At 39.3% G+C, this 288,358-nt stretch overlaps 9 protein-coding genes across 17 annotated transcripts; 5 read left to right on the top strand and 4 right to left on the bottom strand.

Annotated features, from left to right (window-relative positions):
• Window positions 1-37,909: 37,909 nt before the first annotated feature.
• Window positions 37,910-47,444, top strand: LOC121628061 (kelch-like protein 10). The gene is made up of 6 exons (XM_041966965.1): window positions 37,910-37,918; window positions 42,358-42,503; window positions 44,381-44,861; window positions 45,386-45,994; window positions 46,127-46,276; window positions 47,103-47,444. Exons 1-6 carry the CDS (start codon window positions 37,910-37,912, stop codon window positions 47,442-47,444), a joined length of 1,737 nt encoding a protein of 578 aa, XP_041822899.1.
• An 18,018-nt stretch (window positions 47,445-65,462) lies between these two features.
• kcnh8 (potassium voltage-gated channel, subfamily H (eag-related), member 8) lies at window positions 65,463-138,680 on the bottom strand. Of its 5 annotated transcripts, XM_041967359.1 has the most exons (17): window positions 138,525-138,680; window positions 112,608-112,841; window positions 108,024-108,155; window positions 104,376-104,503; window positions 101,741-101,978; window positions 101,473-101,630; window positions 88,576-88,780; window positions 87,271-87,480; window positions 86,059-86,258; window positions 83,969-84,218; window positions 77,016-77,230; window positions 74,538-74,576; window positions 73,258-73,538; window positions 70,929-71,041; window positions 70,626-70,705; window positions 66,360-66,461; window positions 65,463-66,212 (listed from the first exon to the last, which is right to left on the bottom strand). In XM_041967359.1, the coding sequence occupies exons 1-17, from the start codon at window positions 138,598-138,600 to the stop codon at window positions 65,943-65,945; spliced, it is 2,931 nt and encodes a 976-aa protein (XP_041823293.1). In that variant the 5' UTR covers window positions 138,601-138,680; the 3' UTR covers window positions 65,463-65,942. The 5 variants fall into 5 exon arrangements, with proteins under 5 accessions (XP_041823293.1, XP_041823290.1, XP_041823291.1 ...); XM_041967356.1 differs by having other exon boundaries at window positions 65,463-66,461; XM_041967357.1 differs by having other exon boundaries at window positions 65,463-66,461; window positions 70,950-71,041.
• Window positions 138,681-146,165: 7,485 nt separating this feature from the next.
• On the top strand, window positions 146,166-160,615 carry satb1a (SATB homeobox 1a). 2 transcript variants are annotated; one of them, XM_041967337.1, is made up of 11 exons: window positions 146,166-146,636; window positions 147,109-147,338; window positions 147,484-147,660; window positions 147,745-147,871; window positions 148,401-148,524; window positions 149,542-149,653; window positions 151,585-152,120; window positions 153,735-153,932; window positions 155,063-155,218; window positions 157,300-157,503; window positions 158,423-160,615. In XM_041967337.1, the coding sequence occupies exons 2-11, from the start codon at window positions 147,122-147,124 to the stop codon at window positions 159,317-159,319; spliced, it is 2,748 nt and encodes a 915-aa protein (XP_041823271.1). In that variant the 5' UTR covers window positions 146,166-146,636; window positions 147,109-147,121; the 3' UTR covers window positions 159,320-160,615. The 2 variants fall into 2 exon arrangements, with proteins under 2 accessions (XP_041823271.1, XP_041823270.1); XM_041967336.1 differs by having other exon boundaries at window positions 146,166-146,808.
• Window positions 160,616-164,021: 3,406 nt separating this feature from the next.
• Window positions 164,022-184,296, top strand: tbc1d5 (TBC1 domain family, member 5). 2 transcript variants are annotated; one of them, XM_042012158.1, is made up of 23 exons: window positions 164,022-164,110; window positions 169,568-169,619; window positions 169,989-170,107; window positions 171,308-171,365; window positions 171,526-171,634; window positions 171,839-171,928; window positions 172,189-172,263; window positions 172,829-172,896; window positions 172,997-173,099; window positions 173,499-173,587; window positions 173,725-173,775; window positions 173,915-173,984; window positions 175,861-176,033; window positions 176,120-176,262; window positions 176,644-176,750; window positions 178,626-178,711; window positions 179,634-179,926; window positions 180,118-180,180; window positions 181,065-181,273; window positions 181,402-181,501; window positions 182,142-182,221; window positions 182,404-182,664; window positions 183,034-184,296. In XM_042012158.1, the coding sequence occupies exons 3-23, from the start codon at window positions 170,008-170,010 to the stop codon at window positions 183,313-183,315; spliced, it is 2,610 nt and encodes an 869-aa protein (XP_041868092.1). In that variant the 5' UTR covers window positions 164,022-164,110; window positions 169,568-169,619; window positions 169,989-170,007; the 3' UTR covers window positions 183,316-184,296. The 2 variants fall into 2 exon arrangements, with proteins under 2 accessions (XP_041868092.1, XP_041868093.1); XM_042012159.1 differs by lacking the exon at window positions 180,118-180,180.
• Window positions 184,297-187,500: 3,204 nt separating this feature from the next.
• Window positions 187,501-213,808, bottom strand: LOC121628058 (inactive phospholipase C-like protein 2). Its single transcript, XM_041966958.1, has 12 exons — window positions 213,447-213,808; window positions 202,094-202,195; window positions 201,765-201,914; window positions 201,424-201,584; window positions 200,439-200,901; window positions 199,087-200,310; window positions 198,474-198,723; window positions 198,072-198,358; window positions 195,241-195,444; window positions 193,312-193,387; window positions 188,818-188,927; window positions 187,501-188,645 (listed from the first exon to the last, which is right to left on the bottom strand). Exons 1-12 carry the CDS (start codon window positions 213,675-213,677, stop codon window positions 188,469-188,471), a joined length of 3,435 nt encoding a protein of 1,144 aa, XP_041822892.1. The 5' UTR covers window positions 213,678-213,808; the 3' UTR covers window positions 187,501-188,468.
• A 3,440-nt stretch (window positions 213,809-217,248) lies between these two features.
• dnah3 (dynein axonemal heavy chain 3) lies at window positions 217,249-241,252 on the bottom strand. The gene is made up of 62 exons (XM_041967200.1): window positions 241,235-241,252; window positions 240,748-240,846; window positions 240,423-240,630; window positions 240,239-240,284; window positions 239,905-240,085; window positions 239,624-239,813; window positions 239,218-239,413; window positions 238,837-238,956; window positions 237,905-238,088; window positions 237,597-237,776; window positions 237,358-237,488; window positions 237,172-237,277; window positions 236,900-237,078; window positions 236,632-236,816; window positions 236,365-236,488; window positions 235,911-236,067; window positions 235,584-235,728; window positions 235,250-235,461; window positions 235,015-235,106; window positions 234,792-234,906; window positions 234,491-234,607; window positions 234,155-234,334; window positions 233,919-234,055; window positions 233,423-233,624; window positions 233,229-233,321; window positions 232,955-233,065; window positions 232,736-232,850; window positions 232,443-232,641; window positions 232,207-232,315; window positions 231,998-232,111; window positions 230,719-230,895; window positions 230,538-230,629; window positions 230,230-230,449; window positions 230,010-230,144; window positions 229,797-229,908; window positions 229,396-229,637; window positions 229,180-229,280; window positions 228,994-229,099; window positions 228,744-228,873; window positions 228,392-228,628; window positions 228,200-228,303; window positions 227,832-228,126; window positions 227,566-227,745; window positions 227,367-227,490; window positions 227,118-227,274; window positions 226,892-227,035; window positions 226,122-226,788; window positions 225,882-226,047; window positions 225,581-225,797; window positions 225,311-225,493; window positions 224,981-225,179; window positions 224,354-224,867; window positions 222,632-224,259; window positions 222,237-222,462; window positions 221,900-222,144; window positions 221,633-221,749; window positions 221,257-221,414; window positions 220,167-220,334; window positions 219,081-219,223; window positions 218,770-218,974; window positions 218,429-218,566; window positions 217,249-218,342 (listed from the first exon to the last, which is right to left on the bottom strand). Exons 1-62 carry the CDS (start codon window positions 241,250-241,252, stop codon window positions 217,989-217,991), a joined length of 12,129 nt encoding a protein of 4,042 aa, XP_041823134.1. The 3' UTR covers window positions 217,249-217,988.
• A 723-nt stretch (window positions 241,253-241,975) lies between these two features.
• dazl (deleted in azoospermia-like) lies at window positions 241,976-251,130 on the top strand. The gene is made up of 10 exons (XM_042012398.1): window positions 241,976-242,069; window positions 242,712-242,831; window positions 244,457-244,548; window positions 244,979-245,030; window positions 245,113-245,179; window positions 248,353-248,492; window positions 248,892-248,966; window positions 249,151-249,201; window positions 249,491-249,575; window positions 249,907-251,130. Exons 1-9 carry the CDS (start codon window positions 242,067-242,069, stop codon window positions 249,533-249,535), a joined length of 645 nt encoding a protein of 214 aa, XP_041868332.1. The 5' UTR covers window positions 241,976-242,066; the 3' UTR covers window positions 249,536-249,575; window positions 249,907-251,130.
• A 606-nt stretch (window positions 251,131-251,736) lies between these two features.
• rftn1a (raftlin, lipid raft linker 1a) lies at window positions 251,737-275,632 on the top strand. 2 transcript variants are annotated; one of them, XM_042012358.1, is made up of 11 exons: window positions 251,737-251,983; window positions 257,871-258,022; window positions 266,114-266,297; window positions 268,662-268,770; window positions 271,819-272,581; window positions 272,665-272,868; window positions 273,444-273,553; window positions 273,645-273,748; window positions 274,176-274,251; window positions 274,558-275,049; window positions 275,081-275,632. In XM_042012358.1, exons 2-10 carry the CDS (start codon window positions 257,875-257,877, stop codon window positions 274,972-274,974), a joined length of 2,115 nt encoding a protein of 704 aa, XP_041868292.1. In that variant the 5' UTR covers window positions 251,737-251,983; window positions 257,871-257,874; the 3' UTR covers window positions 274,975-275,049; window positions 275,081-275,632. The 2 variants fall into 2 exon arrangements, with proteins under 2 accessions (XP_041868292.1, XP_041868293.1); XM_042012359.1 differs by lacking the exon at window positions 251,737-251,983 and adding an exon at window positions 257,416-257,569.
• A 1,780-nt stretch (window positions 275,633-277,412) lies between these two features.
• oxnad1 (oxidoreductase NAD-binding domain containing 1) lies at window positions 277,413-283,515 on the bottom strand. 2 transcript variants are annotated; one of them, XM_042012360.1, is made up of 8 exons: window positions 283,386-283,515; window positions 282,836-282,956; window positions 282,327-282,393; window positions 282,115-282,218; window positions 280,483-280,624; window positions 278,436-278,678; window positions 278,186-278,294; window positions 277,413-278,005 (listed from the first exon to the last, which is right to left on the bottom strand). In XM_042012360.1, exons 2-8 carry the CDS (start codon window positions 282,940-282,942, stop codon window positions 277,848-277,850), a joined length of 930 nt encoding a protein of 309 aa, XP_041868294.1. In that variant the 5' UTR covers window positions 282,943-282,956; window positions 283,386-283,515; the 3' UTR covers window positions 277,413-277,847. The 2 variants fall into 2 exon arrangements, with proteins under 2 accessions (XP_041868294.1, XP_041868295.1); XM_042012361.1 differs by having other exon boundaries at window positions 282,836-282,952.
• Window positions 283,516-288,358: the final 4,843 nt, after the last annotated feature.

Here is a 288,358-nt window from a genome sequence, read left to right as displayed (position 1 = left end):
GCACAACAGGTCAAACCCTTTCATGATACCACAATAAAAATCTCAAGTTTCTTTGCCAAATGTAACCATGGCGAATAGTGGTCCGACGCCATCAAACAGGAAGTATTTGTAACTGACCCACTAAAACGTTGATCTCCACCAAACTTTGCAGGGAGGACCGCGGTCAGGCTGGGAACTCAGCCACATTGACATACGCTGGAAAAATTGCAATATGGCTCTATAGCGCCCCCTACAAATATTTAATTGATCATATTTGCCCACTTCATTGAGCGATATTGCTGAAATCCAGTATATTGATAGAACTTGGAAGGATGTACAAAAAAGCCTCTTGGACCTATATGATAACGTCAACAGGAAGTCGGCCATTTTGAAAAAAGTGTCATTTCTGGGGTCATTTTTGCCTGTTTCTTTGCCTTGCATTTGAACGAACTCCTCCTACAGATTTTATCGTATTTACCTCAAACTCAGTCTGAACACTCCGGAGGCATGTGTGTTCAAAAGTTGTTGAAAATTTTCTAATAGGAGGTGGCGTTCAGCAGCGGAGCCTCATCAAGTTTTGATGTTTCGCCATCAAACACGGAATCCATTATTTCTGACATACAACACTCATTCGGTACCAAACTGCACATGTTTCATTTCAGTTCCAGGCCGACCACATCTACATGTCCAGATGTTGTCACGTGGACATTACTCAACGCTGCATGGCGAGACGGTGGCGCCAAGACAAACTTGGATAAGATGCCATGACATCATTAATCAGTATAAATCCCTCAAATTTCATCCAATCACCATCACACTTATAGTGATTAATCAGGGTCTGCTCCTGAGCAGATACATGTAACTAGAGTGCCTCTAGAGAGAGAGTGGCGCCATCTCCGTTCACTGCAATGGTTCAGTTTTTTTACAGCAATGGCGGCGTATGGAGCCCCTCAAAAGTTCCCGGAAGTTAGCAAAAGCTAAGTGACGGTCAATGTATTTCAATGGAGCAGATTGTCGGAGCTACACTTCTTCAAGGTAAGATGTTTTAATAGTCATATTTCCATATCAGTTGTGCATCGAAATCAACTTGACAGGAGTAAATAAATATGTTGACGGATTGTCACCGTCTAGATTAATATATTTAGAGATTATAAACCGATAAAAGTTTATGCTAGCACACTGATAGCAACAGATGCCACAGGCTGATGAATGTAAATTCTGTTCGTCAATATAAATTGATCCAACGCCGTTTATAGCGAGGTTAATGTGTAGGGAGAGCGATTGTAGTTACATTTTTATTTAATTTTAATGTATTTATAAGGCTGTGGAATTATGGACAAAGATATGAAGATGAATACACAGTATTAGATAGCACAATACTCTTAGTATATATGTTTACAATCTTTGCAACTATAAAACCTGACCTGTTAAATGTAACAAACATGTTAACCTTAAGAACTTAACAAAATATACAAATACAAAATAAGTGGACGTCTTATTGATTGTACTTGAGTGCATTTGCTGCACTAGACAGCACTCAGCACTCTCCCAGTGTGCAGGATGAGAGCAGAGAAGCAGAGAGATGCTTAAGGGAAGTATATCACTCTTCCCTCGTGCAGCATTGTCCTGAAGAACTTTCAGCAGTTCTGGGGTTGCCTGACGTTAACTGGGATACTGTTCTTCTTCACCTTCCTGGTTTGGCCACTTTTAAGTGTTGTTTCCTGTCTTTTTTTCTACATTCTGCAACCTCAACCATATAAATCTCCCTGTGATGTGTTCTCTGTGTTTAATTTAAAAATATTAAACTTCCCAATGATATGGTCTTTGAAAATGTGTAAATGCATTGTTTTAATATGATTACCTCACATATTTTTTTGTTTTCACAGTCCCTGATGGTGGTCAAATGTATCCTGCTGACTTTGGCCATCCATATTTTCCTTCTGTCCCTGTCTTTGGGGAAGCCATACATACGCACGCCTTTCTCTGAGCGAGTGGAGCATCCCCATGCAGCACAGCATACCATGGTGAAGACTGTATTCAAAGATAGCAGAGAAAAGAAATGGCTAGACATGCTGATCTAGTCGAGTTTTATGCTATTGTAAAGGAATTCTTTTAGGTACTAAATGCATTTGGAAAACAAAGGGTGTTTGTCTGATTTATTATGTATATGTAGGGAGTAAGTCTTGGGATAGTTAACAAATAGTGATAGAAAGCCATGTATTTTCCATGAATTGAAATCAAAATTTTATTTATTTGCCATGGATTTTCTGTAAGAACACATTATATTGTGAGTCCAGACTTGTGTAGTTATCAGTCTGCCTCAGTCAAAATAAGTCTTAAGACTTAAAAGCAATTCACACAAGTAGATACTAATAAGTAAGAATAGATAACCAATTTATTTGAAATGAATTGGGATCTAAATTTTATTTATTGGATATAGATTTCCTGTAAGAACAGTTATCATTATGCTGTGAGCCTAGATTTATTGTGTAGTCACTTGGTAAATCATTGTTTTCACCTATTGGTATGCCTCAGTCAAGTCTGAAAGATAAAGTTAAAAAAACAGAAAATATTACGATTTACATTGCTGTTGATGTTATACAGGTTTAGTTAACTTAACATGATTCATATCAATGAACACAACTATAAAAATATTGCAAAGCAAAGCCTTCATTGATCATTATTTACCGATTATCGTAGTTTTCTTATTATTTTGTATTGGCCGCCAAGCACTTCCTGGAACTTTTGGAGGCTACATGGACCACGTGATCGGCAAGCGTTTTGAGCTTCCGGTGGCGCCACTCTCTCTCTAGAGGCACACTTCGTCTTAGGTGCCTCATCTCTGGACGTCGTGTTGCTATTGGCTTAGAGACTATGACGTACTGTAGTATGCCACGATTATCATGATTGACTGACCTAAATAAAATTTTTTGTACTTTCCTTTACTAATAATATTAAATTTGATTACATTTAACCTATGGAATCACTTAGGGAATCTTAATTCAATCCTTCCACCTCCAGGTAAAAATGTGCTTTTATTGTTAACATCGGTATTGTGTGCCATATAAACAAACAAACAAATAAATAAATAAACAAACAAACAAATAAATAATTTATTACTGCTGTTTTCTGATAAAAGACTACAAGGATTTCTGGAAATGCAAGAAGAACAGTGACTGAAAATATTCACTTCTCTGTTTTAACATTAACAAAATGGAACAAAACAATATTATATAAATATTGATGTGAAAGGATTTAATATTAGTTAAGTGATTAAAGATATAATTTACTGCTTCTTTTTTGTAAGTAATTTGGTCATATTTGAAGTAGTAAATCAGATAGTACTTAGGGCTCGGATTCATCTGACACCGAGCAAAGCACCGTTTCTGAAGTTTCATCTGGTAAGTTGTTCAGTGAATTCCATTGAACTGCCTTGTTTGTCACTGTAAGTTAGCTGCCTGGTTGTTGTATGTTCATGTAGCTAACGGTACTGCGAACGGCAAAATGCTAGCTTTTAAAATGTGCTGTTTCATTGTGTAGGCTGCCTGGGTGTGTGTGTGCATGCATGAGTGTTATTTTTATTTGTAAAAAATGTTAACCTCCCCTCCTATTCTCAAAAACTTAATTTATACATTTACAGCCTCTGCCCAAGTCCCTGTCCCTGATGTGAGAAGGAAAAGGCAGGCATCTACTGCCATAAACCCGTTCACGATAGCCGAAAGGGCCAAAATGTCTAAAGATCAACAGGCAGAGTGCCACAGGGCAGTGACGCGGTTTGTAGTTAAAGGCTTGCTGCCGTTTTCTACGGTGGAGACTCCATGGTTCAGGTAAGTTGGCTGTACAGGTTATTATTGAATAACTTAAAGAATATTTATTTGTACTCCTTTATCTTTCTTTATCTAAAGTAAGCCAAGATGTATTTTAAGTGATGTGCTTTAAGCAATGAGAACATAACAATGTTATTGTTAATGTTTTGTCTAATGTCTTGTCAATTAGGGAGATGATAAGAACCCTTAACCCCAGGTATCAGCCTCCCAGCAGAGACATGCTGGCAAATACATTTATACCAGCCTGGTATGCAGCCGAGAAGGAAAGGGTCATGGCAGAATTGAGAGACGTCAGGGATGTGGCTGTGACGGCGGATGAGTGGACGAGTGTGGCTCAGGACCACTACTTGCCTGTCCCCTGAGAAGGCTGACATGTTAATTTTCTTGAAGAAAAATAGTTAATTACATTGGCACGTGTGTGTCTGCACGTGTGTGTTTATAGTGTGAAGATGTTTGAGTTCCTACCTCTTGAGTTCTTATTTTTGCACTGGAAATAGCGCGAATAAATATACTCCAATATGTGCAATAAAATTTGTGATGAAATTTTCTTTAAGGGGTAATATGATAAAATAGGAACCGAAATAGGTACTTGTCAGGAACCGGCACCGAAATGAAGGTATTGGAACCGGAACCGGAACCGGAAAATTTTGATCAATACCCAGCCCTAGTTGGCTTTAATAAAGATATATATAAAACACCTCCAATGCAGCCCGCTTTAATCCACAGCCTTCTGAGACTGAAGTCCACGCTACCCACATGAAGAAAGAAGGGTTACACTAGCTAGCTTGAAGTACCTGTGGCTGTGGACAGTCAACCCTCACTCAAAATGACTTCAGTCTATAGTGAATGCTGCCTGAGTTGGGGAATTCTGTGACTAAGTCATTAAAGTTGGCGCGACTGAATTTCAAGTCCACAAACTAATCCTTCCCAACTGTTCGCCATACTTCCGGTAAGTTGATATTTTTTAACTAAGTTAAAGTAACTAATTTAAATAAGTGGCTTTAGCACAGGGCTGGACCTAGGCTAGCAGGTGCCCTAGGCAAAACAGGAGTTTTGCTCCTCATCCTACGTGGCAAAATGCTTACCAAAACTGAAGCTACATAACTCAGTCGCACACATTTTGTAACTAATGTACAAATTCTTGTCTCTTTATTAACAAACGAAACAAAGTCACACTGACACACTCTAAACGAGCTAGAAGCCGGAGAAAAAATGGGTCAGTGCCTGCAGAAAGCTAAGTAAAGGAAAGCGAACCAAGTGTCAGCCATTTGTGGAGTGCTTGTGTGGCCTGCCGTTCATTATTACTTGCCATTGAATGCATGCTCTCTTGCTCCCACAGCAGCTGTTTAAGGAGGAACCTGTGGGAGCTGCAGGGCCGGAACAAGAGACCGAGTGGACTGGGGACCCTGCCCGTGGAACTGGTTCTATGCTACTGACCACTAAGAACTTGAACTATTTTTGCTTTTAGTATTTTTGTTTTTGCCAGTTTGTATTATTTTTATCTACTTTTTATTATTTTATTACTCTATGGCTTTTTAGTTATTAACAAATTGTTTTACCATTTACAGCAAGTTGTGGTTCTTAACAGTGGACACAATTAGTAAAGTGCTGGTAACCAACGAACCTCACACTGTGGCGTGACAAATGGAGAAAAGAAAATAATATATTGCATGCAATCTTGCGTCTGTTGTGACTTCCTTGAAAAACACTGACCCCAAAAAACAGCATTGGTATCTGGAAGGTTACAATAATCTTCCAACTCCATCTGCACTATACAGCCTACCAATATATTATTGAGCACTTTGAAGAGGTTGCATCCCACAGAGTTGTTGCAGCTCTGTGGAAGAGCTCACAGATTTTATACTGTTCTGCCCTCGGATATGTTCTGTCGTTGTATTTAGCTATTTAAGATAGGTAAGTAGAGTTGAAAGCCATTTTTGTTCTATCACATTGAGCATGTGTCTTTTTTCAAGCAACATAATAGATTTAATCTGTTTGATAGTTTAACACTGCCGCCTACTGGCTGTTTCCCAAGCACGCAGAGTGAGCAGATGTATGTGTCATTCTCCGTCAGTCCTTGCTGCCAATGCCCTTGGAAAGACTATAGTCTGTAAGTTTGTCTAATTGTTAGTATGTGTTAGGTTAACATATTGAAGTGACCATCGTAAATTTCTTTTGGTAAATATGGTGTAATGTAATTGATGAAGGCTAACAATTACCCTGTTGTATCGGTTAGTATGCTGTATGTTAGCATTTGCTTTCTCTTTGGGGAAATGTTATGTCTTCCGGTTGCTAGCATGATTTTGGATTTATGTCTTACATGCTCTTTACATTTGATGCCTCTCTTTATACACTTGTATAGTGACAGAATGTCCTTTATTCAAAGCTACGAAGAAGACAGCTCGTCTTCTGAGTGGTTACTGGAACCATGTATGTTTAGCTCTCTGCATAGGCTGAATAACCACATTTAGCTGAGGGCAGAACATATACAAACAGATGAACTTATTGTGAGAGAAGAGGTGACTGTATGGAAGGCTGTTTTAAAATGGATCAGACAGTCTCGACACAACCGTCAAAGATACATCGCTGCTCTCTTGTCTAAGGTAAAGCAACTTATATGAACACATTTTTTTTATATTAGTATTTTCAGTATTTAGTTGGATATTATTTGATAGATGTACTGTACCAGTCAAAAGTGGACAGGTTTCCCCATTGGAGTTAATGGGAAAGTGTGTCCAAACTTTCTGTCAAGTCTGCCAAGTTTGAGTATACTTTGATATCTGAACTTCTCTTTTGTACAGCACTTAACTTTTCATTTTTTGGGTTCATATATCCATTCTGGTGTCACAGACATAAGTCAAACAACTGGACCTCATCTATCATAAACAGTGACAAGTACAGAAACAGGAGAATATGGAGACATTAGTATCGCAGCATATTTCTAGTTGCTCTTGAAAGCACATAATGTGTCCTATTTTGTGAATCCTGGTTTAAGTCTTGGTATTTAATCAAAAACATAAAGTATATGTGGCACAGTAAAACCACAACTGAAAATTGTCCCCAGTAAATGTTAAAGTCACCTCTGTTTTGGAAACTGAATTAACTCTTTTATTGGAATTTGTTTACAATAAAATATCGAAAATACACACCTTCATCTTGGATGACTATAACTTGGAAGATTTTGCTAAGTAAAACAGATTAAGCCAACCTATATGCAGCTTAAGTTGACAAACAGTGTTCATGATGGTCTGTCCTAAAGGAAAAAGATGGATATGTCATAGTTCAGAGGTCAGGAGGAGGAAGGTGACAGTCAATAGTTAATTAATTGACTAAAGAAATGCATATATAGTCTTTTCTTTGTGTGACAGTAAATATCAGTTTACTCTTGCCGATCGGAGTTTTCTCTCGCTGCAATCGTTGCAGTTCCTCTCTCTCTCCTTTGCACTTCTGGCACAAATCTCATGCCAGAAGTGCAAAGGAGGCTATACCTGGACCCCTTCACTTGTTGACTATGGTGGATTCCTACAAAATCGACAATGAGTATTGGTAATATATGCCAACTTTTCAATAATCCTTAGAGTGAGATTTGGCGGAACCAACCAAAATTTTGCCACATACATGGCAGCAAGACATAGGACTCTTTTTGTGCAGGTTTAATCATAACATATAGCACTCAGGAGAAACAAAACATAAATAAAAAAAGGTTTACTAATAGGTCTTCAAAGTACCAACAGAAACTAAAATAAAACAGAAACCAACTCAACTATACAAAGGAAGTGACACTGAGATAAGACACAGGAGGCGTGTCTCAATTTAGGGTCTGCACACTTCGTAGTGTGGATTTGTCGGCCACATACGTCATCACGGTGTGCGAAGTACAGTCCCAATTCACAGAATTTGAAGGACCCTCCAATTCCACCTTTCAAATCCGCACTTCTTTTAGCCTCAAACCAAGGCTGTGTCTGAATGTCCAGCCTACTCCCTAACCCCTCATTCACTACATTGGGCTGCATTACATAGCACACTACATTGTGCACTCATTCTCTTGGCAATTCGGACACGAAGCTGCCTATTTTTTCCTCGCCACAAACCATGTGACTACCGCTGTCACCACAGCAACCACAACCCGCGTCAAGATGTCAAGATTACAAATCCATTCCAAAGTTGTGTGTAAATATTTTTGTTTTTATTCCTTATGTTGTATTTTATTCTTTGTTTGTTTATAGGTAATTTTGCGCAGCTAAATTTTTTCGCCTCCTTGCGCCATGTTGAGGTTCTGCCCGCAATGCATTGTGGTCTATATTGACCATCGATGCTCACTACTTTTCAAGATGCATTGTGGGTTTTTTTGAGTGCCCTACTTTTTTCTCTCTGGACATTCGGACTCTCCGAAAAAATTGCGTGACCCCTATATAGGGCACTAAGTAGAGAGTAGGGTACACATTTGGACACAGCCCAAGGCTGCTGGTGATGCATCCTTTGCAGCCTCTTTTCACCCAGAATTCATTACACACAAGACGGTGGCAAATCAGCAACCTCAGAAGAGTCATATTAAGTTTAAATAGCGGAAGCGGAAGTTGCCGCTGCCACAATTTGAGCTTGCTGTTTCAGCGCCCGGCAACGGTGACAAGAACTGTGCATTCTGTCAGGCATTGGCTCATGACGCTGTTAGTCCCACCTGACCTTACATGTGATTGGACTAATACTTCACCAGGGAAATAACTGGTTAGAGTGTCCCCCAGCTGGTTTTTTTTCTTCTTCTTTGTTTTTTTCTAGTTTTTCAAAATGTGAGTTTCAGAGTTTCAAACCAAAGCAGCGAGAGAACACTGCCAAAAATCACCCCATCGCAACTTGCAGCGGTGTTGACGAAACTCCGAAAAGCGGATGTTGCAAAGTTCATCCATCCATCCATTGTCTGCCGCTTATCCGGAGTCGGGTCCCGGGGGCAGCTGCCTAAGCAGGGAAACCCAGACTTCCCTTTCCCCGGCCACATTCACCAGCTCATCCGGAGGAATCCTGAGGCCAGCCGAGAGATGTAGTCCGTCCAGCACGTCCTAGGTCTTCCCCGGGGCCTCTTTCCGGTGGGACGTACCCGGAACACCTCACCAGGGAGGCGTCCAGGAGGCATCCTAACCAGATGCCCGAGCCACCTCATCTGTCTCCTCTTGATGTGGAGGAGCAGCGACTCTACTCTGAGCCCCTCCCGGATCACCAAGCTTCTCACCCTATCTCTAAGGGAGAGCCCGGCCACCCTGCGGAGAAAACTCATTTCGGCCGCTTATACTCACGATCTTGTTCTTTCGGTCACTACCCACAGCTCATGACCATAGGTGAGGGTAGGAACGTATATCAACCAGTAAATCAGGAGCTTTGCCTTTTGGCTCAGCTCCCTCTTCACCACGACAGACCGATGCAGAGTCCACATCACTGCAGACGCCATACCGATTCGCTTGTCGATCTCCCGCCCCATCCTTCCCTCACTCGTGAACAAGACCCCGAGGTACGTGAACTCCTCCACCCTTTTCCGGCTGAGGACCATGGTCTCGGATTAGGAGGAGCTGATTCTCATCCCAGCTGCTTCACACTCGGCTGCGAATCGCTCCAGTATACTTGAAAACAGCAAAGCTGCAACAAGAGTTTTGAATCTCTGGAAATGCGAGCCTGAAACTATAAAATGCATGTTGCACTTATGAAAAATGAAAATTCAAGTAGAAAAACAAAGTATTTCCTCTTTATGTCAAAACTATATATATATATATATATATATATATATATATATATATATATGTATATATATAAATACCTTAATTTATGTCCTAATTTTTATTTTGATTTAATGTTAAACGCTTGTCAATGTTACTTTCAGCAGGGCACCACAGGGAATTGAACCCTATCTCATTTCTGAGAGTACCATTACCAGTGCCTTTTGCTTTTTTGCATGATATGACAAGGTAAAACAAACCCTGCACCAAGAACAGCATATTTGTTTTGGAATTTAATTTTGATTTGTATTTATTTTTTTTTTTTAACTTTATTGCCTTGGAATGGGAAATCACAGGCAATTAACATAACATGTTGACAGGTATTAACACGTGTTGAGATTGGGCTCATCCTAATAGGTACAACAAAGGCAGTAGGTATATGCAGAATGAGGGAAATACACAGCATAAATTCCAATACAAAACCAGTATTAGTCAAAAAGAGTAGACACTTTCGACCATCTTTTTGAAAAAATATCCATTTTAAGTTGTAGTTGGGCAGTCAGACATTCCATCGAATAAACCTGTTTTAATTTTGCCTTCCACTGAGCTATAGTTGGTGAGCAGGGCTTAAGTCAGTTTAGGGTGATGGTCTTTCGTGCAACCAGCAGTAGGACATGCAAAATATAACACTGATCTTTGGTGAGAAGGTCTTCGGTGTACAAGTCCAGAAGGAATATGAGAGGATCCATGGGGAGATCTGTCCTTAAGATGTCCTCTATGTTCTTTTTGATATTCTCCCAGAATGATCTTATTCTTGGACAGTCCCAAAAAACATGGGTGTAGTCACCAACCATGCCACAGTTTCTCCAACACTTGTCTGTAGTGGTACTTTTAGACATGTATGCCCTTAAAGGGGTTCTAAAAAATCTAGTTTTTGTTTTCCAGTCGAACTCTCTCCAGAGTTGGCTTCCAATTCCTTTGTGACAGTCTGAACATACATTTTCCCACATCTCATCTGTTAAAACTACATTCATCTCAAGCTCCCATTGGTGTTTAATATGTAGGGTGTTGTCTGACATATTTGCCATCAGTTTTTTATACATTTCAGATATTAATTTCTTTGCTAATGCTTGATTTTCAAACAGGTTAACAAAAAAGGATTCAATATTGGTAGGTTCCCTCATGACCATATCCCACTCCGGATGTCTTGTTATATAGTCTCTAACCTGTAGGTATCTATACAGGTCGCTCGAAGGCAGGGAAAACTGTTCTTGTACTTGTGGGAATGATTTAAGTGTCTGTCCAAAGAACAAATGGTGTATAACAATCAGTTCATTGTCAGCCCACCTTTTAAAGGCCATATCTGATATAGATGGTAGGAATTCAACGTTACCTACAATGGGCATGGCACGAGATAGCCCCATTGTGCCTCCAAGACGTTTCCGGATTGAATTCCAGATCTTAAGTGTTTGTAGGATCCATGGGTTATTAATCTTGGCCTTTTCCCTAGCGTGCTTGCTCATGAATGGGAGAGTGTGCAGCAGTAATCCAGGAAGTGAGTTTTGTTCAACTGATACCCATTGAATTTCCCGGTCGTTAATTACCCAGGGAGAGATTGTCCGAAGTTGTGCTGACCAGTAATAAAGCTTTAAATCAGGTAGTCCAAGCCCTCCCTGTTCTTTGTTTGTCATTAATACTTTCAAACGTACTCTTGGTTTTCGATTTTGCCAAATAAATCTGGATATCATCTTTTCTAGTGTTTTGAATGCGAATTGTGGCACTAAAATGGGAAGAGACTGAAATAGGAATAAGAGTCTCGGTAGGACATTCATCCTAACCGATTCTATTCTGCCCAGAAGAGACAGCGGGAGCACATCCCACCGGTCAATGTCTCTTTTAATTTCCTTCAGTAATTTCCCATAGTTGGAAGTATACAGCTGTGTGATTTTAGGTGTAAGAAAGATGCCGAGGTACCGGAATCCTTCTGTTGATATTCTAAATGAAACCAAGTTGTCTAACTCTGAGGGCCATTCCCCTACAATCATCATTGCTTCTGACTTATTTGTGTTAACCTTGTATCCTGAGACACCGCTATATTCATTGAGGCTTTGTAGGAGGGCAGGAATGGAGGTGACCGGGTTTTCAAGAAACAGTAGGATGTCATCAGCGAAGAGCGCAAGCTTATGTTGCATATTTGCATCATCCCTTATTCCCTGTATACAGGAGTTGGCTCTTATTAGTTCTGCCAATGGCTCAATACTGAGAGCAAACAAACAGGGGGAAAGAGCGTCCCCCTGTCGAGTGCCTCGTCCCAGAGGGAAAAAATCTGAACAATGACCGTTTATTCTGACCCTGGATCTGGGATTTTTATAGAATATTTTAATCCAGTCAACGAATACATCTTTAAAACCCATATGTCTAAGCGACTGCTCCAAAAACAGCCAGTCCACCCGGTCAAATGCCTTCTCAGCATCTAAGCTGAGAAGCATCGCCGGGGTTTTCCTCTTCATTGCTATTGTCTGTAAATTCAGGGCTCTCCTGACATTGTCACATCCTTGTCGATTGGCAATGAAGCCTGTTTGGTCAGGTTTAATCAGAGTTTTGATATACTTCTGGATTCTGTTTGCTATAATTGAGGTCAAAATTTTCATATCTACACATAGGAGACTTGTTGGGCGGTAGGAGGTGCACAGGGTTGGGTCCTTATTTTCTTTTGGTATCACACTGATCACTGCCTCTGACCATGATCCTGGAGGGTCCCCCTCTGCCAGTGCATAATTATATACTTTACTTAAAATAGGTATTAATTCATCCGAAAAGGCCTTATAGTATTCTCCTGGTAATCCATCCACTCCGGGCGTTTTGCCGTTTTTTAATTTAAAAATGCTGTTTTTAATTTCCTCCTGTGTTATCGGATGTGCCATTATGTCTGCCTCCTCCTGTGTTAATTTGGCCAGTTTAACTGATTTCAGAAATGTCTCAATCTTTTCTTTCTTTCCTGGTATTTGTTCTTCCTCATATAACCTTTGATAATAATTAGCGAACACTTTAGTAATGTCTTTTGGTTGCGTGAGCACCCGGTTTGTAAGAGTGCATTTTATTTTGCCCACAACTCTATTAGACTGAGCTTTGCGTAATTGGAAAGCCAGGAGTCGGCTGGCCCTATTTCCATATTCATAATATTTTCAATTTAAAAAACGTAAGGCTCCTTGTGCTTTGTATGTTGATTTGTATTTTAAAAATATTTTTTTTTACTTTGTGATATTTTATTGCTTCTTTTAGTTCATGCTGTTGTTTCATATCCCTTTTAATCCAGATTATATTGCAGTTTGCTTCATTAAGCGCAATAGTTCTGGTTTTACTCAAACATAAGCAGTGATGTTATGTTTGTGAATGAATGTTTGTCATTAATTTTTTTTATTTTCAATGTTTTCTAATAAGTCTGATTTTTCTTCCATTGTTATATTTAGATGCATCTGGTTCTGCTCTGATTGTCTGATTTTGTATTGTTATTTTACCAGTGCAGCACTTTAGGTACCCCTTGGTATTTGAAAGTACTATATAAATAAAGATTGATTTGATCTGATTTGTCTGGCAAGTGTTTAGTGGATGAAAGTCATTTTCCATGAAATCTGTTACTTCTGACAATAGGTTTTTTGTTTTGAGACTGTAAGTTTGTAACCTTATGCTCAAGTTCTGCTCTCTGCAACTCCAGATCATAAACTCTTGTCTTCAACTTGTCATTTTCTTCCTGTACTTGATCATATAATTTTTTTAAGGTGAGCCAACTCAGTAGTTATCTTGTTTTCCCGTTTCAGTGCTCCCTGAGTTTCCTGAAACTTCTGCACTGTTTCTCTGTAATATTCAGTTTCTTTTTCCAGGGTCCTCATTGTGACCGAAGTATAAGCCACAGATTTGCGACTGCTGTTCTGTGCCATTTTTGCCACTTTGTTTTATTTTATTTCATTTATTTATTTATTTTTTTTGTCTAGAACAACCTGCTATCTTAAGTAGCACCAACACAACAGCCTCTATCACAGGCATGTTAGCATCAGCAAAAAATTTACAGTCAGTTCTAGAACACTGACATCAAAGAAAATTCTAGATTTGTTTTTCATTCTAATTTGTGGACACCTTGTTTTGTGATAGGCTTGTATCTTCAAAATGACTTCTACACCTGTAAAATACTGAAAGTATTTTATTATTTCATTAGATTTTCCAACCTTTGATCCAGTTCTCTTCAGATGTCAGGTTGTTGTCTGTGTGTGTTTCTCTTGGATATTTGCAATACCTATTTGATATTAAAATGGGCGCCGTTCTGCAGAATCACAAAAGTTTTCCATAGCCTGTACTCCCATATATAAAAAAGCACTAGTCATTAGAGCCGATACAGACTTTTTTAACAGCCATTTTGCACTGGAACTCCACCATCTTGTCTGAGATGTACCATCATCTAAATGCTCCACCTGCGTTTCTACATCAATCATCTGCAGTTTAGATTCCTTTTTTTCTTGATTTGACTGTTGTAAGCTGTCCCTGACTAACTTCAGCTCATTTATTGCCTCCTTCAAAGAAACTATTTCTTTTTCTCCTTCTGTAACAAGCTTATTTTTTTGTAAAATACTTTCTGCTGCATCTTTCAGTTCATCCTTTTGATATTTTAACTGCCTTTTCATCTTGATTATTTTGCTGTTTGCTATTTTAAGCTTAGTGGTGAAATTCTTCTGTTTCTTAAACATCAACCTTTTATTCATTTTATGATTTTTTTCTAATAAATACGAGTTTTCTTTCATCTTAATCAGTGTTGATTTACATGACTCCCTGTCTAATGCCATCTTTTTAGTCGTTTCTTCAAGATGTTTCTTTAAATCTTGATTTGACTGTTCTAAGCTTTCAGTGACTGAATTCTTCTCATTTATCGTCTTGTTCAAAGAAACATTTTCCTCTTCAAGTTTTGCATTTCTTTCTAAAATATATTTTTTTTCTTCTTCCAGTTCATCCTTTTGATGTTTCGTATTGCAGTTTGCTTTTTGAAGCTCAGTAGTGAGATTCTTGTTTTCTGCTACCAAAACCTTAATGTTTTCTAATAAATCGGAGTTTTCTTTAATAATCCTGTCCAGTGTTGATTTACATAAGTCCAGGTCTGCTTGGATTGTCTGGTTAGTATTTAGCAGAAATGTCTCTTTGTCCCATAAATCTGTTCGTTCTGATAACAGATTTTGTTTGTCAGATTGTAAGTTTGTAATCTTATCATTTAATTTGGCTATCTTTTCTTTGTCTTCAGAACTTTTTATTTTGAGATTCTGAAGCTCTTGTACATCCATCTCCAGTTCATAAACTCTTGTCCTCAACTTGTCATTTTCTTCTTGTTTTCGATGGAAAAATCTTTCAAAGTGAGCCATCTCAGTAGTTAACTTCTTGTTTTCCCGTGTCAGTGTTTCCTCATTTTCCTTGAACTTTTGCACTGTTTTTCTATAAAATTCAATTTCTTCTTCCAGGGTCCTCATTGTGATTGAAGAGTGAAGCTTTCTATTATCTGCCATTTCTGCCACTGTTTTTCTATAGGTTTTAACCTGAAAAAATACTTGTATATTTACAAGTGCAACTGATGGGTTATGCTGATAAAATGACAAAGTTCTATTTATTTCCACTTGGTCAACCTGGTTGTGATGCAACAAGGGCATGTTTTGCTTTATGACATCACAAATGGGCGGGTCTTACAGAGTCTACATGTTTAATTCTCATAAGGGGCGTGGCTTCATCACCCTCCTTTTTTTTTTTTTTTTTTTTTTTTTAAAAACCTGTCCTGTCCAGCATCATAGCAAACAGAATAGCAGCCTGCTTGCTGTGCTGTGCCAAACGAATTTGCTTTTCCAAAGCCAGGCTTATGGTTTTAAGGCTCCTCTTGATAATCTAATTTATTTATTTATTTATATACTGTTGAATTGAATTATGGAATCTATGTAATCTAGCTGAACCTGACCGGAAGGGATAGAAAAAGTAGGAAGACAGGAAAAAGGAGGAAAAGGGCGGACCAGAGAACAGCGAGCCCCAAATCCGGGTCCTGGTTTCCCGGGCAACCCCCCCTCCCCAGTTGCGAGTTGCCACAGGCTGCAGCCGAGGAGGCCACTTAAATGGCATGACGTGTATGCCTCCCAAGTCCCTACATGTGTGTGCGTGTGTGAAAGAGAGAGAGAGAGAGTAGGAAAGAAGAGGGGTCTGGGGATGCAAGCAAACTTCCCTTTGGATGGTGAGCCTCTGGCAGCATTAGGCACCCAGGCTCCCTGGGAGGTCTGCCAGGGCAAGACAGACCAGGAGCAGCCTTCCCCCATGACTGGGCCATACAGCAGCATACATGCAGCCAATGAGCCACCACCAACCCCAGAAGGCACCCAACCCCCACATGCATAGAGGGGAGGAGGACAGTGAGAGAGCCCTGGCCCATGGTACACCCCCCAGGCCCACCCAGGCCCCCTGGTCTTTGGGTCTATGGGGATTTGCTCTGTTTTGGAGACAGCCCCTAGCGGATGAGGGGTGAACAACAATTTTTTTGCACTTCCACATAGGCTTCACATTTAACAGGCAGAGGCTGCCGCTTGGCCGGCCCCGATTGGGCCACACAGGACTGCAGCCAACGATCTACCACCGACTCCGGATGGCACCCACCCACCAAACACCCAAGGGGGAAGGACAGGAGCGGGAGGAGAACAGTAAGAGAGCCCATATCCACGGCGCACCATCCCCGGGCCCACCCAGGCCTCATATTGATATTACATAACTCATAAAAAGATTTAAATGATCTAATAATCCTTCCACATTTTCATACAACGTAATTACAAACCAGAAACTGTAATAATAAAGACATCCTTATAAATGAAGCAGAATATAGCAAACTGTTGAAGACTGTTGTAAACTGTTGTCTGTCTGCCAGTGTGTTGTCTACAGGTCCTGCACTCCCAGCACCTGACTGATTCTCCACTGAAGCCCTGGGTCATCATTAAGGTCTACAACATGCAGCACCTAAAGAAGACTTTTGGATCTGCTCTCATTGTTCTTCTTGTTGACAATTTTGCACATATTTTGCTCTGTTTTTAGCACAATTGCTCGTTATATTGTTACAGTGTTGACATTGCCATGCAAAGATGTGGAATTCTCTCACTACATTACTTGAAGATAAGATGCCACAACTTCAGTGTTTTTATTATATCATGTGTGCATATTCTGTATTTTATTTTACTGAAATTTTATCTGTTTATCGTTGTGCTGCTACTGTTTATTCTGACTGAGAATGTCAATAAAAACTTATAAGAAAATGTAAAACTGTCAACCTTTTTATCTGGTAACAATCATGTTTTCTATTCAGTGTTTATCTCCACAAGATTTTTTAATGAAATTAAAATTACTGTAATGTAATTTTCATTATCAAAACTTAAACTGGTTATTTATGTGCTTGAGAGGCAACCAAGAGTCAAAAAGCCTTCAAAAATGCCTTTGACACACTTTACTATTCACGTTTAAGCCATGTACAAAAGCAAAAAAACTGCATATTGCACACACTCCTCCCTGAGCCGCCACCTTATCGTGGTGGGGGAGTTTGTGCATCCTGACAATCCTAGCGGCTATGTTGTTGGGGGCTTCATGCCCCTGGTAGGGTCACCCATGGCAAACAGGTGTCCAGGGGAGGGACCAGACAAAGTGAGGCTCAAATCACCCCTATGATGAGGAAGAAGCAAGGACCAGGGTTTCCCTTGCCCGGACGTGGGTCACTGGGGCCCCCTGTGGAGACAGGCCTGGAGGTGGGGCATTGAGCCGAGCGCTTGGTGGCCGGGCCTTTGCCCATGGAGCCCGGTCGGGCTCAGCCCCAAAGGGCGACATGGGCCTCCCCTCCCGTGGGCTTACCACCTGCAGGAGGGGCCATAGGGGTCGGTGCAGTGTGAGCTGGGCGGCTGCCCGAGGCGGGGACCCTGGCAGTCTGATCCTTGGCTGCAAAAGCTAGCTTTAGGGACCTGGAATGTCACCTCTCTGGTGGGGAAGGAGCCTGAGCTGGTGCGCGAGGTTGAGCGGTTCCGGCTAGATATTGTTGGACTCACCTCGACGCACGGCTTGGGCGCTGGAACCACTGTCCTTGAGAGGGGCTGGACCCTCTTCCATTCTGGAGTTGCTCCCGGTGAGAGGCGCAGAGCAGGTGTGGGCATGCTCATTTATCCCGGTGGACAAAAGGGTTGCCTCCCTCCGCCTTCAGGTGGGGGGACGGGTCCTGACTGTTGTTTGTGCTTATCCACCAAACAGCAGTTTAGAGTACCCACCCTTCTTGGAGTCCTTCCGGGGGCTCCCTTGTTCTGCTGGGGGGCTTCAATGCTTACTTGGGCAATGACAGCGAGACCTGGAGGGGCGTGATTGGGAGTAACAGCCCCCCTGATCTGAATCCGAGTGGTGTTTTGTTGCTGGACTTCTGTGCACGTCATGGACTGTCCATAACTCTTTGTTCAGACATAAGAGTGCCCATATGTGCACTTGGCACCAGGACACTCTAGGCCGCAGTTCGATGATCGACTTTGTAGTCATATCAGTCGGACTTGCGGCCAAATGTTCTGGTCACTCGGGTGAAGAGAGGGGCAGAGCTGTCAACTGATCACCACCTGGTGGTGAGTTGGCTCAGATGGTGGGGGAGGATGCTGATAAGGCCTGGCAGACCCAAGCGTGTTGTGAGGGTATGTTGGGAACGTCTGGCACCCTGTCAGAAAGAGTTTCAACTCCCATCTCCGGCAGAGCTTCAGTCATGTCCCAGGTGAGGCGGGGGACATTGAGTCAGAGTGGGCTGTGTTCTGTGCCTCTATTGTTGAGGCAGCCAGCCGCAGCTGCAGCCACAAGGTCAATGGTGCCTGTCGTGGTGGTAACCCCCGAACTCGTTGTTGGACACCGGTAGTAAGGGATGCCTTCAAGCTGAAGGAGTCCTATCAGGCCTTTCTGGCCTGTGGGACTCCAGAGGCAGCTGATGGGTATCGGCAGGCTAAGGGGAGCGCAGCTTCGGCGGTCACTAAGGCAAAAACACGGGCATGGGTGGAGTTTGAAGAGGCTGTGGAGAATGACTTCCGGACAGCTTTGAGGAGATTCTGGTCCACCATCCGGCAGCTCAGGAGGGGAAAGCAGTGCTCCGTCAACGCTGTGTACAGTGGGGATGGGCTGCTGACCTTGACTTGGAACGTTGTGAGGCTGTGGTAGGAATACTTCGAAGACCTTCTCAATCCCACAAACACGTCTTCCGATGAGGAAGCAGAGTCTGGGGTAGCTGGGTCTCCCATCTCTGGGGCTGAGGTCGCTGAGGTGGTTAAAAAGCCCCGCGGTGGCAAAGCCCCGGGGGTAAAGCCCCGGGGGTAGATGAGGTCCACCCAGAGTTCCCTTAAGGCTCTAGATGCTGTAGGGTTGTCTTGGCAACCACGCCTCTACAGCATCGGGTGGGCATCGGGGACAGGTCCCCTGGACTGGCAGACTGAGGTGGTGGTCCCCCTCTTCAAAAAGGGGGACCGGAGGGTGTGCTCCAACTACAGGGGGATCACACTACTCAGCCTCCCCGGTAAGGTCTATTAAGGGGTGCTGGAGAGGAGGGTCTGTCGTATAGTCGAACCTGAGATTGAGGAGGAGCAGTGTGGTTTTTGCCCCGGTGGTGGAACAGTGGACCAGCTCCACACCCTCTTCAGGGTCTTTGAGGGAGCATGGGAGTTTGCCCAACCAATCTACATGTGCTTTGCGGACTTGGAGAAGGCATTCGACCGTGTACCTCAGGCACTCCTGTTGGGGGTACTCCGGGAGTATGGGGCGCCGGACTCGCTTGTACAAGCTGTACGGTCCCTCTACAACCAGACTCAGAGCTTGATCTGCATTGCCGGCAGTAAATCAGAATCGTTTCCAGTGCGGGTTGGACTCCGCCAATGCTGCCCTTTGTCAACAATTCTGTTCATAACTTTTATGGACAGAATTTCTAGGGGCAGCCAAAGTATTCAGGGGATCCAGTTCGGTGGCCTCAGGATTGGGTTTCTGCTCTTTGCAGATGATGTGGTTCTGGTGGTTTCATCGGGCCGTGATCTTCAGCTCTCACTGGAGTGATTCGTAGCCGAGTGTGAAGCGGCTGGGCTAAGAATCAGCACCTCCAAGTCCGAGACCATGGTCCTCAGCCGGAAAAGGGTGGAGTGCTCTCTCCGGGTCTGCAATAGGGTCCTGCCCCAAGTGGAGGAGTTCACGTCTCTCGGGGTCTTGTTCACAAGTGAGGGAAGGATGGAGCGGGAGATCAACAGGCGGATTGGTGCGGCGTCTGCAGTGATACGGGCTCTGCATCGATCTGTTGTGGTGAAGAAGGAGCTGAGCCAAAAGGCTCTTGATTTACCAGTTTATCCACATTCCTACCCTCATCTATGGTCATGAGCTGTGGGTTGTGACCGAAAGAACAATATCACGAATACAAGCGACCGAAATGAGTTTCCTTCGCAGGGTGGCTGGGCTTTCCCTTAGAGATAGGATGAGAAGCTCTGTGATCTGGGAGGGGCTCAGAGTAGAGTCGCTGCTCCTACACATCGAGAGGAGCCAGATGAGGTGGCTCAGGCATCTGGTTAGGATGCCTCCTGGTGAGGTGTTCCGTGCTCGTCCCACTGGAAAAAGGCCCCGGGGAAGACTCAGGACACGCTGGATGGACTACATCTCTCGGCTGGCCTGTGAACGCCTCGGGATCCCTCTGGATGAGCTGGTGAATGTGGCCGGGGAGAGGGAAGTCTGGGTTTCCCTGCTTAGGCAGCTGCCCCCGCGACCCCACTTCGGATAAGTGGAAGAAAATGCAACCAGTTAACCATCCCATCAGATCTCACGGAGCACTCTTGGTATTTACCTGTATCTTTAAAATCATTCACTCTGTGACATTATAATATAAAGATGATTAAATAAATTAAACACTGATAAAACACAAACATTAACCCATTTCTATTTCTCTCCCTCTTTGCCTGTTGTTTCCACTGTTCAGAGGTCTGACAGCACGGAGATCTGAAGAGAATCTGATAAGAAACATACATGCAGCATCTTTTAAGCAGAATGATCAGTCACAACACATCATGAAATACAAACAAAGAGATTGTCTGTTCCTCACACAGGATTAGACACTTCAGCAAACCTAATGAGTTTTTGAAATTTATTGACGCACATAAACAACCCTAGTGACATTAAGACAGGATGCCCTGCTGGGTCATCCTGGAGCGTCTGGCTGGTATCAGATAAGTCACACAGGTCAGAGCGAACTGTTCTAACGAATCAACAGGCTACTCAGTATTAAACTCAATTACCAAGAACTTAAACAATCTGTTTACCCTGAGAGTGATCAGTAGACACAATATAATAAAGGGAATAATATGAAATTTCCCCAACAGTGTTTAAAATTAAGATTGTATCAATGGAGAGTCCCATTGGGCAATTTGAAACAGACCTATGTGCATGTTTCATCATTCTCTTCTACCACACAACTATACATAACCAGGCCACTGGAGTACAAACTTGGCCTTCAGGACATTATGTCTCGCTGCCAAATTGCATGGGTTCCCAAATAAGGGATCTGCCCAGACAGTTTAATATTACCAAACAGTTTGTTTTATACTTCTCAAATTATGTTAATACATTTTCATGCTAGTTTTTGAAAGTGATTTTTCAAGGGATGTTATGGTGAGTATCCAAACAGGAAAATTAAACAATTTCTTCCAAGTACTCTGATGTGAGGTCGCTAGCTAACAAAATGGACAAGTTCAAATTGCTTATATAGACACAAAGAGAATACAGTGTTATGTGCTCCACCAAGACAAGACATGGTGGCAGAAACATATCCCAGACTCTGATGTGTCTCTACGGCATGAGCAGACTGATACATCAAAGTAAGTAAAAAAAGTAACAGGAAGTATTGCAAATGGTGTCATCCTGGACTCATCACTGTAATGAAGAGGATCTGGACGGATCTGTTAGCAGTGAGTTTTCACTCTGTTCTGCTTTATTTGCTGCTCTACCTGAGAAAACAAGATTTTGGATGTATTTTATGCAAATGTATAGAAACACTTTTAAGGCTACAGACTGGAATGACCCCCTGTAAGCCACATGGATATTATATCAATGCCTTGACTGACTGTGTGACAGATTATATCAATTTCTGTGCAGAAAACATCATCCCCACAAGAATAGTGATGTTTTCCCAATAACAAGCCTCAGATTACTTGAAAAAGCTGGAAAATGTAAAAAGAAAGCATTTAGAAATGGGAGATTGAGAGTTATTGAAGATGACACAAAAACAGCTTAAAACAAAGATTAAAGTCTGCATAGAGGAGAACAGGAAGAAGTTCGAAAGCCAGTTCCAGTAGAACAACATAAGAGATGTGTAGTCAAGGAGAAAAAAAATCACTATCTTTAAGTCAAAAAGGAATCAGACTGATGGACGTCTGGACAGAGTGATTAAGCTAGACAAGTTCTTTAACAAGTTCAGTTCAGAACAACATTCAACATTTCCTCCTGCCTCCAAATCTCACACCCTCCACAAACCCATAGTTTCCCTGTCACACCTCCACTATTCACACCCTGTAGCACAGTCATAGACCATAACACAGCTTCATCTCCCCTTAGGACACAGAGTCAAAAGTCAAGCCTGTCTGTCTCCTGGGGTCAAGTGAAGACGTGACTGGAAAGACTGAACGGGAACAGCGCTGCAGGTCCAAATGGTGTCAGGCCCAGGGTTTTGAAAACCTGCTCAGAGCAACTACGGTTAATTCTACAACTCCTTGTCAATATTAGCCTGAGTAAGAAAAAAGTTCCTGTGCGGTGAGACAAAGGTGGTGATAGTGAAGGAATACAAACACCCTGAGTTCAGCTGGACAACAGACCAGACTGGAAATCCAACGCAGAAGTAGTGCCGTCGTTTAGGGGGGGAAAGGGATGACAATTCTAAGGGCCAACAACCCATTAACTTAACACAGGTTGGAAGCAATGGAGTGTGTTCTGTGAGAGCCTTGTTTGTGTTTGTTGCAACACAGAAAGGTACAGGAGCCCATTTCTGCCAACAGCCATCATACTTCGGCACAAGAACTTAAATAAAGAATTTTCAACTGACAAAAAAATAAAAATTAAATAGATAAATAATTGATAAATAAATAAATCCAAAATCTGAATTTCCCTTCAGCATTAATGTTTTTTCTTAAATTTATTAGAAGTATACATGGTAACATTCAGAGTTATTATTACACATATGTAGTTTGCTTTCAGATATTCAGAAGTTTGATACCAATTAATTGCTGTTGTAATGTTGATGTATGACCACTGAGTGGCAGTAAAATCATTGTATATGATGGGAACCACAGAGTAGAATGGCTTCACTTCACTCATCTAATCAGCTTCTGTTACAGTGCGTCACTATTGGTGGGGATTTGGTGATGGAGCGGGTGGTGCCAGGGTGTGTGAGAGGTGGATTCCTGGTGCTTGGGGGAGATGTGAGTGTATGCATGTGCGAAGGACAACTCGATGCCTTTGAGGGAATGGCTTAGGTTGTTCTGGAGCCAGAAGATCAGATCACTTTGTTGTGCACCTTTTAGTGATAAGAGTTTATAGATGCACCTTTTTACTTATTTGCGATAAATTAGGAGTACAGAACTGTAGTCTCCAGAAACAAAAAGTCATGCAGATTAAGATTTTTTTTACCCCCCTGTACTGTTCATCTCACACATGGTGCCAACTTTAAAATTCAGAGTGGAACTTTCCAACATTGTCTAATTCTCAACATAACACAGGAAGTAATGCACATAACTCAAATGTATAGCACAACAATCACAAAAGACTAACATTTCTGCTGAAAATGCATCTCCCATGAGTCTTTGTGGTCCAGATATGATGAGTTTGAAAGTAGCCCCGCCCCCCTTAACATAAACATTACATGTTGCTAATCATTATTACTACTCTGCACCATGGTGGTGGTCCATGATTTCCCTTGTTTACTGTGTACGTGTGAGTGTGAGTGATAACACGGGTGTTTAGTGCAGACCCCTTTTTTCCCCTGTTGGGTGATTGGAGCTGCCACATGCTGAGCCTGCCTCTGAAAGTGATTTCCCTCTCCTGCTAACATTGCTTTGGGTTTGTTTGTGGTTTTATTATTAATATTATTATTTTATTTGGTTTTTTTAAATAAAAATAATACCTTTTTTATACAATGACATGTCTCTGGCCTGTGGTATCTTTAAGAACCTAACCGTATGGTGAAGTTCCTCGACGGTGTAGCTGGTTGCCCTTGTCATTGTGTACCGCTACACCGTCATATTACAAGATCAAAAAGAAAGTTAATGTGCACTTGTTTTACATCTACAGCAGCAATGACTTTTGATCTGGTTTGGTTCAGTGATATTAAATGTCTGCTGTTACAAATATTTGACCTTATATGTTTCCTACACCAACAGCAAATAAGATTAACCTAAGGGCATGAAACAGATACATACAGTTAAAGACACAAGTTTCAAGACAGTTTCTTTTAAAGTTTCTTTTAAATCTTACTTGTCTATAGTGTAGAATGAGCTGACATGATAATCATAGAAAAATCCAGCAGGAGGAACGTTTTATGTATAGATTAGACAAATGGCCAGAAGTATGTTTAAGGGGGTAAAGCTGTTGTATGTTCACATAGCATCAAACACATAAAATTGTTTGTGGTATGGATACAGAAGGACAGCATTATTCAGTAACTTTTGAAATAACATTTTCAAAGTCATTACCTCAATTCTATCCATTCAAATATGAATTTAGTTTTAAAGTTCTGTCTGTGCTCCAGACCAAACCATTTTAATTAAACTTTACCTGCTTTGCAAAGAAAAGAGGTCAAATACACCAAAAACTGCCAAGTCAACATAATTTAAATGAGCACCTGTGAGATCTAGAACTCCTTAAATATCAGTGACATATATATATATATATATATATATATATATATATATATTTTACTTTAATTTACGTAAGGAAGAAATAACTTCCTTGTTTTGCTTTGTTTTTTACGGAAGCGTGGAGCTGTCACCCAAATAAAAAAAAAATCGGACCTTATCACGTTATAACGTGATATGTTTATTGTAATAACGTGAAACGTATCACGTTATAACGTGATACTTTATTGTAATAACGTGAAACGTATCACGTTATAACGTGATACTTTATTGTAATAACGTGAAACGTATCACGTTATAACGTGATATGTTTATTGTAATAACGTGAAACGTATCACGTTATAACGTGATATGTTTATTGTAATAACGTGAAACGTATCACGTTATAACGTGATAAGTTTATTGTAAAAACGTGAAACCTATCACGTTAAAAGTGATAACTTTATTATAAGAACATAGTCTGTACTGAATGCAGATGTTGTTACGACCTATATATCATTTTTATTGTCAGGAGACAACATATTATTAACTGAAAGCAGCGCACACAATCTATTGCCACTCAGACACATGCACGCACCGTCTCACTGCGTACAGGCAGGTGACGCACCGTGTTGCTAATAACGGTCTTGTGTGCAATAATAAACCAGGTCTGCACCAGCCTCTTAACGACCCATTATTTGAGTCAGTTGTGCTGCAGTATGGACATACTGAAAACCTGCAGGACACTGGCTCAAGAGGTCCCAAGGGGATGCCTGCTCTGTGGCAATTCAGACACACAGGCACGCACCGTCTCACTGTGCGCAGGCAGGTGACCTACGTGTTTCTCATAACTGTCCCACATTTCTGTACAACAATAAACCAGAGTAGAACAATTAATCATTGTCAAAAAGAACTGAAAAATTTCTGCTTGATGAGTATATTTTCCATAAAATGTATTTTGCTCCAATATAGGTCGTAACAACATCTGCATACAGTACAGGCTATGTTATTACAATAAACTTATCACGTTATAACGTGATAAGGTCCGATTTTTTTTTTTTTTTTGGGTGACAGCTCCACGCTTCCGTAGTTTTTTATTCTTATTATTTAACATTACTAACATTATTTTATGGCTGTCCATAGTGTTTGACGTTTTTCACAAACAGTACTAAAGAAATGGGAACAACTTTTTCTTTGCGACAGGCTGGTAGTAACAAAGTGCCCAAAGAAACCAAATGAAATACTTTTTTTGTTAGGTTGTCATGTATAGACCCTCTACCAATGTATTTCTTGTGTTAGGTGCTTTCCTGTATACTTGAACTATTCATAGGTCGGTGAATTATTGGTTTGCCAAACAAAAAAGAAAAAATACTCCTCTGAAAATGTCCACATGACCTGAACTGAAAAATAATGAAAAAGCAGTCAGTGTCTCAAGAAAAACTTTGGAAAGAGTTTCCAAAAACTATTGAACTATTGTTCAAGACCAGAAGAAAGCCTGCTTCATTGTAATTTAAAAATAAAGAAATGAAGGGTTCAAGACGTTTGCAAATACGAATAGTGGTCCGACGCCATCAAACAGGAAGTACTTGTAACTGTCCCATTATACTGTTGATCTCCACCAAACTTGGCAGGAAGGTCCGCGGTCAGGTCAGGCACTCAGCTGAAATCCGGCATATTGATAGAACTTCAAAGGATGTACAAAAAAGACTCTTGGACCTATATGACAACTTCAACAGGAAGTCGGCCATTTTGAAAAAAGTGTCATTTTAGGGGTCATTTTTGCATGTTTCTTTGCATTGCATTTGAACGAACTCCTCATACTGATTTTATCGTATTTACCTCAAAATCAGTCTGAACACTCCAGAGGCATGTGTGGTCAAAAGTTATAAAAAAAAATTCTAATAGGAGGTGGCGTTCAGCTGCGGCGCCTCATCAAGATTTGATGTTTCACCATCAAACACGGAATCCATTATTTCTGAAATACAACACTCATTCTGTACCAAACTGCACATGTTTCACTTCAGTTCAGTGCTGACCACATCTGCATGTCCAGATGTTGTCATCTGGACATTGCTCAACACTGCATGGCGAGACCGTGGCACCATGACAAGGTTGGATAAGACGACATGACATCATTAATCAGTTTTAATCCCTCAATTTTCATCCAATCACCATCACACTTACAGTGATTAATCAGGGTCTGCTCCTGAACAGATACATATAACTACTTCTGGTCTTGGCCTAAGCCCCGACCACTTGAAACAGGAAGTGCCTTTTTCAGACACCGGGGTCCCTCTCCTTAGGAATGAACTTTAAAGTGCTTCAGATCAGGTCAAACCCTTTCATGATACTACAGAAAAAACCCTCAAGTTCCTTCCTCAAGCAAAACATGGCAAATGGCATCCACCGCCATGAAACAGGAAGTACTGACCCAATGTACTCCTGATCTCCACCAAACTCGGCAGGGAGGACATTGGTCAGGTCATTGGTGACATTAGTTGAGAATGATTGAATACAGAATTACTTGCAAGTAATGAGAGTGGTCGTCTCAACTCGCGTGAACCTCTGCATTTCTGCAACGATTGTCAATGAATGGCTTAACCCAGAGTCCTCAGCCAATGGGAGCGATTCAGCAAAGATTCACCACGAATTAACACGTTTTCTAAGTTAAGGCGTGCTCAGAAAGCGCTCAGAACGCGCTCAGAACGCGTCGTGAATGCGCTGAGAAGGCGCATTTGGACGCACGTTTCTGGCTAAAACGGTTTTCCATAATGTTACAGCGTGATACTTTTTGTGGTTCAAACATGGACTATAAATTTGTCGTTGTATGGGGAAACTCTGCTCTACGTCCCTAATTTACTAAATGGGATTAAGTTTTACTTCATTGGAGAGATTTGATGAAGCTTGGAGGACACTGTGATATTGTTGACGTTGCACCCTTCAAGTAGACAGGACCACGTCTTTGTGTCGGCAGCTTATTTCTCCCAGTCCCAGCGGTGCATATAGCCTTTATAATTTTCATTTTTATCGTCAGGAGACAACATTCTATTATCTAAAAGCAGTGCACACACTATTGCAACTCAGAAACATGCACACACCGTCTCACTGAGCGCAGGCAGGTGACGCACCGTGTTGCTTATAACAGTTTTGTGTACAATAATAAACCAGGTCTGCACCAGCCTCTTAACGACCCATTTTTGGAGTCAGGTGTGCTGCAGTATGGACCTACTGAAAACCTGCAGGACACTGGCTCAAGAGGTCCCAAGTTGGGAATGCATGCTTTGGCAATTCAGATACACACACGCAAGCTCCGTCACCGTGGTAAAGTTAGTTTGACGTTCGATATTCAACAGATATTCGGACACCCACTCTCCTCGTCATGTTTAGCTGAGCCTATGCACTTTGTCACGGGTTTGAGAAGCATGATGCCGAGGTTGTGTGGTCTTCACTACCAGTGCAAAGTTAGGGACCGTCAGGAAATTACAGATACCAGAGTTTTTGAAAAACAATATCTCCTCAACCACATGAAATATAAATGTCAAAACAATTTAAACTATTCAACATTTCTTCGTGCATGTTGCACAGCTTTTGTTTTTTCCATTTTCATCACATATTATTTTATATTAATTTTTTTAATATTTCAAACTTCAATAGCTTTTTTAGTCACATGACCTACACACCTCAAATCGCTACCTGATTACACAACCTACCATGCCAAATGTTGCACAGCCTTTGTTTTTTTTCCATTTTCATCACATTTCATTTTATATTAATTTTTTAATATTTCAAACTTTAATAGCTTTTTAGTCACGTGACCTACACACCTCAAATAAAGTTCTTATTGATAAATTTGTGTATCCTTGTATGAATATAGAGTCAACAGGCCTCTTGTATGAAAAAAATAAATAAATAAAAAACACAAGCAGCAGATACACACAACAACAGAGGAACCAGCACATCCCAAATGTTGTGGAACTTCTTTGGTTTTCTGAAAAATAGATTTATCAACATTTTAGATTTTCACATACCATATTTTATGGTATATGTCTCAGTTGTCCAAAGTAAAATATTGTATTGTGTTTGTATAAAAATAACATACATTTTTGCAGCTTACAAATGTACATCAGCAACAGAGACAGCACTTCCATTTTCCTTTCTTAAACCCTTTGAGGAGTGTTGTAGTCATGCCAAGGCACAGTTGGTGGAACCATCATTTGCATGAGTCACACTGAATCTAAAAGATAATTAACAAACAACAAAAACAACAAAATCTTATACATGGACTTAACTGCCTGAGTTCAAATAATCTGATCTTAAATTATAAAATCTTTAGTCATTATCTGACAATAAAGGACTCACATTATTCTTTGTAAATGTGACATGGTACATCAAGGTCATTTTAAAACTCACATTCAAGACCATTTTACTCATCTGGCAACTTGTGACATATTTCAAAATATACAAAATACTGATAATGTATAGATACGCTTAGCTCATGCTGATTGCATTGTAAATACAAGTGTTTTAGGAAGCAATCTTGCGGCAATCACCTTCTACACCTGTGTTGTATAAAATAAAATAACTGACCCACACTGTCTTTGGGCCACCTCCAGGGGGCTTGTCTGTTGCACACATTGAACAGTCTCTCTCTTCATAAAAATCTGCAACAAAAAGCATGTACAGTATATTTCAATAAAAGTTAAATTTCTATTAAATTGATTTAACTTTTTCTTTCATTAACACCCCAGAGCTCTCCAGAATCTCAGCTGCCATCTCCAGTCACTTGGATGACATCGATTCTTTTGATGTGTCAATGTTCATGTCTTCGGGGACATAAGGGTGGTTTTCCACCACCTTCGTGGCCTTCTGGACCATCACGCATAACATGTTGTGATTTTAATAAAAAATGTATCATGCATTAAACTGAAAGATCATGTGTTGACAGAGTATTGTAATACGTAAAATAAACACCTTACAGTTTGAACTCACCTGCATAACCAATACACCGCAGCTGAATGTGTCCTGTTGTATGGTCTGGTTTATAACCCCACCTGTCCACTTTTTTCCACCCAGTCACTTTTGCTGTGGCATGTCCTTCGCATCTTGAAGTATTCTCTAATTAAGAAAAGATATGTTTGCCTCAGATTACTTTATGCTTGAATGATAGTAATGGTAAATAGTAAATGGAATGCATTTATATAGCACTTTTATCCAAAGACTTAATAATTTTGGCCTCTCATTCACCCATTCACACACCAATGATGGTAAGCTGTCATATAGTGTCCTAGCACAACTATCTGTACCAATTACAATTTCAGTGTCAAAATATATCCAAAATAAAATCTAAATCTAAATACAATAGCACATGTATGGTTATTTCACTTAATTTAAATCTTTCCTTATACAAAATGTAATAAATAATCATTTTTTATGATGAGCTTTTCATTTGAAACAATGACCATTGCTGTCGTCTTGCATGGCATAGATATGTATTAAATGTACTTAAGACGTTATTAAATTCCAGGGCTTAGAAAAGTTTTTACAAATGATGTATGGGTATTAATATTTTGAAGAAATAATTAAATACATAATACAACATAATAATGCATCAATTTACTTTTACCTGAATCTGGTTGGGGCATGATCTGAATCAAGCTTTTCATTTTGTCCAGTAGGATCCATAACAAATACCTGGCTGCTTAGTGTATGCAGATACTGTAAACAAAATGTTTAGTTTAATACAAAAAACTTGTGTTGAATGCTTGGATTAATTATCTCTACTATTGATGTAAAAAGACAAACCAGAAACTTCCAGTGGTTGTTGCTGATGCTCAGAAAACTAATAACTGAAATGTATTCCTCAAAGTTGACCTACAGTGGAGCATCTGACATTAGCCTATAAACAATACATAAATGTGAAGAGTTAATTATGCATAATCAAAATATAATTTAAATGTACCTTTGGGGGGCTCTGTCGACGTATCTCTGTTCTTGTACCATTCATTATCACCCCTGCACTATGGTGGTTTAATACTGTGTCCAGGTCCTCTGTTTTTCACTGCCACTTGAAAGAAGCACTCAGTAGTCTAAAAAAATAAATAAATAAGGATCAGAAACTGGAATTTAAAATGTGACACATTATAAGAAGTTTGTAATAAGCACTAACAATTTCAGACAATAAGTCTGCAATGAAATATCAACTTTTAGGTGAAATCAAACTAAATAAACAGGGTTTTTGGAATGGATGGGGATATACATTGTATTATATATACACAACGGGACAAACATGTACAGTAAAATGCCAATATGAATAATATGCCATTATAAAGACAATACATGTGTAATAAAATACTTGGCACATATTATATGTGAAGACAATGTTTCTCAGTTGGTGCCTGTTTGCAAGAAGAAATTGTGAGAATTTTCCTCTCCTATTAGCCACTTGTGTGGCTACAGTGTTTTAAATTCAGCGTGGTGTAAAATGTAGGATGTCCTTTTGAAACTGGAATTGGTGACAGCAACCACCACCTCTGTTGCTTTTTTCTTCCATAGTGCTTGTATCTGTATAAAAAAAAGATTCCACAATATGATATAGAATAGCACCCAGAGATTGTTGGGGAAACGACAACAATAATGATAAACTATATTTATACAATACCTTTTCCATATTGGTTGCTTGAATGTCAGATGGACTTGAGGCATCATCCTTTCCAACAGGCTTTATCCGAGTATCTTTGGGTTTTGCTTTAGGCCTTCTGCAAGACATTTTTGGCACTGGTATTTTCTTTGGTGGCTCAAAGTACTTTGATACTCTCTTTGTAGGGCCCTCATTTTTGGTTCTCTTTGCCCATTGCTCCTCTGCCTGGTCTAAACTTTTTATAGACATTGAAGTACTGGTGGTCAAAGAGGCAGGTAACTTATTTTGGATTATGTGTTCTTTGTATCTGCCTTGCAGAGAGCCATACCTTTTATGTATGAAATCAGCTGGACGGAAGTACTTTTTCTTCTGCAGGATGGAATGTTTCACAATCCTGAACCACATCTCAACTTGGCAGTTTGTTTCTCGGGTCTTCTGGGTTTCTGTTGTTCCATTGCTGACTCTATCTTTGGCATATCTAGACAGATTGCCAAGTAATACCCCACTCCACAGTGGAAAAGTCGCTGGTAAATGGAGATTGCCCAGATACTGTTGTTGTATTTCTGTTTGTTTCACATTCATGGTCATCATTGGTTCCTACCACATGCCCGTCTTTAAAGTCTTTGATATGGCTTTTGCACATGTCCAGACTTCTCTTGGCATGTTTGACCAGATCCCTGTCCTCGGCTGCAGTGAAAAGCACACACATATTTTTGAACACACAAAGTGCTTCATCCATGCTGGTACTGTTCAACAGCACAGCAAAGCAATGTGTGGCATACTCCTGCAGTCCTTTGTCTGCTGACTTTTTTCCAAACCCATGAGAGACAGCTTTAAGAATGCGGGCAGAGCAAAGATGTAATACAGTGAACTTGTGAAGATCACTGCTGGACTTTCACTGCTACCACATCACGGGCTCTTTCAAGATAGGCAAAAATACTCTCCTTGTTGAAAGACAGTAGCACACTATTCATTAGTGCCCAGCTGTAATCTGTCTCTACCTGCCTTACCCTACATGATGTATATTTGGAAACTTTTCTGACTGTTTCCATCAACCAATACGTAAGAATTGGGATGGAATGTTCATCAAGGTGGAGGGTAACTGGCGTGAGTTTGAGATGCTCCACTAAAATCTGTATACTTGCATCCATGTACATATGAACGCCAAATGGGTCCACCTGAAGGTGCTGTATGTAACCACCTGAGGAAATGTTGGTACTGCACTCCATTATTTTCTGTGTTAGCATTAGCTCCAGCAAAACATCATCATGGAGTCGCATACTGTTTTCAATTCAGATGATATCATTTTCAAGACATTCTTAGTTAGACTCCTTGTGATACTGCCTGCAGAAATTTCATCCTTGTGTGTTTTGCTGAGCTGGTGATAATGGTAGTTGCTCACACCTTTTTTGAAGAGCTCTGGCAATTTTCCCTCGTCTTCTGTAACTTGCAGGACGGAATTTCCTTTCGTTTTTTGGATGAGTGACTTCACCATATCTGAGCACTTTGTTATGTTTTCTTTCAGAGTTCCAGGCTTTTGTTTTCTTGTGAACACAAAAAAAGCTTTGCATCTCTTAAATGTGCACACTGCAGATACATGTAGGAAGGATGAGATTCTTTTACGGCTCTGTTTAGGTTTCACATGTTGACATTTAAATGACAGAGTACAGCAAGGGTTGATTTTCATGAACTCTTTGTACAGTATGTCCGTCCATGGTCGCCTAAGGCTTGCTGTGCCTGGCAAAGAAGTTGAAAACCTTAGGTCCAGGTTTTGTTGCTCTAAACTCTACCGATTTCAGAGAGCCTCTGTCATCCTTTCTTCTCCCTCTGACATTCTCTATCTCTTCCTCTGTATCACCTGGTAGATTCTCCTCTCTTACTTGTGTGTCACTTTCAGCAGGGGTAGGAGAGCGTCTCTCTTTTGTTCTTCTACCTGTCATTTCTTTCTCTGTATCTGGTAGCTGTTTGGATTCTTACTTTTTTTTTCTCTTGTTGCTTCTCTCCTTGTTTAATCAATACCTGTGTGCAGAAATGAATAGAAGCAGGCCAGTAATCACTCATCTGAACATCATGTAATGCTGGTGTCCAGCTTCCAGAGCAGCCTCCACAGTGCAGCTCCAGAAGGGACAGTTCATACCGTCCTGATGAAAACATAATTTTTTATTGATGACAAAATCCACAGACAAAAGTTGTCAAGACAGTGAGGTATAAGGGGCATGTTTGCAGTTACCTTTCATATTGACAAACACCACAGACTGTCCAGGGATTACAGTCACCCTCTCTGCAGGACAATTACAGATTAGCTGTGGTAATTCAATTGGTAATATTCTATCTGCAAAAGAAAAGGGATTCACTGAATACCAAAACATTTTTCTCTTTAACAAGAACACACATATGCAGGCCCACAATTTCATATTTTCAACATTGTGTACTACTCAACTTTACATACTACAGTTACTGAATAACCCATACAGACTTTCTTGATAAAAAATATATTTTTGACTGTCAACCAATTTTCTTTGTGAACATTTTTGTTATCTATAATAATCTACACCAGTTCCCTGAAGTTGTCACAAAGTTGGTTTTCCAACAGTCCTGAAGGACAGTAACTGCTACAAACTGTCATTTAAGACAAAAGGGTTTATGTTGAAGAAATTAAGAGTTTTTACTCTGTCACATTTTTCCCACTTACATGATTCCATTTGTATATTATTATACAAAAGAGAAAATGATAAAACAAAGAAAACCATAACATTTGGAAGTGTATACAAAAGTTTGCCTGGCACAGTCAGACACAAAGTATATATGTACTACCGCATGTTTGATGTGAATAATTGCCCTCTGTATCACTCACCACCACAACTGTTGGGGGAAGAGGCATGTGGAAGCCATTGATCCTGGATGTCCGATTGTGTAGTGCTTTGGAATCATGGTAAATTACATCACAATCACTACAGTAGTATTGCATAGGCATACATTCAGCACATCTAATTATGGATTCTGTCTTCTGGCATCTTTGACAGAGCCGTGGTTTTATGCAGTTTTGTCTCAGCATATTGTCTAGAGGCTGAGGTCTGGCTTCCTTCCACCTCTCAGATGAGGCAGTGTTCCTCAGTTTCCAGTCACTGGCGGCTGTTTGAGAGCGTCAGGGGTGGAATCAGCAATATTTGCGTCGCTGAGCAGGCTCTCCAGCTCTTTAAGGACAGAGTCTGTTTCAGAAAGAATAAAATGCATTGATTAAGCAAAATCAGGCCTGAGTAATCATCCAAAACTATATCAAAATCACGATCTAGGCCAATGAAATAATAAAATGACAGGAGGTGACAGTATTCTCTTAAGTCAAAATACGTGGCATGATACCAATTTAGCTACTGTAGCACCACAAAGAAATTTCTATTTATATATCATATTCTAAAGAAAAATATCCTGGATTAGTGGATTGTGGCAAAAATGTTTTTCAATAGAAATGGCAATAATTAAAAAATGATAATTCTGACTACTAAAGCTAAATATGCATTAATGTGTTTGGATTAAAACTTAGTGAAGAGGAAAAGTGTGTTTCCTACACATACACACACGTGATCCCTAATGTACACACTATAACAGTCATTCTATCAGAAAGCATTTAATAATCTATGCTTACAAGTAACACAATAGCCATAAACTTTGTGATTTTTGCTAAAATAAGACAGCTTGTTAAATTTTTATTTTGTCCCATTTTTCTTCAAGATTATACGATTCTACATGCCACAAAAGAGTAAATCATGCTAGTTAGCTTAGCCTTTATTCTTCTAACACTATCATTTGCGATGTGCATCCATTACTATGAATGAATGAATGAATGAATAAATGAATGAATGAATAAATAAATAAATAAAAACTATCTTTAATTTTAACACACATATTATGGCCAGATAGTGCTTAATGTTATGACACTCTATTAGAAACAGGTTGGAAATAATGCCTTTTCACTTACCTAGTCTTTCTTCTTGCTCATCAGGCATTTCTACGGAAGGTTCTTCTGGATTACTGGACATGACTCATCTGGATTGTCTTACTGTAAAAACAAAGTTCAATGTTAAGTGGCTGGTTAGCTTATTTTGTAGAGCATCAGTCTCCCATGTGGGAGACCAGGGTTTGAATCCCACAGGGGATGAATAAATACCTTCCAGTTGGATCCTTAGACAAGACCCTTAACGCTGCTGCCTAACCACTATAAGTCGCTTTGGATAAAAGCGTCTGCTAAATGATTGTAATGTAAGTGTGTCAACAGTACAGGACAGTGTCAATAACACTGTATTGCTGATTTATTAATGTGTGGCCCACACACATTTTCAATCTTGTCTGCAAACTGCAGTGAACCCTCTTTATCTTTTTTTTTTTTTTTTTTTTTTTTAATCCACATTTCCTTCTTATCCATAAGGGAACATAGCCCTCACTAGTCGTATGTCAACAACAAAGACGCTGCACATTAGTGAAACTCAGACATAAGGAACTAACCATGTGAGTTTGATACATTTGACTTGATAGTTCGGGGAATGATATTGCCATCATCATCTCGTTGTCTCCAACGACATGGATTATGTTTGGATCTCCTTCTTTTTTTTTTCTCTTTCTTCCCTAAGAATGGCAACAGAATCCAAACAGTACTGGTAAACACACTGACCACTACAGAACAGCTTTGGTTAAATATATTTTATTCGCAGGGGCACATGGACTACACAGTTTTCATCTTCATTTTTTGGGAGAGGCAGCACAGAGACCAGATCAAACTTGCCAACAATACATCATTCAATCCTCTATTTTAGTGTTCAGCACCATGTTATTTTTGTAAATATAGTTAGCATGTGATATCCATAACAGTTACACATAAGTGTTCATGATTCTTACTAAAAAAAGGAAAGTTTTGAAAACATCACATTACCACTGTTGCCTTAAGTTCTCCTGCCAGAGAATGTGCTTCTCTGAGAATCTCAGCAAGCTGTGGTGTTTCCGAAGCCATAATGCCTAAACAATTAAAATATAAAATGACCTCCCCAAGCAGATAGTTGCTCCAACAGTTGAGTTGACATTCAATTGCTGCAGTTGGAACAATCAATACAATTTATATAAAAATCCTTCCACAAGTTTTCTGCTTTGTCCCATTTGTATGCTCTACTATGATATGTCTATCTTGTTCATTATTGGCAAATCAAGACATCCTGAATAAACCAATTACTGTTCACAAAGATATCATGTCAAATACGAACTGTCTGATACATACATTAAAGTTAAAATAATTAAGATATAGTTGTAAGTAATTTAAACCAGTCTACATACACAGCCTAGCCTATGTGCATATACACCTGACAGTGAAACTAGTGTTATTATTTAACACAATCTGACACAATCCTATATTATTTCGGTCTGGTAATATCTTTTCATGAACAGAGATTTTAAAATGTTAGCATAGCCCACACTTACCAAAGTAGCCTATTCTTTTTTAAGACGCGTAACCGCGAGCTATCTAGCAAGACAAACGGTGGATAATAAATGTAGTTTCTTGCTTTACAGGATATTGAAATTTGAACGACTTAGTAAATCTACTCACCAAATAAATTAGAAATGCCCAAACCTTCCACGGAAATCGTAGCTAAATTGATCTACGGAAGGAGAAAACGCGAAGGCACTTTGACATCTTCTGTTGTGCAGGCGCACTTATCTCTTGTGTTGCTGGATGTTCGTATCAAATCCTACGAGTTATTGTGCACCACTTTTTGTAGGATTTTCTACGAACCAGTAATGAGGATACGTTGATCTATTTCATCCATGTCACAACTTAGGTTAGTGGGACATGGTCATTGTGGTTACCTTTTCTTAAGCTCTTCTGAAGTTCTTCACCCACCTTTCCTCAAGCCCGTGATGTCTTCCAGTGAGGTCAATGAAAGAGCTTCACTTCGAACATATGCATTGATCAAGTACCCTTAAAACCCGCCTGATTAGTCTTTGCCATCCTCAATGCACCTCTTCCTCTTTTCAAAGGTTATCAAGTGATTTAATTCTTCTACTAAAGAGTCATCATTTCTGTGGTTGATTAAGGTTCTTGTAATGGTTATAAAATGATAAGATGTAAAGCGAAAGAATATAATTTGGTAATACTATGGGGTAAAAATGTTATTTGCTTATAACCATCATAGTGCCAAAAAAGGGAGAAAGGAAGACAGTTTATTCTGTGGTAACTGGAAGTTGGAATGACAGATCGAGTAATCTATGATCGACTACTTGGGTCTTTAAGCTGTAATGCTATGAAAAGATACATTAGGTTGATAACATGCTTGAAAAATGCCATTGATTTAATGTTATTCAGTTTATCTTGATTATACGTGACTTTATTAAATATTTGTCTCAAGATTTTGTGTCAGTAGGGTTTGACCATTTTATCATGTCTCGATTGATTATGCCTGAGTGAACGTAGGGGAAACATGTTGCTTTTGCTCGTCCATTACAGCACTGGACATGGCAGCAGTAACACCGTGTCTCGTGTTTGTTTTGCATTATTCCCCTCTCAGGTAAAGTCTTTATTTTATTAATGCATTTTTATGTCAGTGTTCATGTTCTGTGCAATACGGGAAATAAGTTTGAACCGAAAGACTGTTTAGATTAGTAGATTTAGGCTGTGTTTAAGTTTTACTCGCCACAGTTTTCTTGCTAGTCGCATCACGTGGCAGAAGTAGCATTGCAGCAGAGACGGTTGTATCGCGCTTGTGCAATGTTTAGCATTTAGAGAGGATATTTAGAGAGGCGTTATTATAAGTTATTGTGACCGTTTAAATATTTCTGTGTTTGTAAAATAGTGCAAATGGTTTGAAAGACCGAATGCATCAGGTTGGTTTATTGTGACTGTTAAATAGCATAAAATTTTCATTTCTGTTTGTGAATGTACATGCTAACTTCTGAATATGACCGTAGTAATGTAGTCACCCATATTTAGAGTACAGTACTTATTCAGATTTGCGTTTGTATAGAGATTAACTTATATGAAGTTATACCTAAGTTAATTTTATCTTTCAATGTCAAAATGTAATGTATTGGTGAGAACTGTGTTCTTGTAAAAAAAAAACCTACATTACAGCACTGGACGTGGCAGCAGTAACACCGTGTCTTGTGTTTGTTTTGCATTATTCCCCTCTCAGGGGCATAACATTCTCGCCACATGAATATTAAGTTGGCGTAACTTTTGGAAATGCTGCTGTAATCAGACAGACAAGTTTAGTTGCAGCTCATCTTAGTACTATTATATCTGTTAGAGGAACTCTTTTTTTTTCCAGTCTGAACTTCTTTTGCATTAAGCTGTTGATGTTTGAATGTAAGTGACTTTATATTTTTCAAAAATAGGGCAACATGTCTGAGAAAGTTTCTGTAGAATTTTGACTTTCTTGGAGAAAAATAGTCAAGTTTTGCTTCAGGCTGTTATTCACATGAAGGTCAGAAGTTCTAAGAAAAGGGAATGGACAAAAGGAAGAATATTAGCAGAGGAATATGCTCCACAAGCACACATTAAAAAAACTGTGTGGACTCACATTTTGTTTCTAACAGCTGATAAATTTAATTTATAGACAGTTTAAAGCTACTGTAGCTCAACCAGGTGATAACAGGCAGCAGGAGATCATTTATGAATCAGACGGATGTTCTAAGGGGAGCAAATTCACAGACATGGTGTGGATAATAGAGCAATAGAGGTTTTAGCAGTTGAATAAATTGTAACTGACAAGTGTAATTTATTTTTTTCTATTTGCATTTATCAAACCATTCTAGAGGTAATTTAGAAGGCAATGAAGTCCATTCTCTCAAAGTATGCAGATAGGAACTCGTATATACACACAGTGGTTTGTATTGGCAACATACATCTTCATTAGTATCCAGTCATATCTCTGTTCTTACACTCTGCGGCTCCAGTTTCTTTGTTTTTCCCTCATTAATGTTAACACTCTGTCATATTTAGGGATAATGACTGAGAGATGCTTAGAGGATTGTTTAGTGAAAATTATAGTTAATCATGCATATGCTTGATTAATTTCATACAGAGAGAATAACAAAGAAATAAACGACAAATACGCCTTTATTTCCATTTTAGTGCATAAAAGAAAATTTATGGAAACAATCTTTCCCGACTGATGCAGAGACTGAAGGCAGATAGTGTAGGCACAAATCTGGAAATTATATCTGCAGACCTGATTTTTCAGGTTGTTTTTTGCTAGGATGACTTAGCTCCACTTAGCTGCTTTATCAGGGCTACAAATGTGAGGACAGCACACTTTTGCTCCACAAAATACAAAACATTTACTTGCAGAATTATCCCAGTAAACAAGCGCAGTGACCTTAGTAAATAAGTTCAAGTTTGATGAAAACTGTGTGATTGCAGTCATTCTTCTCCACTGCCTCTTTGTTTTCATGAATATCTCCTCAGATCCTGTATTTCATAAGAGCTCTATTTAGCAGACATTAATCAACACAATGGACTCCCCCACCATTCGCACAAAGATTTTCTGTTTATCTGAGCAAAATGTCATGAACTGAGACCTCACAATACATTTTAGGAGGGCTCTTAACTCAGTAAACCAATAACTAACTTGCTTGTTGCATTTCTGGTTACTTGTGCTAACCTTCATGGATGGAAGCTGTGTCATGTGTTTAATGGTTTAATAATAATAATGTGCATATTTTATTGAAGTGATTCATCTCAAATTACAAATGAATTGGATACATAGCTGTAATTTCTGGGAAAATTCCCAATCCAACTGTGTTTTCTTTGTTTTCAATGAACAATAACAGAATTTAATATTTTGTAAGAACTCTATTGTGATCTAATGAAATTGTAATCTCCACATAAAAATAAAAAAAACTCCATCAGTGAAGTAAATTAACTTGGTATACAATAATATCTTTACTGAATATGTCTCATTCAGCAATAATACATTGCATTTCTTGTCTTTTTAATTATAACCATTATAGCAAAGTGACCAAACATTTTAAATGAGTGTCATCTTAAAATTGAGACTAAACAACATCTTTGAAAAGACTACAGCTGTTTCACTAGCAAACCTCATTGAAGTAATGTGAAAGAAAGGCAAACACTATGTAATTGAAAGGGGCTGCTATAATCAACATTTTTCATTCTTCAGCTTCAATGACATGTGACTGATAAATGTTGCCTGCGCTCTTCTCTCTGCTTCTGTTCCATGCTGATGCTTTGCTGTTTCACTCTCCTCTCTTAATCACTGGGACTAAGGTAAATTTGGTTGGATACTACTATTTTTAAGACTTTTACAGTCTTGTCAGTGTCACATCAGGATGGCCTACAAATAGCAGAAGCCTTATCTACACCTACTCAGGAGCTAAAGCTAACTAGCCGCAAGATGCCTCCCCTGTTGTGTTCTTGATAACCAGGGCTGCCAACTCTCACGCACTAGCTGTGAGACTCACTCATTTGAGTAGCTTCACACCCTTTCACACCACACCTCCAATTTCTCATGCTGAAAAACACATCAAGAGCAATTATCCACACACACACACACACACACACACACACACACACACACACACACACACACACACACACACATATATATATATATATATATATAACAGTACAATACAATTACCTTGTAAGTAAAAAGGAAGCAAGGGGTATATATATATATATATATATATATACACATATTGACTAATAAGGAACAAGAGAAGTGAATGAGCAAATCAAACCAAGGGTGCTAAAATAAACGGGAAAAAGAAAGCAAAACAGAATACACAAGGTTGGCCCGGGGACCAGCGAGGCAGGTAACCCCAGAGTGGCCAATAATAATAATAATAATGGATTTAATTTATATAGCACTTTTCAAGGCACCCAAAGTCCTTAAGATTATATTCATTATTCATTCACTCCTCACTCATACTTGGTGATGGTAAACTACACGTGTAGCCACAGTTGCCCTGAGGCATACTGATGGAAACGAGGCAGCCAATCCGTGTCAATGGCCACTCCGACCACCACCAAAAATTCATCCACATTCAAACACCCCTCTTGTGAGTCACAGGATGAAATGAAGGCACATATATAATGTGTTTGCATTGATGCTTTTATACTGAACAAACTGAAATAACTGTGTTCTATAAATTTTGTTTATTTTAGCTTTATACTGTTAAAATAAGCAGGATATGTTATATACATACATACTTTCATAATCTAAAGGTCTAAACAAAAAAGAAAACCTGGCTAAAATAAAAAGGGGAAAAAAGCCAGATGTGGGCAGTGGGATTGCTGAGCTGGAGCACTAAACATAGCCAGAATTCCCATCACAGTGACAACTGGAGGAGGACAGCAAGAGGTTGGCTCTCACATGTAGACTTAAGAATTCAAGAAATAATTAGGGAGGTGGCACTGACAGGTGTCCAGTTAGATGCTCTGCTTGACAGCAGTGCTGCTCCAGGCACATCAGTTTCTGAAGCTGCAGACATAGACAGTCATCCACTGCCAGGCTCTTCAGGGACTCCAGCCCCCACCAGCAATGCAACCGCAGGCACGTCGGTTAGTCAGGGTGCATTTGGCATGTTCATGTTGGAGCCTAAATCACTAAAAATGAATAAAACATATGCTTATTTTTTATTTTGTGGTTCTCTATATGTCTAATTTTATATATATTGCCATTTTGATAAACTTGACAGGCCACTAATGTCAGTATCTCACCAGGTAGAAGCACATAAACAACATTACACACGCGTAAACCAAAAACTGTTAAGTTAGCACACAGCCAATAGATGTTTGATGGAATAATGTTCATGGGAAATGTAATGATTTGCTTAATTCATCACCTGATAAACTGACCAGTAGATTGTCATTTTACCCACCAAACTGAATTTTACCTGCATTTGGTGGGTTGGCATGTGTTAAACAATTATGATCTGGGCTCTAAATTAACAATTCTGTTTTGTAAATTTTTATTAGGTTTTTAAAAGACACTCTAATATAAGATACTATATCACAAGAGTTTATCTTTTAATAAAAATTACTTGAAAATATCTATGGGATAAAACTACCTTCTGTCAACTATATAGCTAAGATACATTACATGACACAAGGCTTTTCAGAACTTACTTTAATGTAAAAAAAAAAAAAAAAGAATGGAATTGTCACATAAGTGGAGATTGTGATGTAATAAAGTTTCATTCCAGAATCATTTTGTAATGCAAGTTCCTAATTAAGTCTTTACTAGATCCTGCCTCACTCACACAAACAACTGAGATAAGATTTCTTGCCAAAATTCAAGGTGAACAGTAAACCCTCACACAAGATGAGTTCAGTGCTTAATGAGCTCCGCTTAAATGGACACTTTTGTGACTTAATCATTAAAGTTGGAGAGACAGAATTTCCGGCCCACAAACTCATCCTTTCCAACTTCTCCCCATACTTCCGGTAAGTTGATTTTGTTTATAACATGGAGGAAAATGGAGGATTTATATTCCCACGCTGAGCATAAAAACAATGTTTTTGCTTTAGTTAAATATCCGAATTTGAAACTATATTTAACTGAAGGGTAATGTTGAATTACTGAGCACTGCTAATTTAACAGGCTTGTCACATATGTTGCTAAAAAGATAATAGGCAATAGGAATTAAATAAATAACCTGTTAAGCCCGACGGACAAGTTCATGTGTGTAAAAAAGTTACTTTAGTGATGTTAGGATATTTTATTTATAATGTGAAAGAAGAATACCTAATGCCACTAAATCAACTCTTCAAGTGCATTTGGTCAACAAAGAATTTGTTTAATAACAACATTAAAATACTTTTGCCACAAACAGCAGCGCCACCATTAACCAGTAACACCCGAAACAAAATGCAACACAACGCGTGATCCCTTCCCTCCACCCAAACATATTGGGTATCAAATGAAACTAGAAAAGCTGCACTTTCATATGATACCAAGCATAAAAAGATATGCGCCAAGCACCTTAGGTCAGTCTCAAAACAAACACAAAGCTAACCGTCGCATATCACAGCAGCCTTATCAGATAGCATGTTTATCATCAAATACAGCACCAAATCCCAAAGCTATTTTCACAAACTGCTATATATTTTATTTCCTTACCTTTTTGTGGTCATTTTCAGTCTATCCACATTGTTCTTCGACCAAAACTCACAATCCATAATGGTGAAACTGCGTCATGCGCTAACATGTCATATGCTCCCATTCACAGCCATTTTGTTGTCATGTTGTGGGTCTTGGCAGCGTAAATAAAGTTTGGTCGAATTCTACATCTTACAAGCTTTCCGACGATATCTTACACTTGAAAGACACTTTATCTGTCAGGTATAAATACTTGCGCGTAAACAAAGGAGCATCATTGCCATTTTGCTGCAGTTAAGCACGTGGGCACACCGGAAAGAGTGAATATCGAACAGCTTTCATTGCCTTTGCTTCATTATAACTTTTTATCTATTTAGAACGAAGGATAAAAGCCATGAACATGTCCAGGAAATTGCAAAGAACCAAATACACCGTGTTGGAAGTTCTGGAGGAAATACAGACACAGCACAATTTGGCACAGTTTGCGTATCCAAGTGGCCAAATAGAAAGTCCGTCTGGTACTATCCACACTAAAACCTGTATAAAAGCTATGAACTTTGTTCTATTCTAAATGAAACTTTGTACAGTTGTAGTCAAGAAGTTGCTGAATCCATGCAGTCTTCACATCTTTATGCACAGAATGATTTCTGTCATGATGTTTTCATCTGTGTACAAAAAAACAAAAAAAAATTGCTGAGGATATATTTTTTTTACCTATGGTATATGACAATTTGCACAGGCATATTAACATTCACAATGTTTCTGACACTGGATTTATATTCCATAGGGTCTTACCTATCCATTGAGACCACGCTTATGTATATTGACCTAAAAATTACAGAGTTATTGTTGATTTAATTTGGGTAGGTCTGTTCAGACAAACCACACCTCCAAAAACCTTCGGGCTTAAAGGGATAATGCATAACAGATTTTTAATGCCTCTTCTGCGCCTCACTGTAATTATTTTAATGTTTTATGTAAACACGCTGAATTGTTTTGTAGATAAAATGTGCTATACAAATAAACTTGACTTTAATTACGCTGTAAGTGTTGAGAAACCCAATTTGGCCCTACACCTTTGTTGGTGATGATTTGTTTTTGACAGGTTTTGTTTTCACTTTGTTGTATTTGTTTTAAAAAGTATTGTAAATGGAGAAAAGAAAACAATATATTGCATGCCATCTTTTTGAACATGGAAATATTTTCTGTGCCTCCTTTTCAGGGCTCTTTTCACACAATGGTCTGAGCCAGATCAGAAGGTCTTTCACATACCTGGCCTCTCTGCTGATACTATGCAGCTCCTCCTTGACTACGCATACACCAGTTGTTTGTCTGTCACAGAGGAAAATGTGCGGGAAGTTATGCTAGCTGCCGATCAGTTTAATGCAATGGATGTCATACAGTCCTGCTGTGACTTCCTTGAGAAGACGCTGAGCCCAAAAAACTGCATCGGCATCTGGCAATTAACAAAAATCTGCTTCCAGCTCACATTGCACTCTAAGGCATACAAATATATCATTGAGCACTTTGAGGAGGTTGTGGCCTACAGAGAGTTGCTCCAGCTCTCTGTGGAGGAGCTCAGTATGGTCATTGAAAAAGACGACCACATTGTCAGAGAGGAATTTGTTTGGGAGGCTGTCTTGAAGTGGATTCGTCATGCTCCACAAGACCGTCAGGGACACGTGGCTACTCTCTTATCTAAGGTAAAGTAACTTATGCAAACACATTTTTATTTAATATTAGTATATTCAGTATTAAGTTGACTTTTATTTGATAGATGTACAGTACCAGTTAAAAGTAGACAGATTTCCCCATTGGATTTATTGGGAACGTGTGTCCAGCCATTTAACTAGTACTGTATGAGTGCTTCAAAACCACATTATTCAATTAAGTTAATCCCTGATGTTGTCTGCCAAGTTTGAGGATACTTTGATATCTGAACTTCTATCTGGCACCTTTGTTTCTACTTGGAAACTGAATTATTTTATTGGAATTTGTTTACAATAAAAAAATATCAATAATACATAGCCTTATCTTGGATGACTATAATTTTTGGAAGATTTTGCTCAGTAAAACAGATTAGGGCACCATATATGTAGCTTAAACTATATCTGAAATTTTGTAAAATGATAAAATGTAAGTTAAATGGTCTGGAAACTTGACATTGAGTGCTACAGCTGACAAAGTCATATTTACTGTATGTATTTTGCCTGCTATCTCCTCACAGGTTCGACTGGCCCAGTTGGGTAGGGACTACATCCAGGCCAATCTGCTGACTAACGACTTAATCAGAAGCAGTACTGACTGTATGGCCATTATTACCAGTGCTATTAAAATTCCATCAACCATCGACGCATACTGCGTACTTCCCTGTAGCCCCCTTTGCTGTCCTCGCCTGCCGAGTGTAATCCTACTGGCTGTCGGGGGCTGGTATGGTGGAGCTCCAACAAACAGCATTGAGGCTTATGATGTCCGGGCTGACCGCTGGACCAAAGTGACAAACAATCTAGAGAGTCCTCGTGCCTATCACGGCACTGCCTTCCTCAATGGATATGTGTACTGCATTGGTGGCTTTGACAGAGCAGAGCATTTCAACAGCGTGTGCAGGTTTGACCCCAGAACGCACACTTGGTCTGAGGTGTCACCCATGTACTACCGCCGATCCCATGTGAGTGTGACCGTGCTTAATGGATGCATATATGCAATGGGAGGCTATGATGGACACACAAGACTCAACACCGCAGAATACTATCGACCTGAAATCAACCAGTGGAGTAATATCGCGCCGATGCATGAGCAGCGGTACGACGCCAGTTGCACAGTCTTCCATGACAGGGTGGGTGAATTGGAGAGCGGCTGAGAGGTCATTAGTGTGAAAGTGAATCAAAAAGGAAAAAAAAAGAAAGAAAAAGTTGTCAGAGAATATTGTTCACAAAGTTAAGTTACTTAAAGCTCCTCTTGAATTTAGATTTACATTTGTGGTGGATTCAATGGATACGAGTACCTGCAAACAGCGGAGTACTACAGCCCAGATACCAACCAATGGACGATAATCTCCCCTATGAACAGCCGGCGAGGTGGACCAGGAGTCTGTGCATATGCAGATCGTGTCTACGTAGTAAGTGCAGGAACCACTGCTGACACACAGGTTACATATAAATGACATCTTTAATGTGTGAAAGCTTTCATCAGCAGGGCTATTAAACTGATCAGGCTCGCAGAGGGGGGGTTTAGGGCATTAAGCTTGTGTTTATAATCATATCTAATTTCTTATTTATTGGCGATTTAATTAATTTGTCATATTTAGGCTACACTTATCAGCCATTCAGCTCCCTGAAAGATGGAGAGCTTTATGAAACCTGATTTGATTGGTATGCATTAATTCAGAAGTATTAGTAGCTGTTTGTTTTATCTTTAGCTGTTTATCTTTTTAACTCAAACTGTTAACCTCTCCATGGTAATGGCTGAAAACTTAGGAAATCACCACATTTTACAAAATTATGCTCGCATCCATTTACCATTGATAATGTAACATGCATCTATTTAATTTCTGTATGTTGTTCAACATAAACACTACCATGTTCCTGATCATAATGCGGCATTCATACAGCATCGTTTCTCCAACTGCCCATATGGGATGAAAATATTTGCCAAAACTGTCTACATCTTGTGAAGGTGTAAAAGGTGTTTCAAGTGCTTCAAGAAGAATATCTGAAAAAAAAAAAACAAGCAAAAAGCAAACCAAACAGTGGAAACACAGCACACAAATGGACAAGTTGGACTTGACTTACTGTTTCTGATCCAACTGTCTCCTTTTTAATCCACTCCTTTATTTTAACTGACGTTAGACTGACATTTTTTTTTTTTTTTTTTTACAAAGATGCCGAGATCCATCTACTGACATTTAAACAATTTCCCATAAAACTGTACTTTCTCTGCCATAGGTTGGCGGATTTGATGGCATCAACCATCTGTGCACTGCTGAGGCCTATAACACTCAAAATGACACTTGGGAAAATGTGCCCTCCATGACCATACCCCGCAGCAACTTTGGCATTGAAGTAATTGAAGACAAGCTCTTTGCTGTTGGAGGCTACAACGGCTTTACCTCTGTCTTTGAAGTCGAGTGCTACAACGCCAAATTGGATCAGTGGTCTGAGGCTGATGACATGAACATTCTCCGCAAGGGTCTGAGCTGCTGTGTGCTGTCTGGACTCCCCAACATGGCTGAGTACTCTATGGGTTGTGACGCCGAGGAGGAAATGGAGTCAGAAGACTCCTCCTGAACAGTCTCTGACAATTTAGTACAGTCCTGCCATGTGCCACCATCCAACACAGGCTCCACTGTAACATTAACAAATTAAATAAATTACTCAGTGCAACTATTGTTCAATGAAAGATTTTTTTTTTTTTTTTTTCACAAATTTGACCCATAAATTACAGAAGCGTGGAGCTGTCACCCAAATAAAAAAAAATCGGACCTTATCACGTTATAACGTGATATAAGGTCCGATTTTTTTTTATTTGGGTGACAGCTCCACGCTTCCATAGATATGTAACATGATTGACATTTCCTCCATCTTTTTATCTTTGTTCTTGCTACAGCTGTTGAAGATGTCACCACATGATCATGATCAACTCCTATTTCTTTGTGCTTTCCTTACATTTTTCTCATTAAAACAGCTAAAGTAAGCACACAAGAAAATGTTGATAACACAGTTGACGAATATTTAATCCGCTCCATGCGTAGACAATCATTTTGATAAAATATTGACAAGGAGGAGATGAAACTTTCCACACTGTCTCCAGAATTCCCACCAAAAGATGTGCACTTCAGCAATGTGAGGTGTGTGACTTTGGAGTAAACCATTGCTGATTTATAGTTTTTTTTTTTTACAGTGGCCAGGAGGTGCAAAACAATATTACATTCAGTGAAACACTTTTAGGTTTTCATGATACTAATTTACCTCCAGTGAAACACTTTTACAAATCTACCGAAACACTTTCACAAGTTTACCAAAACACAAAGATAGGTGTTACACTAAAATCTGTGATCCATCCGAATCTGTGACCACAGGGGGGCACCAAGTTCAAAGTCTGGATTTACCAACATGGTATCCTTCCTCTGATCCTTTGGCCCCTCTTGGTCTATGAAGTCCCCATTTCAACAGTGGAAGGCATTGAGATGAGGGTCAGTAGGTTTCTCTACAGGAGGCTGGGGTTGCCACAAAGCCTGAGCAGTATCGCCCTGTACAGGCAGATCAACAAGCTGAAGCTCCCTATCAGCAGCCTGAGCAAGGGTTCATGTCACTCGGTTGAGGGAGCTGTTTCAATATTGGGAGTCCAGTGACCCAAAGGTCATCCATGCTGGGATCAAGGTTAGGAGGGGACGTAAGTGGAGACCTTCCAAGGCTGTGGGTGTTACAGAGTCGAGGCTACAGCAGAGGGTGCTGGTGGGCACAGTAGCGCAGGGAAGAGCTGGTTTAGGTTGCGGTAGAACACCTCGCTTTGGTAGGGCACAGGGGAAAGAGAGGAGGTCACTGATCCTTGAGGAGGTGCGAGCTGGAGTAGAGGAGAAGCTGGTCAGCCAGATGGAGGGAATGAGGTAGCAGGGAGCCTGGATGAGATGGGAGCAAGCTGTGGTGCGCAAGGTCACATGGACAGAGCTGTGGAAAGCTGAATCCCATCGCATAAAATTCTCTATCCAGGCAGTCTACGATGTGCTGCCTAGTCCATCTAACCTCTTAACCTGGGGGAGGGTGGAGACACCAGCTTGCCCCCTCTGCCAGAAATGAGGAACCCCCTCAGCTGCTGTCCGAGAGCCCTGGGTGAAGGGCGCTACCGCTGGAGACATGACCAAGTCCTGAAGGCTGTAGCAGATTCTCTCTGCAGTGGAATCAGCCACAGCAAGAGCCTTCACCCAGTTAGAACACCTTCACTTTCTTCAGAGCTGGGGAAAAGTCTGCAGGGGCTTCCCAAAATACCTCCCCTGGCCTGTTGGCGACGGCACATGATTGGAAGCTTAAAGTTGACGTGGGGAAGCAGCTGAAGTTCCCAGAAGTGGTCGCCAAGACAACATCAAGGCCAAACATTGTCCTCACCTCAGCAGCAACCAAGCAGGTAATTCTCCTGGAGCTCACTGTGCCGTGGGAGGACCAGTTGGAGGAGGCCCATGAGAGAAAGTGGGCAAAGTACTCTAGTGGAAGCTAGTGGAAGAGTGCCGGAACAATGGTTAACGGGCACGATGCCAACCCATCAAAGTGGGATGCTGAGGATTTGTAGGCCAATCCCTCTGCAGGGCCTACAAGATGCTGGGCATCACAGGAGCCAGTCAGTGAAGGGCTGTTAAGCTGGCCACTGATGCAGCACAAGTGGCTTCAAGGTGGTTGTGAATCAAGAGGGTAGAGGCGTGGCAAGTAGGGTAGCACTACCTGGACACAAGCTGGGGTGTGATCAACCCTGGGTGGGTCACCTAGAGGAGGGGGTCTGATTGTTGAAAGGCACGAAACCTTCTGTGAACCTCAGGTTACATCAATGATGATGTGTCCAGGGGCACCATAAGGTGTATCTAAGAGCTGTAACCCTTTAATTTTTATAAAAGAGATTACCTCTAGTTTTCATATAGACAATAAAATTAGCCTGTTTGGTCAAAGTTTGTTTCTGGGAGCCTTCATCTATCACCTGGAAAACTTCCTTGTCCTTTAAGTTAATTTCTATGCAATTGATTTTTATTAAGTTAAGGTTATCATTCGGGTCAAATGTATAGCCTTCCTCAGTTTACCTGTTGACCTACCTCTGAAAGCAGCACATTTAGGATAAATTTGATCCTGTCCCTGGAGGTCATGGAGCAGATTTCAGGAGACAGGTGTTTGCAGCTGGAAAGAATCTCTTGCAAGTCTGCAATTATCTTGTCCAGCTGAGCATTACCGTCAAAGATGATGGGTACCCACTTTTCCTCAAATGTATAATGAGAGCTCTCCTCACCTGAGACAATGACCTGAACGACAGAAATTAAAAGAAAAAAAATTGTGAAATTTTCATAAATACCAGCTTCTATCTGGTGGGAGGCATGGCACATCCTGGACAGTTTGCCAGTATAATGAGCGAGTCCTAAGGGATTTCAGCTTCATAAGATTGAATGAAATACATGCTCACCCTCAGCCTTTCCTCTGCACCTTCATCATCAGGAATGAATTTGACAAGTTCTTTGTTTTTATTTTGTCTTTCCTCCCTGGTTTCAGCTGCTTTGTCCTAAAGCAGAAAATTGTTTTCGTTCAATAAACTGGTTTAATGTTAGTTATTAACGTTACCTGGTAAGCAGCCCCAGAACTCTTGCCCCTGCCTAGTAAATTACTGCCCATATTTACCCTGACCATGAGAACATGGCCAACACAGGTTATTGGAGTTTTTTCTCCATGTTTACGTTTGTAAAGGGAGTATCCCCACACCAGGCTTCTTTGCTTCTTCCAGAACAGTGCCAGTTTTGTTGTACCCCCAGTCTGTGGAATACCACAGTGGTTTGCATCACCCAGGTGATGGTGGCTGGTTCACACCTGTGTGAAAAAAAGCTCCAAGTCAACTTGTCAGCAAGTTGAACAGAATCAAATAACATAAATCTCCATTAAAGTGGAGGAACAATAAATCACATGATCCAAGTGGCAACACAAAAATAAAGCACAACACGACCAATGACTTGGTTTGTTCATAACTCTTACTTTCCACCAAGGACTGAAACTAGCTGAGGCAGGGCTGTGGGAAGCTAGATCTTTGTAGCAAAGCCTCTGTGCACAGCTGATGCCAGTAGAAGACATGGCGGTCCATGCAGAAAGGTTCACTGCTGTGTTGTCTAATGGTGAGAACGTGGATGTGGGCCACTAAAAAGACAGGGGGAGTAAAAGTTTGAGCTAAACATAATAAAACAGCTACTCTATGCTGGAAAACTCAACAACTAATTAACAGGATATAAATGAGTAAATGAATAATAACTAAATAATAAACCTTTTCAAAGGAACTGTTGTGTCAGTAAAAATGCTCATGAAGAACATCAGGCTATATTTGTCTGCCCGTCTTTTGGATACCAGTAGTCGCTTTTTACTACTCTGGCGAAATGCAACCCGCTTCAAAGTTTAGGCCAAACTCAGAAGTGTTCGAAGTCGAGACAGTGCTGGCTTGACTTCTGAGTACCGTGGCCCCTCTCTCCTCTGCGTACTTCAGTATGAGACTGTGGGGCAGAGCTGCAGCTGTCCGGTGGAGGATACTCTATCTCTGGCTGATGCTCCTCGGTCTTCCCTAGTTATGCTGGCTATCTTTGATCTACGAAAATGGTTATCAAAACCCTGGCTGTCCGTGCCGCCCCCTCCAGCGGTTTCCTATAGTCCACCGGAGTTGGAGGTCACTGTGGACTCGCGCAACCCCGCTTTAGAGCTTGGTGTCGGTTTGGCTCCACTAAAATCTCTGCAAGAAGATCAGTTGTTATTCGTGCCATCCTCACAGGACACCAAGAGCCCACGGCAGAAAAAACAGAATTAAGGTGCTCCTGCCCAGGTCAATTAAGGATACCACCTGTGCCAGGTCGCTTACGCACGGTGAAATGGGAAGAGCTGTGCGCCTAAGCCTGGGGGTTTTCAGAGGGATATGGAACAGACTGCGGTGCACAAGTATGGGTTTAATGAGGTGGTCAGCGAGAGGATTTCACTGCATCGCAAGCTGCCTGAGGCGCGCCACCCTGAGTGAGTGTGGCCAAAACGCACGCCTGCAGAATGTAAATCAAAACTTAATTGAAAGTTATGTTTGAATTGAAGGCTTTTGTTGCTTTTTTAACTTTGCTTTGCCATGATACAGACGAGGCTTGGTCCACTCTCCTGCGCACTGTGCACAGTGGCTTGATACTGCACCCAAACAGTATCTGCAGGAGGTTCTGCTGGTGGATGACCTATGTCAGCAAGGTGAGCTACTCCATCCATCCATCCATCCACCCACCCACTCATTCACTGACTCACTGAACATCCCTTAGGTCACCTGAAAACTGCTGAGTGAGTAAGTGTCTTATCTAGATGGGGTACGTTTGATTCGCAGCACCAGGCGCCTGGGTGTTGGAGGGTGCCGCACACTGGGTGCTGCTAGAGCAGCAGGGGAGGTGCTAGTATTTATGGATTCCCGCTGTGAATGCCAAAAGGGGTGGCTGGAACCACTGCTGGAGAGAGTTGCTCAAGACAGGTAGTCTACTATTTACATCACTTAGTAAAATCTCTAAGAATAAACAGTTTGTAAAAAATTTTAACCATCCCACTATCAACCACAATATTTTTTTAAATCACACTAATTGTAAGTTTTTTTTCTGTTAGGAAAACACAGAAAAACTACATAAAGGTGCAGTTTTCGTGATAAAACTGAGTCAGTCTGTTTACCTCTTCTTGTGTTTGACAGAATCGCTTGTAAGACATTAGAGGAAGGGGCCATAGTTCAAAGTTGTCCTTATTCGTTAGGAAAGCAGGAAAGGAGGAGGTGTATGTATCCAAGACTCAGTCCTCATGATTTGGCTCCAGCCTTATGTCTTGAGCTGCCTGCAGTGTGGCTCTAATTAAACTAGGTAATTAGGCTGAACTCTCAGGCCAAGAATCTGCAGCAACTCAACTCTCTGCCACATATCTGACCCCTTTCCCCTTTTTTCTTCTGACGCCTTTTTAATCTTTTCATCCAATTTTCCTCTGAGTATCACTTCATAGATATCGCTGCTCAGAAGAAAAACTACTGAAAGCATAAGTGAACCAGAACTTGCTTTCTGTTATTAAGTGCAAAACACACTCATACCCAGATATTTCCAATACCAGAGACACACACAGACAAGAAAACCCCCTCTTTAGTCTTTTAAATACTCTCAGAATTTAACTATTGAGTGAACATTTTGTCACTGAAAACTGTTTATGGGCCTTTAAATATCAACACTTAATATGTCAAAAAAGTTATTTGAAAAGTAAGTGCACTTAAATGTGGTGTCTCTACAGGACTAGAGTGGTGTCCCCCCATCATGGATATGATAGACCTGGCAGACCTTTCAGTATAATGCCACCCAATGGCCAGTTAGGGGAGTGTTCGACTGGAGAACTTGCCTTTGTTTTTTACTGTAAACCAGGTGTGGGATTAATTAATATGATAAAAGATGATGTCTTTTGCTAATTTAAATCTTTGGCTGAATAGTGGTGCTGGAATCCCTCAGCCCACTGATTGTTGAACAATGACAAATATAATGAATTTATTTGGTTTTTCAATGTGGTGTTAGGGTTCCTGTCTGTCAATTCAATTCAATTCAATTCAATTCAATTCAATTCAATTCAATTCATTTTTTTATTTTTTATTTTTTTTTTTTCCTGTCTGTCTCCCCTGTGTATGTGTTCCCAAATTATCCTAGTGTGTGCGTCTGGCTCCCTCTGTCTGTCTTGTGCGTCATGTTTGTTTTCTACCTGAAGAGTCAGCAGCAGCAGCAGCAATCATCTCACCTGGGCAGATCATCACACCAGAACCTCATCCTCTCATCACCACCACAGTATTTAAACACCGGGCTTTTCTCCACTCCTCGCCAGATCCTCCAGTTACCCATCTGACTCCTGGTGTCTTGGCTCCTGCCTGTCCCGTCTGCCTGCCAACTTCCTGGACTGTTTTCCCCCGTTCTGATCTACTTCCTCGCCTCTGGCTCCAACCAACCTCACATCTGACTCTGCCTGCTCGCCCGGCCGTCCAGTCTGCAGTTTACCACTCTGGTCCTCGGCTTTGGAACACGGATTCCTGTTCATTTCACGTCTGCATTAAAACCTTTTTACTTAATCATCCTCTGCCTCCTAGCTATTCAGTGTCTGCACTGTGGGTCCAGAAACCGTCACCTGTCTGGTCCAACGTAACATTTGGATTATTGAACTCTGAAGAAACACAACATATAGGCAATTTAACACTTTATTAATTTAACAAACACGAGTTTAAACAGAGTTTGGAACAATCATACACAGCCACAACATGACTAAGAAGACAATGTTCACCCCCACAGAGTGGGATTTATCAGATATTACCTCCAGAATTTGGAGGTGGATAGAATAAAATGGCTTGCTTGCAGTCCTGACCTCAACCCCATTGAACACTTGTGGGATCAGCTTGGGCTGCTGCTTGTGCCAGAATGACCAACACAATCCACACATTATTTTTCAGAGTTTCTTGCAGGAAATTTAAAAGCTCTTCTTTGGATATTTGCTGCCTTGTGTCCTGCTCTTTGTCTTGATGATTCCACAATGTCTCCATGATGTTGAGGTTTGATTTCTGAGAAAGATTCAGACCTGTTGTTACTGATTATATATCTGGTTCATTTGGTGTACCATAGTTTTTTTTCCTGATTCCTCTCCTTTGTGGTGGTTTCTTGACAGCCACCTGTCTATAGATAATTTCTGAGACGTCAGCAAACAGTAGCACAGTTGAGGGATGAAGTGCCTGTCTTGGGCCCAGAGAAAAGTCTTTGCTGGACTTTTAAGTCCATGACTCTTGTGAGATGTTTATAAAATGTAGATAGTTTTCAGTATGTCATTTCTTTATTCTTTCCTCCACTTTTTATTTCTAACTTTTGCATAATAACTATTTGGGAAGATCTTTCAGGTGTACTAACATCATTTTATGGCTGTCCATAGTGTTTGACATTTTTCACAGATGCTACTGAAGAAATGGGAACAACTTTTCTTTGCGACAGGCTGGTAGTAACAAAGTGCCGAAAGAAACCAAATGAAATACTTTCTTTGCCCAGTTGTCTGTCATGTAAAGATCCTCTACCGATGTGTTTCTTGTGTTAGGTGCTTTCTTGTTTACTTGAACTATTCATAGGTCAGTGATTTATTGGTTTGCCAGACAAAAAAAGAAAAAATACTCTGAAAATGTCCACATGACCTGAACTGAAAAACAATGAAAAAGCAGTCAGTGTCTCAAGAAAAACTTTGAAAAGAGTTTCCGAAAACTTGCAGAACTATTGTTAAAGACCAGAAGAAAGCCTGCTTCATTGTAATTTAAAAATAAAGAAATGAAGGGTTCAAGATGTTTGCCCATGACAGTATTACAAACAGTTCAAGTGAAACATTAGAGCTCATTTGCATGTTGCTTTTAAGGAAATGTAAGTCTCTTTTTTTTATCTGTGTTCTCTGGCCTGAACAACAAAGGAAAAATATAATCTACAGCATAAACTGTATGGTCATGTAATACTCTGTTTTTCTTAGTTTTTCTTTGTCATTAAGAAGATGGATTTGATTAATTATTCATTAGTAGTGCATATTTTTATATATTTAATTTATAGTATTGCATTTTTATGTTGTTGGTCATATACTGTGTGAAAGATGTTGATTGAACTATCTTAAAATGATCTTTTACCTCAGAAAATTATTGTAATTATTCTTGTTTGACTTGTTTGTGAACTTTTGTAAAATATTTGATTACACAGGTTAAAAAAGAGAATGAAAATAAAAGAAATAATCTTCCAAAATGGCCACATCTCTTAATTAAGGTCTATATTGTGTGTTATTTTTTTCCCTGGGTTGTTGGGTAATATAACTGCTTAACAAATTAAGCAGGCTAAGATAAAGTATTTCCTTACATCCACAGCTCTATCTGTGATCCACCCCCATGGTCTGGGCGTTTGGCTGCCTGTAATAAACTTACCTTCATTCATTTACCAGCAAGAAGATTGTTAAAACAACATATATTTTAATCTTTCACAGTGAGTCAGAGGTGGTACATTTGCGATGGCTCTGTTCTGTCCATGTGTTAGTCATTCTTGACATAGTGACCCTGTGAAAGCAATATGTATGTCTAAAAAGTGGAGCACCTAAATATAGCCACCACTGAGCAAAAGTGTTCTTAAAAAGTACCAAAAATACTGTGTTCTGATTTAGTTTTTCTTGTTTTATGCATATGGTGTATTGCATTACATCTCTTCATGTTACACCTCTAGTTAAAATAAGCAGCACTGTGGCTTCATAGTTTATCAGCAGTCAACAGCAGAGGGAGCCATCAACCTTCAACATCTTTTCTATTTTCCCAACCACTTTGTTATTGTTAAAGGCTATGCAAAGAAACACCCATCTTATTAACTCATATAGCCTAAATTTTCTCATATTAATTTATTTATGGTGACAATACAATCAGATAAACTGTGTGACTTTGAGAAATGTGGTCTTCAACACACAAAGCTGTGATTAACACCCTTTAACAGGGCCATTCTTTTTCAGTCCACACATTTAACACAGTCCAACAAATCAGAAGTGGAGATGTTTCTTTTTAAGCCCTGTAGATTAAGGTGAAGACAGAAATACCCCGCACTTCTTCTCACTTACTCTGTCCTTTCTTTCCCAGGCATTGAGTCCTAATAACCTAGTAAACTCTGTCACACAGCAAAATTCCTCACTTAGCCCAGCCAAGCAGACGGCATCTTTCAATACAAATCAGTCACATGACATGTCTGTAGCTTCAAGGCAGACATCACTGTTGTCGATTAAGTGCGTCGTCTTCAGTTATGTAACTTTAGCTGCTGTGCTGAGCTTATTTAAATAAATAAATAACAAGGCTACATCTGAAGAAAAAAAAAAAAGAAAACAAGAAAAATGGAATTTGCTCTGAATTCACTTTCCCCCATTCTACTTATAATCCTGGCAGCATGTTTTTATTTGATTTTATTTTACAACTGAGAAATGAGATCAGTCGAATTTTAGCACTTAGTGTTTGCAAAACAAGAATAAAAGCACCAAAGTGGGTCATGCCTCGTTGAATAAATATAAAAAAGTAATATCTGTCTATAAACCTTTGTTTTGATGTCTTAAAAAAAAAAAAAAAAAAAAAATCACTGCTACTAGTGTATAACAAGTTAAATGAAGTATTTAGTCTCAGCTTCTTTTACAGCAAGCTGTTTCAGGAAGTCAAAGCATTATGTTCTCTGTTTGCAGTTCATACTTATTTTGCAGAAGCCATGAAATTCCTTTGATAAAATAAGATAAAAGAAAGGGGTTTTGTCAGATTTGTATTGTCTGTTTTTCAGCAAATATCTTTTTCTTTTTCTAAATTCCATCTCCTGGTTCTCTTTCTGCTGTGCTCCTTAGGGGCCTAAAACTGTCCTCCCCCTCTGGTGCTATGCAACCTTTTGCTCACTCTACCATCCCAGCAGCATCTTCCTATCTACTCTCTATACTGAGGTTGAGTGTGTCGAATACAGTGAACACCCACATCCAGTTGTGATGGCTGCTGGGCATGTCATGTTCTCACCACGTTCTGCACACATCTTCCCAAGAACCTGGGTGACTCAGATGGATATCAGCCACTGTGGTGGAGATACTGTGCTGCAGCCTTCATATGGAGATCCATGCGTCTATATCCTCCAGGAGGAAGGCAGCTGTACCAACTTTAGAGAGTCTTGTTTTACACAAAAACCAACCCATGTGCAGTTAGTGTAATGTGCAATTAGTTCTTAGCACAGCACTGACACACAGTCAAGATAAACTGCAGAAAAATGTGACAAAACTTAGCCCATATTATTAATTAATGCCAAATACAGTTCCTGTAATCCATGTATTTATGTAACATCTCAAACACTTAGATCCAGTTTTTCTGGCTTTAAAGACAAACCATGGCATTGGTGAATAAAATGATAATAATGCTGCTATCTGGATTCCACAAACATGCAGAATAACGTTTGATAAAATTTATAAAAAATAACAAAAATAGACAGTTTCACTTACTTTGTTCTTTATCATATTTTAACATGGGGTAGAAACAAACAAGGGAAACTAAACAGTCATCATAACTTTTGAAACTGCAATGATAACATTGCAGTACCGTCTTGAACCAGCCTTAATTTCTTCATATATTCGCTGGAAAACAGGAAAAATGGTGCTGCAATTTGCCAAGAAATGTTCAAACATAAATGGAAATACAGTAAATAAGGCAACGCCCCCCTAAAAACAAACAACCAAACAAAAACAACAATAACAAAATAAAGATAAAAATTTTTTTTTTAACTTATCAAATACATGAATACTTTCCTCTGAAAATGCATAAGGAATCAGTTTAAAATAAATGAACAAGCAGCAGATATTCAAATAAAAACTTTGAAAGAGTTTCAGAAAGCCAGAAGAATTATTGCTCAAGATCATTTTAAAAGATTACATGAAAGCCTGGCTGAATGGAAACAATATATAAAGAAACAAGGGGAAGCTTAAGCATTTTGCACATCACTGTAATATAGTTCCAGCAGCTGAAGTGAAACAGTAGCTTTCAGCTGCAGTGGAATAATGCAAAGTCTTTTATTAATTGGTATGCTCTTTATGCTCAGTGTCAAAGAAAGAAAGAAAAAAATGGATTATAGAGGATGCAGGAAGAATAGGTTGTAAATTCAGGCAGTGCACGTTTATGATCACTGGTAAAAAAATTCTTCTGCAGCCTTTTCAAATGCCAGATTGTAGACTAATAGCTAATTTACACTCATAGCCCCACGGCAGGTGAGAAAGAGCAAAACAAAAACAAACAATAATACAAATGGTGACAGGAAACATGCATCTTCATCTTTGTCTTCATCTTGATCCTCATCGGTATTTTAAACAATGGCTTCAAATGGCAATATCATGACTCATAACTCTTTTCTTCAACCTTTTTCTTCAGTCCATTTTTTGTAGAACACAAGTGTATGCCTATTGCTTTTTTACACGTGTTTAAATTGTGCATAGACTGTCATCACTGACAGCTTACAAAAATCCCGTTTATCACACAGTTTATTCAAATAATTTTATTATTATTATTATTATTATATGTTTGCTTAAGCTAATAATCTTGTCCCCACCATTTGCTATTGTGACAATTAGAAAATGGAGTTCCCAGCTTTCAATGTGAAATTTATTTTGGATTAGTACTTGTGTGACTATTCTGGTGTTTGAAATAATTTAAAAACACCTGTGCTGAACAAAGAGCCCAGAAAAACTTTCACTGCCAGTGGGCAGCATTATGTATTAGAAGGTTAAGTAACTCACTGAGATAAAGTGGAAGCACAATTTCAGAACTATTATACCAACTACAGACTGGTTGGAAATAGACAATAGCAGTTTAATAAATGGCTGAAAATGCAAAGCGGCTAATTGATTAAATGATAGGCTTTTGGAAAAGAGTAAATGAGTAGATTCCAACTGCTTTCCTTCTAGCAGGGTGAAAGCGGCTGTTTCAGTCCTTTTTCTTATATTGGACATGACTTCTGACTGCATCCTGGGTAGGCGATAGGTGTGCATTAATTAACTATGGAAAATACACCATCCAGCCATTCATCCATCCCTCATCCATCATCCATCCATCCATCCATCCATCCATCCTGTAGTCCGTCCAGGGTGTCCTGGGTCTTCCCCGGGCCTCTTTCCAGTGGGACGAGCCCGGAACACCTCACCAGGGAGTCGTCCAGGAGGCATCCTAACCAGATGCCCGAGCCACCTCATCTGGCTCCTCTCGATGTGGAGGAGCAGCGGCTCTACTCTGAGCCCCTCCCAGATCACTGAGCTTCTCATCTTATCTCTAAGGGAGAGCCCGGCCACCCTGCGGAGAAAACTCATTTCGGCCGCTTGTATTCGCAATCTTGTTCTTTCGGTCACTATCCACAGCTCGTGACCATAGGTGAGGGTAGGAACGTAGATCGACCAGTAAATCGAGAGCTTTGCCTTTTGGCTCAGCTCCTTCTTCACCACGACAGACCGATGCAGAGTCCGCATCACTGCAGACGCTACACTGATCCGCCTGTTGATCTCCTGCTCCGTCCTTCCCTCACTCATGAACAAGACCCCGAGATACGTGAACTCCTCCACTTGGGGCAGGACTCTATTGCAGACCCGGAGAGAGCACACCACCCTTTTCCGGCTGAGGACCATGGTCTCGGATATGAAGGTGCTGATTCTCATCCCAGCCGCTTCACACTCGGCTGCAAATCGCTCCAGTGAGAGCTGAAGATCACGGCCCGATGAAGCCAACAGAACCACATCATCCGGAAAGAGCAGAGACCCAATCTTGAGGCCATCGAACCGGATCCCCTCAACACCTCGGCTGTGCCTAGAAATTCTGTCCATAAAGGTTATGAACAGAATCGGAGGCAGAGGGCAGCTTGGCGGAGTCCAACCGGCACTGGAAACAATTCTGATTTACTGCTGGCAATGTGGACCAAGACCCTCCAAGACCCTGAAGAGGGTGTAGAGTGTGGGTGTGTTGGTGGGATTGAGAAGGTCTTCGAAGTATTCCCTCCACCGCCTCACAACGTCCCAAGTCGAGGTCAGCAGTCCCCTATCCCCACTGTACACAGCATTGACGGAGCACTGCTTTCCCCTCCTGAGCCGCCGGATGGTGGACCAGAATCTCCTCGAAGCCGTCCAGAAGTCATTCTCTATGGCCTCTCCAAACTCCTCCCATGACCGCCAAAGTTGCGCTCCACTTAGTATGCCGATACCCATCAGCTGCCTCTGGAGTCCCACAGGCTAAAAAGGCCTGATAGGACTCCTTCTTCAGCTTGACGGCATCTCTTACTGCCGGTGTCCACCAACGAGTCCGGGGGTTGATCATCAAACTGTGGTCTAGAGTGTCCTGGTGCCAAGTGCACATGTGGGCACTCTTATGTCTGAACAAGGTGTTCATTAAGGACAGTCCATGACGAGCACAAAAGTCCAAGAAAAAAACACCACTTGGATTTAGATAAGGGGGAGCCATTCCTCCCAATCATGCCCCTCCAGGTCTCACTGTCATTGCCCACGTGAGCATTGAAGTCCCCCAGCAGAACGAGGGAGTCCCCGGAAGGAGTGTTCTCCAACACCCCCTCCAAGGACTCCAAAAAGGGTGGGTACTCTGAACTGCTGTTTGGTGCATAAGCACAAACGACAGTCAAGACCCATCCCCCCACAAGAAGGCGGAGGGAGGCTACCCTTTCGTCCACCAGTGTAAACCCCAACGTAAAGGCTCCAAATCAGGGGGCAATGAGCAAACCTTGGTCCTTGCTTTCTCATCATCATAGGGGTGATTTGGAAATTACACTTGTAAGTTAAATTTAAGTTATTAAATAAAGGACTTGAAAACTAAAAGAGGGATCATGAACAAGAGATGTACTACAGCCCTAATACTAGAACTACCAGGTTGATGCTTAAGCTGTGATCAGAGGTCATAAAGCAGGCCTGAGTGATTAAAAGAAATGAACATTGTTTTGGATATTTTTTTGGTTAATTCATCTCAGCAAATTTAATTTAAAAGATAGGTGTTCACAGATGGAAGCCCTCTTTTCTCTTTTATACATGCTTGAGCATTACAGTGGCAACCTCTCAACAAGGACACTTGCATCATATATACCACCACACAATGGATGACAACTAGGAGCTCGTTATGCTGAGGATCTTCCAATTTTTCTGCTGAAAAATGTAAGTCTACCTTCTGGCAATTTAGCATCCATCCCAGCATCTTCAGTTGATGAGCACAGTGGGGCATACACCTACACCTCTAAGGGAAGAAGCCCCCATTTATCTTTACTTCCGACATGTGCATTGTTGTGTCACCCCTCCCACCACTTGTACCAAGGCACCGACTCATTTATCAAAACAGAATATGTCCTCCAAGCTCCAAAATCCCCCCCGCCCCACTTACTGTTTTACACCAATGCAAATAGACGCCATTGTCTCACCCTGAGTGGAACAGATGAATGCAAAGACCTTGCGTGGAGACAAGGATAAGGCGACCCAACTGTGGATAAGGCCCAGAGCAACTTGCAAGCACACAAGTTGGACCAGACACGTTGAAACACAAACATAATGCATGCTGGTTGACTCTTTTCTTTGGCAAGCAGAACACATTTTTAATTTAAATACAGCAGTGTGGCTGGCAGGTTTTTTTACATATCTCCATTATGTCTGCTGAGATGAAAGCAAAGCTTTTTATTATCTGTGAGAAATTTTTAACTTTGTCACAGCAGTGATTTTCTCTTTTTTAAGCTGAAATCTGGGGCGAGGGACAATTGAAGTGGCCCCTTCTCTGGGATAAAGTGCTTGTTTGAATGGAAGACTGAACATGTGTGTGTGCTAATGCTACATTTCTGCGTGTGGTCAGATAACAAAAGTGGATGTGGGTGAATTGTTACTCTATTTGGGTTAGGGCCATCATTGAATAATAATTTGAGTGCATTAAAAATTCTACACAGTCCCAAAGATTGCATAGTATTTATAATATAAATGACAGAGATGTGTTACTTTTAAAAGTGAAAATCCAGGTATTCATTTTTTTTTCTTTTAAAGGCCTTTCTTGGAGCTTATTTCGTATTCTATCCGTCCTAAAAGAATGAGACCCAAGTTTTCCTGAAAATCTCAGGTGAAAAGGGGAAAGGAAGAGAAGAATGGTACAAAACCAGAAGCCAGGTGGGCTTCGGTTTGCTAATAACAGATAAAGTGGGAAAGCAGTGAATAAAATATGAGGTTGCTAGCAGGTGGGTAAAATGATGCAAAAGCAGTCAGGGTGGGATTGTCTGTATATCATTAAATATGGATGGGTCTCAAGAACTGAGGCTAAATGACAACATTCCCACAGATGTTCTGCTAAACACACAAATAATCATTTTCATGGCAAACACATCTACACCCACCTGCATGTCTGTTCACAGCAAAACACACAAGGTTTTTCTGTGGGAGAGGAGTATTTTGACCTCTATTTCCCATAAAAGCTCTTGCACATTTCTGTATATACACAAACAAATATATGCAGATATTGACATGGTTGCACATGAAACTAATGCATCAAGTTAGGAGAGAGAAAATATCCCCCTTATACACTTCTTATTTCCCAAAAAAACATGAACACACTGGGGCTGCAGCTCATCAGGTGAGAGCATATGGACCTCTGACAGTTTTGTCAGTGTTATCCCTAATATGCATACTAACTCAGTTTTTATTCCCCATGTTGACACCACTGGTGGAACATGATGGTTGCTGCACTTTTAAATCAAATGAACCATAGCTGGAGCTCACAAAAGGCAAGCGCACACATGAGCGTGCAAGAGAAATAGATAACACTACAATAAACAGAAGGAGCAACAGCTGTTTTGCATGGACCCGTAGAGTTCAGAGACAACCCTGTATAATGTCAGCAGTGTGTCAATGTGTCAAACTCAGAAGTTCTTTTTTTTATTATTGCTTTTCTAAGTTCATTTAACCAAAAACAGGAATTTGCTTTGGTGGCTTGAGGCAGTTTCTGTAATCATAAGCATACAAAAATTATAAGGATCAAATATTTAGAATAGAAATAGATAAAGTAAGAAAAAATACTAATAAAACAAACATCATGTACAGAAGATTAAAATATGTGATTTGCTTGAACAGAAATGAGCAGAATGAGCAAATTGTCATAGCTAGATGTGCAATGTTAGAGTAAGGTGACACATAAAAAAAGCTTACAAGCAGTTTATATGTACAACATGTTTGATGTATTACTCTAAAGCATAAATGAATTAGAGTGTAGGTGAGAGGTAAATTCAGCTTTTTCTTCTGCCCTTGTTGATATGAAGCCGACTGCTGATGGGGGAAAAGCTGTCTGTGGCATGAGGTTTGGGCCCAAAGCCTTCTGTCAGAGGGGAGAGAGTCTCAAACATTTGTGTCTGGGGTGAGGTGCAAATCTTTTCTGCATATTTAATCTCCTGGAAGTACACAGATCTAAGTCAAGGCAGCTCGAAGCCAGTCACATTCTCTGCAGAGCAAATGCTTAGCTGCATCCTGCCCTTGTCCTAGTCAGTGGCAGAAGCTGTGGCTCCTTCTTAAGGTCCTGTATGATGATGGTCCCCAGGAAGTGGAATTAAAAGTGTCAGCTATGGAGTCTCACAGGGCGATGGAGGCGTGTGGCTGGGCTCTTCCTCAAATCCACCGCCATTTCTGCTAGTTTTTACATTGTTAATCTCCAGATTGTACTGCACCTGTAGGAAGACTAATCCACATGAAACGGATGCAGGTGATGACGTATGTGAACATCAGAAGCTTGGTGGACTGGTGCAGCTGTTTGAGTATAAGGATTAAACAAAGGAAGAAGAATATAACCTGGAGGAAAGGAGACACTGATGGCCTGTGAGTTTCAAACATGCCTCCACAGCCGCAAGTGCTGTTTCCTGCCAGACAGAAAGTTAAGTGTTCCAGTTGCAGATGGAGTCAGGCATGCACAGCTGGGAGAACATTTCCTGAAGAAGAACTGGGATGATCATGCTGAAACCAAAACTGAGCCAAACTGAGCAGCCACACACATTATTTTTGTGAATGCAAACACCAAAACAAAAACACGTAACAGTCATATTTGTTATTTATTAGCATAGTATTTTTTGTATCTAATAAATATAAAAAAGGAACAGAGAATTTTGATTACAGTACATTCCATGTGCAGAGTAGCTAAGTCAAACCTACAGGAATTTAAAAGAAAAGAAATCTGCTGGATTAGAGTTCGGAACTTTTTCCAGGATTAAAATTGCATTGGCTGATACCAGCAAACAACATTGCTTTACCTTTTCTTTACAGCTTATTTTTTTACAGCCTAGATTACACTTCTGCATTCTTTTAGGTAAAAACCAAAAAAACAAACATCTGTTGCATTGATATATTCATAGAAATATAAACGCTTTTTATTTCCCTATTGTACTTGGGAATATTGCCTTGACTTTGAACAGCTGAGAAAATGGATCTCAGAGCTTGGAACCCTAGGTGATCATCAGGGAAATCGTTTACAATGTGGATCATAAACAAATTTAGTGTCTGTAGTATTGGCTCCAGGCCACTTTACAACAGAGGACACTACCTTATGGCTAAAATAACCCTGTTGTTAAAATTGAGCTGACATCTGATAAATATGCATCTGTAAAATGCCAGGTTCAGCCATTAAAATACCGAACCATGTTTTTTTCTTTTAAATAGATAGGTTTAATGGCAAGCTGGATCTCCACTGAGTGACATGCAGCATGTTAATGTGTGTCTACCAGCACTACTCAAAAGCTTGGAAAGACATGCAGAGAGAAAGAGGAAAGGTGTATGGAGAAAAACACTGGAAAAGAGAATTTGGGGGTCCCTGTGCTCAGTGTGACAGACAACAGCAAGGGTTGTGTTGCCTAAGGCATAACATGCCCTACCACCATTAGCTTCCTCCATCCTTCACCTCTACTTCCCTCGGGCTGGCAGTAAAGAGCACAATACGTCCCATTTCTCTCCTCACACTGTCCTGTGCTCCCACTTCAACCAGTCACGCACTGTTCCATGCTATCCAGAGCATCCAACATGGGTTGAGTGAACAAGGAAAGAAGAGTTGAATGGCAGAAGTATCACCCTCCATTATGGAAGAGTACTGTTCTACAAAGGATCCTTAAGATGGGAGGGGAATGTGGGAGGGGGTGGGGTGCCCTACCAATATAGCTACCTACCACCATACAGCTCCACAACTGACCCAAAATTTCTATATACCATTTTATAACACTTGGTTTCTATAAGGTAAAGATAATACACCTAAACCATCTGTACTTTTGTCATGCAAGTGGATTTTAATAGCGTGCCTTTAAAACAAAATGAAATGTCAGTTGTAAATGTCTTGCAATGATAGTCTATTATTAAGTTCAGGAATATATACCAAAAAAAAAAAAAATGTGCTGGAAAAACTCCTGTAGACTCCAGGAAAGTTCTAAGCGACGTCTGCTACAGACCCTGGTTTTGGCGGTTGTTGGCTCGCCCAAGTTCAGTTTGAGGAGAAGATCCAGAGATCTAGAGTGCCTCTCCTCTGTCCTGCGGAGGTGAACTGTGTTCCCCCAACTTGATGGAGCTCAAAGCTCTGTCTTCTTTGTGTGAAAAATCCGGTGAGCAGAGCGGCGGTGAATGCATAGGAGTCTTTGAGGTGACAGAGGATGGATGCAGTTGTAGGAATGATGTGTCAGGAGCGGGAAGTGGAGTTGAGCTGGGAATGGGAGGATACCCTGACTGGAGGTTCTGTGGTCTGTGTAGTATGGAGTCCAAGTGGCACATTGTACTCTGTTGCTGGGAGATTGTGAAAGAAGAGGAGGTTAACGGTATGAGTGGGTCTGTACAGATGGATTCAGACTTAGAGAAGGATGGTAAAGACTGGGGAGGGTTAGAGGGGTGCAGGTATGTGTGGTGTGCTGGAGAGTAGTGCATGGGACAGACCACTGCAGGTTGTGGAGCTGTGGACATGAAGGTCTCCATAAGATGGGCTATTCTCTTCATGACCTGTCCCAGCTCAGCCACATCCCTCTGGATGGTCCCCACCTGGAAAAATGAACATGTATTTTGTTATTCTGACTGGGGGATGGGCTACTTGAATAGACTTACAGGCTTTCCATTTCTTTTAATTATGCAAAAAGCAATGAACCACATTGAAGAAAAGATCAAACACAAGCAAAGTGGATACTCAACACAATTTTTAAAGATATGTATTTACTATAATTTTAATACTTCTGGTCAACATTTGAATCTTTGAAATATTTTGCACCTGTATGGAAGTTGTTCTTGGTGGCTGGACATTAAATGTGCTGATCATTTAAAAATGTAAAGCAATTTTATTTTGCTGTTCACTACTTTGTTTCTTTGCATCATAACTTCAGTTACTGCTGGTGAGAATGGTAATTTCCTACTGCTGCCTCGTGTCAAAAGCATTCAAATGATGAAATGCAGTGGTTTCATTTATTTGACTAAAAGCTAAAGGATTAAAGAGTCAGAAAATGAGCTTTTCTTCTCATTGAAATCAACTAATTCAAACAAGTATAGTACTTTAGTACCACGTTTAGGGGGGCTCAGTGTGGACTCATGTACTCTAATATTTAGAATGATTGTCATTGTATATTTATACTACAAAAATTATTTTTGTTAAAAGAATATCATGCTTATTGCGCTGTGTTTAATATATAAGCAAGCTATTTCTGAGTTTCATAATTCTTTAGAATAGTTCAGCATACATTCATTAGTGGTCTGTCACACTCAATATGCAACATCTGCAATAACCCAGCAAATAATTCAAGTTCCTTATGGGTGACATGTCTAAACCCCACAAGGAATTTGACGTATGACCTCTATTCCTATTTCTCCTACGTCCAAGCTAACTTTTGTGGTTATATAATAACATCAAGATTTTATCAGGAACAAAAGGCCCTTGGATTTACAGTACAATCAATTTGGTATTCTCAGGTCAGTCATTCTGTATCAAAAATATGTCTCCCATCTGATGTTTTTGGAAGAAACATCAAGCTGCCATCATCAAGCGTTACATTGAAGAGGTGGCTGGTGATTGGTTGCGCTCTGCACATGGCATGTCCACTGAGCCCTGCCAAAGTGCCATCTGTTTCTGCCAGTCAGAGCAGTCATGACCATTCATCTGGCTGATGACGCTCATCAGTGCAACTGGATGCACATCACCACTCAGCAGGGCACAAATTTCCAGGTGTGAAGGACTCCAGCCACAAGGTGATCAGGCTGAGTGCACAAGTATATTGTGATTGCAACCAACCAAATCAGGATGGTAGCTCCTGTTCTCTCTCTCAGTTTAATGGAAACACATTACAAGGCAAACATGGCAAGCAATGCAAAAGTGCATAACATTTGTGAAACTTCTAGATCTGTAATATTTTGTTTCCATACTTTCCATAAAGAAAAATTATTAATCCCCTTCTTTCACATTTCTCACATTTCTACCTTCCTTTTCTCCTGGGTCTAAACTCTCGATCTGATAAAAATAGAAAAGCTAAGAGTGGCAGGGCAGTCCAATCTGACACGGTGTCAACATGATTTTTGGGCTCCCACGTTCAAGATAACTGTCTGTGGACATGCTCAGGCAAAACAGTATCAATGGATGACTTGAACCAGCTTCAGCTCCAGCTACATACAATATAAACCAGGAATCACCAAGTCTGGACTTGACTCAAATCACTAAGTCATTAAGAGGCTTGTGCAGAACTTGACAACAAGCTGTTTAAGCACCATTTCATTTGAATCAGGAGTGTTGCAGCAGGGAAACATTTAAAACCTGCACAACCTTGGCCCAAGAGGTCCAGGTTGGTAATCCTTGCTATTGACCTTCAAAAGTTGACAATAGAACTTTACGTCCAAAGTGTCAGAATAATGTTAATGCTAATTGTGAGAGCTATTAAAAAAAAAAAAAACCCAATGGGGGGAGAAGGAGTAGCACTAAGTAGCCTGAACAAAAACACATTTCCACATTTGAAACACTTGACAGAGGGGCATGTTTGCCATTGTAATGCATCACCTGAATAAGGAGACCAAATACTATAGCTCTGAAAGCAAAATGTTTTCCAATTATTGTTTGGCCTCTAATATTGGCCACTCAGATATTTGAACCTCCTATGTCATATTTCTCCATATTTGTTAATGTTGTGCCAGTGGGTGACAAGTGCCTGTGACAATGGAGTCTACGCCATTATGGATATATTAAATGCCTTTGACTTTATGTAACAAACAGTTTTAGGGGAATATTTGCACTTTGTTAATTAGATTTAGGTCATACACAAATCATTCCGGAGCCCCACAATTTTCCAGCTTACAGACTGAACAGAAAAAATGATAAATGCTTCAAGTTTACTTTCATATTCAGTTTAAAGTTATTTGCATTTATTATATAGACCACTGTTCATTATCAAAAGTGGGTCACTACTGCTGAGCATGCAAGTGTGTGTGCCACTCAGCAAGTGTTATGTGTATCCTCTTCCTGTAATTATGGGTGAAATGACTGAAGAGGAGCCACTCTCATTGTCCCAGCTCTCCTGTGTAGGTGTATGTTATATTTCTTCGACATATAGAGGTCAAGCTTCTCTTCAGTCCTATTAATACCTTCGTCATCTTCCACTAGAACACACCCCTGTTCCCAGCCTTTCCATCTTCTGTGGTGATCGGTGTGGTTGGGTTCAAGTCAAAGAGCAAAAGCAGGAGGTCACAGAGCAAAGCCGAGCTGCTTTACACACACAACCACAAAACTGGTTTTTCATTACAATGTGGGCAGGTTAGTGTGGTTGCAGCCAGAATAAGAATGGCTATATAACAGTGAAAATTGCCAATTTGTGTTTTGTTGTTAAATGGTATGGTTGCATGCGAACCAAGATAAATAAAAGAAAGAAAACAGAGCCATTAGTTTGCTGATTTTGATTAAAAAGCCTTGGTGCCATCGTTTTTTTTTTTTGTGTGTGTGTGTGTGTGTGTGTGTTTTGGTTTTACCAGGGATATTTAGTTGGCTGTATGCATGTCACACCAAATGGGCTAATGTCACTACAAATTGAAAAAAAAAAATTGGGATCTTCTTCCAGTTAAATACATTTGAAATCATGTTGTATGCGACACAGAACATACAATGCCCTTATCAGTCATGTTGTCGTTTGGTGTGTGTGTGTGTGTGTGTGTGTGTGTGTGTGTGTGTGTGTGTGTGTGTGTGTGTGTGTGTGTGTGCATGGTTCAGACAGGGCTCAAATCAAACACTCCTTTTCATCCCCTGTAGCGATCTGGTGAGGTTGGATCCAAGTGTGGATTAATAACCAAACTACCATGCTGAGGGACTTCCTGTCAAACATTGGTAACCCACAGAGACAAAGGGAGTACAACAGAGCAAAGGAGTTTAGGTGTGAATGTGATGTGTCATTGTCTTTCACCATCCTCTCTTTTATTTGTTCTTTTTTTTTGTTTTGTTTTTGTTTTTACTTCTTCCTTCTGTCAAGAGAAGAAAAGTCAAAGGGTTTAATAGCTACACATTTTTTCTTTTGTTTGATATTTTTCTATGTTTGCGTCTCTCTTTTTTCTCTGTTGAACAGTCAACTCATCTCATGACACACGCTGAAGCTTAGCAGGGGGAAGCAAACACTCCTCCTCACCTGCCAAAAATCTAATGCCAATTCAGCCATCCGCCAATCAAACCATAAGGTGCAGCATGAGAGTCTGTGTGTGTATATATACACATGAATAGTGTTATACAAACTAATAGATGGTTTGAAGTAAGATGAATAAAAATCCAGAGCATATCAACTATAAACAACAGTCATGTGAGAAATTTCCACAGATGGCTTTCTGTCTGTGAAGAGTTAAAGAGCTAATTTATTGTTTTATTCTCTTTTCTTGGTTCATTACTTCTCTCATTCTTTCATCTGTCTTATGCCTGACATGCTGATACAGCCATATGGCTTGTGCTTATTTAAGCCCACCTGTCTGTCTCTCTGTGTCACCACACACACACACACACAAACTCACACTCACTCATGTTTCCATTGTTTCAGACAACATTAGATTGGCATACACTTATTTCCAGAAGTCTTACTGTTACGCTCTTCAATTCAATACTTGCTCCTAATCCTCATCTTAAACCAAACCTTCAACCTCGATTTGCAATAAAAAGGAACACACGCATGACTCCATAATGAACACACTCACACAAATGCCTACCTGCTGGCCGAGGTGTTGGCATTGTTCTCTGGTCTCCTCAAGTGTAGCTGCTAGTTCTTCTGTGCGGATGTGAAGCATATCTGTGACATATTAAGAGGTTATAAATCACTTCAAGCACCACAAAGTACAAATCTTTTCCCCCAAAGTTACAATGTGACGGCTCTTGATGAATTCTGTGGGCACTGAAGTATATTAATCAGCCTCATTACTCTCAAGCACTGCAGGGTTTTGGATGTGAACATTTTTCACAGGGATTGCAAATGTTATAAGAAATAAAGTGTGCAAGATGTATCATGAGAGGACCTTTAGTGGATAGTGACGTACTGGTTGGTCCACTGACAGGACAACCTTGGACGGTAGAGAAGGAGGTCTGGGTACTCTCTGTCACCTCACTGTCTTCAGTACCATCTACTATCCTGCACAGACAGAAATATTTGTGTTATTGTATGCAACAAAGCAAGGAAATAAAATAAAAAGGAATCTAGCCATCTAATCATTATCCCACCCCCACATAATGCAAAATGTCATAATACATGATATAATTTTGTACTAATAAATTAGTAATTACATTTCTGCTGACAGACTGTCCTAAACTTTACACTCTGGAACTTGAATGTTGTCATGGTTTTACTAGAGAACCTGGACAGTTTGGTCAAGCTTTTTACACAGTTAGAGGAAATGACTGATGCCTCTCAAGTGTGGATTTCTTTGAACTGCCATTTCTTTTTGAGCAGATGGTCTTTTTTCTTATAGTATCAATGGAAAGGTTTTGCACCCTTTTGACTTTCTGCATTTTATATTTCAGATTCATCTTAAAAACAATTTTTTTTTTTTCCTGATCAATCTACACAGTGCAGAAATGAAGGAGGCAGTAAGAAATGGCTGACACAATGTCTGACTTTCTAGCAGCTGGAAAAAATTTGACAGTTTTTTCACTGCAATCCAAGAAGGAAAGGGAGAAATTCAAGAAGTAGTACATATAAGAAGCCTTGAGTACAAGCTTCAGTATTGAGGTGAGCACAGCATATTCACACACAAGCAGAGATTGTTTTCATTGTAAGAGCTGAGTTTTGAAGGAGAGCAGGAAAACATCTAAGTGAGACAATGAAAAAAATTTCAAACTGAAAAACTAAGCTCTTAATTAAATCAGTGTACCACCATACTCGTGGGTTTTTTTTCTTCTTAAGGGACTGTTAGACAAGAGAAATATACATGCAGGAAGATGTAGAGCAATCCCGAATAAACACTCTTTGCCAAAGGATGCACATTTTCTTAGGATTGAACAAAGGTTTACATTTGAACAGAATGATTCAAGGCTTACTCGCAAGAAAACAGTTCAAGAAACTGACCCAAGTAAAATGTGATACTGAACAGAGTAGAGCACCACTAAAGAAACCCTAAAAATAGCAGTGCACCAATTACATCTGTAAGAATGGGAGAAACTTCCAAAGTGGCAGTTTGCCAATCATCTATAATCATTCCAATGCACTGCTTGAAGGGTCTGAATACTCGGCATATTGTTTAGACGTTGAAGTAGACTATAAAGACAGTTCTTTTGGCTTATTGTGAAGAACTGTGTAGACTAAAAAGAGAAAAAAATAATAGATGCAAGTTGGACAACTTTCTGCCAACACTTGAGATTCTCTTTACATCTTTGTTGAAAAAGGAAAAAAAAACTTTGGATAATATGTTCAAACTGAAAAAGCAAAAACACAGAAGTTAATAAACAAACATGCCCACTCAAACCATTAATTCAGCGGCAATTAAACTTGGTTTTTTTGTAAAATATGTTGACAAACATGCAAAAAAGATCCTTACAAACTCAAATGCAAATTTTAAGATAATTCGTTCAAGCAACTGCATATAATTCAAGTTATAGGAAAACTGAGCTGCCACAATACCCAGAATCTCTGCAGGATTAGTGCTAAAGCACACAAAAATACTGCACCAAGCGATAAATGGTAGTGGTAGCTTCATCCTCTGACTGTTGTCCTTTTTTCTTTTAGATATGCATGTTGGAGGCTACAATAATTCCAGACCAGATAAAGAACAATTAAAAGAAAACACTAAGAAAGCCTAAAAATACTAAAGATATTAATTTCCATGATATATGTCCATAAATGTTATTTTAATATAGAGTTGTAAATCTAAGGACAGGGCACTATTAGAGTAGCTCAATTTAATTGCTGTTAAATTATATGAGAATTCACCTTCCTACTTATACCTTTAAAGTTTACATATTAACATATTAAATATTCTTGGTTTAATATGTGCACAAACTAAAACAACTCCATTATGCAGTTTAATACAAATTGAAGGTTTTACTCCACATTATAATCAGCTGCTATTTTCTTCTTCCAACACTTATCGTAAACATAAATCAGGTTTTTATGCATTTGTTGATCCTCTATACTTGACTGTCACACACTAAACCATTGTTAAAGCAAGGATGCTCTAACCTTTATTTAACTGTTCTACACAATATTAAAATGTTTGCCAGTTCTGACCCAGATGATTTAACACTACTTTTTATCACATGGTATCTAAAAAATGATGAAAACAGACATTAAATCGTTTCATGGAGACACAAAACAGTACAGTTAAAGTATCAGATCCATGGCGATTAACTCACCTGGGACTGAGGTTGAAAGGGTCCAAAGTAGTGAGTGTAATTTCTTGGATTGTCCTCTGAGATCCACTTGAAGTCTCTACCAAGGTCTTCTGGCTGGGTTTGCCAAGTGGAGATTTCCCACCAGCTTCCCTGAGGTTCACTGCTCGTTTCTGCTCCGACAACATGTACACAGACATGGCCTCATCAAGATCCTGGTCTTCTGTATCCCTCTCTGGTTCGTCCTGCGCCTCAGTAATGGAGAGCTGACCCTGAACCACTTGCCCATTCCTTCTCACTACCGACTAAAAAAAAAAAAAAAAAAAAAAAAAATCAAGCGCACGGACACTAATAAAGACTTTTGGGATTATACAAGCAGAGGATCAACATGACATTAACTTCCATTTAAGTAAATGTGCCTCTTCTACGAGGAAACTTGTAATGCTTAATTTTCTGTGACACACTAAATGTTTCTATAATATTTTGTGTTGCTTCCTCTGAAGATGCTGTAGCTGAGCTCTGCTCAAAATGACCTTAACTAACACAATGACTTTTTTCCACACATCAAAATAAACCCATGTCTTGTGAATGTCATGCTGGCTTTAGGACCCCACCAAGATGCCTCACATCAACAAAGCTGTAAAGGCAACAAACTACAGTACAACTATTTACAATTAACTATTATAAATACATTGGTCAAAGAACTGCATAATGGTGCTGCTAAACTGCTTAGCATTGATCAACTGCTAAAGGATGACACATTCTGGTAATAACAGTAATAAGATCCACATTCACCTATTGATCAGGGGCAGCTGGTCTATGACCCATCTGTTGCAGACAAAAATACCACCAGTGTAAAGTTAATGGCTCATAATGATGAATTGATTCTGTTGTAAAATATCTGAACAGCTTGACAGCATGCAGAGCTGTTCATCACCCTCCATTCTGCTGGCCTCATGATTAAATGATTGCAACTAATTTTGTGAAGAATTTAACTTTTTATTCACCCAAGTTCCTCATTAATTAATTAAGTCTAAAAGAGTGATAGTGTTCATTATTATTGATAGCGGTCTTCTACAGAGTAACCAACACTGTTCACTCAATAGAAAAATTGCCTTGTACTTTAAAGCTCATTTGAATTTAATGTTTTTTTTTACAGTGAGCTGACATATCATCGATGAGTATCAGTAATTAAAGTGAAGTTATCATGAGTTTTTTGCATTAATGGGACCTGTCTAAAAGCAGAGGCAATGACTTTAGGATATATAAGTAATCACTTAGTGAGTGTGGCTGCAAATCGGCACCTGAGTCTCTAGAGTTGTTGTTGGCAGTCTGGCCTTGACCTAAAAGATAAGAAGAAAGGAAATACACATTAAATCAACTGCAGGAAAAGCAATCATCATGTTACCTATCTTTTCTCAGCTTTAATTTACAGAGAAACAATTTCACAAGGGTCGACCGTTTATTTTGGTCTAAATTCAACACAGAACTATAAAAAGTAACTGCATTGCTTACAATGAGGAAGTAAAAGAATATTATTCATCATAATATATTGATACTGTTAGGTTAAGCTATATACAGCACAGTGATGGGCACATAGTGTCGAGCAAGCTCAACATTTCAACCTAAACAAGTTTCCATCCTTAGCTGCCTTCACCCATCTTCATTTAAACTCTGCTCTGGCCTGGGATTTGGGCTGCCTCTCTGCACATTAGCTTCATCTAAAAGCCCTGTGGCATGTGCATGTGTATGTGTGTGCATGGGCACAAGGGCCAGTGGAGTGTATATAAGAGAAGCAGAAAGACCTGAATGTAATGTCACCAGCACAGCCTCTCCAAGTGCCCTGGCTATTTTATCATTTGGCCCTCCATCTTGCTCTAACACACAGACACACACCCTGTAGCAACTCTTATTAGGACATCGTTCTGGCTCTTATTCATTATAGACAGCCTAAACCTGAAGTCACTAACAAGCAGACAGCGGTTCGGATCCGGACCCAGAACTTGTCCCACATGGACCCGGAGTTGAAATACGCCCCTACCCACATACACGTTCAACTTCACGTTTCAGAGCAACAGTGACAATGCTCACAAATAAATGTGATGAAATGTATATAATAAAGCGTAGAAAGGAGAGTGTATTGGAGGACTCATCATGCAGCCCCTCTAAAAACCTTCTCATCTGTGAGGGTGATGGATCAGTTTCAGTGTCTCATAACAACATGAGGTGGAGAAAGGTTTTATTTGTTGTGGATCCTACCCCAGGTCTGTTTGAGACGAGTCATGTATGTCTCATTTTGTTTAAAGTTTTAAAATTTACTTGATTCAATATCATTATGATCTTCCAGACCTTGGCTCCAAAAGTTTTTGTCAAACTGGACCTCGATTCATTTTAGTTAAATACCCCTGGCCTAACCGACCTCCAACCCTAACCTCTACTAGAACTGGTTGATGTCTGAACCTAACCTCCTCCTAAACTCAATTTACATCTTTTACCTAACCCTTTACCAGGACCCCACAGATGACATTAACTTTGGTTGATGTTAGGTTGATGTTAATACCAGTACATATCCCAGATAGGTAAGTACAACAAGTACACACTCACAAGCACACTTTTTGTATCTTAAAGCTATTCCCTTCTTCCTTCTTGGGTCACCCCAATTCAAATTCTTGCTCCATAAAAAACCTATTTTCTTTTTTCTTTTTGAACCTGTCAATAATGATCATAAATTATTGCAGCACTATGACTCATTATTCGGAGAAATTACCAAGTCTAAATTAATTGGTACTTTTGCAGTACTTTTTGGGTTTATTAACATACACTTCAATAATTTCCAATGTATGTGGTGCAAAAATGAAAAACAACCAGGAACTTGTATAAATAATAAAGGTAAATTAATAAGAAGAAACCAATATTACTTACTTACTTTTTTTTTATATAAAACTATCCTAACATAATATTCCTACATAATATGGGAATGTAAAATCTAAATGAAGATCTAGGTACAATTCTCCCACGTTTTATATAGATCTGTGCTAACTGTCCACATTAGTTATGTGTGGGTACATGGGCTCAAAATGAACACCACTGTGGGCCCACTTTGGTTGACCATATAGGTGTCGTAGGGCAGCTGGCTAGGCTGGAAATCTCTTTTACCCTTGTTTGCTTTCACTTGCAGGTGGAATGCTGGGTGGTTTGTCCTGCTGGGTTTTGTAATTGGGTGGTGGCTCAGCTGCTCCAGCCATTATCTACACATATGCCTGGCATCTGGTAATCAGGTGCTGCATTTATCTGGATGGAGACTGCAGCAGTTCCCTACCAGATAGTCGTTGCTGCTACACTACCTGAAGACTGCTCCAGTAGAGCTGCCTCCCTCCTGGAGTTTCAGTGTGTCACCTCAGAACCTCCAGTCGGACCTGCCCGCCCACTCTCCACCTGTTTACACCTGTCCCTGAACATTTGTCAGCTGCTCCCATAGCCTACTGCCTTACAGATCATGCTTCCTAAGAACCCAAAACCAAGTGAGATAGTGAGCTCCTCCACCTTCTGCTCCACTGAACTAGCCTGCTTGTCACCACAATAAATCAACCTTTTTTAACTGTTTTTAACTGTTCTCTACAGCTGCCTTTTGGCTACGGCTGCTTTTGCATTTTATTAGCCATATAGGACACACAAACAAATGTTGATAGGGCAATGAGCTTTTTAAAAACATTCTGTTTAGGATTGGGTAAATTCTTAGAGAAGTCCATATTTATGCACAAATACGCTTTGGATAGACTCACATGTGTCTCGTGTCCCTCCCTCAGGTTGTATGTGAGATCCTGCTGGATATCCTGGACAAAGTGGTGAGAGTACTCAGGGTAGAGGTCTAACACCTCATAGAGGCCTTTCAGATTGATACACTGCAGGTCACAGTAGGTCAGGGCTTTCACATCAGCGTTGGTCTTTATTACCCGGTTATCCAAAGACAGATTTGCTCCAATTAGGTCACCTTTACCTGTTTAGAGAGAGATAGAAAAGATGGGTTACAAAAGGGCCCATCGCACAAGTCTTTCACATTGCTAAAAGGGACTGAAGATGCAGAGTCTGTAGTCTCTTATAGAGTTTCACATCTTCCATCCATTGATGGATTTTGAGAGAGTACTCAGGTAGAAGGGTGTAAGAGCTTTGAAGCAGAATAATGCTGAAACATAATGAAGACCTCTTAACTATTTAAGTCTGCTGTACAGATATATGGGGAACACTAGGGAGTAAGATATTCAAAATATGTCTTACAAAATGAATAAATGGATTCTAGCTCATATATTAGTGTTTTCCTAGTAGAGAATAAAGGCCAGATAAAAATAAAGCATGCATAGATTATACATACTTTATATATCCTTTTTATAGAGCAGAACAACTGTTTTATGTGTCTTTTCAAGAAAATATTATATTGCATATGCTACGGAAAGAGACAACATAGTCAAAATGAGACACAGAAGTGATGTAAAGAACTGGACATACAGTACATGAAAATGATCAAATGAACAAGTCTGAATAGTAAGGGAGAAATACAAAATGATGAAAATGAGAAACAAAAGATCCAAGAAGACATGCAAGATGCCCACAAAGATACACAAACAGGCAAAAAAAGACAAAAATGACCAATATGAGACATATAAAGCCATAAATGGGACATAATAATGGGACGAATAAAAAGATTAAACATAAAGCTAACAGAAATTGTATGCAAAACATTTAAATTTAATAATTTACAATCATTTACTCCTTGTAGCTCTTTTCAACACTTAAAGGGCATCAAACAGCAGAAAGTAAAGAAAGTACAAATATACATTTCTGGCATTCAAAAACAAAACAAAAACAAATCAGTGACCAATATAACCACCTTTCTTTGAGAGGACACTCAAAAGCCTGCCATCCATAGATTCTGTCAGTGTCTTGATCTGTTCATGATCAACATTGCGTGCAGCAGCAACCACAGCCTCCCAGACACTGTTCAGAGAGGTGTACTGTTTCCCTCCCTGTAGATCTCACATTTGATGAGGGACCACAGGTTCTCTATGGGGTTAAGATCAGGTGAACAAGGAGGCCATGTCATTATTTTTTCTTTTTTTAGACCTTTTCTGGCCAGCCACGCAGTGGAGTACTTGGATGCGGGTGATGGAGCATTGTCCTGCATGAAAATCATGTTTTTCTTGAACGATGCTGACTTCTTCCTGTACCACTGCTTGAAGAAGGTGTCTTCCAGAAACTGGCAGTAGGACTGGGAGTTGAGCTTAACTCCATCCTCAACCCGAAAAGGTCCCACAAGCTCATCTTTGATGATACCAGCCCATACCAGTACCCCACCTCCACCTTGCTGGCATTTGAGTCAGAGTGGAGCTCTCTGCCCTGTACTGATCCAGCCACGGGCCCATCCATCTGGCCCATCAAGACTGACTCTCATTTCATGAGTCCATAAAACCTTAGAAAAATCAGTCTTATGATATTTCTTGGCCCAGTCTTGACGTTTTATCTTGTGTGTCTTGTTCAGTGGTGGTCGTTTTTCTTCCTTACCTTGGCCATGTCCCTGAGTATTGCACACCTTGTGCTTCTTGGCACTCCAATGATGTTGCAGCTCTGAAATATGACAAAACTGGTGGCCAATGGCATCTTGGCAGCTTCACACTTGATTTTCCTTAGTTCATGGGCAGTTATTTTGCGCCTTGTTTTTTCAGCACGCTTCTTGCGACCCTGTTGACTATTTTGAATGAAATGCTTGATTGTTCGATGATCACGCCTCAAAAGCTTGGCAATTTTAAGAGTGCTGCATCCTTCTGCAAGACATCTCACTATTTTTTACTTTTCAGAGTCAAATTTCTCTTCTGACCCATTTTGCCAAAGGAATGGAAGTTGCCTAATAATTATGCACACCTGATATAGAGTGTTGATGTCATTAGACCACACCCTTCTCATTACAGAGATGCACATCACCTGATATGCTTAATTGGTAGTAGGCTTTCAAGCCTGTACCGGTTGGAGTAGAACAACATGCATAAAGAGGATGATGTGATCAAAATACTCATTTGCCTAATAATTCTGCACACACTGTACTTAAACCCCTTGTGAATTATCTGTCAGATGATGCGTAAATTCAAATACTTAGAGTACAACTGGTCATCTGGGAAGCAAGTTACTATTTAGATTAAACAGATGAAGCTTGAGATGCTACAGTCACTAACAGCTAACAGAATATTACTGTCTCTGCTGTTAATAATTATTAGTTACAAAGCACAATTATTCTAATTGCTTTTATGTTTTATATTTTGATGGAAGTGTCCATGACACTTAAATACAGGGTGAAGCTAAATATCACATTAGTGTTAATGTTCCATAAGGTGGTAAATTATTTATTATAGTCATTGTGAACTGTGAATGAGGCTAAATTACACTGACAGAGCTGAAGTCGTGACTGTCCCTATGCTTCCCTTCTTTGCCACTGTCTATCAGTTCATTCTTTGTTACTTTAATCATGTTAACTTATCATTGTTTCTATTTCTTGACTGCCTCCATTTTTTTACTTGTCCGGTCCAGCATTGTAGCAAACAGAATGATAGTCTAGCTGCTGTGTTGTGCCGAACAAATTTGCTCTGCCAAGATGAGCTTTTATGGGCTCCTCTTGGTAATCTCTTTTTTAAACTTCTTTATTTGTTTAAATATATTGTTTTATCTTATTTATTTGGTGTTATGAAATTTATGTAATCTTGCTGTACCTGACCAGGGAGGACAGAAGAAAAAAGAACAGAGGACAATAATGGACAGAAGGAAAGTGGAACAAAAGGAAGAAGATACAGTAGACAGTGGCAACAACCCTTCAATCCAGCTTAACACCAGACAACCAATTGCTACACCTGCACAGAAACACAACAGAGAACTTCTTACAGCTTTTACAAGTAAACTAAGCTGACAATCATTAGGAGCTCCTAAAAATAACCAAGACAACAACAAGAAGATGTATCACAACAACAACCAAAGTACCAAAGACACACACCAAAAGGTGAGCAGAGATGAGCGTGATCGTGCAAATATGACCACGTCTCCATGGAGGCTAGAGGCAGACCTGGGCCATCAGCAGCGATCCCAGAGCACAAACCCAAGCCACCCCACCACGAAGACCACCCCGGACCCACCCCGAGGGCGGCAGAGGAAGGCCCCAGCTAGAACATCCCCCCACAACCCCCCCCACCCCCCCACCCCCGCAGCCATGGGGCACAAGATGAAGATCAAGACCCAGAAGAGCGAAGGGCCCCAAGCCCCAAGAGCCCAGAAGGACCAGGCCAGCCCAGACAGCCACCCGGTATGGGCCCCAATGTTCCAGCAGCCCCCTTCACCTCCCCTAAGTGTTACTTTCTATATCCCTGTCTTCCTCTTTCTTCAGTTTTTATTTGCTTTTAATTGCTCTTTACTTCCTTACTTTATCTTACCAGACCTCATATCAACTGTATTTCATTTCACTCACTTAGTATTTCTCACCCTCTCCTCTTATCCCTTCCATAACGGTTCACCATTAATTTCCATCATCCCTTTGCACATTATTCTACCTCCTTCCTGGCCTCCCTTAGTTCATCCCCCCTCACTTTTTGTTTGAGTTTTTTTTTTTTTCAGATATGCTTCTGTACACATTCTGTCCTCCTTTACAAAGAAACACTCTCCTCATTCACCCTGTTAATGCCTAATATCATGGCCTCTCTTGTTTTCATTCTTCCTCTATTATGGTGTACTGATGTGGTGCTACACACTTGTGTTTAGACAGACAAAGAGATGAAGAGAAACACATGGAGAGAAAAGGAAATGAACAGAGACTGAGGAGCAAAACATTCAATGTCAGTCTATCTCTACACAGTCAGCAAGCAAGCAGAGAGATCATGCACACCGCCTGTCAAGCCCACACACACACGTATGCACCCACACACACACAAACATATGCCATTCTGTGCAGCAATAAACAGTTCCACCTACCTGATTCACATAAATGACCAAACACATACAATTTTTTTCCCACAGGAGCATGTACATTCAGATGTTGAGACAAACAGGTAAACACACAAGAACACACACAAATGAACAAACCAAAGATTGGCAAGAATTAACGAATGCTGAGAGAAAGTTATAAACAGAATTTCAGAGTTCCAGTTTCTTTGTAGGTCTGTGACATGTAGGTTGTAGAGCAAAAGCCAAAAAAGTCACTTAAGACAAGAGGTTGTGTCACAGCAGATGTGTGTGGATGGGAATCTTAATTCCGTAAGTTTGCATCTCATTTTAGATTTATTCTGCACAAAGACACAATATTTGTTGTTTTTTTTTTGTTGTTGTTGTTGTTGTTTGTATAGTTTTTTTTCCATTCCAAAATTCTCTTTCAATTTTGTTGCATCAGAAAATTCTTCAGCATGCTTAAGCATTTATACGTTAGTGTAAATGTACAGAATAAAAGTTGTGTGTTGAAAATGAATAATGGATTGTAAACAAAGTCACAATTTTCTCATAGATTAACAATTCATATTAGCTTATAAGTGTGTAGTGGCTGAACAACACACAGCAACATTGCTTGGAAGAAACAGAAAATACCAGTTTTTTATATGTTTAAAGTTAATTACCAGTCAGTTTAATACTTATTAAAACTTAATTTTACTGCAGAAGTTTACTGGCCTGTCAGTTTTACAGTATCGTCACCTTTATTCTCGTCATTCAGGGCGACTGTGTTCCATGGGCACGCAGTTCGCCAGCTTTGGCTTTAAGACTCTTCTGTGTGGTATCCCTGTGTGGGTTTGTTGTTGAACTGGCTGTAGAATTTGTAAGAGCTTTTCTTTTTGACAGACATTGTGGTTTACAGAAAAGACTATTCCTAATTTCACTTTGCGTTTGTAGAGGATATTTGGTTTATAGGAGGTTTTTGTGTTTTAGAACCCGGTACTTGTATTTTGTTTGTAGGAAATTGTATTTATTTAATAAATACTTTTATTTATACCATTTTGAGGACGTCCGGTCAGTTTTGTTATTGACCCTCATCCCCTGGACTAAAAGGGGGTTATAACACTGTTTCAATAGAAAGTAATGAGATGTTTCAAAATTATCTTGTAGTTTTGTTTTACTTTAAAACAAAACTTTCCACACGTCCATGTGATTTCTGTCCCAACTTTCCTGTGTCTCATATAGTCCGCTTCAAATTATCAGTTCACATGAGCTCCTTGCATTTACTTTCTATGTGTAATGTCTTTCTTCAGTATTCGGTACTACTTTTTTTTTTTTTTTTTTTTTTTTTTTTTTATTATTATTACTATTGTTATTATTATGGTAATAGTTTTGGAAACCTTTTTATTATGCTTTTAATCTAATCTGGTTTCATTCATTGTGTTTCTTAAAGGCCAACTTGGATCTTTGTAAGTTTACTCATAGTGGTTTTATTTGCCTTGTTGAACTTTTGCTTTGTTGTATTTAAAGTTCAATCAAATGTTGGTAAAAAAAATTGTAAGATTCTAGTAAGCTGCCTCCTGTTTTCTGTATATGGATCATGTCTTCCTATAAATCCAAAAATATGCAATTTTTTCTTTAAGTTATTTTGTCCACTAATGGCCTTTATTTGAAAATAGCTTGTGATTAAAATGGTCAGAAAGTGAGAGGGGGGTGAGATGCAGCATGAAGTGTTCCATTCTGGGACTTGAGCCCAGCAAGGCTGCATCAAGGAGCTTAACCCCCTGACTCAACCAACCCGTAGTAAAATATTGATTAGCATTCTATTACTACTTATTGCACATACCTTTCTTCATTTTGTTTCAATTGCAGCTTTGGGAAATGCTTGGAGATCTTTTTCCTCAGTTAAAAATAAAACACTTTGTACTTTAACGTTTTTGTTTCAATTATCTAATTAATAGATATCCAACTATTGATATAGATCCTGCAAGTGTTAGGTTATTCTTTTTCCCTAATTTTAGCAAATCAAACACATAAATCATTACTTGAATCTGCAAATGAAAACAAACGAAATTTGGTTCTGGGTGCTGTACAAAAGACTGACCTCTACAAGTCACTGCTAAACTGGCTAAGACGAAGATGAAACTAAAACTACCAAACTCAAGACAGATTCAGTTTGACTGAATAACATGGCTATGGAATATGTGACCATACTCAGCTGGACTTTATATCAGCTTGATTGGGAATGATTTAACATGTGTAAACTCAGACAGTCATGAAGTAAATGAACGACTGGTAAATATATACTTTACTATGCAGAAACAAGCTTTTATTTGTTTCAACATCTTCCTGTCTGCTCTGCTCATCTTCACTGACCTAATCAAGGAATATTTTTCAAAATAACAAGAAAAAATACTGTGAATATAGCAGCTTGGGAAATGAAGAATAGAGCTCCCTCATTTGTATGCTAAGCCAGATAAGCCCTTCTTCGACAGTTATTTGTAAAACATACCACTGAAAAAACTGCATCTAACTAGAGTTCGTTTTATGGGAGCTTAAGTAACAACAGACTGTAAGAATGAGCTACTGCCTTCAGAACACTATAATGGTCCTCCCTTTTCTTTTCTAAACAATGAGCTCATTTACAGGATCTAGCTTTAACTCAATGAGCCACACTGTGCTTTTTTATGAAGCTTACTATGAGGAGGTTTCTTTGTGTGTAAAACTATAATGGCACAGACAGACTGTTGCTCTGTATCTGAGCCTCATCTTCATCCCTTTAACATACCTAAGATGGCCAAGACCATCCCATCTTTCAGCACTTCCATGGACCCTGAACAGACAAAGAAGATGGCCTGCAGAGCATCGCCCTGTCGAAGGAGGTACTCTCCAGGGGCGCAAAAGGAGGTCTTGATATGCAGTGACAGGGAGCGCAGGCAGCCACGACTGGCAGAGGCAAACAGCGACAGCTCCAGGATCTCCTTGTTAAGATGCATGGTGATGTCGGATCGCAGCTCATCTGGAAAGTCCTTCAGCAGCTGTAGAGATGATGGGGGGAGAGGAAGAAGCAAAGAATGAAATCAGGAGGGGAAAAAATGAAAAGTGTGGGAAGCATGACAAGAAGAAAACACCTTTCTGCAACTCTAATTAAATTTCCATCCTTCATTGCATCTGTTTTCTGTTTTCTAAGCTGTGAACACATTGTAAACTGTTCCTTAATAAATATACAATGTGGAGTTACCTTAGAATAGTTAAAAGAAAAAAAAGTCATAACAATAAATGTCATCTGTCTGTCCATCGTCCATGATGATAACATGGTGTTGATCAATGAGTCATCAGAGCCAGGCTGACTTTAATCAACAGGCACATCTATGATTCATCAGTCTGGATTTCATCATCACTTCATTTCAGCCTTGATCTGGGTTCTAATAGCTGCCTCGCAGTCATGCACAGCTCTGAGAAGCAGATAACTATTAAACTACTGACAAGATTCCCAGAGATTGTCATGGTAAGGTGCTACTCATCCTGCTTTTCTGCTGCTGTTTTCTTTAAAGTATCCTGATGCCACATTTACAAACTTAACTCTGTTTGCACTTGTCTCTAGTTCTTATGTCTTTATTGTACTCATTCTAGTCTGGATAATATTCAAAGATTCCAAATTGAAACACAGCTCAGGTTATATTTGGTAGAAAAAATGTAAATAAAGACATTTTTGGTGGAATAAATCTTTTTAAAAGATATCACAGATGAAGTAAAGTGATGTCTTTCTTTCCCTGTCAGGCTGTGGTGAGAGCAACAACACGCTTCTGCATTCACAGGGGTTATGTAGCTTCGATCACATTATGACTGTTATGATGAGCTTAAATGTGACTGATATGTAAGGAATGACAAGAATGCTTAATATCAAATTAAATACAGATCCTTCTGTGCTCTGCAGATTGATGATTTAAGTATGGCCTAGAAATATTTTGATAGATATGCAATGTTGTATTTGTTTGATTCTTCTTGTATGCCACCGCAACAACAAAAAGTAAAAATACATTCGAAATGCAGATTAAGTGCTTTGATGAATGGGGTTCAACACAATATCAAATGAAACTTTTAACCCATAAAGCCCCGACCCATGAAAAAAAGCTTTAATATAAGGTCGATTTTTGGCCCTTTAACAAAATATAACAAAAAGATTTATTTTTTTTTGGGGGGGGGTTATCTACCATTTATTACCATGTGATAGTTTAAAAATATTATAATGTGGTTTCCTGCTTCTGGGTAGGGGACAGAAGACAAGTATTAGATTGTGTTCAACAGGATTTTAAGCAAAGTTTATACCATAAATTGAAACAAAATGTCTCAGAAACTGTATTTGACAAATATGTCACGCAGGGCTCTTATGGGTTAAACAGTATTTTACAAATGACATACATCAGGGTTCAATTTCAGCTGATAGTTTAAAAAACACTGACACACAAGCAAGTTTCTGCTTTTTGATGCTTTGTCTGCTGTGGTCTTTCTGCCATTAATTTCGTCAAGTTAAATGGACTGCATCTGGGTTCAGATCAGGTGCCTCAGCCGCTGAAAGTATAGAACTTGAAAATAATCTTGTTGTTGAATCCTGTTGAATCAATTTCTCAACTCTTTTTTTTTTTTTTTTTTTTTTTTTAACAATAATAAAGAAGCCTTTGCTTTTTACCAAGCTCTAATTCCTTAATCCTTCTTCTGGTCCTAACTACAGAATAAGCAAAGTAGGGAATAGGCAAAGGATAAATGCAAAATAAAGAGTATACAGTACGTGATGGTCATGTTGGCTTAACTTTAACACACAAAAACACTTCTAATCCCTTGCTCACACAACTTAATCTGTTTGTCCACTTTTCGTACCTCATTACTGTCGATACCATTGTTGACTGACCAAGTTGTCTGAAAGTATTCAAGCATTCGCTGCTTGAGGGAATGTGGCAGGTGATGGACACGTATGAAGTCCTTGAGGTCTTTGGTTCTGGTGTGGTAATGGGACCAACGGGAGTACATCCTCTGGATGATGGCTGTCACATTGCCGAAAACCAAGGCATGCATCAGTGCTGCAGGTAAAAAGAGGGAGAGGAGAAAAGAGTAAGGGATGATGGTGACACAGGAAATGGATAATGGAGGATAACATCAGTAAAATGCTGGAAAATATTTAAACTGACAATAAATGGTCAAGACAGTTATCTAAATAGTAAACTGTTTTTGATGCTATTGTTTTCCTGGGAGCATTAGAAAAATAAAATTTGTGTAGCTCTCTGTAATCTTGACTGAAACATGTCCTTTCTACACCCACAGTAATGTATTTTCCTAATCTCATTCTGTTTTCAACTCACATTTTCCACCAGATGTGAAACAGTCACTGTTGTATCAGTGATTAGTCAAAATGTAGTTTATAGAAATATAAAAAACTTTTAATGTCATCCTTTCATTAGGTAATGGTTTGTTCAGAGATAAATTCAAAAGTGTTTCTCTTAAGGCTTAGAATTACTCTGTTTAACTCTACAATTAACTCATCAGTTAATTATAATCTGGCAAGAATTCTGTTTCATCCTTAAACTCATTTCACTTGAATTATGCTCTGAAATATGAGCAGGTGCTTTGTGCTAGTTTTCATTACGTTTCAGCCCACAAGAGATAGCATGTGTGTGCCAGCATGTGTATGTGAGGTGTGTTTGTGACTGCTATTGCCCTCAGGCAGCTGTGGGCATTTAGCATTTAGCTAAACCAGAGCAGTAGGTATCCACAGGGAGAACCCTGCCACAGGAACCTCTCCCCATCCTCAAAAAACAAACTAACATACTATAACTATTGAGTTTAAATTGGATCAAGACATTCTGTAAATATTTGCTCATTATATTACATGATAATGAAACTAGGGAAACATATATACCTGCCAAGTAAGATGAGATGATTTAGTAGTAACGTATATGTTGATGAGATTTTACAACATGACCACTTATACTAATGTCTCAGTATGAAATGAGCTTCAATATAAGATACAATAAGCTGGTAATTTCCAAAATGTGTGTGTCATTACATGCATCATATATTATGTATTTGGTGTACCTCCTATTAGCATGACGCAAATAGAGAAGATCTTTTCTGCGTCAGTGTTTGCTGACACATTACCGAAGCCCACGCTGGTAAGACTGGTGAGGGTGAAGTAGAGTGATGCAATGTAGATGCTGCGGATGGAGGGACCACTGCTAGTTGCATTTACAACTCCCACTGCATGGTACGGCATATCCATACGCTTTCCTAGCTCATGAAGCCATCCTGTTTTTAGGAAGATGTGAATATGAATATAAAGGGATAAAGGGATGTTTAGACAGCAAGTAGCACAGTAAGTAAAACAGAGTAACTAATTTACTTACAGTCTCTACAAATGTATATCACAGTCATAATGTAGATAAAGACTAACTCCTCAGAATTATTTCCTAAGTTTGGAAACTGTGTTTAGCACTCCTAAATGCTAGATCTAGAACAACAGATTCAACACAAGAAGGAAAGCAGATGCTTGGAAGTCAGAGCTCATCCCTGGCCAATACAATGTGGAGACATGCAGCTGATCCCATGGGAGTCTCTTGCAGACACTGATAAATGGTAATTGGATGGAAACACCTCAAGGCTGCTTGACTTCAACACTAACTTCAGAATCAGAAACAAGTAATTAGGATACAACACATTAATCCTGTCTCATCTACTGACCCACTCTCTTATGACACTGTAAGACTGTAATTGGTAAGAGAAATCTGCATTGCTCTCATGACCCATGGCAATGTAGGCCTGCAACCCGTTATGAGTATGCAAGAGTCAATTAATTACAAGCATTGCAGCTCATCAATACTAACCAGAGATCAGCACAGAGGGCCTCATTACATGACTGACCTAGAGTCTGAGGGTGAAGCCGTGAGAGTCCGTCATCAATTATGAGAGGAGTCAAGCAATTTAAACCTCACTTGTCTCATAATTTCCATTTAATACTAAAGGGATCAACAAGGACAATAAAGACATCTCATTAAACTGCTATACACCCGGAAAGATGCACAGCATGTAAATCTCGTTTAAGTTTTGCATTAATTGCAGGTTCAAAATTTTATATAACAATACTTTAATGTGCCATGTTCTGATGTAAATCACCAGATTCATACTGACAGAAACACAAATACTAAGGCAGTTAAAATCATATTAACCCAACAATAGTTTCCTGCTGATTTGAGCACAGTTATCAACAGCACTCCTACTGTGCTGAAAGAAATGAGTGTAGCTCATGATAACTTTTGTTTAAAAAGCATTTGTTTTAAAATCAAAGAAATGTGTAAACATTTGTGGATTCAGGGAAACAACTGGTATAGTTTTCTCAGTACACACCAGCATCCCAGTTGTATGGTTTATTCTCCATCTCCATCTTGCCAATAATATACCAGATGCAAGCCATCCAGTGGGCCAGAAGAGCAAACATGGACATGAGCAGGGTCAGGACCACTGAGCTATGCTGTGAGTAGCGGTCCATCTTCTGCAGGAGCCTCAGCAAACGAAGCAGACGCACAGTTTTTAACATGTGGACCACAGACATCTGAGGAAATAGAACAACAAACAAAGGATAATTTGAATTATTTTACCAATCACAATTAGAACCTACCTAACCCTTTAAGATGCTGCTCAAGCATTTGGTAAAGCACATTTTTAAGTGATGATGATGAATTTTATTAAACATTTGTTTAAATAAACCTTCCTGAGCCATCTCTATTACTTTATTTGTATATGTGAAACATTATTCTCTTGCTTTTTTTCTTAGAGTTAACTTTAAAGAGTTAAGAAGAAACTTGTGGAACTTACAACATGAAAGGCTGATTATTAAATTGCTGTATAATCATGTCAATATTTAAACAGTAAAAAAGGGTTTACAAAGCTCTCCAAATTATTGGAAACAAATCAATAAAACACCCCCTATGATGATGACAAATCATGGACCCAGGTTTCCCTTGCCCAGATGTGGGTCACTGGGGCCCCCCTCTGTAGCCAGGCCTGGAGGTGGGGCAAGGAGGCGAGCACCTGGTGGCCGGCCTTTGCCCATGGGGCTTGGTCGGGCTCAGCCCGAAAGGGTGACATGGGCCCCCCAACCATGGACTCACCACCTGCAGGAGGGGCCATAGGGGTTGGGTGCAGTGTGATCTGGGCGGCTGCTGGAGGTGGGGGCCCTGGTGGTCTGATAAAAGGCTGCAGAAGCTAGCTCTAGGAACGTGGAATGTCACCTCTCTGGCGGGCAAGGAGCCTGAGCTGGTGCGAGACTCACCTCGACACACGGCTTGGACTCTGGAACACTGTCCTTGAGAGGGGCTGGACCCTCTTACATTCAGGAGTTGCTCCCAGTGAGAGGCGCCGAGCAGGTTTGGGCATGCTCATTGCACCCCGACTTGGTGCATGTATGTTGGGGTTTACGAAAGGGTAGCTTCCCTCCGCCTTCAAGTGGGGGGATGGGTCCTGACTGTTGTTTGTGCTTATGCACCAAACAGCAATTCAGAGTACCCACTCTTTTTGGAGTCCTTGGAGGGGGACTCCCTCATTCTGCTGGGGGACTTCAATGTCAGAGACCTGGATGGGCGTGATTGGGAGGAAGGGCCCCCCTGATCTGAATCTGAGTGGTGTTTTGTTGTTGGACTTTTGTGCTCATTATGGATTGTCCATAACGAACACCTTGTTCAGGCACGAACAATTGGAGTGTCCACATGTGCACTTGGCACCAGGACACTCTAGGCCGCAGTTCGATGAATGACTTTGTAGTCGTATCATCGGACTTGTGGCTGCATGTCTTGGACACTCGGGTGAAGAGAGGGGCAGAGTTGTCAACTGATCACCACCTGGTGGTGAGTTGGCTCAGATGGTGGGGGAGGATGCCGGTCAAGCCTGGCAGACCCAAGGGTGTTATGAGGGTCTGCTGGGAAACGTCTGACGGAGTCCCCCGTTCAGAAAGAGTTTCAATTGAATCCGAGCGGGCTGTGTTCCGTGCCTCTATTGTTGAGGCGGCAAGATTGTCAGTGCCTGTCATGGTGGTAACCCCCAAACTTGTTGGTGGACACCAGCAGTGAGGGATGCTGTCCAGCTGAAGAAGGAGTGCTTTCGGGTGTTTTTGGCCTGTGGGACTCCAGGGGCAGCTGATAGGTATCAGCAAACTAAACGGAATGCAGCTTTGGCAGTCGCTAAGGCAAGGAGTTTGGAGAGGCCATGGAAAAAGCCGGGCGGCTTTAAGGAGATTCTAGTCCACCATCCGGCGGCTCAGGAGGGGAAAGCAGTGTTCCATCAACACTGTGTACAATGGGGATGGGGGGACTGCTGACCTCGACTCGGGACATTGTGAGGTGGTGGAGGGAGTACTTTGAAGACCTTCTCAATCCCACTAACACGTCTTCCAATGAGGAAGTAGAGTCTGGGGACCCTAGTTTTGGCTCTTCCATTTCTGGGCCTGAAGTCGCTGAGGTGGTTAAAAACTGTATCTTGGGGTCTTGTGCACGAGTAAGGGAAGGATGGAGCAGGAGAACGACAGGCAGATCGGTGTGACGTCTGCAGTGATGCGGACTCTGCATCGGTCTGGCGTGGTGAAGAGGGAGCTGAGCCAAAAGGCAAGGCTCTCGATTAATCGGTCGATCTACGTTCCTACCCTCACTTATGGTCACGAGCTGTGGGTAATGACTGAAAGTACAAGATCACGAATACAAGTGGCTGCTACTCGGCATCGAGAGGAGCCAGATGAGGTGGCTCGGGCATCTGGTCAGGATGCCTCCTGGACTCCTCCCTGGTGAGGATTTCCGGACACATCCCACCGGAAAGAGGCCCTGGGGAAGACCCAGGACACGCTGGGTGGACTACATCTTGCAGCTGGCCTGGGAACGCCTCGGGATCCCCCCAGATGAGCTGATGAATGTGGCCAGGGTGAGGGTAGTCTGGGTTTCCCGACTTAGGCAGTTGCCCCCGCGACCCGACTCCATATAAGTGGCAGAAGATGGATGGATGGATGAAATCATTAAAAACTAAGTCTCCTAATGACAATTTGTTTGGAAGTGGTTGCCTAAGAAGCTGTAGTATATCCAAGGAATAGTCAGCTGATGCAGAACAAAGTCTCCAAGAATCCTAAATTTTTAATCTAAGAGAACCTTTGAAGAAAAGTATATGTGTTACCTGAAATGGCTCAAATTTAAGGAAACTGTAAATATGCTAAAAACCCTTTGTTGTCCAGGAACTGGAGTTGAATAAAAGCTTGCAAAAAAAATTAAGAGGCTTTTGAGTCTTAATCAAAAGTTATTTGGTCACTGTCATGCCTGCTCCTCCTCCACTAGTACACTCATCTTCACCAGCCTATTGATTACTAGTTCTGACACAACACTACTCAGGATTCCTCTGCTGCTTCTGCCATCTTGGACTCCACCTGTGTCTCATCTTCATCAGCCTTAGGAGTCACACCTGTTTACCCCTCTACTTAAACCCTCAGTTCACACCAGTCCATTGTATAGACTTATGCCTTCTCTCAGACTCTGTACTGCTTTCCCTGGGTTAGCTTTATTAAAATCTTTTACACTGCTACCTGTGTTTGTGTCCGCCTTTCAGCCGGTCCAGTCTTAAAGAAGACTATACCTACCATGGGCACAGCGGCAGTCCTCCTTCTGGAGAGGAATCTTCTTCCACCTCGGCTTCAGTCCCAGAGCAATCCACTGTAATTGCCCAACTTGCCACAGTAGCCACTGCTTTGGAGCAATGTGTGGGAAGACAGGAGTCAATGATGTCGAACTTATTGAGACATCTGCAAATCCAACATCATCCGTTGTCAGCAGCTGGCGTTAGTCCTGCTCCAATTCCAATGGCTGTTCCTGCTGCTGTTAACCGTTCCACTGCCTCTCTAGTAAGGCTTCCAGAAGTTTACCATGGAAACATATCTGGTTGTGCTGGCTTCCTCCTACAGTGTAATCTGTTTTTCAACTACCATCCAGGGCTGCTGGAAGGAGAACGGATATCAGCTGTCATTTCTCTCCTGGAAGGTCAAGCGTGTGAATGGGCTACAGTTGTCTGGACTCAAGGAGATGAAAATCTCTCCTTAAGCATGTTTCTTAACATTGTTTCGCTCTGTCTTTGATCATCCCCCAGAAGGCCGAGAAGGGGGAACGGCTCCTCCGTCTACAACAAGGGTCTTGATTTGTGGCTGGCTACGTGCTGGACTTCCGTGCTGTAGCTGCTGCAAGTGGGTGGAATGAACCAGCGCTAATCACTGCCTTCTGACAGGCTGCGGTTCGGATCAAGACGGAACTAACTAGCCTGTCCCTCAACGCCCTCATCACCCTGGCTATACACCTTGACAACCTCAACCGTGAGAGATACCGTACTGCCAACCAATCTTCAATGAGAGATCAACTAGAGAAGGAGCCAATGCAATTGGAACATGCTAGGCTTTCTGCAGCAGAGCAGCAGCGCTGAAGGGAGAGGGGTCTGTGCATGTACTGTGGAGAGGGGAATCACCTTCCTGATTGCCCTCATGTTCCCCGGGCTCAAGGGGATAAAAGAGGTTGTTGGAGTGCCGAGTCTCCACCCTTGTACTGCTCGGAACAATTTACTGTTCCAGTATCTGTTCATGCTGGTAATTTGAGCTTTCCTGTCTCAGCCTTAGTGGACTCCGAGGCAGCTGGCAATCACATCAACCCTGAACTGGCCCGATGACTTTGCTTACCTTTCCATTGGCTTCCCACTCCTATCGCTGTCCAAGCAATAGATGGGTGACCTATCAGCGAGGGCTCCGTTACCCACTTTATCAGGCCCCTAAAGCTCACTATGGGGACTCATCAGGAGGAGTTGACCCTTTTTGTTCTTCCTCAATCCCGTCATCTCCTCGTTCTTGGACTTCTGTGGTTCACTATAACCATGCCCATCGTTCACTGGTGAACCAAGAACGTGGGCTTTCCCTCACCATCACCGGATATCCACTCTGGGGCACTGGACTTTGCCTCCACATCTGTTGAGAGCCTCTCCACTCCTCCCGGGCACGCGGTCCCCAGGGAACATCAGGACCTGATGGCGGTGTTTAGCAAGACCCGAGCTACACGCTTACCACCTCACCGACCAGACTGTGCTATTAACCTTCTGTCATGTACCACTCCCCCCAGGAGTTGGATCTATCTGCTCACACAGGCCAAACACCATGCCATGGAGGCTTATGTTGAGGAGGCCCTCAAGCAGAAATTTATCCGTCCGTCTTCCTCTCCTGCAGCCGCAGGCTTCTTCTTTATAGATAAAAAAGATGGGGGCTCTCGGCCATGTATTGACTACTATGGTCTGAATAACATCACTATGAAGTACCGTTACTTTGTTCCTTTAGTCCCTAGTCCCAAAGTTTGGCCTCCGTAGTGCTTACAACCTAGTGTGCATCAGAAAGGGGGACGAATGGAAGATTCAGTACCCACGTGGGCCACTGTGTCATGCTGTATGAGCTGGCTAACGCCCCTTCGGTGTTGCAGTATCTCATCAGCGACATTTTGCGGGACATGCTATGTAAATACGTCATCGCCTACATTGATGATATCCTGATCTACTCCCAGTCTAGGTCCCAGCATGTTCAGCATGTTCAGCAGATCCTGGAACAACTGTTGGCCTATCAACTACACGTCAAATTGGAGAAATGTGAGTTCCAGAAGTCTACCGTCTCCTTCCTGGGTTACTTTATCAGTTCGGAATGGGTGAAAATGGACAAGGAGAAGGTCAATGCTGTCACTTTGTGGCCGACCCCTCAGGCCATCAAGGAGCTACAGTGATTCCTGGGGTTTGCAAACTTTTACAGGCGCTTCATCTGCGATTTCTGCTCAGTAGCATTCACCCCCAAGGCCCTTCTCAGAGGTAAACCAAAGGCCCTTGTGTGGACGCTGGCTCCTCAGGAAGCTTTTGTGGGTCTGTAGGCGCTTCACCTCAGCTCCGATCCTGAGTCTTCCCGATCCCAGTCTGGCCTTCGTGGTGGGGGTTGACGCTAGTGGGTCCGGTGTTGGGGCTATCCTCTCGCAGCCATCAGGTGAGCCCCCTAAACTCCACCCCTGCACATACTTTCCTTCACTGTTTCTCCAGCGGAACGGAATTATGACGTAGGGGACTGGGAGCTTCTGGCAGTAAAATTGGTTCTTGAGGTGTGGCAACATTGGCTCGAGGGAGCTCGTCAGCATTTCCAACTGATCACCGCAACCTGGAGTATCTCCGGACAGCCAAATGCCTTAACTCGCATCAAGCCAGATGGGCCATATTCTTTTCACAATTTGACTTTGCCATCTCTTACAGTCCTGGAAGTCATAACACCAAGACTGATGCTCTGTCACGCCGAGATGGACCTGGCACCTTATCTACGGAGCCTGTACCATCTTGCCAGCTTCAGTCTTTATCAACCCCATCCTGTGGGACTTTGATGCAGATCTGGAACGACAGTCGCGATTGATGCCGGCACATCCGGAGTGTCCTGCCTATCGGACATTCGTCCCTCTGAACCTCCGTGACAGGGTGATCCGGTGGGCACACACATCTACGTCCTCAGGTCATCTCAGCGCTAAGCAAACAGCCCACCTGATTTCCCAAAAAAACTGTTGGCCCCACCTGGATTCTGACATTCTCAGGCTTGTTCCTGTTCCCTCTGTGCCACCACCAAGTCTCAACGTCATCCACCTGCAAGGAAGCTCATGCCATTGCCGGTTCCACATAGACCATGGACCCATCTCACAGTGGACTTTGTTATGGACTTACCAGTCTCCAAGGGGCATTCTGTGATCCTGGTGGTGGTAGACTGTTTTTCAAAGTTTTGCAAATTAATCCCATTTTCTAACATACCTCCTGCTCTCCAGGTAGCCGAGGCTTAGTTCAGCCATGTTTTCAGGAATTTCGGCCTACCTGGATATCTTGTCCGATCAGGGTCCGCAGTTCATATCTCAGGTCTGGAGATCGTTCTTCTGCCGTCTTGGGACCTCGGTGAGTCTGACGTCTGGTTACCATCCTGAATCCAATGGGCAGGCTAAGAGGACTAATCAGGAGCTGGGGAGGTTTCTACGGGCTCACTGTTCCAGGAATCAACATGACTGGGTCTGGTTCCTGCCCTGGGCTGAGTATGCCCAGAATTCCCTCCGGTACGCCTCTATTAGCCTGACTCCGTTTCAGTGTGTGCAGAATTCTCTCAATTTAAATCATGCAGCTTAATCCCCTATATAACATTCTAACAATCATATCATTTGGACGTTGACACTTATTTTAAAAGAAATTTCTCAGAAAAACATAGAAAATCAACCTGTATGCAATAAATGTGCATATTTTACAGATGGTAAATCTAACAAGAAGAGTACTAAACCATATTAAAAGCACATGGCTAGTGCATCCAAACAGCACTGATACAAATGACAAAAACCTCTCAAGTATGCATTATGCCTTCTCCCACATTACAGGCTTTTCACGTGCTCTTCAGTTCTGTAATTAGAACTTGAAAAATGCTTGTTAACATTCCAACAGTAAGATCTATGAAAATTTACTGATGAAGGACCCTTGAATACAGAAATACCACTTACAGCAATCAGGCTCTTAATCACATGAGTGTTTGTTTTGTTGAGTTTCTAACTTCCAGTCCTCACTATCAGCATATTTCTCAGCACTCCAGATAAATGGTGAAGTCCCCCCCCCCCCTTTTATCACAGTTGTGAGCAGGGCCGGTTCTAGGAATGCATACATGAGGGGGCAGGCATAAATTTGAAGGGGGCATTATGAGTACATACTTCAGCATTTTCTTGTTGTTGTTTTTTAAGTGTTTCTTTAACGGAACTGTGCTGTTAGTGGAGTCCAACTTCAAAGAAATGGATTGCACTTTGTCAGGCCTCTACTCTAAGACCTGTCCAGCTTGGGTGTCCCACCTGAAACCAAAGCTCCTGCTGGTATAGCTCTTAGAGTCACTGAGGCACGCAAACCCCCTGACCACAATAAGGTGGCAATCCCTCAGGGGGGGAACAGAAAATATCAATAACAAAATGAAGTAAGAAAAAAGAAAAGAATGATCCATTATCAAAGCTTTAACAACCAACAAAATAACAATTGCCCTATTGGACAGCCATTAGATGTCTAAGCATTTTGAATAAATTTGAAACTAATAACAATAAACTCAACTATCTGTGTGTTTGTTTCTGTCTGTATATAGACCATAATGATTAAAGAATCATAACTATCAAGCACAACAATAACAGAGCAAAAAATTAAACCCCCTACCAAAATAAGGCAGTGAACCTTCAGGGGGAAATAATGATAATAATAAATGAAAATGAGTAAAAACTAAATGATCCTTCATCAAAATTTTAAGAACCAACAAGGCATACATGAAGCTCTGAGCTGAACTGCTGAAAGCAGCGGGAATGTAGAGTGAAACTTTCTGTTATTTTTTTCTTCAAACTAGCATGCTGAACTAAAGGCTGGGCGGAGCTTGAGGGGTCTCATATGCGCAGCTCGTTTTCCCTCAGTCTAGTACCGAGGAGGCAGTCACATCTATGGCCCGTGCGTGATTGATCACTGCTCCTACTAACAGGCGTAGACACGTTTAAATAGAACAGAAACAAACCCCAGTTGACAGAATAGATGCAATAAATACGTCTGTTATTATAAGTATTTATTCAGTATCGCTACAACACATTTAACAGAGCTTTACTCTATAAGTTTTACCGCTGGAGCTCAGCAGCCGCTCTCTCTACGAGGGGGAGAAATATGACACCGCAAGATCAGGCTGTATGTCAACTCATTTGCATACTAAACACTGATTGGTTGTTTTCTGTGGTGGTGGGAAGGACTTGTTGAAGACAGTACAATGGATCCTGTGAAGCTCCGACACACAGAGTTCAGTACAGAGGGGAGAGAGCGTTTGGAGAGATTTGCCCATTTCGGCGCATTTGATTGAGGGGGCAGAATGTTTGTTTGAGGGGGCACTGCCCCCTCTTGCCCCTGCGTAAAGCCGGCCTTGGTTGTGAGAAGGACATCTAATCTGCTCCAGCTTTTCAAGCATTATACATCACCACCTGGACAGGGTATTTCATTTGGGGCTACATATATGTGCAAATGCACATATTTGCACCAGCTATTAAAACAACAACAATACACAAAAGAAAACAATATTTTGAACATTTGTCTGAGTTGGTGGTAAATTGGAATGGTTGGTTGAAAGTTTATAGAAAAACTATTTATAAACTAATGGAATGTTGTGGTGAAGAAAATGTGTTTGTGGGAGATTAAAGGATAGTCAGTGTTTAAACAAAGCTAAGAGGAACAGATGTGTGGATAATTCACATCAAAACTGCATTTGCACTTGTGTCCATTATGCTATGTGGGGATTTTTGCACACTCCCTTGCTGTGGGAACTAAGGAACTTATCCAGCACAATGGGGTAATGAAACCTCCTACTGAGCCCTGGGGACAATCTCTTTCTCTTTTCTACCATCTATCACCACCCTGCATCCCACCTATGGAGAAAGCAGCCTGTGCCACGTTCCATTCTCCTCCAGCAACAAGAATAGTAAGAAATATAATGAATGCAGCAGCGCACATGCACTTCCTGCCACTTTTTCCTTCAAGTTCTCCCTGTCACTTCCAATCTTACCCCTGCCATTCACATTTTCATTTACTCCGGTCATCAGGTGTGAAATTTACAGTTAGCTACCTGATGTTTCTTTTCCTTCTGCTTTTTAGGGCATCATATATGCTCACAAGACTATACGTTTACAAAAATACTCATTATTTCATCCCCTGCAGCCATGCCTTTAGCCCTACAAGTGAATCGCAATAATGTGACGGGTCAACTTTTTTTTTTTTTTTTTTTTTTTACTGCGGCAGCTGCTCTGGACCAATAATTAAAACTATAAAGTTTCATTCAATTAGTGGTGGATCTAGACTAGTAGTGGTCAGCATCTTATTGCTAATATTAAAGGACAGTCAGCCAGTTCACTATTTGACAATGTTTAGTTTAGATATAAATAAGAACTGTATTTATTGCTACTCTGTATGTATGCTATTTTTCCACTGGGGACAGGTCAGGACTTCAGACAGACCAGTTCATTTCCTGTATTCACATCTTCTTCAGCCATGTCTTTGAAAGTGATTTTGTATCCCTGAAAAAGCACGTCATCGTATATCGCATTTAAATGTACTTTTCTACATTAATTCTGCCATCAAAGAAGTGTAAATGAGTTTTGCCAAAAACACTGATACAACCCCATAGACTAGCTTTTGGAAGTCTTGTTGAAAACAGTCTGGGTGGTCCTTTTGTCTTTAGTCTGATCATAGAATATACAGTGAGAATATTACACTATATGAACAAAAGAAAAGTTTAAAATGTCAATACCTCAAATCATTTTAAAGGAAAAGAGAACAAAGTTAAAGTTAGGACAAGGTTGGACTTCTTGACAGACTGCAAAACGTGCCAAAAAAGCAGACATGACAGAGACATATGACAAAAACACAGGACAGCTGAACACAAGGAAAGGACACTGTTGAGGTCCCAAGGCTTGTTTTGAAGAAAGATGGCTCCTGTCCTCAAAGGGGAAACTCTGAATGCTCTGTCCTTAGAGGGGACATCACACAGAACGATCAGCAATAATACCAGCCCATTCTGCTTTCCCTGTTGGCAGCGGGGTATCTTACGGCCCAGTAGCCCTACACCCAAACACAGATCCAGTGGGAGTGTGTGGTATTTCCATTAATAGAGTCTGAAACCAAACTGGTAACTTCGCCCTGCAGCAGGATGTCATTGCTCTCACCCTTTCCCTCCCGCTTTCTTTTATAATAAAAATACCACATGCTTCTCTCTCTTTTCTCTCATTTACCATTCTCTTTCTTTCCAGCCCTTTTTTAGGAAGTGACATATTTTTTGCCAGTGTCACTTTTTTTCTTCATTGACATTTGCAAATGTCCTTTAAATCAAAATTATTGTAAAGAGCCTAAATATTTCTTAAACTGAAAAAGTCTCTTTATATAATTTTATCTGCAAATTTTACCGGGGTTTATGAAGGTGGTGTTTACAGAGACCATTTTTTTCCCCTTTGAGTCTTTTTTTCATCATATGGGAGTAGACACAATGAATAAAAAAAAGTAAATAAATCTTTTATTGATTAGCATGTGAAATTACTTTGGGTTTGTACTTCAAATAGAAAATGTCAAATATTTACTAGCTCACAACATTCACTCAGCTAACATATAGCAAAATTAAATATTTTTTAAATGTATTTATATTTTTATCAATTAATTTAGAGGGAACAATTAGACAAAAAGCATCATATAATGCAAAATTAATGAAACAGAGCACTGGGTGTCAGCTGATACTGATTTATCATATTGCATGTTAAGAGCTCAATAATGAGTGAAGGGCCATTTTGGCATCAATGCAGCTACAGCAGAGGACCCATGCATTCAGTGCTGCAGTGTCCAAAACCTTATAAAACACCACAACAGACAATCTTCTAGTTGCAGCTTGAGATTAATACTGCCCCAGTATCCTGTCAAGGATGTCTATTCCTAACTTGGTCCTGCTGTAGTAAGAGGAGCTGATCATTCCTACTCCATCTGAGTCTTCCTCATTCAATTGTTGGAGCAAAGTCAAAGCTTATAATGCATTCTTTCTTATGCTTCTGTTATTTTATTTGATATTTTTTTTTAATGTTTTTATTGGTGTTAGTTTTTCTGTTTGTGTTTTCTGTTTTCAATATACAGGGTACTGGGTGGGCTGTTGGGCCTTCTGAGATTTTTTCAAGAGAGTGACCCTTTGGCTTGGAAGATGTCTGTGCTTTCTGAGTGCTTCTAGTCTTTTCTAATTCAACTAATAAAATGTTTTAATTACAAAAAATTGTAACACTAATTAGAAAGACTCACAAAATATTAAGAAATCATCATAACTTTCACGGTTGCATAATGAACATTTAGGAGAAAAGGTGAAATTTTAAAAGTAAAATGCATTCCCATTCTTACTTGAAATGACGTTTCAGTTGCTCAAAAGTTAGGCGATTTGTCATATTTATAAGTTTCAGGATGTGAAAAATATTGGATGGAAAACAAAACTGAACAGCAGGCAGAGCAGTTGAGCAATAATTTCTTCTGTCAGTCTTCTACTCTGGAAAAATGCTGTGTGTAGAGTGTAATTTAGTAATATACTGCTGAAAAAAGCAAGGCTTTCACTAAGAAAAAATTAACCTGAATGGTTGCATGTGTTGCTCCAAAACCTATATACATGGTTTGACATTAATGGGGCTTTTAATGTACATGTTGCTCTTGGTAAGTGGAGTACCTCATATAATTCATTACTTTCATTACTTACTGATTTCAAAATATCGTTCAATATTTTTTATGTATGAAACATAGCACAGTGATCTCAGTCATTCTTACGTGAGCTTAATAACAGAACAGAGAGTAGGATTTTTGTCATATTTCAAAACTCAAAATATGTTACCTGTGTGTAAAAAATTGGATTAGGCTTTTATGTGCATTTCACACAATACTGTTAAGAAACAGAGTTGGTTGTACAGCAATTCTTTGTGTGTGCAGCTATGTTAGGCTGGATGATTGTGTGTTTCCACTCAATAGTGGACCTCTTGATTCACAATGTAATGAGTAAACAGAAGCATACAGCACGATCGAAGCCTCTTTTTCTCAACTAGAGACCAGACAGCAAAAACAACAATAGGCAACTGATCTAAAGCTCCCTACAGTCTGGTGCCTCAATTGGTGATATATTTTAAACAGGGGCAAGACAAAACAATCTTCCTAATTGCTTCAGATCTGTGTTTTTCCTCTACTTAAGTACTCTTTAGGGACACATGGATTTGAGTCCAATGATTTGACTCACACAGAAACTATATATAAAAAAGCTTTAAAGATGCAGATTTGTGTTTATGTTATAAGTGCTCATACACAATGTGGAATCAATGATGTCAAACCAAAGAGACAGTAGGGCAGCCTTTGCAACAGCTCAGCTGATTACTCTTGTGAAAATTATGTTGCTCTTTTCAAAGAAAATGCAGTACTAGACAGCTGCTACTGTACAACACACTGAACATGAGATTTTAATTCACACCACCATTGAAAAGTATTCTTAAAAGCTTGCACGTCATATTTTATTTTTATCTATTTTTCATTTGTTTTGTCTTCCATCCATGTTTCTGCCATAGTCTATACAAAATATTTATTGAAAGTCATTTGCATGAATTATAAAAAGTAAAGGCTGCTTGAACAAGAAACTTGGCTACTTACCACGCTGACATTGACAGCAATGAGCAGGTCAAAAGGCAATGCTGCCAGCAGGTCAATGGTGAACCATGTGGTCAGGTAATGGATGCATATCTGTCGACCATCAAAGATCACCTGGCCCGACTTGCTGACGTAAGTGGTGCGAAAATTGAAAATGATGTCTAGCAGCAAACAAACAGGAGAGGTGATGATTTGGTTATTGTAAAAGATGCTAATCATACAGACTCAGTTATTAATATCTATGTCAAAACTGTTTCTAAACAGAACAAACCTATGATGAACAGTATCTCTACAACAACGTCACTCGCAGATATGCTGCGGGTCATGTCATCGGGATCACCAGTGAAGCACACGTTATAGGGCACTGTCACAGCAACGTAGAAGGTAGCAACCAGAATGAGCCAGTCCCAGCCTGCTCTGATTGTACTGTAGTGAGGGAGGATAAATTTGGACTTCTTGGAATGTGCAACCTTGTACTCCGGTAGAGCAGGTGGGTCCCCAAACATATTCTAAAAAAGACAGCAGAAAACACAAGTCATGTTATTCATTCTTTAACTCAAAAAACCTTGATAATAATAACAATCCTGATTTCTTTATGGACCCTTTACATGAATGTTTTCTGAACAAACGGTTTTCCAGCATATACTTTTAATGTCATTTAGAGATGCAACAACAACGCAATTTTTGCATTCACTTTCAATTTATTGTAAGTTCTGACACAGTGATTTTCTTTCTGGTACTATAATTTAGACCATAGACAATCATTCTTTGTAACTTTGTATTTTCTTCAAACTCTAAATGACCTTTTTTCTCTCTGTCACCTAAAATCTTAAATAACTAACCTAAAATAGCCTTTTATCTTTTGTTTCCCACATCTCCCAGAATTAGAGTGTAGCAGGTAACAGGAAGCCTATATGATGCCTAAACTTGAAATAAAGTGTCCAAAATTTCAAATTAAAATAAATTTGTTCAACTATTAGACCTGTTAGATTATAAAATTATTAATTTTACACACTATGCTACATTCAATTTTCATCAAAGAGAAAGAAAACACAAACTAAATAAAAGATACACTGAGTGATGTAAAAAAGGGAAAACCATTGTTTGTGCAACTAATACAAGTAGCCACATTTGCCATTTTCCTCCCGGCCTAATGTCTTCGTCCTCTAGGAACACAGGGTTCCCGGCAAACTGACAAAAACATTTTGTTCTTGTCTCTCTGTGGCATGCCTTTTTATTTTTTAAGAAAAAGAAATTTTTGACCACATTTTGTGGGAGCTTTGTGGTACATAAAAATATTTATATTATAAAATATGAATTTGTGAAAAAATAGCATGGATTTCTGAAGACGTGCACAAACAAGCTTAAAAAAGGCTAAACATGTGAGGCAGCCATGATGGACATGCTTACAACTATCCAAAATGCCAAACTCCTTGATAATGAACATTCCAAGTTCAAAATGTTTTTAAGTCCACCTCCTGTAAGTGTTTGTTATTGGGAAATTAAAACATGTCACTATGGTCATTATTACTACTAATATTATTATTACTAAGCACATTTTCACTGCACAGTGTTGACCTGAGGCAACAAACAAAAAAAAGTTTTAATATACAAGTATTAAAAAAATTTGTTTTAAAATTATCAAAAACACTTATTTACATGTTTACATACATGAGCATATATTTTTTTAATTTACCACAAATATGTTGAAAATTGATGTGCATCTTGCCAAATGGTAGCAGTGTGCACTATGTGACTCTGCTCCCTGCAAATGACTGCTCCACACCCAGCTAAAAGGTCACATGCACTTCAACCCCACACACACATATCTAGTGATATTTTATTTTTTTTATCTACTCAAAAAACTTACAGCAGTGTGAGGACCAGATATGTGGTTTGCTGCCTGCGGGCAATGCCATGCCATAGAGGGTTATTTCCTTTCAGCAGCCTCTTCTACTGTAAAATAATTTTACAGCACCTCACTGATTTAACAGATTTTTAGCTTTGGTCTTCTGAAGTCAACTTAACTCTTCTATGTGGAGAAGTTAAAACAACAGAGCAAGTTAGTAAGCTAACAAGAATGGGTGTCCCTGTTGCTATGGGCAAACAAGTCGGATGGTTCACTTGACTGAAATAAAAATGGTATTTCTCAGTTTCTGACTTGACCCATATTCTTATCTTAAAAAAAAAAAAAAAAAAAAAATCAAAATTAAGCTTAGCCCTTTGATGCATAGTGTCCACTACAGAGGACACATGTTTAAAGTTTGTTTTTACATGTATGCATGGGTATGGATCGTATATTAGCAACTTCACTGGACATTAGTGAGTAACCAATACTCTGCCACATATGAAGAATAAATACATTTGATATAGTATATATACATACATTGTAATTACCATGTTTGCCTCAGTGATAAACAGGACAAGGAAATGATCCAGGTGTTTTATAGAAAATTTATATTATATTAATATGACAAGATATTATTTTATATTTTCATAAAACAAATAGAAAAATCAATACACTTAGTAAAAGTTAAAATAAGCTTAAAAAAACAGAGAAACATCAATGTGCATGTCTGTAGAAGTAAAATATTTTATTTGAAAAAATGTGGTACTGTTCTGTAATAATTCATGTACCAGAGGGTTAACAACATTTTAATACATTAGTATTATTGAATAATTCAGCAGTCCAAAAGTATTCCAGCTATCTTATCATTTTTGCTCATTTGTTGTTTGTGGGAGAGTTTTATGTAGGCTCATCTACATCACCTGCCTGACCTTGATTTCATTGTGCTTCAGTAACAGCCTATCTTCTCTCTTGTGTGTCTCCAGTGTTCTTAATTCACCCTCACCCACGCTTGAATTATCATGTTACCTACATCCTGCCTTATTGTCTGGAGTGATACCTTGTTGAGTTTAATCTTGCCCTTCTCCCTGCTGTGGAGGTGACCAGAAATGTGATAGAGCACAGTGCTGCTCCGCAGACGAGCCTTGCTGAATGAAGAACCTGTTTTCACCCTGCCGCGCCGTCGTTCTGTAAACATACACACACAAAACTCAGTACACACCCATCTATAATAGTTTACCCCCCAGGGTCAGCTTCTGATGACTGAATCAGTCATTATGCTTGATGAAATGCATGATATTCTGTCCTCAATTGAAAAACATGAATATGCAACAGTAAGGTTACAGTTTGCTCAAACAAGGAAAGAGGCTGAAGACTGAAATATAAACAGGGTGTTTGCTTAGATTTTTACCTTTATGTGGTTGCAAAATTCTTCTTACATGTTTTGATAATTCAGCCTTACATAACTACTGAAGCTTATTATGTTAGCAATATCTCTGACAAAAAGTGTTATTTTTCCTGCTATGGCGAAAGAGGCAGTTAAGTATAGCATGTTAAATTTGCTGTGGCTGATTCTTACAATGCCTTCATGTGCCTTTTTGTTCACATGGTTGCAAATCTGCCCGTGTGTGTGTTTCTGTTAAGTGTATTGTAGTAGATAAAGTGCAGAAGTGGTGAGTTCAGATTGAGGAGTTGTGTAATAAGAGAAGACACTTTATAACTGTTCGGTTCTGGGCACCATTGTCACTGTTGTGAGCCTGAAGGAGAGGACTGAGGCCAGATTGGTTTGAGAGGGGGGTGGTGGTGTAGGGTTTACAGACAATAACAAAGCTACAAAGTAGAACTGATAACTGCTTCTGAGTGTCCTTTGGAAAGTGTATGTGTTCAGAGTGTTTTTTGTGTGTACAGACCCCAGACGAGGCAAACAGACAGGGCCCATCTATAACACTGTGCAGCCTTGGGGGACTTGACACGGCAGGAGCGCAAAGACGGAGATGTGCTTATTTTTAGATCTAATGAATTTCCCCCTGCTTTTACAACCAATTTTGTGAGGACTGAAGGGTAGTACAAGTAGAGAAAGGGAGAGAGTTGAGTATGGGGGCAAAGACATGGAGGGTAGATTGGGTGAGTAAGAATGGACAGTTAATGTAAAAACTGCTGGAATGGATGAGGACAGAGGTGAGAGTGGAACAGAGAAAGGACACCCATATGCAGGGAGTAAATGTGGTTTTGCAGCAGAGAAAATTTATAACAGAAAAGAAAATGAGGGGAAACAAAGGATAATGGTGGGTAAAAAGAAACGGTTGTCTTCAGAGACTTTGCTTCTCTCTGTGGCACACAATGCTCCGACAGAGATCTGTGTAAGTGTGTTACAACTGAGGGGTTTCTCTGTACATGAAAGATTTCCCTACATGGAAATGTCCTACTAATGTTAGAAGATGCTTTTTGGGCCTCTAAATCATGGGGGCTGCATGGTGGTGTGGTTGTTAGCACTGTAGCCTCACAGGAGGGTCACTGGTTTGAGCCTCGACTGTGTGGAGATTCAAACAGCAATCTTTCTGTGTAGAGTTTGGGTGTAACATCCTGGTCCTTTACCAGACATGTTACCCTTTTATGATCAATGATTGTAAAAATTTTTTTTTTTTTTTTTCTTCTTCTTCAGTAATTCATCTTCATGTATTTTTCTGAACCTGAATCAAACAAAAGTTTCAAGATTGTGTCTTTTCCCCATCCAGATTTGTGATTCATCACTGAAAATCACATCTAGGGCTCTGTGATATGGCCTGAAAAATAAATTCTCATATTTTTTTCAAATCAAATTTGACATAGGATTTTAATTGATTTTTTAAATTTTGTTTCTTAAAAAAATATTAAACTTATTCAAAGAATATTAATCTTTAAGCTTTTAAATTGCTAAATGTGTTTATTTACTTATTTTTTCATGTAAATGAATGACATTAAAAATGTAAACATCATAACTTCTTCACCGTACAAACTGCTTCAGATACAGATGTGCAACACAACTGCATCCGTGATCCCTTTCTATCTGGATCCTTATGGAATCAACTGTGGAAATAATTTCCCTGATCTAGGTCGTCTCTTAATGAGAGTTTGAGGACTGAAGTTGTCTCCTGCATCTCAAAGAGAGCAGCATTTCTCACTGCAGTTACAGACAAAGATAAACTGCAGATGTGAGTGATGGCTCACTTCACTGTGTATCTGTTTCTGCATATCTAGTTTGCGGAGGGCGGACCAAGTCCATTGCTAACTATGGAAACCAAAGGGTAGTGTTTGTGGTATATATAAAAGAGGGGGGAAAAAATCCAGATTTCATAAAAATAAATTGTCAGGAACAGAAAATTCAATTTAATCGATTAATCCCCCAGCCCTACTTTTGTCCAATCATCTGCAGTCTTTAGCCCAATACAACATTCTGTACATTCTGTGTTAGGTGATGGTTTAACTGTGACTTTTCTGTAAATGAATCCCCATTTCCTTTTAGCCAGGTTCTTAAAATTTAGCCACAAGCATCTCACTCTCTTGTGAATTTATATTTTCTGCCTTGATGCGCCTTTCTTGGTCAACTTGTATGTTTCCCTTTCACGACCTCCCCATTTTGTTTGCACTTGCTTTAAATTCTAGCCAACCCAGAGTGGACAAAGGAGCATCTTTTGCCACGTTCATGGTTTATTTGCCTTCTTGAAGGAGTTTTGTAATTCTTTCCTCTGCAGCTCTTTTGTTGGGGCCACATTTCCTGTCAATCAATCGGTGCAACAGCTTGTTAAGTTCTGCGAGGATTCTAATTTAAAAGCCTCATTTTCATATTTAGACCTGTGCAGGTATTTAGATTAGAAAAGCAAATTGCAAACAATGGAGTGACATCATATATTTCTCCTGAACTTGATCAAAAATAAATAAAAAATAAATAACAAATGACATCTTTTGTATGTTTATAAGTCTCATTGTTCAGCTGTAAAAACAAAATAGTTATGTCTAATAAAAGTGATTTGTTAAATAGAACAATAAAGATAATTCTGTAAAAGTGGTGATCCCTTTTTGGCAGAGCAGAGTTGTCCCATCATTTTAATGTAGATATGATGTCCATGAAGTTACCTAGTCTGAATATACTTATGTTTATTTTTTTTATTCCATTTCATATATTCAAAATGAACTCTTTATAACAAATAGTTTTGTGCCCATAACCATTGTTTATTAACTCCCTTCACTGCACTGAGCACAAAAAGCATTTTCTCATTTTGAATAAGCTTGTTAGACTCAAACCTATTAAAGTGTTTCTTTCTTCCAGTCACCTGCAGCATCAGCTCTTTTTTCTTGTGAAATACAATTCATTATGTGGCCAAAAACAACTTTTTTTCAAGTTCCTCCTTATTTGCAGTAATAAGAGGAATTAGGCAAATTTCTTGCTGACACTCGTATACAAACCCGCTGACCCGCTGTAGGATTTTTTTGGGGCGTTCACTGAGTTGTTGGCCTTTAAGTAATGCTTCAGTGATATTAGCTTTGGGGGACTGTAAGTTTGTGATTTTCTTTTCTGTAGTTTCTTTTTGTATAGCTATTTAACATAGAATCTAATTGAAGAAAAAATGCTTAAAAGTCCAAATTAAAAGGGTTGTTTTATCACAGTTTGGTCTGATTAATTGCATGATGTTTTTGTGCTTCTAAATCCAAAATGTGCAAATATATTTACCTTCCTTCTTGTCCTCTTGTATTGTTTTGGCTTTTGTGTCTGTGATGTCCTTAAATGAAGCCAGAAAGAGCACCACATCACCCTTTTCATTTTTAATTGGGACAATGTCCAGGAGGCACCAGAACAGCACAGCTGAAAGACAAGAACACCCTTTTAAACATTATCAAACACCATCTTTCATTAGTAAGGATCATGCATTTGTACAGTGAGCAACACAGCTTAACATGTAGTGCCCCCATGAAATGTTCCTGCAATATTCTCCTGTTGGTATTTACTATTGTTTTGAACTTCAAGTGCTGCCAATTGTGTCTCAATCTAAGATTTATGACTGGAATCTCACTGGCATATAGGAATTTTCCATTCTTTACTCTTTTATAAATTGACTTTTTTTTCATTTGCAAGTAAACGGTTATAACAAAATATGTTTCCTAAAAGGAAGAACTTTAGTTAAAATGTAATATTTTATTTAGTATCATTTTTATATTTGTATTATTATTTATATTATTTATTCATACAACAAAACTATATGTATTTAATTATATTTTTAATCTTGGGGGATTAAGGGCCTTGCACAGGTGAACCACTATGGGCCCTGAGCAACGCTCTTAACCCCAAAACTGCTTCCTAACATGTGAAATATAGCAGCTCGCTGCTCTCTAGTACAGATGGGTAAAATACAGAGCCTGAATTTGCCATATGGCATTAATAAAGTAAAAACTATTATTATTATTTTACAAAATTTCTAATGAGAAAAACCTTCAAAGTAGAAACTGAGCTCTGCTTTTCACTGGCTTCAGTCCAGTTAGCAGAAATGGATTGAGGGTTTTCTCAGAGTTTCCTCCCATCACTCCCACTCACTACATCTTTCTTGCCTGGTGATAACTCAATCACAGTGGTTTTGTCTCAGCATGTGTGTATGTGTGTGGGAATATTTGTACGCCGTGCGACAAGGCAACATGATCAAGCACATGGTGTGAGAGGGAGCTTTCCTGATTGCAAGCATGCAGCGTTTCTTTCTCAGGCAGACAGACGGAGGACAAACTGAGTCAATCAGCCTCACTTACGTTCAAGACTCAGCTGAGACAGAAGGAAAGAGAGGGATGATGAAATAATAAAAGGACTAGGGCAAGATGGAAGGCAACACACTGAGACACAGAAAAACTGTCAGCAGAACAATGTGGACATACTGAAATGTGTGTGTGTATGTGTGTGTGTGTGTGAGTGTGTGTGTGGGATTAACAGCCGTTCAGGGCTCTTTCATCAAATCATGTAATAGAATTCACTAAAATGTCTTTCAGCTCTGAAGTTAAACAACACGACTCAAAACAAAACTAGAAAAATCTATAAAGAAACAAACAATATTTCTCTAACTTTTCTTCATTTTCACAAAGCTTCACAATGCTGTTTTCACAGTGTCATTTTTCACAAAAAGACCTTTCACAAGGCAAGCTTTGTAAGCTCAAGTTTGTTTTTAGTTGATATGTTTTTAATATTATTATTGATCTCTTTGAAGCTGTATTTAGTGGGGTTTTAGTCTTCTGTTTTGTTGTGTTTTGTGAAAACATGTTATTGCTATGTCTTCTGTTCTCTTTCTTGTGTGTTACGAATCATCGTTGTGCTATCTGTTTGTTGAGGTTTTCTTATATTGTTGTATGTGGAATTTTCTATTTTCTTGCTTCTTGTACTTTCTTGTATGTCACTGTGTTATCTGATATGTTCTGTGGTTGGTTTTGTTTGCAAAATACACTGTGTTGTTGTTGTGTTTTCTGGTTATATGTTCTATTTTCTGATCTTTAAACTCTGCACATTTTGATTTTTAGTGGCACACAGACATTCACAATACAAATTGCTGGAGCCGTCATTGCCCTGCAGCATGCTGGGGTTGTGAAACCGCACTTCACATCTTCTTGATACTGCCCAGTGTCAAAAACCAGTAAATGGATATCAACACACTGGCTGACTTGACCTTACACCAAGGCTAATTCAACAAAGAAATCCAAAATGACATTATCAGAGGAAGTGGGAAAAGTTAGAGAAAAGGAGTTCAGAACAGACAGGATGCAAGAGGGATGTAGAAATAGACTTTGTTAGGGGGCATGAATATTGTAAAGATCTGCCAAATGTCAATAGTGTTGCTTTAACATACTTTTTATTTAGTTGTTATGTTACCTGGGGCCTGTTCTAGAAAGTGGGAAACTCTGAGAATCTTAACCCTGAGTTGGGGAAAAACTCTCGAAAGTGAGGTAAGTCCATGGGCACTGACTCTGTGAAATAACCTACTTGCTGGCTGGTACATAACAAAGAAATCCTGAGTTTCTACCTGGTTCCTCCCACCTGAAGTAGCTGCCAGACATAAGTTGTCCATACCAATGCGATACCAGTAATTTAGAAGCTGAATAATACACAATGATTTTTTTTTTCAGCCTCTCTGGCTTCCAGCACATGGTGTCCTCACAATCCTCTTCCTCCTTCTGTGCTAAAGATCATTCTGCTACAGTATATTTTAAAATACCATATGTGTCAAAATCTGAGTTTTGAGTACTTACAACAGCAGGGTTTTCTACATATAGATATATGTATGTATGTATGTATGTATGTATGTGTGTGTGTGTGTGTGTGTGTGTGTGTGTGTGTGTGTGTGTGTGTGGATTGGCTTATTAGGTGAGAAGATATGTACTGAATGAGAAAAAGCCACTAAATATTTAATTTTTCTATCAACCAGTACGAAATACAAAATGTCCAATCATGGTCTAGTACAATACAGTACCTTCCTAAAAGATGTCTTTGTACTTTCAGTTGCCTACATGTATGTTTTTCCTCAGTGGGAGTGAATCAAAATAAAGTTAAGATTTCATTCTGTCCATCAATGTTTTAACCCACATGCTACAGTTTTAATGAGTTAAGCATTTGGTCAGAGGATCAGAGGATTTAAACTTCCACATTGATGCAGGCTGTGGTTTTCTTCCATCATGCTTCTGCAGCAGCAGCAGCTCTTTTTTTTTTTTTTTTTTTTTACAAAATATCTCTTTTACAAAATATTTCTTTGTATTGCCCTTAGGCTTGAATAAAAACTTTTCGCTCCAGTCAGGTGAAATAACTAGCTTTTTGTCAGCAGTTGCCATGGTGAATTCAGGTATAGGGGCTTCTTGATGATGTTTTTTTATTGTGGTTCTCAAATCTAGATAAAGATATTCGTGATTTGATCGAACCAACTCACAGCAGCTGCTCTGGAACCAAAGACTGAGAGTAAGTCAACCCAGAGTCTCTTTTAAGTTAGTTGAGTTGGTTGAACCTCCTTCTTAGAACGGGCTCCTGTTTTGAAATACTGTGTTTAGTTAGTAAATGTGTTCATGATTTGTTGTGTTTTCTGAAGCAGTGTACAGATTTCTCTCCTGTGTTAATCTTTTTTTGTTTAATTTTGTTTTAAGATAAGTTATGTCATGCCTTGTGTTTTATGCTGTTTTCTGTTTTGCTGCTGTATTTTGCAGCTCAGGGGTAACATCTCAGTCACTTTTTATTCCTGCCAACATCTCAGTTGTGCAATTTTCTATTAACACTGATGCCAAAGGCCTTTACCACATAGAGAAACAACTGACCAACATTTATGGTTGTGTTTTTTTAATAGATAAGTCAACTTTCAGAAACATGTTTTAAATCAACTTCTTCATTTGATCAATGTGAAAAATATTGTCTGGTCCCAGCAACCACTGACACCTTGATCAAAAGCAGTTAAAAATGATTTTACTGGGAGAGATTCATTACTCACTGCACACTGTTTAGGACAAAAAAGGAAAAAATAACCCCATGTATGAGAGGAGTATAGTGTCAAGTTGATTGTAAGCCACAGATTTTACCTAGTGGTATGCATGTAGACTTATATTTTCCTGAGTATTTATTTATTTATTTATTTTTGTGCTGATCCACACATCAGAACCAGACGTAAAATACCTTTTTAATAAATGTGTCAGGGCATATAGCACCATATCATATCACAACAAGAAAAAAATCCATTGATGCTTTACTGTGCTCATTATTTTTGTCTCCATTTTGCTCGCTGGCTGGCTAATCAGCGAGGCACACACCAAGCCATGGCACACCACACCACAGCCTGCTTTGGGTCTCACTGTAACTGACAGAGACAGGGCTAAGTGGCCACTTGCAGACAGCTATTAAAGTTTAATGTGTCTGGGTGGGAGTTAAATAATATGTAGAGGGCTTTTTCTTCTTCTGTTGAATCACTGTTTAACGAGCATAGATCAATTAAAGAAGATTTTTATATATACTCTTCTCGTCATTATTTAATCAATCCATTGGATTGATGGATTGATCCACTAAATGGAGCTTCCTCAGAAATAGCCACAGAGAACACATTAATGACATAAAAAATTAAGTCCCCTCATGATAATTGCTCTGTGCTCTGGCCTTTGTTCCATTCTTACTTGGTTAAGTGTAGGGGGAGGCACACGTGGGTCTGTGTTGCACAGTAAAGCAACTATACATGACAAAAAAAAACAAGATAAAAACAAATTAAACAAGCAACAACCAGCCATGCATAACTAAAAAGATAAGCTTACGGCTGTTTACCTGTCTTTGTGTAGAACATGATCTCATCTTTAAACTCTTTGCGCTCCTCCAAGGTCTCGTCAATACTGAGGATGATGCTTTCACTAGTCTCAGGCCCATATAGGAACTTACAAGCACAGCTCTTCTGCATGACTTCTGTCCGAGAGAAGCCTGTAAGCTCACAGAAGCCATCAGAGCAGTACACAATGGGAAAGCCCTTTAACAACTGAGCATTGGCCAGGATGAAGTTGCTATCTGCAAAAAGGAAGAGGAGAAAGAAGCAGGGTGAAAGAGAGCTGAGGCGATGACATCATTTTTTAGATTATGGTCTTTTTTTAAATTGCTAACAAATAACTGTGAGGTTAATTTTCTAAATAAAGGGAATTCTCTGTTACTCTTTCCCAAAGGCGGTTTCAAATATCTTCACCCTGCATGGAGAAGGAAAGTCAGCAGCCCTCAGGCAAGTGAGAAGGAAGCTTTTGCTTTTGTAATCCTGGTTTCTGCCACAAGAGGCTAAAGTGAAAACCTACCCAGTACTACTAGGGATAAGGTTGTTCTCATGTCTTTCTCAATGCTTCTAAAACAGAGGAAAAAATCTAGTAATACTTCAAGTTGTGAAAGATTACTTATAACTGAACAAAGAAGTTAGGCTAGGAATACTAGCTGAAGTCTCATGGGAAGTAAATGCTTTTAAGACATTTTCACTCATTTTATTTATATTTTGCTTATAGGTAAAGTACCATTGTTGTTCAGATTTTGATGTTTTTATAAATGTAATAACCAAACAGTCACTAAAAAATGTTTTCAAAAAAGAAGAAAGAAAGGAAAGAGGTCTGATAGTTAAATGTGACAGCATGTTTGGACAGTTTTGTGAGGTGCCGTCATCACCTGCAACAAAGTTTGTAAAAATGGTGAAATTTGAGGGAGAAAGTTAAAATAATGCTGAATGGTGTTAAATTGACTGTCTATTATTATCTTGTCCAAAGCTAAGGCAAGGCTGTCAGCTGACCTGGGTGCAGTGATCCTTTTCCAACTACGTGGAAACTAGACTGCATGAGCGCAGCCTAAACTGAAATTTAGCTTACTCATCTTTGGAAACTGTGCTGCCAACACTCTGACTGTGAGACCAGTGCTTTAACCTCTCAGCTAACATCATCAACAGCTTTTGAAACTTCACAAAACAAAAATGGAAGCATATTCAACTGGACAAGTGCTTCTCTAGATGCTTTAATGAATCGCTTTCAGTGGCCACCAGTGTAGTGATGTGACTTTTAACTCAGAGATTTACAGCCTGATGGGATCTTCAGCTCGAGCCGATGAAGGCCTGTGTGGGCTGATTAAATGGAGGTCATTTACCTCGATAAGCAACTGATTTATCTGCACTCTGAAGTGCAATAGTCCTAGTGTGGAAACTCATTCCCTTGAGTCAAGAAACCAACTCTGAATGCAGAATATACTCAGTGAGAGTTGCATCAGAGTGAGGAGGTGCAATTTCTGGTAAAGATGATGACAGGTGGGGAAGAACTGGAGTGATAGCAGATAAAAAAATTGTATAAATGATGATGCGTATCACAATTAATTAGCCTATTTATGTCTAGCTTCAGATACCCAGTTGTAGCAGACCAGCTGTTTATACCTGAATCCATCTATTATGGCACACACACACAAACACTCAGAGCCAGTGTTGTGCAGAGTGATGCTGAACTGTGCTGATAGACAGCTAATGTTCCAGTACAATGCCCATTATACAAAACAGTGGACAACGGTGGTTTGACAGATTCACAGCAAGTGTGGATGTAGATGTGTGTATTTAAGTATACCCTGCTGTCATTCGATAAGAGGTCAGCCAACACTAGCCAATTAATTATACACTATAAGTACACAAGAACAAGAACATCTGATATTGTGAAATTGCACAAGACAAATATAAAGATGTTTGTACAATTACAGTCAATAAATTAGCTACCCACATTAATGAGCACTTATTTGCACAAACACACAAAGTTACACAAGCTTGTTTTTAATCACTACTTGACACATCTCGCAAAGCGACTTGTTTCAATTATGTCGCATTACAAAACTCAATTTTCTACACCAATAACTCCTTTTTCCTGCAGCCTGGATGTTTGATTTTTTTTATGTTGCATGTCAAGCTTTGTTGGACAAAAACCACGAAAGATTTGAACTGGGAATATGATGGCAGAGAGTAAAAATCTTGTATGTGCTTCTCTAGGGGAATGAGCAGCATGTTTCTTTTCATAACTCCATTCAGCAATCAGCCTTTTCTTCTAGATGCTCTCTGCATTTGTTAAAAATTGTGACTGGCGTACCTTTTTACAACTCCCTGATATTTATGATAAATAAAGGAAGGCGCAGGTTTTTTTATAGGTTAAAATCTTAGCAATGTTTCAATCAATCAAAACCAAATATAATACAAACTTCTGGGCACTTGGTCATTTTTTTTCTGTGAAAAAAAAAATCTAACTGAATGAGTGGCTAAGTGGCTACTATATACTAGAGCTGGTTTTAACATTTTAAATACTAACAAATTATGCTTCAGAGCGTGAAGAGAATCAATATGTTTTCTCACACATTTTCTTTCAGCATAACCTACTCGAGGTAATGCACCTGGGATTAATATTGATAAATACATAAATATTTTTTGCCAGCTTCAGTGACTGAATATTGAACAATAATGGTGGAAAGAATATTGATTGATTGAGCCTCAGTTATTGTTTAACTAAGTGAATTTTGTAGAGGATGATAACGTAACCAGCTCAAATAAGCAAATTATATTGATGATGACCTATGAATGAAACAAACAATAAATAAATTAACTGAAAAAAATGAACAAATTGACTGAAAAACGAAAGAATGTCTGTGGAACCCTAATTTCACCCAACGGGTTTACATCAGCGAAATCTGCTGGTTGTCTGCGTTTATATGTTCTGTGCAGAGGAGCTGTGTTTTCCTAAATCTTTTTGATATAAATGATATAATGTTGTGGTTTTATTTTTAGTTTTCTTTCCTTGTTTTAAAAAAATGAGAAATAATTAGTCATTGATTGACAGTCCAAGACCTGCTACTGGCTGCTGGCAGGAATGACCTGCTGAACCTTTTTGTATTAATATTTCTCTGCTACCTCCGCCTCTGCTCCCACGATGTAAAAAGTTCTTTGCTTGCTTCCGTTCCTCCTGAAATCCCAAGTAATTTATTTTCTTTTGTTTGTTTTAGTATAATGTGATTGTTTCCAATCCCACAAACTGACTGACCAGTTCCCTGTATTCTTTTTCTTCTTGTCCTTCTCTGATACACCCCACTATTGTAGTCATCTGACTGTTGAATGTTGTTTATTTTTCATCTTTAAATGTTATTGAAAAAACTCAGTGTTACTATTTTGAACATAACATCCATGAACTCTGAACTCCTTTTTGAATAAACAAATGCTGAAATTAGAGCAACTGTTTTACTTTATGTCAGTTTTTTTCCAGATGCATAATTATGTCTGGCCATAACATGAATGGACCCAGTAATTTTTTATTTCTTTTTACAGACTTATTTTTTTTAATGCCTGTCATCCCCACATCCTGTTTATATGCTCTTCTGTGTGATTCCCACTCTTCCTGATTGTCATTACCTGTGTCCTGTTGTCTTCCTGTGCTCCCATGTACTTCTGTGCCAGATCATCTTGTCTGTTTGTCGGCTTTTTTGTCATAATCTTGGTTTTTGGTTTAGGTTTTTATGGTCTTGTCATGTTTAGTTCTGTTTCCTTTTTCTGTTCCATTCCTTGTATATTCTATTTAGCTGTCTTTTTCCCGTTAATTAGTTCACCTGGTTTAATTTGTTCATTCACTTCACCTGTTCATCATTAGTCCGTCCGTGTGTATATACACCCCTTGGTTTCCTTTTTCACGTTGGCATTCTATTGTAGCCTTCATGTCAAGTTTAGTTTCCTTTAGTCCTAAGTTTTATTTTTATTTTATATATTATATTATTTTATATATATTATATATAATAACTCATACCTCAGCATATGGGTGTGTATAAGTGGGGAGGGCGTGCCTCTGTAAGAGTGACTAAGTATGTGAATGACTTTAATCTACTCCTTTTTTGTGTCTTGGGAGAGGGAGGATCTATAAGAATGCAAACCTTCAAAGATATATACCATATACTGTATTTGCTTTTATCTTATGAGCCCACGAGACCCCTCAGGTCCTCTGGTACTGGCCTTTTAACTGTTCCCAGAGTAAAAACAAAAACCCATGGCGAGTCCTCCTTTTATTTCTAAGGCCCTTGTATGTGGAACAGCCTGCCTGAGGACATGAGGGGAGCACCTAGTGTGGATATTTTTAAAAACAGACTCAAGACCCACCTTTTTAGTTTAGCATTTTAATCATTTCTTTTATTATTACTATTGTATTTATTCATTTCTTTATTCTTAACACACAGGCTGTATTCAGCTTCTATTTATTTATCATTTATGTATTTGTTTTATCATTCTGATTCTCTTATTTCACGGGTTCTCTTATTTTATGGGTCTTAGCAATATTACTATTACTTTTATATCCAGGGTTGGTTTTTAGATTGTTTTAGATTTGGTTTTACAGTGTTTTATCTCAGTGTTTCCCCACACCACTAGACCCCAGAATTTATGACAGCGTTTCCTTGGTCCTTTTAACTTGCTTTTACCCTCTGTGATGTGTGTGTGTTTGATGGGAAGGGGTGGGGGGTGGGCTTGCTGCAATTGGGTTGGGGTTCTGGGGGATTTTACTCTCTGTAAAGCACCTTGAATTGCTATTTCTATGTATGAAAGGTGCTATATAAATAAAGTTTGATTTGATTTGATTTGATATATAACTCAGGGAGGAGAAAAAACAATGATGCATTGTACCTGAGGAGGCTGCACATCTCTTTCCAGGCCTGGTGCAATCCCCCACCTCACGGATCCTCCCCCCAGGTCCCCATACCCACATCCACAGCATGCTTAGGCCAACCTTGTGATGTTGAGAATGTTAACTAAGAGGGGTATTAGTGTGTCAGCTAAGTGCATTAAAAAAAGATGTAGGTTAGTACACATGCACCCCTTTTATCCTGCCTGCTTTTGGGTGTGTGTGCTTTGTTTTATAATAAAATGTATTCCACAATATGTTTGGATTCCAAGTGAACATAACTTACAGTTCTACTGCGACAGTGCTTTCCATTCATGAAAGAAAAAAGAAGTTAAAACATGTCATGCCAGCAGTAATACACTCACTGGATGACCCGAACAGATGGTCAGTGTCTCAGCGTTGGGACTGACTGTCAGACATGAGACCCCTAAGGCTTGGGGCAGACTAGGAAAAGACATGACAGTATTGCTCAGAAAGTCCAAGAAAAGATCTGCAACTTTACAGCTTCCAGAAAACTGAATCCTGTTACACAGAGCTGACAGGTATGCTGCATACTGTCTGAGTGTGCTTGTGGTAATGTGAGGGATATTAGGTGACTCTGGATGTTCAACATTATTAAAATGACTGTTTATGTTTGACACATAAACATAATTCAGTGTAGAAAAGTAGACATTTTTAACCCCTTAATGGATTAATTAATTTACAAATATATAAAAACAAAATAAATACAGGAGAAAAAAATTGAGGAAAAAATATAATAAAAAGAAAAAGACAAAAAAATTTTTAAATAAATTAATAACAATTAAGAAATAAAAAATAAATAATAAATAGCTCATGTAAAAATTATTTAAAAAAATAAGTGTGAGTGAAAGCAGACAAGTGAGTTAGTAAATCTAGATAAATAAAATTAATCAGTCTGGTAAAACGAAATTAAATAGACAAAGACCAGACAGGTCCTCTGGTAACGACCTTTTAATCGCAGAGACTGTTGACATATATATATTTATATATATATATTATATATATAAATATATTATATATATTTATATATTTATAAAAAATCAATCTTTTTATCTTAGCTTAAAGCCCAATTGTATATTATTTATTTTGTTTAATTTTGTCTATTTTATTCATTATTCTATATATCTGTCTTTTACTTATATACTTATTCTTTTATGTTTACTGTCATTGTACTTATCTGTTCTTATAATCTTTTAGGTTTGTTTTGATCTTGGTTTTACTTTTTGTGTTTTCCTCATGGGGATCAATACACACCGGGGGCTGTGCCTACTCGGTCTGCAGAGTTGTTGCTGTGGTTATTTATGTAAAGCCCTTTGCGCTGCTTTTGTATGAAAAGTGCTTTATAAATAAAGATTATTTGATCTGATTTGATAGTTATTTGCAAAATTTGAAATGTATCATGTTATAACATATGTTTTATTGTTAGAACATGAAATACAAGACTTGTAAGCAGATGTTTTGAACTAGAAATATTGGAGCAAAATACACTTTGTGGAGATTATTCTAGTCCAGCAGAAACATTTCAGCTTTTTATCTCAAGGATTAATTGTTCTACTCTGATTTATTGATGGACACGAAGGAATGTGGGAGAGTTATGAGCAACACAATACGTCACATCACAGCATGCAGTGAGACGGTGCATGGGTGTGTGTGCTGCTTTTGGTTAACGTGGTTTAGTACCAGTGGTTACCAAACCACTGCCTTGCTGTTTTCTGATAACTAAAATTAAAATAATATAGACAACATGCATCACTGGGAATAAGAGAATAAAGTTGCAGACACAAATACATAGTCTTGTCTGGTTTAAGGGTGCAGCTGCAATGATATCCTCCAAGCTTCATCACATTTCTCCTTGTCTCATCCTAGAACGAAGTACAACTTAACTTTGGTAAATTAAACATTTCTCTGATCATCTGCATGTACAGTTTGCTCATTCAAAGACTAATACGGTTTATTTTCCACGTTTTCACCACAAAACATATCACACTATAACGTGATAATAATATTTGAGCAAAATACATTTTCTTTGTTTTGTTTTTATTAAGATGAAAGCTCCCATACTGGTGGACTCTGTCTACAACTACATACGCAGTGCTGTGCAAATGTCTTAGGCGGCCCATCATTTCCTTATATTTTCATCAATATATAAAATAGGTATAGCACATAAACCAAAATACAGTACATGAGGCAAAAGCAAAGTTTGTACAATTCTAACATACTTAAGAGTGGATATTTGGTATGACCATCTTTATTCATCAACACAGCCTGAACCCTTGTCGACAAACTTTCTAATAATTTCCAGAACTTTATTTCTATGTCATGTTTAGGAATAGTTGTAAAGGCTCCTTAAAAGACTTTCCAAAGCTCTTCTTTTTTTTCAGTTTTCTGTTTTCTGCATCTTATTTTTCTGTTTTCTATCAAGATGATTTCAAACTGCTTCAACAATGTTGACGTCCAGGCTCTGGGAAGTTTCATCACTGCGTACCACTCATTTTAAATCCGATTGTGATGTTATTTGGTAACTCAGACTTCCTGTTTCCCTTCCTTAACAAAGACTTATTGACAGCTCCCCTTCTATGGAGACCACTTCTGATTATGCTTTAGTGAAAAACTGAATGGCTAGAAGGATCTTTAAGGTCTTGTCTGGTCTTTGCTGGATGTGTTTTCCTTACTTTTTTTCTTACATTACTATTTCACAAAGACATGTCTTTCTAATACTCTGCTAAAGATACTTTCTTAGGCTTGCTGCATCATCTTATGTCAACTATTTCCGTCTATATTTATAAGGACACATCATGTTGAGATATGCCAAGCTTACCAGTGCAAAGTTACTATTTTGGTCAAACAACCACTCTAAATTTAGTTTTGTTTTTTTTTATTTTAAATTTATTTACTTTTTTTTGCGGATTCAGAATAAATGTTCTTCCAAAAGTGTTTTAGATATTTTATCTAATAAAGGCTCTTCACAATGTAACTCAGACACAGATTATTATACTAAGATATGTGTCAGAAATTACTTGATTATCATTAAGGTTGGTCACAAAAGTGACAGTGTCACAGACTGCTCACACTCATTGTCAGCCCTCATCTTCAGCTGCAAAAATTAGCTTAAGTAAATATAATCAAGCATTACTTTAAAAGTTGGAGAGACAAAGAGTTTTGAACCTTCTTTGGCAAAAGTGTTTGATAAGACCCTTATTGTATCTTAGTGAAACACAAATTTCCCTGCAAGGGATTAATAAAGTATTTCTGATTCTGATTCTGATTCTGAATACCTTTATTTCCATCCAGATTCCACTAACCTGCACTGCATTAGTCATGTCTTCACTTTTGTACTATCAGCTTTCCTTTGTCAGACCACTGTGATTGTTTCTAATTGTGTATTTCTTTATTTGCCTTCCTCTCATGTCATATGTTATGCATTTCTGTTATTGGCCACCCTGCCAGAGAAACACTTCTTTCATTTTTTCCATTTGTGTTTTTGTCTTTGCTTTTGTTATGGTTTAAAGCAGGGCTAATCAGTTCTGTTTCACAAAATCTGCAGCCCTGCAGGTTTTCAATGTCTTCCTTCTCCAACACACCTGACTCAAATTTATGAGTCACTGTGCAGAACTTGATAGGCTGTTGGATCTGTTTTGGATTTCCTTCAGACTAGTGGACAAAAGAAACAAATCTGGTGGATAATAGATTCAGCAAATATTTATTATATAATACCTCATGTATATATTTAAATACAGATTATATGCCGAGGAGTAAAAGTAGGACCACACCTCTTACACCCTACTTCCTGTTACATCTATAAAAGCTTACATACCCTTCACACCCGTTTGTGCATGTTCTCCATGCCACTCTCACTTTTCTGCTCACCAGCATCCCAGCTTACTGGTGCTGCTTTTGCTCTTGAAATAACAGACTATGGATTTTATGAATAAACATGAAGAATTTATATATAAGCACAAATGTTATAATATAGCTATATCTAATATCTCATTAAATGTCCCTCAAACCATTACTTCTCATTGTCTATAGTCTGATGCAAAACTTGGATTACTGTTGCCCCACTGTTTAAAAATGTGCTCTTATGAAGATACATACGTAATAGTTCTCTAGTATTTTCTAAAACATCTCAGAAAATATAATGTAATTAAAACTTTCCTTGATAAAAATTATCCTGTGTTGATATTTTTTTAAATGCACTTTTACTATCTACCACTGGAATAGGTTGTCCAAAGCAATGTAGAGCTATTTTATTAACCTTTATCCTAGATTTCTTTAATTTTGTCCTTGATATGAAATTTCCTAACCTATCTTTGCCCCTCCCTACTGCTGTCCTACTTTCCCTTTCTCCTTCCCTCCCTTCCCACCAGCAGTATGTCCCACCTTTCCTCCCAACATCTCCACAGTTTTCTACTTTTGATCTCTTACCTCCTGCCCAATACCCCCCCGCCCCCCTTAAATCACTCCGTCTGTCCAGAGTTCTATCCCTCGCCAATAATCCTAACTCCCTGCTCCCTTTCTTTCCAGCTGTTCTTTACGTCCCTCCTACCATTTTGGAGCTCTCAGTATAATTACTCTTCATCTCTTTCTACCCTTGAACTTAAACCAGAATTTCACCCTTTTCCCAGATCCATTTATTTCCTTTACTCTTTGCACACATTCACCTTCTTCTCCTCCCACTACTTCTGCAAAAGTATACGTTTATCTTTCTTCTAAACCCAGAATTGCTGCTACAGGAAAATTCTGTTTCCATTTTAGATTTCATCTCCCATGTTCCCTTTGTTCCTTTCTATCATTACATGTTTTCAACTCTTTCTTCTGTTCTTCTCTTATCATCCCTTTCCCTTTTTCCCCTTTTTTTATCTTTCCATTCAGATCTTTTGGGGCTAATTGCTCCAGTGTAGAAGCTCATAGATCATCTCAGCTTGTGCTCACACTACTGCATGACAGCTGCTGAAACCCTCCAGATACACAGAGAGTACAGGGAGGAAGAAAAGACTGAGATAAAAGAAGAGAGCGAGAGGGCAGAAGAAGAAAGGGGAGGAGAAAGAAGGAAGAAAGCAAGATGAGAGAAAATAAAGATATTTAATGGCCCTTTCAATGTCATCCACATTGGCTGAAATACCTTGGATCTGGACAAATTATTTGTAAAACGTCTATGAGAGATCAACAGAACATATTTTCAAGTCTAATTATAACATTAAAACCTCAACACAAGGTTGGTGATAATCTCCACTCTGAAAGAAAGGAGATTTTCTTGTTTATTTTCTAAGGAACTGTCTGTTTTCATCATCTTAATTAGGCAGCCAGCAATGTCAACAAATCGGATTTTGTCATCCATTCTACTACCCGAGGACAGTAGTATTCGGCACAAACAATAAAACAAACCTGTAGACCGTGTATTTATCGCACAAAAACTGATTTTTGCACTCATGTATGGTTTTACTCTGGATTCCTTCCACAGTCTAAACATTTAGGTTAGGTAACATGTGATAACTGTTGATTGTAAATTGACCCTATCGGAGTGGTGGGAGTGAGTTTGCATGTTTGTTAATCATTGTTTGTCTTTGTGCTGATTCTGTTATGGACTGGGGACCTGTCCAGGGTGCACCCTGCCTTTTGCACAATGGTAGTGACAGTAGTTATTTATGAATACAGCAAAAACTGGTGTTTTAATTGTTGGTCCTGAAAGCTTGGCCTCCAAAGCTGTCACCTGTTTAGGGACCCTTTCTGCTAATGTGCAAATTTATTTGTATAGCACATCTCATGTACAAGACAATTCAAAGTACTTTACATAAAACTTTAAAAGCATTACAGCAGGGTGCAGGAAGCAATAAAAAGTGCATTAAAACTAACATTAAAAGAAATAAAAATAAATTAAATAGAAACAGAAATAAAAAGCTAAAGTAAAAAAGATAAAATTAAGAAATAAATTTCTAGTGCGGGAAAAACAAGGTTAAGAGAAAGAGATGAAGATTTGGACTTCTAAATAAAAACTATTAAAATGCAGCAGAGAACAGGTGGGTCTTTAATTTGGATTTAAATAAAGTGAGTGTTTCAGCTGATCTGAGGCTTTCTGGGAGTTTGTTCCAGACATGTGGAGCACAGAAGATGAATGCAGCTTCTCCGTGTCTGGTTCTGACTCTGGGAACTGATAAGAAACATGATCCAGATGACCTGAGGGTTCTGGTAGGTTCATACTGGGTCAAGAGTTCACTGTTGTATTTTAGTCCTAAACCATTCAGAGCTTTACAGACCAGCAGCAGAACTTTAAAGTCTATTCTCTGACGAACAGGCAGCCAGTGTAAAGACCTCAGAGCTGGACTGATGTGGTCCACTTTCTTGGTCTTAGAGAGGACTCGACCAGCAGAGTTGTGAATAAGCTGCAGGTGTCTAATTGATTTTTTAGGAAGACCTGTAAAAACACTGTTACAATAATCAATCTGACTAAAGATGAATGCATGGACTAGTTTTTCTAGGTCCTGCTGACACATCAGATCTTTAACCCTTGATATTTTCTTAAGGTGATAGTAGGCTGACTTTGTGATTCCCTTAATGTGTTTTTTTTAAAGTTTAGGTCTGAGTCCATCAATACACCCAGATTTCTGGCCTGGCTGGCGGTTTTTAGGTGTAGACTGAAATTCTGTGGTGACCTTTAATCATTTCTCTTTGGCTTCAAATACAATCACCTCAGTTTTGTTTTTGTTTAACTGAAGAAAGTTTGGCTACATTCAGTAATTAATCTTCTCAATGCATTTACCAAGAGCCTGTACAGGGCCTCGTTCTCCTGGTGACATTGTAATATATATCTGTGTGTCATCTGCGTAGCTATGGTAACTAATTTTGTTTTTCTTTATAACCTGTGCCAGTGGGAGCATGTAGATGTTAAACAGAAGAGGCCCCAGGATGGAACCTTGGGGAACTCCACATTCTTGTCTGCTCAGATGTAAAGTTACCTATTGACACAAAGTACTTTCTCTTCTCTAAATAAGATTTAAATCAGTGTAGCGCAGTGCCAGAGAGGCCAACCTAGTTCTCCAGTCATTTAAGTAAAATATTGTGGTCAATTGTTCTAAATGCAGCACTGAGGTCCAGTAAGACTAAAACTGAAATTTTTTCATCATCTGTATTCAAACATATGTCATTAATGACTTTGGTCAGAGCAAGTCTCAGTGCTGTGGTGCTGTCTAAAACCTGACTGGATGACATCATAGCAGTTTTGTGTTAAAAAGTCATTTCACTGATGAAAAACAGCTTTTTCAATGATCTTACTTTGAAATGGAAATTTGAGATCGGTCTGTAGTTGCTCATTTGTGTCTTGTCTAGATTGTCCCTATTTAGCAGAGGATTGATTATAGCTGTTTTTAGAAGTTCTGGGAAGACGCCGGAAATTAAAGACAAGTTCACAATCTGTAACAGATCTGGCTCTAGAGTCTTTGAGAACTTTTTGAAGAAACCTGTGGGTCAGGATGTCAGCAAGAGGAGTTCAGCTGATATAAGATGTCGCCCAGATCTTTGCTGTTAATGGGATTAAAGTGTGTCATGGTGCTTAAACTGGTTTTCAATGGACACAGTATGTCTGTTGAACCTGCTGCTGATGAACTATCTGCTTGTCTGATATTCTGGATTTTGGCTGTGAAGAATTTGACAGTCATGCAGGCCTTGGTGGAATAAAGTTCAGGTGCTACTGACACAGGCGGGTTTGTTAACCTGTTGACAGTAGTGAATAAGACCCGAGCATTGTGACAGATTTAGCTAATAATGTCTGAGAAATAGGACTTTCTTGCATTCCTCAGTTGTAGATTATAAGAGTGAAGTTGCTCTTTATACATGTCATAGTGAACCTGTAGATTTGTTTTTCTCCATCTGCACTCTGCTTTCCGACTCTCTCTTTTTCCATGCTTCACCAGTGTGGAATTTCTCCATGGAGACGTTTTCTTTCCAGAGACAATCTTCACCTTAATAGGAGCAATGGCATCCATAATATTTAACATTTTAGTATTAAAACTAGTGACAAGGTCATTGGCTGAACCCCCTGATAGGGCAGGTGTTAAAGAGAAGACCTGGTTAAACATTCCTCTCGTGTTTTCAGTTATACACCGTTTTGTGATCACCTTCATTAAGACATTTGTGTGAACAGTAATCGTACTCTCAAAGAAAACAAAGTGATGATCAGACACGCCCACACCACACACAGTAACCTTGGAAAAGTCCAAACCCTTCGAAATCAGTAAATCTAGGGTGCTTCCTTTAATGCGTGTGGGCTCTGTTACATGCTGAGTCAGCCTAACGTTTTCCAGACTGTTACTGAGGTCTTTAGTCCTCTTGTCCTTAGGGTTGTCTACATAGATGTTAAAATCACCAACAATAATTACAGTCAAAATCTACACAGATTATAGCCAGCAGTTCACTAAACTCATCATAAAATGCTGCACAGTTCTAGGAACCCTGGGGATATTTCTGATCAGGCTGCGCTCTTTGATGAGCACATAAAAACGATGACCCGGTCCTGATTCTTCCACCTTAAAAATATTGCCAGACTTAGGTCAACTGTATCTTATTCAGAAATGGAAATTATCATTAATGCCTTCATCTCCTCATGCATTGATTATTGTAATTCTCTCTTCACCTGCCTCAGTAAAGCCTTATTAGACCATCTTCAGTTAATCTGAATGCTGCTGCCAGACTTCTGTCCAGATCTCAATTCTCTCACATCATTCCTGTCTTGGCATCCCTACACTGGTTCCCTGTAAATTCCAGGATTCATTGGTCAGGTTCTTCCATATGAACTGATCTCCTCTCTTTTTACCGCCCTGTGAAGTCACTGCGATGTGCTAAATCCCTATTACTTTTTGTCTCTCATAGCAGGTTAAAAACCAAAGGTAATAGAGACTTTCAGTCTGTTACCCCAAAACTGTTGCCTCTTCTGCTGACATTTTAAAAAGCAGTTAAAAACACATCTGTTCAGGTAGGCATTGGAACTAGCCTGATGCTGCATTTTAATTAAATGTTTGGCTGCTTTTATTTGTTATTTATCTTGTATATTAATTGTATGATGTCTAATGTATTTTTGTATTTTTATGTTTTAATAAAAGTTACTTACTTACTTAATTACAATGGCAACATCTAGATGGGATAATGCAGGTATGGAAAATGAACTTTCATTACAATATTAGCAACAAATTGTTCAATCTTAATATGAGTAATGACAACCAACAGAAGGTGTTACTTCAGCTTGAGCTGCAGCATGTGTATATTTCCCTGTTAACATTCTAATTAACTGATCAGTCTAAAAGTGTTTGTGGTATGTTGCTATTCACAAAGTGCAGGTTTTAAATAGAAAAAGTTGCAAAAAAGACTCTCTCAAGTAAGACAGTGCTTAATCTATACATCCAATGCATATGAATTTCTTGGAGGGATATCCATTTTACTGTACATGCTGTGGATAAATGTAAATTTGTTATTGACAGATGGATTTTGACATTGTTTTTTGTTATTGTAACTGATTCTTAAAGGCTGCATTCAATTAAATGTGCATAGTCTTATCAGGAAAAGGTATTGTGATAAAAGTTTTAACGCATACTGCAAATGTTAAATTTTTACACAAAAAAATATATTTTATTTTCTGGCATTTCCTTTTGAGGCTTCTAATAATATTCAGTTGGACTATTCAGCACAATTAATAAAGCATTTTAGATACATCACATTTAGTTATTCAGTGGTTTTACTTTAGCCTCATGATGTTGGAGGTTTATATAGCAGGAATGTCACTTAAAAGGACGGCTTCTCTCACAAATGTCATGTTTGAATCTTCAGCCTCACAAACTTCCTGAAGTGCCCCATGGGCTATATGAGGCACAACAACAACTCTTATGATGGGTGACCAAGCACGGGTAAGCCACAGACACATAGAGTGAAAGGGAAGTAGGGAACAGAAATCAGCAGAACTATACAGCAAGATAAGACGGAGATGGATGGTAAAGGAGGTGAGAAAATGAGAGATGGGGGGGGTGGACAGAAGAGGAGACGAGAAGGGGGAGGTTGAGAAATACACTAAGGCAGACAGATGAGGGTATTAGGGGCAAAGGGTGAGGGGGTGATGTGACAAGCTAAACACAGGTGAGATGGAGCTGTGAGAGAAGGAATGATGAAAGATGAAGATTGAGTGTGGTAAGAACTGGTAGGTAAGTGAAAAGAAGGATGCAAAGACCTTCTCACCTTTTTGCCTGAATTCATGCAGGCCTGTGAGATATCACTACAGAGCAGTTACATAATAACAAAAAAGTCGCTCTACAGTTGCCACAGTAACCACTGACACACACCATGGCAACCAAGTTTACAGCTGTATATTTTCTTTTGGATACAGAATAAAGTCAAAGCATGGAGTTATGAGATTAATGTCACATAATTCAGGCTCTGCATCTTACCAAGAAATTCTTATTTGAGTAACAATCATTTATATTTTAACTAAAGGTCAACACACACACACACTTGTTCCTAGATATGCACGTATATGCATTACATTTATAAACAAACCCACACAACCATACATTGGTAATCCTTTCACACCATGTAAATGAAAAGAGAAAATTATTACACAAATTCACAGCTATGCTATAACCCTTCATCATCCAGTCCCCCAGGCTCTGACCAAATGGAACATTACACCAACCATTAAATTCTTTTAATTTACAGGCTCTACCCGAGCTTTTCTTTCTCTGTCACTCTTTGTCAGATTTTTTTCCTTTGCTCTGCCTAAAAACTTATTTCATTTGCCTTCCCTCTCTTTGTCACTGTACCCTGCATAATTTAAAAATGGATGACATGGCCCAGACTTCCTCTGGCGAAACCCCGCTTGTCGATCGTTTCAGACAGTCCATTAGACACGCTGATTAGGAGAGGAATCTCACTAATTAGGCGATTTAACAAGGCAGAACATCCTTGGTGACACGGTAGCTCCCATTCAAGGTCTTTGATGGAACAGATGAAATGCTCACCTTCCATTAAGTTCATAGTAACAATCAATTCCAGTCACGTGAAGATGAAGGCAGAATTTTTCTGCTCAGTCTGTAATGATAGGGCCAGTGTCTTTTTAAGTGAATTCTTTATCAAAGGGTTATTGAAGCTAGTGGATAGTTTTGGAACACTGAATTTAGCATGGTAATCAGCATGCACCCCTGATGACACCGATGCCCATCTTGGTTAATAGTGAGTGAGTAAAAAGCAAATGTCTTGTTACTTTGAACATGATGTGCAGCTGCTCCTGCTGTAGAACAGACTTCAATTAACTGAACATATCTTGTCTTGTGGCTCAAACTGTCATGAAGTGTGGGGAAGCAGACAAGCTGTATTCTTCCTGCATATAAATATGACTGGCAGAGGCAATGACAGTTATTATACTTAACACTTTATTTATCATGCAGTAAGAAACACTATACTAGGGAAGCCAAAGTTAGCCTGGATGCATGATTTGCTAAAATGTAATGTACTAATAAGAGTAAGTATTAAAATATTAATCACTATACACACTACAACAGAACTAAGATTTGAAATTTCACTTTTTAAATGATCATAAGCTGGGTAAACTGGGATGTGGCACTAGCCTGTTTGAGCTAAATGCTAACACCATTATGCTAGAAGCACAATGTTAAGGTACTAATGAATCATTATTTTGGTTGCCATCTTAGTTAGGGTTATTGAGTTTAAAGATGGGAATATTTTGCATACTATGCAGAGCTGAGAACCTCAACTCTTCATAGCATGTAATGGCCAGTAGGAGAGAACTCTTGTGGTTTCAAAAACCAGGGCTCATTGTAAAGAAGTCTTTGAGAACACAGTCTGACTTCTCACTTGGCCCTCCAACAATGTACATATGAACACAGATATTTTGGTAGCAGCAGAGTGGTCTTTGTGTCTGCAGGCAAACTAAAACCAAACTTTTAGGAAACTGCCTTCCAAGATTAACATTTTCTCTTACTAGCTTGCATCATCAAATTACTGCTACTTGTTTGGTTTAACATCAAAATGTCTGTTAATCTCCCTTTGTTTACATGGCAATGACAGAAGTATGTTATATGGTACTAGAGATGATTTTGCTAACAGGACTTTTTATACACTGCCTGGCCAAAGAAAAAGATGACACCTGTATTTGACTAATCAAATTTCTGCAAGCCTCCTATAAGATAATTACTACATGGGTGATTATCTTTCAACTGGCAACAAGTTATTTAACCTCAACTGATGCATTGAGTAACTTCTCATGTAGAAAGACACGTCTTGTGGTCAGGGAAAATATGTTTGTCTGTTTTAAAATTTTCAAAAAATTGGCAGAGCAAACATCTGAGGAGATTGCAGAAACTACTAAAACTGGGTTAAGAACAGTCCATTGCATTATTTAAAACTTGAAGGAAAGAGGGGAACCATCATCTTTCAAGAAGAAATATGGTCAGAAAAACATTTGAATGATGGTGATTGGCGATTACTTAAGCACGTGGTGAAATCAGATGGTTTAAAAAAGTAGACATCACTGCTATGTTTAAAAGTGAAAGTATGAACATTTCCACCTGAACAAACGCAAAGGGAACTCAGGGGATTGGGACTGAACAGCTGTGTTGCCTTAAGAAAGCCACAAATCAGTGAGGCTAACTGGAGAAAAAGGCTTCAATTTGCTTGGGAGCGTAAAGACTGGACTCTGGAGCAATAAAAGGTCATGTGGTCCGATGACTTCAGATTTACCCTGTTCCATAGTGATGGGAGCAAAACGAGGAGGTGAAAAGAGAGGCAGGTGAAGGAATGCACCCATCATGCCCAGTAACTACTGTACAAGCCTGTGGGGGCAGTCTATGATCTGGGGCAGGTCCAGGTTCAGCAACATTTTATGTCCAAAAGATGGGGTCAGCTGATACCTGAATATACTGAATGACCAAGTTATTCCATCAAAGGATTTTTTTTCTTTCTTGATGTCACGGAGCATATTCCAAGATGATGGTACCAGGATTTATTGGGCTCAAATTGTGAAAGAGTGGTTCAGGGAGCATGAGACACCATTTTCACACATGGATTAGCCACCACAGAGTCCAGACCTGAATCCCATTGAAATTCTTTGGGATGTGCTGGAGAAGGCTTCGTGCAGTGGTCTTTGTGAAAAATAAATCTTGTGACATTGCAGAAGCTTATTGAAACAATGCCAAAATGAGTTCATGCCATAATCAAAGCTAAAGGTGGTTCAACAAAACATTAGTGTGTGACCTCTTTTTGGTAATGACACAAAATGTAACACCAATGTTGTCACTTTGCACCATATGTGGCTGGTGTTTGAAGTGGTCAGAAAATGCAGTTTTCACTGAAGCATAGCAAGACAGTTTTTGTATGTCTGGAACAAAATTGTGAGATTTTATTTTATTTTATTTTTATTGATTGATTGATTGATTGATTTGCTTGTTTTTTTCCTACCGAGTTTATTCTCTCAGTGACTAATTTAACTGTTTTTTAATATAGCATTTTTATTTGGTAGATAAAGTGCCACCAAAAAAATACAGTCTGGTTACAATTATAAATGTGTTTTATTCTACTGAAAAGCAGAAGATACAGAAAATATTTAATACTTCTTGCCTCGGGCTCCACTCACACAGAGAGAAACTCATCTTGAGAGCTCTGTGTAGGTTTAAAAAATGGAAAGCAGTGGGCAAAACTATTGGAGGAGATCAATATAATTTCTTAAAACTTGAAAACCCTTTGTCTTGCATCTGTGCCTTAACAAACTATGCCCACACTTTATTTTTTAGGATGGTCTTGTCTTGCATTGCAATCTGTAATTTAAATGGATTTTTTTCAGGGATGTTGAGTAGCAATCCAAATATGTAAAATTTAAAAATCTATAAAATATTCAAAAGACTATAAAAACATTAAATACTGTGTGCATATATATTCTTCCCCTTTGATCTGAATCAATATCTGGTGTTTCAGGTTATCTTCCAGAAGGCACATGTTAAATAAAGTGGACATGTCTGCAGTCAAAGAGTCACATGATCTCTGTGTTTATGCCTTCATTGCAAAAGACCCCAGGGTCTGCAGCACCAATAGAAAAACAGCACAGAGAAGACCACAGGGCTCTCCGCAGACATCAGAGAAACATTTAAGGAGAAATACAGTTTGTCTATGAAACCTCAATAAACTCATATAACCTGCAAAGACATCTAATTGACCACCAAACAATTCTTCAAAACCTGAAATCCAGAAATGAGATCTGGAAGCATTCTTAACTTATTTCAACTTAAATCTGGATCTGAAGCTGTGCCCATTCCTAGTAATAAATAATTATATTATTATTATTATTATTATTATTATTATTATTATTATTATTATTATTATTATTATTATTGCTGATAAACCTATAGGCTCCAGCTGGACATAACCTCAGGACGGACTGCCCCCTGCAAAGTCTAATCTTGGGGAAAACGTGTTTCAGTGCTCCAGAGATAATGAGATATTGATATTAGATATTGAGAATGAGGTTCGTCATTTAACATGACAGTGACTTTAAGGATACTGTCAAAGCAACGCTTGTAGGGTTTACAGAGACACATTTAAATGATGGAAATGCAGAGTCAAAGCCCAGACTTCTTTCCAAATGTAAATCTGAGGTATAACTTAAAGATTATTGTGCAACTGGAGAAACCTTGAAGTATGAAGGAGCTGGAACAGTTTTTCCTTGAGGGGTTGGCACATATCCTAATGCCTAGATATGCCAGGAAAAACCCCAAAGACACTTACAGCTGTGACTGTTGCAAAGGGTCCGCTATAAAATACATTTAATTAGCGGGGGATGAGTAAATTTTTTTAATGCACTGGATGCTGGCACCATCTCTTCAATGATGTGTCTTGAACAAACCATCTGTTTTATTTGTGACTGATTTATCTGACTTGGAAATTCATTCAATAATATCTATATATATATATATATATATATATATATATATATATATATATATATTATTAAGCCAATTAGCTTAAGACATAAGACTATGGCAAGTGTGCTGGACAGCATGTTACTGGCCCTGCAATTGTTCAGTACAACAATAAGCTTCCAGCACCTTTTCTTTCATGAGGATGTATGACTGAATCTTGTGACTTTATGATTCACTGAAGCAGTACAATGACACAATGACACAAAGAAGCGTCATGAAGCACACATGCTCTTTATGATACACATGTTTACAGCCCAGTACCATTATTTCTGTTCAGTTTATTGCCCTAAAATAAAATAGTCTCAATACTAAGTGGGCTTTGGAGAAAATTGGAACAGTCCAGCCAATCCACTGCCAGTTAGTGAGACTGTGCACCCTACAGCACTACAGTCAATGATGATTGATTACTCCGTCACAGCCTCATAACTGCACTCATTATTTCTTTCAGAGTCATTCTCTCACTGAGAACAACACCAGACCTTCCTTTTCACAAGTTAGCATAATTATATAGGAAAACAACATGCTTCTAAGCATCTGTGTAAGGATAATAAAAAGCTGCTGTTGTTCAGTACAGTAAAGTACAAACTTTACTATATAAACCTTGATGAAACATGTGCATTTGAACAGCTCTATGGTCTTTTATGCTCCATAATTAACTCCCTCTGTGTTTTTGCAGGTCAAAGGGTTGCTAGTTAGGTAAAACCAGAGAGACACAATGCTCTCTCTTCTTAAAAATCTTTTCAATTCTTCTGTTGTGTGAAATAGTAAAAGAGGTTTTAAACATTCATGTGACAGCAAGCAGTATGCCCAACCACATACTGTAATTGGCATTTAAAGTAAGGTAATCACCTGAGGAATTTCCTTTTATACTCAATCACATTATCAAGGCAAGGCAAGGCAAGGCAGTTTATTTGTATAGCACATTTCATGTACAGGACAATTCAAAGTGCTTTACATAAAACAAAGACATTACAGATATTTAGAATAGTAAAAGGCATCAACACATAATCAACACATAATCACAATAAAATAATAAATTACATTAAAATGATTAAAAGCAAGATAAGTTAAAAAAAGTTACCGTGCAGATTTCATGCATAGGCGCATGAGAAAAGAAAAGTTTTTAACCTGGATTTAAAAATGTCTACATTTGGGGAAAGTTTAATCTCCACTGGCAGTTTGTTCCATTTGTTTGCAGCATAACAGCTAAATGCTGCTTCTCCATGTTTAGTCTGGACTCTGGTCTGGACTAGTTGACCAGAGTCTTTGGATCTAAGAGCTCTGCTAGGTTTATATTCTCTGAACATATCACAGATGTATTCTGGGCCTAAACCATTCTGGGATTTGTAAATGATCAGAAGGGTTTTAAAATCTATTCTGTGACTGACTGGAAGCCAGTGTAAAGATTTTAAAACTGGTGTGATGTGTTCAGATCTCTTAGTCCTGGTTAAAACTCTAGCAGCAGCGTTCTGGATGAGCTGCAGATGTTTAATGCTCTTTTTAGGGAGTCCTGTTAAAAGACCATTACAGTAATCCAGTCTACTGGAGATGAATGCATGGATGAGTTTCTCCTGGTCTTTCTGGGAGACTAAACTTTTAATTCTGTTGATGTTTCTGAGCTGGTAAAAAGCTGTCTTAGTGACAGCTTTGATATGGCTGCTGAAAGTCAGATCTGAGTCTATCAACACTCCCAGACAGCTGAACATGCACACACCAAACTACACAGTAACATAATGATCAACAACAGGAAATGCCACAAGCTCTCATGTTTCTTTCTTTTCCACTCTTTATCTTTTTTATACACTCTACTTTTCTTCTTTTCATTCATAACATTATAACTGCTGTCCTGTTGTAACTCCACGCACACCTGCTCCAAGCCTTTCCATTGCTAAATGTGACAGTAATTACCTACTTATTGGAGGTGGAACTGGTGGGTGCTCAGAGCTACAAAACAGCAACCTGGATAAATTGTGAGGATGGAGAGAAGGGAGTTGAGTTTACACAGACTATTGTATCACCAAATTGTCTGTTTAATTCGGCAAAACAACAACCCAATATGGCCTCCTTCTCCCTCCTGAGGATCATTGTTCATTGACAGCAAAATCCACTCAGAAAGTATTTTGTATTCACAAGTTTGACTGCTGCTAATTCAGGGGTACTGGGTTGCTCAACTGGTGGAATGGGAGCCCAATGTGCAGGAGAAAGAAGGTACTTATTGCATCCAACCCATGTTTAAATATAGGCCTGTAGTCTTTTGCTGCAAGTCATCTTCCTCTCTGTGGCTGGTTTCCTGAGTGCATGTAGATGCTATATTACAAGCAGCTACTTAGTTTGTTTACCTTGGGATGACTTGGGTCATCATTTTATTAATGAGATAGTTCACTTCATTATCTCTACAGAATGAGTTAACTTTATTGTTTGTTTAATTACTATCAAAAACTAGATAAAATAGAAAGGGTCTTATCAAATTTCAGGAAAGCCACTGCCAGGATGCAAACAGAATAGGAAATACTGGCATCAGCATGCTGCTACAGCTTCTGACCAACTGCAACCATTTCCAGTTAAATTAGGAAATAGCTCCTCATTCTGGAGCTCATCTCATGACCGATTACTGAATGTAATCCGCATCTCAAGAAAAGGCCAATTTCTCAGGATCATAAGAAAATATAACTTATCATGTGAAAACAAGTTCTTGAAATAACAGAAGGCTTAATTTGAGATTTTGAGATACTGGCACGAAAAGTAAATAACTGAAGGAATGTCTACTCTCAGCTTCTGTACATCCTGTATTTATAGCCCAAAAAGAGGGGGAAAATATATATATATATATACATATATATATATATATATATATATATATATATATATATATATATATGTAAATGGTCTGTATTTATATAGCGCTTTTTGTACCTGGAACAATACCCAAAGCAATTTACATTTACCCATTCACACACACTGATGCCGGAAGCTGCCATGCAAGGCACTAACCACAACCCATCAGGAGCAATTTGGGGTTTGGTGTCTTGCTCAGGGACACCTAAACATGAGCTCAACAGGCCAAGGCCATCAAACCAGCAACCCCCAGACCACAAGACAACCACTCTACCCACTGAGCCATGCCGCCCCATGTCTGGTCTCTGGCACCAATGTCGTCTTCATCTTTCACCGTCGCTCCCAAGTCCTTCAGTCTCTGTTTGAGGCTGTGGATATATATATATATATATATATATATATATATATATATATATATATATATATATATATATATATATATAAATATATATATGTGTGTGTGTGTGTGTGTGTGTGTGTGTGTGTGTGTGTGTGTGTGTATTTTTTTTAATCAACACCATTTGTTGTCTAACTAATTTATCTAATTAATTCATTGTGACCATCTATCTGTTGTTTTAGCGATAATTGGCATTAAAATATTATTAAGCCTTTAAACCAATCAACTGATAAAGTACATCCACACAAGCTCTTGACAGATGTATTGGGCGTAGGTTTTTTTTGTTTGTTTGTTTGTTTGTTTTAGCTGTTTTGTTTTTTTTTTTTTTTTTGTAACTATTTATTTATTTAATTTTTAACATTAACTCATTTAAATTTGGGGAAAATGCTTCTTATTAAGCCTAAATTAAAGACATTTCTCAAATGTTCTTGCCTGATGACGATATGCAATTCTGAAAAGCATCACACCACAACATACAGCACTAGTGATGGACAGGTTGTGAGATTAGTAACCTGGATGGTTGTAAGGCTGACAGGTGTCACAGCATTCTCACCCAGTCATCTTAAAAGACAGCCACAGATAGATTTAGTTATTTCCCACACATTCCTACACATTATGGGAAAAACAGCCAGCAACTGTGACCGGAGGTGACAACCACTAACCACTAATTCAACAAAGCACATAGTGAAACATACACACTTTTTGTGTTTTGAAATGGCATCCAATACATGAGATGAATTTATTACAAATACATGCCAGCTTGGTGTCAGCTATGAGATATTCAAAAAAATCTGAAAAATGCAAATATATTCTCATAAAATCTCAAAGGGATTTTGAGTAATTGCAAAGCTGCTACTTTATCCGAATGCAAAAAAATGTAGTTCCAGTCTGAAAACTTTTATGTCTACTCTCAACTGAGCTATTAAATTAGGCAGAAAGACATTCTGGGTCCTCTCAGGCTCTGAATACAATGGATCCTTTGTGTTTAAACTGTCTTTGAAGACTGGAGTTATAAAAGTGGTTGTTCATTTTATACAAATAAGACTCACTGCAAGCGTGAACCAGAAGACGACTTTCTTGTGTGTTTTAAGTTAAATCCATTGAAACAACCGTATGTAAACTTTCTCTCTAAGTACAAGTCATATCACATTTAAGAGTTACCCGCTCTTACTTTCACCCATTTATCACTGCCTGCTGGTCTAATCTGGGCTACAGATGATGTCAAAGGGGATCACACAGCAGTGAACCCTGCCTCGTTCCTTATATGTTTCTCGGCCATGCCATCAGGCCTAATTTGCCTCATCCTCTGCTGCCACCAGTTCTCTCCATCTAGTACTTAAAATCCAACGTTAATTTTCTCTTCCTCATAGGCTCACGGACAGCAGTTCATTCTTTGGATGGAGCTTGACAAACTACTCATGCTGTACAGAACCACTCTAACTCCCTTGTGTGAGAAAATAGCTTTTGACCAGGCAGCTGAGTGTTTTGCTGCCACTTGATGTATAACCAGTTGTTACTTGTATAGTGGTGCTGGTATGGAGCATGAAATTTCAATGGATGTTCTTTGTTGTTATCACATCCCTGTGAGTGTTATGGAAATGTCCTAAAGACTGGGATGCAGGGCAGGGTAGTGAATAAGAGGTGGAATCAGCAACAGAATTTAGGACATGTGTAGAACACCTGGCTCAGAGGGACTTGACAGAAGTGGGTTTAAAAAAGTTATTTTTACCATTTTTAAAAACAAATAATGGCACAAGTTAAATTGTGTGTAAGTAGTAAAAGTAGTAGTATATGTTTGGGTACAGCATAGTACTTTTGAACAGACCAATGAAATGCATCTGAGTTATAAAAGCAGAAGATAACACGTTGTAAAACAAAAGCATTGACAAATCTTTGCCAATGCTTGTCTGTGGGCATAACAAGAAAAGCAGTTTCTTAGATGTAACTCTAGAAGGCCTGAAGAAAAGCTGAAACAAGACTGACTCAAGTTTAGATTAAAGTCAGCTGTATAGAACACTAAAAATCCTCACGGAAATATAGAAGACGCTTACGCAACATCTTGTTTTGCGTTCATGAAACACCATGAGAAAGGAAGACTGCTGAAATGAGAGGGCAGACTTCAGACTAAAGAAAAGAGTTAAGGCATTTCTGACTTGCTTCAGCCTGAGGAGGAATTTGCTGTAAAGCTGAAATCAACCAATTAACTTGGATCGACCGGATGCGGCAATAAAGACTGCACTTTCTACAGGGTTGGTCAGCCGGAAACAAACATAAAACAGGTTAACTTCAACACAAAGGCAAACCGGGAAATATTGTTTATTTTTCCAAATAAGATTTCAACAATTCTATCAAATCTATTTATAACACAGACTGAAACTTGTGAACAAGTTCTGCAAATCTCTAGTAAGAAGCTGGAAGCACCCTAACAACCCTCTGTCGCTGTCCGTGGTTCTGAAAGCTCGGCGCCATGCACAGCTGCACCCTCAGCATATGTGGGAACTCTTCCTTTATTAACTTGATACTACAAACAAATATTAATGTCGAGTTTATTGATATATAACGATCAGGTCTTTGTATACATATAGCCTGAATGCCTATGAACTGAAATAGCACTGCATCGAGGACATTAAGAAAAAAATCACATGTGCACATACTGGTATGAATTGGGAAGCCCATATTCTCGACTTGATTTTGGCAGGTTGTTAGTGTACTCGAGGATCAAGCTGGAGTCTGCTCAGCTTCTTACAAACTAGGCAATACAATAGAGCCACCAAAACAAGCTCTAGTTGCTAAAATTACTCAAGGGATTAAAAATAATTACAAATAAACTTACGAGTTCCGTCAAACCTTGTGGCTATAGTGTCCAGAAACGTGTTCTGTGGCGCTAATAATCCCTTCATCACAGGCATTTTCTCTGCTTAATGTCGAAGTCCCCATTAAAGTTACTGAAGAGACGGTGCAAGTCGTCCGAATGCGTGAGGTACCCCCATTTAGGCGCTGAGACAAAACCAGCAGATATCCAGTCAACTCAGCACCAAGCGAACCCCAGCTGGTAAAAACTGCACGTGATGCGCGCATCCGCGCGACTGTTGTTTGTGTAGAGGGAATGGGGTTGGTTATGAAGCCCACAGGTGCAGCTCAGGTAATCGTCGGAGACAACCGTGGCAGAGTGAAATTCCCTGTCATTGTTATGTGGCCATCTCTCCACTGTGCGCAACTATGGGACACATCAATCACTCTCTACAACAAAAATCACAAATGGTGGGTGTTCTCCATGAAAAAGAACGAGAGAAGGAGAAACAGAACTTGTGTTAAAAATTGTGATTTTTTTTCTCCCTCCTCGAGCGTTTTAGAGAAATCAATATTCTTTGTCTTTTCATTGCATTATTTTAATAAGTCACGAACTGTCTTGTGCTATGGCTGAATAGTGAGATAATAGTAAAAAATAGATTTAGATTTTTTTAAAGGCAGGTATTCCAGACATATGCCACAAAGAGAGTCGGAAGGACAACTACACACCTTTGATAGACCTAAAGGAGTGGCTGAAATACTAGAATACAAACCAAAAGCATTAGTTGCGCCATAGCACGGTTGTATCCACGATGCTTACTCCCAGCGCCTACAGCACCTGAGACCATACACGCTAGTGTTCACGACAAGAGATATTATAAGTTTTTAGCTTCATCTGGTGGCTACATCGTGGCATAACATGCACGGAGTAACGCTTACATAGTCTCGAGCCAAAATGCACACAGTAGATCATTTCAGCTGCACTATACCGCCCTCATGTGGATAGTAAGCTGCAAATACAGTTTGCGTCACTGTATCTGAAATTGGACTAATCCACCTTTTACCTGTATAGAATTCAAAGCGGAAATTAGCTGTTAAGAATATTTTTTAATTGGTAAAGTGTACAAACAGACACTAATGATGATAATAGGTATATCGTGGAAATCTTTGGTTCTTCTGATATTTTTTGAGCAAACATTTGATCCTCTTTGGATGGGTACCTATAAATAAAGGTAGCAAAAAGTACATGGATATAATTAGAGTATCAAACTCAAACGGTTTATACTTATTTTATTTAAATTTTTTTTATCATTCATCCACTTACAATTCTGAAGCTGTTTGAGAATTTTATGTAGTTCTTGTTTTCAGATGTCCCCGTAACATTGCAATGAGAGTTCAAATGTGGGTTTTGAGTTGACCATTCCATAAACCTTAATTTCTTCTTTCTGAATTATTCCTCTGTAGATTTGTTAGTGTTTTCTGACATCATTAACATGATTTAAAAAAAAAAGAAAGAAAGCAGAAATTAAAGAATTTTTGCCCTGGGACGGGCTTCCCCCATGACCATGCATTGAAATAAATGGATATATGGATGGATGGAAAAGATCTTCTGACTAAAGTAAAACAAACAAATAATAATTTCCACACATTATCTCTGTATAGTCCTTGATTGACAGCTATATCTACAGTTGAATCTGTGGCTGAAAGCTGCACAGTCCCCAATACAGTGAAAACACCCCAAACATATTTTTCTCTTTGCTTCACAGTATGACGTTACTGGCTAAAGAACTCTATAAGTTTTCCAAAGCATGTTATTCCAAAAGCTCTGGCCTTTGACTGTATGACTATTGACAAACTGTAATTTTTTGTGAGTTTTTCTACATCTTCCATGCTGGTCAAAGTCATGAGATCTTCCCCTGATTGCACATAGGTGCTTTAACACCAACACCACTAGGAGGAGACCTGTGATGAAGTTTTGTATTCCTTGAGATGTGTTTTTGCAACAGATTTCCTAAAGAGGACAGTTCTGAATAAATTGATATCAAGATAATTTGGAGATGATATTTAACCCATTCCAACATTGATATAAGCCTGTAAGATTTTTTAAAGGCCATAGTGTGCTCTCTTGACTTAATGACATAAGATACTTCAATAGCAGAGAGGATAGCAGACCTTAGCTGTAAGAGGTTTAAACAAGACAATTATGGGTTTCAATATGGAATAGAATAGAATAGAATAGAATAGAATAGAATAGAATAGAATAGAATGCCAACTAAATATGTGATAGACATTCGAGTATATTATTTTTTCAGTGTGAAAGGTCAGCTTTTTATTCATTTAAAGCACAGAAATGATTAGAAAAAGTCAGGGAAAAGTCAGGGACGGCAGTAGTTAAGGTGGTAGAGCGGGTCGTCCAATGACCAAAAGGTTGGCGATTCGATTCCCACTCCCCCAGTCATCTGCCGTTGGGCAAGACACTAAACCCTCCTTGCCTCCTGTGTTGGCATCGCTGGTGTATGAATGTGGATGAATGTTCGGTGATGGTCGGAGAGGCCGTAGGCGCGGATTGGCTGCCATGTTTCCGTCAGCCTGCCCCAGGGCAGCTGTGGCTACGCAAGTAGCTTACCATCACCAGGTATGAGTGAGGAGTGAATGAATATGTAAAGCGCTTCGGTGCCTTGAAAAGCGCTATATAAAATCTAATCCATTATTATTATTATTAAGTTTGTTTCCTTTGATTCACTATCATGGGATCATATGTTTTCTTGTTCAGTTGTAGTGACATTTTAACATTTACATTAACTGCATTTTTCGAACTAGAAACATAAATACAGACCTTTTTCTTACCAAATGAATTTATATTTAAAAACAAACACACTTTATTACAGCTCTAAAAGTACCAAACTGAAATGTCATCAGTAAGTCGAGAGTTGTTGTGTTCAAGGATTTTGACTGATACACCAACTTCTGTATCTCAAGAAACAGGATTTTTTTCCCAGTTTTGTTCATTCACAAGCCCCATAAAGCATGTAAAAGTAATCTTCAGCAAATAAAAAAAAATCTTGTATCATTTTCATGCATAAAAACATGGAAATGTACATGCAAAATATGACAAACACAATTAAACACTGTTGTAAGGTCAGTCACATAATAAAAAACAAGAAAAAGCCAAGCACTGTGGCTCCCACTCAGATCCTTCTTAAAAGCAAAGTAACTATTAGAGCGGCATGGACAAAGTAAAGTTATCAAGCCCTCCAAGGCTCACTGTTGTGAATCATATCTCAGTGACTTTAAACAAGCTCACAAACTGAAAATAAATGTAGTCAGAAATATTCAGGGTATGTAGCAAGAAAAATGTGACTCAAGTCCCTGAGGTGAGGCAGTGTAAGATAGTTATGCACAAAGAGACACTTCCATAAATGTGTCAACTAATAAAATTAAAACAGACAGCCAACACACGGGGATGCTTCACCTGAGTAATTAAATACTTAACGCATCATTTAATCCTAATGACTGCTCCAAACATGTGTATGTGTATGTGTGTGTCACAGTTAAGTTCATAGGAAAGTGACAGACGAGTCAAAGTGAGTTACTGCTAGTTGCAGCATTACTGCACTGAAACTTCTATCAAAGCTGCAGAAATTACAGTCTGGTAACTTAAGTCTGTGATCCATAGTCATAAAATGTTCAGATGTGGCAGTGACACTATTATGTGTGCTGTGATCTGTCTAAAATAAAAGTACTACTTAACATTTCTCCAAGCACGGATTAAATTACCCATTAGATTCTGTTTGAAGGATTCATTGTGGGTTCCTACTCTTACATGCAACTGCCATGATGTGGTAATTGTTACAAATACAATGACATATTTGAACCTGCTTTTCAGGGGTTATGTGCTACTTCTGATATCACCACTAGGGGTCACCAAGTTTTTATGTATTTTACACATGATAAAATTTCAGCTCATCGCATCTTTTAACTTATCAATTTCAACCTAGTAAGGTAAAGGAAATGGGGTACAGAAGTTAAACCCCTACCTGTGGGGTTGTTAAAGTATGAAAGATACATGCATGCATAATTCATACCTATTTTCATCAATCCATCCATATATTTTTTCAGCTTTATCCTACTCAGTGCTGTGGGGGAGCTGGAGCTTATCCCTGCTGCCATAAGGTGAGAGGTGGGGTACCCCTTGGACAGCTCACCAGCCCATCACAGGGTTTACACAGGGACAAATGAGATTCTTTAGCTTGTGCTCACACTCAGTCCTAGTATCAATTTAGAATCACCAGTACCTGACATGCATGTTTTTTGGACTGTGGAAGGAAGTACCTCGAGAGAACCCACATATGCACGAGAAAAACAACTCTACGCTGAAAGAGTTCTGCTGAGATTCAAACCAGGAACCTTAATCCTGTGGGGTGGCAACGGTACAGGCAGCTCTACTTATTTTCATTTTTATCAAAGAAAGTTAAGTACATAGGTATAAGTATTATAACAATGACAGTTTTAATCTAAATAAATGGGGGATATAATATATAGTATGTCATACTGTAATTTTGGGCTTCATTTTTTTGTCATTTATATTTTCATAAAAACATTTTAATCTCTTAAATCTCTGTTTTGTTTTTCAGTATTTCAAAGGCAAACGTTGCAAACAAGTTGCGCAACAGTATCGAAAGATATGGCTATACCTTCATTTTAAACATGTAAAAACTTCAAGTCCTGTGTTAAATTTCAACTCATCATATCTTTTAACTTATAAATTTCAACTTTGCCCTCAATCCAAACAAATGTAACTGTTTCATAGGTTTGTGTATATCTAGGTTTTGTTTGTCTTTTATAAATAGTACATTTTTAGATTAGAACTGTGGTTGCAGCAATGAACTGTATTCACCAGCAATGTTTTTCAGGCTGGTACAAAATGGATGTTTACCTGTCTAGGCAAACTAGTCTAGGTATCTGTCATATGTTCTAGCATTTAACCTTACACTACTCCTTCAGGAAATTTGTCTTCGCTGTACCAAACTTTTTAAAAGCTGTTATTGTATCAAACTGAAACTGCCCTCATATAAAAAAGGAGATAATACTCCCTCCTTTCTAAACATTGCACAGTTTTTCTTTAAATTTTACATATTATTTAGTTGTTTTGGAAAATGGGTTGTACTTATACACTAACCTATATTTTAGAGGAATATGTACAAATCTGCATTTATACAATCAACACAGCAGTAAAAACAAGATATTAAAAAACATCACATGCCATCAAAGCCACGTGATCTCTTCAAACCAAGCACTTACATATTCAGTGTATTGTATTTTACTCAGGTGTATTGTCCTGATCTCAAACAAAGGCTCAAAATAGTCTTTTCATTCCTCACACAAAACACAACCCATCAAATTTTCATTCTAGTAGGTAAGGGGGGGCACCATCTTGCATCTGATACAAGCTTACGATCTCATCTGAAACCAGAATTCAAGCCTCTTTTGTTGAAGACTTTCTGATATGTATACATACATCAAACCCACCTTAACCTGAAGCAATGTTGTTCTTAGAAAGTACACGATATGCTTTCTGATACATTAATAGACTGAGGGCCCTGTACACACCCAAGATTAGGAGAAACCTGAGGAGAGGCAACTGCCGGTCAAGCTGAGCTCTGGCACAATGTCAAAGAAAAACAACTATGTATTGACATTTAATATATTTGCACAGAGGTTTCTGGGTTAAGATGTTTGAGATTGGAGTAATTAGAAGGTCAGTAGTGATAAAAGACTCAAGTTAAAACCTCATAATTAAAATCATGTTCAGCTCAAAATAAACATTGTCCTTGTGACCTATATGTGTAATTATATACCAACTTATCAGGTCAGTAAATCAGTGTATAAGCATTGGGTAAAGTTGTAGCTAGTTTAAACATTTTTAGTTTATTATTTGTGAAGAGCTGACCCACCTGTGCAGTTGTACAATATTGTCTCTTAAATATGGGAATGAAGTAACATCAAATGGAAGTACATAACCAAACAAGTAAAAAATTTGTGAGCATTTGTGTGCAAGGAAACTTGAGATCATAGAGAGTGTGAGAGAGCAAGAGAAACAGAAATGTGAAGCTTTTAGTGCTGGCGATCCATTTCCCCTCTAACGTGCCAGCATGATGCCTCCACCCATCTAACGGCAGCAGGCTCACTAACCATATCATGAGTTTATAATAACCACATCACATCCATGGCGAATGAGGTGGAATGAAAATCTAACCTAATTTGGAGAGATACACGACTGTGTAAGTAGTAGGGTGTCCCCTGAGATGGGGCTCTGACTGAGGGAGCTGGTAGCATGCTCTGTGAGCGTGTAATGGGCTTAATTATCATTTAGCATGCCAGCCTCATTGACGACGTATCAAGCCAGTGATAAAATAGTAGACCAGAGGGTGACAGAGGAAGAGCAATGCGATCATATGAGGACTTAAAGACACATGCACACACAGAATAGTCTTGGATTACTTTAAACATGCTCTGAACTTACACAGCAACATACCCAGAGGTGCAAGTGGGATGATGCAAACACACAAACACACACATTTCCCAAAGCTGAGTGACATCTCTCTCTCTGAATTAGTCACGATGAGTGATGGGTAATCAGCCATGACTCGTTCTGGCTGGGGAGATTGCTAATTCACTTTGTTTAATTAGTCAAAAGTAGTAGAGCATGGGCAGCTCCCTCTCCCGATCATACACTTTAGTTGCTCAGCATCCACCCATCTGCATGCAAGCAGCAAAGACAGACCTGTTACCACACCAGTGTAGCATTTCAAGGGGCAAGTCCCTCTCTCTTTTCTTTCTGACACACAGCTATACACACCTAGTCTTTTGTGATACCATTGCAGATATATCCAGCACCGTTTAGGGATCACATCTTCAATGGTGAAGTGCATCTCGTCTGCAGTGGGCCGCATGGGGAATGTCTGTTGATGCTTGGCTGCAACTTAAGGTCTCTGCAAACAGGACACAGAAGAAACTATTTTCTGTGCCTCCTGTTTTCATCTCTGTCAGGTACAGTGAAGTCTTTTTCTTTGTCTTTTTCTTTTCTTTTTACCTTCAGTGGTTCCTACTTTTTTTTAATTTAATTTAAGAGGTCAGAGCTCAAAGTAATGATTTGTTTAAGCAATTATACACGACACAATGTGAAGAGGGTGAGTATTATGCTGTGAACTATACAAGTTCACTATAAAATCACTTCTGATCACAATAATTTGAATAGGTGTCTAAGTATTGGCCGTCTGGAATGAAAATTTTCAACATCTCAGACACATTGTAGACATCATTAAAGCCTTCAAAAGTTCATGGCTCAACAAAATCCACCTTGTCCTGCTCCACTTTGTTACCATGGAGAGCTCCAATACCCTAAAGACAGTAATAAGTGCGTGCACAGCATACGGCAGAACATAATAAATAAATTTATGCGCAATTGTCACATTTAATACATTTACGGAGCGCGCTAGTGAATTCATTATTACACCATATGTTAATGCAGCTGGGTCCGTGTATATCTGAGACTTTATGTGTGTGTGGGTGTGTGTGAGAGCTTGTCTGTTGTGATGGACTGGGAGGGAGGCGGTGGTAGAGGGTGTCTCCCCCCTCTTTCTTTTCTCGCGTGCGCACAGAGCTTTGAAGTGTAACCAACAACTGCTGTCCCGGAGTCAGCGGTAGGTTGTACTCCGCGCATTGTTCTCTCTACGGCTTGATCCACAAACGTGTCCGGGTGCTCTGGGTCGATGACGGGAGGTCGCTTTTAACTTATGATGAAACAAATTGATCGTTCCAGCGAGAAGCTGTCAGACAACAAGGAGGGATAGGAACAGAAGTATTCATTCAGCAAGCACGAGGTTATTTCGAGGTTGAACCAGCGAGGATTGTAAAGAAAGAAAAGGGGACGCACAGGAGCGTACATCCGGACATACATACCGACAGCCTGGAGAAGCGTATCTGTTTTTCAGCGGAAGCTCAATGGAAGACAACAAGACACATGGATACAGCCGCTGTGTGCAGGAATGGGCTGTTGATTTATGGTAGCACGTCGGAGAGTGCACAAACAGGCTTGTTTTACCTCGATCAAACTTCGACAGGACCAGACTTGGGACGATTAGTGCTCAGCAAGGTGCGAAAAATGAACTGAATTACTGCCCCTTCTAGCTGCGCGCCTGCTGGTGACAGCTGGTTTATTATGGGGAATTGACTGTAGCGTTCACTGGATTTTAACAGGATTTAGAAGGCTATGTTAATCACTGCATCTGGATGAAGGTCATAACCCATTAATGAAGCGGATATGTGTAAGTTAAAACCGCGCTGCCTTTAGACCTGCCATGTTTTTCATGAATGCTCTCCTGACAACCGCCAGCTATCCAGACTATCATCTGCTATAAAATAATTATGCCCATGTAGGGGACTGTTTGTTGTTGATGTTATTTTAAAATTTCAGTAATATCTTTAGAAATATATGAAGCATGAATATTAAAGTCACACCAACTCAGCTGATCATCACACACTGCTCTCTCTTGTCAAGATAAATTATGTCTATGAGGATAATCTGTACAGTCTTTGATGCTTAAGCACCTCTGTCTCTATGTAAGTGTGAAACCACAGATGGATCCTCTTTGTAATGGAATCAAGAACACTGAAGGGAGTGATCTAGCAGTAGACCCTCAGCCCCCTCCAGCTAAGCTGGCTCGACTGGAGCAACATGAAATGGGACCCTCAACCCCAGAGAGAAGTAGGCAGGGGAGTCCAGTGGCCAAAAGCCCCTGCCTGGCACAGAAACCGAACACAGGAAGGCTACAAGGCAAGAGCTGGCACATTAAAGGTACGTGGACTGTGGACTGGTGTGGGGAATAGTTTAGGGAACATGTGCTTCAAGCTGAGAACTGTACCATACTATCATACTGATATAATTTGCTAGATAATGACTTATGACATTATCCCCAAATGTCATGTTTTTGTCATTCCAGGAAGCCTGCTGCCAGTGTTCTGTGTGGTAGAACACAGGGAAAGTTCCTTGGAAGTGGAGAAAAGAGAGGAACATGCTGAGTTTGTGTTGGTCAAGCGAGATTTGCTCTTTAATCAGTTGATAGAGATGGCCCTACTGACGCTGGGATATTCCCACAGCTCTGCAGCACAGGCTAAAGGTATACAACATGAGCAATGCACAGAAATCACTATTACACTGGTACCTCTTTAGGTTTTCTCAGTTTTCTCTTTTGTGTGTTCAGGTCTGATCCAGGTAGGCAGGTGGAACCCAGTACCTCTGTCCTGTGTAACTGATGCTCCAGATGCTACAGTGGCTGACATGTTGCAGGATGTTCACCATGTTGTCACCCTTAAAATACAGCTGCACAGGTAGAAAGCACTCAATATTACATTATGCTTCTGTTTTAAGAACTATCAATTCTAGGTGTATGTGTACTCCTGATCTTAAGATCCATTAGTTTTTTTTCCAGTAATATAGATAAGGTTTGTGCTAGGGCTGTCAAATGATTACAATTTTTAATCAGAATAATCACAGCTCTCAAATTAATTAATCACAATTAACCACAATACGCAACTATGCCTGAGATTAACAGAAAGATAAATGACACAACACAAATATATATATATATATATATATATATATATATATATATATATATATCACATAAAGTACTGCTGAATCTGTGGAAACAATTGAATTATCTCCTTTATAGCTCTGATGGGAGTTTTTTAAAGTCAAGGAAAGTAACTTTATTGATTTTATCAGTGAGTCTAATTAAAGATGCAATTAAGTCACTTCATGGGAAGTCTTGAAACCTTGATAAAAGACTGATTTGTTTGAAAACATCTCTAAACATCACAAATGCTCCAATTTCGATCTTTTGTTAATCTTATCAAGTTGTCCCAAAATGGAGGATCTACCAGCAGAGCAGTGGAGTCACTCCACAGTAAGAAATGCTCTGAAGGAGCTTCTCAAGGACATGAACCAGAGCTCCCTGGCCAAGGAGTGTCCCCTATCCCAGGTATAACACTCACACATACACACACACATATAGATCAAGCATAAAAATGAGAAAAAACAATAACAAAAGGTGGGAAGGTGTGTGCATGTATTAACTTTGCCCTTCCATGTCCTTTGTGTGTTTGTATGATAGTGTTTGTATGTGTGTATGTGATCCAACTGTTATATAGGAAGTTCTGATGTTAGGGTAGATAAGGTGCAGAGACAGAGTGCAGGATAAAGAATGAGATAAAAAAGAGAGATCACTATCTCTTAAAAAGCCATACTGTTTTAGCTCCTGCCTTTAGAATCTGTCCTCTGCCAGGCTTGTCATGTCTCTCCAGTTCAGTCTTTCAGTACATCACTCTCATCTTTGCTAGTCAGCTTTTTTACTGGTTCTAGTGCTTTATGTATCTAATCAACAAAAACAGACACAATAGCAGAAATAATCATCATTTATAAATCAGTGATTGGAAAAGGCCCCTTTATGAATATTTATTATTATCAACTTAGTTAATTTGAAAAAAAGAAACTGTTTGCCTCTTGCTGCTGCAAATTCATCTGTTCTCTGCAGTGTTAAGATCTAATACAAGCCAGTCCCTCCTCCCCCATCTCTCCTATCACTCCCTTAAACACCCCCACCCCCACACCCTTACTTGTTTGTGGGAAGCAGATTAAAATAAATATGTGGAGATGAAAGGTGTAATCAGATGTAAAGATTGCACAGGATGGTCTTCAGGGAAAAGCTATGTTTGTGTGTGCGTGTGTGTGTGCATGTCAGTGAGTGAGAGACAGGCATAGTCTCTGATGACCTCTGGTGTTTTGTTTGATTACACACACGCGTGCATGCATGCACACACAATTCGCACATTGACACACTCATCTGTCTTTATTATTCTATTTACCTGGGGGTCTTTTTAATAACACAGATCTGAGTTCATTAATATCAGATGTGTGAACAGCTGAGACACCCAGGCCGCCCATAGCAGGAGTACGGAAAATGTAATGAATTTCTATTGTCTTTTCTCGTCTGTTTCAGAGCATGATATCATCTATTGTAAACAGCACTTACTATGCAAATGTCTCAGCTGCCAAGTGTCATGAGTTTGGTCGATGGTACAAGCACTTCAAGAAGTCCAAATGCTTCAAAGGTGAGGGATTTCAATCACTCCTAAAAACACTAAGTGGGCATTATGAGTTTTACTTCATGTCCCCAATCCATTATATGTTAACATAGTTTTAAAAGACAATAAACCCTTTATTTTAATTATTAGGAAATGATAAAATACAGTAAAAAGAAAAAAGACTATCTTCTGAATTTATCTGTGGTTCAGTTTTATGAAAGGAATATGATTGAAGTTTGGTGTCAAGCTCTAGACCCATCACTCGTTTTGCATGTGTTTTCTCAATTTGATGTTGAAATGATGATAGAAACTCTAACCTGGAGTCTACAGGTGGCCGGTGGGGTGGTGAAGTGGCTGGAAAAGAAAAAGCCTGCAACATTATTGTGTTGATAGGCAGTGGCAACAGTCATAGTGGCAATAAAAAGCAGGAATATATCATGTTGTGATGCAGTGTATGTGAATTTGGCAAGATTACAATCATCAGCAACTTAAACATACATAGGTCAGAAAAAGTGATGAACAATACATAACAAGTGTCAGAAGGTAGAAAACGTGATGTTCCATCAATAAAACAAAATTAGAAATAAGTGTTAGAAATACTTAGACATATAAAAACCAGTTGCAAATAACAAGAAGTGTGTGCTGACATGCCTCACTGAGTAATCATAGATATTGATCATTCCAATGTTAGATTGTAAATGAAAGCAGTTTCAGGGTACTTTCCTTTGAAGTGGAAAAAAAAGCCCAGAATGAAGCAGAAGAATACCAAACAGCATCTCTAAAGATTTACATTTTTAAAACTGTCTAGGCAACCACAAATATCTTAGATAACTTTTATGAGGTCTCAGATCATTAAAAAAAACGTTATAAGGGATAATTTACAATCATTATTACAACAGGTCAGATTTAATAGCAGAGCTAAATAGGATCACTGACCTTCCTGTCCCAACAATGCAGCCTCTATGCAGCAGCATGGCACTCTCAAAAATCCAATAACTGATCATAAAACATTATGTTTTTTGTGGGATTTTCCTTTATTTTTCAGCAGTTACATAAAGGTAATTAATAGGTAATTAACACAACAGTGAAGTATAGAAGATAAAGAAAACATTTCAAGAAAAACTGCTAATAAAAAAAGAAAAATATAAATAAATAAATAAAAAAACAAATAAACAAACAAATAAATAAATAAATAAATAAGAAAAACAGCTTGTGCTTTTGCCCCATAATAGCCTACAAGAAAATTAAGGAAACCTCTGGAGGATTAAGAGACACTCAGGAAAGCAGGTGCAGCAGCACCTGCACAAGTAAGCCTTTTATAGGAAGACATCCTTGGACCATTGGAGTTAGAATATAAGCTTCTCCCAAAATTAATAATGCTATGAAAAATAAATAAATAAATAAATAAACACATGGTGTTAAATTTCATGAAGTAAAAAGAAATTCTCAGCATGAGGTTGAATCAGAAGTGCACTGGGCTTGAACTGCAGCCACAGGCACAATGGCCAAGTCACTGGTAGAAGGAAGAATGGATCCCATTTAATATTATTGCTTTGTGATGGCAAACATAACACAGCTGAAGATGAAAAGACAGTGACTTCCACAAAATATCAATGATCCTAAACCCATGCCAAAATTCACAGTTGACCGCCTTAGAAACTCAGGCTGAGGACTTAAAATCGGAAATTAGATCAGTATATTCAAGGCAAATAAAGTTATTTTGTGAAGGATTGGCCAAAATCTCCCACATTAGACTTAAAAATCTTTCAATTACAACAAAGTTAATTGCATTGTGTTGTGGGAGAAAGTGTCCCTTGACAGCAGATTCAGAAAGGATCATGTTAACAAGGTTTTCTTTCTGGTTTGAGAATGTTTTAGTTTGTGAATATTCCGATTCTAGTAGCATTTAATGCATTAACAAATCTACATCCATCTTTTCTTTCTTTCTCCTTCACCAGAGATTGACAGCTTTTCTGAGCAGTCAACTCACATTACCCTCACACAGCAGCCAGTCACCGGTAGCCCAAATGATCAGACCTCATCCCTCCTTTTCCCTCATCCAGCTGTATCCAACATCTGTGGTCACTCAGCTCTTGGTCTGCACCCCCCTGGGTTGGTTACCCAGCCTCTCAGTTCCCAAATGGTCAACCAGCAGCTGGTGATGGCCCAGTTTCTCAACCAACAATATGCTGTTAGCCGCATGCTGGCTGGTCAGAGCCTCTCCTCTCCGCCACAGCAGTTTCTCAACCACCCCCCTGTGGGAAGGGCTTCTGCCAAAGTCTTCTCAAAAGCTCCTGAATCTCAAGCTTCACAGCAGCCACAGTGTGGCCCAGGGGGAGGTTCTGCAACCGGGATGCAGAGTCAGACTGTGGCTGGGTCTTCTGTGGGACAAACAGACGTGCCAATTGACATTTACCAGTGTGTGAGAGAGGAGCTAAAGCGAGCCGGCATCTCCCAAGCCATCTTTGCCCGTGTCGCCTTTAACAGGACCCAGGTATGATGTACAGAGCAAAAGCTGTTGAAGTTCTTAAAGGTTTGCAACTGTTTGAGGGTTTTTTGCATCTGTGTTTTCTGGTTTTCTGGTAGCAGGTAAGTGTCTTGGTTGGCAGTGGCATGGCCTGTGCCGCAGTGCCCCCTCCCCCTGTGCATGTTTGTTAGTGTGTTTGTGTGTGTGTTTCTGCCAGCTCTCTGCAGCACAAAGCTGGTGCCAACACTGAAGCAGCTGCTAGGCCATCTAATCACAACCCCTTGGAGAAATGTTGTCTCGCTTTCTACCTCTCTCTCTATCTAACTGTCCTTCCATCATGCCACTGCTGGCAGCCTTTCTATTCATTTAATCTGTAACTCCCATGGTCAATCCATCTTTTTTCATCTTACCCTTCCTTTGTCCACTGGTTCTCCTCCTTTTGTATCCTTATCTCCTACTCATCGCTGACACTAAAGTGTTACATTATCTCGATCTGCTTTCAACACTGAAATGACAGAAATGGGTCTCAAAGGACAGGATAAGCCCTTTGTTATTGTCATTATTATTATTAGTATCATTATAATTTTTATCACAATAAACTGAGTTGATTATTATCCACCCCCATGTTTCCCCATTGCCAAGTCCAAGGTGCTTTGGTGCCAGCCATACAAGTTGGGCAAGATGCCAAAACGTTATCAAGAAGTGAAAAACACATTTGTCATTTGACAATTCACACAAAGCCTTCATCTTTGTGGAAGGCAGGGTTTGTTGGGGGGATCCAGCAGTGATGCATGATTTGAATAAGAACGCTGTTTCCTCTCATGCCATTTTTCTGCTAGCATGAAATCTGATTTCTTTTTGGGAAAGAAGCCCTGTGATTTGCATGCAGGATTTAGAGGCTTTCCTGTATAGATAGATACATCCAGAATAACGCTAGCTGCACGGTCAACGGCGCGTTTAGCACTGACTATGAACTTGTAGTAAAAACTAAACTACAAGATTTTGTTGAGAGTTCTCTTTAACTGTGATCCAGAATTGAATGGAAATTTACCATATTCCTCCAAGCAGATAATAAACTTGATATCTTCAGTCTTTAGATAGATAATGAAAGAGTCATTTGTGTATGTGATACCTACATTTGGAAGTAAGTGAACCCTATCATTTTGAGTGTAAAATCTAAGAAACCGATGAAAAGAAAGCATTTGGCTTGGAATTTGACTCAAATGGGTGTTTAGTGTAGTTAGATGATCAACAACACTCTCATATCATCACACTAGATATGAAATTGCATTTATAATTTAGCATTATAACTAGAAAAAAAGGTTAAAGAACAAGAAAGGCTCTGCCAAATAGGAATAAAGCCAATATCTCTAAACATCTTTAATTAAAGCATTTTATCTTTTAGCCTAATATTGTTCTATCAAAATGTATGCAAAATCAAACAAGTGCAAGGCCGGTAATATTGGTTTCACATGGAAGTTATTTTTATTTCTGAGATGCAGTCTGTTACACGAGCCGTCATTTTCTCAGAATCATTATCTGAAAAAAACATTCAACAATGTGTCTAAATAGGTTTGGCATATGCATGTTTCACTGTTATGTGTTGCACTAATCATGAGTGTTAACTTATGTGTTTACCAGGGCCTGCTCTCAGAGATCTTGCGAAAAGAGGAAGATCCTAAACATGCTTCCCAGTCTCTGCTGGTCAACCTGCGGGCCATGCACAGCTTCCTGCAGTTCCCTGAGGCTGAGAGGGAGCGCATTTACCAAGAGGAGAAAGAGAGGAGTGTAACTGGATTCACACCCAGCTGCAACAACACACCACCAAGATCCACACAGGTCAGCCTCCAGAAAGATTTCACACATTTATATTAACAAGAAAAAAAGAAAGAATGAAAGAAAGATGGGTTCTGACTGAGCACTAATTGTGCTTTTCACGCACAATTTCACAACTGAGTTGGGGAGAAGCAAAAACATGGAAAACTATAGCAAAGCTGAATAGATATAGATATATATAGCATATAACATCGCCTAGCATCACCTAGCTACACTATATTTGAAATCAAGTATACAATCAAGTAATGGCATACATGCATCATAAAAAAAAGTAGATCATACAGCAGGTATGAAGTATACAGAATTGTTAACGCACCACTCAATATGGTACTAATTTACCACCAGCCAAATCAATTGTCAGTTGTGCTCCCAGATGTAATAGGTTAACCGGAATATACTAATGAGCCTAAACTAAGAATGTCGCTATATCAGAGCAAATTTGGACATAGTTCAGCCACTAAATCAATTCTCCTCCCCTGCTTGTGTACTGGAATAAGGAGGGTAGTCTAGTTAAATGGCCTAGTTCAGCTATAACTGTAGCTTAACATAACTGTGCTTGTAAATTAATGTAATGTAATGTAATGTGGACCTTGGGCATTTTAACTTTGGTGAAATTTTACATGCACAAAAGCTATGACACTAAAGTAAAACACCCTTTTGGTCCCTTTTAACTGTTGCATTTATGCAAGCTTGCAAATAGCATAAAGTTTAAGACCATAAAATGCTGTGCTCAGTAACTAGCATGTCTGGAGTCTTTAATGGAGATGCTTTAATCCTCTTTAATTTCTTCTATTTTTTTATTTTATGCTAACAAATTTGAACAAAGTAATAAAATGATGTTTTCACTTGTTATATTTGATTTTCCAAAACTGTAGAAAAGTTCACATGAACTTTGTCAAAGCAGTAGCCATGTTATCTTCTGTAGCTGTCTCTACTGAGGCCTCCTTTGAAAAATCTTTATCATTCCTTTGCTAATTTTAATGCAGGCACCACCTATATTTAAGTAATGACACCTAACTGATTCAATATTTCTGAAACCATTTGTCTGTCCTCTATTTTAGATTCAGCAAATGGCTATTATCATGTGAGGTTTGAATTTAATTCCTTTTTCTTTCTTGTCTGTCTTCGTTTAGGCGAGACTGTCTCCAATTGCAGCTGACAGAGGAATGAGGACAGACAGCTGTGTTCTTAATGTCAGTGACTCTATCTATGAAGAGATTCAGCATGAGATGAAGCGAGCTAAGGTGTCTCAGGCTCTGTTTGCAAAGGTTGCTGCTTCCAAGAGTCAGGTACTAGCTTTCCTGTTAGTGCACAGTAAATCTGATATAGACGTCCAATCCCTAACTAATACATATTGCACTCACTTGTTTCTGTTGTTTGATTAAATGTTTAAATTTAGCAGTTTTGATGACCCCATCTTTCCAGATGAAGCTGGGAATGTGCTAATGTGTGTGTGTGTGTGTGTGTGTGTGTGTGTGTGTGTGTGTGTGTGTGTGTGTGTGTAGAAAAGCCCAGATAATCAACCAGCAGCTGCACACTGCAGAGGACTATCATCAGTGTATCAGACTGCTATTGTGTTCTAAATTATTGCTTTAATAGTCGCTATACACACATGCACACTGCTTACTTATGCAAACAGACATACTGTATGAGTGCTTGCAAGTACACACAATTACACAAATGCATACAGACACACAAATCCAGTAATACAAAAACACACACAAGCATGATTTGAGTGTTTATTGTTCTCATTTTTATGGCGGCCCCATAAGCTTGTTATTGCCTTTTGTTTTGAGAATAATTTCCCTTCATGGAATTGGGGGTTTTTAGTTGTCTCATTTTCTGTGTATCTCCAGAATTTCTGCAATTTTTAACTTCTTTCTTTCTTTCTTTTCTTTCTTTTTCTTTCTTTCTTTCTTTCTTTCTTTCTTTCTTTCTTTCTTTCTTTCTTTCTCTTTCTTTCTTTCTTTCTTTCTTTCTTTCTTTCTTTCTTTCTTTCTTTCTTTCTTTCTTTCTTTCTTTCTTTCTTTCTTTCTTTCTTTTTCCTTACAACTTTGTTTTTACTGTCATGCAGTGGTCATACCAGTACATACAGGTGGTCCAAAACCGTTGTGGTTCATTTTCTATGTTTTCATTGGCCTCTGCTTTTCCTTACTTCATCTGTTCTTTATACCTTTTGCTTGCTCTCCTCCCCCCATCTCCCTCTCCCTCTTTTTATTACCCAGTTATTTGGCAGGCAGAACCATGCTGGATCTCTCTGTTCTATCTGCACTGTGCATCTGGATGGCATTGTGTGCTAAACTTGGGCTTCAGCCATGTGTATATGTGTGTGTGTGTATTAGAGCGCAAGAGACAGAGAGAGAGCAGCCTGCTTGCAGCTATGTTGCAGTTTATGAATATAACTTTGCTTTATGTTTCTCAATTTGTGACTTACAAGTTTTTCTCCTATGATGCTGAAACAGTTTAAGCTGATAAGGAAATCTCAGGAGATTAATCTGTACAGCATCATCAAATTATTTTTTTTTACATTTTGAGCCTTAACAGGAGACATTTTTGAGTTAATATGTAAAACAAGGTGAATATAGGTAGTATTATTATCTTTATTCACACTAGCAACTCTGTACTTAGAATTGCTGATATCCACTTAAGGTAATGAAAGTTTGGAAAATCAATGGTCCATAAACAAGCTTGAGAAATTATTAGATGTGTAAAATGACTTAGTTGAAAATAGCATTCTTTTTTTTTTTTTTTTTTGCTTGTTTTTTTTTCATTTACTTTGAACCTGAAAGAGAAAAATGCATTTTTTGTTGGTGTGAGTCTAAAGTTTAAAGGTTTATCATGTGCAGTGAATCCAGTTTAGCAGATGGTGTTAGAATCAAGTGTCAGTGTCAACAAAATAATTTAGACATTAAGAAATATAAATAGCTATTTAATATAAAAAAATAAGGGAGATGATGAGAATTAATAAAATTATACTTGAAACTGGTCAGTGAAGTTTTAAAGCCTAACTAGCAGCGTACTGGCTCTCACTATTTTGGTCTTTTGAAACCTGATCATGAGTGAGAACCCTCTCATTTGACAGCAGGTTGTCAGTCACAACATATGCCATACCAAATCAAGTCCTGTTTATATTTCATTGAAATAGGACCATATTTTCATTAAAAATAATAATAAAATAAATATCATGTTCTGGCATCAAATGGTGAAAGCTCATTTTAAGACTTTCAAAGAAAAGCCAAGAAACTAAAGTGAGAAAGAGCTATGGGTCTGCTGGCCTCAAAACATTAAGTGCCTTTTAATCAATAAATATGCTTTGGACCCACTGGATTAAGCTATCAGCTCTTTTCACTGCATGTATGTACTCCTGTAGGGCTGGCTGTGTGAACTTCTACGTTGGAAGGAGGATCCTTGCCCAGAGAACCGCACCCTGTGGGAGAACCTGAGTATGATCCGTCGATTCCTCAGCTTGTCGCAGACTGAAAGAGATGCCATCTATGAGCAGGAGAGCAGCAACCTGACTGCACAGCAGCACTGCACTGACAGAATAGCACTGCTCAGCAGTGACAACACACTGGTAAGGCTACAATAAACAGATAATATATAAATATTGATTAGAACAAAAATCAGAAAAGTGTAGGAAATTAAATAAAATACAATCATAAAAGTGTTTTTACTGGAAATTTGAATGAAAATACATCGTGCAATGAATGCCGCGAGATCACACGGCTACACAGTGAAAAAACAACACATTAAAGACAGTTTAATATCAAAGGTGTGAGGAAACAGTTATTTATCACTTTTAGCAATGAGCCATGAGATTAATCAGTTATTTTTCTCACACTTTCATCGCCTGTATGAATTCATAGCTATGGCATATACTTAGAGTTAAAACGTCATTTGAAATAAAAATAGCTCACACTGTTTGAGAGTAAACCTTGCATTAAAGAGCATAGCACTGCATTACTAGACAAGGAAATGTACATAGGCATGATCAGATCTGTGTGTTCTGTGGACAGTGTAGTTTTTTTGCAGACCATCCCAAAACTTAGCACATCCATTAAATAATCAATAATAAACAGTACTTTTTATTTCTTACGGTACCAAATCAGAGCGTGTAAAAAATTAGCCAATTCATAATTTCCATTGGGTATTAAAAAAGTATTTTAATTAGATTTAATTAAATTTAATTTCATTAAAATAAAAAGGAAGAGGAAAACATTCTGCATATACTATTTTACCTCAAATCAAATGACAGAGCTGCTAACAATTTACACATTCAGATTCAGGAAGCGATTATTGAGAGGACTGTCAAAACAAAAAAAGAAAAATTAAAAAAATTGTCCCTTACTTTGGGCAAAAGCATTCTTGCCCAATATCACCTTACTTATGAAAATAAGTAACTTTAAATCATCACACTGAATGGTGCTGGAAAAAAACAACAAAAGACCAAATAAGATCTTTCATTCTCATTATTGTCTTTTTGCTTTTAACAGTACCGCTGCAACTCCCCAATGCCCCAGCAACATCATCTCCAACCCCACCAACCCTTGCAGCCGGAGGCAGGACCTGACCTGTCTCCACGGCAACCGTGTGCTGCATCACCAGCCGAGTCTGAGGCTGGGGCCACCTGGGGGCACTTGAAATTACATTTGCAGGGCAGAGGCAGTTTCAGTGGTGAAAGAGGGGAGAGTAAGGACTGGGTTGAGGGAGGAAGAGGAGATAGGGATTGTCTGGGTGTGGAATGGGGTGGAATTGAAAGAGTAGGAGATAAGGATATAGAAAGCAATGAGCAGGGGAGGGATATAAACACACATAAGGAAGGGACAGATGAAAGCACTGGAGGTAGTAAAAATGGAAATGTTAAGGAAAAACTGTATGCAAAATGGCCTAATGTGAAGAACGAGGACAATGGTACAGCCAGAGTATGTTCTTACACAAATAATAAGGCTGGAGTTGGAGGTGACATCCACAGTGAGGGGTTAAATGTGTCCGGTGATGCTCTGGGAATCCTGCAGAGCTTCATACGGGATGTGGGCCTGAACCCAGATGAGGAGGCAATCCACACCCTTTCTGCCCAGTTAGGCCTGCCCAAGCACACCATCCGCAGCTTCTTCAACAGCCAAGACCAAGGGCAAAGCCAAAACTACAGCCAGAGACCCATAAACAGTCACAACAACCAGCGAGGCTGTACAGACCCAAACCTCTCACAAGCAGATGTAACAACAAAAGAATTGGAAGAAAAAGATGATGAAATGACAGAAAAAGAAGAAAAGTTACAGGAAAAGCAAATTAGTAGAAGGGAAACAAGTGAGATTACTGTTTTGAAAGAATCACATGTTGGCACTCAAACCATTCCTCCTATGAAGGAAGAGCAGGAGTGTTACATCTAACCACTATACATCTAGAACATTGCTTGGGCAAGCCATGTGCTCCATGTTTTCCAATACCAGATGCTCTTCTTCTGTGATACACTTCAACCTGCATCCAAATGCAACTCAACCACGCTTATATATTCTTCCACTAAAGATTCACACTGTTTTGGTACTGAAGTGGTAATAAGCATGTGCCATTACACACTATGGAATAGCTGTGACTGTTTATAATGCATGATTTACCAGAGACTGAAGTCATTTTCACACATGTGCAGAGAATTAGGTCTGGTAATTTTCTAGAGTTGTCTGACCACAAATGCTTTGCACAATGGAAGGTTTACCACATGAAAGGAAATGCTCCAAAGGGTCACATAATGCACAACATGATGCAAAAGGTTTATTGTAGAAAATTGCAGCGTCTTATTTTGCAGCATGTTGAAAATACTCTGGAGCAGCTGCTGTATTCACACATGACCTCTTTCTGCCATCTCCCAACATTATAAGTTGCAACCTGAACCTGAGTAATCTCAACTCAAATATTGAAATTTGTACATTCTCGTATGCAGCCCCTCCAGAACAATCTTAGAGCTGCAGTGCATGTGTGACAATGGCTGTAAGATTTTGTATTTATTTAGAAAGCAGTTATCTGATTTCCAGGAACCTTAATGCACTTGAGACAGTTTACTGTGATAAAAAGTACAGGTAACGTCAAGAAATGGCTCCTGTGTGTAGATACAAATCTCAAGAAATTGGAACTATTACAGTGAGTCTCAGAGGTCATATCTTTGTTTAAAAAGATTAATTATAGTTGGCTGAGTTTTGAGAAATGTTCATACCAGAAATGCCTTGTAGAAAGTGGCACTGCCAGTCTGTTTTTCTCATTTTATTGATTAATATTTCCATTATTATTATTATTTGCTTTGTCTAACAGTACTTTTGTGATGTAGCTCTCAGCTATCTGAAACTCATAAATCTAATTGTTCATATTTGTCTCGTAATATGTTATAGACATAACATAGACATAGACTTATAAAGCTAAAGAATAATCATATTTTAATGAATGATAGTTAAACACAAGCATTTGTGAAATTTTTACTCCACTGCAGTGTGTTGAGTAGTATAAGACATTTTAAATGTCCCAACTGGAAATGAGTCAATGTCTATATTATTTCTCAAGTTTATTTATTATATTGAGTTTTGATGTGCTTGTTAAAGAATAAATTTGCTCCTTCTGAAGACATTGTAATTTGCATAAAATATTTACAATAATGCATGTATTTGGAAGTCTTAAAATACATTGTTCTTGTAAAAGTCTCCTTTAAAAGTTTGCTTTTCCCATCAGTTGTCGAAATTTTACGGTTTATTGAGAGCATTTTCAACAAGTGCATAACGTTTAAATGTTTCTTAATAAAAAAAATTGTTTCAGAATGTGAGTAAGAATGAAAAAGATCTGCATAAACTTGGACTACAATCTTTTAACTTGGCAGTGTAACTTAATTTTCATCATTTTGTTTGTTAGATCCATTTCATTTGACATATTAGGATTATAATAAAATAGAGAGTGTACATTGTTAGGGAAAAGTCATTTCCCTAACAATGTCAGAGAGTGACACAAAATACATTTCCCATTGTAAATCCAGAGGATGCAGAGGAGCTAAATACTATAATATCTGCACTTTTAAGTATATCTAGTCTGGATATGTGCATGATTTATAGATCTTTGAGATTGGATACATTTAAAGCCCAGCATAGAATAAAAGACAATATGAAGCTCATTAATCAAAGTACTATTTTAGGGGTGCTGTAAAGCATCTATCAAGGATTTAATCAATGGATGACCTTTTTCTGTCTTAACACTGTGTGGTTTTTTTCTTCATGGATGTTACTGGGTGAAGTGGCATCATTGTTTCCAGCCTTCAAACAATATTCCTTTGTGTTGATCACCAGTGTATCAGTGGATCTCTGACTCTCCAATCACATGAAACTCAGTGCTGTTAGTGTTTTCTATCTCCCATCGCTTTACTCTTTTATTTTCTTTGTTTTGACTGCTATTTTGATCTGTGCCTCCATCTCTTGATTTCTGCCCCATATCCTCATATGTTTCTTCTCAAGACTCTTTACGTTCTATACAGAGACAGAGCAACATTAAAGCCCCATTTGGCCAGAATAGCATCACTGTGTAGTTCAGTAATGCTTTGCACTTTTCTGACATCTGTTTCCATGACAATCCTTTAGTCTGGGCCAATAAGAAGCCATGAAAGCCTCATCATCAGTAATATTAGCTGTAATAATGATGATAATGGCACTCTTGAAATGTCATGCTTGTGAGAATGATGGTAATAGCTATAATGGTCATTATTGGTGCTTTGTGTTAACCCCCAGCTGCCAGGCAAACACATGCACACACCACCACCATGAAGGCAATCATTTAAATAAGTAATGTTATCTAATGTCCCCATCTGTATTTATTATCAGGAATGATTCTGCTTTTACACATTACAACCGTTTTGCCTGCCTTTTTGTGTCTGTTGGTGGCACTTTATGATAAAAACCTGCTTGTTAAAAGGCACACACATATCAATTTATCTTTTGTGACCTCAGAAATAGCTGTAATTAGCTCAACATATAAATGTTTTAATCAGTCCTCATGCTGCACAGCGCCTTCAGTGTTCTTAGTTATTCATGATGTTTTTTCTCTCCTTGGTGGTGCGACACTACAGCCTTCAGCTTTTCAAGTGCAAAATCAGCACAATCCTTCTCTGTGCCTTGCTTTCTTTAGGATTCCCTCCTTTTCTTTGTTGGTAATCTTAACACCTATGTTTCTTGCCTACATGAAACGTACAACATGCATGCACACTTCCTCACCGCCACCACCACCTACACCCACACCCCTCATTCTATTTTGCACTCTAACCTCTATCTGCTTTCTCTTTAACTGAATATCAATATGGAAAAAACAGAACCTGAGGTCTGCAAGGGTTCATAATTTTTAAGGCCCAAGACCATTAAGACGTTTATAAAAAGAACCTTTAAATCAATCCTGAAATGCAAGGGTAGCCAATGCATCAATTTTATCAAGGCAATTTAATTGGACTTTTTCATTATTCAATATTAGCCGTTATCTTTCAAGTCTTTTCTGTGGGGTTAGCATACAGTGAAATCAACAAGTTTTAAGAACCTTTGAGCTATCAGACACATTTCTGTTTGTACAGATTTATTGTAAGTCTCACTGCCCAGCTAAACCAAGTATTTGGAATGAACAGCCTGAATTGGGAAGGTAGCCAACAAGTCAGTAGCCATTATGAATGTGACAAACTTGTGAAGGGACAACCTTCAGTGCTGCACTCCATCAGTCAAGCCTGTATGGTAGAGAGGCCACCAAAGACATTCCTCCTCTAATGTCAATAGTAATTTCCCTAAAAGTTTCTCTATTGTTATCAAAGCATGAGTAGTAAAATGTTGTTGTCTGATGAAACAAATATGAATCTATTTGGCCTCTCATCCAAATGGTATGGAAAGCAGCCACTGAGTATCTTACCATTTATAGGCTACCATCTCTACTGTCAAACATGGTGGTGGCAGTATCATCATGGTGATAGGGTCTGAGACAAGACATGGTAGAAGAAAGAAAGATGCAGAAAAATAAGGAGTAATCTCAAATTAAATTCTTTTCAAAAGTTTTCAGTTTCATATTTCAACAAAACAATGACCTAGTCAGGGTTCATGATAACTCTGTGAAAACATTTTTGGACCTCAACTCAGTAGAGCATCTCTGAAGAAATAGCTGTGTACTGACACTAGTTATGTTTGAACATTTCTGCCAAGAAAAATGGGGAAAAAAATACCAAAGAAAAGATTTGCCAAGACATAGGGACTTTTCGAGATGTGAGGCTGCCATTACTGCCAAAGGAGAGCCAAGCACTCAATTAATTGTCTGAATATCTAATTAAATAACAATCCTAAAATGTGTTTTTATTGAATTATTGGGGGAATGGATGTAGATTGTTAAAAAAAAATGTCCACTATAAATCCATTTCAACTCTCACTTTCAGTGTGGACCGCACATCCTTCTCCAAAGTGCCCTAATAGCATCAAGGGTCTTGCCTAAGGACCCAGCTGGTAGGGATTAATATTCATTCCTGTGGGATTTGGACTCTGGTCTCCTGCCTGAGAGACAGATGCCCAGCCAAGTGAGCTAACCATCGTTGCCATGATATTTAAAATTGACTTTAACTAGGATCTCCACCCTCCTGCTTTCCCTCCTGTATTTTCCACAGCTTTCAGGGGTGTACTTCTGACTAATCCTGTTAATAATTACAAATATTACCAGAAATTTTCCCTGACATCATCCAAATTAAGCTTATACCTTGACTTTTTCTATAAAAATCTTGATTGGATGAAAATAATATTTGATCTTTTGTACAAAAATTGGTTAGTTACCAATTTATTAACATGCATGAATAGTTATATAGGGCTTATACTTTTATTGCAACAGTATAAACATGGTATGTGTCCAACTGATAAAGGATCTGGTAACTTTCTTATTAATAACTAATCTATAAAAGATAAGCCCACGATTGAAACCAATTCAATAGATGCAACTTAATAATACCGTTTTAATAAAAACAGACAATTAAAATGCAAACTAAGATACAAAAGCTACCTGCAAACAGTGGCATCATGCGCTTCGGTCCCATGGTCACATGACCAGTCAGCTGATCTTCAGTACATCCGCCTGACCTGCTAGTGTTTACAAATCAGCAGACTACTCGACACAACAGAATGAGGATCCCTGCATGATCTGGACAGGTATCTAAACAATACTGAGAGCAAGTAACTGCATGTAGAATATTTTCTGTTGATAGTTACACTCGTGTGAATCCGTGTTTGTGTGAGAGAGCGTGTGTTACAACTTTTGTCTCGTGCCTCACGACAGCGGTGTGTAGGAAGTAACGACAGGCCCGTGCAGCGGCTTGGTTACATGCTAATAGCTAGGCGTAGGCTAGTGTAATGCTAGCTTTCCTGCTTCCTGTCATCTCGAGTCATGTTCACTTAACACTGACAGTTACAGTTAAACATATTTAGTCAGTTTAACTTGTCTAGCCTTCGTTTAGCACTGTTAGAATAAATAATAAAATAATAAAATACAAGCTATCGAAGGTGTTGGTTGGTTTTTCGCCTTGTGTCCGCACGATAATCCCTCTAGATGCAACCACTCAGCCGTCCTATGTCTAAGTCGGATATTGTATGCGCTTTAAATTATATACACATTGTCAGTTCTAGATGTAACTTAAAAGTCAAAGTCTTCAAGACAACATGTTTAAGTGAAACATGGCCTGCTTTAACGTGTTTTTCTGGGCAGACTCCCTGTAAGTCATTTTTACTGATGGGTTAAGAGCAGTTTTAGTTTTTAGGTTCAGTAACAGCTAACACTGCCTGACTTAATGGTTTCACACTGCATACAGATGTTTTTGAATGAGGATTACAGCCTGTCTTGCTACACCTTTTGGGTGAGGGTTTTCATTATAGTGTACGGTAAGAGGAAATAGGTGGTGGTAATCTGCTGAACTTCACTTTGTTTCTGCAAATCACAGAATTTCGTGCATGTTAAACGTTTCCTTCCCTGTTCTACTTTCACCATATGTTTTCTTAGTAATGTCGTGGTTTCTAGACTTGGTGTATTTGTGACCTCTTTTATCGGGCATCTCACATTTATTACATAGTGGCCAAAAAGCAATGATTCGATCTCACAAAGATGATTTTACATAAATATTCAAATTATATCAGTCCACCTGCACCAACAATTCACCACATTCAACAACAGCTAAATAAAAGTAACAGAAATGTGTATTTCATTTACTGTAGATTGGGTCTGCTGCTCCTGTTATGGTTTAAAGGCTCAAAGCTTAGGATGCTTAACCTTTAATATACCTTAAAAAAAAGATGAAAATATACATATATATATATATATATATATATATATATATATATGCACCTCTAGAGCCTCTGATGAAGAAATGATGTCCAGTAAGTAACACAAAAGAATCTTAGGAGGGGAAAAATATCCTTTTTAGATTTGTCATATGGCTCCCTGTAGGTGTCCAAACCCCCAGCTTTGCCATCTACTGCTCACGTTCTCCTATACAGTACAGACAGATGTCTGGTAATTGAATCACTCAAGACCCAGAAGGTTCATGGTTTTTTGCAAAGTTATTCTTCCAAGCATGTTCTCAGCTTCTTGCAGAGCATGTGACTGTAAAAGCTCTTGAGCGCTTACTGTGTGCTGAAGTAGAGGCATGTGAGTCTGTTTAGCTGGGATGTTCCACACTGAACTACAGTGTGCCACCCAGCTGTAGCCGCCAGTGACAGCTCCCCTCTTTACTGTTCACTTAATACTCCTTTGAATAGTCACCCTCTAAAGAGCCCATGAACTGCTTCTTTTTCTGTATTTATTTTACTTTAGATTGTCCTGGCAAAGTTGGACCTATAATGGAGAATAGTGGACCGGCTCAATGACAAGAGTTCTTTATAATTTGTTCACAGTCTGGAGTTGTATGAGAAGTAATGTCATTAATTTACAGAGCTAAAAGCATGGCTATGGTTGTAATTCAGTCCCGTGTTTCTAAGTGTATATTCAGTCAGCACTTAACCAAAATATTTAATATAATCGATTAATCTATGTTTAGCTTTATAATTATTTAGCCTTTGTGCCTTTATGCCAGTGAGCTTGGGGTGTTACAAGATGTTTTTTTCATGTCAGCTCAGCCAAAATCTATGTGATCTTCATTTCAACAAAGACCCACTTCTACATTTTAGGTACAAGAAAATTTCGTTTAGTTAAGGTGGTTGCTGAGTGTAGGTGATGTGATGCTGCATGACTTTGCTCAAGTGGAAAATCAAAGCAATGAGGGAAGGTTTAAGCTGTGATATTTCTGGTCATTTCCAGACTGAATTAGTGTTTGAGTAAAGGAAAATAAATGAGGGTTATTAAGGGAAGTAGCTTGGAGTTAGACTGTGTGACTCTCATTCTTCATTCTTCTCTTTTTAGATCATGGTTGAGGTGATAACTTTGAAAGAAGAAAATAGTCAAATAATCTTTATACTATAATGACTGCAGTTTGGATTTAGCATCTCTTGTTAATAAACCCCTGGAACAGCTCTACCTCAGCACAGATGGACTAACTGTTGTTTGTGTGTTGATTTATTTATGTATTTCATTATGTATTGATTTGATTATTTCATGAAAGATTTGTGTGCCTGAATTATTAAGGTGTCTCCAGGTGCCGTGGATTAAATAATGCAGAAGCTAATTTGCTTGATTATTATGCTGTAAAGTTAGAAAGTCATTTTACCCTCGACTCTGGGAAGAAGTGACAAAAACAGCAGAAGGCTGAGAGAAGACTCGCTTCAGGCGGTGTTGGGCTAACACGACAGGGCCTCGAGTTTTCTAAACATCATCTTTCACCCTTCTCACAAAGGCTTACACAGACAAATGCGCAAAAGATGCTTCGTCAAAGTACAGGCAGCAATGAGTGATCTGCAAAGGCCTCTTTAAGAAAGTTTAGTATGACTTATTTTTGGAAAGAAGGGACAAAGCATTGTAGTGTCTGCCGGGAAAAAAATGCTCCTCAGAATATCTTTGTCAGATAGTTATGAATTAATATTCTGTGCCAGATGAGAAGGATTTATATTTGTAGACACTCAGGAGATTTTAAATCTTTCATGCTAGTCTTTAAAAGTGAGAAAAACTGGCTGTTGGTGACACCTTTTCACAACATTCCTCTGTTTTCCTGTAGTTATGGATTAGTTCTAATTATTTACCCGGATAATGTCATTTTCTTGAGAGAGGGGAGAAAAACCCAAATGATTTAAGGAGAGAGAACTCTTTGAGTGGAGCAGATGTTTCCCAAGAAACAGGCACATGCATTATTCATGTAAAATGACTTCTATTTTCGTTGTGTGTGTAGCTAATTTATCGAGCAGTGTTTCATTCACACTGTTAATAGGTTTAAGAAATGCCTTTGTTGTGTTATTTCCAGAATTAATAAAGTGAAAGAACACACTGCTCTGTGGATGCGTGCTATTCTCTGGGCATATGTATTAGGCTAACCATATTCATAAACATGGAATAATCCCAAGTCAGATAAAGGATGGAGGCAGACTTTGTGAAGATAGATTTTGATAGCTCACAGAGAAAGTTAAACTCTTCTCAGAACTTGGCACAGAAGAGTTGGCTCATATTTTACCTGGTTGAAATTCTGATTCAATTTTCTCTTGGAATGTTTGCATGCATGTATTTGTGAATCAGCTCCTCTTTGTACACGGCAAAATCAAACTGTGTGACTTTCAGTCATTAATAATGACCCTATTTACTGCTCATAGCCGAGTGTATGTCAGATGTTTCTGTTTTGGCTACAGAAATGAAAATTCTCACAATTTTTGAACAGTATGTGTGCAGCATATTCTCAAAAAGCTGAAAAAGTACTTTTTTTTTACCACTTCAAATGTGCATTTCTCTTATAATTCTCATGGGAAATTCTGCTAATGATGATACCAAGTGATGAAGAGTTTTAGATTTTATGTTTTTTTGTCCTGTAATTACATCTCAATACACATAAAAGTTTAAGGTTAGGATGTTTTTTAGTTTCAAAATTCTCCATACATTTTCTGTTGGAAACATGTCAGGACTGCAGGCAACCCACTTTGGCTCTTGTACCCACTTCTTATGCGCACAAACAGTAGTTTTGCATTGTCTATTTAAAATGCATGAACACATCTGTGGAAAAGATGCCATCCTTAAGGCAATACACCAGATCTGACAGGTGCTGTGAGCATTAATGTTGCCACTGCAGAGCCAGGAAGCTGGACTTGTTGCTAATAAAAGTCTGGATGATTGTTTTGGTATTTTTTTCCAGACCAATATCTATTCTTCCAAAACAGATCTTGAATAATGATTTGTATCAACACACTTTTTAATGCACATTTCCACTGTGTGATTGTCCATCCCAGATGCCTCCAAGCCCAGAGAAGTTGATGACGCCTCTGAATAACATCAGATTTCTTTCTTGCATAGTAAAGTTTGAATTTGCATTATTCAATGTCATATCTCATATCTGAGAGGAGTGAGGTTTTCCATATAACTCCCTTCAGAGGGATCGAAGGTCATGGCTTTCTAGCTAAGATTTATGGCTTTTATTCGCTAACATTTCTCCAGATTCCTTGAATGATTTGATAATATTTTCTACTGCAGAGGGGGGAAATATGAAAATCCCTTCCAGTCTTTCTTTGAGTATTTTATTATTTTTATTTTTTAACATTTTAATGACTGTCAATTATTTGTTGATGGGTCGATGATCCTCCACCCATGCTGGCATCTCTGAGACGGATACTGCTTTTGTTTACAATTGTAATTGATATTATGGTGCAGACAAAACAGGAAATATGCTGGGTTCATTCTTTCTGCAATAAAATAAGAGTTATTAAACCATATTAGTAATCCTAAATATGTTTCATATCCAGTCTGATAACCGGCCATTATTTATAATTTAACTCTAAAAGAAATGAAAAAGTTTTGCTTTCTGTGCTGGTAAACTAAATTAGATGCAATTGTTCAGTTACGTTAACTTATATTTTTTGTACATTATTGTTAAGGTTTTGTCTTGCCTTTTAACAACGTTGTGAACTGAAGATATTATTGTAATTTTAAGCACCGTAGCACAATTACATTTACACAGAACTGTGGATTTTCTTAAACTTATATTTTCTTAGTCATACCAGCAACACTACAGTTAGTGCCACGTTAAGAGAAGCCTGCTGACGTCAGAATATTTCATTGATCTATTAATTTGCCTCCCTAATGACTTCATTAGCTTTGCTGGTTATTTTCAGTATATCACAGACAGAATGGTGGGACATCAGGCAGCTCAAGTGCTTTTTGTTAATTTCAGCCATCCGTCACTGATTCTAATCACTGTCAATTTTTTATGTTGCAAAGTTGTGATTGGTGCACAATTAGAATATAGTTTGATTACCTTTTTGGGGGAAAAAAAAGGTGAGCCAGCTTGTTTTTCTGAAATGTTAATGTTACTTTAATATTAATGCGCTGCCTTTCCTCTAACAGCTTCTTTTTCTTTCTTTGCCGTCTGCTGCTGTTCTGCTGAATTTTATTGCACCAACTCAAATGTGACCCATTAACAGCATTTTTCTTTAATTCCCTCTTATGCTGACGGTGTTTTGCATCATTGATGTGACCTCTTCTTCTTGCAGAAGCAACCTTTTCTTCTGAGTCTTGACTGAGGAGAATCACAAGGCTGTGAGCGTACGTATTACGATCAAGCAAGTCAAGTATGCAGAGTTTGTGTTGGTTAGCAGCCTGTTCTGCTAATATGAAGAGGTCAGAGGTCTCAAGTAAAGTAAGCACAACCAGTCAACAAAGGTTCTGATCGATCATCTGTGTCCTTATCAGTAAATGTTATTAAGTTTAGAGCGGATCTCTTGTGCTTTATCACCAGTAGGTAGGGGATTAGGCTTCTTAAAGTCCACATGCATGTGTGTTATTATACCTAATACTCAAAGATTATATTGTTTTTTGTAATAGCCACTTGATCATTTGTTTATTACCTTGTATTTTCTGACTTCCCTTGTGTTTTTTTCCATGTTCTTTCTGCCTTATGTCCTTATTTTTCAGGTCTAGCTGGGTCGCGGTCATGCAGCACCCCAATTTTGAGACCCGTCACCCACTCCAGACTGATGAGCAGCAGGAGACTGGCTTCGATCCTCTCCACAGTTTTAACAAGAATCGCAGCAGTACGTCAACTCTGTAACAGCTTACGAATCTGAAGTATAATCAACACATTAGGCATCCTGTCCGCCCAGTATCATAAGATGCCAGTGCTTTCTTATTTCTTGAACTCTTGGCTCTTTGGTTCTTTTCATATTTTATACCTTCATCAGGAGTCCCCTGTGTTGATTTATACTAGATGAGACGTAGAAGATCAGAATCATTAGTTGAGAGAAATCAAGAAAGGAAAAAAAAAAAAATCTGATGTGACTGAAGAGTGAGTCACAGAGATGCTAAGCAAAGCCTTTGGGCTAGGAGTGTTTTTATGTTTGTGTGAGAGGAAAAAGTATTGTGGGCTGGCATGTTGTGGAACTGATGAATATTCAGACTGAGTGTCCCTGTGGACTGATCTACTCCTGTTACTAACGCTGATAGACAGCTCTCAGAGTTGAATGCATGTTCACCTGCAGGCCAAATTAGACATATTACTGCCAATAAAGAGGAAGAGCAGTATCCCACTTAACTGTCTGTTATTTTCTCTTGCTCAGTAGAAGACCAAAACTATCATACTTGTTCATTCATTCATATTTTTTTAAAATAAATAAATTCAGAAATGTATAATTAAATAAGGAGGCTAATAAATAATTCTATATTTTTGCATTTGTTTAAACATGTATTTACTTAAAAATGTATTTTTCTTTTTATTTATTCATAATAAATTTTTGATCAGTTTATTTATTTACTACATATTTATTCATTTCCACATTTATTTAACTTTTTATTTCTTTGCTGTATGGTCACTAGGTGGACTCTTCCAACTTTGTTCGTCAGCAGTAGTCGTCACCTGCTGGAACAAAACAGGAGTGGAAAAGCATGAATAAGTGTAGAAATAAATTAATAGATAAAAAATGATTAAATACATTGAGAAATTTAATAAATAAATGCATAAATACATAAATGTATAAATACATGTATAAATAATTAAATACATAAATAAATGCAAAAATATTGAATTATTCATGAATTTCAATATTTAACTATACATTTCTGTATTTATTTATTAATTTATTTATGATTATGGCAGTTTTTTGGTCCTCCATGCTTCTGGGCCTTTCTGCTTCACTGCAGGCTTGTAAAAGAAGTTGCAAAAATAAAATCGGGGGTTGTTCTGTTACGTTTGCACTAACATCTCCCCCTTATGGTTGTGTGTGGTACTTTCCGAACAGGAGGATCTCTTGACAGCCACACTTACTCACAATCTCAGTCAACCTTCCTCTCATACAGGTACGTTCTTCTAGCACTTTCCTATGTGTGTGTTTCCCGAACTCTTGGCTCATCACACTGCTCCGGCCTCTCAGCTTACACATTAGATGGAAAACCATGTCCAATTTGGGTTGAGATGCTCATAAATCTCCTCATCCTCTGCCTCCTCTCCCCTGTGCAGGAAAGAATGGGACGACTTGTTCCTCAACAGTAATTACCTGGCCAGGATCCGGCAGGCAGGCATCAGTGGTCGACTGAGGAGCAGCCGCTTTCGTAGCGTATGTTGGAAGGTACCTGCCAAGCAGATCAAGCAGCCCTATCAAATTTGATTAGAGGGGTTTTGGCAAATTCCCTGCAACAGAAGAGTGTAGTTTTCCAAATTAGTAGGAAGGAAATCAAGTTTAGTTGTAGAGAAGTTTTCTGCATGTTTATGACTTGTTAAAGAGGAATTCTTCTCAAGGTTGCAAAAACTAATCTGGTCTCTGTGTCTCCAGCTGTACCTGGAGGTTCTTCCAGAAGATAAGGGACAGTGGATAAACAAGACCAAGGAGCTCCGGGGCCAGTATGAGAAAATCAAAGAGATGGTGAGGGCGCCCCTCTGTGGTCATTTTCTACATCTGCATAAGAAAAATGTTACTTATGCAATAAGAATTCTTTTATCAAAATAAACCGATTTAATTATCAAAACCTGATTGGAAACCTCATCACACACCGTTTTAGCAACTACTGCTGTCTTAGTTTTGTATTTGCTGCTTAAGAGGAAGCGAGACGGTTTGCATCACACATTTTACCACTGCAACTCTTAAGGGAATAACTAGTAAATGTTCATTGTTGTTTTTCCCAGCACATCACAAACCCCCGCAAAGCTGCAGGCCAGCAGGACCTGGTGGTCAACAACCCACTGTCCCAGGATGAGGGGGTGAGACCGCCTTCATCAGTTGTTTCATGTTTGTAATTTTATGATACTAATAATCACAGAGAAGTAAGAAGAGCCCTTACTTGCGAGCACAGAAGTCTGTTTACAGTTGGCACACTGATGGTGCTGCCTTTCTTCTTTTGGTATAATTTATAAAAAAAAAGACAAGCAAGCAGATGTCATCATATATGGATTGATTTCTTGTAATTAATGGAATTGTGACAAATCTTTAAAGACAAATTGAACTGGAAATTAGTAACTTCTTTTAAATTTTGTCTGCTTGTACTGAACCACCCACCCCAAACCAAATGACATAGTTGTTTTCTGAAGACTATGAAGTCTAAAATATAAGGCCACAGGATGAGCTGCATCCTACCACAGTGTCTGTTTTAGCTAGACCGTTTTTAATTGTTTTAATGGAGAGGTTTGATCTGTCTTCTGTTGACAGGTGTGTTTTTCTTTATAAATCTATTTATTTATAGAATTATTGGTCCCTAATAATGAGCTGCACATGACTTCTTCCTCCTTCAAATCCCTTGAGTTTCTGACTCTGTCTTGTCTTATGCAGAGCCTGTGGAACAAGTTTTTCCAGGATAAAGAGCTGAAGGGGATGATCAAGCAGGATGTGTTTCGAACGTATGCGGATCTCTGGCACTCACTCAGTGACACAATGTGTTTGTGTTTTTTGCTGTCGATATGAAGTAAGTCTGTCCTCTCTGCCCTTCATTTGCATAAGATTCCCTGAGATCTATTACTTCCAGAAAGAGGACGTGAGGACCAAGCTGACGGACATTCTCTTCTGCTATGCCAGAGAAAACGAACAGTTACTGTATAAACAGGTAGGATCTCATGGTGTCAAAGCAGTAAATTCTGAATGTGGTATTATTACAAGGCCATGCTCTCGATAATCTCAGGGTGTTTGTGTGTGGGTGCAGAGCTCATAGAGCCCAATAAGTTCAGACAGAATAACAAAATGCCTTCGTAACCTAATCATTATCAGTGTCTCTAACAGGTGCCAGTGAATGAATAGATGGCCAGCACAACATCTCCTTTGCAAACTGGAAGTGACACATGGCCGGCCACTGGCTAACAATATCTAAATTAAAGCTGTCATCATGAATTAGTAACCTCGTGCATCATTGTTAAAGAAAGACTTGACCACAAATGAACCGTATTTTCTATCTACACTTACCCTTACACCCACCCACCCCCTCTTGTCTTCGTGTCGGTGTCTGCAGGGGATGCATGAGTTGCTGGCTCCCATAGTATTTGTGCTGCACTGTGACCATCAAGCCTTCCAGCATGCCAGTGAGACGGCCAGCCCCAGGTCAGCTCATACTCACCATAAAGCTGGATGTGTTGCCCTTTACTTGCCAATAACATCTTTTGACCTACACCAATGCATATGGCATATTAGCAGTTATTTGGAGAAATGTTATTTGAGTAGTCTCTGATTTTCTGCAGTGAGGAGATGAAATGTCTGTTGGACCCAGAATACCTTGAGCATGATGCCTAGTGAGTATACCAAAATCATGAATAATAGATGGAATTATGTGTTATCTGACAAGATATTGCATGTGTTTTTGTAACTATGTGTGTCAGTATGTCTCCTCGCCATAAACTCATGCATTGTTTCCTACACTTCACTATACAGTGCCATGTTCTCACAGCTGATGGAGACAGCAGAGCCGTGGTTCTCCAGCTTTGAGAGGGAAGTAAGGAAGGTCAGTTTGATGTCCGAGATGATTGTGCTGCAACACAATATTGTGTGATTGTGAATCATGACATTATACCAACATTAAATAAAAATGTGGAAGGTTTCCGTCTTGCTTGATTTGAAAGTGCATATGGCTGGTCACTATGGTAACAGAAAATGTACTTTAATACCCTAGCAAACAGAAGTTATAGAATAGAATAGAAATACTTTATTAATCCCTTTGGAGAGTCCTCAGGGAAATTTGGGTACCAGCAGCAATACAACACTAACAGTAAAGCAGGATAAGCACAAGATATAATATATACAGGTATAAAATAAAATAGAGGCAATAAGGTGCAAGAAAAGTATAAATAGAATGCAATAAATAACAATAAGATAAGTTAAATAAAATAATATAAACAAGCATTGCACACAGTAGAGGTGGTACAGATTCCCAGTTCACTATTGCACGTATAAGTTATTACAACTGTTTGTATGGGTTATTGTGCACGTGTTGTATCAGGCGGACTGCACACCTCCCTCTCCCCCCTCCTTCTCCCCCTCCTGCCTAATGCAGAGTTGTACAGTTTGATGGCTCGGGGGACAAAGGAGTCTCTGAGCCAGTTGGTCCTAGTCTTGGGGAGGAGCAGCCTGTTACTGGTCAGGCTTCTCTGTGCACTGATGACAGTGTGCAGAAAAAAAAACCTTATCTATGATACCGAAGTATGGGGAAGTGGAGGTAAAACAGTCACACAATCAGTTTTCACTTTACAAAAGAGAGCCATTAGAGTCATTAGGAGGAAACCGTATAAATTTGTTAAAAATTTGTTTAAAATTGTTAATTCAAGAATTAGTGGAATGTTGCATTTTAAAGACCATGAAATAGCACCATCCAACAAACTCCAAATGAGATTTATGAAAAGGGAAGTTGTTATAACTTAAAAGGAACAGAGATATTTGAAAAACCATGCTGTGTTTCAGTGAAAGGCTTTGGAATAACTTTAGAATATAAAATAAGTTTTTTTTAACCCAAAAGTTGAGGAAATCAAAACAGTAGAAATATAAAGAACTGGACTAGTTTAGCTGTTTGATACGTTGCGGGACTTGAATAAATTGTGATTTTCTTAAAGTGAAATATTATTGTATGTTATGATAAAAATGTTTATATTTAAAAAATGTAGTTGTGATGATGAGGCAGATAAAAATTTTTTGTTCTATCTGCTGCTTTTAATTTTTTCAGCTCATTTATTTTCTGTTGATTTAATTTTATGTAATTGGCTTTTAATTTTGTCAGTTTGCTGTAAAAGAAAATACTACAGAGGACTGGCATAATATAGAGCTAGTAGCTTCTCTAATGTACCTAAAGAGATTCATGTGCTTTTTATAAGAAAATCAGCTAAACTATAATTGTAGCCAGTAACTGATTTCACTCTGCACACAGTTTTCCACTTCAAGGTGCTAAAACTTTGCAATAAGGTAGGAGCTGTGCAGATTCACAGTTGAAACTCAACTCATTAGAGCTGTTCTTGTAATTTTATGCATTATTTAAAAATGTATAGTCTTTTTTTATTGAAACCGATCAGAATTGGCCATACATGCAAATACAGTGAGTGGAGCGTAAAGGCCCCCCTTAACTTTCCCAAGTAAAATACTGTAATTTAATTCTGCTGTGGCAGCTGGAATAGGACAGCAAGCTTTTAAATAAAATGTTACATCCTAAAGGGTATCTTATAAATCCCTCATGGTCAGGTCGGCAGTCTGGGAATGGCAGACTCCGCCACGAACAATTTAAATTCTTGTAGAAAGCTAATTAGCATATAATCATTGTCTTTGGCAGATGGACACAGATGCAACTAAATGTTTACACAGAGGTGTGCCAGTAATATAATAATCTGTTCCCCCAGGGTAAGGAAGAGATGCTGACCAGCATCCCATTTGCTCGGCCCCAGGACTCTGGGCCATCTGTTGCCATAGTTACCAAAGTCAACCGTATCCAGGACCAGCTGGTAAAGAAGCACGACATCGAGCTGCACATGCATCTCAACCGGCTGGAGATTGCCCCTCAAATATACGGCATGTCAGTATTTGCTCCCTCTGCCTGTCAGATTCTTTTCTGGACACTCATCTGGACAGAAATGCAGTTGTTTGTGTTTGTTTCTGCAGCCGGTGGGTTCGTCTGCTGTTTGGTCGTGAGTTTCCTCTACAGGACCTTCTGGTGGTGTGGGATGCCCTGTTTGCTGACAGCATCACTCTGGACCTAGTGGACTATGTCTTTGTGGCCATGCTGCTCTACATCAGAGATGCTTGTAAGCTCTATTTAATAAATAATCAAATTATGCCATGTGTTGGCCTATGTAGCATGTAATTTCATAACGCATCTAACTAGCAGAATGTGGGTTACTATGTCTCATTCAATCCAGTCTGGTTATATTGCTTCCAGTGTAAGACAGAAATTTCTTTCTGCAAGTAGGGTTACAGCTCGAGCACCTCCTATTGTACCATAAATTATGTCTCATCATCAGGACCATAAATCAGTAATAACATCTGCAGCTTTGTAGTACAGATGAACTGACCTCTTGGAGGAAGACCTCATTTAGATCCTGACAGCATTTTAGGTCCTCATATCAACTAACGTACTCATATCAAATGAAAATTTCAGAGAAATTCATTATCTCCCTCTGTTTCAGTAATCGCTAGTAACTTCCAGACCTGCCTGGGCCTACTGATGCATTACCCTCCAATCGGAGACATCAATGCTTTGCTGCAAAAGGCCCTGTTTCTCCGAGACCCCAAAGTAAGCACACAGAGTTATTTGCTGGGTGTTTTTCCACAGAGGAAGTAGAAGATTTGCTGAAGCGAAACACCCACATGCAAAAGCAGTGGGTTGAAATCCTCGAGCAAAAGTCACATAACCTAGCCCAAACAAGAAAGGAAAAAAAGCGTTTTAGTCACGCTGTGAAATGGTGATAAGGTGTTAAAATGATTTAAATTTGGCAGCAAGTCTTTCACTTCCTTGTACTTGAGTTGTTGCACATTGGTGACTACAGGGCACTTACAGTATAAATATATGAAATTCAAGTGCAATCAATGAAGTAAATAAGAAGAAGCTAGCTGCATGCACCTAGTGTCTATAGACTTTAAATATTAGCATGGCATGATCTGGCTCCCATGCAGTGTATTTAAATTTTTAATAAAGTAAAGGAGCACTGAATGATTTGGGCCTCAATCATTTTTTGGAGAGGTCAGGTTATCCAAAAGTCAGAACTTCTTAAATACTGATTTCTCAAATCTTAACAATTTACTCTAAGCAGCTTAATTGATTTTTTTTTTATGTACATTTAAACAAATCTTAAAGGAAAATGTGCAGAATTTTATAAAAAGAAAACCTCACCATCTGTCAAGCAAGAGGTGAATTAAATCATGTTTTGGTTTGGAATGTTTTAGTCCTAAGAGATAGAATAGATTGTTGTAAATGAAAAAATAATAATAATAAAAAAAAAAAGATAAAGAAAAATCTGGGAGAAAACACCACACTGAAAAAGCAGAGGCTGGCTTCTACAGCAACATGATTCTGAAAGTCTACAACAGAGTATTGTGCAAACTGAGGTTTTCATGATGTAAAATTCTGATTGAACATCTTAGGAGAGACTTCAATAAGAGATGCATGGAAGATAACACAAGAATCATACAGACATCAAAGTGTTTTGCTTTAAAAATAAATGAAAATCCCACAAATACAAATGAAAAATTAAACCTACAGTTTCGTAGATTCTAATGTTTCTTAGTAATAAATTTGCAAGAGCAACTCAGAATTTGAAATAAATTTTATATGTTGTTGGTCTGAAACTTGCTAGAAATATCTTCTTGTGCAACAAGACTGCTTTTTCAGTTTTAAGTATTCTTAAGTAAATTGGTTATAGGCTCATCTACAGGCAGTTTTGTGAGCCTCGAGTGTTTGAGTAAACTTCAATCATGGTTATGAATGCAGTGGAATGAAATGGACCAGAGTTAAAGAGGAAAGTCCCTGCCTTAAGCATGAAGATACAAATGTTTTGGTTCCTGCTATGAAACTCCCTAATTGTTGTAACTGCTTCCTCTTGCAGCTATGTCATGTAATGTTAGACCTTTTTTCTGGTAAGACAGAGAGTGAAATCAGAACGTGTTTACACCTTGAGCACATGTTCTTGGGTCATTTGGCACTTTGCTGACTTGTTCGGTGAAAAAGCAGTTTTTATTTCTGGCATTTAAAAACATTAATCGACAATCTGAGCTGATTCTTTGATATCAGCTAACGCCTCTCTGTCCTTCCTCCAAATTCAGTGACCTGCACACACAGACCCAGCAACTCACCACAGTCTGTCCACTACTCCTCTGGGATTAGATTTGCAGAAGGTTTTGATCCAACATGACAGTGTTTTCCCAAGCTGAATGACCATGTCACAGCACGTCCACATCAGTTTTACACCTGCGGGGGCATCATCCCTGTTGTGTGGGCAAGAGTGGGCAGGATAGAGGCTAGTTGCTCATAAGTACTGAGTCAGAGACGCATGCATTTGCTTGTTCATGTGGTCATGCACGGGCATGGATTTTTGGTTTTCTGTTTCATTTAACTTGCTAATCCAAAATAACAAAGACACAATAAATGATTTATTCTGTCCCTAATTTATAGAACAATCCACGCCCTGTGAACTACCAGTTCCAGCAAAACCTGGATTACTACAAAACGAGGGGAGCTGACCTGATGAACAAGACCCAGTAAAGCACAGACACAACTCTTCTCCCCAACACACACGCACAAAAAAAACTTTTGAATTCCTCCAAGTGACGTCTGGATTAACATAAATATGTCATAACTGGCTTCTTTGATTTTTACAACGCATTGTTGGTCCATCAAATTAGTTTTACTGATTTTCAGTGAGGGTTAATTCATGAAAATGAAATACGTTTATACTAACTACCACTTTTCAAATTGTGTTCAGATATGTTAAACACTGAGACCACACACAACTGAACCATTTAAGATGAAATAAATATCAGACTTTTGCACATACAATGTCATCACCTTAATATGTGGGAAACCATGATCCCCCAGTAGCTACTATCTAAATGTAAAGATGCTGAGTTTGAGTCCACACTGTGTCGCAATTCATGCAAGTGGAATGTTATGAAGTTAATACTTTATTAATCCCCAAAGGTAAATTTTATTTTCACAGAATAAATTATTGAGGAAAAATAAAAAAACCTCAATTAATTAGTCATAATAATAAAAAACATTTCATAGGCAGGAAGTTTGAAATTGAAAGTGTAACAGAGAGAGAGGAATTATTACATTTCCCAGACATCGTCATGGCAACGACTGAGCTGATGCTGTTACATGCCGTATTGACAGCAGTGTGGAACGTTAGCTTAGCTACTAAAATTAAAATTTTCAGGTGCTCAGAGTTTAATGCGCTGAAGCCAACTGGACTCAGATATTTGCTAGTCTACATTTTATAGTTTTGTTTACCAGCTAGTTTGCTATTTGCACTCCTCACTAATGCATATTTAAAGGTTTTTGTTAGTGTAAAGAACAATTCAGGTACCAACATGAACTGTGTGCACATCTTGATGAAGGTTTAAAGGTGCCAAATCAAAAGTATGATTCATCTAAATTTGGCTGTCTTTCCTATCTTTCTAGAGCCATTTCCAGTACTAAAGCTGCTCCCCTTAACATCAACAAGGTCTCAAGCAGCCTACTGAACTTTGGCAGGAAGCTCATTGCACCGGCCATGTCGGGTGCCTCCACCGGCATTTCCCCTATCAACAGTGAGGTGCACTCCTCCCCATCTGTGTCCCCCACATCGGCATCTGTACCCATCCTGCCGCACCCGCTGGCTGAGCCTCCCGCCCCAGCTCAGACACCGAGCCAGGCCCAGACTCAACACTACCGCCTCCTTAAGTCTGAAAGCATGCCGGTCCACCTCAGTAAAGGTGAGCAGCAGGATACAGAACTGCTCCAGATCGTTGCGGGACAAACACATCCTGCTACTTCCTACTAATGAGCATGTTTATAACTGAGGAGTTATCTGCATGTTCAGTTTAATAATGATTTTCTAAGTAAGTCTTCAGCTATTGGTTTGTGTGGCTGTGGCGGCATCAGCTTTGTCTCTCCTGTCTGTTAGACGGAATTGCAGGTGAAGTGTCTCAGGACTCTCTCCCAACACAGATTCACGCTCACACACAAGGTAACAGCTGCCATGGCAACCGCTTGTGTGACATGCACCTGATTTGTCTATGTCTTTTTTTTTTTTTTTTTCCTCAGTGCCATTGCATGTCAAAGCCCCAAGTGTGTCATTCACCCTGTGTTTGTTCATCTGCTGCTGGACAGATTTTGCATGTACTACTAAGCTGTTACCAGCAGATGGAGCTCCAACTGTGGATTTGATGCTCATTCTTTCAGCAAATGTTCTTGTGTTTCAGTCTGCTTCTGTCACAGTTGCTGTCAAAGTCGGCCTATTTTACTTTGTGATCAAATAGAAAATTTCTAAGATTATCTCAAATATTGTCCAATTAAATTTGCATTTAAATGATTAGTATGAATAATAATTTTCATCATATTTAGGGCACTATTTGGAGGCTTGATTAAACTTAAACTACTTATGATTCTGCCAGTCGTTCCCTGATGCTGCATGAGCTGTCAGCATGCTGAACATATAAAGAAAGTCAGAATCTGGGAAGGAGAACGCAGCAAAAAGGCTTAATTTTTTCTTTTTCTTTTTAATGAGTCATTTTAAAAGTGACTAAAGAAGTAGAATCAGTAATTGGCAAGATCTTTTTTTTAGATTAATCTGTAATTTAAATGCAAATATAATTGATATGTACTTGACTATGATTAAACTGAAATTCTGTGATTATTCTGATGACCCATTCCAATATAAGGTGAATATATATCTTTTTTTCCTTTCTTTTCTTAAGCTTACTTTTAAGTTTTTAGCTCTGGAAAGTGACATTCAAAGTGAATTTGAGATGTAAAAGCAGCTGGGTGGGATTGTTCCAGAGTGGTTCACATTCCATCATGGAGTCATTCACCATTGGTTCTCTCTCATCTGCTTCTCTCCATCTTTCTCAGGGCAAAGCTCGAGGACAGTCAGCTCCTCCCCCAGCATAGAGAGCCTATCTGGTGGGCGGGGTCAGTCCACCTCCTCCCCACCTCTGCCCCTTTCCAGAGGGAGTGATGTCAGCACCTCGTCTCCTCCCCTCTCCGCCACCAAGAAAGAGTCTTTCTTCACCATCACTCGCTCTCGTTCCCACAGCAAAACCATGGGCAAGAAAGAGACGGTGAGCTGTGTTGATCCCTCTTTTTTGTCAGCATTTTGTCTCACTGCTCATCTTCTCAGAGTTGCAGTCTCCTAATCCCCTGTCCGTATGCTTTTCTGTTGGATTTTTTGCGTACATGGTTTGAATAGGAGGAAGACCTGGAAGCCCAGGTATCTTTCCTTCAGGGGCAGATTAATGACCTGGAGGCCATGAGCAAGTACTGTGCCAAGATGATGAATACACACATCTGTGAGTTCAGCTGCAGATGGTTTCAAACACCTCATTTCTTGTATTAGTTTCCCAAGTTCAGATTTATTCTGTAAAACATTGCAGTTGTGGCTGTAAACAGATAAAAATGTAACTTTTCTGCATGGGTGTAATTGCACTGCTGTCACTGCACTTTCTGTCAACATAAAATATGACCTTTAACTGAGGACACCAACTCCACTTTTGGTGTATTTATTTTGATGACTGGAGAAGCTGTAGCTCAAAATTATTTCTTCCTATTCATTTAAAGGAAAAAGAAAGGATTAGTGCTGCCATCAGTCATCCAAGGGAAACCATGGAGTTGAAATATTTGGACACCATTGCTATATATTTATTTAAACACAGTATTTATCTGTCTGATTCTTCTGTATAGATGGTTGTAAATCACAGCTACTGTGTCTCTATCCATTAATATGACTGCAGCATTTCAGACTTGTGCCATGTTGAAAGTGACACTTGCAACCAGACGTGAGACCAACACATTCAGTTGTTTTCCAATTAATGAAAAGTAATGCATGTCTGAAAGGGACTTCAAAGGAACAGATAGTTTTGTGTGCTACAGGCATAGTTCTGTGAAGTATGCCTCTACAAGTGCCTAGAGTTATGAACTCTTTCTCTGCAGGTAAAATCCAGGAAGTGATTCTCCAGGAAAACCTGGAAAAAGAGGATGAAGTCCTGGTGTCGTTAGCTGGACTCAAACAGGTGATTGTGTGAGCAGATCGTTGTGAAAGTGATCTGTAAAACTGTTTTCACTCATGCAATGAACTTCTAAAATGCACATTCTCCTAAAACTGTCAAGTTTATATTTTAAAGCAACTCAGTAGTAGTCATGACGTCTTGCCCTTAAGTTTCTATGATTTGACATAATCTCCTCATCCTGTCAGATCAAAGACATCCTAAAGGGAGCACTGAGATTCAACCAGAGCCAGCTGGAGGCTGAGGAGAATGAAGAGATCACCATCGCCGATGATCACTACACCTCCACAGCTGCAGCAGCTGAAACTGCTCTGAGCTCCATCAATCATCACAGCAAGCAACAGCAAGGAGGGGACAGTAGGCGGAGCCGGGACTCTGATCTGGACGGGAGCGTGAGCATGGACGAGAAAGAAGAGGAGGAGTCAGCGATGACCCCACCTGAGCAACAGGTTAGTAGTCTATTAATCCTCTTGTGGTCTAGCTACTAGGTATTACCTAATATTTGGTAAAAGCAGGACTGGTTTAAACTTGTCTGATGTCATCTTTTTTGCCTCTTTGATCCAGGATACAGTATTCTTTTTTCTGTTCAAAATAAGTGTTTATACCGGTTTTGTTTGTTTCCAGCTTTAAGACAAGTGTCTAAATCTGTAGAAACAAAACAAAATTATGCAGCTTAACACAGACACCTCTTCACAAAAATATGATTCGAAAATCAAGTTTGTTGGCTCGGCAGAATAAATTTGCATAGTTTAGTAAAGAAAGAATTGGTCTTAGTTTTCAGGCTTTACACACAACAAATCCAAATTTTATGTGTGCAGGTGGCGTCGTCTCTCGGCTCAGAAGGGAAGAACTGGGACGACTACATCCTCGTGTCTCAAGATGGAGACCTGCAGGCGGAGGGAGGAGGAAGGGCTGCGTCCGAACACATCCCTCCAGTTAGGCGAGAGCGAGGCACAGTGCGAATGGAGCCCGAGGGTGCATCTGCGACTTTCCATGACCCCCTGATGGCCGGCACCACCTCCGGCTCCTCCAGCCCAGATGAGGGCTCCACCCACAGCAAGGACTCTGACTTTACCATCGTTAACCCGAATGACCTGTGAATTAGTAACGCGTCCCTGTTCTCTGTCTCTTACGCCTCCTCTGTCTCGTATCCCATTCAGGGGTGCTAATAACAGAAAACTGACTTAGGATCAGAGAGGGGAACCGGCAGCTTTTGGTGGAGTGCCACCAGACCTGCTGCCAGCCTAAAAATTGCACATGTGGACTGTGACACTTGAAGTCACAAAAACCTTATACTCTGTCTCTTTAACTGTCATCTGTGCTACTTCAGTCCTGTCTGAGCTAATGCTGTATGCTGTCTCAACTATGTAATACCTGTCTCCTCATTATGCTGGGCCCTTTATGGGTAGCATCTAACCTCACCCGTTACTCATACCGTTTACTGTAGTTCCCTGCTCTACAGAGAGAGGGTGCCATTGAACTGCTTACCTTGTCACTACATGGTTATTCCGAAGACTTGGAGCTCTAACTGCAGTTTTCCTCCAAGAAAAGACTCTTCTTTTACTGTACTGGGAGTGTGATAGTCTATTTTCTCTGAATCTGGAGATCTGGCCATACCCCTGCCCGTGTCTGTGTGTTCATCTTCTTGCTAAGGAAACTGACTTCTCTGATGCTGAAAGGAAAGGAGGATAATGTCTCAAGCTCTCTCCCCCTTCAAAACCAGTGCCTCTGACCGTTGTTCTTCTCTCAGCCAAACAAATCCTAATTCTGTGATCTTGCTCTAATTTTCTTTTGGTTAGCCTTTTTTTTATGTCATGGAAATATTTTTAACCCTTTAGATCCTTAATTTACCAGATAAAATTTTTTCAATTAAGGAACAAGTCTGTTTTTTTTTCTCCTTTGTTTTTAGATTTTATTCCATTGTGGACATTTTAATGTGATCATTCATTTCTCACATTAGAGGTGAGTTGTTCTCATGTTCTGTGGAAATGATGAGACAGCACGCAAAGAATGTCTCTCCAGCTGCTCTATTCAGCATTATGAAACCTAGATCAATAAAACTACATTGCTATTGCTATTCATCGATGTGTCTGTTTGGGGAGTGCTTTAAGACCCTTGTCATCTTTTTTACTACATCTATACAAATAGTGGTGTTTCTCATATTTGAAAGAATGGTACACTTGAGCAACATTTGAGATTCTAGTCTTCAGGACCTATTTATTACATTTCTTCTTTCAAAAATATTTATTATAATTATTTGCAAAGTAAACTCCACATTTAATTAAAAATATTCAAAGTGCTGATATTGAGAAACTCAATTTCTTTTTGTCAGAAAAAAATTTAATTTGATAACAGCAGCATAAAAAAAAACTTTTGCTATGAGAACATTTCCCACTCTGTTTCATTAACTCTTCTTTTACCCCTGCAGGCACCAGAGGTTTTAAACTGGCTTTCAGGCGGTGGGTGGTGCTGCGGCAGCCGATCATATACGGCTGGTTCTGGTGGTGAAAAGTGGTAACAGATTTAAGCTGCCTTTCTGGAGATTTTCTGTCACAGTTTTGTGGTTTTGGTGCCTAAAGGGGTAAATAACACAAGAAGCTTTTAAGTTGGTATCATTTTGATGATAAACATATTTCCTATTACAGCTTTATACCTGAAGTCATTCACGCCACAGGTCCTCCTATTGTTGTATTTCTAAGGCCTTAACCTTATAAGTACTTTTATAAAGAATGACTGCATTTAGCGTCATCAGTGGATTTAAAGGGTTAAATGCAACCAAAACCCTCCATTAACTTACACCCAAAACCCTAACTTATCCTAATCCTTGCACCACACTGTCATGTTGTGGTACCTGCAAAATATGGTTTGCATTGTCTTGTTGAAATAATCAATGCTTTTCCTGTTTAAAAAAAAAAAAAAAAAAAAAGCTGACAGTTAATGTCGCTCCTAATCCAAAAATTACTCCTGCTACATACACTAATGTACCCCCATAACACTCCATTAGTTGACTTATTAAGTGTCTGCTGATAATGAGTTGAGTGTTTTAGTCTAGTGGATGAGTAATTCTTGATTTCCAAAAATGTTTTCAAATTAATTTTGTGGTGTGACTAGCACCGTGACCTCACAGCAACAAGGTTTTTGGTTCTAATCTGTGCTGGGACCTTTCTGTGTGGAGTTTGTTGGTTCTCTAGGAAGTCCAGTTTCCTTCCACAGTCCAAAAGCATCCATGTTAGATTAACTTTATGAATAAGTGTGAGTGGTTCGTCTTTCTGTGTTGGCCCTGTGATGGACTGGTTACTGTCCAGGGTCTACGCTGCCTCTCGCCTGGTAGCAGCTGGGACAGGCTCCAGCAGCCCTGCATAGGAATAAGCAGGTATAGATGATGGATGGATTTAAAACTATTTGCTTCATCAGACCACAGGAAAATTGATAATTTCTATTGGTCCCTATTGTATAAGCTCAAGCCCTGATAATTTATTAGCATTTCCAGTTGTTTGATAATATTTTAAATTTGTATGATAGAGTTAAAATTTTCATATGTAGTAAAATGTGGTCACTGACAAAGATTTTTTTAGAAGTATTCTTGAATATGACATTGATTTCCACAAGTAGAATCATGTCCAAATATCTCAGTCCTGTCGCATTCCTACAGAGATTTCTCTAAAACCTCTCAATCTTTAAAGAACTATAACATACCTCATGTAGATTTTTAAATCTCCACCATATTATATTGTATCATGCTGTATGTACTGTGACATTAACTATGTATTGGCATTACATGTAAAGATAGTTATATTTGCAAGGATTTGGTCAGATAAACTCTTGTGCCAATCCAGTAATTGCAGAGATATTTGCCTTTAAAACCAGCGATATTAGCTACACTATGATGCTCAGTGGACGTCAAAAGATTACCAAAGTCATTAACATTTATCATCTTGGAATATCAGTGTGGCAGCTCTTCCTTATTACAGTCAGCATTTCCAACAAATCCAGCCATACTTCAGCCTCAAGCATGACTTAAAATTGAAATTTGAACATCTAGAAATCCATTACGAGTGGCTGATGATGAAAACCTGGGTATTAAATCTTGTCTAATTTAATCTAAAATCTGATTTCATTTAAAGCTCCAGAACAACAAAAAGCTGGTGTGATAACATTTGTAAAGCAAGACCTTTAAACATTCAGCTCACTGAAACTGATTTTCATCCCAGATGAGACTATATTAGTCTTTTATCTACTGCACAGATTTATCTGCAAAGAGCCATATGTCTGCATCCCTTATACAGCACGAATGTCTCCATCTGACATGTGTAGCTAAGGGGTGTGTGTGTATATATATATATATATATATATGTGTGTGTGTGTGTATAGATACATATTGGGGGTGGGACTTTAACACGTTAATTATGATAAATTAATTACAAAAATAATTAACACATATTGGAGACTTTTGGAAACTGACATGAAAGCACATATAGTTTACTCCTTCTCAAAGAGCAGTGCTTCCCTAGGCCCCGCCCCCATCCATTAGCACCCAGCTGCAGTCAGAGCAGGAGACGTTTACCTCTACTCTATGACCAGACTGAAAATGAACACGTAAAGCTGAAGCTGGCTGATCACGCCCTGATTAACCGTCAGATATAAATGCTTATTAATGAAAAGTGTGGACAAAAACATTTCAAAGTTAAAAGTACTGTAACATGTAGTAGACTTTTAATTGTAGAACAGCAAGAGTTACTAGTGTAAGCACTTAAAATGACACTTCAACTTTAGGTCTGTTCATTTTAGGCCAGGGATTCTTTTCTATTTCTTTTTCTATTGTTTGGAATCGCAATGTTATTAAATTGATGTGCAATTATAAATGCATTTTTCCAGACAGTATTAGAGCTTGAGTTTACAATACAACAATTTTTGGAGCAAATATTGTTATGCAACTAATCGAGATTAATTAATTATAATTAATTATATATATATACATATATGTGTGTGTGTATTTATTTTTTTTGTATGTTCTCCTTGTGTTTGCATGGGTTCTCCCGGTTACTCCGGCATCCTCCCGCTATCCAGAGACATGTATGTTAGGGTAATTGGTCACTCTAAATTCTCCTGAGGAATGAGTGTGCAGCTGATGACTTGTCCAGATTGTACCCTACCTCTTGCCTGATAATTGGTAGGATAGACTCCAGCTACTCTGTAATCCTGAATTGGACTAAGTGGTATAGAAGATGGATGGATAGCTTTGCTGAAAAAGTATAAAAACAAAAAAAAAAAAACATGAACATCAGTCATTTAAAAATGTCTTTATTTCCATCTTGACTTGCTGGTTGAGCCTCATCAACTATATGAACCTGGAATGCTTTCTTTTCATTCAGCATCAATAACTTATGTAAAATATTCTTTACAGGAAAAGGGTAGAACTACATATTAAAATACTGTACAGTGTTTTGCACGTAAAGTAAGCACTTTCAGCAGTAACAGTATAAGTTCCCTAGAGGCAGACATCAACACCAGTGATCAGTATGGCAGGTGACAGTGCTGTAATTAGCACAAGAGTTTCAGGAAAATACAAAAATATAGAATACTGTTTGTGAGACAATATGTAGGGAGATAATGTGGGACTTTGGAGCAAGATCAACAATCTCATGGCAACTGGGTGAGGAGGCAACAATCAAGGACTGAGAGATCCTTTATATATAAAAAACAAAAACAAAGTGGGGAGACAGATAGAGGTTGCACTAGTCCACGAAATAATGGCAGGAGACATCAAACATTCATTGACATTGAGAAGTTTTCTTTAAACATACAAGCAAAAAGTCCTGCAACTTGTTCTTAGCCTTGAGTGAAGATTGACAGATTTTTCAGTTAACCAGACCTTTTAGCCAATAAAAACTTTAGTTTTTTTCCTTTCTTCCTCAAACCTCTGAAACCCCAAAAACATTGCACGTAAAAAGTAAATCCTAAACATTTGGTGTATTTACAGTTTAAAACAGCTGAACCTTGGCTTCAAATCCTAACTACATTCATCTCTCCAGCATCCCATTTACTTGCATTCATTACCAGCAATGCATCACAGTTCAAAGGTCCAGAGGCTGCGTTTTCAAGCTTTTCACATTCAGCAACACTTCGATCTGTCTTTCTAAGACTGTGGTTACAGTAATGCTCCCTTAGCCCTGGGAGTGTGAGGAAAAAAAGAAGTGATGATACAAGAAGAGTTTGTCACAGCAGCTATGATGGCAAACCAGTCATCCGCTTGCTATGCTGAGGTACCTCTGGCGCTCATGTTGTCATCCTGACCTCGTCGTGTTTGTGAGCGGACTCTGCTTAATCCTACCCTTTCCTTAGTGAGGTTTCCAGTCAGAGCAGCATCATGCACCTGTTTCATGTTCTCCTGGACTTCTGCCTTTGCATGTTTCAGCAAGTCAGCCTGGCCCTGGAGTGGCAGGAATGAAGGGAAACGAGGAAGGAACAGAGTGAAATGAAGGGTAGAAGTAGAATAAGGGAACGTAAATAGAGTAAAAAGGTGGGTAACTAGCTAGAAGCCACAATTTGTTGTATTAATCTAACCTTAAGGCTTTTTAAAAGTGTATGAGTGAGTTACTGACCTTAAGGATGGTGATGTTCCAGCTAAAACTCTCCAGTGCTCGACTAATCTTGGAACCTTTCAGCCCTTCCTTCACTGCCAAGCTTTGCAGTTTTTCATGAAACTCCATGGCTAGAGCAGAAGAACACAACCACAGTAAATACATACTGTTATTCAGAAGCTTTGCTTAAGAACTGAAGGAGCACCACAGTAGAGCTAAACAGGCTAACTGGTTATCTATTCTAACGTAAAATTACCTTTTTATTTTATAAATGCTCCCATGCTAACATGGTTTCGAGGGTAAATTAATAGGGTGACATTGGTTTGCATCGGCTAAAGATCTGCATACAATTTTTTATAAGCATTTAGCATACTGATTTTAGCATATAGCCCAGAGTCTTGCAAGGCTGTGGAATGGTTTGTCTGCTTGCTAGCTAGAAACAAGCTGAAATTATATCCAAAATGGGGCTTTGGTTTGGGCTAAACATACTCATACTCAATATACAAGTCTTTACAAACCTTAAGTTGAAAGGTACATGACTTCAAACCATTGCAATATTGAAACTTTTTGCCATTTTAGCCGAGCTACAAGTAGCAGATTTCACAAAGATGAAAAAAAGCCTATAAATGCAAATGAAAAATGGAAGGAATGAATGAATGAAGAATCTGAGAGATAGATGAAAAAAATCTTCATAAATAAAGCAAGACTGTGTCATGCAAGTTAAGCCAGCAGCTAGTTAGAGTTTGTGCAGTGAGTTGTGTTGTGTGTCTGATTTCTTTGGCTGCCCCGGGCCATTGTCCCACAGTTACCATGGAAACCCGGAAGTGGGTTAACACGGGGCAAACATCACTGCGAGCCATCAATGAGAACCTTACATGCCAAGTTGTGGACCATTCACACACACGGAGGAGTAAACAGATTAGATGCAAGTATAATTCCTTGCACATTATTCCTTTCTGACAGTAAATGACTGGAAACATGCACACCTGCACACATATTCCTTCTCCGCATTCACATACACCTACATAAGTTACTTGAATAATAATCTTTAATGCTTGGTTGCTAGGCAACTTGAAGCCTACGTGCCAATGTAGTGTTTGTGCGTGTCTATTCCCTGCTAAACGAAGCCAGTCGAGGGAGCAATATCTTCCAGCCAATACCAGGACAGCCTGCACACACACACACACACACACACACACACACACACAAACTAATCACGTCCTCACCCAAAGGCCAAATAACCTCCAAGGCCAGTGAATCAGGATGTAGTGCTCATCAGAACACCTTCCCTTCCTGCCCTTCATCTGAACTGTGAGCAGCTGAGACAGGGACAGGGAAGTTTTTTTCCAATGTCCCCAAAAGACAACCGGTATATTGCAGCTGTGTAATCTACTGTGCACTTCCTGATGTGACTCTCAGCACTGTGTAACCTGAGGCCACGTGAGGAAAGCAGCTGATCATCTGAGGTTGATAAAAGGGGGAATTAATTCACACACAAAGTTTCTTATGCCGTGGCAACAGACCCCTTGTTAGGAAAGATATTCCTAGTGTGTGAACTTCTTTATACTACACGATTTTCCCACATGATTTCCATAATTCTCCAATAAGTATTAGCCTTAAAAGTCTAATTGTATTGCTCAGCTCACAGCAAGTCGTATCGATTGTACAAACTTTAAATGAATTTTGTCTAATAGGTTGAACAGAGCATTAATTATGTAGATCACAACGTCTTTTCAGGAAAAGTGTCTTCATTGTCAGAGGTTTGATAAGTCACAGGCTAACTGTTATGTGCCACAATGTGGCTTCAGGTACGGTATTTTCTCTGTCCAGCTGAAAGGAGTGTTTACACTTAGAAGCAAAGTAAAAAAGCTGGAAGACGCTCTGCAACCAGCGCCAGAGGGCCATCAGTGTGCAAGGTGCATGTGTGCTTTTTGCTTTTGCTTTTTTTTATGGTCAAGGTTTGTGTCTCTACTCCCTTTTAAAGGAAGAGCGATGCACTGTTCCTTTCTGCTGGAAGTGGGATACTTTTGAGTGTAGTTACTTAAACTTACAGTTGATTTTTTTCTTGTTTTTTGCTTCTTGGGCCTAGATTACCATTTATTGAACTAAAAAAAAGTTTGCTCCCATGTGTGGGCTTTGTGTTTTATTGACTTATTTAATAATTATTTAATTGTACATACATAAAATCTTTTTCTTTGGTCTTTTTGAAGCAGGCCATCATTTATTGGTACTTCCCACATCTCCTTCCCAACTCTGGAGATAGTACACTCGCTGTATTATACTCTGTCAGCTATTAAATAATTTATCTCCTACTGAAAATCAGTGCTTATGAAATCTGTTGACATGATTTTCTGTGAATTAAAAATGACGAGGACATTGCTTCTTAGAAATAAGTGTTTAAAGAACAACTGTACATTCACTTAAAGTTTTTTGTTTTTGCTTAGCCCTGAGTGGTTTGATTTCTCACTAGACTACAAAGACCAATCCAGAGTGGGATTTTAGTGAAATATACTTAACACCTTTAACTAGATAAGGCTGAAAAACAGCTTCTCATTTAAATTGCCATTAATGTTATTTTTTCATTAAAAGAAAGAAGAATAAAAAGACAGTATCTAAAAACCTGATCAGCTACAAACAAAAGTATTTGCAAGCTGTATGACAATGAAACTTCCTCCTGTTGTAGGTTAATGTAATCCCACCTGCCCTGCATACTTGTCCACAATTTCCATGCCCCACCCTCCTATTTCTCTGCTTCTTCTTTTTTCTTTTCTTATAGGTGGGGGTCTGCAAGGCAGAGAGCTGTAGCCATTTAATTAATTTCCCATGAACATCATGCATTAGCACACTCAATAAACACCTGTGTGCATCTGACTGAAAGTGTGCTCCTTGTTCATGAAACACTAGAAAGTAAGTGACTTAATTCTTGAACACACCAACACAACCTGATGCACTCCTGTCTAGCTTCTGTTTTCTGCTCAGCGTTGCCTCCAGCTATCTGCCTCATTTCTATCGCTTGTCTTTTTTTCCCTCTCAGTTTCCTTTCTCTTCCCTGATGTGACTTCCAAATACATGCTTCCTTCTATGTGACCCATTTATGCCCTCTTGCTGTCTACCCCCTTTTCCTAGAACAAGGTAGACCTCTGCTTTGGGATCACTTGATCACCATCCTTACTGTGTACACAGAGGAATAACTTTGTTCTGAAGATCAAGCCTTAGGCTCTTTTATCAGATGAATGTATGAGCACTGAGCAGGCTGCTCAGGGCGAAGTTATCACATTTTTAAATCTAACTATTTACATGTGACAAGATGCAAAATAAAGATTCACAATGTATTACAAGGTGGTAATGTGCCTTCTTCTAGTTGTAAAACACAGTCATGTACCACAAATGGATCACTTCCTTAGACCATGTTCTCAAAAATCCAAAATGAAGTCCAGGATGTGAGAGTGGGACAGTCTGCAGTTTTCTTAACAACATTCATCTCTGCCAAACACACTTTTGACAGTGGCCCCAGATGAACCATCATCTTCCCCTCGAACTATCATTCCACTTCATGTTTATCTCAAAATCTCCTTGGTTTAATCTTTTCCACTCACTCTTTTTGTCAGGAGATGTATCCGAAAAGCAATTTGACACACATTTAAACCCACAGAATTCTTAAGAGATGAAAAAGAAACTGATATTACCAAATCTGTCCAAAGTGGTCTTTCTCTAAACTTTTAAGAAAGCATACAACATCTGTAGCTGCTATTTGTAAAATCCAACACATAAAAATTCAGAGATATTGTGAATGTTTTATTTTTTTAACCAAGCCAGCGGTTAACACTTCTAAATGTCAAACATACTGTCTCCTGGGAGACAGCCAGAGACTGAATCTGGGCGAGAAATGTGATGTGGGCAGTGTGTGTAGTCTGTTGGTGGGTTTGAGGGGTTTGTTTATTGCCTCTGGGACAGCAATCTGGCAGACTAATGTTAGATGACCCAAAGCGCCCCTGCTGAAGTAAACAAAGCTCTGCCAAAAAAAAAAACCAAAAAACATAGAAATTACATCAGCAGGACAAATATTTTGTCTTTCATTTGAGGGGCAGAGACGTGATTGACAGTGGGAGTTGTGTCAGTTTAAACCTCCTCTATCTAAAACATACAGATGAACCGGACCAGTCTAACAGCAGTGATTAGCCAGATGTCTGCAAGAGATGGAACTGTGGGTAGAAAAGGAAACAGAAAACATGAAAGGAGATAAAATCCAAAGAGGGCAAGGAAAGGAAAGGAAAGGAAAGGAAAGGAAAGGAAAGGAAAGGAAAGGAAAGGAAAGGAAAGGAAAGGAAAGGAGCAAATTATAAAAGTGGTCAAATATAAAGCTCTGCTGAAGATGCTGTATGGGAATTGTCACTAGTGGACTAGGTTTAAAGGCATAGCCTGATTTCTACCCATCATGCACATCATAACACACGCTTTACATAGCAGCATCTCATACACACACACTGAAATGCAAACACAGGCAAATTTACACACCCGTTGACTGTATGTGCAGGATTCTGTTGTAGATCCCATCTGAGAGCTCGATCACAGCTCTGCTTGCGTTGACCATCTGCAGACAGGAAAACAGGGATTCTGTTAGGTCTACAACTTATCTTGTTATTTTGTTTTTTTGTACCAAGCACACACTGTTAAGCACATATGAAAATAGTTTATTCTCTGAAGTAAAAGAACACACCACACACTCAGACTAAAGGGTGAGAACAGATTATTCCCAAAAGAGTAAAACATTACATTTCTTGGTTGTACAAATATGAAAAATGTCAACAAGAGTTCACACAGCAGGAAAATACATATGATGCATGGACATGAATGCACCTATAGAGACTAACAGGACAGCTCTGTCTAAGTAAATGAACATAAACAACACACCCTCTCTCTCTTCCTTTCTCTCTCTCTCTCAAACACACACACGATGAGAACAGTGACTATTAATTCTGAACTTCCTCTCACAAACCCTGTTGGGACCTGCCCCTCTATGGGGAGTAAATGCTGTTCAACAAATAAGGGATTAATTACAGCACACCACTACAACAAGATCAGTGCAGCAAGACACACTCAAGAGTGCACACACATTCCTATTTCCTGTCTCTTCTTTCACATGTCAGGATTGAGGTGTGGAATCCATTTAAATAAGCTGCATTCAAATCTTTGCTAATGGTATTCAGCACTGGGGTGAGCTTTTTCAACCCTGATCTGCTCAGCTGAAATGGAAGTGGCTGGGGACACAAACACAAATGCATGTCTCACTTAGACCCACGATGCACAAATAAGCAGCCTCACGTGCTCGATCCATAGCTGTGACAAACAGCTGTGGCTAAATTAAAGTGTCACAATTATGTACCAAAACATTAATCAAAACTGAATAAGACTAGAAAACAATCCATTTATCTCTGCTGAAGCCCGACTCCGGCTGAAAACCTAAATGCATTCTTCCTTCGTTCACAATGCACCTGCAGACATTGCATACGCTCTCTATATAGATTTGCTAAATTGGCCATTCATGTTGACTGTCCATCATCCAGCACAAAAGATTCTTCAGGAATAGCAATAAGTCCACTTCCCAATGTAATAAAAAAAGGTATTTAATTAGCAGAAAATAAAAAAAATCCCATGTTTCTCGCCACTGCAACAGGCTACCATTTTGCTATGTGCTGCTCCAGACCAGCACAAAAGCCACTTATTCTGGACAGCCCAATCCAACTTGACCCAGAGGGAGAGAGCTCTGACAGGAACTGAAAAACATTATTGAGTGAGAGAGGTAACAGGATGAACATTCAAGGACACAGACTGACACCAAAGGAAGTATACTGAATGTGAAATAAAGAAATTTGGCGCTAAGGCACAATTTGAGCACCCACTTAAATGATTCATCACGTCTGACTGACTGACTTGAGGAGCCGCTGTAACTAACAGACCAGTTGGCTGCTTTTATCCTCAGGAGTTCTTCCTGCCTTTGTGTTTACTTGCACAAAGGAGTTTTTTTTTTTTTTTTTCTCATGGAAAAGTTTATTTTTAGACATCATTACATAAATTAAATCTGTTAAATAACTTTCTTCTTGGTCAATGAAAGTCTGTGGTTTATTTGTGTGGAAACACAGTGACTTTAGGCCAATATGAGGATGTTGATGACGTGTTTACAAGACTCAGGCTAAAACAAATGGGGTGGTTGTCTGCTACATAACAATTAGTGCTCGCTTTGAGCTTCAGCACATATTGGCTAAAGAGGAAGTTTTATTGGGCTTTTCAGTTTTTGTTAAAGCAGTCAGAAAATAGAAGGTGACTGGATTTGTTGTTTTTGCTTTATCTTTGCTTCCATTTGATGAATTTCAGAATCATCAGCCATGCGTGCAGTTTAATGTAGTGTACACACAATAAAAATATCAGCATTTATTCTTTCCTCACCATTTCATAAGTGGAGACGACTCTGCGAAGGACATCTGGCAAGGGCCCCTGTGGCTCCAGGGTAGGGTAGTTGTCCCGTAAGTCAAACAGCAGCAAAGGCGTCCCCTCTGGTCCTGACACTCTTGAGCTCAGAGCCAGCACACACTGCATGAGGTTAGCCACAGCGGACACTCCACACAACTCCCTGAACACTGCTACCGAGTTCTGTTAAAAAGAGAGCAGACAAATGAAACCTTCTGTCATACACACAAATACACACATGTAATCAAACCAAGCCCTGCACCAGAGCAGTTTGTCTTTTCTTTCAGGTGCTGATTGTTTTCCAGTTGTTGTGCAGCTGTAGCTGTTTGGAAGAAATTGAGACATACACTGATAGAACATCTAATTACTGCTTTATTGCCACAAGATGACAAATGAGCCACAGACTAAGCTGTGGTTTGACTCATAAACCTTACCTTTTACACAATAACAATGATTTTGCATAGTTCATAATGGACTAAATATAAAAAGAGCTGTGTGATTATGTGAACAGCAACACTCCCATGTGAAATAAACATTAAAAATACCAAGTACTCAAAAAGAGCAACCTGTGATTCTGACCCATGTCTTGCATTATTATATCATGACCTCTATTTCTACTATATTACATGCCGTAATAGCAAGGCCAGCTTTCAGCTTGTGAGTTTGTGTGTGAGTCATTGGGGAAAAACTGGGTCCTTGTGTTGTCAACAGCAGCTAGATCTCCTACAAGATTGAGTCTAAAATTGATGCCTTTTGAATACAGGAATGTTGTCCAGGATCAAGGATCTTGTTGGGGAATCTTTCCCAGGCTTCGATCGTTCCAACTGCAGTTGAAGGTGAGAATTTTTACCACAAAAATGGCTGCGGCAGTGATGGCAGTACTTTTATGTTTGCCTGGAATATTCATGGGGTTGCTGAGCTGAACATTTTTGATTGGTTGAGTTTAACAGGCTTTCATTTCTGCCTTCCTGCCTCAATCAGCCATGCTGCAGAAATAGTTGTTACTGTTTGTAAAGACAAAACTCATACTCAGACATTCATGCCTGCTTCAATAAGCTGAGCAGACAATGTGCAGTGCAGTGGTGGCAATCCCCCCTGCTTTATTGTCCTGCTTAAGAATGAATGAGGAGAAATTGCTGATTTTGACTAAAATAAAAGAAGTGAATGTGAACAGAAAGATGTTAATCCTTGATTGTTTCACAAATTAAAAACATCCCAAAACCCCACGCAAATGTGTAACATTAATGCACTTCGTGATTTGACTGCTTTGAAGATTGTTGTGGAACCAACACAGCAGCTCTGACGCTTTGAACATGAGTGTTGGAGAGTAATAGGCTTTAGCTGACCTAATTTGCTTAATCCACCCTGTAACTAGACCTAGGTGAAAATGTAAAAGACCCAGGCTGAAATAATCTCTGAGTTTCCGGCTGCAGTTGGTTACTATGTGCTTTTTGAGCAGTTTGGCTTGGGTGTGTCTGCTTTCAGTATGAGTGTGTTGGCACCATGCAACATTACAGGCACCAAGGTAATCAGGTTTGTAGTTGAGCTGATCAGATTTACAGATAGTTGTGGACTCACCAACGAGTATTGATTGGAATGAGGAAGTCCAAAGGGTCACTGACTGAATCTTTTATGTACTTGTGCAACACTGAGTCTACTTTTCAGTGCATTTCAAACTCATCCATAAGAGGTGTACTTCTGATTGGTGCATAAACATATAATATTTACCATCTGCAGTAGTGTAATGGCTGTTGCTGTTACTTTGAGATATACCTGTGTGAAAGGGTATAGGTAAATTTGGGAGGCATTTACATTGTCTATATGTCTGGACAAATTTTGTTAAATGGCAGTATCACAAATATACAGTGCCGACCCATGGTGGGCTGGTGTCCGGAGCGGCCTGGTCCATCTGGGGTAGGGCCCCTGCCTGGGGAACTGGGTGGATCTTGGTTTCGCAGTGCCCTGGGTCCAGCTCTTGGCTCGTGCTCGGGGGGCGGGCCACTGTCCAGTTCTCTGTAGCCTGTACTCCATTGCTGTGGGTGCTCTGTCTGCTTTCCTCTGCCTCCTTCTGGATGTGCTCTGTGGTGGTTGCTTGTTTTCCGGTGGTTGGGGGCCTCTCTGTTCTCACCCTTCTTCTTACCGAGTGTGGTTGCATTTGCGCAATAATTTTATTATCACTGTCATTTGCACACACATACACATGTATTTTGCTGTTGTGGTTGTTTTTATGTTTTTCATGATTTTTACAGTGTGTCTTCCTGCAAATTCTCCTGATGATTGTCTTCTGTGTTTTCAGTTAGAAGTCGTAGATGTTTTCTGTATCTCTATGGGTGGTGCAGCTGGTTGTCCTATTTTTTTCTGTACATAGTTGTTTTTTATCTCTTGTATCTTTGTCTCATCTCTACTTTTTACTCTCTTTTTTTCTTCTTTTTACTCTCATTCCTCTCGTCCCCTTTGTTAGGTGCAGCATTAATATGTATGTAAATTAAGCAAAAACAAATTAAAGATAAAAAATAATACTGAAGTCTCCAGATGAGCCTTTTATCCAAACAGCTCCTCTTGGCAAAGCAAATTTGTTCAGCACAACACAGCAGCCTGACCATTCTGCCTTCTATGATGCAGGACAAGACAACTCTTTGGACTGAGTTACACAAGTAAACCAGGTCCTTACTTTGTTCTGTCACACCATGGTAATAAAATCTCTCTACAGACAGAAAAGCGTGAGTGTGTGTGTGAGTGTGAAAACAACTCAACAGTAGGTAACATCAGGATCCAACTTTGAGACTCTCTTGCTTATATATTTTCCTTACCTGCATATTTCCCCTCAAGTCAGTGGCTTCTCTTAATAGAGGAGCAGCCATCTTGAAAACCTCATCCACAGCCCGAACTCCTAAGTCCCTCAAAGCTGTGTAGTCCCTCCCCTTTCGAGCCTTCCGTACAGAGAGACCTCTTTTATGGGGCTTTCCCCCTCCTCGTCGATTTGTGAGGGCAACATGCACAAACAGCTTGGCGTGTGGAAGGTCTTCTCCTGTGAGGGACTGCAGGGGTACATGTCGATAGCCAGGCTGGAGACACTCCAGAGGTATAGTATACTGACCTACAGTGGCAGAGAAATTACATTTAATGCCTGTATAATAAAAGATAAAAGGTAGTTCAAACATTTCAACATCCCACACTTTATAAATTTATACTATAAAAAACTGTAAGAATACCTATGAATTCATCCCCAATGAAATCATCATCCAGCACCACAAAACGAACCATGGCGAGCTCAGGCAAGTTGATCTGGAACTCAAAGCTCTCATCGAAAATAGGGTTGTCCCCGTTCTGGGTCACAGTCCTGGTGCGGCGCTCTGTGCAGTCAGCTGGAATGCCATGAATCTCCACATACACATATGGGTCCACCACATCTCCTTTGGCCCCAGAGCCTCTGGGCTTTGGCAGATTCTGCCCGCTGATCACCTGGGAAAAGGATGCCTATTGCTTATACATTGCTGACTTTTGAAACAAAGCCATAATAACAGGGGAATATACTAGTTTAATATAAATTTGATATTGATTGTGTAGTAATTAAGTATTTGTTGTAATATTGTTCTCAGTTTGAATGAAGCTACCAATCAACCCTGATCTATTTTAAGGAAATACAATTAATAAAGATTTTTATATGTTTAGTTTATATCTATATAAGAAGATTTTAGTATTACCCATGGATATGATACCCTTAAATTCTATGATCAAAGTTTCAATACACTGAATTATGCTTAAAGTTTATTTCCTCTAGAGGGGGATGCGTTTCACTGTGGTCTACACATAATTCTACCACACCTTCACATGCAGCAGCTGTGGAGACACCCCAGGCACCGTGTCTCTGGTGTCAGCACTGAAATAAGACACCTCCTGCCGCATGATGGCTGGTCGCAAAACATAACCACAGCTTCCATTCTGCCGGAACCAGGCTGTGTTCAGGTCCATCATGAGTCCTGCCGTCTGAAAATTCATTGACACAATCTGGCAACCGCACTTCCACAGGTCCTGTGGGTTCATGTTGCTTGAGTCAATACGCATAGGGCTGGGGTACACCCGTGACAGGAAATGCTTGTTGTGGTTGACAAAGTCACCGGGGCTGTCGCCAGCAAGTCGCACAGCCAAAGACTCGTGGTAGGAGCACAGTTCCCAAGGTTTTTGGCTTTTGGAGGATGTTTGAAAGTCTATGAAGCGTACAGAATGGCAAAGAGTTACTAGGTCAGAGAGTTCCCTCAACAGCTGGAAGCGTTTGGAAGGAAGATGAGGAGGACTAGACTGTGCAACAGATGGAACAGAGACACTTTTCTGCACCACATCCTTCTCCGTTCCCCCAGGTGCAGCTCCGCCACTATTTAGTGGTTTTATTCTTTGACACATTTCTGCTCCTTCATCCTCCTCGCTTACCTCCCCGTCATCCCCATCAGAACCTGGTCCCAACCTTTTACCCTTAAGCAAGATTCGATGCCTTAAAGCATGGGGCGATGGTAGATACAAGGCTTCTTCATCTGGGAGGTCTGTGTACAGCCTTTCTCCTAATATCCTAACGAGATATTGCAAAAACACTTTCTGCTGGCGTAACGAGCAGTGGTTTTCAATACACAAAATTAACGGATACTCAGATGCCACAAATGCAAACTTTCCAATTGCTTCTAACACACACCGCAGGGCCAGTGGTGGGGAGAGGGTGTGCCCAGTACACACCACTGGTTCCTCATCTGGGCCGTCCCAAATGTCCAGCTCCACACAACGACAACCCATCTTAAGGGCCCGAATGTAGCCAGTGATATCCGAGGGACCTCGAAACTGGTCCTCAATGAGGTAAGTGTTGTGGGAGGAGTTGATGTAGTAGTGGGACAAAGGCTGAGTCATGTCCTGGAAAACAGTGGCATGCTCTCGGTCAAAGAGGTGGCACTCTGCTGAAGTGAGGTAGCTGGTGAAGCCATCCAGTGATAGGTATCCCTGCTGCCGTCCCTCCTCAGATGGCTCATGAGACTGGATGAGTCTCAAGCTGGTTTCCTCACTCACCTAAAGGACAAAGCCAGAAAAGACTGAGCGATAAAGGAGAATGTGCATATACACATACATGTGTTCACAGGGATGAATGTGTCTTTGACTTGTTTCCTAAATGTGTGAGATTAATTTCTGTTACCCACTTGAGCCATGCCTTGTTCCGCCTCAATAAACTTCATCAGGTCTTCGGCGTCCAGGAACTCTTTGTTTCTTGAGAACTGCACCAACAGGAAGTAGATCTCTGGACGTGTGCAAAAGTCATGGAAGACCTCAATGAACTCCTGTTTGGTGACTTGCTCAGTTCTTTCAGTAAACTTTTCGCTGTGATCTTTAACTCCAGATCCATTATCTATTGTAAGCCCGCACATCTTCTCCCTGACTCTTTGGAGCTCTTTAAACCTGTGTTCCACTTTTCCACTGCTCACTCCAGCATTCACACTTTGTATCAGCTTAACAGCTGACTGCAAGGGAATCCCTTCTTCGATGTAATTCTTCCTGTCCAAATCAGCAACAGAGGAAAACAACCGCTCCAGCCAGCGAAGACGAAGACTGTCCTGACTGCTGGCAAGCATGTCCAAGGCGTGTTTTCCATACTGCATGAGATACCTAGAGACAGACAGGATACAATGTTTTGAAATAACACAATGTAAGAAACAATACCATTTTTATTTAAAACATTTTGAGCTGTACCTAAAATACTGAGCACAAGAAGTGCAGCAGAAGCTTTCATTCAAAGTCCAATCACGTTTATTGGCACAGCCTTTTATAACTAATAAAACTCAGAGGACAATACAAAGACATTAGCTGAACAAATTCTCGCAGTTTTTTTCAGCACCATCGATGCTGCAGAAAAAGGAAGGTGAAAAACATAGAACATTAAGTCATTACCTGTTCACCTTGATGTGAATCAGAGCACCTCATAAACAGAATTAACCTGACTAAAATACTGAAGTGAAGTTTAACCACTACTATTTATATAACAAAGAGATGCATTTTAATATGTTTCTGATTCTATGACGTTCTTTGCTTTAAGAAAAAAGAGTAATGAGTGTAAATAGGTTTCTGGAAAACATTGTGATTTTCAGGCATATATTGTAAAACTGATCTTAGTTCTTTGCATTGTCATACCTCAGGCCAGTGATCCAAATGTTAGCCACTTCAGCAGAGTTGGCCACCAGGTCCAAGCTTTCATAAATATCACCATAGATGATGGAGAAAGCACAGTCCTCAGAAATCTGCTCATAAACGCCGCTTGTGCGGAAGGTTTCTGTGTTACGACCTGTCCGTACCTGGAATTTGTGGCCGCAAGATTTGAAAAAAAAAAATAAAAAATACGTCAGATACAATAAAACTAAATCAACTGTTGTGCTCCATATGCTTGAGGGTTGTAAATATCTCTAAGGACTCATTCATGTAGCAAAAAAACTGTGTGGGTTGACTAATTTAGAATTTTTTTTTCTCACACTCACCTCGCGTATAGAGGCAAGAGAAATACGAGCTTTGTCTGACTCTTTCTTAGATGGTTCCCAGCATAGAGCCTGAAGGCCTGCATCCAGAAGGTAGTATCGTTGGTACACACGCGAGTTGGGTCTAATTTTCTTCAGCTCACTCCCTTCAACCTAGAAACATGATAAGGATGAAGATCTCACCCACAGACCCTAACCTCATCTCAACAACAAGCTGTTAAATATCTGCAGGCTTAAAAGCAATTTGATCTACCGGAAACCCTCAATGTATGCTTAACACCCTAAATATTTAGTCTACAGGTATGTAAAGGAAAACACGGTAGCTGACGAACCATCGAGTGGATACAGTCGGCAGCACTGCTGATCTTCTTCTCTGACAGACTGCTGCTGAAGGATACCGTCTTCTTCCTCTCTCGACCAGCACGTGAGCCATCCTGAACAGGATAGATGCAAGGATGGGAAAGAGAGAGAAGATGATGTAAGAGGACATTAAAAAACATGTCAAAAGAGAATCACAGTGACAGACAAGCACTGACCACTCTAAAAAAATTTCTTTTTTTTTTTGCATTAACATGACAAACATTTTTCCAACTCACAATAGATCTCAAAGGATTAAACGCTACAAGCTTATATAACCATACAGATTATTTGGTCTACCACGTACAGCCTCCTCTTTCCAATCTGTTATTGTTTTTCCTGATACCATGCTAAAAGCCTTTGCTTGCCCTTGCCCTTCACCACGACATCATTAATCATACCTGACTAGACAGAAGAACCAGACTGCAGCATTCTAATTCTGCCCCTTCAAGAAGACACTGGCAGGCTCAATCAGTTTATCTGAGCACACCATCACAACTCATCCATTTGATTTATTGACAAATTAGATGTCACCCCCACAAAGAGCACTATGCTAACAGATAAGACCATATAGTATGTGGGCAGTTATTCAATTATAGATATATTTGTCCTGATAAAATCAAATCAAAGAGCTAAGTTAAGTTAGTTTAAGTAGGATAAGCAGGAAAACATAATTACCCCTGATTTAATCCCAAGTGGAGTCATTTACAATGCAACCACATACTCAACAATATACATCAGTAACAAGACACAATGGCTGCCCAAATTTGATGCCTAAAAAATGCACTGATGCTTCTCAAAACCCACAGTGACATCTGCAAATTTTCTCTTTTGTATGATCAATCAACCAAACCCTGAAAATATTGAATTTTAAAATAATCTGTCATCAAATCTACAGTTATTGATTAATAAATCCACAATCAAAAGAGTTAGATTTTTTTCTGGAAGATGCATTAAATAAATAAACCAAATAAACTGGTCCACAATTTCATTAAGTGTGTTGGAAATATTTAAAAAGTTTAGTTGATCACAAGTGTGCAGATTATAGTGGACACTGATCAGCAGATGATTAGTCTGTACTTATTACCATACCTCAGATTTTATTCTAATAAGACTTCATATGAACCTCAAGAGCTCTTTGCATCCGTCATGAAAAAAAAACAAACTGTAGCACTACATATGAAATAAACATGGGAGACATGAAAGACTACAAGAGAAAAGAAAGAAGAAAAGAGAAGAAAGACCACAGCTGTGTTTGATCTAAAGAATGAACAAGTGAAGGAGGGGAAGCATAATTCAGACAGGATGGAAATGTTGCCCATCAGATGGAAGGGAGGGCACCTCATCATTACAAATCCTTACTGAATCAATCACCTCATTAGGACTGAGAAGTGTTTCCAATCGCAACATGTTTTTGAGACAGTGTGAAGGGAGATTCACACTGTCTCAAAAAATATCTGCTCTAAAAATATCCCTAGTGCCTTAGGGTATGATGGAGTGATGGAGACAGATTGCGGGTGTGGACAAGCCCACTTTCCAAATTAGCTGCAAGTAAAGAAAGAAGAAATAATCATGTCGAATTCATCCCCTTAAAACAAGCAAAACATTATCACTGCAAAACGGCAAGTTGTAAACAAGGTTATTGATTATGTGCTCATTAAAAACATATCTCCCATGGTAGAGCGCTTCAACAACAACTCTACATTTAACCAAGTCAACTAGAAAGACACTAATGCACTAAAGCTTATCAAGGTTTCTATTTTGTAAATCACACTCAATTTAAAATATTATTATCAGCTTATTGGAAATACCCCACTGCTCCCAGAATGAGGCACGGCAAACACACACACACACACATAAATAACCACTAATTAAATAGTTTATGGTATCAGGAATAATTCACTCTTTCCTTTTTCTTTTTTGTGTAGTGCCAAACATGGGAGATTATTGTTAGCCTCAATGTAAACCTGTCACCTGAGGATAAGACATTATTGAGAATGGTTACTCTGTGGATGCATCAGACCCAATAACTACAAGAACATGACATCTCCAATGATATTCATGCACTATGTAGGAAGAAATCTTGCTAAAGCGACAGACACTTTTCCTGAAAACTAATTATGGCTCCGATGGTGTTCAACTGTCACCAGCTGTTTTTAAAGCAGGCAAGAACTAAGATTCTTCCTGAGGCTCCCTGACAGGTCAGGATTTAATTATCATCAGATGTGTACACTGTCCTGCATGTCCACCTCTATTGACCCATGGCATAAATTACCAATAGAGGCTGAGATAAAGTTCAAACACACAACCAAACACTACCTACATCATTGTGGACTTTGAATACATTATCCTGACAAGTTAAAACAACAGGGCATACATTAGCCTACAAATGGATAAACACCTGAGGAAAATGCAAACACATTGATTATTCTGCACAAACTAGACACAATGTTCAAAATAGATTTAAAAGGCTGCACACACAAAGAAACAAAACAAATTCAGCTTGCATCCCCTGATAAGATTCCAATTCCCTTCTTACATAACCTCTGTACCCTATGTCTTCAATACAGAGGTCTTACTTTGTTTTCTCACACAGAGCAAGATGAGTCTCTTAAACCACCACTGTGCTTCAAAACAGGAAACAGCCCATCAGCCCATCACAGAGTTTCCTGTAACTCCGCTGAGAACTGAGGCAAGTGACAACAGATAGGAAAGTGAAAGATAAAAAAAAAAAAAAAAAATATATGATGCATGAAAACTTTCCAAACACCCCAACTTTTACACTTGAAACACACTTTGTTAATACACTGCTGATACAAACAGTTTAAACTACTGCAATTAGAGCAAGTGGTTAAAATATAAACTTTTATGAACTGATTATGACAACAGTAATGCTATTGTAAAGCGCAAATCTACCTTATACCCATCCTAGCTATGTTCCAATAGCTATGCTTACAAGCTAGCTGCTAACAACTTTGGCTGATGGCTGTTTGGTCAAAGCTACTGGAAAAGCTACTAAAAAAGCTAGCCACCTGTAACATGCTAGCATGCTAACACTTAAATACTTCTGCTGCATGGACAATTGCAATAAAAGTTACACAGTTTTCAGTTCTTCAGACTGCATGCATTGAAATATTTTAAATGATAGATGGAGATTGATGTTTCAAATAAACTTGTTTGTAACCTGTAAAAAGTGTTTCAAAGTTGCTCAAAAAACACTATGACGTACTACAAGAAGTGAAAAAACAAAAAAAAAAAAAAAGGTTGGAGAACAGCTGTAACCAGTAATGGTTACACATTGGTAAGACTCTGGTTTTAAATATGGCATTCTTATATTATGTATAACACACCATAGGAAATTGTACCAAACTGTTTTATGTTGCTATTTTCTGCTGGACAAAGATATTCACTCAGATGAGAGGGTCCAACAACATAAAATCAAAACAACAAACTAAAATAACCTCAAATTTTGGACTTCAAAAAGTTAAAATGGGTCTGACATAACTAGCAACTGCTTCTACATGACCATATGGAATTTAATTATTGGTGATATTTTTTTTTCAGCTTCAATTAAAGTTAAAATTGTAATGTACACTGCATGGAATTAAAAAAGTCACCCCCTGGATTTAACTAAATAAATAGGTACGAGCCTCCTATTGGATAATTACTGCATGGGCGATTATCTTTCAGCTGGCAAAAAACTGATGCAATGTGTAGCTTCTCATTTCTTAAACAACCATGTGGAAAAGTGATCGTGGAAAAGATGTTAGTCAGCTTGAGAAGGATCAAATCACTGGCATGCATCAAGCAGAGGAGGAGATTGCAGAAATTACTAAACTTGGGTTAAGAACTGTTCAACGCATTATTTAAAACTGGAAGGACGATGGGGAAACAATCGTCTTCCAGGAAGAAATGTGATCAGAAAAAATTCTGAATGATCATGATGGACAATCACTTAAACGTTCAGTGAAATCAAATCAAAGAAAAACAACAGTAAAACTCAGGGATATGTTTAATAGTAAAAGTAGGAACATTTCCACATGAACAAATGTAAAGGGAACTCAAGGAATTGGGACTGAATGGCTGTGTAGTCATAAGAAAACCACTAATCAGTGAGGTTAACTGGGGAACAAAAAGGTTTCAATTTGCTAGGGAACATAAAGCCTGGACTCTGGAGCAATGGAAGAAGGTCATGTGGTCTGATGGGTCCAGATTTTCCCTGTTCCAGAGTGATGAACACATCAGGGTAAGAAGAGAGGCTGATGAAGCAAAGCAGCCATCATGCCTAGTTCCTACTGTACAAGCCTGTGGGGGCAGTCTATGATCTGGGGTTGCTGCAGTTGGGCAGGTCCAGGTTCAGCAACATTATGTGTCCAAAGAATGAGGTCAGCTGATACCTGAATATACTAAATGACCAGTTATTCCAGCAGTGGACTTCGTTTCTTCTTCCAAGATGACAATTCATCAGGCTCAAATTGTAAAAGAGTGGTTCAGGGAGCATGAGACAAATTTTCGCACATGTACTGGCCACCGCAGATTCCAGACCTGAGAATCTTTGGAATGTGCTGGAGAAGGCTTTTTGCAGTGGCTGGACTCTCCCATCATAAAAGATCGTATACTGAACAGAAATAAATCTTGTGACATTGCAGGAGCTTATCAAAACAATACTACAGTTAATCTGTGTTGTTATCAAAGCAAAAGGCAGTTCAAGTATCTGTTAGAGTATGTAACCTTTTTTTTGGTGGCAACTTTGTTTTTTGACCTGGCAGTGTAAATAAAATAAAAGTACTAACAACTTATTTCAGCTGTTGGAAAACTGCCCATAAAAATGATTACTGCAGATAAATTTGGTTGATTGTGTGACTATGAGATTACATTTGTTCCTGTTACAGCAGGACATCGACACACTGATTAAACAGATGGGCAAATGCAGGGATGAATGGAGAGTGAGAGAAATGGGAGAGACTGGGTGGCACAGACTCTTAGATACAGTTATCACAGAAAGACACACAAGATGACAGAGAGGCTAGACTCAAAGTTCACCTTTGAGGAAGAAAAGAGATAAAGAAAATAAATTAGCTGTAGTCAAGGAAGTTGCTATGCATCTTTAGTGCAGTCACTCAAAGAGCTGTGTTTTTTAATGCACCAACGTGGTTTGGTGCCTTCGAGCAGCTACATACATGAAATGATTCATGAGAGTGCTTGTATGCAACAAGCTTGTATCAGTAATTACAGCTTCTCAGAGTTAGCAGAGTGGAGATGTGGGTCATTAGTGGGCGGCATTTTTGGTTTGTTAATTAAGATGGAAAGAGAATAAAAGGCAGTTGCTGGGTGAGAGAAAATAAAGAATAGAGAAGAGACAATTTATAGGGACTGTGAACACTCTTGCCTGTGGCCTTGTGTATGTGTGTATATGTGTGTGTGCATGAGTGTGTGTGACAGAAGATGATTGATGCTTAATGGGATAGTTTATTCCATGAGCCTCTTACCCTGGAGCAGAACACCACCACCTGGGTCAAGGAGGGGATTTATTTTGAAATGTGATCATATACAAAAATAAATAATAGAAAAGAAAAAGAAAAGAGAGAAGAATGAAAAAAAAAAAATTTAAAAATAAACCGCTATATGGTCACATCAGTTATTCAGTATGACAACATGTCAGCTAGGCAAATACCCCTGAACTGCTGCTCTTATTCAGTGCACAAGATATTGACTATTACTCTGAAGGTAACTATAGCAACAACATTGACACATTCGTCTATGTCACCATTTAAGTCTAAATGATGGCTTATTTCTTTTTGTGCATATAAAAAGTCTCCGAAGTTCCAAAACCAAAAGTCTGCAACAAAAATATTTATTATTTTGAGTAGAAGACCCCAATCTGGAGACAACTAAAACACCTATTAGGTGGTCTTTGTTTTTAACACAATCTTGAAACATATTTGTGTAATACCTACCTAGTTACTGGTTTAGCATATCTCATAAGAAGAGAGAAACTGCTTTGCATAACACAATTAGAGCAGGTCGGGTCTTTCAGGAGGAGAACCTTAAAGAGACAGGACCTAATACTAAGTGTTCTTACAAAGGGTGACAATTAGTCCTGCTGCAATGAACAGTATAAGAAAAACTGTGTTTTGTATATTAAAGTATATCCCTTATATAAAAAATCCACAAAACAACATTATGCAATTAAAAAACTGTTGCATCTTTAAATACCACAAATCAACAGCCATACTCGCATTGATTTACAGTATATCTGAAGAGTGATACCTTGAGTTGAATGCTAGTACCCTCAATATATCAATTTCACCAAACTTACTACACAGATATTACATTAACCATTTTTAATGAGCACACCCTTACTTTAAAGCTGCCTTATTCACTCCTCACATTTAAATAGAAAATGACTAACTTGGCCAAATGAACAACAGAAAAAAATGTTCTAATCATGCACAATAAAAGGCAGAGACAAAGAAGATGTGCCCATTCTCCTCCACTGCCTTTTTACTCCCACTCCTACTGGCCTACCGGAAGAATACTTCATGAAATCCCATTTGTCTACAGCAGCTGCCTTCATGTGCAACAGTTGTTATGGTAATTGTATAAGCTGCAAATATACTTTTGTTGCCAGGATATAATAATTTCAGAGTCTAGACAAACCCAACAGAATCCTTCTTCTGTAGACCTGACTTCAAACATAATCTGTCATTTCACAGCACTCTAGACGGCCATCTTGCACTGACAGCTTTAGGGCAACTGTAGAAAACCGAAGTGCAGACAATGAGCTTCATTTAATACTTAGAGGTTAATTGCATTACCGAGTCAAATAAATTAAAAGAATTAGCAATAAATTGCTTTACCTCTTACTTTACTATTCATAGAGATAGGATTATGCAACATGAGATATAACTGACAGCTATAATTAGCATTTCCTGCACAGTGATGTCAAAGTGGTTTCTCAACTGTGGTTGAAACCGCAAAGCTGAGGCTCTCTTCCTTCTTCTCAAGGTAATTCTTTCTGAGTTTTATCTTAATTGATAAATACAGCAACATCTTTTCAGATATTTTTAGCTGTTGAACTTAGAAAGAAAAATCTTGCATTACTGTAGGCTAATCAAAAACTATGTCATGTTCAGTGTAAATCTCCACTGGGTTGCATGTGTGTGTACTCCAGATGCCAGTGCATTAAAAACAAATAGAGCAGATGAAGCACTATGTGGTCAGATCAGTCTGTAAGCAGTTGAGGGTACTGGAACTATGTTGAACAGAAAATGTGGTGAACATTTGCAGTGTCTCAACTGCTCTCTCTGACGAGAAGCCTTTGCACTTGTGGCGAGTGGAACAGCAGATGCTCTTTTACTCTTTAAACCTTTGAAGTCCCCTGTGCACGCATACAAGCAAACAAGCACACAATCAAACTCACACACCACACAAAATGAAACACGCAAAAGGTTTGATTTTAAAAGGTCATCTTGTCAGAGAGCTAACCACAGTTTTAGCTGACAAACGTCACAGGTGAATTTTTCAAAGATAGTGGGACAAACAGACCCCAAGAAGAGGTACTCAGGCATCTGCTGAGAGCATGAAGATGTTGCTCTAGGTGCCAGTGTCAATCTTAGATGCTTCAGTAATGACTTTGTTGATCACTACTGCTTATAATATTCATAAACTTATACATTCACATAGCTAACACAAATCGAATCACGGCCACATGTAGGAGCAATTTTTTCTATTCAAGGCATCGGCAGGAAATGTCATTGGAATACAATGAGACAAATCATTATTATGAGACAAATCAGCCAGATCACCAGCATTAAACTGTCTCATGCTTAAATAAAACTATAAGTCATTCTGTCTCACAACCAGACATCAAGACTCAATCCCCACATGAGAAGATTTAGAAGTTTTACGCTCTTCTGCAAAGTGGGAAAGAATCGAGGAAGATTTTAGTACTCTCTGATTCATAAAGACATAATTATACAATTAAAAAATCTTCTCAAAGCCTAAAACACTCCCTCCCTATTAAAGAAACAGACATCCATTTTTCAACAATGTCATGGCTGTGGAGAAGTAGCAGCAATAATTCCTATGTCAATTCATCTGTGTCAATGCCCTGCAGTCAAGCTTTTCTCACACAAGTATGGAGAAAACCTCTTTTTTTTAACCTTCTGGGCATCAAATAAACACTGATTAGTGAGGATAAAAGTAATTCTGGAACCAACTTAGAAATATTTTTTTAGAATTGCAAACAGTACTGACAGACACTGACGAACAGCCCTGATAGTAGGATGTCTTCTGATACAACATGGCTACTGAAAAGATGAGAAAACAGACATCTAAAAGAAAAGTTGCTGAATATTCTGGAAGGAAATATTTTTAAAAAGCAAGATAATGTTCACCCATTAAGAGATCACACTTAAATATTCCCACATTAAAGCAATCCTGAGTTGCTGGCGTGGTTATGTGATTCCTTTGACATATTGTTTATATCTGTTAGGGGACTAATTAATAATGCTAAATGTGTCAAAAGGAGTATTTTCTGTTATGATTGTATTATATTGAAATTCTGAAACACCTCTGAACACAAAATGGGCAAATACAGTTGGGTTTACATCTTTTAAGTCCGTGCTTTGCTGATTGAATGACAACATGGAAAACAATGGGATTACCTCTTGGAATCTTTGTTGGATTCCTTCTTAAATTGTTTTTGCATTTTCTATTTATCCTTTCTTTTATCTTCAATAGCATTTTATCCTGTTTAGTTTAGTATAGCTTTAAGCCTGTCCAATCTCTAGGCGAGAGGCAGGACATCCTGGGCATGTTTTCATGAATAAACACAAAGACAGGCAACCACACATATTGTACCTAAAGTTAATTTAAAATAACCACTTCTACTGTAGTGCATGTCATTGTAATTATAAAAGAAAGTGGAGGGCCGTGCAAGAACAAAGAGAACATGCAAACTTCACACATAAAGGACGTTGGACATTAGAATAGCAGTATTTCCTGTGGTTTTGTCACAATCAGTGGGTAGGTTGATCTTCTCCATGCACTGTGCCCATGCAGTTTAAAGCAGTTTAAAGCAGACTAAAGATGCTGATTTGAACTGCTGGAGGTGCTCAAAGCTGCTCTGACTCAAACAACTATCATCCAAAGCTGTGTTAACGCCTCTAGCTAATGCTGCTCCCTCAGTATGAAAAACACAGACATACACCCATCAAACATTTACACTGATGAAAGTACAAACATTAATATACTATATAATATAGATAGGGACTGCAAACTAACAGTCTGATTTGTATCCACTACTGTCAAATAAAAACAAATCTAAAAGTGGAGCAAAACAGAGGAACCGTTTGAGATTTCAGGAATGCTACTTCTTTGTCTTTTGTAGTTAGAAAAGAACATTGGAAACACTCTCACGTACACACATAACATGCAACAGAGATCCTTGTGGTGTGTGTTGGCATGACTAATGAGTACAGGAAAGCAGATATTTGTTCCGCCCCATTTTACTGGAAGGCAGGTCTGTACAGGTGTGTGTGTATCGGCTGAATGTGTGTATCTAAGAGAAAGTGAAAGATGATATCTGATGGTTATCTACATCTTACATGAACTTGAATCAAGCCTGCCCTCAATGGACACCTACTGTGTCTCCGCTATGCACATGGGGGAGACAATAAATGAGAGGACAGTGGACAGCATGAGATACATACTAATGAAATACTCTCATTAACTCAGCTCAAGGGAGCAAGGACAAGCACACATACACTAGACATAAACCCCCTGCTCCTGTTAAAACCGGTCTGGAATGTCATGCTTCCTGTTTATCCATCCGACATACCGCCCGGACTCCTGTTATGTGGAATCCTGAGGTTAGCTGAAGGGGTAATCTGGTAAACAATAAAACATGATTTTGTGTTGACAGATGGATTCATAACTCCTAACATAGTTCTTAAATGGTTAAGCTCCAAACATCTAAATCCACAAACACAAGCATATTTATGATAATAGCACTATGCACTCCACTGCTGTCTGGAAGCTGAGCGCTCTTGGCCAAACAAGTCCACTCAGTGATAAACAAACATCACCGAGGCATGCTCATTTCTACCTCAATATAAACTAAGCATACGAAGTGCACAGTGTGCTTTCCCCTGCAAAACCAGTCATAACACTGATGTTCTGGAGTCATTTAACACCTCACATCAAAACGTGGCACTGCATCTCAAGCACTATCCACACCAGGAGTGCTATTTCTGACTTCAAAACTTCAAGCACACAGAGCAGTTTCAAACCGTCCTTGTTAAAGCTGGCTGCAGCAGAGAATGTGTGTGGGCAAAGAGGTGAAAAACATTTGTCAGTTTTCTCTCTCTCCCTCTGTGTGAGTGTGTGTGCACTTTCTAATGAAAGGGATTTGACTGCTCATGACTTAATAGCAATATTGCAATACGAACTGTGTGAGGAAATTGGCCAACAGGCTGCCTTCCTGGCTTTCTGAGTCGTTGCCAGTTGCACACAGATGATGGCATGTTCATGTCTTTGCAGGCAGCAACTCTGGAGACAAGCAGCAGCTACAGATCAATATAAGACCTCCTACATGTCCAAGACTGAAAGCATAAAAGGACAAAGTCAGGAGATGACTTATTGATTATATGCTATTGATATGGTGTTGCTTTAAATGCTGTTTTACTGAAAAAACCAAGCTGAATTGTACAAAATTAAAAACCTTTGCTCAAATAAGCTTGTCATCTGTTCCTATGTGAGAACTGACAGTGGGGCTAACAGGAAAGAGATACTATAAGCTGCGAGACAAAGTAGGCAGAGAGACCTTTTAATCGAAGTTTGTGGCAGGTGTTTTTGCTCTTTGGTTCCTCTTCCTCCTCTCTCTGAAGCTAGAGTGCTAATGAGTGAGACTGTTAAGGATTTTGCAATTTCCTCAACAGTATAAGCGGTACATGAGGTGAGGTGAAGTGACTTATTGAGCAGCTTGACAGCCACAGCATGCAATGAGACACAGGTTGGAGGTTGACTGTGTCCAGCAGTGCTGGAGACCTGCGTATGAGTAAAAAGTCATCATATGACTCAGAGGTGCTTTTATAGCTACAGACTGTTTTGTAATTGTTATTATCATTATTATTATTATTTCAAGGTGTTTTTCCCCAGTTGTCAACAGCAGAACCTTCCTGTAAAGCGTTTAGCCTTGTGTTATAACCGAAATGACTGAACTCCTGCTCTGTACTATATTCTCTCATGTGTTGCACAGTTGCAGGCTGTTTGATTCTAATTTGCCTTTCCAGAATATTTCTTCTGTTGGAAATAATACCCTACCTTGATAAGACTGCTGCGTCGAGGAATCGGTTTGGGAGCTGACTCTGAACCGGTGCTCTCCCACGTTGGGGATTCGCAGCTGGATTCGTTTTGGATCCTCCTGACGGTGTCTGATACGCTACAGTTCCCGTTTGACACGGGTTCTGTTTCCGTGCTTGTTCCGGCTTCCCCCGACGCAGCTTTCCAGCCAGCAACCGGTGGATCGGTCTTCCTTGCTCCAAATTCGGCCATGGTTTGACACTTCTGTGGATGTCTCAGTTCTCATAAAAGGCTGCGGACCTCCCGACGCAGCGGCGTTGCACACGGACGCGGACGTGCCATCGTGTGAAGAACAATCGGCGACCGCGCGTTAGCAGCTGAGGAAACTTATCTGCCTCTCTCTCTCTCTCTCTCTCTCTCTCACACACACACACACACACACTGAAGTGGGAGGCGACAGCAGGGCGACAGCAATTACCGACACTCCTTGTGGGTCCTCACCATCCGCCGCCACAGCTGAATGTGCGTTCAGGAAATTTAAACGCCACGGAGCTTGGTCTGCACCTCCTCCTCTCCGTGGTTTAACTCCTCACCACAGTTTCGTTTATTTTATATCATGATGATTCTGACATTTTGAATTTTAACCGTCCCGTGTTTCGTTTCCAGACCTCATCTATGCACTTGGTGTCTGAGCGTGCAGCAAGCTATGAAGTCATCTGTCAGGAGCCAGTTGGATGAGGAGGTGGTATGGATTTCTGCCTCCGCTAGAGCAAGACTTTTCTGTTAAAGCAGTTGTGATCACTTCATGGGTTGTTATTAATTCTTAATGTCAGTCACTGTGCCTATACAGTTCGACTTTTAGGTTTTGTTGAAAACGTCCTCTGATATCTGAGATTATTTGACCAACTGACTATTTAGAATGCATTATTTAGTCTACAACTTGCAAACAAACCCCTCTTTTTAATGGGAAGGCTTCATTTTTTACGCTTAGGATAAAATGTAAAAGAATTTAGGTGTGGTTGATTATTTAGCAATAAATCTAAAGACTAAAAGTCTATTTATCACCCTTTTAAACTGTGCCACATTAAGGAAATTTTATTTGTGTGGTAAGCAATAGAGTCAAATTATGCCTCATGAAAACTTCCTAAATCTTGTCTGGCAATGCCTAACAGCTTCTTCTGCTATTGACTCTTGTTAGGTGTCGTTTTTTTTTTTTACTGGATGATTAAAGTCTGAAGAAACAAGACATACTGGCGATTTATCATGTTATTAATTTAGCAAACATGGGCCTCAGTAACATGTGGAAGAACCATACACAGCCGCAGTCTGGTACCTCCTCCTCATGGTGGTCACAGGTCGCACACTGCTGTGGGATGGCATGCCATTCTTCAACCAGCATTTGTCACAAGTCAGTCAGTACAGTTGTGTTGATCACTCCCAGGCAGGTCCTTTACACTCCCACAGTCTGGAGGTAGTCTGACAAACCCCACTCTCTGAGAGTGAATTCTGTCATCTTTTAGAAATTCAGTCCCAGGCAGTGGAGTTATAGGATTGCCACTGGTTGCAGAATCTCATCCCAACATCTCTCTCCACTGACATTGGCTCTGATTATGACAAGCCTTGTTTTTGAAGGAGATACTGCTCCACACCATCATGCTGCCTCCACCAGAGGCTGTTACCATATCAGTGCATCAATCAGCATAGTGTTCTCTGTGACTTCTCCATACTTTGACCCTACAATCCAACTGCCATTGGCAGAATCTGGACTCATCCCTGAACTTAACGTTCTTCCACATGTCCAGGTTCCAGTCCACACGTTGCTGACATCAGCACAAACAGACCTGATGGTGAAGGGCAGTCATAGCAGTTCTCCTGGCAGTCTTATGAGGCCAGAGAATGGCTGTGCAGTCTGTTCTGCTGTTTTATGTCTGGGTAGAGAGCTGTTGGCTATACCCCCTGCAAACCTGTAGAAGACTGGCTACAGTGTTGGCACGGTGAGAAAACAGTCTTCTGGTGGTAAATTCTTGGAAAGTGCACTTTGTGGTCTGTTTCTGAAAGTTAATTATAAGATTTATTGCCAAAAAGCATTGTTACAACAAAAAATATCCACCAAACACATTTCCTTTGAGCTTTTGTGCTCTTTATTTGCCTCAAACCACTTAACTTTTTGATATAAAGTAATTGCATGTAGTTGGCTGTAACCCAGAGACTGTCAACATAATAAGAAATTTCTGTTGAAATCAGGTCTGTTAAATTCTGCTGCAGGTCGTCATAAATCTAGCTACTGCTGATCAATACAGGGGAGTATTCTTCATTGGTTAGACACATTTACCACACTTAAAAACACAATAAATTGTGTATTAAGGTGAAGACATTTGATATAAATTATAAAGATTTTGCTTTAGAATTAGGTTGAATTATCATTAAGTTACTATTTATGAATCAGCCATTATTACTTCCCAAAGGATAAATGTCAAATATAATCAGTGAATTAATTTTCTTCCCCTGAAATCTAATTATTGGGTTTTTATCAGTTTGTCAGTATGGACATTTATACAGAGAAAGGTGCATGCAGGCCGTATGAGCAGACTCATGTCCATATTCTTTATTTAGGTTGCAGTTTTTGTGTAGAACTCTGCAGGACAAACAAAAAGCTTTAAAATGATTTTGATTGTAAACACAATGCGATTCTTGCACAAATGAAACTCAGAGCAACATTCAGTTACATGAAATGAGTCATTTTTCAGGGTCATAATAAAATTTAGAATCATTCAGAGTTAATCATTCAGGGGAACCTTATCTGAAGAAAAAGGAGATATTTCCATTATCAGCTCTGCATTAGCATAATGTAATAACTACAGTTGAACATTTACTCTGGGGTGTCATTGCTGGAAGAAAAAAAAAAAAAAAGTTTTTTTTTTTAAGGCATTCCACTCTGGGGCTGCAGTCAGACTGAACTCTATTTGGGGCATTTGACACAACAACCTTAATCAGCTGCATTTTAATAACTTACAGATTGCAGGTTTCAGTAATTTATGTCTTATGATCTGTGGTTGTTGGTGGTGCAGCCTCTGAATTCAGATGTTGGATGAACTATGATCGAAGCCACAAGTGCTGACTACAGCAAACATAAATCAAAGCTGACATAAATAAAGCCAGCCAGCGCCACTCATCTACCATCTGATCTTAAGTTATTTGACGGGATTTTGTAATTCATTAGGACTCAGATGCTAAATGCCTGCCCTTTCAAGATTTGGTTGAATTGGACAATTCATGAAAAGATTTAGTGGGAATTTGTTGCATCCTGTGTTATGACGCACGCTTAGTGTGACAAGAACAACATTAATCCTGCTCCAAATCACGACATTATAGAATTAAGTCATGAATCTGCCCGTCAGGACAGAAAATCATTTTTATGCTCCTGGCAGGACGGCTGGGAATTGTGAGAAAAATTTGACATCTTATTGCTACCAAGCAGAGATGTATGGTCTGTTATTATACCCATATAAGCATTTTTTTTATTCCTGCTCTATATTAAAATTTTATACCATAAACTGTGCAGAAAGTTTTTTTTTAACCTTTATCTGCAACAGTTTAAATGATTAATACAGAAATTTTTTGCTCAGGAAGTATCTCAGTGTGGATACACATTGCTGAGTGCAGGTATTCATCATTGTGGGCCTAAATGAGTCTGTGCAAAGAAAAAAAAATTGTTTGCCTTTACTGCCATCTAGTGTTACATTTGATTAAAGGAATTGGATGTTTAATATATGAGGCTTTACTATAAAGATGTGAAATAAATATAAAAAAAATACTGTTTAAATATCGTGATATATCAAGTTTATTATCAAATGATAAAACTTAAACCACCACCCATGCAAGAAAAAATACATATCAACCCCATCCACATGACATAACCTGCAAAGAGTCCAGATACTTTTATTTTACGGCATCAATTTAAAAAATGACATAATTTTCTTTAATTTCTGCACCTACCCATCCACAACAATTGAACATACATGCTTTAAGATTGGTAAATCCTTAATTTATGCCAGTGGTTGCATTATGCAGTGTGAACGATAATCAATCCATATAAACATTCATAGAACAAGATATTTTTTTTTTGGTATATGGAGCAGAGGTAGAAAAGTATATATTTTGAATGATGTTATTATTTAAAACCTTTGGAGGGAGACTTATTGTCATGTGAAAACATTTGTATAAACTGTATCACTATACTTACCTTGTATATATGAATTTAGTTTAAGAAATAGAAGTAATTTTACGTGGGTTAAAGGTTTTACAGCATTCATCCTGACTGATTTCTAAAAAATCTGCTCATTGATTCTGGACTCCAGACAGCCTCTACAGAAGGTCACTTTGCACTATACATGGCAGGCATCCAAATATCCAATCTTCCTACAGTCAAGTAAATGTGAAACCTTTGGCTTTAATAGAAAAAAAAAAACTAAAGAAGAAACATAACAGCAATATGTCTTGCAAAAATTGTGTATTTCTTTGGCTTACACAAGAACTGAGTAGATGAACATTAGCTCAACATTCTCAGTCATCCAGCTGGCAAAGGCAGGCCACCCCACGGTTAATCCAGTGCTTCTGTGGCTTGTCAGAAGGCAGCTCGATAGACAGGACATAGTTGGTGGAGTGCCCAGTGGTAGACAAGGTCCCTCGACGGGCGCTTGTTTTGTAAACCGGACAAACGTAGTTGTTCTCATGTCGAAACTTGGCCATTTCTCCTGGTTTGAGCTTGATGATGGGCAAAAAGTCAAACAGGATCTTAGGAAAAGACTCCCCAATGACCATGTTCTGTCTGTCCCAGCGTGCCCCTTCCATGAAAAGACCCGTAACATACGCCCCATCCTCCGCCTTTTCGTTCATGTGAGTCTCCTCTTTGGTTACCTGGAACACAACCAAGAGTATGAGTATAGTTTGTCCCAAAATTATTATGACTTAATATGACCAAAAGATAAAGAATCAAAACATACCTCAAATTCAAAACCAATATAGTCGATGGGGATACTGTACTTTCTGGCAAAGTTTTGAGACACTCCAGTAAGAAATGACTGAGTGAAATAAAAACCGGAGAGCCAGAAGACTGTGGGTGGTCCATTATCTAGCCAGTCCTGTCCAGACCAAAACATAGGTATTAGTATCTTATGATCCTATGGAACATTTCTATTACTGCTATTCTAAACAACTGCTTCAGACCAAGCAAACCTTACATATAGTACTTTTTATAGTAACTCTTTGATGTGTATTACATTCAGCTTGTCACATTCCAACTATTGTCATGATCTATGTGGCCCCAATCAATCATAAATCTTACTTGCAGGAACTGCAGCCTGGCTAACAGATCAGTCACGTAACTTCCCAGTGGTTTGAGAGAGGGATATGACTTGGCTCCCCACATAGTGGGCACTTTGCCCACCAGCATGCTGTTAAAGACATTATCAAGCTCAGAGGACATTACAATCTGTCCCTTTAAAGCTTTGCAAAGGTTTACCAAGCTGCCACGCAGCACATCTGTAAGTCTAACAAGACAGGAGACAAAAGATATCAGTAGGTAATTTAAAGGATAGCATAACTTGTTATCTTTTCCAACCTGATAGAATTACACAGCAGTAGTTTTTACAGTACCTGTTAAAGCGGATGACTTCCTGCCTCAATACAGTATTCATTGATTCTTCATACATAACTGGGTATTTATTCATCACCATTTGGATCTCAAAGTCTGCTGGCAGCTTAGACAAGATGTCCTCTGCAAGCTCCTCCACAACTTCCTACATCACAAAGAGAACACAATGCAAAGTTGACGTAAGGTAAAAGACAACAGGACTTAAATTTTGTTCATTATTTGGTATGTGCAGTAAACACTGACATTTTCACTTTTTTATATTGTGGCCTTTAGACTTCAGTAACAGCCTCAGACTTTTTTCCATCTCTTATATGCAGAATTATTTAAAGATGGAGCATGTAACAAAAAGGTCAGTGTCAGAAATATGTAATATATCATTAAAAACTGTGTTTCTATTGGTATCTACTCACTCTACAAAAGTAACTGCTTTTATTCTCTTGCAATGAGCCATCTATATCTACTTGCCGTGTGTCCACATATATGGCAGCTGCCATATTTTTGCAAACATTTTTACTATGGTGTCTCTGAATGGACAAACAACTCTGTGTGTGAAGTAAGAATCCTTTGAGTTTTTCTTTTTTTTTTTTCCTCCTCTGAGCTTTAAAACTGCAATACTTGCTCTGTTTGATAGGTGCTAGAGCACTGTTTGGGATATGTAATGCCTTAAGAGGTACATAGAAGAAGACAGCACATTATGGACACAATTTGGAAATAGTTACCTTTAGTGCAGTTGTCCCTGCACCTGAGTCCACTAGATCCACTTGCAGATGAAAACATGTTTATTTTCTAGGGCTATCTTTACCTCTAGAGATCAGCAATTCTTACACACTGTACCTTTAAACTCAACCACCAAGTGGTGAGTGTCAGGGCAAAAGATCCCGTCACTATAGGCATGTTTTACTCGACTTTCTACAACATGTGTTCATTCTGAATATTTTGCCTCTTGTGGATTCGGAAATTGAGGTGTCTGGAAAACTCCCAGTGATAACAAACATCATCAACTGTGAGAACTTCTATTGGCACTAATAAGCTCTCCTTTATCTTGGGAGCAAAAAGTCAAAGTTCTTCAGACAGCAGACAATACAAACCTGAGGAGACTTGGCTCCGCTGCCAGACTCTCTGGGCAGAGTCATAAGTACGCCATCCAGGAGCAGATTGGTCTCTTGATTATCCTTTGTGATGTCAGCGTTGCTATGAAGTCCGAATACACAAGGATCGGCACAAATTGGTAGTTTTCTAATGTAGTCAACATATGTCTGGAATAAAGAAAATAAGATGCGCAAACTGTATATTACCACATTTCTTAGCTCAATGGATTAATAAGATTTGTGTCTTCAAGGCCTAGCTCTGCATACACTCTGAGGTAAAACAACAACAACAAAAAAAAAAAAAAAACAACTACAAAAAATGTGTATTTACTAGGGATTGGCTTTTTAGGTGATTGTTGAAGTCGACTAGTCAGGCCTTTCAAAATCCTTTATTTTTTAACAGATAGATGAGAAAGTGGTTCAGGGAGACATACCTGGCCTGGCTGCATTTATATGGTGGCTGTTATACCAGGTGAACTAAACACTGTACACAAGTGTTCAGTTTCAACACAAACCAGTTATTTTTCTCTTTCCGCCTGGTCTGTCTGCTCCTGAAGTGCAACATGTCTGTGACGGTTTAGTAGCCATGCTGCTCTGGTCTACTGCCTCCACTATTGGTGAAAACTCAGACAGAAACAGCGATTGACTCAAACAGAGGTCGGGAGGCGGAGATGATTATTCCTGGGTGAAGTTGCAGCTAGCTTAAGGGTTAGCTCCCTTTACCCAGTAGTAGTGAAGCAGAGTCTGTTGTAACCAGAAGAGCTGCGTGGTGTTTATTGCTAAAGGTCGTAGCAAAACATTTGCAGCTAAACGGGCAGTTTCTCACAGCTAACTTTCTCTGCTCAGACGTCCCCTCAACCTGTGATGTGTGGCTGACAATGTGCTGTGCGTCTTTCCCTGTCTCTCCCCTCTCTAGCTTGATCTGACAGGGGCTCATGCTGTGCTGTAAACAGCATCATGTCTCTGTGCAATGAAAAATAACCTTCATCCAAACATTAGTTGAATTAATACTGATAAATACTGATGACAATGGATATACCAGTATTGCAGTAAAGTGTTTATTAATGACTAACCAGAGCTGTGACAGTACCTGATAGGGTCCATGAGTAGGAACATAATACAGATCTCCCTCACACAGGTGGTAGCGATCCTGCTTAATCAGCTTCCAATTGTAGAAAACAGACAGGAGTGAAAGCAGCAGACGTCTGTCTTTGTCATCTGTAACTCTGCCACCGTAGTTGCACTCACCTGAGAGAAATGTCATCCCACTTGATTAGAGGTTTGAAGCAAATTATTGCATTCATATTTTATTAAGAAAAGATATAGGGAGAAGTGCTTTCGGCCCTAAAGTTTAAACTACACCAGTCTGTGAATCAAGAATTACCTAAATACTCAGAATATCACCTTTTTTTTTTTTTTTTAACCTATTTCACTGTTGCAAATCGATTGCCTGCTGTGAACCTAACCTGTGAGATATGTGAGTGCCTCCAGTGGAATGTCCTCATACTCATCCAGGAACATCTGGATTTGCCTGATACTGATTCGCAGGTCAGAATCGTTAAACTCATAAGGAATATTCCAACCTGACAAAAAATGAGATGGAAACAAAATAAGAATCAGTTTTACATAATTGAAAATAATCTTCTATAACTTTTTAAAATCAACAACAAAAAAAGGCTAAATATGTTCAAACGTGCAGGGATTGAATATGTACAGTTTGATGTATTTCTCACCCAGAGGTCCAAAGTTCCTCCTCTCCTGCACCAGGGCATGGAAGAAAGTGAGACCAAACAGGAGCTTCTGCCAAATGACCTGTTTCTTTGAGTTTCCAAAGAAGTCTGGGTCAGAGATGGGGTGACTGAGGTAGGAGCGCAGCAGGTTGGCTCTAATTCCTTTAGGAGGCTCATTGGTCATCTTAAGCCCATTCTGCAGGATACTAACTGGAAACTTGTCAGATGGGTAACTGGTTAACCACAACCTGAGAACAAGAACATGAATAGATGTGTTTTTCAACATGTTACTGATGCAAAATGGCAGTCCCAGTAAAAACAGCTGTATAGAGTCTATTACCTAAAGTTAGGATGTGTGCTTTCTGGGGTGATGGTTTCCTCACAGATCCTCTCCAAATTGGGCATCCAGCTGGTAGCCAAGTGGCAGTTCTGCAGTACAACCCAGGTTCCTTCCTTGATTGCTTTGTCAATCATCTGAGCTGCTATGGGTCCCTGTCCCTGACCAAGGGAAATGGTTTGGGTCTTACTACCCCCCATTTCTCGGTCATCAGCAAACTTCAGCAGACCTATAGGAGAAATAGTTAATTTTAAGTATTTAAGCTTCCAAAACTAAAGCAAAAAGTCCCCAGATATTTCCAAACTTCAGTACATTGCCAGTTTCACTATGAATGTATGTAGCACTACTGTGTGTTAATAAATGGAATTGATGTCCACTGTGTGTGTGTGATTAATCACCTGCAGTCGGATCAGATCCTGGTGACAACACAAAGATGAGAGGGGAGCAGCAGTTTGAGTCTTTGTAACTCTTTGCCAGGTCAAAGGTAGGTGGCTCAATGAATGCTTGTCCCATGTTGTCCACTATGAAATCCTGCACAGCTGGAACAAGTTTATCTGGCCTGAAGCACCTGATCACCACCATTCGGTCCAGTCCTACCAACTTACTCCACTGGTCAGGCAACTGGTCCTTATGAGGCTTTCCTGAATCATAAAGATTCTTCCATTTGGAGGTGTTTCCTTTGACATGTTCAAAGAACCCCTTTAGGTTTGGAAGATTGGAGGCCCTGACTATCTCTGACCAAGATTTGTCAGACAGCCACTCTGGGGCAGGGTTGGGATGTGGGTTATTCAAAGCAATGCCACCCTTGAGAAAGAAATGCCAGACTTGACTGTCAAGCTGGCCTTTACCTTGAATGATGCCTACGGTAAGCAGAAGGGAGAAGAGCAGCTTATCCTTTTCAAAAAGTGAGCGGCAGACATTATTGTAGATGCTAAGGGTAAAGTGCTCAACAATGTTGTTGATTCTTTGAGCCACATCATCACTTTTGGGACTCTTGGAAATGGAATAAAGGTAAAGGTTGATGAACCATGTCAGGGAGTACTGGTACATTGGCTCAATGTTGGCCATGTCCGAGATACAGAAAAACAAGATGGATGAGTGCTCAGCTACGGGACGGTAGCCCATGCGAGTGTCATCGATCTCTTTCTCAGTAATACTGGCAATTTGTTGCTTCTCAGAGATCCCCTTGGAGAGTATTTTGGAAGATGACAAGATCTTGATAGCAGTCTCATCTTCCAGGATGTTTCCCTCAGAGGAGGAGAGCACCTCTAAGATCTTATCCTCAATTTCCTTTAGCTGCTTGCTGTTGGCAGCACTCTCCAGGATAAGCTGGTTCTTCTTCTCTTCCAGTTCTGGTTTCTCTTTAGCTGCTACTAGCCCCAAAAGCTGGTCCTGTAAACCTTGTGGAGTGATCGTAAAATTTAGCAGACAGACTTTAACAGCCACTTCAGGGAGGTAATGAGGGTTCCTCAGACTGGTGGTCATGTAAAACAAAAAGTCCTTAGAATATTCTACAATATTCTCTCCTATCTTTATGTACTCCACACCCTGCTGTTTAAAGGTCTGTTTCAGCAAGACAGGTTCTAGTACTGGATCAAGTTCCTCTCCAACTTGTTCCAAAAGAACTGGGGTCCCAAACTGGATGCAGTTTTCTAAGATTCTCACATAGTTTCCATCAGACTGTTTGATGACAGCAAGCTTATTAGCCTTCTCCATGTTCTTGATCCACTTATTGGCTTGGCCTTGTGGATCAATCATTAGCGGCCATCGTCGTGAATTGAAAACAACGATGCCATTTTCTGTGGAGAAAGAGTCAACTGGAAGTCCAGCAATCTGCCATGTCCTGATGGCCACCTGGTTACCCAGAGTGTTACTGAGGGTGAAGTCCTTAGAGCAAGGGATTTTCTTCTCTTGGCACAGGATTTGCCATTGCTCCTGGCACTTTATACGGTAATCTACAGGGAAAGCTCCGAGGTAAGACACAATTCCAGAAGAGAGGAGAATGTCACCTATCAGGTTGGTGTATCTGTGGACAGGAAATATCATGTGATTAATATTAAACCTACACATCACAACTCACAGTATAATTTAATATGCAGCAGATTTATATTTTGTTTTACCTAATCCCTAGTTGCTTTGCAGCCTCTGTCCACCTGTCTTTCTCCCCACCCAGTCCTCCAATCAGTTTTTCTGCCCTGACCAGCTTCTGAGAACACAGTTCAATATTGTCCTCCAAGTCTTTTTTTTTGTTAATCATTGCAGCCAAGTCATCATTCAGACTCTGCAGTCTGTCCTCAACCTTTTTCAGCTCAGCTCTCTTCACAGTCAACATTTTCATCTGTACAGCTAATTGCTCCTCAGCCAGCTTTAGTCTCTCCTTTTTGGGGGCTACAACCTTGGCTACACGTTCATAGACTTCCATTGCCCGTACCCATTTACAGAGACCTTCACAAGCTGAAGACACGTTTTTGATGACTGAAGGCTGGAAGTCTGGGTTGTCAATAAACTTATCTCTGATTTTCTTGATGTATGGAGCAGGAATATTGTCCTTGTCATAGGCTTTGAGACTCTCCAGAAACTTCAGGTCTCCGAGGAGCTTCTTAGATGGGCCCCAGAAGTCTTCAACCATCTTACCTGCAACATAATTATCCTTAAAATGAAACATCTATACATAGTTAAAAATTTGTATGCCATTTGTCAAAAGGCCATATCCTTAGAAGATCATTCTTGTAATGGTGAGATCTTACCTGAGCCACTGGGATCAGGTTTTCTTTCAGGTTTGATGCCTTTCATGATACAGATGGACTCCATAACCAGTTTGACTGGACCTGGTGGGTTCTGCATGGACTTTACTACAGTAATGTCTGCAGGTTTCAAAGTGTCAAGGGCAGCAAGGGCAGCATTCAATGCAGGCATTGCCTCTGCCAGGTCACCCTCACATTCATTCTAAAAGAAAACCAATAAATATCAATGTCCTCATACATAGAAAGTTTCAAACCAAATTACTGCTCTGTATGGGTTTTAAAAAATATCTAGATAAAAGTAAATAACTGGGATTGCATACGTGTTCTGCATACCTTAATGGCTTGAGCTGCAGCTGCAGCTTCATTAGCCACTCTCTCATCAGCAGAAACAAGCTCCTTCTTAGCATCCACCTCTACTGTTTCCTTCTCTATCTTGAGCATCATTTTGTCAGTCTCAGCTGAGGTCTGGATGAGCTCTGGCTGCAAGGCTGTCAGCTCCTGCTGCATCACTGATACCTGTTAACAGACAGTAATAATATGCACTAAGTGGGAAACTATTACCATCATTGATTTATACTTGAAAGGTTTTACAGGTACCATTACCTGAGATGAAGCAAAATCCAATTTCTGGAGCCCAACAACATATCGGTCCCTTGCAGTATTTACTTCATTTCTCTTTTTTGTGAGTAAAGTCTTGAAAGTAAGGATAAGCTCAAGATAGGAGGTGGGTGTGACATAGTTGTGTCTTCTCAGTCTAGATAAGTACTTTTGAGACATCTCTCTGACACTTGTCTGGAAGTTCTTACACATCTCCACCACCCTTAGACACAGGTAAAGTAACACAACTCAAATCCAAGCCAACTAAAGCAAAATAAACAGCCTTATATTATTTAAATTCTCTTACTCCAATCTGATGTCACTTTCCATTTCCACATCCTCTAGGAACTTGTGGGCTACCATTTCCAGGGCATCATTGGGCCATGCATGAAACCAGTCAATGGTGCAGCAGTTGATCAGAGAGGGGAACATCCTAAGACGGTTCCTAAATGCATCACAGATGGGACTCATCGCTGTTGAAAACATTATTTTTCAGTTAAAATTACTTAATCAAACCTTTGCAACAACAATGATGAAAAGCACATACCTAGCACGATGTGAAGGTTGGCCTTCACACGGTCAATGAAGAAATTATACACTGAGAGTGGAGTTGAGTCAATCTTTTTGCCTTCCATTCGTGCAATACCCTGTGCTTTCTCAATGATGTCAGCACGCTCATCAGCAGCAAAAATGTTTGGCACATCTCCTGTATTAAGCAGCATGTCAATGTCTTCCAACATGGATTCATTCTTGATTTGGCTGTCAATGAAAAGAAACACAAGACTCTTTCCCTCAATGCCTGCTTTAAGCATCATCTGTTTGAGGTCATCGCGCCAGTCTGACATGCTGTAGTTCTTGGTCAGCTCGATCTGAAACAGGACAGAACCGTTGATAAATGTGCCCAGTTTAGTGGCACTCTGGCGCCCTGAGCCACCGATGCCAACAAGTAGAAGGTGGCCATTGTCTTGTTTCAGTACACGGCAGATGCGGGAAACATGCTCAATGGCAAACTTGAACATTACGAGGGACATGGGTGCCTTGCTGCAGCTGTTGTACTCATTGAGGTAGAACTCCATCACTGCTTGCAAGGCGTGCAAATCTGTGATTTCATCGTAGGCCTTCATGTCCGAATCAGGGTTGACATAGTCACCAAAGAACAAGCTACGGATGCTTTCATCTACTACCTTGCCATCTGGACTGAGGTGGCTCAGAAGCTAGAACACATAAGAGAGGTTCATAGTAGTTTTTAGTCTATAGAACACTTTGAGCATCATGTGCTTGTAATTTGTGTAATAGATCAAATAGATAACAAGGTACCTTTTCTAAACTTAGCTTAAAAAAGTTTGAGGTCTTATTTTTGACAATGTTAAAAAATGTCTCCTTGTCCTCATCATCAACAAGTCGGTCATAGAAAACACGGTAGACTTCATGAATCCATAAGCGGATCAGTTTATCTCCATCCTGAAATGATCCGTCCAATAACATCCATTAATGAGAGAGGTCATAGGTAACCAGAAAAGTCTGTTTTCTTTTGCTCCCTTACCTTCAAGTGTGTGTGTGGAGCCAGGAGCACGCCACGAATCACGCGAGCAAAGTCTCGCAGGTTAAAGATGTAATGGGACTTTAGTGGAGTGGGGAGAAAGTTGTCAATGGTATCCTTGTAAAGAGCCATGGTGGCCTGGACCATGATCTTACCAAGCCTAGGACAAGGTAATAAGTTTTCTTGACAAAGTTAATCTTAACTTTATTCTGATTTACACATCCACAAATATAAGAAGAACTGACAAGTTACCTGAAGAAAGAAGTTTCAAACCCCTTGTTGAAGTGCCAATCAACAATGGAGCTAAATATCTTGGTAAGTGTTTCATCATCGAAGGAATCAATAGAGATGATGTTCAAATGACATGTGAAACGACCTGGCATTTCAAACATTTTGTTAACTGCAGTGAATCTTCAAAGCAGACCAACTGATTATTACATTTTCAACATACCTGTAATGTCATTCTTCCCACCACCAGGTGGTCCCATTGCAGACATAAACAGAACATCCGCTATGTTCAGTCTGGATGTGTCTTTCTTGTCATACCAGTGATAGTGGTCAATCCACTGTCTTAACAACTCAATTGGGGGCTGAGCACCATATTTTTCTTTAGCTGGCATGTTTAGATCATCTGTGGCAACCAGGGGAGAATACCTATTAATATCTAAATATGTAACATCCCAATTTAATAAGTACTGTGTGGGCGAGGATCTTTACCAGCAAAGACAACACACTTCTTTCCCATTGGAGGTCCAAACACACCCTTTCTCCTTCTGTCCAGCTTTGCCATGATAATGTCTTGGGTCTGATTAGCTGAAGTACGGGCTGAAAAATTCATGCAGTTGGGTGTATACTGCTCTTTAGGCAGCTTTACCAAGTAGCTTTTTATGATGACAGATTTTCCAGTGCCAGTGGGTCCCACAAATAACATGGGGATTTCATGAGCCAGGTAGGTGTGCAGGAAAAACAGCTGGCGTGCTGTGTCCATAGTAGGAATGATTAAGTCTGACACCTAGTAGGGAAAACCAGCTTTTTAGGCATCATTGCAACCCACAGTATCTATGGTACAGTAATAACACACTCACGCTGGCTCCAGCTGGTATGATGTTTTCTTCTTTTGTGATAGAATCAGTCCACAAATTCCACTGTCCTTGGCCATCCTTCTGGAAGCAGTAGTCATAAACAGTGCCTGCAAAATAAGACAATAATCTCATTGAGTTCTGAAGATGTCAGAAATTTGATTAATTTCAGCAAAAGTATTTTTGATATGTTGGAACCTCTTTCTGGGAAAATGTTGTTCTTTTTTAATTTAATGCTTTGTGGTCGAGGGTGTTCACGATCCATGCCCGCGATCAGATTGCGATAGAAGACATCAAACTTCTTACGACTGTCTCCAGTAATGGTTCCCCCCAGAGACCAAACAACCGCAAATAGGAAGAGACCCTGCAGCCACATGGTTATCTGCTGGCTGGACAAATTCTGTGTACCATTGGTTTCTGATGTAGAAATTTCATCTGGTATTGACAGAAAGGTAACATATACACACACACACACATACACAAATACATGCTGATAAATTTAAATACCAAGTGACCATTTACTTGTTAAGCAAATGTTTTTCTTACTAACCCACAAGGCAGGTATACAGCTTCATTAGACTATAGGTCAGGTGGATGGGAGACGTCTGCACTACAAAGCGACACTCCCTATCTATAAAGTCCAGACAGGGTTGAACTAACCAATCAAACAAGTCAATGATCTACAGGGCAAAAGATCAAACAAGAAGGTACAAAAGTTACATGATGTCCCCAAGATCTAAAAGCAGCAGCATCTGTTAACATCTGTGGATTAATCCATTAAGACATGGGTATGACCTCACCAGCTGCTTATGTTCAGTACTTAGGCTTTCAGGCCATGTGTTCATGTAGGAATCTCTGAAAGGAGACCATCCCAACTGTTGAGGTTCCATGTAGATCATACCACACCTGTAAGTTAAAGGTTGAATGAAACATATTTGGTTTCCTATTTACAATAAAACAATGCAGCCTATGTCTAAACTGCTTACCTGCTGACAGTAGCTGGTGAGGCTTGTTCGAGGTCAGCAGGTTCAAAAATCAGACTCATCTTAGAACTCATCTGAATGATTTCACCACTCATTAGACAAAGCTGGAGGACACAGTACAAAGACGTGTTTTTCCAATTACAGTCAAATCTTTTACTAAAACAACAAATGTCCACAAAAGTATGTAGAAACTAAAAGAAATATCAAGATGTTCATTACCTTTTTATTGTCATCCAGTACAGTATTCATGTTCTCAATCCAGACAGCATCAATTGGCCCATCAAAGATGATCCACTGTCGATGTTCTGAGGTGGAGATAGCCTGATTCCTGAAGGAAGTGGCCAGGATGCCATCAGACCACTCATGGCTGACTGGATCAAAAGAGCCATACAGCTGGCCCATGGTGATTGCCTTTGGGTTGATGATACAATAATTCACAGCAAACTCCTCCATCAGGTTGGCTAAATATGGAAAATTTGAATGCATAAAAAGTTTGTCAACAGAAAGAAAATAAACACTGAAATGTGATCACATCTATATAATAAAATCACTTTTGGAAACTGATAATGGATCACAAGGGATCAAAAACAGGATGATGAGTAGTAAACTCTAATACCAACCTTCATATAAGTCCCCTAGGGCAGCAGCAAGAACTTTATAAGCAGAAGTCTTCCCTCCAAGAGGGTCTCCCACTATCATAAATCCATGACGTACCAACATCATCTCATACACCTATATCAAAAGATGCAAATCATTTCCTAAGCAACATAAAATATAATCTCAAGAACAGTTTTTAATCTTTAATAATAGAGAAAAATTCACTGCCTTGATACCTGGATGATTTTTCCAATGAACCAAGGAACAGGCTGGAGGTTAAGTTTTGCAATGTTTTTATAGAGGGCTTCTAGAAGGAGATCATAGTCTGGTTTTGGGAGGACAATTCCAGGAAATAAATCTGAGATGATACCCTGTGGGCAGCAGCAAGAAAATAATAAGTTAGCATGAGACAGCTTAGGTTACATTGTAAGAGGATATAGTACAAACATCTGGTACCTCAAACAATGGCACATCCTGTGCCAAGAACTTTGCCATGTTGACATCCATCAGGGCTCTAAGTAACAGCACACTCTCGTTCTCCTCAGGGTATTTCAGCTTCAGATTACCTGCTGCAGTCAGCACAGACTTCACAGCTCGCATACCGTAGTCATAGTGATACTGGGATGACAACTGCTCTGAGCACAAACGGTAGGTGGCCACGATCTTCTGAGCAAGACTGTCAGTGAAATTTGAAATCCATATTTGTTACATGGACAAAGCCATTCTTGCATATAATAAGAAGAAGTTAGCTTTTTTTCTTATACCTGCGTGATTCAATGAACCCCATGGAGTATAGTGATATCTCACCAATAAGACCATAGTCTGGTACCATCATAGCAACTGTACGAAAAAGAGCCTAAAAGATAAGATTGACAAATAGATATTTGATTTTCTTTACTGTTTACAGCAAGTTACTATATTGTTAGACTTGGACCTGACATGCACCTTTAAATTATCAGGCAGCTCAGCTCTGCCAGCATAACCAGGATTCATGGTGATGAAAACAGAGCAGGTTGGGTTGAGGGAAAGCTCTGTGCCCTCAAAAATGAAAGTCTTCAGATTCTTGGCAATAGCCTGTTGTATACAGAGTATCTGTTGCGCCACCACAGAGAGTACCTCCACCTGTAACACAAACATCCACAGTCATGAGGCAACATTTTCTATAAAAGTATGACCTTTAATATAAAAAAAGACATGTTCATGAGTAATGAAATGCCTCAGAAATATCTCAGAATTGAAAACTCCTTATATCTGATTCTAATTTTGGAGAAAAAAAAAACCTTTATGAAGTTAACGAAGTATAATTTTACTGTATATCCATGCCAAAGTGACAACATTTCTTGTTTGCAGGTCTTGTTCTAAAAGGAAAAGCATGTGGGATTTAGTGACATCTACTAGTGAACCTGCATTTAACAGCCAAATTAATTCCCCCTGCCTCCAAACCTGTCCGGCTCTTCCTAACGGGTAGAGAAAAAAAGAATGGTGAAAGGCCCACTTTACAGCCAGTGTTTGCTATATTCCTTGTAGGTTACTGAGAAGTATCACAGTGCAACACTGCAGACCTTGAAGTATCTGTAGATATAAATATCTGTGCAAAAAGAGAACAAAAACACAGCAAAAGATTCCTCTAAAAACGGTTGATATCAACTGTGAAGTTTATACATGTTTGCTTGATGTAACCCCAGGTGTATTTCTGTCTAGATCAAAAATAGAACCTTCTCAGGAGACGTAAATCATTTAAAAACTCAGATGTATGCTTATTACCTGGCATATTTCAGAGGAAGATCAGAGTACATGTTACAGATATAAAAAGTGCAAATTATGCATAGTTTTAAAGTTCAGTTACAAAAATAACTGAATATACACAGTTATATAAAATGGAATAAAAAAAGGCAACAGTTATACAAGCCTTTTCTTATTTTTATTAGTACTAGAACTCTAATAGCAGCACTTTTCATGACTTTTATATTCAGTATACAGGCATATTATATTCAATATAGTTGTTCTGCAGTCATATAACAAGCAAACTTGATTCCAAGCCAAAGATGATGCAGACAACTCGAATGAGGCTAAAGGCAACAGTTCACTTTTATCATGTTTCAAGCACTAAATATGAATAGATTACTTTGTTATAATAGCAATCTGCTAATAAGAAAAGATGGACTTGGTTCACACAGGAAGACAGCAACATACAGTTCATCAATGTAATAATAATATAGCTCACCTCTATACGATTGAACTCATCAAAGCAGGCCCAAGCTCCAGACTGAGCCAGTCCTTTGAAGAACTTACTCATGGCCTTGTAGTCCAGACCATCAGAGCAGTTAAACACCACACACTGCACGCAAATAATAGTGATGACAGTATTAAGAAAAAACAAAAACAAAACATAAATTCGAGATGAAGAATTTTACCGTAACAATTTTGATGTACCTGTTTAGCCAAAGCTTTTGCTAGGTCTTTTGTGGTCTCAGTCTTGCCAGTTCCTGCAGGACCCTCGGGAGCGCCCCCTAAATTCAACTTCAAAGCCCCCATTAGGGTCCTGAGATATCACAAACTCATTAGAAAAAGATTTCATAAAGCTCTTTATGAACAAATATTTTAATAAACATTCTAAGTTTTAGTAGGTTGCATCTAATGCTGTCAAACATTGAAGTTAAATGAGTTACCTGTAACAGCGATCAGTCAGAGGTGTGATGACCAAACGGGGAGAATTGCCTAGATACTCATAGCCATATTTCAGGCAAGTCGTAATCATGCGCAGCATCACTTCTCCATCTTCCCAAAAGTAACGCAGTTGAGAAATCCATGCAAAGTCATTCAGGGAGGAGACACGATCATCTGACAGTTTGGCCACAACATCTCGAGCTAAAAGAGAAAGAAAAAGCACAACAGTTTATGCTAATTAAACTCACATTTAGTTTCTTTCAAATACCTCTGAATTTTTGGATTCAAACATTACCGTGAACATCTATGACAGTAAGAGCACCGAGGGTCATCCTGGCCCCTCCTGGCAGCTTCCCACGCACCAGCTTTACAATGTCAGCAATCTGGGCATTGCACTTCTCCACATAGGCCTTTGAAATGAAAGAGTACCATACATTAGACTTTGTATTATATTCTTAGAATGTGCTCTTTTTTGAAAAATGAATGAATGAATGAGATGAATCCAAAAGCTGACAGGCAGAGAGTTGGTTTCGATGGCTTCAGACACTTCACTGGTCCAAAAGATGGAGGAGGCACAAATGACAACTTGGCCAGGCCACTGCAACACCCACTGCTTTCGGGGCACCTACAGGAAAAGTTTAAAAATATATTACATAAGATGAAATGTTAACACAATATAAACCTGTCCAACAGCTTAGTCAAAATGAGAATGACAGAAAAGAAACAACCTTTAGCCCTCATATAGTTATATTTTAGTTAAGATTGCCTACATCTACATTTTGTAGTACCTCTGCATACTGAGTAACTCCTTGATAAATTACATGTCGAACACTGTTGAGCATCAGCCTTTCCACCTGCAGCAGCCACTTCTCCACCATTCCCTAAAGGTGGCAACAGTACTACTTTACAACATACAGTATAGCCATCATATTATGTCCAATTAAATACTGAAAAATACACAAACAGTTGTAGAGTTGTATACCTTCGCTTGGGCTGGATTAATCTTTTCTGTAAAAGGCACTGTCTCTTTTTCAGAACTGATCATGCCAGTTATCTCCATGTCCTCAGTAAACTCCAGTTTTGCAATGCCCTCAAAGCACTTCTTCAGGTGGGGTTGTACACACCGGGGGTCTTTAGTCTGTGACAGAATCCCCAGCAGCTCATCATTTGACAGGAAGAAGAATCTGGAAACACATTGATTATTAACAGGCTGAAATAATCATGTAAAAATTATGCTAATAAAATTTACTGTCATACTGAAATTAAGTGAGTCATCTTCACAATAGGATTCTTTTTCAACATATTTTCCCTAAGTTGTGTACTGTATTGCTGATGTCTCTATTCAGTTCTGTTCAGCAGTTCTATTCTACTGCAATATAAGCCACTTTAATTGGGTTTTTAAGATCCTTAAGAAGCAATTTGTCAATCATACTGACAGAGTAGCAATATCTAAAAGTATTACAAGGTGCTTTTAAAACCTTGGGAAAAAGAGTCTCTTCTGTTCAAGGTAGGTATTAAGGCCTTTTTGAATGTCATCCAGATACTCATTGGACTCTTGCAGCCGTTCTAGCATGTTGGGCTGGTCTGTGGCCACCAGTACATGTGTATCCTTAACCTGGAACAGAGCAAGAGCACACGTGTCAGAGCAAATTGAATGAGGTCCAATTTTAAAGAAAGGATGTAAACAGGAATTCTTCTGTGATGTGGATCTTACCGCCACAGCTATGATATCCTTCCAGTAGCTGTCAACAATGGCAAACTTACGGCCCTCCTCAGGCATCTGAGCAATGATGTCTTCTGAGCTAAAGATGGGTTCAAGGTAGAGCCACGTAGCCTGACACCGCAACATGGCATCTAGGATGTCCTGCATACTCAGCAGCTTGTCCTCCCATTTCTAAGTAGGGAAGAAGTGGCAAGAATTAGACATGTAGCGTATATGCTGCAGAAACAAGATGGTTGGTGTTAGTTTATTTCAAAGCTGTAGTCTTTCTGATGTGTTGTTTAGAAAATGTTAAAGGAAACATCCTATATAATGGCTGCCATGTCTCACCTTACATTCAGACTCTATTGGCTTTATAAAAGGGGAGCCTCGCATGGTCTGTGCTTTGATAATGTGGTCATCCAGAAGAACCTGGATGTCATCCACTGCTGACAAAATGCTGGTACCCTACAGGAAAATAAAATCTAAGTTTTTATCAAACATCTGATTTAAGGCTACTGACTAACCAGTGGCATTTCTTGCAATGACTTAATGTTCAAGATGTTATTCCTTGGAAGATAGTTACACTGACTATGTTTGAGCTTATGACATGTCTGATGTGAAAGTTTGTGATTGTGTTGGCTGGTCATACGGTATCTCTGTAGGCAGAAAAAGTGAACTGAAGGTTGGCCCATTCTCTTTTCATCTTTTCCAAGTATTTTTCTAAAGAATACTCTTTACTTGCCGATGCTCCAATTTCTTCCAACCTTGGTCAAAGTTAAAATAAAATCCCATTACATTTTCAGATAAAACATTTTTTCCTCTGATTATGGCTCATGTGGTAAACATGGTTTGCTTGAGGTGAAATACTGTACTTTTCAGAGAACTGTGAAAGCCCGAGGTCCAACACACTCCGCAGTGAGCTGTTCACATCTGGTTTGACTTGGAAGCCCACGAGGCTGCTGATCTACGAGCAGATATAAAGTTCCATTAATTATTCATATCAATGTCACGCATCATGGGAGATATGGGACACTTGGTCCTCACTTTGACATTTCTACCAGTCTCAGCTGATCTAATGATGCTCATATATTAAAGTCATCAGCAGACCTGCTCCCAGTGGCGATCCTTGAGGCCAGGGTTACAGATAGTTGTCAGGATGGGCAGGTGTTGCTTGAACGTTTCTATCTTGCTTTTGAAGCTTTTGGCCATACTACACGGCCCAAAAAGATTAGAGAAAGTCTTTGTAAGTTTATGCGTGGTCCTCCACATGATGTCCAGCTCATCCGAGATTTTTTCAGCATCCAAGTGCAGGAAAGGACCTAGACGTTAAATAAGAAAGAAATGTGTATGCACCACTTGTCACATTTGGCATCATTTAGCATTTTGAAATATAGTAGATGTAGGGAAATTAGATGTAATGTCTCCAGTGGAAGTTGACTACCGTTCATCCAGACATCCGACATGCTCTCAAAGTTTAGTGCTGTGTTCCATAGCTGCTCATATGGCTGTTTCTTAGCTATCAGCATTTGGAGCATTGGATACTGGCTCTGCTCCCTGTCCAACAAACTCTGCTCTTTGTTGATGTCCTGTTAAAATATAGGAAAAAAAATCCTTCTCATTTTCCACCTACCATCAAAACCCTGCTTTTCATTATCAAGAAAGATCTGATTTGTCTGGGTAATAACACTATTTTGTTTTTGCAGTTCCACTAGAAAAAGATGAGTATGTACATGTTCATCTCACAGTGTAGGAGTGTGGTGTGTCTTACTTCCAGCTCAGTGACAGCAGCCTCCAGGCAAGCTGTGATTTGAGAAAGCTTTCCTACGTTGTTCTTCATCTCCTCTATATTCATCACTTCATTCTTCTTTTTGAAAGTTTGGATCTCTTTATCTAAGCCTTGCAGGTTCTCGTAAAACTCAAAGATCCTGAAATAGTCAAACCAAGATGTACCAGATCTGACAAATTCAGTTAATTCCACTTAGATCTACGAAGCAGAGTAACAATATCGAAAAGACACTGATAACAGATAAGGAATTATTTGAGGTCTAAATTATGGTGTTCTGAAACTCACTGCTTTCGTTACAACAAGAAGTTCTAGAGTAGAAAAATTGGGTGAAGCACACGTGAAACCAAGGAAGGAAAAACAACTGGCTAACACCACTCTTGGCGGTGGTGGGAGACACTTTGATAAGACCAAGACTGTGAAGCTTTTATCTTGTAACCTTTTTAGAAGATGGCTCTCAGCTTGTTCTCTTGTGATGTCGAGACGAATCCTGCTGTCCTCAAGCTCAGTCAGGATCTGTCTGGGCCACTGGAACACGCACGAGTTCAGCCTCAAGTCGTCATCTGGAAAAGAAGAAAAATTAGAGCAAATAGCAACAACTTTAAGATTATTTGAATAAAACACATGCCATTCATAATTTAGGAGCATTTGTATAAACTACTTGTTAGTTCTTTGTTATTGCAAATAGCTAAAAGACAGGTTATACCAGACAAAATGGCATAGTCCAGGAGGAATTTGAGGCGACAGGCTGCTGCATTGATCTCTTCATTCAGCTTGTGGAAGGTCACCTCGCTGCTCTTGTTAATGTACTGGCTGAGAAACACCAACTCCTCCGTAGTTTCGGGAGTGCCTCTGACTGTGTCTTTAATCTCCTCATAGCGTTGGCAGATGCTGGATAAAAATAATAAATAAATAACTTTTCTGATAATTAAAATTATGTGTCTTAAAGCTCCATAAATAGATTTCCCCTTTACCTTATGTTAAGCCTGCGGTTTTCTTCCACTTCAAACATGACAATCATGTCTTTCAGTCTTTGGGCACGGTCACACAAGCACTCATTCACTTCACCAGCATAGAGACAGAACATGGAAAGGTTCGCCGTGACCCGCAGCAAGGCAATCTCCTTCCACAGGTGATTAATGCTGTCAATTTTCTAGGGGTTCATACAAGGTTAAAAGACTTCTGCAAACTAGGAAAATGATGAAACTGAAAAAAGAAAATAGCTTAAATAGAAATATTCAGTTACTTTGGTAAATCCTTCCAATGAGTGCTTTTCTTTGAGAAATGCTGATATGTCCTGTTTTGATGTATTGTCCAGGAGATTGTTGTATTTATTATAAACATTTAGGTACCTGAAGGATGAGATGCAGTATTAGCATTTTCTTTATCTTTTGTAGTGTGTGACTATGAAAATAGGCACATGGGTCATTACTTTTTGGGTCCCACTGTGTTTTTGTAGAAAACATCCTTGGCCTTGTTAATTAGGTTTTCGACCAATGATTCATTAGGCCTGACAGCGTGCAGGTACAAGTTCTGGATATCAGGAAAGAGGATACTTTCCACCTGGCCAAAAAAACACTACGTGTTATTTTGTGTGTTATACAAAATTATATAAGAGAAATAACTGTATAAAAGAAAGAAAAAAGTTGAAAAACATTTTAAAATTTGCACCATTGGGAGCTTCTCTGCACTTTTGATGATTTCCATGAAGGCCCTGTAAATGACCTCCCAACATTCCTGAAAGCTGGGTATAAACTTTATGTGAGTCTCATCCACTTGTATCTTAATCAGCAACACCTGCGAGCGAACGTACGTCATCTCATCAAACACCTCTCCAAAATCATTGCCCTCCTGAAAAAAAAAAAAAAAAAAAAAAAAAGCAGAATGCAGGGACAATGATGAGAAAGCTTCACAGCAGTAAGAAAAGGCAGCATGTTTGGATGGCTCACTGCATCATGTCAGATAACAAAAGACCAAACCTCATACAGCATGAAGAACTGAAGCAAGTCCTGTAATGATTCTATGACCAGGCTTCGGAGGTGCAATGACATTAGTGCAGCTGCACAGCTGAAGATCTCCTGGATACCCTCTGTATTGTTGACTATAGGGGGCAGCCACAGCTTCTCATAGGTCATAAACAGTGAAGCACAATGAGGCAGCCATCTTTAAAAAAAAAGAAAAGAAAAAAGAAAGCCCTAAATTTATTCCCACCCATTTTGTTAAGATTAAAAATAGGGTATATCAACTGGCTGAGTTAAGAGTAAAATATATCATTTAGTTTAAACTACTTTTAATTGTCAATTTATCAGCCACTTCTAAAGCATCAGCCCAAACATGTCATTTTTCTAACTGAGGTTTGTGTTGAGTGAAAATATCCATTAAACAGTTACAGTAATCACTACATGATAAACACAACACGGTGTTAATAAAAATACTTTCTTCATCCCTGGTGCTTACTGACAAATCTTAACCCAGCAAAGAAACAGAACAAGTTTGAGGTTCAATTTGAGTATGTTTGACAGTGGAAACAGCAGAAGAATGGTATCCATGCAGGTGGGAATTACATACAGGGATCAACTTCTCCAAATTATAGTGGCTCATATTTCAGCTTTGCATGCAGACATCCTAGGCTTCTGTCTAACAGGATGTACAACAGGTGCAGAAAAAGGAAGCAATGGAATCCTAATGAAACTCAGTGTAAACAATCTCCTGAAAGACAGCTGGACATGTGTCTGACAAAGTGGACAAGATGGAAACATGAGCCTGCACATACAATGGGATTTACTTGTTTGGTTGTGAACATACAGGACAGCTGACATGACTAAATGTGAAGACACACTACACTGATAATGGCTGGACGGCAGCTTAGAGTACCTATGGCACACTGCCTGCCCAAACTGGCAGTACTCACATTTGAAGCAGTTTCTCTCTAGCAGCTTGGCACTGTCTCTGAACAAACTCTTCAAACTCAGATGGGAGGATGGGGCTGAGGCAGAGGTCCTCCAATTTTACAAATCTCAAGGATGAAAAGCTAAAACAGGATAAAAGAGTAATTGGTTTTCCAAATTTTTAATAGGTTAAATAAATCAAAGGATTAAGAAGATTCAAAATTCTCATGCTGTGTTTTCTTGTTAAGTAATTCTGACATCATATATTCACATCTTCTCTGAGCAGGATTAGCTGGGCAGAGGGGTACTTTTTGCTGTGCACTCAATAATGTACAAGTCACCCGTTTCACCAAGCATAGGCCATTCTAGATTAAATGAGATCTTATTGTAAAATGAAATATTACCTGTCTATCCAGAAATTCTGCAGTAGGGTCATGATGGGACTGACAGTAAATAGATGTTGGCTCTGCCACATGTGGGCATCCTTGTAGCTGAGGGCCCATGGTACTGGGGCATGAACCAGCCTCCTTGGAAAAGGCTTGGGAATGCTGGATATGGACAGTCGCTTGCATTCAGATGGGTCCATCAGAATGTAGTCCACTGGTGAAACAGCCATGGATTTATGAATTTATGATAGCTTATTTGTGTTAATTATACATTAAATTGTGCAGGTTTAGGGAAAAAAAGAACCGTAATGGAGTTCTAGGCAGCAATTTTGTCCATAAAATCAAGGTAAATGTACACTTTATTGGTGTCTGAAGAGAATGTCTGAACAAAAAAAATTTAAGAATCAATGGTTTTTGGTTTTACCAATGCTCTTTTTCAGGCTAAACTCATAATCTTTCTTGACTTCCTCCATCATGTTTTCCTTCAAAATCTGGAAGTATTTCCTATTATCCTCAGTGTCAGGAGGCAGCAGGTTCATGATGTTGACCATCTGCTGGTGAGGCTGGTCGGGCAGTATAGAGCTGGGGATAGTGTTGATGTAGTACGCATACCTCTGTGAGCAAATTTAAGATGCATTAAAAAGAGAAGGTCCAAGAGTTTCAAATCAGCAAATCCAGTCCATGAGTGAATTTACTGATACTTGCCTCCAGGTCTCTGTCATTAGGTTCAGTCTGAGTGGCCCTGATCTTCTCCTCTTGTCTGTGAATGATGTCAAGCTGCTCTTTGGGACTCATAGGCAGGCTGCTGGGGGTTTCCAAGAGCTCATGCTTATGTTTAAGCTTATGCTTTACCTTAGATGAGACTAGAGCATGAGACGATCTGTCCCTGTAAAAGCATGAATCAATCAGATTAAGTGCTTAAGGTAAAAACAAAAAACAAACAAACAAAAAAAAGAAACAACAAAAAAACAAAAACAAAACAAACAAAAACAAACATAAAAGTTACACTACTACTAGAATGTGTGGAAAATGTCTTTACCTTCTCCGTGGTGTTATTGTTTCCTTCCTTCCAGGTGGAGTAATTGCTTACAGCCCCATTAAGTAAAAAAAAGTCTATTCTGAGAGATTTTCAATGTAGTCTTGAGGAGTGTAGGCAGACAAATTACCAGAAAACAAATTTAAGAACAAAACAGTGTCATGGATGCAGTAACCTGTAAGGATACAAGGCCTTGTTGGTCTTGTCAAGGACTGACGAAAGCTGCGTTGTCTGTGCTGGAGTTGATTAATTTTTAGGTGCTGAGCATGAGGGCTGTAATTGTTTCCAATAGACTCACTGGGAGTCCTGTGGTGGTGTAGCTCTTTGAATGGAGCTCCAAGAGTCCATGAATTAGCTTGGAGGAGGGGCGGGTAATTACTGTGCCTTAAGACTGTCTGATGGAATAAGAGGTAAGGTGGTGGGATAAGGGTTCATGTGCTTTACTGGAGACAAATGTATTAGAAAAACAGGACTTGCAAAAGTTTGTATGATGTAGTAATTTGTATTCTTACTTGATAAAGTTTGGATGGTTCATTAGATGTTAAGGGCAAAGCTGGGGGAAAAGGAAATCTTCTGTTTTGACTCATATTAGACATGAAGTCATCCTCCACCTGTAGTTCATACAAAAGCAGTGAGAAGAAACACTTATCAAAACACTGCACTAAATGTATGTAATACTTGCAGATTTTTCTCAATAGCACTCTTGTTAAAATTAAACTAAATTCCAAGTTTAAACATGTATTTGCCTGAAGCAAAGGAGGAAATTGAATTATATAAGCCAATAAGGGGCTACATTTTCAGTTTTTGTAACCATGACAACAGATTTGCAAGTATAATTTATTCCTGTCCTGTTCCCTTGCTGATTATGAATATCCTCTACTTTCTAACCTTTCCCAATAACGTCTTAGTTGAGCTCTTGTGGTTTGATATTTCACTAGATCGAAGATCATGGAGGGGCAAGGGGAGTCAGGAAAACGAGTAAAAGAAGTCCAACGTTACCTGCTTGAGCCTTTTCATTGTTTTAGTAAGTCCAAGTAGAAGAAATAAAAATGATGATATAATAGCCTGTATAAACGAAAACAACAGAAGTTTGCATTTTTTTAACATAAAAAAAAAAAAAAAAAAAAAAAAAAAAAACAGCAAACACACGTTGGTACAGTAAAGCTTACCTTCTTCTGTTTGCTTCAACGTTAAACTGACAGGATTTCTGACTGGCACAAGCTGTTTGAATTATCCACAAAAGAAATCAACGTCAGCGACAACAACCGTTAATCTGCCACTGAGTATGGTCATATCAAGCTTCTGCATATTTTGTTTCCCTCCCAAAGCTTCACCTAAGGAAGTTATCACGTTGCTGTAAACTGAAACACTTGTTGATCTAATCCAGGGACGTCTCCATGGTAACACTACCTTTGCGTCTTCAAAAACGGAATTATATATTTTTTATGATTAAATGCAATGATTATTATTTTTAATGGTTAAAAATAAAGAAAAATATATATTAGAACTTAAAAAAAATAATTTAATATGAAATCCCACAAATAAAAATTAATTTAGGGCATGTTTACCAAGAGAGACTGTTTTTTTTCTTTTAAACATTCAGGTACACATATCAAAGCTTTTGTTGAAAAAAAATTAAATTTTAATAATGTTCATGGTTACGTCACGTTCAGTTTAGTCGCGTTGACTGAATGGGTGTGGTCTTAAAAAAAAAAAAAAGAAAAAAAGTGTGGTCTTGGCTAACATGCTTGTTACTGTCGTGCGGATGAGCAGTTCTGCGGCTTGAGTTGCCTGGCCAAATTATCGGTTTTAATTTATTTTTTTTTTAGAAATGGTAAGTTTGGTTGTGAGTTTTGAGTGTACTGTACATCAGTATAAAGATTGTGTCAGAATAATATTTCTTTCGAACTTTGTTTGCTTTAATTCGCAAAGCGCTTTGAGAACAGGTTAGATTAGCTAAGCGTTAGCTTGTTTGACCTACACCAAGAAAAACGAAATGGCGCACTACTCGGGTAGTACCCGTTAGCTTGGCGATAAGACATTTAACAGTACTTGGTAATATATATCGTCAATATAAGTTAGCTTAACTTTCGCTACTAATTGTTCTATGTAGCTGATTTTTCTTGACAAGATGTTAAAATCACGAAGAATCACTTAATAGCCAATTATCCATGCAATTGATTTTTTTCCCTCGGGAATTTTCCTACAGAAAGTTGAACAAATTCACAGCTTTTAATTATGACTTCAGTTTTACATATAGATAGCTAAGGTTGAACTTGCACAAAAGTTCCAAATGGTTAGCTTTACTCCATAAGTCATGTGGCTATCACGTTGGGACAGAGCTCTCAAGCTAGCTAATTCATAAGTCAAACTGAACATGGCAGAGAAACATACAAGACTGCCCAATATTGCTGTGGGATCTACACATTTTTCAAGTCGTAACTTCACCCCCCTCCCTCTTTCCTTACTCCTTAAGGATGTTAACAAGCCCAGAAACATCTACCAGACTGTACCTTATAAGTTGTCAAATGGATACATCCTACCTGAGGGCAAACTGACTCCTAACGCTCTCTTTGTTGGTGGGATAGACATGAAGGTAAGTTCTGTTTAAGTTAAGATCACTTATTACCTTTTAAAATGAGGACTGATCCTTGTTCAAATCAAACTTTATTTATAAAGCACTTTTCATGCCACAGACAACACAAAGTGCTTTACATGATTAAAAACATTTAGGCATATCTCAGATCATGCATATTAAAAATAAAACAAGCTTTCAAAGTAGAATTACAAAACAATAAAAACACTCATTAACTGAAATGTAGGTATAAAATACTAAAAGTGATTAACATCTGGCCTGATGCTGCTGTTAAGCACGCATGGCACATTGCACAAATGTGCAAATACATAAAGGAAAGCCATGTTTGCATATTGAGTTAGGCAAAATTATACATGAAAATGAATTTACTAGAGCTTGGTTATGTGGATGAACACATCCTCCATCTTTCCTTGCCTGCATAGAAATTCAAGAGTAAAATCAATTCGGGATCTGTAAAATGTTTTTTTGTTTAAAACAAACCAGGTTATGTTTTTCATGACATAGAGCCGTGTCTACATCATGAGAAAATTTTTAAAAACCCCACAACCCCTCCCTCCAGATGCAAACAGATGGGTCATCGCCTTGCAGGCAAAGAAAACCACGCCCACCAGTGCATATGAAGGGATGTGAACTTATATGGTGTAGATTTGCTAGTTTCAGACTTCTGTTCTTTCACACTTTCTGATAAATATTCCTGCAAAGGGCCGGTGCTTTTGAGGGGTGTAAAAGTAACACTGGACTTTCTTTACCTGCTGATCCTCATCTGGCGACAGACAGCAGCTTAGATTGTGGCAACAGCAATTTACAGCAGCACTTCCTGCATCTGCCACAACTTGTCGCGAATCTCCACAGTTTTCCAGAGCCTGCTGGTGCGCTAACGGCGGAGACTGATACAGTTCAGGACCACCTTGTTCATGTGTAACTGAGGAGATTCAGGAGGGGAAAAGTCTTCCACATCAAAGACCGCTTTGTGGCGTAGGTGCTTTGTGAATCTCGCTTTGCATCTTGCCAGTAAGCTGAGCTGCTGTCTGTCAGTCATTTCTGCCTGTGTATCCCATCCAGCCCACTCAGCACTCCCCGATCACCCCACACCTCCCACCCCAACCCTCACAGTTTCAGGCATTTTCTAAAAAGTAGTGAGTGTATTTACACTTTAAATGGTCAGGCAAACCATTGTATGTGGGTGAATAACCTGGTATGTTTTTAATTATAAAATATAAATTTACCAGCCATTAGATTATGAAAATTAAAAATACTAAACACACTTTAAAGAATAACCTAATATTTTGTTTTGATCTGTATTCCTTTTTTTATCCTACTAATTCAATGTCATTGCCATATCAGCTTTGAAAATGTGGGCACTTGCACTAAAGAAGAGTGTTACTTTCAGATTTTAGTTAATTGAGGAGAAGATATGCACTTGATCATCTTGTAAAATTAACAAATTATATCACTCAAATTTGATATCTTGAGTGAAAATAAGTAATGGCCATCGTTTTGGTGTTCTGGAAGTTCACATAGTTCACTTTGGTGCTTCTCTGGTAGCCTTTAACATACGGAGTGCAGTTAGGCTAGGAAAGCAAGAAAAAATAGGTTTTATAGTGTAAAATTCTTTTTGCTCCCAGGTGGGTGAAAATGAAATGCGTGAATTCTTTGCAAGATATGGTGCTGTAAAGGAAGTAAAAATAATCACGTACCGTGGAGGGATCTGCAAAGGGTGAGTTGTGATATTTAGAAATGGGTATTGATGCCAGATGTTAACTACTTTACAACAGTACCTCAATTTAAGTATATTTTATTCAAAATTTGATATATCTGTTAATTTGTTAAATGTTAAATGTTAAAGGTAAAGGTTTTTAACCACTATATGTATTTACATGGGAAGTCTATCTAGATGTTATGTTTGGATGTTAGAAAAAGAAACAAGCATTCACAGGTACAGTTGTTGTTTGTTGTTAAAGTGGAAACGTATTGTTTGTCACTTAAATTGTGTGAATGTGCATGCGTATAAATGGAGTAACAAACTTTAATGTAATATTTAGGTTCTTTTAAAATATGATTTGAGGTTCTCTTTTTTTCACATTTTACATGATTTATTAGCAGTGATTGAATATATTCTTGTATTGTCATATTTTGTGTGTTCTTAGTTATGGGTTTGTGTACTTTAATGAAGATGTCAACATCCAGTCAATCATTGAGGTGAGTGAATTTCTGCCTGTCTTATTATTCTTGTGCTATGTCAACCATGGAGAGCAATGTTTTTCTGTAATTTTTGTTACAGCAACAGATCAGTTTTAAGGGCCGGAAACTCAAGCTGGGTCCTGCCATCATGAAAGAGCGGAACTCACGTAAGCATTCACTCATTCATTCATTCATTTATCTTAAAAATGAATTCTTTGGGTCTTAGTTTGATAGTGTGGTCAGAAAGTGTTGCCACTACATATGGTTCTGTTCACACCTAGTATTCATACACATTTTGGGTGATCTGATCACAAGTGGACACCTACACAAGGGTTTAAATTAGTGCTGGGCACATTTTTTTAATAAATGCGGTTTTAATTTAGGCAAGGCAGCAAAAGTAAAACATGCTTTCTGACTTTTACAAACGTGAAGCATAAATCGGGCCTTCTTCTGTGAGCTTTCAGTAGAGGAGTCGTTTGTTCGTGTTCATGGGGAGACATCATCTGTGTTGACTTGTTTTCGGACTTTGTGGTTTTTGTATTGTTTGTTGTCTTAACTGTTTGGTGGTCACAGAAATGGAGGAGAATTGTGAGCGTGCAACCATGTACAGTCTGAAATGACATGCCGTTGTTTAAATGAGGTAAATAACATCAGGCCGTTTAGTTTTTAAAGTTTGTCCGAGCGTGGATGGTAGAAATGTTCAGAGACACAACCTGACGTTGATGAAGTTAGCTTCTGATCTGTGAAATACAGAAAGGCCGAATCAAGGGGTTTAGCCCAGATGAGTGATGGATTTTTTAGCATGTGCAAATTAATATATATATATATAATACAGCATCTAAACGTTCCAATTCTGACCACCTTGAAGCAAACAAAAACCCTGCATTACACTTATAAATCAATATTCTTTAATAAAGCAAAATAACACTAAATAAACAGCTCTCATCAACTATCAACAATATCACTGACAGTCAGCTGCTAATTGAAGATACCTTAGATTGTTCCAGGGAATACACCTTACATCCACTAAAAGCAGAAAATATAAAACAAGAGGGCTACTAAGTTTGACTATAAAATTATACATACCCAGACTTTTCCATCAGATGGTCAGATAGTGAAGCGTGATTTGTCACTTCAGAGAACGCATCTCCACTGATCCAGAGTCCAGTGGCAGCATTCTCTACACCACTGCACCCGACGCTTTGCATTGCTTTTGGTGATGTATGGCTTGGATGCAGCTGCTCAACCATGGAAACTAAGTCCATTAAGCTTTTTGCACTGTTCTTGAGCTGATCTGAAGGCCACATGAAGTTTGGAGGTTTGCAGCAGTCAACTCTGGAGAAATTTGCCATCCTTTGCATACTGTACGCCTCAGCATCCGCTGAGCCTGCTCAGTCATTTTATGGGGCCTACCACTTCGTGGCTGAGTTGCTGTCAGTCCCAATCGCTTCCACTTTGTTATGATACCGCTGACAGTTGACTGTGGAATATTTAGGAGTGAGGAAATTCCATGACTTGATGTGGCATCCTCTTACACTACCACAGTGGAATTCACTGTGCTTCTGAGAGCGACCCATTCCTTCATAAATATTTGTAGAAACAGTCTGCATGCCTCAGTGCTTGACTTTAATACACCTGTGACCATGGAAATGATTGGAACACCTGATTTCAATTATTTAGATGGGTGAGTGAATACTTCCCAATAACGTGCGTGTGTGTATGTATATATATATATATATATATATATATAATGTATGTATGTATGTGTGTGTATGTATGTATGTATATACACACACACATCAGTCTTGGCTTTAGTGCGGCTCAGGCAGGTGCAGTATTCAGGCTACTAAGGCGCTTCTTCTTCAGGGGAGGCTCGAAGGCGGTATGCAGGTTTCTTTATGCAGCTATTTCCTCTCTGTTGGACTCCGGTACTGCACGTTACTTCCGCAGGGTTTTTTTTCCCCTCAATAATAAAATTCAGTTTGGGGCTTTTAAAAAACATCTGGGGCTTGGGCCTTGCTGGTTCGAGCCTCAGCTGGGGGGAGTTTCAAACAATGGCTTTTCTGTGTGGAGTTTGCATGTTCTCCCCTTGTATGTGTGAGTTCTCTCCGGGCACTCTGGCTTCCTTCCACCATCCGAAGACATGCATGTTAGGTTAATTGGTCACTCAAAATTCTCCCTAGAAATAAGTGTGCGCATGAGTGGTTGTTTGTCTTTCTATGTTGGCCCTGCGATGGACTGGCAACCTATCCAGAGTGTACTCTGCTTCTCGCTTGTTAATTGTTGGAATAGACTCCAGCTTGAATGAATGAATATTCTAAGGAGATGGTAGATTCATTGAAACACAGTGTCTGATATTTGAAACCTTTATTCTGTTTATATAAACAAAGGGTGGGATTTCAACATTTTAATTATGATTAATTAATTCCCAAAAATTTAAAGCATTAAAAAATTAAAGCATTTAATTGCAGTCTGCATTCCAAACAACGTGGAACGTTTGCCATTGCACTATTTCTGGTACACCTATTAAATTGAGACACACGTCAGAGCTGGGCAACATCAGTGTTGCCAATTAAACTACTTTAGTGCTATATGTAGTGAGTTTTCAGACCCATCTTTGAAATAGACTCTATTTCAAAGAATCGACTAGCGACAAATCTAGAGGCTTTTTCTGGAGTTATTGGAGACTTTTGGAAACCAACCTGAAAGCATGTATAAGTTACTTCTTCTCAATAAGCAGCGCTTCCCCAGGTACAAAGAGCTGTTGGTACTTGTTTGTGTTTTGACTGCACTTTTCAACCATCACAAAACACAGCTGTATCGAAGTTGTTTCAACAGGTTTTGGCTTTTTTTTTTTTTTTTTAGTTCAGTAAACATTTGTCCTCACAATGATAAAAAAACAAATATAGCCATAAGTAGTAAGTAGTAGGCGACCTTTTAATATTGTGCAACTTATTGGTTCTTGGTGTTTCCTGGGAGGATGCACTGCTATGTTTCTTGTGCTTGACATTCCAGTTATATTTCAAGAATGTGTGAAATTGTGATGTGGTCTGTGTGTAGTAAATATTACAGAAAATGTACATCAGGCTCTCTGCAACAACTGGGGTTCTTGCAGTTTTGTTGCAACTACACAAACTCACCTGAACTTCACTGTCAGTGGCTGAGCTATTGGAACAGTTTCACGTCAGGGTAACATGTCCGCAAAGGAGCATAAACAGGCCATTACTCTTCGCTGTCTTCACACTTATTTTTGGCTAATGGAAGACACACTGACTCATTAATACCGGTTGTGAACAACAGGTTCTTGGTTTCATACTCTTGTGTGTCCTCTGCCATTCAGGCTCCATGCTGTCCCGCCTGGTTGAACCAACTCCTTGGATGAGTCCCACCCCGTACTTTTACTGTGCCTGCTGCTCACCCATGGGGGGAGGGATGTCGCAGCCCTCACCCATCCTGAGTGGATGCAGCCCATACAATCAGGTATCTCACACACGTGAGAAAGGGAGGAAAAAAAAAAGTTGACAGAGCAAATAAATGAGTTGTGTATTCCATTAACAACCCGGCCACACACATTTTCCTACCACTCTCAGGCAAAATTAAAATGAATTTAGTGTTTGAAAAGGTTGGCTTATGATTGTAATCAGAGCCAAGACTAATGTTATAAGATGGGATTGAAATAACTTTACATTTTAATAGGAAACGTGGAAAAAAAATATGATGATTTAATGTTATTGGTAATAAAATAAGTTTGCACCAGTTATGAGCAGTTAGTTATTTTTCCCCATGACAAAGTTATTTCTTTAACTGTATTAGAAAATTAGAATTTCTTTGAACATCATCTTTGCCCTTTGAGGTCACATTTGTCCTCACTGTTTGCAGCCGTACTCTTACACCAACTTTGGAGGGGTCATGATTCCACCGATGCCGATGAACTACGCACAGAATGCCTACCAGGTATGTTTTAAAACAATTAAGAAGATTTTGACCATTATCCTGCAACAAACTTGAGATAACGGTTTCAGTCTGTGTTAGGCCCACCTTATTCTGCCTGTAAAACAGGCCAAAGCCCAAGTCCGGCTTTCTTTCTTGACTGTTGATTTTGCCCTTGAACTTTGCTGACCCCTCTCTCCCCACATAGTACATTCCACCTCCCTGGACTGCAGACCAGAGGACACAGCCTTTCAGTCAGGTACCTGTGCATTTATTGGAATAAAAGGTTACTTTCAAGCCGCACAAAACATATTCATCCTTTCAAAAATCACAAAATTTCTGATTATTCTCTTTATATTTTTTTTTGTTTAGAAGAGAATAGCATCATCTCTCTCCACTAGTTCTCCTCAAACTGTCATATTCATGATCACCACTAGAGGGTGCTGTCAGGCCTAAGAATAGACTGTGTGAATCATCATTGAAATGCACCTGAACTGTCCAAAGTTGGCTTTATGTTTTTTTTTTGTTATGTTATATCCTGTTCCCAGAACTTTGTGGACTGTGAAGTCAAGACTATGTTGACTGTGCTGTAGTTCAAAGCCCCTGACAGCTAAAGCACTACTTCAAAACACAGTAGGTAACAATCTTGGAGGACTAGTAGCCTGCAAAGATTGTGTTTTTCTCACCTATGAAAAGAATAATCTGTGAGATTACATCTTGAAATTCAGATTAACTGTAATGAAAAACAAGGCTTATTTTAAACTTGTCACATTATTGCCTTTTCCTGCAAAATCTGTTTCTGAACTTCTCTGCCCCCCCTCCCCTTTCATAGGCATCCTCAGTATTTTGTTGGTCTTCTGTTTAACATAAAGTGATTTATATTATTGCAGACTGGTTAAGTGTGCATTTGAAGAAGAAAAAAAATGGCTTGTGTTGTAATTTTCTTCTCCTTCCTCAAATTCAGGTTGTGGTGGCATCAAAGAATCCAAATGCACACTGACATCTCGACGTTCCAGACATCGGGATGCAACTCGCCTCTTCACAATGTTGGAATGCCCTCCCCTTTCTTTCTTTGCCTCAAAATTAAAGAGCCATTTTAACACCAGACTTCATGAGCTTTCCACTTTAACTCAACCAGTTTGATCCCAGCCACTTTAACCAAGATTAAGGTTGACCTGATGTCAGCTGCTTTTAACTCACTTGGATCACAGTGACCGTTGCACCGAATGAGCAGGGCACCATAAATGTACCAGCTGATGCATGGGATCACATTCTTATGTTTTTTTTCCACCTTTGTTTATTATTCCAGACAAAAGATGAAAGGACTTTTAAGCTTACACTTTGTGCTTATTTATGTTTTATTTATTTTTTGAATTATTTTAAATATTTGGTTGGGGTTTTTAAGCCTCTGCGAGGGCTCTTTGTACATAACTCTTTCTATATATTGTAACAATGTCTTGACAGTAATTTGTTCTTTACAGCTACGGAGCGTTTCTCTTCTCCCAAGTTAGGTTCAATGCTCCTCTGATTAAGATTTTCATTAACTTTTCTACAAGCATAAGGGGCACTCCATTAATTCAAGCAGTCATTTATTTTGTGCTACATTTTATTTCCATTACAGTGAATGAGAAGCAGATTTGTCTCAGCACCGCATCAGTTTTAGTCATTTCTGGACTAATTTTCAGTTGGTTCCTGGAGTTTGTAGTCAGGGTCAATCACGGCATCGATTTGTTTACCATCACACAATCAATTTGTAAGCAGAGAGGAAAAAGTAGAAAATGTGGGATTAGTTTGAAGTAAGGTGCTTTATTTCATTCATTCATTCACTGCTCAGTGTTTGTTCACTACGTGTTTCAGAGTTTTGGGGTTTAATCTTGGAGACATTTCCACAAAGAATTTTATATGTATGTCACAAGTGAGTGCACTTGATGTTTTGATATTTTATTTTTAGAAGCAACTTGGCACAACTGAAAATGCACATTTGTAAATGGTGTACGTCACTGATTTGTCTTTTTTCTTTTTACACACTTGTTTGTAGTTTTGCATGGACATTCACCTTGAGAGCTGTTGTGTGCAAGTGTTTTTTTTCTTGTTCAGAGAGCCTTGGCACTGCACTGTTTGGTATTAGTTGGTGCTCATGTTTAGTAGAGTTTGGGCATTTTTGTTGAATAATAAAGTTTAATTTGTTGTTATGTTTGTACATTTTTCTTAAAATGCTAAGTTCATGTTAAAAGTTATATCACTTTTGAGTTGGGAAGCAATGATCTGCTGGAAGCTTCGGAGAGCAGCGAACCTTCCAACTGCTGCTCAGGGCTGAATTGCTCAGCTTGCCTGGCAACAAGCCCATCATCTTTTGGTCACAGCTTTTTGTTTTTGTCATCTTCTGATGGTGTGACTGGATTCCCTTGAGTGCCCTTTCCAGCCTTTGACCCACCCTCCTAACCCCCTGTCAGACGTTTCTGAATTATGGATAAGTCTGGATAGCTGTTTTATGAAATATGAATTTTCTTAAAAAGACCCCTGAAAAAACATCTACTAATCCTGATAGTAGGTCAACATTGCGTGTGATGAACACAACTATTAAAACATCCAACACCTAAGAACAATGTAGTTTGCCCCCTCACATTTAACCTCCTTAATGGATCTGCCTCTTTACTTTTTTGGGAATTACTTATTCCATAGTGAAAAATAGGGTACAAATAGTTTATTTCCCCTCTAGAATGTTAGATATAAGCTGAGCAGCAAGTGGGGAACAACAGGAAAGCGAGAGATGATAATAAACCGCCCTCTTTCCCTCTTCACACACTTCAGACAGACGGAGAGCCAGACGGAGTGTTTATCGTGTGCTTACAGTCAGTTGTAGTTTCTAAATGAAGGATTCATGTTTTCCTACCATTGGATCTCAGGGTCTGTCAGATCCGGTGCGTGTCTCTTGCAGCAGCCGCGACGGCAGCAGACTGTAAAAACACGAGTGACGCGTCGAGTGGCGTGAGGATTTCACTCCTGTTTAGACTTCGTGAAGACCAGGACCAGCTTAATTGGTGAGTTTAACTATTGGCTGTTAATTTATAGAAAAAATATGACATCTAATGTATGTGGTTCATATTTTGACGATTGGCAACCAAAACTGAATATAGCCACCTAACATTTAAGTCACTTTTTGCAGCACATGCGACTTCTCTCAAGGAAAAAGTAGCCAATGGAATTTACCATTTTTTTATTTATTTTTTTTATACTTTAAAGATAGTTAAAAGAACAACATCAATTGATTTCACCTCCAAATTTTGCATCAGAAGTCTGTGGAATCTTTCCACCACAGCACACTGGTGACAGAGAGAAATCCTCGTGGGTTTGACTCGCATCCATTCATTTGATTTGTGTGATGTTGCGTGCCATTTGTATTTCTGGCGTAACGAAATGAATAAGCCCTCTGCTTGCTGTCACAGGTTGAAATGAACTCAAGATATGCGTGACAGAGTAAATGTGCCACGCGCAGATGGAAGAAGGGGGTTTGAGTTTGTGTGCCAAGGCGAGAGAGATGTGGTGCGTAAGCGACCTGTCATGTCTCATTTCCCGTTCACTAAACTACCGCCGTTAACGGGCAGCGCCACCCCATAGCCACGTGCTGTTGAGACTGGTAGTGCGTGCCATGTTCGAGGTTGAACGCACCAAAGAGGAAAAAGGGAAAACCAGAAACATGTAATTTCAAGCTAGGCTGCACCCACAAAGTGCATGGGGCATCAGTTACTTTTATGGCTATGTATGGCTGCAGCATAAAGCTGGAAATCTGTTTGGAAAAAGCAGGCATTAGTGGTGAGTGATCCAGTTAATCACACTGATCGCCACTTACTCTTTACTCCACTGCAAGAATGTTAGAATCGACCTCAGGGTTTAGTAAACTGATGCTCCAGTTCAAACACTCCTCCTTTATTCATAAACTCCTCCTTTCTGGAGAAAAATAGGTTGTACACAAAGCTGCGTGACAAACCAATGCATCAATGTCATAATTAGTTTTTATCCTCCCTCTGCAGCCTCATTAAAGCACTGTTTGAGATGACTACTTTGTTGCTTGGAGGTATCACACCTCCCTGCAGGCAGCTTGACACGCTCCCACTCTGCTCTCAGTCTGTCTCTCTGCATTTCCTGCTCCTTCTGTCTTTCTCCTCATTCTATTCTTGCTCATCTCTTTTTTTTTTTCTTGATCATCAGCAGCATCCTCCGTAGATACTCAGTAGAACCCAGTGGGAGGGAAGCCCGCTCTGTAGGAATCCATCTCTCACCTCTAATTTTAAAATTCAGGGAAATGCTGTACTTGTGTTCATGCAGTATGCTAAAATAAGTAGTTTTCAACACTTGTTATCATTAAACAACTGCAAAAAAGTGACTTAATTCCAGATGCACACAGCGTTAGAACTACAAAGAGATTACTAAATTTATAATCCTTTCCTAAGCAAGAAAAATGATAGCTTACAAATAAATTTGTAAATGTAAGTCTATACCAGCAATGAGCATGTATTGATCTTAATCAGGTGGTGCATGAGGTACTTAAAAAGTTCCTATACTGCTTGCAGTAAAAACAAAGCTAACACAGTTCTTTTTCTTTTGATTACATACAGTGGTTGGAGTGAGTGGTGTTGCTTAAAAGTCAGGGCCATATAGTGCTGATGATTTTGACTATGGAGTCATCATTATGATATGGTTGAATAATTAACTCACCTGCACAGCTTGTCCACATAATTAATTTTCCTGAATATCAAAGGACTTTCTCTGAAAACCCAGAATGTTGATTTGCATTGATGCTGATTTTTTATCAGTTATTTATTGCACACAATGCTGTTGTGGCATAAATGACTGTAAACATAATAACTGATTAATTTAGACTAGCAAATGGAAAAAAAAGAAACATGAGCTGCTTTTTTGTTTTAACGATTTTTACCTATATATCATCAAAAATTCTCCCTAATCTACTTGCACATCTTTAAGTACTTGCCACAGTTTTTCTGTGGTTATAATCTGCTGGTCAGAGCTCTGTGGGTGTCTAACCATCTGTTGCAGGGCTCCCATTCTTCTTGCTGCTGAAGAGAGAGAGAGTTCCTCAAGCGAAAACGTTTCCTGTTAGCAAATATTATATACAATTAATTTATTAAGAGATCATTTATTAAACCGCATGTTGTTTTTCTTTTTTTTGGTGGTGGTGGTTGGGTTAAGAAAAATTATTTCTAGCTTAAAGAAAAACTTTATTCATCATTATGAATCATTGTTTACTATGTTGTTACCTAAATGCAGCTGAAACAACTTGAAATGTATAAAAGTACATTGTTGCACCCTAAAGTGCCTTATTAATGTAACTTCTGCACATCTTGCTGTATTAATAATGTCTCATTATATCATAGCAGGTGCTCTTACCTGTACATAACAGACATAGAAGTTTGTTCTCATAGATGGATTTTAATATACAGTTAATTAATACAGTAGTGTGTGGATGTTTTTTTCTTTTAGACAAGAAAAATCAAATTTTTAGTCATTATTTTACTGTTGTGGAGTAATCCTCTCCATATTCACTGTAAATTTACCCCAGCTTGTGTCCGTCTGCACCTCTCCCTCTGCTTCAGATAAGTATTTCTTTTTGTAAAGCGGGCATCCCTCGAGTGGAACCGGAGGTAGCAGTGCAGTGGCATACTCCAGATAGATTACGCTCTCACGTAAAACTGCTGTCGTTTAAAAAAAAAAAAACCTCAGCTACAAGAGATTCTCTAATGAGAAACCCTCTGCTACTCCCTGTCTGTCACTTCATTCTCTCTTTTACATTCCTTTTATGTGTCTCTGTCTCCTGTCTCTCGTCGTTCAGTGAAGAGTTTTTTTTTTTTTTTTTTTTAACTGTCAAGGCCTTTTCTGCCTGTGTGTTTGTGTGACAGCATGTATGAGATTCTGTTTGAAGTCAGCTTGTAGAGAAAAAGGCCTCGAATGAAGCAAAAAGGCCTTGAATATTCAACTCGGTAGCGTTTCTTTGGCACTACAACCTTGAGTTTTCATTTTTGTGTTGTGTCCAATTAAAGATGTCAGTTTTTTAAAACCCCTCTGACAGAGTTAATCTGCTAATGTGAGACCTTGTGTTTTGAAAATGAGCTGTCAGCATACATTCAAAATGATAGTTGAATGTTTAGATCAAACAGTGGATCACTTGGCTGTTCGGGACCAAGAGGAGAACCAATAACATTTAATTCGAGAGCAACAAAACAAACTGCCACTGGGAACAATAATGTGGATCATTTGAAATGTTTATGATTTTAGCTGAGCATCATGAATGAAGGGGAGTAAGACTATGAATGAATCCAATTTACTTGAAAATTCAAATCCCTTGGTTTGGAAATGAGGTTGAAATTGGATTAAAATACTATAGTTAAGCATTGGATCCAGTTTAAGACTCTGAGATGCAAGACTGTCTCTATTACAGTGCGAATGAGTTTCCTCCACCCACTCATGTTTGACCCTTACTCTCAAAACCAAATCCCTTTTCTCTAACCAGCCAGAGATGAAGCCTGCTAAACATTCCCACATTGTGCTTCTTTCCCCCTTAGCAGACAAGACATATTAAAGTACAGCCCCTCAGGAAAAATGTTGGGAGTGGGTCTACATGCTCCAAGTCACAACCTGGGGCCATCTTGGCTGGCTGTTTGTCTGGAGACATTGTAATAATTTTATGGGACTGAACAGGCTCAGCAGGAGAGCACATTGGCCGTGGTACCGTTTTGAGCTACCAGACAGAATGGCTTGGTGGTTAGAGAGGATTGGAGGACTAATAAAGTAACATAATATCATGGAAGATGGTCACCTCCACTGAGGCACTGGGGTCTATCCAGGAAAAGTTGGACTGACTACCTTGGTTGGGGATAAGTTGTTGGCATATGTGTAGGTATAGTATGGAGAATAGGAGAGTTTAGCCTAAATGTTAACTGAGAATGGAGCCACTGCCTCAAGAAGAACTAATTGAGGAGGTTCAGACAGGCGTCAATGATGGCTCTCAAGCAAGGTGTTTGGGGAATTTTGAACTGGCTGGTGACCATTGCCCAGGCCTAGGGCACGCTAAAGAGATCATGACTCTCATCTGTCTTAGAGATGGCTCAAAGTCAAACTTCTGCTTCTGCAGTCTGAGTCAGGATAAATGGTAGAAAAGAAATGGATAGATAGGAAGGATTGGAGAAAGCAGTCTGGGTAAAGGATTAAAGAAGCAAAACTGATAGAAAGTTGAAAGCCTGAAAGTGAATGGAATGAGAGAATGTAGAGGTCAGCATCAACTGATGATGATGCATGAGGGATGGTTTTAAAGTCTTATAATCGGGTGGACATAGAAGAGTTTACAGTGAGACTAATCAAGGCCATTGTACCAATAGAATGGAGGGAGTGGTCCTCACCAAAGATGGTGGACAGAAGAGGTAAAGAATAGGGTAGATAAAGACGTGGAGCAGTTTTTAAAATCCCGAAGAAGACAAGCTGAAGAGCTAATAGAAAAATTTAAGAGGAGAAAGATGGGTCATGAGAAAAGAGGGGGACATGAGAGGAGAAGAGAGACAGATAAGATACAGTGTCTCATTTTCCTTTTACCAGTGTCATCCCTCCATCTCTCCTCATTTGTTCTTTTTATGAAAGAGTATGTTGTATTGTGTGACTTGTTTTCACTTTGCAAATTTTAATTGACTTGAGTTTATTGTCTCAAGACAGATGAGCTACAAAAGTGTAAAAAGATGCTGCATTTCCAGAACTTCTTAATCTTTCAGAATGCATGCACCATGCATTCAGAACTCTTAGTCACCAAACACACATCTCTCACACTGACACACACGCACACACAAGGCATAATGTAGTCTGTTAGGATCATTAGCCGAGTTAATGTCCGTGCACTTGGCCCAATGGGAGTTACGATGTCATTCTCCATGCTCCCCAAACAGATACAGATATACAGATATAGACCTGCCCCTGGGGAAGACACACACACAAATACACACTCACACATACATGCAGATGTGCACCTCACTGTATGGCTCTCACAAGCCGTGTAAGATGGAAATATTAAGCGTGTCTTTGGTGATGGTTTGAGGGTACCGTTGCTGTCACATCAGATTAGCTTGATGAATTTTGGCCACACCTCTTTCCCTTTTGTCATTTACCCCTCTCTCTGTCCTCTCTTTTTGTCATTCCTCTACCTCATCACCTCACTTCTTTTGTTTTCAATCTTTATAAATCATGCAAGCAATATCTTTGGCTTTAAATTGCCTGTTGAATTTAAGAAGAGGGGGATTTCAAACAGAAGCTCTATCCAAATTGTTTTTCCAATCACCTATTCTCAGGGGTATTTACTGGTCCTTACAAAATATTATATAAAAAAGAATATAATAACACAGATTCCTTTGTGCTTCAAGGCAAGCCTAGGATCAGCATATAAATTGGTTGGCAGTAAAACATGGCCAACAGTTTGGCTCTCCACTTTCTGTCTATCTAGTCTCATGTTGCTCTGCTTGACAGGGCAGGAAATCGGTCTCATTTCTGCTCTAATTCGTTCTGATCAAACATGTCGCTCTCAATCAGCCCCATTTGATTAGGAGGTGTCCGTATCACAGCCCACCAAGCAGGTAATGGCTGACATGCTCATATTTCAGTGTTATTGCGGTCTGTGTGTGTTCCTGTGTGTGTGTGTACGTGTGTGTGTGTGGTATTTAAACATCTGAGTTAGATTCACACATTTTACCCTTGAAGCTAAAGGTAGCACATGAAGACTTATCATTTAGGTGTGTGTGTAACAATCACACTTTGTAGAAAGTGCAAGTTCATTACTTATATTTAGAAACCATATGAATTAAATTTTTCTCACCCTCCCACCCTCTTTTTTATCTCATATATCCTCTCCTCTCCTCTCCTGTCCTCTCCTCTCAGAGAAATGGGGTGTAGGCTCCCAAAGTTGAGGAAAACAGAAGAGAAGCATAGCCCTGGCAATATCTACTCCACCCTCCGACGGCCTCAGGTGGAGACTAAAGTTGGAGTGGCCTACACCTACCACTTCCTGGATTTTCTACTGGGGAAAGAAGGTATGAAGCACAGCCCAGTCAGTGTCTTGGCAATCATCTCACTTTGACAGAAATAATTTTTCTCTTGTGAGTACCCCCCCCCCCCCCCCCCCCCCCCCCTGTTTTTTTTTTCTTGAGAGCTTGGCCTGTAAAACCTTAGTGAGACATCATGTGCCTCAACCCAACTTGACTCCCACACATGCATACTTGAAATAGTCATGTGTTACTCTTTTCTCATGTATCATCTCTCTACGAAAGAGGTACAAAAATAAAGTTGATACTTAGACTTCCCATCAACACAATATCTTGTTTGTTTTTTTTTTTTCTTTAAAGAAAATAATCCCTTCATGAATTAAAGTGCATTCTGTGTAAGTGTGTGCTTTAGTCTCTTTTAATATGTGCAGAACAATGAATATGCAAATTAGTCCCACCTATATCTCCACTGCTCCCCTGCCTTCAGCTGCTCATCCTCAGTCCCACTCAAATGCACTTGGCCTTCTTGCCTTCAGTATATCAGTACACAGTTCATGTGTTTTCATTGTTAGATGTTAGATAAACCTTTTATCTTAATGGCATCCATGACAGTTCCCAACTTGAAAAGATTGATCTTTTCAGGTTTGTTATATATGAAAATCCTGACTCTTTGAATCTGTGGTTTTTGAGTGTGGAACTAGCATGCTGTGGTTCTGGGGTATTATTAACTGCTTATTTTTCTGATGATTCCTTTTAGTTTTTTTTTCTTTTAGAAAAACATCATATGCATGCATTTAGAATTTTAACTTCATCTTACATAGTTTTAAATTTTTTTGTCAGTTGGTTGAAATATTGATGTTGTTAGATAAGCATTTCAAAAATGTCATCGTCTTAATGATGCTCGATGTCATGGGGAAAGAAGTGGGGTACATACTGGACAGCTTGCCCATCCCACACTCAGAAATAGACAACCATACACGCTCACACTCATACCTACATAACGACCAGTGCTGAATGACCAGTAAACATACGGTATGTGGTTGGTCTATGAGAAGAAATGGAGCACCAGTGCTAACCACTATTTCAACTTGCTGCAATGTAAAAATATTAAGGCTGCTGAAAGTCATATTTTTGAGAACAGATTGTGCATTATAAAATGTTAAATTATAATTATGAAATTAAAGAAAATTATTACTTAGGTTTATAATCACATCAGCTTGTTGTTTTAGTGATAAAGACCTTGTTTAGACTGTTTTGATTTGGTGTCTCAAGTGGCTCTGTGGTGTCTGTAAAGCACTAAACAGGTACTATAATTAGCTAAATAGTCACATATTTACCTAAACAGACAGTAAATGAGATTAAAGGAGGGTTTCAGCTGAATAAACCTTATAAAACTGTAATATGTTTGCAAACCTATTAGATCTTTATAGCCTATTGAAACTAAAGGTTCATTACAAAAAAGAACAAAAAAGGTATCATTTAGTTCATGAAAGCTTTCTTGTTCCAGCCATCAAACAATGATGTGCTTCATATTTGCTTTTCAAATGATGAAATGGAGATAATTAATGACTGAATGGTTAATGGAGGAGGAATTTCAGACACAGCCCAAATGAAAAGATGTAATCTTGGCTTTGACACGTAGCTGGCGAGCTTCCTTCAGATCTGTTTTATTTTTGTCCCAGGTCCAGTCTGGAGGAGGCTCCAAGGGATGCATCTTCAGTTTTGGTCATTCCAAAAAAATTCTGGGAAAATCATTTCACTTAAAACCTTTTTCGGATTCCATGTGTGCTTGCTTACTTAAGTTTTCAGTTTAACCCTGCTTTACCTTGTCATCTGTATTGTTTTCTCCTCGCTTGCTTTTCCCACTTCAGCTAGTCAACTGAAATGTTTAGGTCAGCAACTCTGCAGAACTGGGTGTTTTTCATACTGTAAGTTTCTTCAGGGTAGAAAGTAGCTTAAAAGCTGAAGTTGTGTCTGTATGCAGCTCTTGTTGCAAAAAGTTCAAAGACTTATTTCATTTTCAGATTCAGCTATATTGTGCACTCTGTGGTAATGCCCTCCAACTCCCCCCTCCTGCTGCTCCCTCGCACAGAGGCAATGACAGTAATGACAACTAAAGCTAATGTGCATTTGTAAGGTTCTGTCTTTGGGACTGGGTGTGTATTATTGTTTGTATTTCTGAATAATTGTGAAAAATTGCGTGAAAACGTGGGCATGTGCATGTAGGCTGACTGCGTCTCAAATGTTTGATAAGAATCCTCTAGAGTCGTCTGATTCTAAAAATACTAATTCTGCCATTGTGCTATGTCTGTGAAGAGATAGAAGGGAGGTATGAAGGGGGTGGTGTAAGCAAGAAGGAGAAACAGAATGTGTTAATGTGCTGAAAGAGTTATTTTTCTTAATTTATCACCTGCTTTCTTAATCAATCAGTCAGTCAAAGTTATATTTGAATAGCACTGTTCATACAAATAAATGCAACACAAAGTAATTAAAATGCACACACTCATACATACACATTTAAGAGCAATGGGATTATGGTAAGCGCTAACTTACTCTCAGCACTTTGCAGTAAGGCAACACTGGAGACTTGATAAAAAATAAAAGGAGTGCAATTAACATTAATAAGGAATATCATGTTACGAACATATACATTAAAATAAAAAATAAAATAGGACAGTAAAATAAAAATTATATATATATATATATACAATTTTGTAAAACCTACTGATAAGGTTTAGTAATGTAATAAAAAAACTGCCTCATCATTTTTTTTAGTTCTAGATTTAAAGTTTGATAAAATGCCTCTATTTGAAAACCTGAGTGTTCTGTTAGTTAAACACAAACTAGATAAATAATTAGGACTAAGACCATTAAGCTTTCAAAAAAACAGTAAAAGGATCTTAAAATCAGTCCTGTTATCCTGGTTGAGCTGTAAAAAATTTCTGCCATCCATGACTTAATGTCTAAAATACAATTAAAAAAAAAAAAAAATTACAATTGGTCTTGTGTCATTGGTCCTGAGACAGAAATATATTACTGTGGCAATATTGCCATAGCAATATTTATTACTGAATATGTCTGCAAGCCAACACTGTGCACTCCGTCACCTGACATGAAGCAGGTGCAAGTTTCCAATGGCGTTTCAAACCCAAAACTGTAACAGACAGCTGGCACATCGTCACAGCCAAGTGGCAACGGTCCGGTTGCCAAAAGACTTCACTGTCAGCCAGCCCTGTTATGTCTGGCAAAACGGGTTAGGATGTAGCAGGAGAGATTTCTGGCAATCCAGAAAGGTGGTGATGACCAAAACAGGCAATAGACATGATGGTGGCTTGTTTTTCTCTTTGCTAAAGGCGGTAGCAGACAAATGGTCTGAACACATGTGCAGCAGCACATATGTATAGATACAGAGACCTCACACACCGTGTTCATACAAGTGGCCATGGTGGCTAAGTCATGCTCACACAAAACACTGTTTTTAGTACTTATTTAACAAAGTTAGTTTTATCTTTAGCAGGAAGGCAGGTCATTTATATGGTAAACCCAATGACGCCACCTGAGCTGCTTAAGATTGGTAGACTATTTTAGGATAAATGCAGCTACTATGAATTGATTGTGTGTCTGCGTGTGTGTGATTGCAAGTGGGTGTTTGCTTCTTTCCGTGTGTGATAGCAAGACCAAGAGAAGTAAAGGATTCCTGGAGGATTATCTGATTGTTTGTGGAGATTGAGAGACCTCATTCCCAGCAAAGGGATTTATTTGTGTGTGTGTGTGTGTGTGTGTGTGTGTGTGTGTGTGTGTGTGTGTGTGTGTGTGTGTGTGTGTGTGTGTGTGTGTTTGTAAGAGACAGATAGTGAATCTGTATGTCAGTCCATGACATTGAGGAAACCCACGGTCAAATCCGTGCTTTAATTCAATTTGACTTTCATTAATGATATTATTTCCCTGCCAGCGTGACTTGATGACTCCCACACGATAATGAAAAACAAATATCTTTGCAGGAGCCTCTGTGAAATATTTGAGACAAGATGGCTTTTTATTAAACTAAGTTTTGTTCCCAGAAAGAGGAGTTTTGTGTTTAGGATGAAGAGAAGCACAGTGTATTTCCCAAACTGACCTTTGACCAGTGAGTGATTAAACTGAGCGGAAACAATGCGGCCGATGATATAGCGTTAGTCTTTGTTTTATGAGCTCTAACTCCAATAGTGCTTCAGCTGAAATTATTTCTGTGTGACTAAACCTCGTTTTTTCACATTGGGTCACAGCGACCCTGTGGTGAATCCAGGGAGGATGAAGAGAAACACGTTCAATGTTTCAGGCATTTACCCCAAAGTTCAAACTCAATTTCTCTGATTTGTCGTGGCCGGTTTCATCGTATGATCTGTAACTAACATCTTGTTCTCCTCAACTGTCTTTTTACTCTTTGCTGTACCTTTACTGTGGTCATCCTGGGGTGCAAGTCACAATAACACTTGACAACTTATTTCATTTCAGAAAACACTCTTCGCCAAAGACAAACACGGTGGCCTTTCACAAAACTGCAAAACCAAAACTTCTGAAAAGTTGCAGTTTTGTAAAATACTGTTTTCAGTTATGTGAAATGTTTTCTGAATCTTTTGTCATTTTTGTTATGTTTTTAAAAAAACTTGTTTTGCACTTTGGAACCACCATACTACTACTTCACAGATCCTCCACCTTGCAGCATGATCATCATTATCTCAGTTGTAACACAGTGTTACTGTGACATGTCAACAAGAATGTTGAATATGAAATCCAACTGCCAGGTGTGACATCTTACCATGGCCTCCTGTGTGTCGAGGGTGTGCTCTGATAATGAGAAGAAGAAACGGGAAGATTGGAAAGCATGAACAAGGAAGAAATAAAAAGGGAGAGAAAAACATCTAAATAAATGGGAAGCAGAATAAAATCAGGAAGGTGTGACGGAACAGAGCTTATAAGAAAGAACTGCAAAGTTACTGTAAACTAGCTCATGGTGCGAAATGCGAACAAGCCTCTTGAAAACGAGCAGAGAAAGAGGTGTGAGGATGAGCGAGTGGGAGTCAGGGCTTCGGATGTGTGAGGAAGAAAGTTAGATGTGATGCAGTGTGACTAACACTGGTCTCCGGAGCAGTGAGAAGCTGAATTCTGCTGATGACTGTCTGCTGCCCAGCAGAGACGGAGACCCACTCAGCTCATTAAAACGTCTGTCGAATGCTCAGTCTGTGTGTTTTGATGTGTCTGGTTGCAAACCTTTTTAATGCCTGCAGGCTACTTTATTTAAGCCAGAGGTGTATGCATACAAATTCTTGCAGTATTTGTGTGAGTATGAGATCTACACATCGTTATGGTAGATGTAACTTGCTGTAGGACTGTGTGTGTGTGATGTATTTTCTCTCAGAGCAGGCACTGCAGAGATCCATCAGGTTGCTACATCTGCATTTCTTCACGCCTTTTTCAGGGCAAGCTCAGCACAACAACATGTTTAAGAAAAAAATTTGATCTGACATAGATCAAGTGATATCTGTGGATGATTTTTATTTTTTTTCTTGCAGCTTCAGTCTTATTTGCAAAAAGCCTTGAGAAAATGCCTGCAATGACGGCAGAGTGTTGTTATGTGTCAAAAGTGAGCCAGGCTGGAATTCACAGCCTCACAAGTACATCAGTACTGTTTGTGCCTTAAGCATCTCACTGTGTTCTCACCACAGCAAACCTTTCTTCTCTTGCTTCTTCTTGGCAGCCATTTTTGTGAACCCAGCGCTCTTTCTGAGACATGTCTTATAAAGTGGGCACACTGGGGAGATCAGATACTGACCAACAACTGTCATAACTTGCAGCTACATTCCAGTAACAGCAAGGAGCTCCTGGTTCCAGGAAGTTGATTATTTTATAGTCAGTGTTTTGGCACATTTCCTCACGTAAAACCTCTGCAAGTCATTAGAAGGCAATTTGAATAAACGTGAACCTCCAGCAAGCACAGGGATAAGCCTTAAGGGTGACTGTAAGTAGTAATCCCCATGCATCACCTAGCAGGCTTAGTCGAAACTCTTGCTTTCTCATGCACACACACTCAGACAACACAGGCAAAAAGATGGCTCATATACACTCGCTGAGATACCTTGCTGCACATGCACTGCAAAATGCCTTACAGTCACACATAGAAACTCAATGATTTGTACAGTACAAGGAATTAATAAGCCCTTTGAAGCAGCTACAGAAGGAGGATGACTCTCACGCTCCTCAAACATCTTGTGTAAGCCAGGGTCAAAAAGTAAGGCGTCACTCTCAACACACAGCGGCTGCGATGTGTTCAAAGCTGCCGATTGAGACAGAAATAGCAGAGAGAGGATCAACAGCTGAACAGCCGCTCAGTCACTTTTCGTGTCCGTCAAACAATATACCCTTGGATTTGTCTTCATCTTTCCAGCGCTTATGCACGAATGTGTGGAAGCAAGCGTTCCCAGTCATGTGTCCCCCCCCCTTCTTGCTTTAAACCCTGAACCAGAAGCACAAAACCACATCATCACATACCTTCAACTTCCCTAAACACAGACTCTTTACACCTCCCTACCCTCCCCAGCTGGCACTATAAAACTCCAGCCAGCTTTTTTGCCATGAGCTGTTCCCATGTTCCCATTCTGGGGTGGAATTGCAGCCTCCCTTTTAAATCCCACAGTGGCAGACAATATAAATGAAGTTACATCCCAGCCTAAAGCACTGCATGCCTGTGTCTTGTCAGTGGATGAGTGCCAGCCGAGCACATCTAATAACAGCTAATGGCTGTTTACGATGACAGGATTGTTGTTACCACCCCCCCCCCCCACACACACACCCTTTTCTGCACCCAACTCTTGTCTCCAGTTATTGTTATTATTATTATCACTCTGCTACTTTTGATATGTCTCAACAGACACACGTTTAAGTGTTTACTTGATGAAAGACTCTCCTGATACCAAGCAGTTTTGCCAAAATGATGCTTCATTGACCCCCCCCCCCCCTCGTTTAACTCAAAAGGGAGCCAGGAAAGTGTGTGTGCATGTCCTTGTATCCTAATGCACTTGCCATCTTCTCATGTGTTTGTGTGTATAAGTGAACATGCCAGATGATGGAGAACAAATTGAAAATGAGATGGCTTGCACATTTCTGTTTTTTTTTTACCCCCATATGCATGAATGTGTGTCCATGTGTTTTGTGTGCATGTGTGTGTGTGTGTGTGTAGTTAATTTATTCAGGTTATTTTCTCTTTCCAGACCCATGCAAATAAGATTGAATGGGAAAGGATGACAGGCATTCAGGCACAAACAGACAGCCTCATCTCCCCTTCTGCTAACTGCCTTGCTGGTTCTGTCTCCCCCTTTTCACTTCTTGTCTCATTTTTTCATCCTGGCACACACCTGGCTTCACACAGAGACGCACAGCCACATATGCTTTTTGGCCTGTAGCGAGACAAAAAGCCTTGCCACAGTACAATGCAGTGACCTCAAGAGGGTCACTCTCACCCACATTGCGTTCTCCCTTGGTGGATTTACTGTGGCAGTTTGCTGCCATACGATAAGCTCTGCTAACCATTTCCACTGAAGTGAACAGGTTTTCTTTCTATTGTGTTTGGTAATAAGGGAACCGGCTTTGTGCCTGTGATTGCTGCTAATACTGCACAGCCAAACAAGCATTGTGATAGCATGGTCTCCCTTTTGATGTATGTGTGTGAGTATGTTGTGTTTCCGTGTCTTGGTGTTAATATGGGTGGATATTTGGATGATTCTAGCCAGCTTCATTTCATGCACAGCAGTGTGTGCGTCTGCACACTAGCAAAGATCTGCAAGTGTGTGTTTTCTAAAAGCCAGACTGTACTGGTGATAGTGAGCACAGAGGCTAATAGTTCTGGTGTAATTAGTTTCAGATTTAGCGTGAAGACGCCATGTGTTGTTGTTCAGTGGGAATTATGATGATATGAGCTCCATCTTTGTTCATTTGTGCCCTCTGTCCCCTTTCATCATTCCCTTTCTTTTTCCCCCTCCTCCAACTCTTTGTTCCTGCTTTTTTCCATTCCCCCTCCTTGTTTTTATTAGCTCCCCCATCCTTGTTATGACCACATTTCCCATTAACCCCTTTTGTCTAACCTTGTTTTTCTCCCCTCTCCAGAGGTGCCGGTGTCATCGGTGCTTTGTCTGTCATCAGTGAGAGAACTGCCAGTTCAGGTCAGGGAGCTCTATGCACAGGGTTTTGTCCTGGTTGCCGTCCACCCCTTTGTTCACCCTTGCGGCCCTCGTCATGCCCACATCCAGCGGCAACTCCACCGGGCCGTGTTGGTTCGAGAGACACAAAGGTACACATATTAAACACAGCCTTGTCCTCAACATCAGCACTTTCTAAAATGAAGGAAGTAATTTGACTGTGAAAATGTTTTTTTTTTTTAATGGCTGATTAAGATAAATTAGATGATAAATTTGCAGCCAGATTTAGCACAAACAATCCTGCTTGTGGGACTTCACTGTTTAGACAGAGAGTCCTGTGGGGACTCTTTGACTCCTCACCTCTTTTTTTTAGTGTAAAATGAATTATTTATGAGTCAACCAGTAAAATGGCTAGTTTATCTCTCTATTGCAATTATTTCACTCTTAACTCTGCCTCACATAATATACTGTACATACACTGTGTTGTGTTACTGTTTTACATTTGCGACCATATTAGCAGAACATTGTTTTCATATTTTACCACTCCGACTTCTGGCATTCAGTAAAAGTTTATTCATCATTGGACACTCAGTGAATGGAGAAGAGAAAATGTTGCATTATTAAAGTTGGTTAAGCCGGTTAAAGAGCTTACAGTCATTAGTAAGTTTAAGGGGAACTGGACTACCTGAGAACGTGTGCTTTTAATGCAGTCTGGAAAAGTCAAACAGCAAAATGTGGTTATGTTTGGTCACTTGCTAAGATCCAGAAATAGTGTTGTCTCAGAGTCTGAAAACCTCTGGTGTGAAACATTTTAGTAAAAATAGAGGGTCGGGGTAAAACATGTCTGTGACGCTGCTTTAAGTAATATTTTCTGATATTCTTCAGCAAGGGTAAAAAATTATGAGGCAGTGCATAAGAGACAAATGAAGATGCTCTTTTAGTTTTTTTTGTTTGCTTGTTGTTTTTTTTAATCTTACCTTAGTCCTATCGTATGCCTTTCTCTAATTTTTTTCCTATAGGTTGTTGCTGTTAAACATTTTTTTTTCTTTGTCTGCCCAGCAACCTAAAGTCTCTGTATGTTAAACTTATGTTAACACATCTTCTTTTATTTGTCATTAAGATAATAAAAATGTAAAAAGTAGCTCATGCTACTCTGATCACTTCTATATTTGTTACCTACGCCAAGGCGGAGGTCATGTATTTGGTGGCTTTGGTTTGTCTCTCTGTTTGCAACTTAACTCAAAAAGTTATTTTGATTTTGATTAAATTTTCAGGAAATCTCAGAAAGTGATTAGATTTTGGGGGTAATCTGGATTACCCCCAAAACTCAAAAATAATGCCCACAATTACTGGCAAAAAAATGTAAAAAGGCTTAGTAGAGGTCCACGCACTCTGAGTGCTTCTGGTTGAAAAAGTAATTATCCGACATTTATAAAACTTAAGTTATCCACATGTTCCTCAACATTTCTAAAATATTTTACTAGAATCATAATTCTAATAAAGTGACAGTCTCATATAGAAAAGCTTCAAAGTTCAAAGTTTTTGTTCCATGACACACTGTTTGTGTAGCTTTCTATTTGTCACGTTGCAATCAAAGGAAACACTTTGCTTACTTGTCAGTTTTGGACTTTTTCTCTTCTTTTCATGTGAATTTAAATGATTGTGTATCCACACAAACATAATCCCACACAAGTACATGCAAGCAGGTGCCAGGCTGCTCCTTTGATGCCCCTCCTTCTAAGTGGTCCTGCTGCTTCTTGGCACCTGTCACCGTGGAGACGCCTGATTGCATCATCAGTGCTCGCCAGAGGGGAACAGCACGCTGAAAGAGAGAAACCATCTCTCCATCCTTTCATCTGCTTTCTTCTGTGGTGACCGCCCCACACCCCTTTTCCTTTTCTTTTGTCCTCATCACCCTCCTTTGTCCCTTTACTCTGCCTTTTATCTCTCCATCAACACCATCCCCTTTCATCAAAAACCATAAAAATGAGGGAAAAAAATATGACAGATCTACTGTTTCAAATCTAGCTGAGAATGTCACTCAAGCCTCAGAGCACAAGATATTACGCCAGCCTTCCCACTGACCTCAATCCAAATCTGAAGAGCCGTATCTGAATGCGCCTTTTATGATGGTGTCTTGCAGTGGGATAAAAAGGAAATTTAGTCCCTTTTCCTGTCTAATAAGTCTTTTGTGGTTGTGGTAAATGTGTGTTCTCTTAAATGGAAAATTCACACTCCATCAAATATGCTATGAGGTTTCAGATATGATCATTCTGGGTCAACAAGTGCTCAAGAACATGAGCATGTCTGCCAGAATCTTTAGAGCCAAGGTTTTTTATGTAATATTATTGGGTGATGTGCTGTAACTACTGTTAAAAAACATGTCCAAGGTAATATTAAAACAGTGCTGGCCCATTTGACATGTTCTTCCTCATAGGATCATAACTGACTGCTCATATGACTATGCTGAGCATTTGTGTCGATTTCCTTTTTTAATTTTTTTTTTTACCTCACAGTTCAGAAAAAAGCCAACAGAGATGGGCCAGGAATCGTCTGGAGACAGATGTCTGTGTGGCAGGTCAACAGACTGCAGACCCAGAAGTGATCCAGAGCTATGTGAAGAAGGTAAGTTCAGAGCTTAGCTTAGTCACACCAAAAAAAATGAATAAATAAAAAAAATAAATAGATTTGGTTTCTCATTATCTGTTCAGTTTCCACAGATTTCTCTTAAAACATTGGTTTCTTAAGTCTGGGATAAAAACAGTAATCTTTGTTGTGTTTTACAAATCTGTTCAGCATCCTAGAAATGACATCTAGTGGGATGTAATCACAGATTTGCAAAGATTAGAATTTGCTTGAATCCAATCTTAGTGTTGATATGCCAATGTAAACCAAAGAGCTGCAACTTGCTCAGATTAGTTTGAGGAATGGCCTTCTAGTTGGAGCATGTGGTGCCTTTTGGACTGACTGGATCTAAATGACTCTCATTTAATTAAATTAAGACAGGAAAATAATAGGAACATTTGTTTTAGATCTAGAAAAAAATAATTGAAATCCTATTTTCTCTTTACATAAGTTATTGCTGTAGAATTAAATTTTTTTCTCATCATTGTCCCTATGCTTGTTGTATTGTGGGTTTCTGCGTGTTTCAGTTCTGCTGTGACGGAGTAGCAAACATTACCGTGTTGAAAAAGCTACAGGCAATAACCGTAATTGTCCTTCTGTGCCATATGGTAAACCTTGCCTCTGGTACAAACACAGATAGCTTCTCCAGTTCAAATGGAACTGATTTCATTAGTGTAATAAAGGATTTGAACTATTTATGATGATGGGAGTTGGCAAGAACCAAGACACCAGCATGATGGATTCCCACGAGTTGCATATCCTGTGACACTGCACTGCAACTGGGAAACCAAAGGGGTGAAATATAGGAAATGGAATCTTAGAGTACAACTTCTTTTCCAAAACAGTTGACTGCAATATGCAATTAAAAACAGAATGCATTGATTTGTAAATATTATAAACCAATTTTTTTTTTACAATAAAATATAGAAAGTATATCAATGTTGATAGGTGCTCTTCTTTTAGCAACACTTCATAAATGTCTTGGAGCAGAAGAGACTAGCTGCTGGACCTTTCAAGAAAGAAGTGTTGCCTCATTCTTGTCTGATACAGGATTTTAGCTGCTCAGTGATCCTGGGTTTTCTCTCATATTTAGCATTTCACGAGGGGCTAAGATATTTCAAATGATGAAAGATCTGGACTAAAAGCACCCAGACTCTTCTAATATGAAGCCATGCAGTTGCAGTATAGTGTTTATTATTGCATGAATTTTGCAAGGTTTTACCTAAACAAGATGGTGTCTGAATGGGAGCATATATGGCTCTAAAACCCATATGTAAAATTAACATTTTGATAAGTCTGATCACAGAACAGTTTTCCATTTTTAGTCCATTTTAAATGAGCTTTGGCCCAGAGAAGATGATGGTGTTTCTGGATCATGCCACATGTGGACTCTTCTATGCATAACAGAGCTTTAACCTGCAATTGTGGATTGAATGGTGAACTGTGTTCCCAGACAGCGATATCTGGAATTGTTTCTGAGCTCATTCACTGATTATCTTGAGACAATCATGCATGTTGCAGTATCCAGTCCATTCAATAATTTTTTCTTTAGTTGTTTTTTTTATTTTTTATTTTTACTGTTTCTCATGTATACAGATGTGTTTTAAGACCTCTGAATTATTCATTGAATTAATTGATTTATACTGTAGAAGATGGCATATTCATATTACTTTACATTGTCAAACACTGAGAAATTGGCCCACAATTAGTAGACGCCATCTTGTACAGACTGGTGAACCTCTGCCCGTCTTTACTTCCGAGTGACTCTACCTTTTTCAATGTTTTTTTTATATACAATCATTTCTCTGACCAGTAGGCAATGGATCATATGAGCTGCAATATTCAGCTGTTTCTTGTACTTCTCCAGTCTTTTGTTGTCCCCATCCCTCTTTTTTGAAGACAGGCTGCTTCTATGAAATAAAAGAAAGTCTCATTTTCAACATTTAAAATTTTCCATGTTCAGTTGTGAATAAAATATTGGCAAATCAATTAGCAAACCAATGCATTCTACTTTAATATGCATTTTTTTTTTACTTTTTGGGAATTGGGGTTGTAACTGCAGTAAACCATAGTAAGAAGTTCACTCCAGCATTCCCTGTCAATCACAGCACCATCGATGGCATTTATCTGCTGTTAAACTCGCTTTCAGTGTCTCCGCTCATGAATTCGCCGACAGTCCAACATCGGGAAATGAAAATGTGCTCTATTGAATAGATTTGCATCTGAACACCCAGAGAGCACAAAGGAAAACCTGATTGGATGGAAATGCACATCACTGAGCATAATGTGATAGGCTCCGGCAGCGTGACATGAATAACCAATCAGATCACAAGCTGCCAGAGAAAGTTCGAGATAAGAGCCCAGGATCAGCAGACAGGGTGACAGGATGGTGTGTGTGTGGGTTTGTGTTCAGTTTTGAAATTCTATACTATTTTTTTTTTTTTTTTCAGTACTCACCCATCTACATGGTGATAAGATAAAACTGTGTGAGATGTGTGTGTGTGTGTGTGTTAGTTGTGTATGTTGGTATTAAAAGCACTACTTGAAAACTGCGATGTGTTTGAATGGATGAGTGAAGTGTCAAAAAAGAGTGGCTAAGAGGGGGAAGATGTGTCTCATTATTGTTTGGGTGGTAGCTTGCAATCTGATTTCTCTCCCGTCGAGCCTGTCTAAGACTGTCAGCCTAAATATCAGCTGACAATTAGCCACCAGCGCTCCATGGGAGGGAGCAACATATGCAAACACACACATACACACCCATGCATCATCACACATGGATGTGTTGAGATAATGAGGTCCCTTTGTCATTTGAATATTTGATCTTTGCAGATGATTAGGTAGGTTGTTATTTTGCAGAATACCCACCCTGCGTCTGTCAGCCTTTGTTTGTGTGTAAATTAGGCTTTGTTTGTCTAACTACAGTTAAAGAGACTGAGCAAATATATTTGTGGTGCAATAACAGACATGCTTATGTTTGTTGTTGAGATTTATTCTAATAGAGTTTAAAGGTGCGGGTAGATGATAACATTATGTGTGTGTGTTTTACAGATCCAGGATGTAGCAGAACAAGGGGTGATGTTTGTGGGCTTTCTCCAACAGCCAGGTGGAGGACCATATTTCTTGGGGCACTGGGACACTGAAGAGCTGTCATCCTTGCATTCAAGCCCTTCGCCCATATATCGACACCCTTTCAGTACCAACACTAGCCCAACGGATCCGGCAGAACCACATTGTAAAGGCGTAGCAGCTGATCGTTGCAACTGTGAATCTCAAGATTTCGATGATGGTGATGTGGAATGTAGGAAACAGGACCACAGTACTTCGGTTCTCAGAAAACTAGACTTCAGCCCTCCTAAACGTATTCCAAGTTTAGCGTGCTACCCAGAAAATTCAAATGACCCAATCAAAAGCTCACAGACTGGTCTCAAAGAATCAACAGATGAACCTCAGAGTCACACTGAACCTGATGCAGACACAGTTGAAAACACATCAGATGCACAGGGGAATCGGTTCAGTCCGAGCCTCTCAGGAACAGAATGTACTATAAAGCTTGTGGAGCGTAAACTTCCAGAAGTGAAACACTTAACTGGATTCACAGAGAAGCATTTGAACCTTTCCAATGAGAGAGAAAGAAGAGATTCAAGCACAGACAGCTGGCTCAGCTCTCCAGAGCTGGATCGCCACTATGACAGAAAATTTGATTCTACTCGTGCAGATGGGCAGAGCAGAGTGAAAACTCATAACAACAACCATATCAAGCTAAAGAGTTCACAGAAAGACAAGGGTGCTACATCACCACCGGCACAGGCTAGTAAGTAATCAAGGCCCTGTTTTATTTTCTGCCAGAGCTTTCGTTCCTCTTTGAAATGTTCATGTATCTTTGTGTGTCTGTAGGGATGCAGCTGTTTGCACTGTATAACCACACAGAAGAGATGAACACCTCTCTGAGATTCTACTCTCTCAGGGTGCCACTTCAAGTGCAAAAGGAGGCAGGGCTAATCACAGAAGTCGATGCAAACTGGCTCGACCACATGACTCAGCATTTTACCAGCGGAGCGCGCCTCGTTGATGGGTTTTTCCACCTCACAGATGATAATGGTTTGTTCTGAGGATGTAACAGTGTAGTAAAGCTTCTCTAAAATCTTACATTTCCCTCAACCATAATACATGGCAGGAGCAACTAGTGTACTTAAATCCTTTGATCTCTTGCACCCGAAAGTGGCGCAGAGCAGACAACAGTCAACATTTCATTGTGATGAAATAATCAGCATTATCCAGTTCACCCATCAGAAGATTTAATGTTGTAGCTGACTGGTGTTTATTGATTATTGTAGCCTCAAAGCTTTAGATATTTCTTACGTCATAGCTTTAACCTGAGAATTTTCACTGGTTGAGCAGCACTGGGGTTTGACAGGATGAGAAAAGCTTCTGAAATTCTGCAGATCCCTGCTTCACTGCTGCGTAATGGATGATATGCATGGTGTCATGAGCTAAAGTCCACAGCTTATACCGTAAGTCACTGCTCAGCCACCCGTGGAATAAGCAGGCTTAATCCAAACAGAACTTGGACCAGCAGTGAGAGAATAGGGATTAGCTTTTAGCTCCTGCTTGATTCACATATATCTTCCTGTGTTTGTCTGACTCTATCTCAAATTTGTCGGGCTTCTCTCCAGACAACGGACTTTCATCTGTGGATAGTGTGTTCATCTTCCAAAGCTCTGCAGAAGAGATCATAAACACGTCCTATGATGCCATCGTGGTTGAGCAGTGGACTGTAGTTGATGTAAGTTTTACAAAAATACTGGAAAGGTTGTAGACTTGAGTTTTCCTACTTGCATGTATCAGTGTTGCATTCAAGTATCTCCTCTTTCTAGGGTGTTGTTGTAAAGACAGACTACATCCCTTTGCTCCAGTCATTAGCTCCATATGGGTGGAGACTCATGTGCGTGTTACCAACACCTATTGTCAAGACAAACAGGTACCAACACCCCCAAGAAAACATCAAATAAATCAGTTAGGAATGCTTTTTGCTCCTTATATTTGATCTTGTTAAAAAGTATCAACTGAGCTCAGCAAGGATTAATCACTTCTGTGTTGATTGTTGAATCTAGAGTCATTACTCTGCTGTCTAAGCCATTGCCTGTCTTTCTGTTTGGGATTAGGATTGACAGTATGCAGAACAGATGGCTTAAGATCTGACTAATCGTGATCATATGTTGGTCCTAACATAAAAAGCTTTCGAAAGCTGTCATCACTGCCAACAAAAACACCATCACTAAACTGCCGTTGTCTTGTAACTTGTCACTTTACAAACTGCAGCCACCTGAAGCTGGATTTCAGTACATGTGGAAATGTGCCAGCTCCTGGGTAAAATTTTTAAAGTAATGCTCTTTTCTTTTGTGCAGCGACGGGAGTTTGTCGACTAAGCAAATCCTTTTCCTTCAGAGACCCATTTTGCAGCGGAAAAGAAAAGACTTCAAGGTTTGTCTTCCTTCAATCTTTGCAACCAATATGTCACTCGTCTCTGTCGGGCCTTTAGGTCACATGACTTTACGTCCCAGAAGACGCCGTTTAAAAGTTTTGTAACTAAATATGGACTGTACAGAGAATATAAACCATCTCAGAAAAAAAGTCTAATAATAGGCAAGCAGTTGGCCTCAAACTGTACAGGAAAGAGGCATCAATGTACGAAGCTTTGTTGTGATTTGTCAGGTGTCTGGAGAGACGGAAAGAAAAAGATATGACACAAAGCACAAATCTGTCTCCAACGCGTCTGTTTGATTTCAGATGCTGAACCTCAGGGGCCGCAACAAGGCAAAGAAAAATTCAGCTGGAGAAGCACTTGACGAGCAAGAGAACAAGTCTCTTGTGATAGAAGCTGAGATGGACAGGTTGGGAACTAACACAGAAGAGGAGGAAGAAACAGAGGAGAGGAAGAGCAGGGACAGCGGAAGGAGCAACAGAGCGAACCCTCAGAGAAGCGGAGAGGATGCGCTACATCAAAAGGGCTTCTCGTTCCTGTTAGAGCACAAGGCTTCTGTTGAACATCAGGAAGAAGAAACTGACATAGACAAGATCCATCTGTCCAAGCAGGAGAAGTCGGTGAGATGGACAGATTTCTGTCAGAGAGAGAGAGGAGGAGTGAAAGACAAGGTGAGGACGGATGAACGGATCAAACAGCAGCTGTTTTCTGGTGTTTGTTGACATATTTTACAAAAACCGGTCAAAGAGAGCTGAAACCTGGTTAACCTTGTAACCACCAATGTGTTGACTTGCAGGTTTAGTTCCAATATGGAGAAGCCAGATGTAGTCAGGCATATACTGTATCTGTACTGCGTTCTGTTGACTTTTCTATCTGACCTGATTTGAACAGTAAATGGACAAAGTGTTGTGCATTTCTCTGCTTTGGGTCTGCTGTTTGATGTCTAAATATAAAATTAGGAGATTGTACAAGGTTTTCCTTTACACTGTTGTATTTTACTACTTTCTTGTAATTGGATTGGGAGTTTATTGGATTGGGAGTTTTCATTTCACTTTGCTCACTGTATTTTTTTATGTGATAGACATAAAAGATATAAATTAAGATTAAAATCTTAAATATGTCTTAGACTGCAATAGAGCCTTAATACATATATCTAGCTAAGTCAGACACAAATACGCACACATATAAACAGTTTTGGTTATTTCACTTTTTTCACTTTTCAGTAGCATAATGAATACGGGCATTAAGAATTACAACTCTATTACAGATCCCTACTTTAATACAACAGCTGACTTTAAGCTGTTTCATGGACAGATGTAGTCTGTTCCTTCAGTATTTTCCATGCTTTTAGGTTTGGAAGACGTTGCTGTGAATCCAAAAGTACAAATCTTTTAATGTCAATCGACACATCCTCAGGCAGCATAAACAAAACACATAATCAGAGGGGACCTGTAGGCATGGGCCAGCAGCATAGAGAGGCCTGCAAGGCCAAAGAAGATCCTTTTCATGAAGGAAAAAGCACATCACAACATCCAGCCTAGTAAAGAACACTCTCCAGGAGGTTGACTTATCGTTATCTAGACCTACCATGAAGCAATGGCATCAAAAGAGGGAATATAGAAGGTTCACCACAAGGTGTGAACCATTGGAAGATGGCTCTATAGAAATTACAAAGATTTGAGATCTGAACGCATACATCACCTGTAAAAACACATGGAGAAAGTGTAATGGTGTGAGCATGTGTGGCTTCCAGTGATACTGGGTGTTTGATTTGACAGAAGCATTAAGTCAAAGTTGTTTAGACAGCACTTCACTGTGAGAGCAAGTCAAGAGTAAAGGTAAGAAAGTGGAATATTCGGCAGCTGCTGATTGAATCACCTGGTCTCAACTAACGGCAGAAAGACCCTCAAACAACAGCAGACCAAGCATCACACAAGAGAAAGCTCATTCCTTGGGGATGCAATCATTGCCATCTTCAGTAGGTATTAAAAATAAACATTTTATTTATGGTAATGTTAATTAGTGCTTCTGAATAAAAGAGCAATCTACATGTTAAAGAGCTGTTATTTCTACACCCCTTCTTCAATCTGGATGTGAAAACTCAAATTAAGCTGCACTACATTGCATTTGACTAAAGCAGCTATAATCACATTATGTCAAGAGCCCAGCCATCTAATAAATGTAAATTGAACTTAATTACAGACTTATTAGCATCAGTCTTAAATGACATTTGACTGATCGTAATGAAGTTCAGAAATTGCCTAGTACAAGCAATTTATTTACAATCTAAACCGTTTTGCTTGTTAAATATTAATTTATATTTAATCTCTCAAAACTAAGCTAAACATTCCTGGATTCATGTTATTTTAGTTTGGTTTATGAGACTGGGAACATCCCCAGTTATGTGTTGGATCTGCATTTTGATGCGGCTGTAGTAGTTTTATTATTAAGGATGAATTTCTCCTTCAGCTTGGTCAGCGCAACCAACTTTGTGCTACAAGATGTTTTCCCCTATTAATGGCATTTTTTCTAGACCACCTGTGAAGTAGAAATAGTGTAACATGTAGGTCTTGATATAATAACGAGGTCAATAAAGTGTTTAAAACCAAATTGCCTAAATGTTTCTTTATTTCAATTTCATGCCACCATCCTAAACAATTTTCCTCATTGGAGAAAAAAAAAAAAATGACAACTCATAAATGAGTCTCTACAACAAAACCCCCACTGAGAGATGACAGCAAGAAGCTTGCCAACATCTCTGAGGGATGTTCAGTGATCCAAGCCAATCAGAGACTGCCTGGAGGTTCCATTACAGGGCACCATGGGATACGCACGCCACCCCGAGTTAGAAAACTGTTTGTGGGTATGTGGATGTGTGTAACTGAAGATAAGCCTTGTGCATCTACACAATATGTGAAATTAATCTAATATAACTTGTCGAGCTCACCAGCCAAAATATTTGAAAACCTGCAAATGAAGTCATTTCATTTAGTAGATATACACACAAATGGTATAACACATGTAATAGAAGAGTAACATTACAGTCTCTTTTACTAGATGAGCAAATCAATACTAAATATGAAGTTCCAGTGAGCAGGTGTTAGATTTTACCTGCTACTCTGTTACATTTATGTCTAAGTGTTATGAGCTGGGCTGTTTCTTCATCCAGGTGCAGCAGCTAAATGGAAACAGCACATAAACCCTTATAAAAAAAAAAAAAGGGAGACTTTATGGCAAGTTTGCACAGTAAGTGTAGGTATTTGCTGGAAATGTGTCCAACAAAAGGAGGCTGAAGTTACAGAGGTCTCACTGGTTATATCACAGGAAATAAAATAAATTTATGCAGTCTCTGAATTAGTTGCAAGCTGAGGAGCGGGTGAGTCCTGTGGGCAATTTAGACCTCAAACCTTGCAGCAGCAAGGATAGGAGGTTGAACTTTTCCAAATTCTACGGTTCTTTTTATCCAGGTCACTGAGAAATTGAAGTTATTTTCAATTTTCTCCACAACCTGTCCTTCCTCCCTCTTGATTATGACAGAAAAAGAGCACAAGCGAGGAAGGCAACCCCTGTTGGTTTCTGGGAATCGTCTGGGGTCCTACCACCACTTCTCAAACAGGATTCTGTCTTTCGAGAGGCCGAACTCCATGAGGATTTTTGAAATAGCTTCTATCATGGGTGGGGGTCCACACAAGTAACACAAAGTCCTTTGTGGGTCTACAAGAGCCTGCAACTCCTCTTCTGTGATCCTTCCACCTAAAGAGACACAGCGAAAACAAATTCATTAATCAAGACTCAGAGCTTTAGTCTCTAACATGTATCTTTGATAACGACTGTTCTACATGATGACACAGATAAATCAAAGAAAGAAGGGAGAATGTGTCAGCCACTCAATCATCCCGGCTTTATGAAGAAAAGTGTGTGCATGCAACTTACTTTTGACAAATGGCTGGAGGAGTGGATCGACTTCTGCGCTCTGCTGTGTGATGTGGAAGTTGCAGGAGAACTTGTCAGGAAACTCTTTACATGTCTCAATAACAGAACTCTGGAAAAGAAATTTGCATAGTTGAAGCACACTAATGAATTACAGACATGTGGATACAGTTGTACCCACAGCAGGGTTGTTGACAATTTCCTTTCTCCCTCATAAAAAAAATTGTTTATAAAAACATGCAGGAAGACGTACTTTGAAGAGAAGTTCCTGAGTGTTCTTAGCACTATAACAGAGATGGACAGAGCCGATGTTGTAGCCGGGACCAGTTGCTCGACTGAGACGTAGCAGATCTGTGGTGTGCAACAGAATAGAGTAGAGGGGATTGATCCCTACACCACCAGCCACCAACAGCAAATCCACAGGGGGGTCAGAGGGCGATGGGTCAAAGAAGAAGTCCCCACCGACGCGCATGGCTACCCGGGATCCTACTGTACACTGACATGGAGAAGGAGGCAAAAGCAGCAAAAAAAAGAAAAATAATATAATATAATAATAATAAATCTCGGGAAACCAGATCATTTCACATCAGATACACAAACTTATGCTACTGCATGGGTTTTCAAGTTTCAAAGGTCTTTTGTGGTCTAACAGCATATGTAGTCATATGCCTTCATCTTCAAACATCCACATCATAATGCTTGCATTCTTAGTCTGCTAAAATGGTCCCTACACTATTCCTGGAGCTCAATATCAAACAAAAGGTTCAACCGATGATCCCAGAGCTGAGAGCCCAAAGTCTCACAGCACTCAAATACACAGCGCTTTCTCTTATTTATTTATACATGATGTAGTAGCTCAAAGCTGTTTGTTATGGCCTGTCATCAAACACAGAGGCTGCAAACAAACGTGCAGACTGCAAAGACGAGTTGAAAGAAAGCATTTATATTCATACAACTACTTGCACTAGTGGTTTAGTTTTAATAGAGGTTGCTATACTTTAACAGCAGATCCCTAGTATATGAAATACAATGTCACAGATTAGGAACTTACTGAACACAAACATCTGTTTGTGCTTACGTGATGACAATTTTCATTATTTACTCCATGATTGCTATATTTTTAAATCAGACAGCATATCTAGCGCACATTCAGCCACTTAAAAAAAACAAAACAAAAAAAAAAAGTGCATGCAAAGTCCTGAATCAAGCAGGATGCAGAGCAAAGATGCTCTTCATGCACAAACTGGAGTGGAAAGTTGGAAAAATGTCAAAACGGGAGCCAAACTAATTTCTATGGCACATGAAACAGTCCGAGGGCACAATGCCTGCATCTTTGTGCAAGCATTTTTATGCATGATTCAGGGGAAAATTAAATTTTGTTTTACAGATTTTGACGTGTATTTATCAAAGGAATCATGAGAGTATCATGTCTACCTCCAACATCGAGGATGTAGAACATCAAGAATGAAGATCAGCTCGGTCCTTTAAACAGACTAAATGTCAAAGATACTTTTTCTTTTTTCTGGAAAACACACTAAAATCTTTCAGGTAATTTTCCCATTTAACACTACACACCTATGTAAGACGTCAACACCCTTGTAACCATAAAAACGAAAACCTGCAACAGAAGTACAGAATGCAAGTTTTATGGAAAGTGTGACTGACTGCGTGCATGCATGCACAGGTTTAGTGGAAGGAAGCGGTGAGCAGCTTTTCTGTTGACAGAAGTGGGGGAGCCTCCATGGGTTGAACCACTGGTTTAAGAGACTAACTCAGTGTTAAATTAGTGTTTCTGGCTTCCACAGGATTGCACAATCCCAAATGAAATATTTGATGCAAGGTTAAACAAAGTACATAGTTTTAATTTATTATATTTTATAGTTTGAGAATAACCAAGTTATACTTCTCTTGTCTATCAACTCAAGTTAGAAGACTGTTGATAACATCGAGCCATTTAAAACGACACAATTTTAACTGAAATCTGTGTTTATGTGTTCAAAGAAATTTCCTCCCAGATGTTTTTTTTTTTCTGGCTGCTACTAATTCTGAAACTCTTGCCATTTCCACTTCATCCTCAAAATATACCACTAACTGTGGCTTTACCCTGGCCCCAATACCACCCTGTTTGCTCTATTTGTTCTTTTTTTCCAGTGTTTTATAAATAAACACAAAGGCAATCACAGTATACGAATAACCAAATTTGTCTCTCTGGAAACTTTCCCCAAGTAAATACATAAATTTGTTTCATGAGAAAACGTATCTGTATATCATGGAAACATGAGAATGACTACCCAACTCACCATAGTGTGGACCCAGTGTGCTGGGGGGTGTTTGGTGTATTTAACAGCCAATTCAATGACCCCCTCCCGCTGCAGCAAACCTGGGCTGGAGCACATGGAGAAACCTCCCACCTTCTCCACACCAGGGATGAAGAAATCCACCCTGCAACCCACCAAGACCACACAACATGAATGATACATGATGTTTAATTTATCAGTCAACTTAATTATACAGACTGGTACGTTGCTTTAAAACATCCATTGCTGTTCTTCACTATTACTTGACTTTACCCACTCTGAATATGTTTTGTTTAAAAACAAAGAATGATCACATTTATTGTGTAAAACATTAATTCATGTTATCCCATCAGAACTGTAGTCAAACATTGTTTTTGATTTAGCATGAGCATCACATTCAGTTGTACATAAAAAAGCACACTGAACTGCAGGTCACAGGCTCAATGAAGGTAGAATATGACCCTTTGACCCCAGCAAGAAGTGAGACCTGTTCCAGAAAACAAAGAGAACAAAACCAAACCAGATGCATCGCTGCCTGCAGCGTTCTAGTCTTCTACACAACGTGGCTACATCTGCAACCACAACAGCAACACCAAACAGCTGGTCTAATGTTCCACCAGTACAATGATCCACTGTTACACTCAAGACAGACAGTGACTAAAAAACCCTCAGAGGTATCATAAATATGGATCTGCCATGAAAAGGCATGCATACTCCTTCCATCTCCTCCTACTCTTAACACCTGGGGATAAAGGACTGGACATTCCTTTAAAAAAAAACAAAACACTTAAACACATCAATTTCCATTCATTTGCATTTATTAGCAGTCAGAGCAGAGCAACTGGCTGCTTCACAACCGCCCACCAACAATATGTGCTCATGAGGATACTGCATGTGCACTCAACAGACTGACAGACCAAGAGCTCTGCCTCCATAGAAGAAATAGTGAACTGGATATCATTACTTCAAGAGTAAATTGAAGTTAGTTTGAAGGTCAATCGTCTTGTAATGTTATGCATCAGTCTAAATGTAAGCCTTTATCTTTATCTATGGCAAAGGTGCCAGGATGCGAATAATCCCAAATTCAATAAGCAGTTTGTTAAATACAACACACCTTTATCACAGTACCCTATATCACTGACAAGCTCTGATTCTTCTTTTGGCAGATCAAGACACACAGTACCAACTGATAGGACCCATGTTTACTTTAAACGTCATGTCAATAATAAAGGTTTGAATTTCAAGCAAATGATCTGACACAATAATGCCATCGTGTGGTGGCTCTGAGCACTACATCAACCACAAAAGGGACTGGCACGTCAGCTGAATAACTGGTTGCTTATGAGAGGAGCACAACTGTCTGGAGTTTTCTGTTTAGTGTTTACAACACTGATGCTGTTTCTGTACCTCTGTAAATATACATTTCCAGAAACTGCATCAGCAGCTCTTGCACTATGATTTAAAATGACGGGAGGTATTTCTTGATTTGATATAAAATTGTACCCAATATATTTTCTCACAAATTCCATTTATTTGTCCCATGAACATAAATATTTAATTATGTAGCCAGGTTGACAATAATCTTCACAATAAAGTTTTCAGAGTGGGTGAAAACATTAAAGCATAAATACTTACCATTGTCCCGCTTTGAAACCAAAGTCTGGATTGACGGCTATTCTCAGTCTCTTTACTGTCTCAGACTCATTTATCATTCCACATACTTGACCTGGATACAGAGTCTACGTTGGGGAAACAACAGGTTGGTTAATAATTGCAAGATAAATTGCAAAATTTGAGGAAAATTCTTTAAACATGTACCGTCAACTTCAACAACAAATTATACTTACATTTTGTCTATAGTTGCTCGCTGTCCTCTCTATGTGGTCGATTTGTCTTTTAGAGGACATATTTCTTCTGATAAAAAAGACATAGAAAAATCACTTTGTCAAATATTCCTGTTTCTGATAAATGGCAGATTACACAGACAGAAGCCCTATATATAATCTTAAAGGGACAGCTTGCAGAAAATAGAGAATGACACATAATCCCACTGATCCAGGTTCATAAGTTTTACTCTGATACATTCACCTGCTGCCAAAATACCATTACATAAATTATGATGATGAAGTGAGTACAGCTATATAAGATAACATCTCAACCTACAAAAAATACAATCCAACAAAATTTGGTACTATAATAACTTGGGGGAAAAGATCCATTAGGATCAGAAACATCATTACAATCACCTGAACAAAGTTAAATGTATGTTCCTTTTATTTATTGTTATTATTATCTTAGTACAAGAGATAACAGGAAAGCAGTCCAGCGCAACCGGTACAATCCTGACAACATTCACCTCGTGGCAGAACTGGGGCTCAGCAGCCGCCAACACAGCACCCCGGCGGCAGGACTCGGCAGGCTGAAGCTCCGAGTAGCGGCGGAGACAAAGCATGGGACGCTCATCACGACCTGGCTTCCTGTCAGAAAGGAACAGAGCACATGTGGCAGCTGTCAGAGCTAAAACCCCCCAAAAAGACTAACTCACTTACAGCTCTTAGTCAACTTATTTCTTCTCAGTTAATACAGCCGTTAATTTAATTGCAGAGCCCCAAATATGACTTAACATCCAGACCTGGTGACGCCGGGTCATAACATCGTTGATAATCCTCACTACTACCCACAGATGTTCTTATTATAAAACAACAATGAAAGAAAATGGATTAAGACCCTTCTTCGACCGCACGTAGAGATTAAATAGTGTCAGGGTGTATTATTGTGATTAGTTTTAACAGAGTTTGGTTTGACCTCCTCTTAAGTTAGCTAACTAGCTTAATATGCAATCTAGTAAATATCGCTTTCGTTCCGGTTTATTCTAGAACTCATACAATATGTACTATTTTTCTTACCTAAATTAGACAAAACAGCGCTCCTGTCAGACGTTGGTCATGTTTATATCTTGAATATTCACGATAACCTTCGTCATGTTATGATTACATGATACGAATGATGCATTCTTCCTCGTTGAAAATTTTACTGTAGCCGGTGACTTCTTCTGCGAAATGGAACTTCTAGTATTGAATTAGCTACAACAGCGCCCCTCTGTGGACAATGGCACATGGACCATTTACTGTACTATACGTGATCAAAGAGTACTAACACTCAATTTATTTTGTATGCTGTGTCACATTGTGTAGTCCCCTGTAACGATATAGGTACAATTTCACACACACACTCACAAGCTTTATTGATGTATTATAGTGAATTATTTATATTACTGTGTAGAATTTATTTTTGAAGAGGATTCTTTCTTGAAGTACTAAGGTAACACACAGACAACCTATTTATGTAAATTTGTAGAAGCATAATCACCTTATTAGGCTTGATAGACTTGTATTAATGTTGTGTAGTTTACATTTGTATTATGAACACAGTTCTTGTAGAGCACTAACATCCATTTACTAACTTAAATGCTAAAGGACACAGTAAAAAGATGTTTCTGCTTTTTACTCCTTGGTTTCTTGTGCTTTGTGTTTTAGTCACAGGAACTGGTACCGCATAAGCTTTATATAGTTGATTTTGTTAAATCAACAAAGGCCCACAGGTAGTTTGTGGTTCCCCAAACCTTTATAGCTTTTCAGCTCATTATCTAGCTTTTACAGCCTGAGATGTGCCAGTTTTGGCTCTGTTACGGACTTTGAGGAAGGTGACAAAGTATTGGTATTGCTCCCTGTACAGGGCGCAGCGCTAGCTGCTAGATTTGTAGGACCGTATGAGGTGAAGCAACGCCTTAGTGAAACTGATTATGTCATTGTTACCCCCGATCGTAAGAGAAAGACCCGAGTTTGTCATATAAACATGCTCAAGGCTTATGTGACCCGTGATGCAGATGTTGCATTAAAAAAAGTCAAAGTTCCCGCATCCCATGAAGCTGTGAAGAGTTGTGCGGCTTTTACTATGGTGAATACTACGGAACCGGAACTGGCATTGACGAAACGCATAGAATCGCGCTTGATGCCGCGGCTGTCAAACTCTGAAATGTTGACATCGCTGACTTCAACGTTAGATTATCTGCCTGATGAACAGAAAACTGACTTACTCTCTTTGATAAACAGATACCCTGTTATATTTCAGGACATTCCTTCCCAAACTCATGTCATCCAGCATGATATAGACGTGGGAATAAGTCGTCCAATAAAACAACATCCCTACAGGTGTAATCCTGGAAAAAGGGCTCAGATGAAACAGGAAACGGACTATCTGCTGCAGCATGGTTTTGCTGTACCTAGTTCCAGTCCTTGGAGTTCGCCCTGCCTTGTTGAAACTAAACCTGATGGATCTCCACGGTTTATTACCGATTACAGGAAGGTTAACGCTGTAACTGTTACGGATGCGTATCCTCTACCTCGCGTAGACGATTGTGTAGATACTATTGGGAATGCACAATATGTCAGTAAGTTGGACCTGTTAAAAGGGTACTGGCAAGTTCCACTTACACCTCGTGCTTCATTACTTTCTGCTTTTGCTACTCCTGATACCTTCCTGCAATACACAGTTATGGCTTTTGGCATGTGTAATGCCCCTGCCACATTTCAGCGTCTCGTTAATACGCTATTTTCGGATCTTCCATTTTGTTCTGCGTACTTGGATGACGTGGTGGTATTCACGGACAAATGGGAAGATCATGTGTCTGCTTTGGAGACAATATTTGCACGTTTAGCTGACGCCAGCTTAACCCTGAACCTTGCCAAGTGCGAATTTGGTCGCGCTACTGTCACCTATCTAGGCCGACAGGTAGGACAGGGAATCGTGCGTCCGGTGGAAGCTAAAGTGAGTTCGATAACCCAATTCCCCATTCCAGAAGACCGAAAAGCCTTACGCCGTTTTCTGGGGATGGCCGGTTATTACAGAAACTTCTGTAGAAATTACTCTACAGTTGTAGAACCATTGACGTCCTTAGTAAGTCCTAAGCAGGAATTTCTATGGACCCACAAGTGCCAACACGCGTTCGATAGTGTAAAAGCTCTACTTAAAAATGCACCAGTGTTAGCGGCTCCTAATATGGAGAAACCCTTCAAACTGGATATAGATGCCAGTGCTATAGGGGCTGGCGCCGTGCTCCTCCAGCCTGGTAACGATGGGATTGATCACCCTGTCTGTTATTTCTCCCGTAAGTTCAGCCGACATCAGTTGCATTATTCCACCATCGAGAAGGAAACGCTGTCGTTACTCCTGGCGCTACAGCACTTCGATGTATATGTGGGATCCTCTCCTGTGCCCATTCAGGTATTCACGGGTCACTGACAGCCAGGAGTCAGCAGTGTTGGGCAGAGAATCCTGAGCTTGTACGTCAGGAGCCTCTGTCCCGTTTTCTGCGTTCTCCTGCTGTTCTTCATCTGTAAAGGATGAGAGCAGAAAGCTGTCAGACAGATCAATCCCTTCCTGTATTTCTGTCTTCTTTTGGCGGGCCTGGGCCCTAGTTACCACACAAGTAGGAGAATTTTGTGTTTCCGTAGGATGATCCAGCACTTCCAGGGATGGAGTTACTCTACCCCCAGCAATATCATTTCCTAGAAGCAGAGATATGTTGTCAATGGGTAACTCACGACATACAGCCACAGGAAATCGACCCGAGATTAGTTTTGTGTTTAGATACACATAATGCACAGGACAGGGTGCGTATCCCATCTCAACTCCCCGCAATATAACACTGTAGCCCGCATAGGTTTGTTCTGAGAAGGCCAGTGTATTTGCTAAGATCAGGGTGTGAGATGCACCTGTATCACGCAGTACAAGAATCTTCCGCTCCTCAGAGGCGGAGTCAGTTAAAGACACAGTTCCAGGCATTGTAAATGGCTGGAAACATGGATCCAGGGAGCGATCAACCTTTTTCGCTTTACCTGCACACTAAAAAATGTTGGGTTAAAAACAACCCAAAATGGGTTATTTTTTAACCCAACACTGGTTAAATATTGGACAGAACACATGCTGGGTTATTTTGACCCAACAAGTTGGGTTGGTTTCCCTAAACCAACAGTTGGGTTGTTCTAATAACCCAACCATAGGGTCAATTTGACTTTACTGCTGGGTTCTTTCTACCCAATCATTTGGGTTGCCAATTTCTAATCAATATAATTAAATATTATGGTCATTATATATTGATTAAATATATTGACACAAAAAATTCAATTTTTTTTTTATTAAACTTTAGAGTCCACAAAATATTTTAAGCAACAAAATTTTCTATTAAAATAGAGAACAGTGAATACTTAACACAATAAATACCACAAACTTTTTAACATTAAATATTTTAAAACATTGGATATTTTCTTATAAATATCTTAAATTGTAATACACATATATCTTATCATAACACTAAGTAATTTCTATCTAAAAACAGGGGAACAGGTACTTAATCTTTTCAGAACAAAAAAACTATACTATCTAAACACAATATCTCCAGAAAAAAAGGGGTGTTTTGTCCTCCCCGAGATAACAGAGAACGCTTGGGAATACTGCGTCCCGCTGTCCAGCAGGAGGACATAGGGGCAGGATCTTGATGTTTTTGCCTGGTCCAAGTATTCAACCATGTTGATTCCGACCTATGATGAGAAATGAAAGTAGGTAAATATCTCTACAGGGACAAAGCAACAAACAACTCAAGCTCTTTCAACCCATTCCTTCACAAACTTTGATGAAACCCCTTCCACTGAAGTTACATCTCTGGCAAACTCAAGCTGGCTAATGCGGCGCGTGCTAACCGTTAAAAAACGTTTCTCACAAGCCATCGCTAACTACAAATGACCGAGAGCTAACAATCACTGCTACAGACGTTCATATTACAAATATACACGGTTACTAAAATAAACTTTATACATATGATTCATATACATGAAACAATAGTGAAAATGTAACAAACCTCGCTGTGTAAAGTAGTGTCGCTCCGGTAAGATATTCTCGGGCTTCTCCTTCCCTTCACCCAGGACTCTGGCCAAACGGCTGCAACCGGTGGGGTAACGGTACTGTTTGTCGCGCATGCGCGAACATCGACCCAACATGTTGGGTAGTCCCAAATGACCCAACACAGTATAATGGGAAATTCAACCCAACAGCTAATAACTCAACTACCAACAACAATAACCCGGCAAGTTGGGTTCTTAGATTACCCAACTTAATGAAAACAACCCAATTAAACTACCCAACAGTCTCAACCCAGCTGTTGGGTTAAAAAAATAACCCAACATTTTTTTGTGTGTGTACACTTCAAAAATCCCACTCCTTTCTCAGTCGGAGACGGAGTTGAATTATTTCTTTTTTTCCAATTTTAAACACGCACTGATCAAGTGACCCGGCTGATGACAGTAAAAACAGAGTCTTTCATCAGAGCTTCTGTTCTTAACCGTTCCCAATATGGGTTTTACATCAGTTTTGGCCACAGGCTGAAATACAGTCTTATGAGTTAAAACATACTCGTCTGCTAAGACTGCAGCGGAAGACAACTCTGTCACTTTCTGTTCATTTAAATGAACCACCAGTTTTTCTGGAAGCTGCTTTTTAAATTCTTCCAGCAACATCAGTTCTCTAAGAGCTTTAAAAGTAGTAACCCCACAAGAAGAACACCATTTATCCAGTAAGGTACTCTTTTCTCGGGCAAATTCCACGTATGTGTGGGTTGCCTCTTTTCTATGGGTTCTAAACCTCTGACGATAGGCTTCAGGCACAAGCTCATAAGCTTTTAATACCGTGGCCTTTACAGTGTCATAATTCTGACTGTCCAACAGAGGGAGCGCAGCAACCACCTCCTGCGCTTTTCCTGTGAGTCTGCACTGAATGAGGAGGGACCAACACTCCTGAGGCCACTTTAATGCAATTGCCATGCGTT

This window comes from Melanotaenia boesemani, chromosome 17, assembly GCF_017639745.1.
Source record: "Melanotaenia boesemani isolate fMelBoe1 chromosome 17, fMelBoe1.pri, whole genome shotgun sequence".
NCBI lineage: Eukaryota > Metazoa > Chordata > Actinopteri > Atheriniformes > Melanotaeniidae > Melanotaenia > Melanotaenia boesemani.
Note: the sequence above shows the minus strand (reverse complement) of the source record. Positions and strands in the feature narration are given on the sequence as shown.

Bases quoted from the DNA above. Each gene is read 5' to 3' on its own strand.
- tbc1d5 (XM_042012158.1), top strand. From the start codon at position 170,008: ATGCAGCACCCCAATTTTGAGACCCGTCACCCACTCCAGACTGATGAG. The intron at 181,502-182,141 runs GTGAGTTCAGCT...CTTTCTCTGCAG, and splicing joins GATGATGAATACACACATCT to GTAAAATCCAGGAAGTGATT. The intron at 182,665-183,033 runs GTTAGTAGTCTA...TTATGTGTGCAG, and splicing joins TGACCCCACCTGAGCAACAG to GTGGCGTCGTCTCTCGGCTC.
- LOC121628061 (XM_041966965.1), top strand. The intron at 45,995-46,126 runs GTGGGTGAATTG...TCTTGAATTTAG, and splicing joins GCACAGTCTTCCATGACAGG to ATTTACATTTGTGGTGGATT. The intron at 46,277-47,102 runs GTAAGTGCAGGA...TCTCTGCCATAG, and splicing joins ATGCAGATCGTGTCTACGTA to GTTGGCGGATTTGATGGCAT.
- rftn1a (XM_042012358.1), top strand. From the start codon at position 257,875: ATGGGGTGTAGGCTCCCAAAGTTGAGGAAAACAGAAGAGAAGCATAGC. The intron at 258,023-266,113 runs GTATGAAGCACA...TCCCCTCTCCAG, and splicing joins TTTTCTACTGGGGAAAGAAG to AGGTGCCGGTGTCATCGGTG. The intron at 268,771-271,818 runs GTAAGTTCAGAG...TGTGTTTTACAG, and splicing joins TCCAGAGCTATGTGAAGAAG to ATCCAGGATGTAGCAGAACA.
- dazl (XM_042012398.1), top strand. The intron at 242,832-244,456 runs GTAAGTTCTGTT...TTTTGCTCCCAG, and splicing joins TTGGTGGGATAGACATGAAG to GTGGGTGAAAATGAAATGCG. The intron at 244,549-244,978 runs GTGAGTTGTGAT...GTGTGTTCTTAG, and splicing joins CGTGGAGGGATCTGCAAAGG to TTATGGGTTTGTGTACTTTA.
- oxnad1 (XM_042012360.1), bottom strand. From the start codon at position 282,942: ATGAGCGTCCCATGCTTTGTCTCCGCCGCTACTCGGAGCTTCAGCCTG. The intron at 282,394-282,835 runs GTGAATGTTGTC...CTTTTTTATCAG, and splicing joins AGCCCCAGTTCTGCCACGAG to AAGAAATATGTCCTCTAAAA. The intron at 282,219-282,326 runs GTAAGTATAATT...TCCCCAACGTAG, and splicing joins CGAGCAACTATAGACAAAAT to ACTCTGTATCCAGGTCAAGT.
- satb1a (XM_041967337.1), top strand. From the start codon at position 147,122: ATGGATCCTCTTTGTAATGGAATCAAGAACACTGAAGGGAGTGATCTA. The intron at 155,219-157,299 runs GTACTAGCTTTC...GTACTCCTGTAG, and splicing joins TTGCTGCTTCCAAGAGTCAG to GGCTGGCTGTGTGAACTTCT. The intron at 157,504-158,422 runs GTAAGGCTACAA...TGCTTTTAACAG, and splicing joins TCAGCAGTGACAACACACTG to TACCGCTGCAACTCCCCAAT.
- kcnh8 (XM_041967356.1), bottom strand. From the start codon at position 138,600: ATGCCTGTGATGAAGGGATTATTAGCGCCACAGAACACGTTTCTGGAC. The intron at 104,504-108,023 runs GTAAATATATTT...GTATGTTTACAG, and splicing joins ACAAGAGGACAAGAAGGAAG to AACGACGGCGCGGCAGGGTG. The intron at 66,462-70,625 runs GTAGGCATTTGT...TCATTTTTCCAG, and splicing joins GCCAACACCTCGGCCAGCAG to GTGGGGACCATCCAGAGGGA.
- dnah3 (XM_041967200.1), bottom strand. The intron at 238,957-239,217 runs GTAATATTTCAT...ATCCTGTTTTAG, and splicing joins CAGAATTTCTGGATAGACAG to CTTTTCATCCTTGAGATTTG. The intron at 224,260-224,353 runs GTAAAACAAAAT...TCCTGTCCACAG, and splicing joins GCAAAGCAACTAGGGATTAG to ATACACCAACCTGATAGGTG.
- LOC121628058 (XM_041966958.1), bottom strand. From the start codon at position 213,677: ATGGCCGAATTTGGAGCAAGGAAGACCGATCCACCGGTTGCTGGCTGG. The intron at 198,724-199,086 runs GTGTGGTAGAAT...TCCTTTTCCCAG, and splicing joins CACAGCTGCTGCATGTGAAG to GTGATCAGCGGGCAGAATCT. The intron at 193,388-195,240 runs GTGAGGAAAGAA...TCCTGTCTGCAG, and splicing joins TCGTCTCCACTTATGAAATG to ATGGTCAACGCAAGCAGAGC.